The sequence below is a fragment of the Perissodus microlepis genome, chromosome 15 (genome assembly GCF_051167445.1).
Source record: "Perissodus microlepis isolate ML-2025 ecotype Zambia chromosome 15, ASM5116744v1, whole genome shotgun sequence".
Lineage (NCBI taxonomy): Eukaryota > Metazoa > Chordata > Actinopteri > Cichliformes > Cichlidae > Perissodus > Perissodus microlepis.
Window position 1 is genome coordinate 23,186,703 of NC_140475.1, and position 288,358 is coordinate 23,475,060.

At 40.7% G+C, this 288,358-nt stretch overlaps 5 protein-coding genes and 1 long non-coding RNA gene across 12 annotated transcripts; 2 read left to right on the forward strand and 4 right to left on the reverse strand.

Moving 5' to 3' along the window:
• Nucleotides 1–11,106: 11,106 nt before the first annotated feature.
• Nucleotides 11,107–14,462, reverse strand: insm1a (insulinoma-associated 1a). The gene has a single exon (XM_084952758.1). It carries the CDS (start codon nucleotides 13,557–13,559, stop codon nucleotides 12,219–12,221), a length of 1,341 nt encoding a protein of 446 aa, XP_084808884.1. The 5' UTR covers nucleotides 13,560–14,462; the 3' UTR covers nucleotides 11,107–12,218.
• A 136-nt stretch (nucleotides 14,463–14,598) lies between these two features.
• On the reverse strand, nucleotides 14,599–66,194 carry cfap61 (cilia and flagella associated protein 61). The gene is made up of 24 exons (XM_084952756.1): nucleotides 65,693–66,194; nucleotides 64,541–64,691; nucleotides 64,302–64,378; nucleotides 64,055–64,122; nucleotides 63,847–63,967; nucleotides 60,266–60,398; nucleotides 58,999–59,172; nucleotides 58,643–58,725; nucleotides 52,668–52,707; nucleotides 51,358–51,494; nucleotides 50,407–50,533; nucleotides 49,172–49,249; nucleotides 48,272–48,478; nucleotides 46,495–46,623; nucleotides 41,335–41,462; nucleotides 35,492–35,584; nucleotides 34,076–34,244; nucleotides 32,734–32,905; nucleotides 25,128–25,420; nucleotides 23,842–24,169; nucleotides 20,393–20,475; nucleotides 19,624–19,835; nucleotides 17,489–17,576; nucleotides 14,599–16,725 (listed from the first exon to the last, which is right to left on the reverse strand). Exons 1-24 carry the CDS (start codon nucleotides 65,833–65,835, stop codon nucleotides 16,600–16,602), a joined length of 3,360 nt encoding a protein of 1,119 aa, XP_084808882.1. The 5' UTR covers nucleotides 65,836–66,194; the 3' UTR covers nucleotides 14,599–16,599.
• Nucleotides 66,195–66,292: 98 nt separating this feature from the next.
• On the forward strand, nucleotides 66,293–75,725 carry crnkl1 (crooked neck pre-mRNA splicing factor 1). The gene is made up of 14 exons (XM_084952757.1): nucleotides 66,293–66,473; nucleotides 69,263–69,415; nucleotides 69,698–69,789; nucleotides 69,994–70,152; nucleotides 70,507–70,673; nucleotides 71,224–71,402; nucleotides 71,504–71,674; nucleotides 71,937–72,128; nucleotides 72,287–72,346; nucleotides 72,456–72,536; nucleotides 72,956–73,195; nucleotides 73,778–73,879; nucleotides 74,017–74,265; nucleotides 75,216–75,725. The coding sequence occupies exons 1-14, from the start codon at nucleotides 66,426–66,428 to the stop codon at nucleotides 75,573–75,575; spliced, it is 2,253 nt and encodes a 750-aa protein (XP_084808883.1). The 5' UTR covers nucleotides 66,293–66,425; the 3' UTR covers nucleotides 75,576–75,725.
• Nucleotides 75,661–79,063, reverse strand: naa20 (N-alpha-acetyltransferase 20, NatB catalytic subunit). The gene is made up of 6 exons (XM_084952759.1): nucleotides 78,955–79,063; nucleotides 78,362–78,386; nucleotides 78,099–78,189; nucleotides 77,187–77,322; nucleotides 76,946–77,091; nucleotides 75,661–75,962 (listed from the first exon to the last, which is right to left on the reverse strand). The coding sequence occupies exons 1-6, from the start codon at nucleotides 79,005–79,007 to the stop codon at nucleotides 75,877–75,879; spliced, it is 537 nt and encodes a 178-aa protein (XP_084808885.1). The 5' UTR covers nucleotides 79,008–79,063; the 3' UTR covers nucleotides 75,661–75,876.
• Nucleotides 79,064–85,647: 6,584 nt separating this feature from the next.
• Nucleotides 85,648–239,113, forward strand: col12a1b (collagen, type XII, alpha 1b). Of its 4 annotated transcripts, none has more exons than XM_084953563.1 (77): nucleotides 85,648–85,861; nucleotides 86,536–86,651; nucleotides 90,532–90,648; nucleotides 92,767–92,910; nucleotides 95,333–95,392; nucleotides 96,665–96,928; nucleotides 97,992–98,156; nucleotides 99,359–99,532; nucleotides 99,732–100,022; nucleotides 101,146–101,748; nucleotides 105,340–105,618; nucleotides 105,923–106,198; nucleotides 121,211–121,480; nucleotides 125,978–126,244; nucleotides 127,152–127,344; nucleotides 129,142–129,266; nucleotides 131,460–131,609; nucleotides 131,896–132,015; nucleotides 133,077–133,241; nucleotides 133,412–133,558; nucleotides 134,962–135,107; nucleotides 137,845–137,974; nucleotides 140,692–140,837; nucleotides 141,788–141,914; nucleotides 143,001–143,137; nucleotides 146,453–146,582; nucleotides 146,957–147,096; nucleotides 149,079–149,211; nucleotides 149,325–149,342; nucleotides 151,704–151,843; nucleotides 159,568–159,697; nucleotides 160,313–160,452; nucleotides 162,307–162,436; nucleotides 163,238–163,377; nucleotides 163,481–163,610; nucleotides 163,695–163,834; nucleotides 166,239–166,368; nucleotides 167,298–167,437; nucleotides 168,298–168,427; nucleotides 169,464–169,603; nucleotides 169,726–169,855; nucleotides 171,816–171,955; nucleotides 173,516–173,645; nucleotides 174,243–174,382; nucleotides 174,799–174,928; nucleotides 178,639–178,781; nucleotides 184,697–184,826; nucleotides 186,565–186,707; nucleotides 188,573–188,702; nucleotides 190,862–190,981; nucleotides 191,131–191,277; nucleotides 192,075–192,191; nucleotides 194,422–194,574; nucleotides 195,722–195,796; nucleotides 197,654–197,793; nucleotides 201,558–201,681; nucleotides 201,760–201,903; nucleotides 202,173–202,337; nucleotides 202,417–202,455; nucleotides 202,548–202,686; nucleotides 205,048–205,190; nucleotides 208,293–208,402; nucleotides 217,440–217,598; nucleotides 219,490–219,567; nucleotides 221,817–221,903; nucleotides 225,139–225,192; nucleotides 225,507–225,602; nucleotides 226,625–226,678; nucleotides 230,059–230,112; nucleotides 230,215–230,268; nucleotides 230,457–230,528; nucleotides 230,614–230,649; nucleotides 231,879–231,945; nucleotides 232,057–232,242; nucleotides 233,089–233,157; nucleotides 235,771–235,941; nucleotides 238,201–239,113. In XM_084953563.1, the coding sequence occupies exons 2-77, from the start codon at nucleotides 86,573–86,575 to the stop codon at nucleotides 238,323–238,325; spliced, it is 10,680 nt and encodes a 3,559-aa protein (XP_084809689.1). In that variant the 5' UTR covers nucleotides 85,648–85,861; nucleotides 86,536–86,572; the 3' UTR covers nucleotides 238,326–239,113. The 4 variants fall into 4 exon arrangements, with proteins under 4 accessions (XP_084809689.1, XP_084809690.1, XP_084809693.1 ...); XM_084953564.1 differs by having other exon boundaries at nucleotides 238,204–239,113; XM_084953567.1 differs by having other exon boundaries at nucleotides 236,756–238,313.
• On the reverse strand, nucleotides 186,534–191,516 carry LOC146372206 (uncharacterized). Of its 4 annotated transcripts, none has more exons than XR_014802758.1 (5): nucleotides 191,365–191,516; nucleotides 191,104–191,290; nucleotides 190,827–190,987; nucleotides 188,444–188,575; nucleotides 186,534–186,648 (listed from the first exon to the last, which is right to left on the reverse strand). It is a non-coding gene; the product is annotated as an uncharacterized LOC146372206 (long non-coding RNA). The 4 variants fall into 4 exon arrangements; XR_014802755.1 differs by having other exon boundaries at nucleotides 186,571–186,684; XR_014802757.1 differs by having other exon boundaries at nucleotides 186,571–186,684; nucleotides 191,071–191,290.
• Nucleotides 239,114–288,358: the final 49,245 nt, after the last annotated feature.

Below are 288,358 nucleotides of genomic sequence, written 5' to 3' on the forward strand. Positions count from 1 at the left end.
CGAGTTAATTAGCTTTCCCACTTTGAGAGCCTTTCAAGTCAACAAGGCGATTAGGGTTTTACTTGAGCTCTGCTAATCAGAGGGGAGATGGGTATCAGAGCCCGCTGTATAGCGGTCTGTAAAGCTGATCAGCACTCATCTGCAGACCCTGACCTTGGAGATGATGTCACGCGTCCCATTGGACTGATTATACTGACACAGCAGGAGATCAAGGAGAAAGTGCTTAATGGCACTGCTGTGATAAAGACAAGAGTGAAGAGTATAACGTTAACACATGTCAGACATGCTGCTTTAGTACTTCAGCGCCCACGTATCTTGACAACAAAAGTCTGCGCAGGCAGCAAACCCTCCACTAGCTTAATCTGCACTTAAACACAATGTTCTGCTGTTTGCATCCGCCTCTTGTTGCTTGCACCACTCCATTTGTTGACTCTCGACGCCACGCTCGCTTGCCTCTGACACCAACACCTGCCGGCCCGGAAAATGCCCCCGAGCTTTGTTTGACTTATCTCGGCCTACGCAGAGACGCACAGAAGGCCTGTTTACACTGTCTGCTCCTGCTTTCCCTTTCTTTCTTCTTCTTTGTTTGAGTGTGCTGAAGATAAGAGGAGGTGTGGTGGCCATGATTGAGGGCAGAGAAGAGGAGGAGGTGGAAACATGCAAGGTGATGTAAGACAAGATTTTAAAACCTGAGGCACCTGGTGTGACGTAATCCAGCACGTCTCCAAATGAAAATGGAGAATTATTGAAGCTTTTAGATGCATGTAAAGTTGAGCTGTAGGCTCTTTTCTCATTTTAATGTGTTGTAATGCAGCTGATTAGTATTTAATATCAGTTTTCGAATAATCTGCCCATGGATTGTCACAAATACATAAATACATTTGCATTGGCCTGATACTAAAACTTATCCAAAGTTTCTGAAAGGACAATCTATCATGATAGATAAATTGACTGTGGTTTGTGGATAGTTTGTTTGTTTCGTTTTCGGTTTTGAAATTTGGATGTTGGTTTTGTGTCTATGCTGATTTTCCATTGGTACAGAAAACAGGCTTTAGCAGGAGTGCCAGATACACTGGGTTAATGCTCCGGTGAGATTAGGCTCTCACTTCCAGCTCGTCTTTTTTAAAATGGAGATAATGTTGTGCAGAGGAGTCTTTTAACCTAAACCACAATCCTCATGAGATTGTTTTTTTACTGCCTAAACCATGAAGATGGAAGTGGGGAAAAAAACACTAAACCTGTAGCTTCTCAACACAGACATTGCACAGATAAAAATCGGGGTCACAGTTGCTCCCAGTTCAGTTTTATTTATATAGCCCCAAATCAACCCCAACAGTTGCCTCAAGGTACTTTATATTTTGAGCTAAAGACCCTATAATAATAAACAGAGAAAACCTAATTATATGACTCCCTGTGAGAAAGAGCTTTGGCGAAAGTGGGAAGAAAAATCTCCCTTTTCACAGGAACTTCCGGCAGACCCAGGCTCAGGGAGGCGCGGCCATCTCGGTTGGAGGTGAGGGGAGGAAGACAGGTCTGTATTTCATTATTTGAAACACCTTCATAACTGGTGACTGGTGCTATATGTATTAATTGTCCCAGTGATTTAAATGCAGAAGCAGTCAGTAGAAACAAATACAATTCTGGAACTTTTCCCAACCAATCCGGTCTTTTAAGTCTGACGTCATTAGCCGTTTCCGGGTCCAAACTCGACTTCTGGTTCCAAAGTCAAATGAACACTACAGCATCACTGAGAGTTACAAACTGTCTAAATTTTTTCATCTTTAATAAAATGATCAGTGTGGCTGCTCTACCAGGTGTAACAATTAAGTTTAACATCGAGGCATCCAAGAAAACAGAATTTATTAAGTTTAACGCAGTTCGAAGTTAGCAGGGAGTTAGCTCACTAGTGTCCATCTAAAGATGATATAGCATGTTCTGACTGAGGGATTTCTGAAAAATGTAAACGTTCAGCTCTGCTATCACTTCTGACATAAATGAAGACAGAAAACTAAACAGCAGTGACGTTTGTAGGGCTACTGAAGTTGGGCTAGCTGGTCTATAATGCTGTGCTATGTGGTGGCTAGCTACACAGCTGTAGTTAGCATAATATAAACACAGTGAAGCTGGAGGATGAGCGCTTACTTTTTTCCACCGATAAAAGTTAACGTGAGGGTTCCCGATGGTCAGGGACAAATGCAATCACATGGCAGGATGCTGTAAATGGACCAAACTTCAGTCAGGAGAACAACTGAGATAATCCATCCATAATACGAGGTTAATCATTAATATACTGCTGCATGGGCTGGGCTGTAGTTCCATCGTAATGTTTTAACAACTGAGCTTTAAAATGTGCTGCCGATGAATAGTGGTAATAAAAGAAGAGAGAGGCCGACAGTGATCACTGACTTTTTTACGGGCTTGTTCAGATTAAATAGAAAGCATTAAAGCATGTTAAAAACACAACAGCCTTAATAAACACAGAGAAGTTTGTAACCGGTAGCAGGGTTCATATGTCATAATTTAACAACCGGTTAAGTATTTAATGTACAGTAAAGAAAAGATACGGACTTGTGCAATATATTTATATCTCTACAAAGCTCTGTATACACTTAGCCTTTGTACAATTATTTTTATAGTAATTTTGTTTTGAAAACAACTTTTTTTTAAATAATAATTGGCAGTAATAGTTCTACTCTGAGCCCCTCTTGACTGACCAAGTTCTCACCCTAATCTCTAAGGGTGAGATTAGGAGGAAGCTCATTATCCCCGCCAAACCTACATTCTCTTTTTATAAATATTCAATCTTAAAGTAAATCTAAAACAAGACATGTGACAAAAAATAACCTTCAAAAGAAAACAGGAAGTAACCAGAAAACAAATAACCAACTCTAGCCTCGTACGACAGAGATTTGGGAAAAACGACAAAACTAAAAAAACAAAACAAAAAACAACCTTCACACGTGATTTCAGACACTGTCAGAATCTGATGCCCTAGGAATGATGTCAAGCTGATCTTTCTAAGTGATCATTTTAGATAACATATAAATGTAACAGCATTGTCTCACTGCAGTGGTCAGGTTTGAGCCCGTGTGGGTGAGGAACAGGTTAATCCAGGAAGGACGGACAATTAGATCCACACTTATGGTCAATTTCATATTACCAAATAACCCAACATTGGACATACTGTTAATTTTTTTTTTCTAGTGTGAGAAAGCAAGAAAGGAACGAAAAGAAACTTTGTATTTGCTTTTCACACAGGCAACAGCAAAATAGGGGAAAAAAGCTTTAACATTGCCGGTGATCCCACATGTGTACATGCTGCAGGCAAACACAAACACACAGGGTGTAACATTACTCCCCGTCCTCCCCTAACAGCATTACAGAGCTGCGGACGTCTGATTAAACCAGCAAAATCAAATCACGTCGTGTCACTTTCATGTCTGATAGAAAGTCGTCTGACGTGGGGAAGCGAGTGAGGGAGCAGGGCTGACGATGAAAAACACACAAACACTTTGAGTCTTTTTCTTATTTTACTGATTCAACATATAAAGAAAATGATGGGAGGAGGATTTCTGTGTCTGTCCTCTTTTACAAATGAGCATTGAATTCTCCAAACATCTTTTATTGATTAAAAACGTCTCATTTGTCTTCATGAAGACTTAAACTGGTCTACTTCAATCTAAACACCTTTGGGATGAGTCAGCGCGCCAATCGCTATCAACACCTGCTGTGAGAGAAAACCCCTGCAACAGGTTCAGCATCTGGATGAAGACACGAGGAAGCTGCTATGGCTACAGACAGATGCTTCTGGTTTTTAGTAAAAATCAGACTCGGTGTGCAAAACAAGAACAAAAACGCGATTTTAGTTCCTGAGATTGAGATGATGAAGAGCCGACACTCATCGGTGGGTGATAGGACAGACAGCACCTCAGGATTTAATATCTTTCTACTTTGAATCCAGGTTATCAGAGAATTCTTAAACAGGACCAGTCCCATGATCTTCTGGCTTCTTGGGGGAGATTTAAGCCGCTGCTTTTACACACATGAAAGTTTCTGCTGTGGTTTAACTATACTTCAAATGTCTGTTGTACTCGTTTGAAAGTGGGTGTTTCTTAACTAATTAATTCTTAACTGAGCAATCTGCATGCAAAAGCAGATGCTTTCACTTCATATTTTATCAGGCAGATTTGTTTCCCGACACTAACAGACTCTGATTGGGATAAAGAAAAAATGCTGAATATAAAGGAACAGTTTTCAAGTTTTCGAGTATAGCATTGAGACAGTTAAACTTGTGAGATATTGATCTGGTCAGTTAAATAGAGGGGGTTGTATCAGTTTCAGCTGCTTTGGTGTTCATAAAATTAACCACAGGTACACTAGGGGGGCAAAAATGAGACAACTCCCAAAACAGGAATGGGTTTAGTTGGAGGCCACCGACATTTTATCCCTCCTCATCATTTCTGACTGTTTTTTTTCCCTAGTTTTGCATTTGGCTAGCGTCAGGATCACTACTGGTACCACCAGGTGATATTTGGACCCTACAGAAGTTACACGAGTAGTCCAAATCAAGAAGGTTTGCTGTGTCTCCCAGCAGTCTCAAGAGCATTAAGGAGATTCCCGGACAGGTGATTGAGGGGGACAGGGCCGTAGAAGGCACTTAGAAACAGACTTCGTGAGGGTGGCCTAAGGGTACAACGTCCTCTAGTGGACCCTGTGCTGTCTGCCCTCTCTCTGCACCGTGGAGCCCAACTGGCGTTTGCCGTAGAAGGCCATAGTTGACAGGTTCATCACTGGTGCCCTGTGATTTTCACAGATGAGAGCAGGTTCACTCTGAGCACATGTGACAGATATGAAAGGGTTTGGAGAAGCTGTAGAAAATGTTCTGTTGCTTGTAACATTGTTCAGCATGACTGGTTTGGTGGTGGGTCAGTGATGGTCTGGGGAGGCAAATCCATGAAGAGACACACAGACCTCTACAGGCCAGGCAACGGCACCCGACCGCCATTGGGTCTCAGGACGAAATGGTTGGATACATTGTCAGACCATTGCAGTGGGTCCAGGTTCCTCCTTGCGCACAAGAGTATGCAAGCAGTTCCTGGAGGATGAAGGAATGAATATGACTCACTGGTCTGACTCGACCTCACACTTGCCTGACATAAATCCAACAAAACACCTCTGGGACACTATATTTTGGTCCATCCAACGCCGCCAGGTTGCACCTCAGACTGTCCAGGAGCTCAGTGATGCTCTGGTCCAGGTCTGGGAAGAGATCCCCCAGGACATCATCCATAGTGTTATTAGGAATTTGCCCAAACGTTGTCAGGCATGCATGCAAGCACGTGGAGGCCAAACAAAGTACTGAGTAACATTTTGAGTTGCTGCAATTAATTTTTGGTAAAATATACACACCTTCATTTTTTTCACTTTGATCTTCAGGGTGTGTTTGAATTCAGCTCTCTGTAGACTGAAATTTTTCATTTCCATCAAACAATATGGTGCCCCTTCATTCCTAACGCATTCTTCAATACACATCGGTACAGATAACTGTCACAATGGTTTTTTTTTCCTTACTGAGATCTGACGTGTTTTTTATTGATCCTGTACTTTTTTGGAGCAGCGTACGTGTATACATACACAGCTGCAGTTCGTGTTCGTATTCACTTACAGTTTGAGTCGTGCGGCTCTGACAGCTGCTGCTTTCAGTTCCGACTCTGGTCTCTTTATTTCTCTGGAAACGCTGCTGTGGCGCTCCATTATGGTTTGTGTGTGTGTTATCTGTAGCTCTTATCTGCAGTCTGTTCCCCAGCTGGCTTACACCTGTCAGAGCCACACAAGAAGAGACTGACTGATGTAAGTGTGTGTGTGTGTGTGTGTGTGTGTGTGTGTGTGTGTGTGTGTGTGTGTGTGTGTGACCGAAGGGTTAAGGTGAGGAAAAAGGTTTCCATCCAGATGTTGTGAAAATTCTCAGCACTTTTCCAGAAATGCAGATGAAAGACGAGGTGTTTCATTTTGGTGTTTAACAGAGTCGGGCTTCATTAATCTGTCCTGTCTGTCCGTGAGGCCGTTACACAGAAGAACTGGACACTGAACTACAGCAGACACAAATCCTCTGCACGTCTGGGACTGTGGGACTGCGAGTAGCTTTGCAGTCGTCATGCCTCACTTCACCTTTCGTTTCCATCTATTTGTGTTCATATTGCAACTCTTTTTATCTGCTTCTGTCTTTTTCTGGTCTGTTTGCTTCTTGTTCTGGATGTTGTGTGTCCATTTTTCTGTTTAAACTGCTGGGTTTATCTCAAATTACACTTAAAGCTCCTGACGTTACTACATGAAGTGCGTGGATGGCACAGATTTATATTGAATCTCTTTGTGATTTCATTTGAGGTTATTTGCTTTCTCTTTGGGTCTCTGCTGCCGTTTATATTCTAGCAATTTTTGTGTGGTTTGAATGTCTTTGTGGCTCTTTTTTGGTTATTTTGTCACTATTGTTTTTTGTTGTTTAGTGTCTTTTTTATAGCTTGTTCATATTTAGTCTCCGTGTGGTCGTTTTTGGCTGTTTTCAGTCCTTCTGGGCTAGAGCTGCAAACACTTCTTTTTATATAGTTTCAGCGGCCTATAGGTATTTTTTTTTTTAAATTTTAATTATTTTTGTGGGTAAAATAAGCATTTGCTGGCCTAAACAAATAATAACAGAATTATAATGTGGTTTATAAGAGTGCGGTGAGGGTTCTTATGGCTTAAAATACATACAAATAATAAAACAAACCTTCATGGATTTTATCTATGCTTTTAATCTTTATGTAATGTTTTTAGTCCTTTGTGCCCGTTTTTGATCTCATGTCATGCTTCAGCTGCTATTTCCAGGATCAAAAGGTGCTCTGGCACAATTTTAATGCCAACATTGAGAAGAAGTCCTTTAAATTGAACATCTCCAAAGACATCCCCACGTGATGAGACAAATGAATACTGAGAGGTGCTGAAGCAGTGTTCATTTGTAAGTGAAAGTAAAGTAAAAAGCCTTCAAATAATTCAAAAGCCTTCATATCAAGAATTAGAGTGCACTATTATTATTAATTTATTCAACACACCACACTCCAAAAAGTATTTATGCCCCGACTATTACATGCCAATTTTTCTTTTTGTTACAAAAGCACCATGTAAAATTCTGTGCAATCTGGATATTTACTTTTCAGTTTACACCAAACACATTTTCCTTTTAGATAAAAAAAACAAAACACTTTGATTCGATATATTTCAGTTCAAAATAATCATTTCATGTTTATGAAGGCCCAGAATAATTTTCTTTAGACACTTCTGGCTTCAGCAAAACCAAAATTGTAATGGCTAAAAAGCTCAAATCCAAGTGGTGGGTATATCCATCTTTTATCTACAGTCTATTGACAAACCTCAAACTGTCACATAATAAAATAATAATCGATAAAAACACATAGATCAAGGTTAGCTGCTGTACGATAATTGTAAGCGACACAGAGACCCGGCATGCGTGCAGGTTTGGTCTCCGTACGGCGGCGTAAAGGCTGTTTGGTGACACGTGACCAAGAAAACAGGACGGTGAGCAGCTGTACGTCCGCCTTTCACACCGCGTGAAAGAGAAGAAAGAGTTGGAGCGGGAGGAGGAGGAGTGGAACTGCAGGAATGTCTTTCACATGCAGAAATGTTTTGTGTGTGTTGCCCTGCAGCTGACCTCTGACCTTTCACCTCTGACACTGTCCTGTAATCAGACCTTTCTGTCCACATGAATGCCATATAAACTGAGCATAATGAAAAGTAAATCTTTGCTCTGTTGTAGTTCTTAAATCAATTTTCTTCTTTCCACTCATGGCCGGATTTACCTCCTGAGGGGCAAAGATTTCTTCTAGGGCCCCTCGTGACCCCCTTTTTATTATTTCCCCAGACGTTCACAAAGAAACCGGTACAGAAAGATTAACTGACGTGTCAATTGACAGAAAATCAATGTGCACCACTGTGATAAGTGAATTATTGTTTAACCCTGATCATTCATCCCCTATTTCTTACTAACAAAGACCAGAAGCTTGGGAGCAGTTTGTTCGTTGGGCTCTTACAGTGAAGACAGTGAACAGCAATCAAGAGGCTTTGTGCTTTCAGGTGATTCATAATTGAGACTGATGCTTGTAAAAATACATCATCTGGTCTGTATTCAGCTTGGAAGCGTTAATGAATCATTTTTAAGGAGAAATGCCTCAAAATCACAGCTCTCTTCAGCCCAGATGAAGCCTTTGTTTTCTGTCTTTACACATTTCCTTTCTGTGATCGTTTGAAGGAATGAATGCACAGAAAACCTGGGGAACCTTGTCCTGCAAAAAAGTATTGTTCAAATGCGAGACATGTCTTACCAACCTGTACTGGTCTTTTGTGATAAAGAGAGAGAAGCCTAAAAGAGAAGCTGGTCAATTCACCAAACGAACAACGTTACAGCGGTCGGTGATGACCGCGAGCTGCAGGCAGTGACTGAAGGAGTGAGATCGTGTGTACAAGCAGCAGAAACTAGCTTCCTGTCCAGGCTCTCTGTTAGAGGTAGGGTGAGGAGCACAGAGCTGCTAGTCCTCAACATTGAGAGGAGCCAGATAAGGGGGATGAGGCGTCTTAGATCTCGAGGCCTCCTGAGATCCTCCAGGTGAGGGGTTTTGGGCATGTCTGGCTGCGAGGAGATCCACTGCTAGTTGAATATTGTTCAAATTTAAGATGCATCTTTGGGTGTGTCTAATTTTACCTCTCTCTTGTTCATCTGGATTCTTAAATATTATAAATAGAGAAGCAGGTAGACGTGGGCTTTTGCACAAAGCAGCAACAGAGTGGAAGAGTTAAGTTCCTGAGGAAACCAGGAAATACCTGAGTCACAACGACGGGCGGGCTGCCACTGCTCTGTTTCTCTCCACGTGCTCGACACCCTGCTGCAGAGGATTAAACATAACTGCCCAGTAGAACGAATGAGAGCCATAATGCTTGTAGAGACAAAAATCTTGCACTTTACCCTTAAATTCTGCAAATGTATATACTGATAATTGAGCCACAGAAGAAACATACGCTTTCAATTACTATGTGCCACATGTTGCTTTTTAATTTTTGAAGTCCAATAAAGAAGATTTTTCCAGGTGCTGGAGTGAGCGTTAACTGGTTATAAGAAAATGTACATTATATCTGAGTAAACACATTCCTGAAGTCAGAGTTTAATATTATTATTAAAGAATGCAGAAGTATTAAATGTTTCCATCCAGGAAACGGTTTGCAGGCATTTTTTTCCCCTGTAAAACAGTTTTTCAGTGAGGTTTCTCTAATTTAATTGCCTGATTGCTGATTATTTCAGCTTTTGAGTGTTGATTAGTGTGCTTTTGGTATCTGTGGAAATAATGTCATGTACAGTTGGGGTTCACAGGGGCACACACACCCCTTTGGGGGGTTAATCCAGCTTCTGGTTTCAGGGTCGTAGTGACGTTTGATGAATGACCCTGAAGACTGAATTGAACCTGCAGGGGTGGAAGATTTTAATGAAGTGTAAAAATCCAAAAAATGTAGTTACGTTTTCACAAATTAAGCTGATGTCTGTGTTTTTGGGTGGATACAGTGCAGATGTTGACTTTTTGAGCAGGAGCTCATCTGACTGGCTTATATACTTTTCGGTAGTTTAATCTATAAAATTATATACAAATAATTAAGATTTTTTTTATATAAGAAACTAAAACTAATCTAGTGGAGTAAAACATTTCCTTTAAACGGTAATAAAACAAACTGTAAGAAATGTAACGTTCAAATTACAGGAGATTAAACTGTTATTTTACAGTCGTTCTACTCTAATCTACTGCTTTCTTACTGTTGTATAGTATTATATTGTCAGTGCACTGTAATAATACTGCAAAAATACTGTAAAATGTAAGTGCAATTCATCAGCCAAGTACCAGGAGTGTTCACAGGATTTTTTTTTAAGTCAGAGCTAAGTACCAACCCAGAACACATGAGCACACCAGGTGAGAATGTGAGTGAGTTATTCAGACCTCTGACTTCCATATGGATATGGTGTTATTGGAACTAAACATAGCTGTAAATATGTTTGATTTTATTGCACAGTAGAAGTAAAGAGAATTAAAAATGTCAAAATGTGCTGTTTTGTGCTGTAAAATGAGCAAAAAGCTTTCAGTACGTAATGTTATGTGCAGCGATTCTTTAACCCTTCATTGTTTCAAACAGAATGACAAAAAAGACATCTGGTTGCGTGAGAAAACAGTTTTCAGCTCCTTAATCTGTGACCTTAGAGAAAAACTTCTCAGTGAGTTTATGGTCTCATCTGGTAGTTTTAAGTTTTACTGAATCCAATATGGCATTCACTTTGCAGATTATGGTCCCAGTTAGAGTCAGACGGAAATGTAAAGGCATGTTCTTGCAGGCGTGACTTTTCCTTTGGTTTCACTTTCAGTTAAAGCAGAAGTCCATAGTTTCGGGGGCTCAGATGGGATTTTACCAACCAAGCTGTGTGCTGTCCCTGTGTGAGTCGTCCCTCGTTGAACTAAACACAGCACAAGTGAAATCATAATACCTGTAAAATAGCCACTTAACATCCATGAAGTTATCAATAACCTGCCTGGGATTAAATTAAGGTCAACATCAAGTCTTTTCAGTCATCTTGGACAGAAGACCTTTAAGACCAAAATGCACAAAACAGTTATTTGAAAGCTCTGATCTTCCAGTTTCTTAAAAACTACAACCAAAACCTAAAGAGGTCACAGGTGACGTGATAGCAGTGATGTTGTTATTGTACAACTGTTTTTGAAAGATTTTTTCTGATTTACGTGTTTAGAAAAATCATCTTAAATCATCTCAAAACCACTGATCCTGGTCTCTAAAATGTAAAGATTTGAATTTACTTTAATGGAAACTTATCATTTTTCCTTGTTTTTGCTTGTTTAAACCCTTTGAATTCAATTATTTGGCATGTAACTGAAGAGGAGACACTTGAACCATCATTTAAGGAGATAAGCTGGACGGATTTTGGTTTCATTTTCTTCAAGAAGCCACAACTTGAGGTGTAAATCAAGCTGTTACCTGCAGAAAACACACAAGAAGGCAAAGAAAGCTGTTTCTCAGTTTGGTCTTTATTTTTTATTTTTTTTTATTTATTTGGACATTTAGCAAATTACTGCAGAAACATCCAAAGCAGTATAAGAGCTAAGGGTTACAACAAAACCAAAATAAATAATCATCATCATAATAATAAATTAAAACATGATTGCATTCGGTTTGTCTTCAGGAGCGGCTCATTGATTGCTATAATGCCACATGAACACGCCGCCCTCACATAAGTCAAAGGAAATAAAAAGGATTTGGCTACATGATGAAAAAACACAGCGACAGATCACAGGTTCGACCACACAAAGCAGTAACTTACACAAATAATTTAATAAATACATAAATAAATAGAAAAAAGATTAGATATACTGTATACTGGTAATACAGAAGGCTTTGTAGAAAATAATTATCATCATATGCTCAGCCAGTGATAAATAAAAACAATCAGGTCAGTTTAAGGCAGTTTTACAGCAGGAGTCTCTAATCCAAAGGCATTACCGGCTACACTAGTTTTACTCTCTTTTGTTTTCAGTCAACAGCTACTGATCCACAGATCCACGAGCTATGTTAAAGCTAATCAGAGTGATGAGATAAGGTCTGTTCAGGCCTGCGAAGTCTGCTTTATATCCTACAGGTCATCTCCTCTCTTAGGTCTAGGAGCTAATAGCACTTGTGCAGAGATGCTAGAAAAATAAATTAACAGTCTAACGTTTTTTTTTTTTAAAGAGCTTTGAGGATCATTTTAAGTGATGTTGGGGTGGGCGTGGGTGCGGGTTACAGGCCAGGAGGAGTCAAACACACACACACACACACACACCCAGAGGTTGCTGAAGTGTCCTCGAGCAAGGCACTGAAACCTTGCAAGCTGTGTGTGAGTGGATATGTGAGGGCATGCTTGGCTCTCTGTTTTCCACAGAAAATGTGAATTATTTGAAGATAATTTTTACTCGAAAAGACACAAATAAGCAAATTTTTCACGTGTCTTACTCAGTTTAAGGAAGTGTGCTTTAGGGTACAGATGTTTTTTTTTTCAGTGGAACTCTGAAATCCTCCTAAAAACAAAAAGAAACACGCGGGTGGACTCTGATTCCCGGTGTGTGCCAGTCCACAGTCCGGGATCAGCAGGCGGGGCGGAGCGGCATCTGCAGCAGGATCACCTGCCGGTTCTCGGACGGGTGGCATTTGTTGATGTGCCTCGTGAGTCCCGGTGAGCTGTAGAACACTGCGGGGCAGTATTTGCACGAGTACACCTGTGAGGAATGCAGCAGGCGGATGTGCCGCTCCTGGCTGCCTCTGCTGGTGAAGTTCTCCCCACACACGGGGCACAGGTGGCAGCAGGAGGCGCTCAGGTTGAGCGGCGCCGCGCTCTGCTCGCAGCCCGCCGCGTCCTCCTCCTCCGCCGCTTTTGGGGACCCGTGCTGCGACGCCAGGTGTTTCCGCAGGTAGGCTTGGCGCTTAAACCTCTTCCCGCACTGACTGCAGTCGTACAGTCCGTCCTCTGAACCGGACTCGGACGGCTCGGGGCTGGGTGTGTCCCTGTCACTAGAATCCTTTGCTTCATCCGAGGCCGTCTTCGACGCGGACACCTTGTCGCTCGGCGTATTTTGCGGCTTCGGTTTGTGCCAGCGCCGATGAGAGGCGAGGTTGGCCGGGCAGCTGAACACCTTGTCACACTCGGGACACCGATACTCAACCCGGACTATCCTGGAGCATTTGTGCTGCGCCAAAGCGAACGGGTCTGCGTACGCCTCCCGGCATAGCTGGCACACAAACTCCCCCAGCGGGACGTGGTCTCCTCCGGCCGGTGGCGCTCGGGGAGGTTTCTGGTCCACCGGCGCCTCTTTAATCTTCAGCCCGAGAACCGGAGACGTAGTGACATCATCCTCAAAGTGCAGTTTGCGGATGGCTTTGGTTTTCTTGGACGGCGGCTTGCCTTTGCGCTCGGCGTCGTTGGCGCAGCGCTTGGAGCCGCCGGTTGCAGCGGCGGGGAGCGTCCCAGCGGATGAAGAGCTGCTCTCGGGGCGGCTGCTGTTGCTGGAGCCGATCTTCAGGTCCACCGGGGCGAAGAGGTGATCCAGGGCAGTGATGGCTGCCGGTGTGGGGAAAGACTCCGCGGAAACCGGCGAGCCGAGGCTGAAGCGGGCCTCGGAGTAGGAGCGGTCGTGCTCGTGGCTGACGGGGCGGGTGGGGCTGTACAGAGCCTGATACACCGCCTCCGGGTTCCCGAACTGCACGGGCTTAGCATCCGGCTCCGGAGCCGTAGCCGCCGCCCCGCAGGTGGGCGTAGGCGTCCGTGCGCGCACCGGGATGGAGACGAGATGCGCTGAAGAGGAGGAGGAGGGCGGCAGCAGCGGCGGAGCATCAGCCGCCGTTTGGTCCGTTTCTTCGTCCTCGGAGCGAACCCGGTAGGACACCGGGTTGGTTTTCTTGTTCCTTTTTACCAGGAATCCTCTGGGCATGTTTGCGGGGAGCTGAAGGCACTTTGGACGCTGCGGGAAGAAGAAAACCACTTTCAGCCGCTCGCGCACAAAATCAAACCATCTGATGCGTCTTTTTTCTCTCTGTTTGTTTGTTTCCTCCTGCTATTGATCCCGTGTTCTCCTCCCGAGGTCCTTTCACCACAACATAGCTGCACTCTTTTTAAGGCGACATGATGACATTGTTCCCGTCCCCCCCTCGTTGCCTCATCCCCGACCAATCAGAAGGAGCCGAGGTCCCCTGTGGATTTGGGGAGTGGGTGTGGGAGGATGGAGAGGCTGATGGAAGCTAGGAGGAGGAGGGCGGATTTGCAGATTGCAAAGCAGATGTACCTCAGGGTTTTATTGTATTTCCCCCCACCACACACACACGCACACACACACACTCTCTCTCTCTCTCTCTATCTCTCCCTCCTCCTCGTCTCGACCCGGGCACACGCCAGGAGTCTCCTGCTTTTACGGTCTGATGAGTTTGTATAGAAATCTACACGTGCCTCGGCTTTATGTGTCTCTTTCTGGGGGTGGTGGGGTCTCTGGTTTGGCCACAAAGGGGGCATATCCGTCCACATAACGGCCCAAAATAACAATACAGAAAAATGGAAGGTAGAAGAAGAAACTTCAAAGGGCTAAAATGCGCATAATAGGGAAATAAAAGTACGAATGCTCAACATCATTTTAAGCAAATGTCAGTGAAAGCAGCTCCAGACTTTAACTGCTTCCATTCCAAACCTTCAGAATGTTTAAGACACTCAAAGACTTCCGGGGAAACAAACTTCCCCGAGATCAGATCTGCAGTCCGGCTTTTACGCACACGAAAGCGAGCTGAAATTCGACCTCAGCGGACAAATAACTAAACATCCACAATAATAGGGACAGATTTGAAACCACCGTGACCCTGCAGCATGTGCGCTGGCGTGACAGTTAACTCCGGACATATGAATCCGTCATTTTACGCATACATAATTAATGGCGAGCGGAGGGTGTCCTGCTTTGCATCACAATGGTCGCGCTTGTGCAAGCTGTAGACCCGTCCTGATTGAAAAGGAAATTGCACAGTTGAAAAAAATGGAAGATGAAGAAGAAGTGGGGGTCTACCCCCCCCCCCCCCCCGGCACAAAAAAAGCAATCTGGATCCTAGATACTGTCGGCGCGTGCTGCGCGTAATCAGCGCGCTTTTTCTGTCTCCAAATGGGGCAAAGCGAGATTATCTGGCCGTTAAACCACATCAAACCTCGCAGGTCCAGTCTGACCCGGTCAGTCGGATGTGAGTCTGTCCTGCACCGTGAGGGATGATGCTCCCATCATCCCTTGTCTGTCGGTGCAGGGCTCGAGGACACGTTTGACAGGTGCAAGATTCTGGCGTAAAATGAAGATGTGAGAGAGATGTCCGGAAAGTTTTTTCACTAACCCATTTCAAATTTTGACTGTTGGCGTGTCCAAACTGAGAGCATTCAATAAACACGCGGACACGGGTCGTTTCTTGTGTTCTGGTCTTTTTTTATGATAAAATCTACATCTTATCCGCCAGTCTGTCTCTTACGAATATTTAAACCCACATTTTCCTAAAACAACATTCAAAATAACCAGTTTCAATGTGTGTCCCTTTAAAATCCACGTGTTTCGAGAACTTTCTTAAATCAGATGTTATCGTTTTTAATTTTTAAATGTTCCTCGGGTAGAAGCAGGCACATGCCTCCAAATGTTTTAAAAAAGCCTCGATTTTCTGATAAAAAAAAAAAGCTCACATCTTTTAAAAGTGAGATTTTTTATCCAGTGTGAGCTGTGTTAAAAAAAATTATAGTTAAACTTTATTTATAGGTTATTTCACCCATAATGCTCATTTCATGATAACAGGGAGTGCAGGTGGATAATTGTTTAGCAGTAACAGGTCAGCGCACAAAATGAACTAACATCTATACAAACACTGCAAAACTCTCATTGAGCGCCGTGTACAGTGTGTGTTTATTACCACGGACAGCGCATTGTGATATCCACGCAGTGAAGCTGACACTTAAAGTCACTCAGCGTTTCATGTCCTACAATCTGACTTCATATTTCCACACAAGCAGCGTGCTGTTTTCTCAGCTTGCGGGTTCAGGCATATGTTCTGTGTGTGCGTTAGTGAGTGTGTGTGTGAGTGTTGGAGTGTGTGTGTGTGTGTGTGTGTGTTATTTTCCCGACAGGCTTCAGCTCAGCCTCATTAGCATACAGCTGTAGAGTGACGCCCTCCTCCTTTTCCCTCCTCCTCCTTCCAAAAAGCCACACATCCACTTTCATGTGCAGCATCTATAGGGCCCTGTGATTGGTCACACTCCTGCAGAGTCACACTTACAGTTGGCACATTGTATAGAAGAAAAAACAAAACAAAACAGGAATGTAAAAGTATGCCAGACTCTCGTTCTCATCTGGTGCAAAACAACGCTAACACTCTGATTAATGAGAGATCTTAAGGATTAAAAAGGAAATTATCAGATGTCCACACAAGAAAAATGAACGCAAGCATTAATTTAATGGTAAAAGCATTAAAAGTTAGCCAGAACTCTTACACAAAGAAAGTTTTACTGGATTAGACCACTCTCTCTCTCTATCTCTGAAAACAATTAAAATAACATTTATTTGATGGAAAAATTTTGGATTATATTGATTAATCAAAGCAATCTAAGAAAACACATATTTTTTAACCATTTGATGGAAAACAAATCAGTAGTGTTAATCAGTGTTTTGGTGTGAGTAATCCAGTTTGGAGACGCTGACTGTCTGTTTGCTTTCTCTGAACAGGACTAAAAAATGTCATGTGACTCCTGACTGTGTTTTTGTGCTGAGCTGCTGATTTTAAAAATTTCTCCAGGACTCTAAAGATCTGATATAATAATATATTTACACATAGCAGACACAGTGTCTCCACAGCGTTCCTGAGCCAGCTCAAATGATTGGAGGTATCCAGTGACACATACACAATATAAACCAGTTACCACACCTCAAACAGAGTCTGATTTGTTTTAGTATTTTAACAGGCGTGAGGTCAGAGCTGGCCTGGGCAGGCGAACATGGGCAGCAGGTTTCGGTTGTAACTCAGATACTTCACAGCACTGCTCCTCAGAGCCGCTCGACTGTTCTCGTCTTTCAATTGGTCCGGAGGGCAGAGGTCCTGCAGAGACACACAGGTGGAGAGTAAAATCTCATCACTGCACTGTGAGAGCTTCTTTTTTTCCACAGACCAGCAGGTTCTGATCGGTGCCCGACTCAAAGTGTGCCGGAGAACTCTAAGCTCGCGCTGAAAGTGTGATCGCTGTGGAGAACTGATGTGAGGAGACATGTAACTGACTCCATCCAACCGAGTACGTAATGCTTCATTCACTAAATTTTTATTTCTACAGCACATTTAAAATCAAAGTATTTTACACTAAAATAAAATAAACAGGTTCCTAAAAAAGACACTACAATCTGTCTGAGGACATCTGGGATGTCTTTCCGGGGTTTCAGTGTAACAACAGCAAAAGCACAAGCTCGCTCTGACTGCTGGATGATCAGGAGTGACTGAAGAGCAGATCTTAATGATTTTATTCAGACAAAAGAAAGAAAGACTCACCCGAGCTCTGACCAAAACACTGGATGAACGTTTCAATAGAGAAAACATCCCTGATGTTACCACACAGAACTTTAAGAAGTTTAAAACACGCTTCACTCTGGAAATTTGCAGGAAAACATGAACGACTGTTTCACATGGACAGCAATAACAATCTGATTTCAGCCAGCAGGGCAGCAGGACGTGGAAGTTTCTGCCTCAGTCTCAAAATTCCTCACCTTCACAAAGGCCACGTGCAAAGCTTTAACCGCGCATCGTAACCAATACAGTTTAACCCTCAGAGGGGCGTAAGTGTGATGTAGGAGATGAGAAGTGGAGCACCAACCTTGAGTTTGAGGGTCTGCTGAAGCTCCTGCTCTAAATCGGAGAATCTGTCGTGGAAAACGGCCAAACAGCTGCTCTGAGTGAAGAAACTGGAGAGAAAACCTTTACATCAGTGCTTTGGTTCAGTACCAACAACCAGAGGTTTTAAGGGAAAAGGGTGCACCCGAGTTATAACATTGACAATAACAACTGTTTCAAATCTAGATTATGTCAGAAGCTTAAATCAGAATCTGATTCCATTGCCCTGCATCTACCTCTACATTACTACTATAATGTAGAGGTTAATTTCCACCACTGGAAACTTTCTTTGTGTGAACCGACTGTTTACATAAAAGCTCAGTGAAGCTTTGAAATAAAAACACACACACACGCACACTTCCAGAAGCTTCCCTAAGTGTGTCGGCTGAATAAGCCTCAGCCGCCACACGGTCAATCAATTATCTTAACGGCTCCTGATGCTCCGTCAGCCTCCACAATGACTTTACGAGTCAGCTGACTGAGCAGCGTGATGGGGAATCGGCCTCTGTGGTTGCGAGGCTCCAGCTTTGTCTCGTCCTGGACCGACCACAAAGACAGATTGGGGAGCTGCATAAACAGATTAGGAGGTGGTGGTGGTGGGGGGACAATAGCCCTCCATGTCTGGGGGTCATTTGTGTTGAAACCTCAGAAGCAGGTCACCCACTGCTTGACAAATACCTACTCACTGGAAAGTCATGCCAACAAACACACACACACAAAGTGAGGGGACAAAGGCAGCGGAGGCCCGAATCTTCCTCGTGTGTTGAAGTGATCGGTCAGCGGTTACATGACGTCAAAGCGGCTTGTTTCTGTGCAGAACTCAGTTATGAAAACATCTGTTTTTACACAGCTGCCCACCTGCCGTCTGCCTCGTTTCAGTGCCAAAAATCACACATCAAAAAGTGAAAAACAGCAGCTTGAGTTCTTCTGCAGTCACTTACATGCATACCTGAAATTATACTCCTGCAGAGGGCTGGACAAAATAACAGAAATGCTGTATAAAACACAATAACCATGTAGGAAACACCAATCTGCCGAAGCTGCTTTATTATTCTGTCTACGACATACTGAAACCAGACATCGGGCTCTTCACCAAACTGCTCATTTCTGCCAGTCTAATCAGAGCGTGGGATGTTTTGCCATTTGTTCGCCTGCTGCTGCATCAGTCCTGACAAAGACTCGAGCAAAAACATTGGACAAAAGATCGGATTTTTATTTTTGTCCTTGTAAGGATTTGTTTTTACAGTGCGAGCAACTGATTATGCTCCCTTGAATATGTTTGGGGACTATACTTAAAAAGTATAAGCGTGAGAGTTAAAGAACAACCGTGGTTTGCTAAAAGACATCGGCAGCAGAATGTAAACAACCTTCGAGGATAGTGGTGTTCGTTTGGAGGAGGAAATATTTCTTCTTCACTTAAAGATAACAACAAATACTCGAAGAGCTCTCGCTTTTGGTTTGACCTCCACCTGCAGTCATGTAGATAATCCCAGCAGCCTTGCTGTGACCACAGTATTACTAAGGCTGCAAAAAGAACTTCAAACTAACAAAGTTTCACGTGTTAGCAGGAAAAGAAATGACGTTTTGAAAGGTTAAACAGGCTTCAAACCTGAGGGCTGAAAATGAAAATACAGAAAACTGCAGTTCCTCTAATGACCACCAGAGGCTGGCTCCAAACACGAGTCAGTCTAAGGTTTCCAGTAGAAATTATATGCGTTTACTGCCTGATGTAAAACACCTCTGAATGGTGTTGGTTCTGTTGGGGCCTTTTTAGCCATTTTAATAGAATCTTAAAATGACATAATATGACTTTCTGTATTGCACAGACCACCCAGGGAGGTTGTGATTTAGTTTTGGAAAATCTGGCATTTTATTTGTATGTTTCTTTGCAGTAACCAGCAGGTGTGTGTGTGTGTGTGTGTGTATACATAGGTGTAGATTTTTGGGGGAGGTGCACAAATCCTGGTGAAAAATGATTTGGGGGTTTGTTTTTATATAAATTCAATTAAAACTGACCTGCTATGCTTTTACTTATTCAATATATATTTCAGGCTAGCGTGTATACAAATAATATGGGCAGATGTTCAGTAAAACAGTATTTGTCAGTGTTTGTCCCACCTGTACAGATCAGGGATCAGGCCCTGCTGGTAGCAGCTCAGCAGCTGGCCCAGCAGCTGCTGATGTTTCATGTAGAGACTCAGGTAATTGGAGACGGGGAGAGGCTTCAGGGACAAGCAGGTGAGCGTCTCCACAAGCTCATAGCAGTCAAGATGCAAGCAGAAGTAGTCGCCTCTCTCCGGCTGTCCCGTCACAATCGCTCTGTCCTGTAACTTTGGATGGAGGAACACGAGCACTGATCTCTGGTTCCAAGTTATAATGCAAATCTTCAAAAGCAAATCAAAATACTTGAATAGTCAATTAAAAATAATATCAACTAAAAACACTAGAAGCTGATTAATAATCTGAAAAACAAAAGTCGATTAACGGCCACATAAATTTTTAAACAATAAAAAAAGAAAAAAGTGTGTTGTATTCAATAACACAATTCAATTCAATTTTATTTATATAGCGCCAAATTACAAAAATAGTCGCCGCATGGTGCTTTATATTGGATGATAAAGACTACAATAATCCAGAGAAACCCCCAACAATCAGATGACTCCCTATGAGAAAGTACTTGGTGACACTGGGAAGGAAAAACTCCCATTTAACAGGAAGAAACCTGTTGCTTTCTTGTTTCATTTTGCTTTTCGGTTTTAAGTTGAAATAACTTCAGAACATGTTGTGTTAATCAGGAATTAAATTTCTTAATAAATATAATCATTCCCAGGTTACATGTTTGACATGAAACACCCAGAGATTGAACTCCTGGGCAGTGAGCGCTTACCTGTTTAACTTTAGGGCCTGTCAGGTCTGTTGGAGATGGTTTGGTCACATGCAGGTAGTGATATCCTCCAGGAAGCTTACCACCTGAGGAGAGAGCAAAACACATGACACACGTTAAGATATGTCCAGATATTTATTTATTACCCCGTTATTCCATGAGTGTTACCAAGCTGTTATAACAGTATAAAGTACTCACAATACCTCAGCTTTACCTCAGAGAACTTCTGATGCACATTTTATAATACGAGCATTTAATCAGAAAATTGTTTGCAGGATAAATATTATTTATAATCTAACAAACCAACACTTAGAAAACACTGCAGTGAAAAGCCTGTGGTCTTATCAGCGGGAGATATCCCAGTAAGATTAGCTTCAGTGCTGAAAAATTCTGTGGCTTCGAAAATTGGACAGCAGCAAAAACATCATAACAGGCATTTCACTGTTAGCATCCACCCACTGAGGAAAACACAACTGAGACAATGAACTCAGATAACAGGCGCTGATATGGCGTCTGTGCTCTCCCTGAACGCTGAGATCCCTTTGAAAAGTTCACGTGTGTTTCATCTCTCTGAGGAGGGCGAAGCAGAGAGGCTGTCGTGTTTATGTAACCCGCCGAGTGGCCTTGGTCACTCGGTGAATGCGCTGCGGCACAATGCGGCATTGTTACGCCAGCTATAATTCGAGTGTCCGCCACAATAACATCGGCGCTGGGTGGGTGGGTGAAAGATTGGAAAATGTTTCACAAACACATAATGAAAAACATTCTGGCGGTACGAATTCTCTCAGATAAAAGCAGGCGACAACAGGCGTGGACAGGAGGAAGGACAGCGAGGAGAACGTCGAGCTGAAGCGACAAACCCTGAAAGTATATGCAAAGCTGAGATCTGCCCATGAATGTGAAGGAATTTTAAGATGGGTCAGCTCTTCTGGGCACACTGAGAAACCAGTTCAGTTGTAGTTTCCCAAGAAGATTCATTTCCATAATAAATAAACAGGGTCAGACCGGCAGAGCTGGCTCCTGTTGGGAACCAGTAAACGAAACCACAAAAGTGAGAATTTTAACGTCACATCGTCAAGGGACGTGTTACCGATGAAAGTCTTTGAAAAGTATGTATATATATATATATATATATATATATATATATATATATATATATATATATATATATATATATATATTAGGGGTGCAACGATACTCGTATCGATATTTAACCGTTCGATACAGTGCTTTCGGTTCGGTACGCATATGTATCGAACAATACAAAATTTTTAATTTATTTTATCAACTTTTCTTCTGACGATGCTGTCTGTGTTGAGCGCTCAGTGGATCTGCGTTCGACTACTCCGCCTAGACTGCACTGTCGAGCGCAGATCCACTGAACGCAGCGCAAGCTAGCAAGACAGAAGCTAAGCTCGTTGCAACATGGCAAATTGAACCTCCCCCACCCTCATTCAGATCTGGCCTTTGGAACTATTTTGGTTTTCATGTGACGTATAACCCTGATGGTAAGCGCATCATGGAAAAAAGTAAAACAGTATGTCGGATGTGCCACGCAATGCTCAATTACAAGGGTGGGAAGTACTGCGTTAGTGCAGTTTGCTCGTTAACGTGTTGACGCCGTCCAGCCCTACGCACGGGGCGATCCGCGGTAGCTCGTTAACGGAGATTTGCCGTGTTGTGGCGTTAACGTCATTTCAGATTAACGCTGACAGCACTAGTGGGAATAAAATGAATATGACTGCACATTTACGCCAACATCATCCTAGTGCAAAGACAAGTGGAAGCAGACAAAAACAACAAGCACGCATGCTACAAACTTTACCCAAGTCATTTAGACAGCCGTTAGCACATGATTCTCCTTATGGGGACCTGATATGTTTAATATGCTGCTGAGAATATAGCCCAGAAGAAGTGTATAGTATAGCTTTTATTTTGGAAAGAGCCATTTCTCTGTAATAAACTCTCTTTTCCAAAGATGAGTGATTTCTCGATCAGATAGATCTATTATTTTATCCCTTTGTTGTTTCAGCAACATTAAATTTAAAAACTGTACTTTTGAGTTAAAATATATATTTATAATTTTAATAAATGACAAATTAAAAAAGCATGAACATTTTTTTGTATCGAAAAAATATCGAACCGTGACACCAAAGTATCGAACCGAACCGTGAATTTTGTGTATCGTTGCACCCCTAATATATATATATATATATATATATGTATATATATAAAATATATATATGAATTTTGTGTATCGTTGCACCCCTAATATATATATATATATATATATATATATATATATATATATATATATATATATATATATATATATATATATATATATATATATATATATATATACATACACAAAATTCACGGTTCGGTTCGATACTTTGGTGTCACGGTTCGATATTTTTTCGATACAAAAAAATGTTCATGCTTTTTTAATTTGTCATTTATATATATATATATATATATATATATATATTTATATATATATATATATATATATTTATATATATATATATATATTTATATATATATATATATATATATATTTATATATATATATATATATATATATATATATATTTATATATATATATATATATATATTTATATATATTTATATATATATATATTTATATATATATATATATATATATATATATATATATATATATATATGTTGAATAAGTGGAAGAGGATGGATGGCACTAATTGTGTAAGAGCCCAGAGATGTTTCAAGATTGCTGCCAAGTTTGAAAACTCCACTGTGTGGAAGGTCCCTGATCAGAAGTCCACCAAAAAATATGAATTACTGGCTGTAGCTCAGGCAGGTAGAGCAGGTCAGCTACTGATCGGAAGGTTGGTGGTTCGATTCCTGGCTTCCCACTAATCTACATGCCAAATATCCTTGTGCAAGATACTAAACTTTTGGGGGGGCAGGGATAGCTCAGTATGTGGAGTGGTCGCCCCATGATCGGAAGATCGGGGGCTCGAATCCACAGAACGGTTACCCTGAGGTACCCCTGAGCAAGGTACCGTCCCTACACACTGCTCCCCGGTGCGCGTGCTTATTGGCTCCCCACTGCTTCACTGGGTGAATGGGTCAAATTCAGAGAGAGTACTTTTGCCACGGGGGTCAAAAAAGTATACATTATTATTATTACTGCAGATGGAAATAAATCTTTTGCTGTTGTTAACTCTTCTCAACTCAAGACTAATTTGACCCATTCTGATTATTTTCAGCCCCATATTTTTACTTTTACTCACCTTTGCATGTTTCATGGCTGAAAATAATCCTCCAAACTTATTCTGCCTTTAAGGCAATTCCCTTAAGCTAAAGCTAAAGCTAAAGCTACTGCTTTCTGAAGCTTTCAGAAATACTGAACATATTACAATAAAATTATCCATCAATCAAAACTAAACCTCGGTTCTAATCAGACCTTGAATCTTGGCCTGCTTGTACAGCAGTACCAGACGATCTGTTTCAGGTGGAGGCGCCTCGGCAGGCTCCACGGTTGGATCAAACAGGGGCAGCATCATGGCTGCCAGGTCCTGGCCCACTTCCTTGGAGTTAAAGTTGGCATGTGTCCACTCATCTATGTAGTAACGGCGGGAGAATTTGGTGAGAGGCCCGGCAGCCCAAATGGACGAATTGGTGGTTCTGAAGCTGGAGTTTATGACAAGCCTGCCATCAAATACCAGGAAGGACTTGTTGAAGCTGTTGAAGGCGTCGTAGTCGACTCCTTTATTGGAGAGGTTGATGAACACCTGAAAGGACAAAAAGAGCCATCGTGTCTCGAGGTGGAATCTTTATTGGATTCACACTTTACACGATCCAACATCTACCTGATGTTTTTACCCTTCTTCTTTTATGTATATATATATCTGATAAATACGAGCTACAGATGGGGAACAAACCGGTGGCAAGTCTTTGTAAGAACAGAGGAGTCGACCCCTGCTGGCCACTACAAAGAATGCAGGTTAAAAGCCACAGCTTCACTTTGCAAACACAAAACATACACATCCATTTTTTAACATATTCAGTCTGTGCTTGAAATTAAACTTCCCAAATTAAGATGATAAATATAAGATGGCTTTCGAGTGGTGAGGCTTTCAGGAAACTAAATACTGACACAGATGATTATTCATCCTGAAGTCCACAAGCTGCTCAGAGTCAAGAGGCCTGAGTGATGAAGCTGCAATGACAAACCCATGATAAAACAAACCCATAACATGTTCTTTGAAAAAACAAAACTCTGGAGGTGGAATAAAATTGTCATTTATTAAACTTATAGGTACTTTGGGGTTTTGCATTCATTGTTCTCCTAAATACTTGTGTGTCTGTCTTCCACAGCATGTGAAATACACACAGACTAATGACAACAGGGCCTTGCACACAGCAGAATTTTAACAAGAAAATTCAACACAAACCCAGAAGCAGAATCATCTTCTTTCTGAGACAATGGAAGTCATGGAAATGGGAAACACACCAACATCATTTTGTGCTTGACAAACACAGTTTGCTTCCAGGAGGGAAATTAACATCCAACCAAGAGCCACAATCTGGAGAATTCAGCCGCTCAAGCTTTTCCAGCTCTACCAGGCACCTTGGCCAGTAACCCACCATTGTTTGGATATCATTTCTTTTTGTAAGAATTAATAACCCGTCTGGATGAGCACTGAAAGCATCCGGTGGATTTTGAAAGCATCAGAAATTCTGACTTACTCCACACTGCAGATGGAGAGGCTCTGCATCAGTGGTAAACGATGCCGATGTGAGCGGGTCGGGTTGTTTGCCATTGTTAAACTGGGCCAGCACACAGTTACGGTGGATCTGGACCATGGCGTTCTCCATGGCCATCGCCACGGCTTTTTCTACAGATGAGTCCAAGAAGCTGGAGACGCCTGGCAAAGGAGGCAAGAGGACAAGATGGATACGAAATCCACGAATGCCGAGGCTCAGCAGAGTCTCTACGGTGGTGTAGATGTCGATGTTGTTTCCGTAGACGATGGCGTTATCTGAGAAGATGCAAAGAAGGAAAGGTTTCATAGTGAGAGTTCACTCACAAACCCCTATGTCAGGTTTGGCAGAAAAGAGAATTCCTCTTAAAAAACATACATAAACATTCATTGTTTATGTGAGGTGGTTAATGGTTAAAAGTTACTGGTTAAAGTTACTAAGCCGCATGATACACCTGCTTAAATATGAGTACTTGGCCTGTTTTCCTACGTGAACTTTGGACGGCTTCAGGACAGTCAGGTCGGGATGTTTTTATCACATGTAGCACACAGGAGGAAATAACCAACTTCACAAATACTCACATGATGCAGTAAAAGCACCAAAATATTGGTCAGTATTTTTATTGAAAACTGTGTGAATCAACCCAAAGTGCAAAAAGGACCAACAGAGAAGGCAGTGCAAATGACTGCAAGAGAAACACAAAACATGATGATGACCAAATCATGAAAATCACATAAAAGAGAAATATAATGAACTGATAATATAAAAATAACAAAATAAACAAACACAGAATTAGAGAAAAATAAAAGAATAAAACAAAAATCATTGTTGAAATGTTGACAGTGGACTTGGGCATGAAGTGGACTTCACTTAGACGGCAATAACAGTAACAGAAGAAGCCCGATCAGCTTCTATTTCTATGCAAGAGGTTGGACTTGGAGGGAGAATATGATGTTAACATATTGTGGAGCAGATCTACAAACAGGGATAAACAACTGAGAGGTTATAAAAATATGGAAAACTTTTTCTATGTCCTTAAACTGTCTCAGCGATGGTTTAAACGATAAAAAGCTGCTCTTCACGACATGACAGACCTCACTGTTAAAAGGCAAGAAACTATCCATAAAACACACACTAGCTGCTGTATTCACACTCAGCAAAACTTTACCTACAAAGTTTTATATTACTGCAACATTTATTGAGAGCTTATAGTGGAGCACAGTTGTTACCTTCCACTCTGAAATCGGTGAAAAATCAGCCGCTGTCCCTTCATTAATGAGAGACATGAAACGTGATGCATGAAAGGACTCAGATCCAAACAAAAAACTGCAGTAACAGCTTTCTGAAAACAAAAAATGAATTTACATGGATTTTTCTCCATTTAGGAGCTCTTGTATGTTTTTCTAATTGTGAGCACAACAGATGTTATTGTCCAAAGATACAATACAAATAATCTCTCTTTTTCAAACCAATGTTTTCCAGTCTACAGACAATAGCTCAGTCTGCTCAGGTTTTACAAACGGCCTTGGAAACGAAGGGAAAAGCTACACATTGTTCTACAAGAGGCCCTCGGCTTGCTGAACTCTGAACCACAGATACACAAGGACAAATGAGAGCATCTGAATGAGTTTTCCTTGTACTTCAGCTCCTCGTGCTTTGCTGTTTGTAATGGACAGCACCTCGACCGCAGGACCTTCATTCCAAAGGTCCGACAGACAAAGAGAGCACAAACTGAAATTTTATATGTGCGTGAATTCATGGCAACTCACGTAAACAGAGTATTCCTAGTTATACTAAAACTAAGCTAACAGTGAAAAATCCTTTAATTAAAATAACAATACAATTGTTTTGAAAAGAGAGAACATGTGCTTACAAAAGATTTTTTTGGGGGGCATTTATATGATCATCTTCAATTTGCAAATATGTTTTTGCAAATGTAACAAATAAATAACAGATCAAAACAACTGCCTGCTGTCCAGTGAGCCTGTGACTGTGTGGATGGACTCAAACTAAGCTAAGACCTCTCAGAGAGTGGACCTGACCAGTGAATTATGTGATATGGAAATACAACCTTAGAAGGCATCGAGTTAACCGATGCCTTCCAAATCATGTTCAGTTGAATACTCTTACAGTTTTTGTTCCTGTTTCATGCAGGTCACCGGTGAAAATATAATTTAATTACAGAGGTTAAAATTTTTTTAAAAAGGGAGCAAAAGTAACAAGTAACAGCCCTGATGTGTGAAAAAAGGCTGGAAATACAAAAAACCTGAACTACAGCAAACCATAAAAGCACTTTGATCAATAAATATTGCTCATAATCTTGACTTACATCTCGACAAAATCAGATTTTATTACAGAAGCGTGATGTTTTGCGTTCAGCTCTGGCTTTACCAGCCTATTGCTGAAAAATCAAAGCTTATCAGCAGGTTATGGCGTGAAATAAAAAACACAATGTTAATTAACATTTACATGATCTGTGTGACTTGTCAGTTTTGTTGATGGTTTCAGTGAACGGTGGAATGATGTGTCAGTATGAATTATGGGATGTTATTATCTCCTTTCCTGTCATGAAAGATGGTTCAGGAGGTAATAAAGGAAGCACAGAAGCACCTTTGCTTAGTAATAACAGAATTCAAACAGCTCTTATTGTGGCTGCCACACCTCTGGGTCACTTCACTCAGTCAGGAACCTTCCAGGCTATTCAACTGCACCTGGACTGTGAAGAAAAACAGCTAATGCTACTGTGTGTTATCTGAGGTAGCTTTTTTTTTTTCCATCATCTGTCTCTCTGTTATTAAACCAAAGTAAGGTCACATTGACCCAGCGGTCTTAGCTAATTATAGGCCAGTCTACTCTTGAAAGAGTAGTTGTAAAGCGCTACCTGAAACCTGACTGAAACTCTTTAAATAAGCCATTCCTCTGCAGAAGATCAGAGCTCATCACAGTACAGAAACAGCTTTAGTCAACGTTACAATCTTCTTATGGCCTCTGACAGTGGACTCATATCTTTGCTTGTCCTGCTAGACCTTCGCAGCGTTCGATACTATTGACCATAATATCCTATTAGAATGATTATAGCATGCTGTAGGTATTACAGGTACTGCGCTGCAGTGGTTTGTATATCTATCTTATTGATTCCAATTTGTTCATATAAATGGAGAGTCCTCTTCACACACTAAGATTAATTATGGAGTTCCACAGGGTTCAGTGCTAGGACCAATTCTGTTGACATTATATATGCTTCCCTTAGGCAATATCATCAGAAGACATAGCATACATTTTCACTGCTATGCAGATGACACCCAACTTTATCTATACATCAGACCTTCCCAAAGTGTGGGGCCCGCCCCCTGGGGGGGGGGGGGGGGGGGGGGGCGGGGGGGGGGGGGGGGCGGCGCAGAGCCATTGCAGGAGGTGCGCGGTATGAAAAGGAAAAAAAAAATGCTTGGACACTGCTAGCATCATTGACAGGTTTTTGTCAAGGCTCCCACACAAACGCAAAGCAGGAGATGAAGCATCGCTGAATATTTTTCCAAACCAACTTCATTCTAAGCCAAAGACTAGAAAATATGGTGAAGCAAATCTGCCCTTTGGTTTCACCTGCACAAGTGCCAAGGTAGGTCTTTCCCCTGCATCGGGAGCAGCGCTGGGCTCTCCAAATCACGGACAAACAGTATCCCACATTCTTGATTTTTAGTTCACAAACACTTCTTGTAATGACTCACTACTCCTGACATTTTCAAAAAGACCCAGCAGAGGATGTACTTCCTGAGACAACTGGGGAAGTACAGTCTTCCACAGGAGCTGCTGATCCAGTTCTACACTGCGGTCATTGAGTCTGTTCTGTGCTCCTCCATCACAGTCTGGTATGGAGCAGCCACTAAACAGGACAGGAGCAGACTGCAGCGGACTGTACGGGCAGCAGAAAGGATCATCGGCACCCCCCTGCCCTCTATCCAGGATCTGTACCTCTCAAGAACCAGGAATCGGGCAGGGAAAATCATCACAGACCCCTCACACCCTGGACACAGACTTTTTGATCTGCTGCCCTCTGGCAGACGGTACAGAAGCCTGCAGACCAGGACCACCCGACACAGGAACAGTTTCTTTCCCCTCGCCATCTCCCTTCTTAACAGTTGACCTGTCACACTGCTCCCACTGCCAGACTGCAGCTGGTAGTACATTTTGTAGTATTCATTCCACCTCATTCATTTCTGTATTTTATGTATATAAGTTTAGATTCGTTATTTATAGTTGGTTACACAGCTTTGTGTATGTATGTGTAATGTGTATATATAGACACGTGTGTGTGTGTGTGTGTGTGTGTGTGTGTGTGTGTGTGTGTGTGTGTGTGTGCGTGTGTGTGTGTGTGTGTGTTTTACATTGCTATGCTTGAGAGCCACCATCAACCGGAACCAAATTCCCTGTATGTGTCTGCACATATACTTGGCCAATAAACACGATTCTGATTCTGATTCTGATTTTGGAGATGTTAGCTCTTTATACAGTAAAGTTACAGTGGGATACAAATAATATCAGGGTGATCCTGCCACGATTTGTTCCTCTGGTTCAAATCACGGACAAACAGTATCCTACAATTGTTTATGTTTTTAAACCCATTTTGCACAGAGAGGCATCTTTTGAAAAATGTATTGATAGCAATGTTGAATATTATTACACAGGGAAAAACAACTACAGGTAAAATAATCACACCGTGAGCCTCTGCCTTTCTAAATGGAGGGACAGTAACTGCATGTGTAAGCGTGTAAAACCTGCAGATAGTCAGATTAACAGTATTGTGTCTCTATCTGCCGTTCTGCAATTCATCTCATGTAAACAATAACGGCGCACAGCGTGACGTGAAAAAAGGCACATACCTTTAACATTGCGTGACGAACTCTGTATTCCTCGTCCACACATAAACGCAAAAAATCTCAGTTTTCGGTGATTCGAAACGCCGTTTAGGTGTGGACGAAACAGCTGCGTTTTCAAAAATACCCGTGCAGGTGTGGACGTAGAGTAAAAGAGTTAGTAGTTTATTTTATTATACCTGTAATTTATTGCAGATTAGTTGTATTTGCTTAATTGTTTACTAAAATGTTTGAGGTGTGAAATAAACCGCAATGGAGCAAAATATGGGTGTGTGTGGTTGGAGGATGTGTTTGTGCGTGCGTGTGCGTGCGCGCGGGGGCAACATTTTTCTTGTAAAACAAAGGGGGTCTAGCAAAAAAAGTTTGGGAACCACTGCTATACATGAAGCCAGAAAACACACACCAATTAGTTAAACTGTAGGAATGTCTTAAAGACAAAGACGTGGATGACCTCTAATTTTCTGATTTTAAATTCAGATAAAACTGAGGTTATTGTACTTGGCCCTATAAAATCTTAGTGTCTTACCAGACACTTAATCTAGATGGCATTACCTTGGCCTCCAGTAACACTGTGAGGAATCTTGGAGTCATTTTGACCAGGATATGTCCTTCAATGCACATATTAAACACATATGTAGGACTGCTTTCTTCCATTTGTATAATATCTCTAAAATTAGAAATAGCGTGTCTCAGAGTCACGCTGAAAGACTAGTTCATACATTAATTACTTCTAGCTCGGACTACTGTAATTCATTATTATCAGGATGTCCTAAAAACTCCCTGAAAAGCCTTCAGTTAATCAAAAATGCTGCAGCAAGAGTACTGACAGGGACTAGAAAGCATATTTCTCTTCTCTATATTGGTTTCTCTTCATTGGCTTCCTGTTAAATACAGAATCAAATTGCTGGGGTTATCTCTGTATTACTGTTGAATCTTTATCTAACAATATAAAGTGCCTCGAGGTGACTGTTTTTGTGATTATATTTATATATTTATATATATTCATATTATTATATTGCGATATAATTAAAACTGAATTGAAGTTGCTACATTTAATCTGCTTTTAGTATAATCTGAGGCAAGTTCAGAAATGCCTTTCTTGTCTAGTTTTATCAGCACAGGAGGAGTTGAAGGCTTTCACAGGCTGCTGTTCATGGCCTCTGTCCATGGTACTGAATGAGAGCTGCGGTAAGATGAGTTAGATTTATATAAGCCATGATCACATGCTGCTAATATCATTGCTATTGACGGTAAAGAGCTTACACAAACACAGTAGTTTGTTTTGGAAAACTACCACATACTCTGACCATCTCACACAAATACACAAACAAAATGCAGCTAGGAGTGGTTGGGAGTGTTTTATCAGCTGAGCTCCTTTGGTTGCTATGATACACGATATCCACAAAAGTAAAGTGTTGCATGAACTCCACTCCACCTGACTGCTGCTTAACTGTTACACCCACAGGGAAACAAAATGCCACTTTAATCATGATCTTCCGTATAATTACTCTGGTAGTTTGGGGATTTAATTTTGCTACAGGCAGTACTAACGTCTCCTCCATTGTTGCTTAGCATTCAATGGTTGGACAGTGTAGTTTTTGTCTTGCCCCTCCTAAACTGTGATTGGACAGCTGGGTTTTCCCAGAAGGTCAAAAATTTTCAACTCTCGGTGACCATAAACATTTAAAAAAATTAAAACTTTCCCTGCTTCTGAGAAAAAACCAAAACAACACAAAACACACTGTAAACAGACCCTCAGTCATCAAACATCGATTAGTATGCACAAAAAATAGATCCCGTTAAATGCAGTCTTTCCTTCTCATTGGATGTGTTTTTCCTAATTTTGTGAACACACTAATACGTTCAGTTAGCATGTCAGCTTTAGGATTTCTGTCATTGCACATGTTCATATGGCTTCATGAATTCATAAATATCACAATATGCTGTTTTGTTACTTGGAAACAGAGGAAACATTATATTTAATAGCTTACAGCTGCACATGCTCATTTCGTAAATATTAATTGTCATGTTCATGCAGGACACATTAGTTATATAAACAACTGTCCCTGCTGACATCTTTGTGAAGTGCTAATAATCTCTGTGTTGGTGGAAATGAACCGAGCATGTTATATTAAAAATGATACCATTTGCATGAACATTGCTGGAGCAGGGTAATAAAATGTTTAAAGATCAACTGTAATGTTTTTGTTTTTTCTATTTTTGTTGGATTTGTGGCAAATCAGAGAAACTTCCCTACACTCGAAGGCTGAGATTTACATACACTCTTTGTTTTCCTTCTGTTGTTATTATTAAAATATGGAAATAAACATGGTATCTGCAAAGGTCTGTCTCTGCAATTTGCATCTATTAATGGTTTTCCTTTATGACTGGAATCAGCTAATTAGTATGTATAAAAGCCTCACTCTAGATCACTGCACAATTCCTTCAGAGAGCAGATTAATTTTGCTTAATGACACTGTGCATTTTCCCTGCTCTGAAAAGCCCGGCTCTCAGAAAGTGATATGATAATGGAAAATGGATGGAAGAGGCCGACCTGATTCACGGAGATGAAAGATTTCTCTGCAGCTAATTAGCTGCTAATTATACCGGGGCACTTCAGCACTGACTGGCTGAGTAATGACATACTACTACAGATTAATTTTAGGTGTTCTCTCTCTCTCTCTCTGTGTGTGTGTGTGTAGGCGAGGCTTTCCATTTACCCTCCAGCTCCAAAAAGTTGGCACAGAGCCAGCGGCGAGCAGCCATGCAGTCGTGGAGGTCATTGAGGGTGAAGAGGTTGGAGGGCACGGGCCCAGTGTATCTGCTGTGAGTGGAGTGCAGCTGGCTGTTTGTGACAGGCTGGCTCACATCTACACCAGTGGGACACGGTACCTACACACACACACACACACACAGACACACACACACACACACACACACACACACACACACACACACACACACACACACACACACAAAACAAATTAAATTCATTTCTTTAACTTCTTACATTTCAGTCATGCAATAGCAAACAGTTAAAAGGAGACATCATGAAAGGAATGCTGTGCGTCACCATTATGTACAAAGTGTCCTTCAGCATGGACAACAATCATATAACAGGACAGTGTGACAGACCTGCTGTCGTGGTCTGAGGGTGTGGGGATGTTCGTGAGCTTTGGTTCTTTTATATTTATTGATTTGGATCACTGTTTTGATTTTATTCTCATGCTGACAATGTTTTTTATTTTTTGTGAGCTTCAAATAAAATTATTGAGTTCTGGTCCCTGTTTTTCATTCCATTGTTGTATTAATCTCCCCAGTCTGTTCTCTCCCCTCTCTCATGTATGCGCCTTCTCGGTTAAACTTTCCCTGTTTATTCTGTCTTTTGTATGTTTCCTGTTTTACTTTGACAGTTGGCTTTTTCTTGTGTGTTGTCTATGGTTTTAATTCCTGTCTTTTTCCTGCCCATTTCTTAGCCTCAGGTCAGAAACAAACATTTTGTTGTTATTTTACCTGTCTAAGTGCTGCAGCTGTGTCAGCTTTAAAGAGCTATAAATAGCTTTTTTCTCCTCTTAAAGTTAGAACTAAATTATAATGCAAAGGAACATCAGTGACACAAGGACGTCATATTATGTTGTTGTTCTTTGTAACTCAGGTATGGCTTGAGTGTAGTCTGTGAATCCTGTTGATGCTTAAGCAAAAAAAAAAAAAAAACTACTGAAAACACTCATTGAGCACTTTATTAGGGACACCTCTGCTATCTAATGCAGTGAAATACAACTGTTTTATGATTAAAAACACTTCTCTAAAGCTCATGCTTCAATTTTTGTTGAATTTATAAAAAAAGTTGATCATTCTGATTCATGGTTATTATTGTGTGTGTAGTGGGGGTGGTGCAGGTGGATGTGACTGCATTGTAATGAGATGTTTTCTGCTATTTTCTCTAACCAAACAGCACATATAAGTCGGAAATATTTTTCACCCTGTTCACACTGCAGCAACAGCTCTGCTGTCAGAGGAAAGACTTTTTACAACTCACATTAAAAGAACCAATCATCTCACCCGATACTGCAGGCCAGTACAGAGGATGAGGTGGTCGTAGGGCACCTTCTCCCCACTGGACAAGAGGACGTATTTGGACTTCCTTCTGATGCCCACCAACTTCCCCGTCACCACACTGATGAAGGAACGCACTGGGATCTGGGCCAAGTCTCTGCTGCTGTAGGCATGACTGCATGAAGATCAGAAGAAGAAACTTAAACTAATAGAATTATATTAATGCTAATTTTCTAATACAAGCCTCCACAATGATGATGATGCACTTTCAGTTAGAAATCTGTATTTCTAATATGCACTGACAATGTCGGTGTCTGTCATCGTTTGTTGGCCGGTCTCTGGCACAGAATTCGGCTCAATTTAAAAAGAAATGTGTACAAATGTTCTTAATGTTTGTGGAAATCACAGTTGAAAATCACCACTGAAAGTATTCTGACTGGCTGCATCACCACTTGGTATGGCAGCTGTAATGCTCTGGACCGCAAAGCTCTGCAGAGGGTGGTGAGATCAGCACAGCGCATCATCAGGACTGAACTGCCAGGCATGCCGGATCTCTACAGACAGTGCTGCATTAGGAAGACACAGCGGATCCTCTCTGATCCCAGCCACCCCAGCCACAGACCTTTCACACTCCTGCCGTCCGGCAGGCGGTTCAGGAGCATCCAGACCCACACTACCAGACACAGGGACAGTTTTTACCCACAAGCCATCAGACTTTTGAACTGCTGACATTCCATACACGACACCACTACACACTCATTACAATTACAGGACTCTGCACACTGTCACTTCAACAAATGCTACTTAAATGCTCACTGCACAACTTTGTACAACCTGCAGATACTCTTGCACAAACTTGTAAATACCAACTTGTCTTAAATGTAAATACCAACTAAATTCTCTAATATTTAATACTTTTTTCCTCTCCTTTTTATTGTTGTTATTATTATTTTATTACTACCACTGCTATTTTCTGTTATTTTCTTCTCAATATAACTGCACACTCTCTATATGCTCATGTAAAGCTGAGGAGAACGAGCCAAAGACTTTCATTATGGATAAATGTGGCTACAGTGTTTATCTGTACATGACAATAAAACTTGAAACTTGGAAACGTGTACAAGAATCTGCAAATGTGTCTGATTCATTAATGTGAAAGAGGTTGCCTCACATAGTGGCAAATAGCATTGCTTTTAAAGTTTCTTTCATAATATTCTGAAATAATAATAATGTCATGTTGCGTTTACATTTTTCCTTCTAAAACACTGTTTTTAACTGAGTTTAATTACACTTAAAATAATCACACTCTGGTGCTTTTCCAGCTGTCTGATGGTATGTCGATATATATCCAACATGTTTGGGAATGCGAGATGGCACGACAAGGTTTTCCATTTTCATGTGCATGTTGTTCTGTTCACTCACCTTGTGGACAGAAATCCAGCGTCCTCGTGGTTGTAGTCGCCGGGGAAACCGTGTGTTGAAATGAGGGTCAGGCTGTTGAACCTCAGGTGAGGGCTGTGAGAGAACAAACAGCAGCGAAAAGCATGAGTGCTGTTCCACATAATGCTGCGAACACACAGTGAGAGGAGGACGCTGGGAAGGACTTCACAGCTTTTGGAAACGCAATCACTGAAACATAAAACTCATGTTACTACTTTAAGTGTGTGAAACTGGAAATTCTAGATAACATAACACATTTTTATACTGTTTATTTCAATCATTGGGACTTTATTTACCCCCATCTGATGGTATTTAATCACTAGCTTTTTAATGCCTCACTTAGATATTAGAACATTAAAGAGGTATAAAAGCAAAACCGTGATTTCTGCTGTTTTAAAGGAAAATAGAGGACAGTGGAGACACTGGGAAAACGTGACTTTCCTCCAGGCTGCTCTGGTTCACAATTGATTCATCGGCCAGCCACGATTTATTATTCTTTACCTCCCACCACATTCCCTATTCCTAAACCAAACTGAAGGGGCTTCTTTGTGCATGGCTATGGAAGGTGTGTGACCCTTGTTCCCACGCACGTAAACAGTGGAGGATGCATGCGGAGAAGCATTCTCTCCAGAATATTCTTTCCTGGCTCGTCGGCCACAGTGAGCACTGCTTGTGATGTAGAGGTAGTTAGGCCAGACTGAACAGCAGGCACCATGCTGCCCAGTTATTACAGTCTTACATTTTGCACTGTTTTGTCACATTTAAGTATTTTATAGAAAATACTGAATGCTTTTCTCAATTTTCTCCTGTTATATTTTATGTGAAATGCATGCAAAAACATCTCTCTCTCTCTCCCTGTCACACACACACACACACACACACACACACACACATGTATATATATATATATATATATGTATACATATATATATATACACCTTTTGCCACAACATAGAGTGAAAATGAATAAGGCATGAACTTGCTGATCAGTGTGCAGCAGTGTATTGTGTTGAGCAGATCATTGTGTTGTTGGCTGGCAGGGAGAGCTATTTATATGTCGGTGTGTGTCTGGGCCGTTTTGATGCACACACAAAAAAAAGAAATGGAAAAAAAATAACATTTTTGAATTGCATTTTGGGTTTTTATGTTTAGACTTTTGAAAAAATCAGCCAAAGATTCAAAAATGTGTGTAAACAACTGTTGAAGACTGTAATTTCCATTTTGTCCACAGATGTATAAAAACATTTAGAAAAGCAGACTAAAGCTAGCCACAAAAAGAAGAAAATATGGAATAAAAGTCATAACTCAGTTGATATAGTGATGATTTTGTGTTACGGGAATATAAGGCCAGGTAAAGAATCATAGATAAGCTAAGACAACAAAGCCTTTATTGGTCCCACAGTTGGGAAATTCAAGGATACAATGACACAGTTGACATTTTAGATGCCGAGTAGCAGCAAAATGGAAGTGCAGTGGTTGGATAACAATAGCAGCAAGCACTGAGTATTGCATACTGAGCTATGAGCATGTCTATTAACATGTTTACTTTTGACAAGAGTGAAGCTTTTTTATTTTTTCTCTACTCTTTTGACATTATTTATCCAGAAAGTTAGTTTACAGCGCTCAAAGCTACCTTTATCGTAATGTTTAAATGTCTTGAACACCTGAGGAATAACAACCTTTCCATATTTCACTTACTCAGGCTAATCAGTCTTCTTCTCAGGTCTGTGTGGGTGTGTCACCACTGACTGACAGATGTTCCTGACATTCGCTTGTGGATACACAAACAGCTAAAGACACCTTGTAGCACACCTCTAGTATACTTTTGTCAAATTTAAGTATCCTCTGTGCTATCTAAGTGTAACAAAACTGCTTAACACCAATTTAACAATAACTAAACTTAAGTAACACTGAAACTGGGATGTTGTATAATGGGTCGTGTTTTTTAACCGGTTATTTAAATATGTATGTAGACACAGAAACTGCAACGCCAATATTAGACTGAAAAATGTTGCCTGTGTCTGAACTGTTGCGCAAACAGCAGACTGATATCCACCTTTAACCTGAGAACACAAACATAGCAGAATGGTTTTATGAACTGAAACGGCGGTGCATTGAAACGTTGTCATGATAGCCCATCCTGCACCTTTAGGAGCTCATTTACTGCGGACACTGCGTTTTTAATACACTTGAGCTTGATTTAAAGCCGACTCCTGACACCATGATCCAAACGAGAAAACAAGTTCTACAAAATAGAAACTATAACAGATCTGAATGTACTGAACTGAAAACAGCTATTTATACCATTGTCACACTGTCTGGTTTGGTTTTGTTTGTTTTTTTGGGGGGGGGTTATCCTCAGTTCGCTGACAAGTTTCCGTTTGTAAAGATTGACAAACGTAAATTACACGGGGCTAAAAAAAAGCAGCTCAGGAGTTTAGCTTTAATTCAAAATTCAGTACACTGTTGAGATGACATATTATGGTGCTTTTACATAAATCATAAACCTTTTAAAATCCCTCTGTTTACCAATGTAGGCATGTTTACAAAGCGTAAACCTTCTCAGGTGCACATTCTCCAGCCTGCTGATGCGTTTGTGGTTCCTGAGCATGAAAAACCGGAGCCGTCTGAGCTCTTGTGAGTTTACTGTTGACAGTATAAACCATCTCTTGTGATGCAAATGGCCTCCTTTGTTGTGGCCGACAGGACATTACACAGCTGATAACAGCAGTTCCAGCTCCTACGCTCAGTGAATAGCAAAGTGTGTGTGTGTACCTCGCAGCGTCCAGCCTTATCACCCTGACACTGATCACCTCCTGTTCTGTTCTTATCTGTGCTTCCTGCTAAATTAACGCCCAGCGGCGCACATTGACAACACCAGACACCAAAATGCTGCTAAACCGATTGTACATGGGAAGGCTGTTGTTTCATATTAGTGAGCAGTTATAGCAGTAGATACATGCAGTGAGGCATGTGGTAAACACACGATGGCTGTGCTTGGTTCCTCATATTGAAGAGGTACTTTAAGGTTATATCTGGTATACAGGATTGTTACAGGACTACAACTACAGCCAAATAACCAAAAACAGACTTTCCTGGGTGCTTATTTTACCTGTAAAATATTACAGGTACTATTAAATATCCTGCACCACAGCTCCACGGAGATAATAAACAGAAGCTGATTCCAAAGACACCACCTGGTCAGCTGAATGAAAATCTGCTTAGCACTTTGACGTGAGCCAAAAGTTGCTGGTTTTTATATAATGCTTTCATTAAATGACTCATTATACTGCACATTTTGTAAAGCTGGTCTCAGATCACACCTGTAGGCTGACTGCAGTATTAGTCATAAACCTTGCTGCTCCATCTTAGTGGGTGGTACTCAAATGCCAACCTATGGGGGTGGAAAAATGAGCGAAATAAGCAAAATTCCAGTTTTTATGAATCAGCATCCACACAAGACCAGCAAGTCGCTCTGTCACTGGCAGTTAGCTGCTAGCAGGCGTTCAACCTCCAGCACATTACTTACACTAACGAGCAGGTAATAGTATGATAAAGTAGAAGAGGTCATCTACAAATCAGAAGGTTGGTGGTTTGATCCCTGGCTGCTCCTGTTTGCATGCCAAAGATACTGAACTATGAGTTAGTCCTGACATGTTGATTAAAATGTGAATGTTAGGCTAGGAAGCATTTAGGCATATAAAAAATGCTTGTGTTATTGAGGCTTGGGTATAAAGTTACTGCTATAACTGTAATTTGGAATGTGATAACTAGCAAGCTGAGAGACCTTCCATCTACTGAAGAAAAAAACAAACAAACAAAAAGGTAAAAATATAAATGATTTGATGAATCACCTAAAGTAACTTTTCTTTCCTTTAAAAGTTCTACATTACTGACCTGTAGATATTAGCATAATAAACACATTTCCCAGCAAACAATATTTATAGCTAGATCAGATAAAAATGCCTCCGTGCTTTGTGTCAGCATTGGTTTAAGCGTTGCTTTCTGACATAAACATGCGAATAATAACAACAACACAATAACACAGCAACAATCTGACAGCGACCACAGTCAAACTTTCTTGTCAATCCGTGCCAGAAGATGGATTTTTTTGTTGCAGCGCTGAAGCATTATGGCCCATTACTGGCGTCTGGATGCGACAAAATCAGCAGCTCTGGATTTGCTCTGTTATCTGCCGGTGACAGACAGCTGTGGTGACCCTGCAGTCTGACCGCGGTGAGCAGAGGGCTGAGCCGCCGCAGAGCTCTTTATCTGCCTGACCCTGTCCCAGCCAGTAATGGAGGGGGGGGGACTCAATGAGCACAAGGAAATCTGTGTTGGTGTGGAGGGGGGTGGACATTTGGGCAGGGCTGATAAGGGGGGCCCCTCGCAGGCCGAAACTGACCCATCTTTCACCCTCTAAATGTGTTGCCGCCTCACCATTAGTCCAGTAGACACTAACTGCCTCATTAGTCAACTCATTAGTGACAGCAAACACAGATCGCTGCAGCAGATCCTGACGGGGGAAACAGTGGAGTGGCTAATTAAAGGGGGACGGCTCTGGCCCCGCTGAATGCCAGGCCTCAGACAGCTGCGTGCGCCTGCCCCGGCACCGCCGCAGTGCCAGCCTCACCGGCACTATGAGCGCTGAGAGATCTCGCTCTCTCAAAACAACAACCCTGGTTGCCTGGCAGCTATCAGCTGGCTCTGAATCAGCAGTCCTCTGCTTCTTATTATTATTTGCTGGAGCAGTTAATCTCAGAAAGCGAGGACAGAGGCAAACAGAAGACGCCTGAGCTGGAGTCAAGTGACATTTCCAGAGGTTTGGATTCCTGGCATGAAAGGCGATAAAGAAATGAAACAGAAGCTCGAGTGAGAGGCTCTGGGCTACTCGGGCGCCTAAACACGTTTCATTATAACATCTGCCAGATCTCTATTACAGCACCTGCATCATCACCGTGTTCTTCTTCTTTGCCACATGCAGTGTGACCTGTTTGTGCTTATAGCAGACATCATTGTCTGCAGACAGTTATTGATTCAGAAACATGTGGTGCATGTTTAAGTGTTTGTACTACAGGTTGCGCCACTTGATGATTCTGAGTGCCATTTACACAGACTTTCATTATTAGACATATATGGACACATCCACTGCGACCTATTTTGAATATGTAATCTTAAACACAAATTAATTTTAGCAGTTTAATCAATGCCATAAGAGCAACTTTAAAAGTTCAATCAATTTGTATTAAACATGAGTAAACATGATAAATTTATCAGGAACTACTTTTAGAGGTGGATTAATCCATATTTGATCCTGTGAGTATTTGGGGCAACCGGCTGGTGTGTATGGTCAGATTGAATATGACTATAATGATTCATGAAGGAATATGTCACATGTTGGTGGCAACAGTGGCACTCTGTGGCACAAAGGAACAATATTGTATACATCGGGCTTTGGTTACACTTGTACGTGGTACATTTACATCCGCCTGTTCACCACAAACTACCCGACAGACAGAAACTCTTGGGAGCACTTTGAGTGTATAGGTGAGATTCTCAACAGCTAATGAAGCTGTGTGCCGTGTGCAGCAGAGCTGTGTGCTCTGTGCTTGATGGGGACTTGCAGATGATAAGGTACATACACAATGCACAGATTGTGAGAGGTTTCTGTGAGAGGCTTAATAAGGGCTTGAGCAAATTTTTGCCCCGGGACACCAAACAGCTAATCGGATCAGAGCGAAAAAGGAAAAACGCTGTCACTCCTGCCACAAATTTAGAAAGTACAGCCGCAATCAATCCTGGAGTTAGTTCAGAGGCAGACTCACCAGGAACAAAGCACCTCGAGGAAAGCTAAACCTGTGTCCGAAGCTCCCACCAGCACGATCCGGGTATTAATGGTGACCTTTGGCTCCATGGTCAACTTTCTGCTGACGAGGCTGAGAGCAAACGGTGCCTAAGAGAAACAAAGAGAGGAGACGGTCTGTCACGTTTACCCTATCTGGAGGCGACGCATCACTCCCAGAACGACTGACACCATTTTCAGGAAATTACATAAATGCAGCAAATGTACTTATCATTACATAACGACCTGTCCAATTTCTCCCATTCACAGCTCAGCAGATTTCATCAGGGCGCCTCATCAGCCTGCAAACTTTCAGCTTTTCTCTTTATACTCTGTGACATTCAAGCGCGACTCGTGCTGAATCTTAGGCCCTAAATGTCTGCGCTGTGTGAAACTTAATGGACACGCCATCAATCATGCTTTTCACCAGTTTTCAAAAAAGTTCACAAGCGTTTGAGCAGAAACGGCTCAAAGCAAAGGGATTTTCTTGCATAAAAGGAAAAAGGAAATTACATTAAATGCTGCAAATTTCCAACAGCATATGAACTTTTTATACATCTTTTTTCATGGGAAGAAGAATTTCAATGAGCTGACACGCAATCTGCCAAAATATGCAGAGTCCTGCCTCCCTGCATAAGCGTATAATAACAAGTAGCATGAATAACATTTCGTGCAAAGCACATTTAATTTTAGCCAAAATGGAAAGCCCGCAGGGATGGGAAGGGATCAAATGTGTGACCTGAGAGTTAAGGAACCCTTTTCTCCAACAATCACAAAAGCGTCCCACGGGAATTGGTCGAACACGCCGTTCCAATTTCCCAATTCTCCAAGGCCAATCGTCTCTCTCGCCTCCTCTCACTGTGATCTGAGGCAGCTAATGTCGCCTTCATTTTCTATAATTAAACAGATTGGCCCCACAATGCACCTTATTGAATGAAAACAACACTGAGCAAAAAAAAAAAAAGTAAAAGAAAAAAAGTGTGTGTGTGTGTGTGTGGGGGGGGGGGGGGGGGGGGGGGGATGGGTGGAATTAACCTTTGTGTGATATTTAAATAAATTTCCATGAGGGCATGTGAGCCCAACATCTGTCACATACACAGAGGTGTTTTGGCACAGGTTTGACTGTGGGAGGAAAACGAAAGAAGCCTTGCTTATTTTATATGATAAATAAGCCACACACTGAAAAAATTTGAAGCATGAAAAAGTCACAAAAATTTAACTTTGCAGTTTGGTTTTGAATTGTGTTTGGTAATTTAGTATATACCAAGCTTTTGTTTTGAAGCAACATATTACAAAAAAGGTTGAGAGGTGTGTAATGCTTAAAAACACTTAATGGAACAACTAATTAAGTTAATTAGTAACATGATTGTGAATGAAAACTATCCCGCAGAAGCTAAACCATGTGTATGCAGCCTTCCGGGTAATTTTAATTTTAGCAATACAATGCCAAACCACATTCTGCAATTATTCCAGCTGCACGAGCCTCTGAGTACAGACTATTTATAAAAATGTCTGTGATTACTAAACAATTAATGCCACATTTTGGTCCTCGAATTAAAGCTGAGAGCGTGTACTTTCATGTTATTTGAATATTTTTGTACAGAGAGTTAAAACCTGAAAAATGTGCTCCAAAATAGATGGGTGTAACTGTATTTTTCATTTTTTTCATTTGGTCTTTGTACAGCATGTCGGAAACAGGGTTTCATCTCAGGAACTTATGTAAGCAGTAAAAGTCAATTTGTATTTATTTTAAATTTGAATGCACAGGCTCATTATTTTTTATTTTTTGCTTGACTGGAGATAAAGTAGCCTTCGAGTCAATATGTTATGTATATTGTGTGATTGCTGCAGGTAATACTAGGTTAAATCATGCAGCAACCACTGATGCTGAAAAACAAAATGAATTTCATGCAATAATTTGCAGTTCCACTAACGACCACATGAGGCAAGCTCCAAAGTGAGTCGATCCCCAGATGTCTGGGTTAAAATGATTTACCAGTATTAAAAAAGCATGTTTAAAAACTGGTGCAAAAAGAGTGTTTTGGATACTTTTATGCATAAAAACTTCCCAGTAGGAATTTTGTCAGAACTGGATTCTGGAATTATGGGTATGGAGGTATGGCTGTTATGACTGATTATATTATATTATTGCAAACTGAGCCTGTGCTTGTTTTGCTGAATGAAACTCCAGTATTTTACAGGTTTGCTATTTTGCACTAATTATCAGACAGGTGTGCGTTTGTGTGTTACATCCATGTAGTTTATGAATGCAGACTGATAACAAGTTTGTCAGAATTAGATGAACTCCACCCTCTGGTCCAAATACGGTCACTCAAAAAAACCAACATGGGTCCAACAATTTCCACACATACTACTCCTGAGAAGTCATCTAAAGCTAATTTAAGCAAGTTTTATTACCTGAAAGATGATTAAGAAAAAGTATGAACAGACTGCATTACTGTTCTCTACATTATATTACATTTATAAATATAAACTGGGACATCCTGTTTGAATATGTAAATGAATATGAAATGAGCAGCACACTGGCTCTGAAAAGTCTGTGACAGCTTTTTGGTGATGACACTGACTTGCCGGTACCATGTGCGCTTTAATTTTGAAGATAAGATCATGTCATGTTCATTTAGGCTAGCCTTTACCATGAAGAAAAAAATCTCATATTATTGCTTGCATGTATATCTGTCTGTTCTATTAACTTTTAAAATAGATAAGACAAACAGTGATTTTTAAGCTGATGTCTCACGCAGCTGCTGTAGGTCAACATTTATTGAAACCGAGCTTTACTTTATATGTAAAAACCCTTCATCTGTTATCATATACTGGAAAAATTAAATGCCTAGATGCATCCATCTGAATACTGCAGGAATTAACCAGATGAGGTAATCAGATGAACAAAGCTCTCATCTCATCTGCATGTGAGGTGGAGCAGGTGCAGCCGCTCTTATCGCGCTGGAGGTGCCTCACCTTTGCCGCACACAATGACCACGGCACTGCGTAACATGATCCCGTATTGACAGAGAGGGAACAGGTGCTTTAAATTTGATTAATCATCCCGGGGCCGACATCGGGAGGAGGCTGGGACAAAGATCTCGGAGGCGAAGCTGTTATCAGTATGGCAGCGTGGAAATCATGACTGGCATGGGGCTGGCGGGAGGGGAGGGGGGTGATGGAGTGAAATGAACATGTTAGTGTACATGGTGACGCCTCAGGTGGAAAGAGCGCTGCTGAACATGGGGTAAATATTTGAAGTGCAGGATGTTAAAATCAATCAGCCAGGCTTTAAGCCCCAAACATGGTTGACAGCTGAAACCATGCCATTATTCACACAGGCTACTTTCACCTGCTTTTCTCCACCTTTTACTGACTTACTCAGGAAAGTTTGAGCATCGGTCACTTCATTTTCTTTATTCTGTTGCACTTTTTCCCTTTACTTAATCAACTTATAGTGGAAATCAGGCAGCAGGTGACAGCTCAGCATACACTGCACGTGGAAGATAATGCAAGTGTTTTCTCTCACTTTCAAATAATTAATCTCAGCTTTTTATTATCATCAGTGCTGAGCTGACACACATACAGGTGAGTATTACTCTTCAAAAAGCATCAAAGCTGATCTGAAGGAAAGCGATGGCCCGACACCTGCCTGAAACACTCTGTGCTGGTTTTCCTTTCATTTGTATGTTTAGTTACAAGAACAGACCTGCGACAGATGGTCTGACTCCCCTCAGGGCATGGTCTCAACATCATGGAGTCAGTCTGGGATTACATGAACAGACAGAAGACTGAGACTATAAGACTGAAGCCACAGAAGATGCTGGAACAATAAACATACCAAAAACCTTAGTGCTATTCTCGGACCCAAATCATCGATGTCCTCGGCAGAATGTGTCACTCATTCAACAAACCTTAAACCCTTTTCACTGAGTCAGACACAATCTGTCCTTCCCTAAAATACTCTAAACACATTCTCAAACACTAAAACACAAAAAAGCGAACCACAAAGATAAAATTGGAGGAAAACTACAACACAGAAGTCCGATCTTAAGCAGTTTTCTGATGTAATTTAATCAATATATGCCGGTTCAGAGGATGTCTGAGGTTGATTCCAGCAATGGATGGAAACACTGAGAGGCAGTGAAGTAATCGGAAGGGCAATCTGTGACACGGCATATTTGTTTACATGGACTCACAATGACAAGAAACAAAAGAAATGACCTCATTCCACGTTTCTATAACAACAACATAAGGTTTACTTGATTCATGCTTCTTATAACCATGTTGGGGTAATGTGGAACTGACCACTTATAAAGTCTTATGAGCTATTCAATACAAGCAAATGTAAGTGTACAAAGATTTAGTATACATTCCTTCCACTTGTCCAGTTCAGGGTGACAGTGGGGCTGAACACTGTTTGTTTCATATCTGAATGAGTGAATTAGGACAAAGAAGTAGGAAGAACGACTGCAGCCACAATCTCAGGTCTTTACTGTATCCTGATATTTCATTTCATCTCATCAGTAAAACTGTAAAACTGGAGCACAACTGGAAATACACACTACATTTTTTATGAATGGTGCAACAAATCTTCACTGGTTCTAGGTGTTATCTGAATGATCATCTGTTATTTTGAGTGGAGGTTTAACAGTTTGGATGTGTTTGTGAGGTTTTACCTGAGAAGTCTTGGCTCTTTTGTGTACACAGCTTTGAGCCTGAGACAGTTAAATCCTCAAAGGATTTCCCTAAAAGTTAAAAAACTAAATCTCATTTTCTGAGCCCATCACTGTGTGCTGATTAGTCCATCATGCTTTTTTGCACATGAATGTGGGAGGACTTTTGTAGTTAATCCTCAGTAGAGTAGTTTAAAAACATTTGTTTCAAAGTGAATGTGATAAACTGTTGTAGGTGTGGGGAAAAAAGCTGCTCAGAAGCATCTCTAAAACATGAACGTTCATTCCATCAAACTGTGCACTTCATCCTCCAGCAGTGAGTTTCTCCTGCATACCTACAGTTTGTCTGAACTCTTTTGAAACAGCACCGCCTGGTGGCCACATGCGCACCCTGCTGTGCTCCCTGCCATCTAAACTCCCTGGCAGGAGGCTTCCTGTCAGCCTGCTGCTGCTGTGCCCACCTGGTCTTCTGTGAGCCGCCTAGACGGGGCGTTGATGCCAAGCTCCTCCAGCGGGTAGATGATCTGGCGTCGTGGGCAGACAGGGACGGCGCAGTTGAGGACATAATGCAGATGGTGGACGTAGGAATTCTGAGTGCAGAGAAAGAGGGCACGGAGTCAGTGAGCACAGAAAGGGAAAATCCCATCGGAGGTTAAACAGCAATCAGTTTGGGGCTTTGGGGGGGGGGGTGCAACTGGAAAGCTACGTGGTGATAACGAGCTCGGGTGAAGAGTTAGGTGATACAAGCATTACACCACTGACACACGCTGCCCAAGCACAGCTAATTCTCTGCTTATCTTCTGCCATTATTCCATTTTCACATCACGATCACCCAATCTGCTGCTTGTTTGTGGAAGTTAATTAGCAGAGGAAGTGGAGGTCTCTACACGTTGAGGAAATTTCTTATTATGGCGTGGAGAGGTTGAGCTGGCAGCGCTGTCGACACCTGCTGCCCCGACCTCGGGGACCGGCAGCCTGCTGTAAAAAATGACCTGCTGACAGGCGCAACACGACCACAAACCCGTCTCTCTGATCAAGTTAGACGGCCATGGAGCACAATTCCATATCCAACCTGTTCTCTCCATAAATAAAAGTTTGCTGAATTAGAGGAAACCATTAAATGAATAAAACTCAGTATAAAAACATTTGGTTTTATTTATGTTTTTACGGGGTTGTGAAAAAATTGTTTCTCCTGGCTTTCAACAGCTTATTTTCTCTTCCTGCTGCAGGGATGATCTAATCTAACTCTGCCTTTATTCAGGCTTTCTGTGACTTAAGTCAAAGTAATCAGTGATAATCCAACACAGAACTAATACAAACTGAATTACTTAACGAATTACTTAACGAATTTATTAGACCACCTGTCATAAAAACAAGAAGGCAAATGTTTTGAAAATCCATTAATATCACAGAGCATTCAGCCAATGATTATGTCCTACTGTACATTTGCACTATTTTATCAGATAGTGTTTTCCAAAGTGATTCATGATCAGAACATAAAACACATTTACATGTATAGATTCATTCCAAAGGGCTCTCATGCCTCAGAACGCATAACAATCCGACATACCGACGATTTGTTACATAGCGTCGGTATGTTGCGTGATGGGATGAGGACATGTTGCGTGGGTCATATACAGCCTACTTCGATCTTAAGTGGGTTGAACCTGTGAAACTACATGGTAAATGTGCAAAATTGAGAAAAGGTTCTAGTAGTTCAAAGTGTAAAGTTTTCATTAATTTACACAAAATGTTGTATCTTTCTTTTGTTTTTTGTTACTGTGGACTTACTGTAAAAAAACAGACATTTCCTTAGCATTTACTGAAAAAACAGGAAGTTTCCTCTGCAGAGTATGAATGAAACTGGGGAGGTGGTCTTTAAATGCTGGCTTATGAAAACACAGTTAAAACTTAAAAATCTATATGCACTCCTTTTCCAAAGCCAACCTGTGGGCCGGACTCCCAGGCCAAATCTGGCCCCTGGGCCTTATGTTTGACACCCCTCATCTAGACTGATTGTGTACCTTTACTGACTACCTGTGCATGCACTATCTTGCTACCTAGACTGGGGTTTTATAGTCACATGATCTGTGTAAAATGGATTTGCCTTTTTTTTTTAAACACTTTTTACAGCGTGCGCTCGTTAGTTTGTTACACTAATGAGCAGCCTTGCACCCCAGCTGGAAGTGGCCCAGTGGTTAAGGGCTAAGCAAGGACCTGGAAGCCCCGTGCACTCACCTCCTGGCTGTGGTAGGGGGGGTAGATTCGGAGGTACAGGCAGGATTTGCGAGCCTGCCGGAGAACCTCCTTAAAGAAGTTCTTGGAGAAGTGTTGGATGGTGGTTTTGAGGACGAAGTGGAGTATCTGAGCGTGCTCATCGTAGCCATGGTGGCTAAAGTAGATGAAGCTCTCGATGTTGTAGTGAGCACGGATGTACTCGATGTCCTGACAAAGACACAGATTCATGTGAGTTTGACGACAGAGGAACAAATTTCAGGAGTAATATTTTAGGTTTTTCTCCTTTTACGTTGTACATTTTGCTTATTGCAGTTCTTTTGCCTTTGTTGCCTATTACTGTGTTATTAGACCATGATAAAGTATTGGTATGCCATGTCATATAATAGCTACATTATTAAGAATTAATTAAAGCTATTAATATAACTTTCATTACTTTTATTTGTACATTGTCTTTTTATTTATTGTTTATTTTATCTTATTTCAAATTTGTATTTTATTTAATAGACTATTTTCTTAATTATTTATATTGTTTAATTGTTTTTACTGTTGTTGTTGAAGGTTTGCTTTTTGTTTTGCAAGTATCCCATGTCCACAATGTGTCCTAATTGGCCATTTAGCATTAAAAATAATAAATAAAAACAAATAAAAGCGGCAGATCGATGGAGCATAAAAATGAACATGAAGCACAATTCCTAATGGAAAAAAAAATTCCAGACTTTAATCATATAAAGCGCAACTCTTTAGTCAGAGAAGAAGTGAAAAGCCAGGCTAGTGTTCAAAACAGCTCGCTGGCAACTCCATTTACCTTTTATTAGAAATCTTCTTGCTCCTTTAAGGCAGAATGCGGGTTTAAATGGTCAAACGCTTCACACTTTTACTAATAAACCAGACTTCTAGTACCTGCTCGTCCTTGATGATGACTATCCCAACTAACTCTGCTTCTGCCTGGGCGACGAAGGCCTGCAGTGGAACGGCATCCTGAGGAACAAGTGAACCAAACAAAAACACATCAAATTTCCGTGATTCCACTGAACTACACACGAGCAGAGTGCACTCTACTTGTAGCTGAGATCAGTGCCATGAATACACATGAAGTGGCTGCATTCTCATTTGAGAAGTAATTATCAGTGTTGGAGCTGCGGCAGTGACAGCTGGGGTGTCAGTCAGAGAGGAAAATCCGTTCAGCTGAATTCTCACCAATCTGTTCCCTGGCACACGAGCCGATATTCCTCGTTATTCCAAGACAATCATCACACCGCTCCAGTTACACTCGACGGTCCAAATTAATCATCATCTCATTTTTTAAAGTTAAGGGGAGCAAAAAGAGTCTTACCCGCCTTAAATTTACTATATTAACCCTTTGTTGACATCTCTGGGTTTGGAGTCCTGTTTTGACTTTGTTTATCTCATGATGTGTTTCAGATTTTATGATATTGTTTTTTAACTCTTGGTTTTTGTGTTGGTGCGCAGGGCAGAGTTTTCTGCCTGCCTGCTTCCACCTGTATTACCTCCTGTTTCCTCCTCTTACCTGTTTCCTGCTATCTGCCCTGTCTAACATCCATGTTTCCTAAATTTTGGAACTGCGGTCAAGTTAGTCAAGTTAGTTTAAGAAAGGTTTGGAATGAATGAAATGACCCTGAAGTATCTGCATGGCAGCTGTAATAAGAGCTGTCTGACTTCTTTAAAGAGTAAGCAAAGGTGCTTTTATGCTTCCTTTAGCAGAGGACACACTGGAGCATCTTTAACGAAAGGAAAGCAGATACTACTGCTTCAGGATCATCATTAATTAGTTTTACTTCAGAGAGTTACACAAAGGCTGAAGAAAATCAGGAGTTACAAACATAATAAGCTAATCTCAGAGTCACAAAAAAATTTCTTTGATTTCACAGATGAGATGAAGTAGATGTTCCTCTTTGTTTAAAATACAAATTTGATATTAAAGTGATTTTCATATCCAGTTTTGTCAAAGTCTTATTTAAACAGAACTTGTTACGAGTTGTTTCAACTTGTAGTTGAAACTCATTTCCTGCAGATATATCTGAATGTGTGAGTCTTTGTCTGATCTAAAGCACAGCTGAGGTCTGTCTTTGTGAATCTGACTGCAGGTGTGTTAATAACAGTGTTTGTTGGCTGACCCGGTCACAGCCAGTCTTGTAGTAGCGGTCCAGGTCCTGCAGCAAAGACTCGTTCAGACTCAGATCCTTCACCAGAGCAGAGACAGCAGAGCGGTCCAGAGCCACGGCTGGCCTCACGCTCAAAGACCTGTGGGGAAAAAACACTTAAAGAGTCTGTGGAAATGTTTTGTATAGTGCTCTGAGCCTTCATAAATGATTTCATGGTATAATCACTATAAATGACTGAGCAGTTCATGCTCTGTATCGATGCTGTTTTAAAGAATGTGTTGATCTCTTGGGCTCAGCACTGCAGGAGTACATGGATGATTTTTCAAATTTCACTAAACATACTCAGCCACTTTATTAGGTACAGAAGTTCAACTTTACACTAACCAAAGTATCTAACGAGCCAATCACACGGCAGCAACATGATGGATGTAGGGCTGCAGAAATGATCACGACAACCTTCTGAAGTTCAAAAAAAGATTCATAATGGAGGAAGACATGTGGTTAAGTCACTGAATGTGACATGGCTGTTGTGTCAGACAGCCTGGTCTGAGTATTTCAGAAACTGCTGATTTAGTAGGGGTCTTCCCACACAACCATTTCTAGGGTTTGCAGAAAATGTCAGAAAAAGAGAAAATATACAGTGAACTTCAGTTTTCTGAGTTAAACTGTCTTGTGGCTGTCAGATGTCAGACTGGCCAGACTGCTTCGAACTGATTGGAAGGCAACAGTAATTTAATACAATGAGTTAAAATCAATACAAATAAACACTCAATACAACCAAGGTATGCAGCACAGCGTCTCTGAATGCAAAACATGTTGAACCTTGAAGCAGAAGACCACACCAGTGGATATTAGAGGAAATGTAAATGTTAAAAGTGACAGAGTCATTAGGTTCAAATACACTATCGGTGTTGTTCATTTGTGATTTTGGGAAACAAACAAAACTTGAGCTGTGAGATTTACCTGATTCCATCGCGGTGAAAGATATAGAGCTCATGTTGCGACAAGCTGGTGGGAATTGACGGCACCCTGATAAAGTTCTGCAACAGGGGGAACTCAGTGGACAGATTTGGAACTGTGATAACGCAGAAGTTCTGGTCCTGACACAAACAAAGATAACACACATCAACAACTGAACAATAATCCATATATGGACAAAAACACTGGGCCACCTACAAATTACACCAACAGAAGCTGCACGGCCATGCTCGGCATAAAGCTCCTGGGGTGCAGTTTTGTGCTGATGTTAATGCCAGAGAAGGTTTGGGATGCAGTGCATTGGTGACTTTTATGCAATATACAGCTCAGCGCTGTAACTTTAGATGGTCCTCCACTTTGTCACTGAGTCGCTGTGGTTTCTAAACCGTTCGACTTTGCAATAATGCCACTTACAGCTGATCGTGTAAAATCTAGGAGAGAAGAAATTCCATGAACTGATTTGTTTCAATGGACACATCCTGTTACAGTGCCTGTCCAACTGTGGAGCACCTATCAGAGCCATGCAGTGATTTCTGTTTGTTTTAGGAACGTAATACAATTTTTATTTATATACAGTTTTTAATGATCAAAAACCCCAAATCAAATTGATTCTTCTTCTCTCTCCAGGCCATCAAAACAGCACAACTTCAAGGCAGGTTGTACTGAGCAGCCTTGCGATTTTGGTCTTCTGTTCGGAACAGACCATCTAAGAAATTTGTACTTCGCTTTGTTGAGTGAAATTCTACTATTTTACTAGCTTGTTTCTAATTAGTACTTATTAGCAGTGCCTGTGGGTTGGACCCATATGGTTTATGGAAGCTGACAACTAGTGTTAGCGCATAACTGAGGGTTAGCTGGTTACTGACTGTGGCCAAAATGCTAATGCTAAGTTAGTTGCTACATTTGGGATAGCCACCTCTTAAGTAAGTAAGTGTGGGTGGCTTGGAGTTATTGACTAGGAGACTTCCAGACAAAGTTTCTCTGATTACCAACTGTAGTTGTTCCCTGCCCTTTTTTCTTGTTTTTCCACATCATCAATTACAAATCAACTGAAAAATTGCTAAAATAAAATAAAAAAAACTTTAAAAAATAAATAACTAAACATCTTAATTGCCTGAAACTTTTGGAAAGTTAATTCTCACTTGTTAAAAAAAAGCTTTAATGTACTTTAAAAAAAAAAAAAAAAACATTTTCAGGCATGTGAACCACTCTCAGGTCTAGCGAAAAACCAGGGGTCACTGACATAACGTAGAGAACATCTGACAGAGCTTTAAACTTGCAAAGATGATACTCACGGGGAAAACCTGGAACAGAAAAGGAATAAAGTCCGCTGATCTGGAAGAGAAGAGGAAGAGGAAGTTAAGTGAAACTACGAGTCTGTGCCAAACTGGTGATCACTGTGGTGGAACAACTGTCCGACCAATCTGCCCGCTGCTTCCAGCTCGACTTCTCGCCTTCAGCTCTCTGTCACTTTAAGCGTTGCTCTCATTAATAACGTGCTCACTCTCGGCAGGAAGCGACTCGACTCCATATTCAGTAACAGCTGGGAGGTAAGGCGGCGGTGAGGGGGGCTCAGCGGGAGCCAACTAACAGTCACTCTCCCTGCTTTAACGCGGCATATGACTGATGTAGCTCTGGACGGCTGCCACCAGCGCTGCCGAGTCACAGCCTCCAAAAAGTGAGAAACATATTTTAATTAAAACATGGAATATTTCTGAATATTTTCCCCATTTTTAAACGGTGATATCTAACAGTCGACATCTGTGAATTTTGCAGAAGTTGCCTCATACCTTTTAATAACTTTAGCTGCCGTGTTTACTTTACTTTTCCATGGCCTGCACATCACTTACATAGCCAATATTCTTTACTAAACATTTTATTATATCTGGATTATGACTTAAAGTGTTTTTATACTACAATTTCAGGTATTTACTTAAAATGTACATACATTTAGATGCTTATGATGAAAGCAAACACAAAAGGAATCGCAGTGACACAAAATGTCTAAAATCCAAAAATGAACACAAGAAAATCAGAAAACAGTGTTGGGAAAAATAAAGCAGGCAACACAACGAGCAGGGAGGATAACATATGTAAATTAAATAAGTCAGTATAATAATTTATTTATAAAGTACGGTTTTCACATACCAAAGTGCTGTACAGGGTATGTATATCTATATGCACATGCACACATGCATACATATAATTACAATACATATAAAAGACTAATTAGGTCCACATCATGTGGACGTCTATGACAGGTGCAGGAAATTGACATAGTTAATAAATGTAATATGTTTTTATTTACCAATATCAACATTGTTGTTATCAATATGATACATATGAATATGGATTATGTATAAACAAACACAATTTGTTATGTGTTAGCCTATCGATGTAGTCAGTGCATGTGGGTTTTTAAAAATATTATTTTTTATTTTACATTTGCCTGTTTTTTAATTGATCAACTTTGTAACCAGGTTAAAATGGTAATTTATTCAAATGAAATAATGAAATTAATGAAATCCATGTTCAAAGGTGAAATTTACAGAAGAGGATTAGGGCCACTGGGGGAAAAAAAGAAGTTGGCACGTAATTCTGAGATTAAAGTTAATCTCAGAATTCTGATTTTTCTGAGAAAAATAATTCTGAGGAAAAAGTCAAAATTCTGACTTCAATCTCAGAATTCTGAGTGGGCACCTGTTTTTTCTTTCTGAGAAAAAAGTCAGAATTCTGACTTTTTTCTCAGAAAAAAAACCAAAGTCAGAATTCTGACTTTTTCTCTCAGAATTCTGCCTTTGATCTCAGAATTCTGACTTTTTTTTCAGAATCCTGACTTCAATCTCAGAATTCTGAGTGGGCACCTGTTTTTTTCCTTTTTTTCCAGAATTCCGAGAAAAAAGTCAGAATTCTGAGAAAAATTCAGAATTCTGAGATTAAACTCAGAATTCTGACTTTTTTTTCTCAGAATTCTAAGATTTATGTCAGAGTTCTGACTTTAATCTCAGAATTCTGAGTGGGCATATGTTTTTTTTTTTTCTTCTTTTCCAGAACTCTGAGAAAAAAGTCAGAATTTTGAGATAAAGTCAGAATTGTGAGGAAAATTCCGAATTCTGAGATTAATCTCAGAATTCTGACTTTTTCCTCAGCATTATTTTTTCTCAGAATTCTGACTTAAATCTCAGAATTCAGAATTTATCAGATTCTGAGTGGGGACATGTTTTTTTTTTCTTTTCCAGGATTCTGAGATTAAAGTCAGAATTCTGAGAAAAAAAATTTCTGAGGAAAAAGTCAGAATTCTGAGATTTAAAAGAGCAGTCAGAATCAGAATCAGAATCAGAAACTTTATTGTCATTGTCACGAGAACAACGAAATAAGAATGGTCCCCGATCATTGCATCATCCCTAGCAATATCAAAATATAAATAAAACAATAAAATTCAATAAATAAAATAGATAGAATACTTAAAATACTAATAAGATGTAACAGTAAAACATTCACATACATTCCCACACACATGCTTCAGACTGTGCATAGATTAACACAAGAGTCGCGTGATGGACATTTTTTTTGTACTATTCAGATGTGTTATTGCAGTTGGATAACAACTGTGTTTGAGTCTATTAGTCCTTGCTCTGATTGCCCTGTACCGTCTGCCTGAGGGCAACAGTTCGAACAGGGAGTGGCCAGGATGTGAGGTGTCTTTTATGATGTTTTGGGCCTTTTTAAAACAGTGGGCGTTGTGTAGAACTTCCAGTGTGGGGAGAGGGCAGCCAGTGATCTTTTGGGCGGTGTTAATGATCCCTTGGAGTGCTTTCCTCTGAGCCCCTGTGCAGCTAGTGTACCAAATACATATGCAGTAAGTTAGAACACTCTCAATGGTGGCTCTGTAGAAGGACACCAGCAGTCTCTGTGTGATGTTATTCCTCCTGAGAATTCTCAGGAAGTACAGTCTCTGTTGGGCCTTTTTCAGCAGCTCGGAGGTGTTCACACTCCAGGAAAGGTTCTCCTCTATATTAACTCCCAGGAAGCGGAAGCTTGCCACCCTTTCTACACAGTCCCCATTTATGAATAGTGGTTGGATCTCTGCATTTTATTGTGAAGAGCTAAGGATTTTAAGAGGAAGTGAATTTGGCTGTGATTGGTAGCAGGACTGAGAGACGTTGCAAGGGGAAGTATGAGAAGTTTGTGCCAGTGCGTACTGGTCTATATGCTCGACTGTATTTGTCTATGCACACATTTTGCAAACTGTGACAAGCTGAGGACATTTCTGCTCCAAACCTACCAGGGATTCCTACTCTGCATTCCTTTACACTTAACTGTTTCTGTACAGTGAACATGCCCTCCACCTTCTGAAAACATGGGACTACAGAGCCTATAGAAGCATTATAAAAACAAAGTCGTCCACAACAACTGCATATGGCCCGTACACAGAGGTCCTACGGATGTCAACCCCTTCAGTGGACCAAAATTTTATGTCCAAGAATCAAATCCAACTTTATTTATAGAGCACTTTAAAAACAACATGGTTGACCAAAGTGCGTTAGAGTAAAAAACTGTGATGAAAGTTAAGTTAAACCATACATTAAACAGACAAAGAAAATTAAATAGCAATAAAATAAATAAATACATGAAAAAAAGATAAAAATGAATCAGCAAATATTAAAACATGATTAAAATAGACAATAAAGTATAAAATAAATAAAATTAACAAAGTAAAAAAGATCAAAAGCAACCAAAAACTGACTAAAACTGACTACAAGCTGACTCTGGTCCTACCCCCAAAAAACGCCTTGGAAAAAAGGTTTGTTTTTAAAAGTCATTTGAAAATTTCAAGTGTTGGGGCCAGTCTAATATATGGAGGGGCAACTTATTCCATAATTTGGGGGCCACAACAGCGAAAGTTCTGTCCCCCTGGTTTTTCAGTCTTGACATGGGGAAACAAGGAGTGACTGGTCAGTTCATCTGAGAGACTTTTGTGGAGTGTATAGGTGTAGCAGCTCTGCCAGGTAGGCAGGCCTGGCCATTTAAAACTTTAAAAGCAATCAATAAAATTAAAAAAAAACTTCTAATAGACAGGCAACCCGTGTAAAGAGGGAAGAACGGGGGGGTAATGTACTCATGTTTGCGTGTACATTTTAAGGTTATAAACAGGTAAACCATGTGACAAAACTGGATCCAGAGTGTGTCCATGTTTATGTGTGGGACCAGTCGCAGACATTAAAAGCATCAAGTAAAAAAGTCCTTTGCCAGTGGTTTAGTAGAATGTCTTATAAAAGAATTAACTCTGACGGCACTTTTTTGTGACAACAGTACAAATGGAAATGGTCAACTTTGAGTAGGGCTGGGTGATGGAAGAAAACCTATATATCACAATAATTTTTTTTTTGTTATATTGCAACACTCGATATATATGGTGATATGGCTTGTCTCTTCGTTTTGCAAGTTACTGCATTTTGTTCGACATCCTCCCAATATCGCCATATTTTTCCGTATCTGGTAGTATATAAACTAGAGATGGACCGATCCGATATTACGTATCGGTATCGGTCCGATACTGACCTAAATTACTGGATCGGATATCGGAGAAAAATAAAAAATGTAATCCAATCCATTAAATATCACGAAAGCACCTCACAAAACTTGCAACCGTAACTCGCCTCAGAACGTTAGCAAGTCTGAGCAGTATGCATCACGTGATAGAGCGGCTGTGGCATGCGGGACCTGTCGGTGGTCTGGATAGCATTTGGAGCTTCGCTAGCAACCCGGCATTTCATCGCCGACAAAGTTATCCCCGAGAGAAGTAAAGCAAGTGTGTAAGTCCATCTCTGAATGTTTGTAAAGCATTCCTGCGTTAAGCTTAACAAACGATATATGGAGCGACTGCCTCTTCTTGCTGCTACTTCAATCATGAAACTGCTTAATGATCAGCTGATCGGCTTTTCTGTCGAGAGTCCGTCTCTCTTGTTTGTTTTTGGCCCACTTTGCACCAGAAAGAGGAAACCAGTGGATAAACAACAGCAGCACGTTTAAGCTTGATAAGCTGTTGTTAGAATTTATTTAATATTACTTTCTACACCAGGATCTTTTTCTACATAGCTGACGCTGGTAACTGTGCAGGGGCGGATCTAGCAAAGTTTAGCCAGGGGGGCCGATAGGGCATGAACAGGAAAAGGGGACACAAAGACATACTTTTCTTTCTTATTCTCATTTAAAATGTCTAGCTTTTAATAAATAATTATCTGACACCCAAAGTTTTAATTTGATGTAAAATGAATAGAAGTCCATTACTGTATATAGTAACTATTAAGTCTAATATATATACCCTAGTAAGCTATAGTACTTTTTCCTTTGGGAAGGTACCATCTGTGCAGTCTGCAATTTTGTTGAAGAAAGATGTTGAATCTATTTAATATTTCTTGAAAAATAATTGATTTCTGTGCATTTTTTTTCACACTGCATCAAATTAAGGTTGATTACGTCAATTAAGCATCATGAGGTGGAGCGTGAGGGGTGGTTCCCTATTTTTTATTTATTTATTTTTGTTGTTGCTGGGAGTTGGAACCCTATTAGTTAGGTTGCTTAATATTTACGCTAAGTACTCTTTAAAATACCAGAATAGGGAGGATGGAGTAGGTTTAAGTTTATTAGATTGATCAGTATTGCTGAACTATGAAATATTTTTTTTTTGCATACAGTTATAACAGAATAGCTTTAGTGTAGTTGTTGTTTTAAACTTGAGTATGAACTTGAAAATGCAGCAAGATATTTAAAAAAACAGTTTTGTTGATTAAAAATCACTATATCGGATTCATATCGGTATCGGCAGATATCCAAATTTATGATATCGGTATCGGACATAAAAAAGTGGTATCGTGCCATCTCTAATATAAACCATACAAACACGCATGCTCAGTGCAGTGTGCTGGATAGAAAATGTTGCATTTGAATCGTGTGGGAGGAAAAAAGATAATCTGTGATGGTGATAAAGAAGTGGATCGCTTAATCACAAGGTTTTTAAGTGTTTTTAAAGATTAGTTCTGAAGGCTTTGTGCCTTCATTGAAAAGAGCCAGCACAGGGAAATGGGGCACTTTCCTGGAGAGGAAGAAGGGGAATGAGGTGTGGATTCAAACGCAACTCAGCCACACTGATGTGGAGCTCAGAGTAATGATGTAATACATCAGGTTTTAGATACACGCAGGACACTTATCTGAAGTATTTGCTGTCGGTTTTAAGGTTATAAATGTCAGCTTTATTCTGAAAGCTTACCTCAGTTCATAATTCTTGTCAATAACAAAGATCTGAATACAGAAGGTGTTGGATTTTTCTGAAGCTGGCTGAGCCTCCTCCTGCTGAGATGTGTGACAACAAACACAAACAGACTTCAGACTGTACAGTACGACTGTGTTCATCTGTTCTTAAATTATCTGAGCAATAAAAATAAAAAAGGAAGGATTAGATAGACAAACAGAGAAGGGTGCTTCTTTCATTTCATCTTAATTTCCACATCTTTATATTGTTTTGAGCAGTGATCACATTTTGCTGTCCAACATCTTAGGAGTGTTTTGGAGCAATAAAAAAAGTTGAATCATTTCTCAGATATGAGATAGGTTTGGTTTATTTACCTGCTCTGCAGACCGCCTATGTTCATCTTCATCAGACTGAGCAGGAACTTTATGATGTTTTGTTTTCTGCTCTCTGATCAAACCATCAAACTCACTCAGCTCAAATCTGCCAAGGAGCCACTTCAGGTTGACATCAGCACTGGCACAGATGAAGCCAACGGCGACTCCATTAATCTACAGAAGAAACACATGCTGTATGATCATACTAATGTAGCACTGCTTTCTTTTTCTCTCAGTGGTTTATCACTTCCTGTTTTATTCTGGTTTCCTGGCTTCCTCTGTTTTTCCTCCTTTTTTTGTGCCAACACAAAAGTCTGCGTCTGAGGCTTGATTTACCTTTATCAAATGACCACAAGAATGCTCAGTCTTACATTTAATAAGATAACACAGACTCATAGCTTAAGCTTTCTGTCTTGACCCCAAAGACCAGTTGTGAGCCAGGAGAAACCCTGATGTGTGTAGATAATCTCTAGAAGGTGCTGCCCAGAAACAGAAATTTCATCAGGTTTTTATATTTTTTTACTTGTGTTCCTGAATGCATTCACCAGGCGCTCAATAAATGAGACGTGCTTCATATTTAGGTTTAGAAATAATTCTGAGGTTCCTGACTTTACAAATAGCATCTGAAAAAACACCTAAAACTTCACTGAATAGCTACTTTCACATTTCCTGTTCTCAACTTCAACAGGACTAAAAATAAATGGCATTTTTTCTGTGCACATCTGCATCAGCTACCGAGTTTGTCTTGCTGGTTTTGGTTGCTGATCATAAGTAGACAAGCTTTTATCACTAACAGACCATCTAAACAGGATGTAAGCTGAAAATAACTGAACGACACATTCTGCAGCTTCACAAACAGTTTCTGGCGTGCGGTGGACTGAAGAGAAAAAAACCCTCTGGGACAATGTTGGATTGCGCTAAACATAATCAGACAAAAAGCCCAAAATGCTTCAGATGTCTGGACACAATATGTTCAGTGAGAGCATGCTTTGGCTGGGTATCAGCTCGTATCTGCCATATGCTGCCACAAACACATGTCGGCCCAACGGGCGGGGAGGGGAGAGGAGGATCTGTCGTCTCCCAAGTCCCGAGGGAACGAACCCTAGCAGGGTTTCTGACAGTCACTCGTCATCACAAAGCTGCTATTACAATATTTTTAGACACACATGAAACACATGAGACGCTTAGAACCACACACACAGGGGGGGTGAATTAAGGATTAACCCAAAATTAAGAGTAGAAAAAAAATCTTTAACTTGGAACAAACCTCGCAAACAGCGGTGTGATGCTCCTCGGCCTCGGCCTCAATGAGCGCTGCGAGGAAGAACGGCTGGTGACTGATAGACAGCAGGTTTGTCTGCTCATCAAACAGAGGTATAATGTCATTGTGATCCTCAACCCTGAAAAACGGAAAAATGGGGACACCTACACTTAAAAAGATCACCAGTCAATGTACTATTTCTATTATTCTATTTCTGCTGTGCAGTGTGAACGGGCTCCCTGATGCCTGACAGTTATCGTCACCCCTGCAGCTGTACAAACACTCTTTATCCACTTTTAGATCATAGATTAAGATTTTACATTTAGATTTAGCTTTGGGTTCACGTTATTCATTTGCACCTGTAGGCAGATCTGGTTACTCATACATTCACATATCTACATTTTTTAAAACGACACAGAAAACAGATAAAGATAACAGAACACAGGAAAAAAACAACCGTACCATATCATGTAAGACTGTAAAAGGTCAAATTCATCAGGTGGACACAAATAAGAAGGTAATATCTTGTGGAAGTTTGATAAAGCAGTTCATTTCTAACATTTCAGTGCAGCTATGTAGTGTAGTGGTTTACGCATTCACGTGACAGGCAAAAGACCTACAGCCCCAGATCCCCTTGGGATGTCTGAGGAAGGGTATCTGGTGCAAAAAGTCTGCCAAAGAAACATATGGAGCTTACCTCTGTACTTCCTACTACTGAGAGAAAGTTCTTCTGCCACCTGGTGGCCAAAAAGAAAATAAATTCAGCTTTAACTTTACCAGGTGTGCTGTGGAATGATCACTTTTGCTCAGGGAGGTATATATATATATATATATATATATATATATATATATAGATATATATAGATATATATAGATATATAGATATATATATATATATATATATATAGATAGATATATATATATAGATATAGATATATATATAGATATATATAGATATATATATATATATAGATATAGATATAGATAGATATAGATATAGATAGATATATATATATAGATATACACGGTGGCTTGCAAAAGTATTTGGCCCTCTTGAACTTTCCCACATTTTGTCACATTACAGCCACAAACATGAATCAATTTTATTGGAATTCCACGTGAAAGACCAATACAAAGTGGTGTACACGTGAGAAGTGGAACGAAAATCATACGTGATTCCAAACATTTTTTACAAATAAATAACTGAAAAGTGGGGTGTGCGTAATTATTCAGCCCCCTTTGATCTGAGTGCAGTCAGTTGCACATAGACATTGCCTGATGAGTGCTAATGACTAAATAGAGTGCACCTGTGTGTAATCTAATGTCAGTACAAATACAGCTGCTCTGTGACGGCCTCAGAGGTTGTCTAAGAGAATATTGGGAGCAACAACACCATGACGTCCAAAGAACACACCAGACAGGTCAGGGATAAAGTTATTGAGAAATTTAAAGCAGGCTTAGGCTACAAAAAGATTTCCCAAGCTTTGAACATCCCACAGAGCACTGTCCAAGCAATCATTCAGAAATGGAAGGAGTATGGCACAACTGTAAACCTACCAAGACAAGGCCGTCCACCTAAACTCACAGGCCGAACAAGGAGAGCGCTGATCAGAAATGCGGCCAAGAGGCCCATGGTGACTCTGGAAGAGCTGCAGAGATCTACAGCTCAGGTGGGAGAATCTGTCCATAGGACAACTATTAGTTGTGCACTGCACAAAGTTGGCCTTTATGGAAGAGTGGCAAGAAGAAAACCATTGTTAACAGAAAACCATAAGAAATCCCGTTTGCAGTTTGCCACAAGCCATGTGGGGGACACAGCAAACATGTGGAAGAAGGTGCTCTGGTCAGATGAGACCAAAATGGAACTTTTTGGCCAAAATGCAAAACGCTATGTGTGGCAGAAAACTAACACTGCACATCACTCTGAACACACCATCCCCACTGTCAAATATGGCGGTGGCAGCATCATGCTCTGGAGGTGCTTCTCTTCAGCAGGGACAGGGAAGCTGGTCAGAGTTGATGGGAAGCTGGATGGAGCCAAATACAGGGCAATCTTGGAAGAAAACCTCTTGGAGTCTGCAAAAGACTTGAGACTTGAGACCTTCCAGCAGGACAACGACCCCAAACATAAAGCCAGGGCAACAATGGAATGGTTTAAAACAAAACATATCCATGTGTTAGAATGGCCCAGTCAAAGTCCAATCGAGAATCTGTGGCAAGATCTGAAAACTGCTGTTCACAAACGCTGTCCATCTAATCTGACTGAGCTGGAGCTGTTTTGCAAAAACGAATGGGCAAGGATTTCAGTCTGTAGATGTGCAAAGCTGGTAGAGACATACCCTAAAAGACTGGCAGCTGTAATTGCAGCAAAAGGTGGTTCTACAAAGTATTAACCAAAGGGGGCTGAATAATTACGCACACCCCACTTTGCAGTTATTTATTTGTTAAAAACAAAGTGGAACGAAAATCATGTCTGATTGTACACCACTTTGTGTTAGTCTTTCACGTGGAATTCCAATAAAATTGATTCATGTTTGTGGCTGTAATGTGACAAAATGTGGAAAAGTTCAAGGGGCACAAATACTTTTGCAAGCCTCTCTCTCTATAGACAGACAGACAGACAGACAGACAGATAGATAGATAGATAGATATTGCATCTGTGAGTCCACTGGTGTCTGCCTGTGTCTGAGTGATGTAAATTTCATTGTCAGACAGTGAGTGTGAGCCTCTGGGCAGACATCCAGGTACCTTTACAATATACAAACTACGCAAGCGCCCTCCAGGTAGACTTCAAAGAAGTGTAACCAGAAGGAATACTCTGCTGTGTTTGCCCATGTCCATGCCCACAAATTTGTACAAGCCCTGCTTAACACAGCTATGAAAAATTAAACATGCTTCAGGGCTTCCTTTATTACGTCCTTCAGTAGAGGATAGTTTATGAAAAAAGGAAATAATACCATCCCTCAATTCAAACTGATGCACCATCAGAACAGTCACAATTCTCATATGCACATTTTTCAAAACTAGTGTAATTACTCACAGTAATTACCCTCATTGTAATTACTGTTGAATTTTCCATCACAGCTTGCTAATAATATGCCAAAGCGCTGTAAAGTTATATCAACTTTATCTACTTATAAAGTTGTTTCCTTGTCAGATGCACTTTATGACAGGTTTAGAAAAATCCTTAACAAAGGCAATAATTTATGGATCAGGAAAGCTATTTAATTTCCCCTTGTCACTGGAAAAGGTAATGAGCTGGCTCCACTGTTCTCCTGAAGTTCCTTCTGTCTGGGTTTTGCATTTTCTCTTTTTTCTCTGGCAGTTCTACTTTTACCACTCCTAAAAACATCCTTGGTTAAACCTGCATCTTCTGTGCCAGAACTCTTTATAAAGCATTATTTAACAGCCTATTGTAAGTTCAGTCATGAAATAAACTGCTGTGCTCATAGAATCTTAGTTCCTATGAGTTCTTCATCACATCTTACATCAAAATTCAAGTGAATAAATGTTTATTTATAGTACATATAGTACTCTTTTATTCACTCTACTGTTTAGTAGCCTGGGAAGGAATCAGTGGAAATCACCTGGCTGCGCGGACAATAGGCCGGGGACAGTGAGCTTTTCTGTGGCAGATCAGTGCCAAGCACTGAGGCCCGGGGTCGGTCACACGCTCAAACGGCTCAAATATTTCATCCAGCTCTGGCTCTGCAAGCACAAAAAACACCTGCATGAGCCTCTTGGAAATTAATGCTTAAGTGAATTATAGACTTTAACTTGCTAAATCTAAATCACCTAAACTACCAACGTGTGGGCTGAGCAGACAGACGTATTCAAGCTCAGCAACGGCGTTAAAGATGGCCCTGCAAAACAAAGCACATCAAGAAAAATGATCATTTTACACATACTGCATTCACCTTTCAGGATGTGCATACTGTGCTTGCTTCTAATCAAAGTGCATTGTAGTATCTCCCTTGCACTGATCTTTGAATCTCATCGAATGATACAAGAATTTTTTTAAAAAGGGCTTTTTTTATCATACCTCATTATCTCTTTCACACTTGCTGTGGTGAAATTCGGCCGTGCCACGAAAAGGTGGAGGAAAAGTGTGTTGAAAGGCTGCAGAAAGACGACAGTTTAATCCACTGCAGGTGTGAGCTCACTTCATTTCATTTCATCTAAGCAGAGTATGGGCACTTGGCCACATTATTTCCAGCAGATGTTAATTGTCTCTACTTAATGAAAACCTTATGTTAAAATCAGTGAATAAAAGGTACAGACTGTGCATTGTCCAACACTGAAGTGTTCCTGCACGAAAGCTTCCCACTGCGTCTGATCCACCAGATCTCCAATAGGGTGATCAAAGAAGGAAGCGTGGCCTAGGATGTTGCCCTTTTCATTGGTCAGAGTCACAGCCAGGTTAGCTTTCTCTCTGAACAAACATGACAAGAAAGTTCAGTGATGGTCTCTGTAAGGGTTTGAAATGAACTGAGAGCTCAGATGTCTACATTAATCACCACATAACTGTGATGAGAGAGTGGCATCCACCACATGTTTTCAGAGGCAACTTAGTCCTCTTAGATCCTCCAAAGGAAAACTGAAAGAAATAGTTTGAAGCAGTTGCTATGACCGTCAGGTGGAAGTGGGAGAGCTGAGAGAAGAGCACCAGTTGAAGTGGTTAAAGCGTGTGAATCCCTCCTAGGTGAGGTGTTTTGGGGATGTATAAGCCCCCATAGCAAACACACAGCAAGCAAGCCCACACACCACCATTCTCTGATAATGTTACCTGACATTATGAAAAACTTAAAATTTCAACTGCGTAATAAAAATATAAAAAAAATCTAACCCAGAGCTTTACAAAGTCCCCCCCCCAAACAAAAAAACAACAACAAAAAAACAAAAAACAAATGATTGCCACTTGTGGTGCAATCAGCAATCATTGCCTGAAGCTCTCACAATCACTTTTGATCACCAGGCGATTGCACAGGTCGCCTGATAGGAGGCAACCTTTCTGCAAACAGTTGTAGTCTGACTTTGACCGACTGCGATCATTTGCAGAGAGATTTTCGAGACCTAACTCCCATCCCCTCCAACACTATAATTCTCCTACAGTTCTCAGCATGAAAACTGACGTGAGCAAATAAACAAGAATATATATTACACTTAATATCTATTCTTGTTTATTTGCTCACATTTGCTTAGACATGACAAGAATAAACCACCAGTCTGTGCAGAACAACAGTAATATTATAGCACAGCTATATATTAAAGAGACGATAGAAATCTTTTTAGAGACTGCATAATTCCAAAAAAAATATCTAACAGTGTTTAAAACAATTTATTCAGCTTGTAGGTGTGTTTGTGTGCAGAGAGCATCTAGTTTACGGTCTAAACTCTGCCGCTGAGATGTTTAAGAAGAAAAACTTTTCTTACAGCAGATGAATAACATTGACTCTTCCAAACACCGCCTGCGCAGATGGACTAATGAGGCCGTCTATCTCTTCAGCGTCCGCGGACTCGCTTCTCCTCACGGTCACGGTTTCCTCCCGGGCGCTGTCTGAGGTTACAGTCTGCATCGTCACCCGTATTATATGGATAAATAGTAATAACAAAACTAAAGCAGACAAAAGACGGCCCTTTTGTAATAAACTATAATATCAGGCCGGTGGATAGAAGAAGGTGAAATAGTAAGTAAATATAAACTTAACTGAATTCAGCTCACTGTTTTCACCTATAAAGAAACCAAACCCAGTTGCCATAGTAACGTAACGCCAGAACTCCCGCGGTTTAACCGGAAGTCATAAAGCAACCTTTTAAAGAACTAAAATCAGTCTAGAAACGAGTTTTTAGTCTTCATCAAAACTTCCTTAAACTGGACAAATGAACTCAACTGAAGTCCGTTATAGTGAATATATTCTCTATATCGGACAACGTATATATAAACTATTCAAAATGGCATTGGCGAACAAACGGTAGATGGCAGCAACACGTCTGCGTTTTGAACAAAAAGAAAAAGAAGAAGACGCGGGGCATTGTGGTTACTGTCATGGTGGCTGGCGCACGGTGAGACGGAAACGTTTCGCTGTCTGTTTGCGCCGTTCGGTAGTTGTCGGGACAGTTTAAGTGAGGTTTTTAACGTTGTTTGTTGGTTAAACCTGCCATCAGAATGGCGTCTACGGCGGCAGGGAAACAGCGGATACCGAAGGTGGCGAAGGTAAGCGAACAGAGCAGTATCAGAGCTCCAGGCTAATGCTAACATAGAACTCGGGCTAACGGAGCAGAACTAAAATCTAATCTCATCTTTTCACTGCCAAATTTACTCACAAAAACGTGGTACAATGTAGTAGTTTTAGGGGTATTTTACCTGCTTAACAGGTAGCTCTGTGGTCTGAGTTTCACACAAGTTACATTAGCTGTAAACTTTCACCACGCTCTGCTTTGTTTTGGCTTCCATGTGTTTTACGTGTGTTTAATTTATTTTTGTTTATATTAGGATTTAAAATCTGGCACATTTGCGTTCCTTTGTGTCTTTAAAGTTAGAAATGTGTTTAAACGTGTATGCAGTTTCTCAAAAATGACTATTATACAGGGAGTGCAGAATTATTAGGCAAATGAGTATTTTGTCCACACCAAGCTGTATAGGCTCGAAAGCCTACTACCAATTAAGCATATTAGGTGATGTGCATCTCTGTAATGAGAAGGGGTGTGGTCTAATGACATCAACACCCTATATCAGGTGTGCATAATTATTAGGCAACGTCCTTTCCTTTGGCAAAATGGGTCAAAAGAAGGACTTGACAGGCTCAGAAAAGTCAAAAATAGTGAGATATCTTGCAGAGGGATGCAGCAATCTCAAAATTGCAAAGCTTCTGAAGCGTGATCATCGAACAATCAAGCGTTTCATTCAAAATAGTCAACAGGGTCGCAAGAAGCGTGTGGAAAAACCAAGGCGCAAAATAACTGCCCGTGAACTGAGAAAAGTCAAGCGTGCAGTTGCCAAGATGCCACTTGCCACCAGTTTGGCCATATTTCAGAGCTGCAACATCACTGGAGTGCCCAAAAGCACAAGGTGTGCAATACTTAGAGACATGGCCAAGGTAAGAAAGGCTGAAAGACGACCACCACTGAACAAGACACACAAGCTGAAATGTCAAGACTGGGCCAAGAAATATCTCAAGACTGATTTTTCTAAGGTTTTATGGACTGATGAAATGAGAGTGAGTCTTGATGGGCCAGATGGATGGGCCCATGGCTGGATTGGTAAAGGGCAGAGAGCTCCAGTCCGACTCAGACGCCAGCAAGGTGGAGGTGGAGTACTGGTTTGGGCTGGTATCATCAAAGATGAGCTTGTGGGGCCTTTTCGGGTTGAGGATGGAGTCAAGCTCAACTCCCAGTCCTACTGCCAGTTTCTGGAAGACACCTTCTTCAAGCAGTGGTACAGGAAGAAGTCTGCATCCTTCAAGAAAAACATGATTTTCATGCAGGACAATGCTCCATCACACGCGTCCAAGTACTCCACAGCGTGGCTGGCAAGAAAGGGTATAAAAGAAGAAAAACTAATGACATGGCCTCCTTGTTCACCTGATCTGAACCCCATTGAGAACCTGTGGTCCATCATCAAATGTGAGATTTACAAGGAGGGAAAACAGTACACCTCTCTGAACAGTGTCTGGGAGGCTGTGGTTGCTGCTGCACGCAATGTTGATGGTGAACAGATCAAAACACTGACAGAATCCATGGATGGCAGGCTTTTGAGTGTCCTTGCAAAGAAAGGTGGCTATATTGGTCGCTGATTTGTTTTTGTTTTGTTTTTGAATGTCAGAAATGTATATTTGTGAATGTGGAGATGTTATATTTGTTTCATAGGTAAAAATAAATCATTGAAATGGGTATATTTGTTTTTTGTTAAGTTGCCTAATAATTATGCACAGTAATAGTCACCTGCACACAGATATCCCCCTAAAATAGCTAAAACTAAAAACAAACTGAAAACTACTTCCAAAAACATTCAGCTTTGATATTAATGAGTTTTGTGGGTTCATTGAGAACATGGTTGTTGTTCAATAATAAAATTATTCCTCAAAAATACAACTTGCCTAATAATTCTGCACTCCCTGTAGTAATAGTATGTGAAGGAGGAGTGGACTGTGATTGTGTTTGCAGGCGACAGTGTGATCTGTATTGAGAGTAGGGAGCTTCTGGAGGTATATGGAAGCAAGCCAGAATACATGTGTGTAAATGAGAGGGAGACGGGTGTACCAGTGAAGCTGAAAGCAGTAGAGGAATTGATGGTGGATGAGTTTAAGTATCCGAAGTCAACCATCCAAAGCAACGGACAGTGCGCAAGAGTGGTAAAGAAGAGAGTGCAAGCAGGGTGGAGAGGAATGTCAGGGGTGATTTCTGACATGATAGAGGCAATTGAGAAAGGAAAAGCTTACAAGATGATAGTGAGACCTGCAGTGATGCACGGTTTGGAGACTGAAGCTCACAGGAAGCAGAGCTGAAGGTCAGAGACGGCTCTCACCAGTTACTTTGAAGACAAAGTTAGAGGCAGAGATGGTTCCAACATGTGCAGAGGAGGGCTAGTGGATATACTGGTCAAAGGATGTTGAAGGTGGAGCTGGCAGGCAGGAGGAAAAGAGGAAGATGGATGGGTGCCGTGAAGAAGGACATACAGAGGGTTGGTATGACAGAGGATGATGCTGGCATAGGGTGAAATGGGGATAAATGAGCCATTGGTGACTCCTAAAGGGAGGAGTCAAAAGAAGAATAAGATGATGATGGAACAGTCGCCTCAAGGTGCTTTATATTGTAAGGTAACATAAGCGATTAAAAACTCCAACAACCAGGAGAACTTGGTATCTATGGGGAGGAAGAAGTCTATTTTAACAGGAACTAGCAGAAGCAGGTTCAGGGAGAAGCTGTCTGCTATGACCAGTTGAGGGGAAGAGAAGAAAGACCAACTTTATGCTCACGCTAATTGTATTTTGTGCTGTGTTTTAGGTGAAGAATAAAGCTCCGGCAGAGGTTCAGATCACTGCAGAGCAGCTGCTAAGGGAAGCCAAAGAGAGAGAGCTCGAACTCCTGCCACCACCACCGAAACAGAAGATCACCGATCAGGAGGAGCTCAATGACTACAAACTGAGGAAGAGGAAGGTAAGCGCTTCCATCATATTTTCTCTGCTGGTAGTGTTCACATTGCTCTTACTCATACCACCCTTTCTGCAAGAATTTTTAACAGCTTTATTTATGTTTTAAAAAGCCAGCATAAAATATTTGAGGTGTGTTGCTCTCTGGCTTTACTTCTGCTCTAATACTCATGTTTAGTTAAACAAATGTGTTTGTAGTTTTAATCTAACCGGAAAGTTTGAGACGTTTTCAGCACACAAAAATATGTTTTTATAGTTTTTGGACATGACGAATATCTTTTTCTTTCAGAGCTTTGAGGACAACATCAGGAAGAACCGGACCGTCATCAGTAACTGGATCAAATACGCACAATGGGAGGAAAGTCTGAAGGAGATCCAGAGGTACTGAGGCAAAATCTGCTGAAAGTCAGAATATTAAATGGCTACAACTTCGCAGGGGTCCAATCACAAACATCTTAGTCTTGGTCGTACTGAAATAAGTAGAATTGGTCATCACATCTTTTAGTAAACTTTTTAGAAATATTTCTCATGCCCATGTGTCTGCATGGTCCACTTTTACCTCACCAACGGTTACCCTCGTTTCAGAGCTCGTTCCATTTACGAGCGGGCGCTAGATGTCGATCATCGCAATGTCACTCTGTGGCTAAAGTACGCCGAGATGGAGATGAAAAGCCGCCAGGTGAACCATGCCCGCAACATCTGGGACAGAGCCATCACCATCCTCCCACGAGTCAACCAGTTCTGGTAGGACTTAAAAATCATTTAATTGCTTTATTTATTTCTTGATTGTTTTGTTTTCTAAAATATCAGCAGGCTTTGACAGGTGGCACAGTCACAATTTTCAGTCCTTTTTTGTAGTTAAAGATTAAATAAATGCATTTGTTGGCTGATACTTTATTGACGCTTATCTAACAATAGAGTAGCTGAGATGTAATCGGACGTAAATGATGTGCTTTAAACTTTGAAAAGTGCATCGTGTGTGAGTGTGAGTCTGCTTGTGAGTGTACACCTCTGATGGAGAGTCTTTGCTGTGCATCTGTTGTCTGTTTTTGTTAAATCTTCTGTGTGTAATATTTTGAATGCTGTTCCTTTGCACAGGTACAAGTACACCTACATGGAGGAGATGCTGGGAAACATCGCCGGCTGCAGGCAGGTCTTTGAGCGATGGATGGAATGGGAGCCTGAAGAGCAGGCCTGGCACTCTTACATCAACTTTGAGCTGCGCTACAAGGAGGTGGAGAAAGCCCGCACCATTTATGAGCGATATATCCTTTTGTTGCTTTACTAACATGCAGGATACTGGGAATTGTTTCCCCACAGTTAAATTCAAACAATATAATAAAACTTTAAAATACAGAAACAAAAAGCGCGATCAGGGTGATGGTCTGAGTCATCCCACAGAGCTTGAGTTCATTATTATCAGGGCTGTTTTCTTCTCAAAGCTACAAATTATGTTCTCTGAAGGACAACAAAGGTTGCTGTCAGACTTCCTCTTTATATGTTTATGTAAAGTATAACATCACTTTTTATCAACTCACCTTCAAGGTGGAAGAATAAACCCTAAAATACTGATTAACCTTGAGGAATGCCTTTTCCTTGCCTCACCTGGTTCCCCGTCTCTGTGTGTGGTCGGGGCTTCACAAGCCACACAGAATCATCTCTTCTGTTGGAGCATTTCTCCCCAGTTTTCTTCATCCTCCACCTCCATCTAGCTGTCTTTACTGTTGCTGAACACTTTATTCATGCTATTATTTTATTCGGATTGTTTTATCTCACGACCTTTGTGATGGTGCGTTTGCCTTAACTTCGCTGCACTTGTCATCGTTCACCCTGAGGTGAAAAACTGGATCAAGTACGCTCGCTTCGAAGAGAAGCACGGCTACATCGCCCACGGCAGGAAGGTGTACGAGCGGGCGGTGGAGTTCTTTGGGGAGGAACATGTAGACGAAAACCTCTTTGTGGCCTTCGCCAGGTTTGAGGAGACTCAGAAGGAGGCGAGTGCAGCTCAGACTTCTCAAACTTCTTTCTGGCATTCATTTTGTTAGAGATCATATTGTGTAATGTATTTATTTACTTTTGTTCTCTACCTTTACAGTTCGAGCGAGTCCGGGTGATCTATAAGTACGCTTTGGACAGAATCCCTAAACATCAGGCACAGGAGCTTTTCAAAAACTACACCATGTTTGAGAAGAAGTTTGGAGACCGCAGAGGAATCGAGGATGTCATCGTCAGCAAGCGAAGGTTCCAGTACGAAGAGGAAGTTAAGGTATCAGTTTTAAGGAATTACGTCTGGAAATCTGTAGAAAGTGGAACAAAGGAGGAAGATCGGTTCATTTTCCTTGTCTACAGATTTAACGCCCTGATTGGTTTGTTTTCTCCGTACTGGTGTAAGAAACAAAATAGGCTTCGTATTTGGGGTTTTTGCTTAATTGTTAACTTGCAGGTTTTATGTCACCTACTCTGCTGTTTGGGAAAGTTACGGGGAAAATGAAATGCTAAAAAAATAAATCATACACTCATAATCCCAGGCGAATCCACACAACTACGACGCCTGGTTCGATTACCTCCGTCTGGTGGAGAGCGACGCCGACGCAGATACGGTGAGAGATGTCTATGAAAGAGCCATCGCCAACATCCCACCCATCCAGGAGAAGAGACACTGGAGGCGATACATCTACCTGTGGATCAACTACGGTCTGTATGAGGAGCTCGAGGTCAAGGTGGGTCCATCATTCGGCATCTTGTTAACCTCCAACAAAGTAAAGGACACAGATCTGAATCATGTTTTCAAGCAACAGACATAACCAGGCTGTAAAGAAATGTAAAACGAGAAGTCTGACAGTGATGTGTGTGATTAAACAAAACTCTGTGATGGCAGGATCCCGAGAGAACGAGGCAGGTTTATCAGGCCTGTCTGGAACTCATCCCCCACAAGAAGGTAATTTACACTTTAAAGGCCGCACCTCTTCAGTGAAACCACTCATGCATTACAGTAAAGGTGTTCTTGCTATTCTCACCTGATTGTGTCTGTCGTTGTTTTGTTTCAGTTCACATTTGCTAAGATTTGGCTGCTCTTTGCTCAGTTTGAGATCCGACAGAAGAACCTGCAGGCAGCCAGAAAGATCATGGTAAGATTCCTCAGATGCACGTGCAAAAGCACCACACGTTGTGCAGTCAGATGTAAACTGAACGCACAGAGTGCTGTATTATGTTACATTTTGGGTGACTTTAATAAGTAATAAGTAGTTTTTAAAAAACGAGCTTCCGTTCATGCTTTCTTGTATCAGTCTTTTCGCAGAGGATGGAGGTAGAGCAAAAAGTGTCTTTTAAAGTAATAAAAGCAAAACTTAAAATCAGGCCAAAGAAAACGGAACGAGTCTGTAAAAAGAAAACTTTTCAAGAACAAAGGCATCTCCTCTTCCTCACCTTCAGTGCCCCTCTTGCTCTATGCCGAGTTCAGTCAGATGAGTGTAACTCACTGGCTCCACAGGAAGAATGGCATCAGCGTCTGTGTCCGCTTTCTTCTCATCAGTATTTCTCTCCTCAGGGCACGGCGATCGGGAAATGCCCGAAGAACAAACTGCTGAAGGGCTACATCGAGCTGGAGCTGCAGCTGCGAGAGTTCGACCGCTGTAGAAAGCTGTACGAGAAATACCTCGAGTTCACCCCCGAAAACTGCACCACCTGGATCAAGTTTGCTGAGCTGGAGACAATCCTGGGAGACATCGAGCGGGCTCGGGCCATCTTCGAACTCGCCATCGGGCAGCCACGGCTGGACATGCCAGAGGTAACTGGAAACCTCTCAGACAAACGCTGCCCCTGGTGGTGAAGGTTAAATAGCATTTTAATGAGGGGAGGAAAAGAAATGCCTTCTTACCTATTTTTGGAATACTTTTAAATCAGGGGTCATGTGAAGGAAGAGGAGAAGAAGCCTGGTGAGTGAGATACAGTGGGTGCGTCACAGTGACGCACTCAAGTGTGGTGTTCAGGTTTTGAACTTATTCGACTGTTTTTAAAGCTTCTTTATTGTGATTTTTGTGAACATCACACTTCATCATCAGTTTTTACTGTCACAGTAATTCATCTCCTACAGTGTACTCCATTCATAGGACAGGAACTCAGACTAAACAGTTGATAAGCAGCTTCATGTAATCCTGGATGAGTGTTCATGAAGCAAAGTGAGATCAAAGTCAAGCTAGGTTTCTGTTTAAAAATCTTAACATTTTGTAAAATGATCCTTTATTTTAATTTCTTTTAAAAACCTTCCTGTAGCTTCATTTTCACTGAAATATGTTCGACTTCTTATCTCACGCTCCACATTGCTGCCCTGCTGATGAATTCAGTGCACTCACGTCTGTTATGCCCGCAGGTTCTGTGGAAGTCCTATATCGACTTTGAGATTGAGCAGGAAGAGTTTGAAAACACCAGAAACCTTTACAAAAGGCTACTGCAGCGCACTCAGCACGTCAAGGTGAGAGCTGCACTCCACAAACCTGATCCCAGATCTAACGAACGGTCTAACAAACTGTCTATAGTAAAAATATTTCATGTCTTTCGTGTGACCTGCCAGCCATCAAGCTCTGTGCTTACCGTCTTCTTCTCCTGCAGGTTTGGATCAGCTACGCCAAGTTCGAGCTGTCGGTGGACGGCCCCGACCGACTGCAGAAGTGCCGGCAGATCTATGAGGAGGCCAACAGGAGCATGAGGAACTGCGAGGAGAAGGAGGAGAGGCTGATGCTGCTCGAGTCCTGGAGAGACTTCGAGAAGGAGTTCGGCACAGACAGCACTAGAGAGCGGGTGAGGAAGCTGCTGCCGGAGAAGGTGAAGAAGAGGAGGAAGCTGACGGCTGAGGATGGGGTAAGAGATGGACAATGTCACAGCTGGATGGTGACAGCCACCAGAAATGTTTTCTCAAATACTGAATTTTTTTATACTCAAAAATAACTAATGGATTAATTAAAAACCTAATTTACAATAATTGGATCGTTCTTATTTGTCCTGAAATAATTAGTTATTCATCAGCTGATAATCAGTTTAGTCACACGGAGGAAATATGCTGAACATTTTCTGCTTATTAATCAAAACATTGACACTGAAACAGTGAGTTCTTTTCTCCAGCCACAAATTAACCGTAGGTTTAGAAAATGCTCATTTTAAATTTCATAAAAATAGTTTTTAGTTCAGTTTTTTTTTTCTATTGTAAGTTCAGCCATTTTTATTTAAATTTAACATCAGTTAATCTAAACTGAGACTGTGGGACTGATAAGTCCACAGTTATATTGATCAATAGTGAGATATGAATTAACTTGATGACATGAAAACGTCAAGAAAAGATTTGCATTAATTGAAATGTTTGTTTTTTTGTTTTTTTTTTAATGGAGAACTTATCCTTTTAATTGAGTGGATATTCTTCAACGTTTACTTTGACTTTTTAAAAAATTGAATTAAACGTTAACAAAGTCAAACATAAATGAGTAAACACGTGAAGGTCCTGAAATCACATCCACCTAATTTTACCTAATTAAATTGGTTTTAATAGCACATCTTGAATAGACAATAGCCTTTGAAGAAATGCCAAAATATTTTTTTTAATCTTAGAATTTCTGATACTCAAAATCTGCACTTTATCATTCTTGATGTTATTTTAAGTCATTTATAATTATGTGATGTCTCTCTGGCTCCAGTTTTTGGTTTTCTTTGTAAACTGTCATCGTTAGAACTTTTCCACTGAGTTGGGATGATACCGACTCGCAGACAGTTTGGTTCAGTGATTAAAGTAATCTCGTCTCTCTCTTCCATCCCATCAGTCGGACGCTGGCTGGGAAGAGTACTACGATTACATCTTTCCAGAGGACGCCGCCAATCAGCCCAACCTCAAGCTGCTCGCCATGGCCAAGATGTGGAAGAAGCAGCAGGTCATCACGGAAGACGACGAGACGCTTCCAGAAAATGGTCCACCGGCAGCTGAAGAGACAACGAAACAGTCTGTGGAGGCGGCAGCTTCTCCTGAGAATCGGCTGATGACTGCGGCTGAGACTGAACAGGAGAAAACGTATGATGACCGAGACGACGACGACGACAGCAGCAGCAGCGAGAGTGAGGAGGAGGAGGAGAAGAAAGGTGGAGAGAGGAAGGAGAGCAGGAGCAGCGAGGAAGATAAAGAGTAAATTCCCCGCTCAGGGACTCGAGGGGAGCGGACAGTCTGGATTTTTCTAGTATTTTTTTATTATTTTTTTTTTTAAACACAAAAGCTGGAGGCTCACGATGAGTCTTTATTGTATGTTTTCTTTGTGCGATTACACAAACATCAGCTCAAAGTCACGTGTTGCGTGTTCTTTTTCTAAATGTTCATTTAATATTTACAGTAGATGAAACTCTTTGTAGGACCAGTGGCTCTCTGAGGAATGACAGTTTATCAATGTACGTCAATGTACGAGTATCACAGAGTCAGAGAGCCACAGTCTGCCGTTATTCGATGTCCTCGGGTCTGACGGGGTGCGGCAGTGGGATGATCGACTTCTTCTCAGTGTCTCTGGACAGAGCTTTCCTCATGTCTGAAGGAGAAAGGCAGCAGGTTTTGTCCTTTAGTAACACACTTCGTAAATTAATAAAAACCACGTAAATTTATTTTAAGTTTAGAGCAGAAGGCACAGAGCTGTCGGTGAGCTGAACAGGGCTGTATTAGAGTCTCTCACTGTTGTTTCAAAACTAACATCAGCAGTTAAAATAAAAGTTTACGTATTCTGTCAGTGCACCGACGTTTATGATCCACATCTGTCACACCGGTCAGACTGACAGCAATCGCAAAACGATAAAACATCTGATGATGGAACACTGTACAGCATACCGGGGCTAATGGTAATGGCCTGTATTTGTATAGCACTTTACTAGTCCCTAAGGACCCCAAAGCACTTAACACATCCAGTCATCCAACCATTCACACACAGATTCACACACTGGTGATGGCAAGCTACATTGTAGCCACAGCCACCCTGGGGCGCACTGACAGAGGAGATGAACCTGAACGAGTGTCAAATTTCTCAAGAGAGGTTGAACTTGAGACAGACCCCCATGTGGAACATCTGTCACATGAGAGATATTCAAGTCCTTACAAATTTGAAAACACAAATTTGGGTGGCTGTGGCTCGGGAGGTAGAGCACGTCATCGACTATCTCCAAGGTTAGTAGATGACCTGTAGTTGGTTGGTGGTTTGAGGCACTTTTGGGGGTCAAATGCACTCTAATACAGTTCAGATACATGTTGCTTCATGCAGATCATAAAAATCAGTTGTTTGCATCCTGCTGCAGAGGTCAGAATAATTCATGATGATGCTAAAAGCTGCCGTACATCTGTGCACCAATTCAAGTCTCCTGGATCGTTTTAATATTGCTCATTGCTATGGTAACGTCTCTGTGCAAATCACATCAGCTGTGAGTTTAACAGCTGGGGAAGGCAATAAAGGAAGCAACTTTCTGATTGGCTGCAGATGCAGTTAGAAACCTTTCTGAGATAAAAATGACTCTGCTGCGATCTTACCATAAGCATCTTCATCTGGCTCTCCATTGCTGGCAGAGTAATACTCTATGACTGTCCTGTACACGCTGTAGCCCAGACGTTTGTACATGTTCACTGCCACCTGGTTGGACACTCGTACGAACAGATCCACGAAGAATCCGCCTTTCCTACAACAGGTCAAAGTCACAGACGTCAAAAATCAAGAGATTTGAAAATGTGAGGGATAGGCTCGCACAGTTTTCATCCCAGTCCTGATACGAACCTCTCTGAGATCTCCTCCAGCATTTCCATGAGTTTGGCGGCCAGGCCAAGCCGTCTGAACTCCGGGGCCACGGACAGAGCGGTGACGTGGCCATGCCACTCCTCGCGAGCCACAGATCCCTCCGCCTTCCCCATAACTGCAAGAAAGTTCCACATGACCTCAGACTCAGGCGAGAGTCACAGGATTTATTTTAAACTGTCCAGGATCTGTTCTAAATCTGCACCCTCTGTTCAAACAGGCCTGCGTATAGCTGCAGGTTTGCTCGAGCGCGCCACCTTCAGTGTCTAAATCATGTCAGAATGAAACGGCACCACATGCTGTACAAATAAATGAATCAATGCATAATTAGCTTTAGTCATCCATAACACACTTCCTTTGGAGGAGTTATCTGTAGCCTGTCTCCAAACCTTTGAACAGGTAAGGAGGCAGTCTTTGGACGTTTAAAACTCAATAAATGTGTGAGAAAGTTTCACAGCATCACAGAGCAGTCAGGTTAGGGCTCATCTTTCCATGGATCAGCCCTCTGTTATTCTAGGCTTTTTGAAGGCCTCCCTGTAAAATGACCTGCTGCTCTGACCTTTCTTTTTTTGTGTGGTACATGGAAAAGCTGCACATGAATCAGGTTGGATATGAAACAAAACAGGATCAGAATCATGCCCTGCCCTTGTGGTGTCATCGCTGCACAGAAGTTTTGTTCTGATTTTAGTTTGAGGGGGAATGGACACATTTTGGACAAGGCAGAACATATGTAGACCGACACTCCCATCCTTCTCCGCAAACTACACCCAGATGAGGTAAATACAAATATATGTATTTTCCTGTATGACTTATTATTATGTCATTTTAGAGGCTAGCATGGTTTCTCGAGAGTTAAAAGATGACCTTAACCCCTGTGGAGGCAGGAGGACTTACTGTAGCCCATCAGTTCTCCTCCAGGAGCCTCAGCAACAATAAAGTACTCCGGCCAGTGAGCGAGGTACTGCAGGTAAAACGGGATCCCATACTGGAGGTCAAAGGTTAAAGAAAACTATCCAGAGTAAGAGGAAACACACTTAAAATACGCTTTATATAATGTCAGGTACTCGTTATTATTACTACATCGGTGTAATTAAATGTGGATGCCATCCACGGGTGGGCCCTGAAGCTTAAATAAGCAGAGCACAGGTAAAGGATACAGTCTCTGTGAGAGGATCCAGGTTTCTGATGGACAAAACACACAAAAACATCAATGAGCCGTTAACATTCACATCCAATTATCCATTTCCTACCAAGCCCTTTCGTTATTCTAACATGGAGAGAAACGAACAAAACTCAAAAGAAATAACGGCAAATTTATAATTTTTAGCATCACATATGGGCATTTAAGTTACGTAAATAGCCTAAATGTTTCCGTTGTGTCTATAGGAAAATTCGGCATGTCTTTGCTCGACTTACACCCACAGACTTTAATTCCACACACACATATATATACACAGCTTCTTCTTAATCCTGCGTTGTCTCGGTGTGCCGAGTATGTAGCAGCTTTGCCAACAAAACTATAATTTTCAGTTATTAAACGTAGAAGGTTGTTTAACAACATGCTGAAAGTGTTGAGGTCTGTATGACCCGAGTCGCTAAATGATGTGATTTTTGCATGAAGTTTGGTCAGAAATGGCGCAGCCGCACACCGAACACACAAGCTGCATCCATTCCCATCAGTCACCGTCAGTCACACCAGAAACAGCGTTAAATTACAGTTTATGTGCTAAAAGAACGAAACCCTACTCACATATTGTTGAATTTAAACAAATCATCGCATGTAAACGGCCGCAGAGTTGTCATCTTGGCTCACTGTAGCGTGACCTTTCACCTCATAGAGACAACGAGATATCGGCTACCTTTAGGAGGCGATAAAAAAGGAGCAGCGTCCCCAAAGGGATAAGGCAGGTACTACACTATTGACAAAAACTAGATTTTTAAGGGTTTGTAATTTTACCGTCGCAGAATCAGCTGATTAATTTCAGTATATTTAAGGTTTGCCTTCATGCTATAAAAACTGTATTTGAAAAGTATTTTTACCCATGGCAGCTTATACGATGAGCCTGGTGTCAGAATGTATGTAAAAAAAAGACCTTTCATATGCTTTAACTTGTTTTGTTCAGCCAGCTATCCCACATGGTGATATGACCCTCGAACGTTTGTCCAAAATGCACTTTGAAGTTTTCTGCAGTGAATTCTCAAAGAGCAGGTCAAACATCCAGAGTATCAGTTCCTCTGCATCACAGATGTTAAACGGGTGCAGTTCAGCTGTTAAACTATGATACTGATACTCATATAAAAACAAACTGCAAGATTAAGTCTTTGCATTGTGACTCTTGGGTTGCGTGTAATATTTATTTGCAGTTTTTAACGGAGCATAAAGTTATTTTTCAGTTGTTTTTCATTGTCCTTATGCATTTCAGCCCACTCCTATGTACTTTGAGGGCATTTAACTCAGAAAATATTCATAATATGAATGTAAAATTTTGCATTAAATAAACTTCAGTAAAGTTATTATTCTTTTTCTTAATTATTCTGGGGGTGGTCATGTGGGAGCCTTTCTCATATTTGACTGATTTGAACTTCGAACAAAAGCGACAAAAAATGTCTTTCTTCTGCCAGGGGAGGGCGCCATATCCAAATAAATCAACAGAGACTTGAGGACAGACTGACAGTGAAGCCTCTGTAATCTGTGTGCAATTAATGAGACATTTAATCTTCTTAATAATGAGATATTGTTTGGAGTGTTCGTGTATATGTGCAAAAATAAGAGGAAGGAGAATCCAGCAGGGAGCACTATGAGAAACCTTCTGAGAATACGTTTCTCTTGGCACAGACCTCACGTTCATCTGCAGTTTCTGTTGGGTGGGTTCTTCTCTGTTGTCTGTTTTAATTCACCCGAGCATGTCAGCCCCGGGCCAGTTCTGCTATCAGCCCACACCCACCACAGATCATTTAACACTTTAAAGTACCCAGATGAGCTGCAGCTCCCATCTGAATGAAAACCAAAAGAAAGGAATCTGCTGTGAAAGATAACATGCTGCTTCTGTGATTAAACAGTGCTGAAAACCACAGAGAGAGAGACAAAGAGAGTAACTGCTACCTGTCTGCATAAAATAACACTAATGCTGGAGAAATATTTAAGTAATAAGCAGCAGGGGTGGTTGGAAATGTGTCTGTGCTGCTGTGCTCCTGAGCTGATGAGAGCTTCTCAGCCTCCAGGAGGTGCTAAATAGTCCATTCTTCATTTCGTTGAACATGATTTAACAGCTGATTTTGTTGTAAAAATGGTGGTATGATAGACACTAAGGTTATAACACAATACAATTTATTTCTAAACAACATTGCTGCACTCCATTCCTGTACCTTTTGTTTAAATAGTTTAAAAGTAACCAAATGTAATAAAATCTACCTTGAGCTGCTCCCGTGTCAAAAGAGGCCACCACAGTGGAACCGAACAAAAGCTAGACACAGATTGTGTAAAAATAACCACTTAACCTTTGTGTCTAAAAGATACCAAATGAAGGTAAACTAGGGCTGGGCTGTACTTTTGTGTAATACCAATCTGCGCCACAAGATGGCGCAGGAGGTTGACACCCACTGGTCAAACATTGCCCCCTCCTGGTGAAGGTTTTACTTCAGTTCTTATAAAAAGGTCCTTTAAATAACGTAGCGGCATTTTTGTTTAGTTACATATGCTAAATACAACACATGCCTGTCAATGTGACATTTAAATGTAACAGATTTTCTTATATTGCCTTTTTGTCATATTGTTTATTGGTTTGAGACAAAAGTTTTTTGTAACATGTTAATCCTAGTTTTTCATCAGCTAGGGTTGTTACAAGCTCACATGTATACATTTGAGGGCTCTACAACTACCTTTAGATTAGTTGCGAGTTAAGATTTATTTCATCTTAAAGTTACTGTGAGTCTTTTTCTGTTGTTTTTTTTTTTTGTTATTTAACAGGAAAAAAGCTTGTATGCTCATAAATATCCATTTATTAGTGTGTATTTACATCTTTTAAAAACTGATGTGTAGTTGTAAACTTAGAATTAATCTATTAAAAATACATAGGAGCAGGTTTGTGGAAGCCGCCACGTTGCCGTGGCTTCCACGTGGAGGAGATGAATGCCATCATTCCGTCTAATTACGTTTTGGGTAGTTGCCTAGAGATGGACCACATATGTAGTAAACCTTACAAGTTACTTTAAATATCAAGACCATAAATAGCTCCTTCAAACTATATAGCCCCTGAACTGAAGCCAAGGCTCTAAAACAAACATAAAATAAATAAATAAATAATAATAATAACAACGTTATTTATATAGCACTCTTCAAAACACAGAGTTACAAAGTGCTTCACAGTTCAACTAAGAGCCACACACTGAAGATAAATGTACATGTTAAAACATACAAACACATAAATACACACATAATCAGCCACACCGACAAACATTTATTCCAACATACACACATACATGCACACATGGTTTCAAACTATGGCAACGAATGAAGGGAACGGATTAATGAAACTCTATAAAAAAGAGTTTTCAGCATTCGCTTAAAACGAATAACAGAGTCGGCCGATCTGATTGACTGAGGAAGGCTGTTCCACAGTTTGAGCACTACAACCTCAAAAGCACAGATCACCTCTGTTTTTAAAATCACAGCGAGGGAAAGAAGGCCCTGGTTAGACGATTGAGAGGTCGGCTGCATGGATAAGATGTTAGAAGCTCAGGTAAATAAGCAGCTATATAAGTTAATAACAGAATTTTATAGTAGATCCTGAATTACACTGAAAGCCAGTGAAGGGATGCAAGGATAGGTGTAATATGAGACTGCCAGCTAGTTTTTGATAGCAGCCTTGCTGCTGCCTATTGAAGATGAGCTTTGGAGGACTGAGAGACACATGTGAAAAGTAAATTGCAATAATCAAAGTGTGTACTAAAAGTTTAAGATGACTTACTGACCTTAAAAGTTTGATTTTCACAATATTTCTCAAATGAAGGAAACAAGACTGGGTAATCTTTGAGATGTGATTTTCAAAATTCAAGTGCTGATCAAAAGTGATACCAAGGTTTTTTAGCAGATGATTGTATATTATTGGTGAGGGGGCCGTTGTACTGACTACCTGCCTTAGCTGCCTGGGCTGAGCACTGGAACCTCAGGTCTACAGGAACTGAGAATTAGAACAGATCCAATTAATAATGGCAAAAAACAAAAGCAAAACAGAAGACAGGAGAGGTTGTTGAGCTCGACAGAAAAATATAACTGTGTGTCATCTGCATAGTAGTGGTAGGAGATTCCAATAAAACCAGCGGTCCCCAACCCCCGGGCCTCGGACCGGTACCGGTCCGTGAGTCGTTTGGTACCGGGCCGCGAGAGTTGAGGCTCAGGTGTGAAATGTATGGTTTTCAAGGTTTTTATCGGTTTTCAGCGTTATTTTGTTATTGTTTTTATCGTTAACTCGGTTTTCCTGGGTCTTTTCACGTGTGTTATGAATAAATCTTCTTTTTTTTTCAGTACTGGTACTAGTTTTATTTTGTTGTATTTATCCGCGACACCTTAAAGGCCGGTCCGTGAAAATATTGTCGGGCATAAACCGGTCCGTGGCGCAAAAAAGGTTGGGGACCGCTGAATAAAACCATCAATTTGTTGGCTCAGCGGTAACATATATAAAAGAAACAGAACTGGTCCATGGATTGAGCCCTGGGGCACTCCACATACGAGCATTACAGATTACAATATACATCGATTAATATGAATTCTGAAATATTTGTTTGATAAGTATGAAGAAAACCATTTGAGAGCAGTGCCACTGATGTCAACTCAGTTTTGTAGTCTGCTAATAAGAGTAGCATGATCAACAGTATCAAAGGCTTCAGATAAGCCGAGCAGGACTAAAATGGGATGTTCACCCTCATCCGAGCGCATAAGGTTGTCGTTAGTAATTTTCAATAATGTCTGTAACCGCATTGGAATTTATCAAAGATGTTGTTTCCTTCAACAATCTGAAGGAGCTGACAAGCATAAACTTTCTCAAGGATTTTGGAAATAAACGAGAGTTTGGAAATTTGCTTTTAATTATTTTAAACAGTGGGATCTAAGGAGGGTTTTTTTTAGTAGAGGAAAGATGCCGGCTGTTTTAAAGTAATCTGGAACTGACTGATGAAAGGGACTGATTGACAATAGAGAGAAGCTGGAGGAGATGACAGGGAGAAACTCTTCAATGAATTTAGGAGGCATAATGTCCGTTTGGCAGGGTAATGTTACAATATGTGAGACTATATCCAAAAGAGCCATTGAAGAAATGGTTTGAACTCAGACAACAGAAATGGGTGAGCGACTTGGGTGGTTAAAGGGGTACAGACTTGAGCTGTGATCTGATACTGTTGATCTTGCCAGTGAATTTTTTCGCAGTCATTAGAAGATATTGGAGTGATAGCAGAGTGAGGAGGATGAAGAAGTTTGTTGTTGGTATCAAATAAAAACTTTAGATTATGTCTGTTATCGTTAATCAAACTAGAAAAATATACTACTACTACTACTACTACAACTACAACTACTACTACTAATAATAATATTAATAACACATTTTATTTATAGGCGCCTTTAAGACCCTCAAGGTCACCTTACAATAATACAATAACAGTAGCAACAGCAAAATAACATTTAAACATAAGGTAAAATATGCTGTTCTCATGTATTTTGTGAGTTGGATGAGTGTAAATAATAACTCCTTCATATGGAAATAGTGAACATGGAGATTAGTCTTTTTCCATCAACATTCAGCTCATGATCATTTATTGCCAACATAGTCAAAAGTACTTATCGTCAGGAGAATAGACATTCAACCCTGCCGTCTGCAGACAGCTATGGGCCGGCTAAGCAACAACAACAACAGCTGGTTGTAAGTTAACATTTTGCCAGCTAATATTTTTTATTAAATCACACTTTTCCTCTCATATATACACTGCATTCTCACATTATATGAGAGTTAATTCAGAAAAGTTCAGGACATCCCCACTCTCCTCCAATGACACCTTATTGCTATCACTGGACAGAACTGAGCTTTTCTTAATCATCGACTCTTATTCAAAATGTAAAAGCACACTCCAGAGTAAATTGATGTGGAAACCCAGCATAATGACAGCTGAGGTAAACAGTGTGCTGACAGCCTACACTCACTACAGATGAACAGTGGCCAGAATTGTTTGACCTATAGCAACCACTGTAGTTAGGATTCTGTTGTTGTTGAAATGGGAGGAGTTAAAAAACAGAACTCAGTTGATTGCAATCTTTTGTCCACTGGTGAGGTTTTACACACTGTACCTTTAAAATTGTGAAAACTGGGATATTTTTGGAGGAGATGTAACAAAAAATAATTTGATTTGATTGATACCCTTAAAAGTTGGAAAATATCAAAGTTCACAAAATCATTACTCAGGTTGCTGCGTCGAATTTGAGAAAGTTTTGACAGTTGGGTTTAAAAAATAATAATTAAAGAGGCACCATAACAAAGGATTACAACAGCCAAGCAATTTCAGACTTACTTTAACAAATTTTGGGAGCAGAAACTTTGGAAATAAGGGTGGATTTTTTTTTATGTGCTTTGACAAATTGTCAGTTACTGTATTTTGTGGTATCTACTGTACCAAATTATAGGTTCAGTTGGAAGTATTGGTGGTACCATCCCTCAGTGCCCTAATATTTTAGGACTCATAGGGTGCTGTGTAAGACTAAAGTCAATGATGGTCTAAGTGGAGTGTATGAACATGGGGGAAGTTAATAATTTTTGGGTCATTTTGCCTCTGCACACCAGAGTTGCCAGTATCATACAGTGGAGTCTTGATAATGTAACAATTTATTTTGGATACCTTAAAAACAGATGAATGCTGGAAGCCCGAGATCAACTTTGGAGCTATTATAGTAAAATCTACATCCTGTCCTTTTAAAAAATATAATAAATATCTGGACTTCCTTTAAGACACTGCATGTATATTCTTTATATTATGAGTAACCTTTCAGATCACAGAGTGGAACTGAGTTGAAGCAGCTGCTCCAGCTTAGTGAGCTCCTGCCAGGACCCCAGAAACTTCAGTTCCGGCCCTGGACTCCAGATTAAAAAGGAAAAGACTGACGCGGGGTTTCGTTTACTAGACTGTGTAATATTTTCCCGTTGATTCACAAAATTTAAAGTGGGTAAAAACCTCTGACAGTTTTCCCCCACTAATCCCCCGCGACCCCGCTCTGCTGCTGTCTCCTTGCGGCCGAGATGCACAGAAGCCCTTCATCACCGGAAAGGAATGCAGAAAACTATGTAAAAGTTTCCGAGTGTGTGAGTCCTTCCGTGCTGCATTTTCAGAGGTTACACATCACTTTTGGCCCGACTGGATGTCGTAAGAGCTCGCGGCGGGGTAGGCAGAGCTGGGAGCAGCCCCCCTGTTAAGTAGCAGATTGTGTGGAGACTCTTCCCACTTGGAAGGAGGCTCGCCGACGCGTCTGGGAAGCAGAAATCCGCGGAGCGCTCTGACTTCAACTCCGTACCACCTCACTCTCCCTTGTGTCGGGCTGGGGGTCTAACAGCGAAGCCTTTATCCTTTTAATTTTTTTTTCTTTTTAAGCAAAACTAAAATTCAGCCAGTCATCTCTATAGGTCAGTCGTGCATGGTTTTTACATTTTTGGTACCATCTGTAGGGGATTATTTTTCTCACGACTTATTACAGGCTTTTTTCAGGTTTAAAAGTTGAGCTATCTGAATTCAATAATATTCCATTCATTTCTATATTTATTTGGACTATTTTGTGAATGCGTGGATTATTTCTCGACATTGCCGTGCGTAATTGCGCACGGCGCTACGGCTTAACTCGCCATTAAGATAAAGTGGAAAGACTTTGTTCCCGTTAGAGTGGGTCGTTTTCATCAGGCGGAGATATTAAATACTTGATTGGAGTCTGCAGAGTTAATGCAACAATAACTCGAGCTCCTTTAGAAAGTGGAAAAACGGAATTTGACGGGGAAAGATGAGCTAATGATTTGCTTTTGTGGGAAGTTTTAAAAGTTTCAATATGTAGATTTTGGCGAGTTTTAGACATTTATACATATGAAGTCTGTCGTGTAAGTCTTTTGCCGCTGCTTGTGGAACTTTTTCAAGCGTCAGGGTGACTTTCAGACTCATTCCTCTCTCCAAAGCGGCGTATTCTGATAACTTTTCAGCCTGATGTAGATTTGAATGAAGATTAATGAGCTCCGAGGTTCTCGTTCAGATAGGATTAACAGTCTTATGAAGCCCTGAGGGAGTTTAACTGCCTCCTTGGTTCCTCTCGCAGTTTCATTCATGCACTGCTGAGACCAGCGGAGCTGAAGATGAAGAGCAGGCTCTCTCTGGCAGCGGTTGCTGCCGTCCTGGCACTGCTGCTGTCCTCCTCTCAGGCCCAGGAGCAAGGTAAAGCCGCTCCTCCTCCTCCACTTCTTTTAATTCAACACATCTGAATTCTTCCACCTCCTCTCACCTCTGTCTCTCCTCTGCCTGCTGTGTGTAGCTGCACTTTTAGTCTAAATGAATAAAAAAAATCACTGAAGCAAATGTGTACCTGTGGATTGATTTGTTTGAACTTCTGATTTTAACTTCTGTTTGATGATTTTTTTTGTGATCCAGTGATTCACTTTTCCATCAAGAATTTCTGCTTGAAGAGAAAAACGACCTCAGCTTGAAATACATTGAGTTTGAGTTTCTAGACGGGAGGGTTTTTGTATTATTACTTTTGTTTTCGAAGCATGTTAAACCGTGAAATTCAACTTAATGAGAGCATGAATGCAGTTCAGATTCAATTAAGTGGTTAGATGTGGCTTCATGTTGGTGATTAACAAAAACAAATCAGATATACGGTGAGAATATCATCACCTTTTTCCTGTAATTGAAAACCAAAGCAGTCTTGTTCTTAAATGTTGAAAGAAAAAAGAATGTGATTAAAATTAAATGCAGTCTAAGTTTTTAACGCCAGGAGGCGCCGTTGCTCGAAATCCCCGACTGCCTGTTACTACAGATTACATTCCTCCAGTTTTAAAAAAGTAGAAGAGGAAAAAAGGAAAAAGCCCAGGCGGCACGTGGCCAAGTTTCCTCCCTACGTCTTTTCTCCTGATGGAACGGAAAGACAAAATATGAGTTTCGCGTTATTTTCCAGAGGTTTCAGAGGTTAGGACAGGAGACAACTGGCTGCACTGAAATCTGGATCATCCCAGAATAAAAGCAGAAGAAAGCACAGTTAAAAAAGAAAGAAGGAAAGTGTCTTCTTCTCTCCTTTCCAAGAGACTTTCTGACCTCCTGAGACCCCCTCTCTGTCTTTAATGTCCCAATGGGGGCCCCTGGCTGCCTTTCCAGGGGTCACGGCACAGTAATGGGTCACATATATTCCACAATAGTTTGATGCTAGGGCCGGACTTAAAGTCTGAAACACCTTGAACACAAAGAAGCCTCCAAATGGGAAGGGCTCGGCTCCAAACAGTCACATTTCAGGGCAAGAACTGCAGAATAAAATCAGTTTAGAACCGAGCCCTGGATGTGTTTAAAATGTGGATGAATGTGCGTGTGGATGGTAACAGTGTGTGTCTGGATTAAAAGCTGAAGTTTGTCGGGTAGTTTTTGGCTGTGATACCCCCCGTTCGGAAACAGAAGCAGTGGCCCCCTCCCCCACGCGGCCCTTGAATTGATTCACCAGGTTGGTGGTTCCTCCATTTTTAACGTCCTGTAACCTTCCCCGGTCAAGCCTTGACCCCCCAGTCTTGGCTTCACGACAATATTTTACAGTGATATTCTTCACCCCTCCCCCACACTAACATAAAAACAACTGGTTGGTGGTCTAGAAATCCCGGCTAATCTATAAACTGTAGCTAGATCATCTGTATTTAGATTTATTTAATCCGTGCAGCTGGAAAGGTTGATGAGATGATTACAAACTCCGGAGCTCAGGTTACCTGCTGCGAACATGTGCTGATAAACTTCCTGCAGCATGAAAAGATTAAGAACTAGACACAGTTTTTCCCACCTGTTTGTTACATGCAGAGGTTTATCGTGCATTTTTCTTTACAGTCAACCAATCCCACAAAAAGACCCAAACTAACAGCGGATGTTTCCTTCTGGTAATAAGTCACCTTCTTTAATATTTCTATTTGCCATAGAGCTCCACTGTAGACCTCAGAACACTGATGGACTCAGTTTTTGATTCTGGCAAACATGGGCACCATATTTGTGTTAATCATCCTCTAAATATAGTCCCAAATGTGTGCTCTCCTGTATGTTCGCCAAAATCTTCAGCTTTGAACAGCTGTTTTTGGAAATTACTCAATCACTTTGAAAAATATAAACCACTTGGGAGCTTTGTGTGGGATTTATTGACAAGAAAGAAATTACTGAAAACCGTTATTCTCATTTGTCAGGAACAAAGTTACACTTCCTGTTATAGAAACAGATTTGTCTCTGCTTTTGTGCCTGAGCCAGACAGACAGTTGTGTTTATATTCAGCTATTTAAAGCCGTATCGTGACTGAATGCCTTTTTTGTAGCACCAAGTTAGAGTCAACATCTTTGTGTATTATCTTGATAGCAAGCTAGAGCATCATAAATAAGCACCCCAACCTGAAGAATATCATTTTAAAATATTTCTTTAAAAACAGTCTGTGGTCCCTCGTGTACATGGAAACTTTTTGTTCATTGTCCTAAGTTGTTGTCAACAACTTTTCATGTACACGTGCATGATCTGCTTGTTTTGTTGCTTGTGGAAAGAAGTTGATAACATACGTTTAGAGACATGCTCTGTGAATAAATATAATTATTATCCTCCATGTCAGTTTGGTTTGCTGGTTAACATGACAAAGACCAGTGGTTCTTAAACTATGATCCGAATCCTAGAAGTATTCTTGGAGTCTTAACTGTATGGTAAATTTCCAACAAAGGTAGATTATGGATGCTTTTTTTTAGACTTAAATAGTTTAAGAACCTCTGGTGTAGATTCTTTGGAAACATAAGAAAAAGATGTACACATGTCTGCACTCACATTGTGTATTCTTTTATGAGGTTTGCAATGGAGACAATGAGAGTGATGACTCCGGTCTTTATCCATTGTATAATCAGCACTTTCTTGGTCAATTCAACATCCTGTGTTGGATTGAGGTCATGGACAGACTGCTGGATGTCCATCAGTCAATGTTGGAGTTAGCTGACAGGAGGAGATCGTGACTGGTGATTTTCAAAATTAAAAAAAAAAACGACATCACCAGCCACAAACATTTCAGGATTCAAAATATTTAAAAGGCGTTGTTATCTGCATCCATGAGAGGTACGGAAGCAAACACAGGCCAAAACAATTGAATATTTTTTAAATATAATTATATTTTATTATTATTACTATTATTATCATTATTATTGTGGCTGTTCCCTCTAGGGATCGCCATGTAATTATGGAGTTGGGAAATACTGTATCTTGAGTTGTTAATGTTCAAATTTAAACACCAGGTAATAGCAGTGAAATCTTAATCAGAAAACAGTCATCATTCAAATTTTAATTCCTTAAAGGTTTTGTTCCTTAGGACCCCCATTTAAACTGAATCAATGCAATATTTAAAAAAAATGAAGTTCATTTAATAAGATTGAATTAGCAATGTCAGGATATAAAAACAAAAAAGTCTCACAATAAAGCTATGTGGCTGAACAGTGGTGTCAGTAATACCATTTATGATTGATTATGCTTCATGTCTTAAGTGTTTGATGTTGAATTTTCCATTTTAGATGCTGTTGTCTTAATTTTATAACTCTGGTTTTACCAATCAACAAAGATTTTAAAATGTTACATAAAAGATGGGAGGGTAAATCCCACACGAGTCGAATAAAGACTCCTAAAAGACCTCAAACGCATTTTTTAAATACATGCCATCGCTTGTTGCTCTTAAAATTCATTTGACCTGTTTTTTGCTTCCATATTCATGATCACGCCCAAAATTCACCAGGTCTCATATACGAACCCTCTGTGTGTCCCTCCTAAGTTTTAGATACCGTTGTGTTGTGTTGTGTTTGTTGTGTTTGTTGTCTTGGTCTGTTGCCTGAGTTGTTGATTGTAGCCACACGAGCCAAACGGAGGTCATTTTTTTGTCTTCAAAATGGCTTTCCTCTCATTTGTAGTTTGGTGCGTCTTGTGTTGTTTGCACCAACAGTGAACTTGTCTAACTTCACCTTGGAAGTGTTGACTGTTGGTCCTTTTTTATAATGATCACTACAATACACTTCGCTCTTAAAGATAAAGTGCTAACTGCATTGATGTTTTTTCTTCACAGTGGACTCTCCATCAGACTTAAGATTTAGGATTTTAAGTGAGAACTCAGTGGAAATGATGTGGAGGAGACCACGGTCGAGGATACAGGGTTACAGAATAGAAGTGACCTCAGACACAGGTTGGTGCTCATTAAACCTGCAGGTTCTGTCGTGCCATGCCTGTAACATTACAAGTGTCATAAAGATTTCACTCAACCTGACAGGACTCAGCACTTACCGCAATTATCTAAAGGTTTCTGCAGACACAAGTTTAGCTCCAGGAGCTTCTAATGATAAAAAAGGAAAAACATTATGAATGGAGAAATATTATCATCGGTTGCCAGCGCTGAACTTTGCCAGCACTGACATTGCAAACTGCAATCTGTGTTACTTTAGCTCAGGCATGCACATGGAAGACCTTTGATGTAATAGCTGAGATATTTATGCATAGATTTAAAAAGAAGAGCTATTATTTCAAATGATCCAAGACTTTACCCAGAATAACTCACCACTTTCAGAAAGACCATGTGCTGTTTCAACATCTTCACGAAGCACAGCCTTAGAGTATATATACTTGTACTATAGTGTACTAACTTACTGATAGAACTAACATTAGTTTGCATGCTGATAGTCACCAACTCATATTTCAGAATCATCATTCAGAACCCAGTAAAATGTCCTCAACTAAGACTTCTGTATTCTATATAATTTCAAAAATTGTTAGTGAAAACTTACGTGAGAACAAGTTTCTTCTTATGCATGGAAAAAATAGCACTAACATCAAACACTGAGTAATAGAACTAACTTTAGCTAATATATAATTAAATGTTGCCAGGTGTGACTTATTGTTACTAACTAAAATTAACATCAACTTATATACAATCAAACACAGACATACTTTTAATAGCTGACAGAGCTAACATCAGCTTACACAAAGTCAAATGTAGATAGTAAAAATATGTCATTTACACCTAACTAACATTCAAACACTCACAGGGGTATGCAATGTGCTGTTACTAACTAAAAGAATTAACGTCCACTCACATACAATCAAACGCAGACACTAATTAACAGAACTATTAAATCATTGACAGGTAAGGGACGTACTGTTGCTAGTTAACACAACTAGCATCAGTTTAAATACAAAAATGTAAGTAAAAGTAAGTGAAACACTTTTTTTATTTAACAGAGCTAATGTTTAGTTATTTATTGGCAATTGCTATTCAAAAGCCATCTTAAGAAAGTGTACTAAGTGAGTAGCATATTACTTTCAATAACAGATCTTTTCTGACAAGAAACAGGTACTGAGATTATTAGCTTTTCAACATGAAGGCTTTACAAGGACTAAATTGATGAGGCTATGATGTGAATGTGACATATCATTGCTATTGCTGAATGAGCTAACTAACAGAACTAATATTAGCTTTAATATGTATATTCATCAACAAAATGTTATATCAACTACATACTATTAGCTAGCTAACCAAACTCCAAAACTGTAGCTTGCACTTCTATATTGACTAAGAAATAAGGATAACAGTTACATACCTTGACTAACTGCCCATATAGCTAACTTTAACATTAGCCTTTCTATTCATGTCAATTAGCAAATAGATTAGCCAGTTAGCTTCTTTTTTTTCTTTTTGCTGAGATAGCAAAACCAGACTCATTTTTATTAAAAAAAAAAAAAAGTCAACCTACAAAAAGGTCAACCTAGAAAAGTTTCAAATTATGTTCAAAACAAATACTAAATAAATAAGCTAGGATGGGTAACTGATAAACACCAAGGTTGATATGTTTTGTCAAGAAATAGGCCTAATATATAACAGTAAATATTTTTCCGTTTCTGTTTTTTGTTAAATAAAAAAGTAACTGAAAATTAGTTTGTAAGTTTTACAGTTTCAGTTATTAGAGGTACAGAAATATTAGAGAACGTTTTGACATTAAATATAATCTGTTAATATTGTTCATTTCTATTAACTGAGGCTAAGATATTTTTTTAACAAATAATTAGCATTCATCTTATGGAACATTCAGGGGAATTAAAGGGTTAAAATAATGTTTGTTTTGGTTTATAGTAACAAAGAAAGTTTTTTTAATGAAATCGAATTATACTATTGTGTGTTTACATGGCTATTCCAGTCCCCGGGTCAGCAGTCGAAATCAGGTTTTTCTGAAGCCCTGTATTGACTCTTGGAGAAATCAAGTCATGTAATAGTTTCCTAATGACTTCCCTCTGACTTTGTGCATTCTTGTAGAAGAACCAACAAAAGAATTTACTCTGCCTGCATCTGCCACTAAGACCTCCATTTCAGACCTGACTCCAGATGTGGATTATGTCGTAACGATAACTGCATATTCTGGATCAGAGCAGAGTCTGCCCATCTCCGGCCAGATCACACGTGAGTCACCGTGTCTCTGCATTTGTGTGCTTGTGGAAATCAATGCCAGATGTCCCGTAAAAAGCTTGTGAGGTTAATCTGCAGCTGGTCAGTTTTTGGCAGGAAGTCAGGATGGCATGTTGGCCCACAAACTAACACCGAGTGTGGAAGATAACAGAGAGACACCTGCCAGGTGTTGCTCTTTCACCAGTATATGTTAATAACATTGCTCGGTTTCTACATTAGTTTCAGTATTTTGGTGTTTCAGTACAGCAGACTGTTCGTCATTCAAGGAAACAACCTCAAATGTATTTCTTTATTTAAATTGCTTTAATTTGACTTAAAAATAGGTTTGTATTTAATTCTTTATCCTGGAAACAGTAAATCACAAAGGAAGCTCACCACAAGGTCCATTTAGCATGACATTTGGAGTCAGTTAAGACAATTTTTAGCTTTGCCAAAGTTTAAAAACTGTAGACTAAAAGTCTGACTTGACAGATTTAAGCAAATCTGCAGCACAGGGAGCCAGCCAGGACAGATTCCAGTTGTATACAGTTTCCATTCTGCTGGTGAACACCATGTGATATGGTCAGAAGTTCTAGAAAAAATCCACCAAACAATCATGCTTGTGAGCCTTTTTTCTCAACTGCTGCTTTTACTGGTTATTAGTCTGAGAGTTACTTAGGAGAGACAGAAAATTGTCTTTGGCTTACTCATTGATACCATAAATTCGAAAGCAAAAACAAGACAATTGAAAACAGGCACGAGGAACAACACGAACAACATGACTTCAAAGGTGGGTTTTTTTAATGCAGAATGGAGGGGTTTTACTATTTACAGAATTTTTTTGAACAGTTTACCACTACCTATTTACAGAAAAAAGACACAAGAGCAGCTCAAATTGTATTGTGCAAAAATAATGGCTACATTAAGTTGTGCAATGAGAATTTATAAGTAGGCATCGCTTCTTTTGACCCTTTTGCAATTCAAAAACAATTTGTTCCTCTGCACTTGGAAAACAGCAACCTGTAGCGTGTCTACCACAGATTTCCATCAACATTTTTCCTCTATATTACTTTACCATAATCAACAGTTCCAGCACCAAAAGATAAAATTTCATTATTCACTTTGGTCACTTGGCTGAAGACATTTTTGAATTATTACAGCCTGTTATTATTGAGGTAAAGGTCTTGGTGAGATTAAAAACCTATTTTCAAGAGTTACCTGGCCTAAAAGATAACTGATATAAGCATAAACACACAAATACAACTGTCAAACGCTACAGTCAGTGGACGCAACGTCTACCAGTATTATTTTCTCAGTTCTATAACACTGACTTAAATTCCCACATAGTAATCAACTCAGATTTTTTCAGGAGATAGGGACAGCATAATTAAAGGTAGTTTTTGGAATCACCCTTACTAACATGTTACTAAAATGTTTACCACTAGGGGGCAGATACCAAAGGATAACAGCAGCACACATTTCAACACATTGCCCCTGTTGGTGAAATTTCTATGTACATTTTGCAGAATGTCATTTTTGAAAAAGTACCTTCAAATAATGTTTGTATTAACATACTGTACCATCTTATTGCACTAAGAGGTATTAGATAGTTTTTTTAAGCCTGGCCCTAGTTCAGATTCATTTAATGTCTTTATTTTTACCATTTTGGATCATTAAAAAAAAAAGGAAGAAAGAATTTACAAAAAGTACCTTTTTGCCTAATTCTGTTTCGGACCAAACAATTGTAAAATACAATGAGGAATAAAGTCATACTGATTATGGTTTTTACTCAAACATGAACAGCAGTTAGAGGAAACCACTCCAAGGAGAGGTTTGTAGTTAAAAATCAACCAATAGAAAAGACTGAAGACATTTAAAGATAACAACTTGTAAATAAAATGTAAAGCACTTTGGTGTTCAGAAGAAGGAAGGAAAGGTTTCGGATTGTCAAACTAGGAATAGGCCTAAACCATGTTTATGATGTTTACAAGCAAAAGTATGAAATGGGACACTGACCCAGATTTCAGGCTTTGACTGAGGTCTTCACTGACATCATGGCAGCAGTTTTTGGTGGGGACAACTGATGATCTGAGAAGCCCTCTGAGCTTGAGCTATGCTGGAAATCCTACACAAATTATGACATCAACCTGACAGTTTCTCCATTTGGGAGCTCATTTGGAAGTTTGTTGCATCGAGAAAAAGGAAAAATTGCTCAAGAAACCCTCTGATGAGAGGATAAATCCTACGTAGGGAAATTTAAAACACAAGAGTTGGGCTGATTTCAGAGGTCTGCCTTCAGATGAAGAAAAACAGTGACAGAAAATGATTCATAACGTGTCATCACTGTAAAGATATTGGGTTTCCTGAGGATAATTTCAGCACAATAGATGAAATGAACTGACTTTTGTAATTACGCGATTGTTTCATTGTCTTTCAGTTGAATCTAGTGGAAGCACAAGAGGAACTTCCAGGAAACCAATCTCTTCAGATTCAGTCAGTGAGTACTTTTGTTCACTTATTACACACCTTAGTTTGACCAGGGGTTTCACTTCCTACTCAGATAATGATGAGTCATAAATCCACTGCCGTACCTCCTCGACTTTTTGTTCATGGGTTTTCTTCTGGGCGGTGTTCATCAGTGTGAGCTTAGCAGTGAAGGAAGGCTCTACAAACACCCCATTGTATAGCAATAATCAAAATTAGGCCCCCATAAATCTCTGAAGGATTTGGTCATCGATTTGGTTCCCTGCCGAGCAGTTATGCCAATACAGAGGAAGCTGCACATGCTCAGTGCGGCGGGGGTCATAGGTGTGGTGGGAGGTTGCTGCTGTTGGAGCTGTGGGAGTGAGCTGAACCCAGCCCTGAAGTGCTGAGAGAAGTGGAAACCATTACAGATGCTGATTTACAAGAGCGCTGCTGCTGCCACTGCTGCCCTGGCCCCCGTTATGCACACAATGACGAGGTTGTGCAGATTTTTCCTTCTCTTCATGAGGGGAAAGTCACGAGGAAACTCCCAGAAATCAGGGCAGAGGAGAGACAATGAAGTCTGGTTCAACAAACAGTGTCTAAATTAACAAAAAATAATGACTTTAAAACATGCTGAGCTGAGAAAAGTGAATGCGAGTAAATCCAACATCTTAACACCCCCAAGTAAAACTTTAGTGGTTAAGGTCTGTTTAAAAGTTTAGGATTAGGCAACTAAAAGTATGCCACTTTATACTGTAAGCTGAAGGTTCTAACGTTAGAGAGAAGAACCCAAAAATCAGAAGAAACATCCACATTCAGGTCTACACAGTGGCAGGACTTGAACACCAGCACTGCTGAGCTGTTTGGCATGATGATCTTTGATGTAGCCAACAACTTCTGAAGCTTCATTGACTCACTTGTTAGCAAATGCTTTTTCTGGCACATGTACAGGATTCAGCTTCATGAGTGGGATATTTACTGACATCTTAGTTTAACCCTCAGGCCTTAATTTCAAGCATTAACCAAACAAATCCACTCAAATTGACTTTCAGACGAGAGAGCCAAAAGTGGAACAATGCAAATCATTATTTAATCTAAAATAAGACTGAGTGGTTTTTTTTTAGTCTCAACAAAGAATATTAACGTTATCGAGAAAGTACTGCCACTGAATAAACCTAAAGTCCAAGGCTATTACTCACATATGGCGGCAGAAAAATTACATTTTTCTGATAAATCACCATCTTTAAAATCTGTTTAATGTTCAGCGTTTTCTTCCTTTTCATTCTTGAACTTTTTTTTGCAGGATGCTCTGCCAGCATCATCGGCGATGTGGTGTTCTTGGTGGACGGCTCCTGGAGCGTGGGCAGGCCAAACTTCAAATACATACGCTCCTTCATCTCTGCGGCTGCCGGAGCCTTTCATATCGGCGAGGAAAAAACCCGAGTAGGCGTGGTCCAGTACAGTGATGACGCCAGGACTGAGTTCAACCTGAACGAACACCAGAACAGACCGGCGCTTCTGCGGGCCATCGGCTCAATGCCGTACAAAGGAGGCAACACGAACACAGGTGACCTGTTGATGCTGTTCAGTTCTTTGGGTTTTCTGTGGAGTTAAATTGACCTGGGACATTTTCAATCAGTAACACCCTTTTTAAGGGGGATGTTTATCTTTGGTAGCAAGCATAATCGTTTTTTAATACATGGCTGTTAAAGAGTGATTTGTTTTTGTGAGGTGTGTGCTCATTTCACGTGTGTCTCGCTTGGCTCACTTGACAAATATGCAGGCAAATCTCTGGGATGTAAGGGAATTAAAAACACATCCATTAAAGTACAGGGAAATAAAATTATAATTACATTACACACAGTTTAACTTGCTGAGAAAGCAATAAAGCAGCCTCGTCAGGGCCACTTGAGTCAAAACGGGATTATTATTGCAAGTGAAGTCATTTAAATTTGGCGAGATCACTCTGATCTGGGACCTCCCCGCCCTTCCATGGGTGTACATGGAAAGCGAGCAGCAGCAGGACCCTCTGACAAAACAGAGCAGGCATTGATAATAAGAGAAATGACAATGATTAAGTCAGATACAGCATGAAATGGAAGAGCTGGATTAGAGGTGGGCTGCAAAGTAGCTCACAGTAACTGTATGCAGAGTGAAGTAGTGCCTGAATAGTGCACGCAAGATGAAATCAGAAATGCCAGGAGTGCCACTGAATTTGAACCATTCCTGCTAAGACCATGCTCATTTTATATCCTCAAATTTTGAAACAGACCACATATGAAATGTTCAGAAGGCAGATCAAGAAAATTACAAGTAATATAAAATTTCGTCAAGAAAAGAGAAAGAAAAAACAGAGTTTATATCAAACTTGAAGGAGCGCATGATCAATGAAGGTACCTCAGAGAATTAAATGTCAAAAGGTTTGCTGGTGGATTTCTCATCATGATTATGTGCTGTGTTTCATCCTTCTGTGATATCTCTGATTTTGCTGCTCGATTTATTGCTGAGTTTGAGTTTTGGTCTACAAAAAGATTTCCTGAATCAAATAGTTGTTTTTCTCCTCATCATTCTACAATTTAAATCTAAGAACACCCAATGAAGTAAAACTTTTCTCTCTCTCATTGGTCCAGGTGATGCTCTGGACTACGTTTTGAGAAATGCTTTCAGTGAGGCGTCCGGCGCCAGAAACGGTCTCCCCAAAGTACTGGTGATCATCACAGATGGCAAATCTGAGGATCCAGTGGCGAGCTATGCCAAGCAGCTCCGGAGCACGGGGGTGGAGATCTTTGTCCTCGGTATGCAGCCAGAGCAATTTTATTGCACTCCACATTACATTTTCCATTCGTATTTAATGCTTTTAGCAGGGGTTTGTAACAAAAGCAACCTGTGGTGACGTAGTAATGGAACAAGGTTAAATTCCTACATCGTTAACCTACAAGCAAGTGATAGCAGGTTTTATGTGTGTTTATGCTCCAGTTTCGCTCAGACTTTCCACAAACTCAGACGAAGAAACACCACTGGGATGTTGCTATGGAGTTAAAGAGGCCTGGTGGTTCAGGACTTATAGCTCATCTTTTGCAGTCAGTGGAAACAGATCAATGATAGAAAACTGCTTAGCGAGACACTAATGGTTTTTAGTTTTTGTCAGAGGACCACTGTAAACTTCCTGCTACGTTCCCTAGAGACAACTTATCGGGCTAGCCACCATGTTTTTGGAGGTTATCCCAGCTTTAAAGGGATTCTTAAAGGTGGAGTTTGGTGGAGTTGTCTTAAGGCAAAGCTTACAGTGACATGGCTTCTTTTGGCAAATATAAGTTCTTAACTTTTGTGGGTCTACGGTCACGTGTTTTATAGAAACACTGAATGGCGCAGGAAGTAATGGTAATTGCTCAGTGACTCTTATCAAAAAGTTGTTGGGTTTAAACCCCAGCCCCACCAAATAGGCACTTAATAAAGAACTTTAACCCATATCATAGTTGACCCTGTCTAAAAGCAATAAAAATATTTTTTTAGTAAGTACCTCTCTCAATAAGAAAGTTCACAGGATACCAGCTGTCTTAGTCAAACTTAAATCTATGCATGGGTACAACTCTTCCAACAGTGTCAAAGTTTTACAGAGGAGTATAGCATCATAAACCCTTTTCATATTTACTGCCCATGTTGTCAGACTTTCCAACCAATGTGGAACAGAAAAGAGAGCATTTAATATGCAAACGTGGAAAGTAAATGCTCACTTAACTTTGTTACAGATTGCTCATTTCATCCAGTATTTACAGACCTGGAGCAAATGCACCCGTTACCTCGTCAACCAATGCCAGTGAGTTTACAAGGATGGCTAAGAATTCAGTGGTGTCGCCTCAGCTTAGCTCAAAATGAGGAATCATCTCTAAATTTGGCCGGCATTGAAAACCACAACAATTTCCACATGTTCATGAAGAACCATCCACTCTGCTTTTACCACAGCTTTGAGTTTGTGGTTTGTCTTTTTCCCCCGTAGGTATCCAACAGGCAGATGAAGAGGAGATGAGGCTAATGGCCTCTACCCCTTACAGCAGTCACATCTACAGTGTGGCCACCTTCGACATGATAAAGAACGTGCAAAAACAGCTCATTACTCGGATGTGCGCTGGTGTAGAAGATCAGCTCAATGTAGTCGTCAGTGGAGACGAATGTGAGACATCTTTAAAACTACTACTTTCATGCCTAGTCTGAGTTGCCATTTGTACCTTTGTTTTTACCCTTTAATATGGTTGAAACTGTAGTTTGATGTAGATTGCAGTATACACTCTTATTTTTTGTCTCTTATTTTTTTATTTAATTTTTCCAAATATATGACATTATAATTGTGATTCCATCTCTGATTTTTGCAGTTGTTGAGCCAGCCTCCAATCTCCAGGTCCAGGAGGTAATCTCAAAGTCCATGCGGTTGATGTGGGACCCCTCTATCGGAGATGTTTCCGGATACAAGATTCAGCTGATCCCCATGATGGCTGGCAGCATGCGTCAGGAACTGTATGTGGGCGCAGGCCAGACCTCGGTGGTGGTCCGAGGTCTCTCGGCAGATACAGAGTACCAAATCGTTCTGTTTGCCTTGAAGGGATTGACACCCAGCGAGCCCATCACGGCCATGCAGAAGACTCTGCCAGTTAGAGTTTCGCTGGGTGAGTACCAAACAATGAAAGTAAAAGTTTATAGAGAGACTTCTCTTTGACTACCGGCATAGATTAATGAATAAAATGTCTGTAAGTGTATCAGTGGTTTAATTGGCAGGCTCTGTCAAACTGTACTGACTCAACGCTCTGCTGTAAATAATGCAAAGAAACCTGGAAACATTGTATCAACTCACATGCCAGACTAAACAAATTGCAGGTGACAATCAAAAAGTTCTGGGAACAGGTCCATAAAAAAGCTTACCAAATTTAAACCAGTGATGTCTAAGTCATCACCTCTAGCTCTAGTCCTGAAGACTAATTTTATATCTTAAAAACAAAAAAAAAGTGATTCTTGGAATAAATGTTCATAGATTTCAATGCTTGTTAGTTAGAATACTTCCTTATTTTCTCCAATGATTGCCAAGACTTTGGAAAGCAATTAAAAAAACTATATTCTGAGAGCAGAGGGATAGCGTTAGAGCTAGCATTATGCCTGATTAGACCTCAGGGGGCCTCAGTGTGGCTGATCTCACTTTAATGGTCATCTGTTCTGGTATGTCCAATCACTCAAATGGCTCCCTGGATCTTCAGTTCTTTAAAAATTTGGAGTTTTCAGTCATGCTAGCAGCAAGTTGGGTAAGGAGCAAGACCAAGAGCATGGTCTTTCATGAGTTATGCACAGTAAATTTGTCCCCAGGGTGAGTGCATTAGCATAGAGTTGTACTGCAGTGTCCTGATTCTTGTGAGGTAGAATATTAAGACAAAGTGATCTGAGCTGTGGTATGTACCACCTGGGCTGAAGGATCACTGTTTTGACACAACTGAGGAGAATGAGTGTACATCGCATTTGGAGGTTGACACGCTGATTAAACAATACACCGTTGACTTGCAGCCACACTGGAAACTGTGCACTGCTGCCAAATTCTAATCAATAATAGTTTTCACTTGTCTATGAGCGCCCTTGTAACATGTTGTTCAAATGTTGTATTATCTTTAGAGGACTAGCACATGCTATTAAGACTTTCTCAACACCACCATTCTTTAGCTCATTATCAACTTTCTACAAGAATAAACTCCTTTATTGTAAAGAATTTAACAGTCAACTTTGTACTTTTTTTTTCTTTCTATCCAGAGTGTTCTCTTGGTGTGGATGTGCAGGCTGATGTTGTCCTTCTGGTTGATGGATCCTATAGCATTGGTCTGGCAAATTTTGCCAAAGTAAAAGCCTTCCTAGAGGTGTTGGTCAATACTTTTGACATTGGGCCTGACAAAGTTCAGATCAGCTTGGTCCAGTACAGCAGGGATCCTCACCCTGAGTTCTACCTGAACACTCACCACGATCTAAATGCCGTGGTCAAGGCTGTGCGAAATTTCCCATACCGTGGCGGCTCCACCAACACCGGCAGGGCCATGACTTATGTCAAGGAGAAGATATTCCAGGCTGCCAGAGGAGCGCGTGCCAATGTTCCACGTGTCACCATCCTCATCACTGATGGAAAGTCATCCGATGCCTTCCAAGAGCCGGCCACCAGGCTGAGAAATGCTGATGTGGAGATTTTTGCTGTGGGTGTTAAGGATGCTGTGCGAAGTGAGCTTGAGGCCATTGCTAATCCACCTGCAGAGACCCATGTGTACACTGTAGAAGACTTTGATGCCTTCCAGAGGATTTCCAAAGAACTCATTCAGTCCATCTGCCTCCGGATTGAACAGGAACTCCGCAACATCCTCCAGAGACGTAAGTAATGTGGTTATAATCCTCTATGCAGATGACATTGTGCTATGCTGGCCTTTGTTTGACCAATGTGCTTGTGTTTTGTGTTTAGGGTTATAGAGTTCCATAAGATTTAATTTTTTCTTTTGATGGATACATATATTATGTTTCTGCTTTTTGATTTTTTTAATTCAGTCTTTATTTGGACTGTGTTATTTATGTAAAAAAGAAAGCAATGCTCATTTTAATCTAATTCAGGTTGCTTTATGTAGTTGTGTACATCCTAGCTTTAACTGTAATACTGGATGTTAATCAGTTTTACACACTGAATCCCTATCAAACATGAACATGGTTGAAACAACAAACAACAACAAAACACCAGAGAAGTCTTTGTAATTTAATTAATTTGGCAACTGATTACTTTTTAAGTAATGCGAACTTTTGTCCTCTTTTATCTGCATTATAAACTTGCAGATTAGAATAAATTCAGAAGGTTAACTGGAATGGGAAACAGTCAGAAATTGGAATGTTTGACATTCTTACTCTTCTTTCGATTGAGGATATCTGCTTTATTTCATTTTTTATAATCTATAATAATTGATAGTATAAAACAGTGACTGGACACAAATTTTTTTCAATAGAAAGTCTGAAAAGGACATCTAGGCAATGTCCAAGACGTACATCGTGAAGTCAGGGAACTTACTTTTGTTTGCATAAGTTTTCTTTTTTCAATTACAGCCAGAAATCAAGAGCATATTAAGGCTATTCAGCATCATAATTATAGGATTTCTTTTCATGCCAAGCTGTAGTATACCCTATGAACTGTATACCAATACTCCAGCATCAACATTATAATTCTGTGAAAACTAAGTTTGAAGGTTTGAACCATTCACTGTTGATCTCGGTCTTGAAATCACCAGTCTCCAACAAATGTACTGCTTTATGATTGATTTCAGTGCATTTTTACCTCTTTGGCTATTAATTCTGAGGCTTCTCAGTTACACTGGAGGATTCAGTTCTCAGGATTCATGAGCTGAACACCTTCATTCAGATCAGATCAGCCCCTGTCACATTTGAGTACAGTGCAAAAGCTAAAATGCTCAGTGCAAAATATACAAAAATATATTTTTTTAAAACCCCGAAAACTTTTTTCACACAAGTTTTATACTGTTTTAGATGAATTCTGAATTCTGATTTCCTTTGCAGACAATGATATTTTTTATGTTGATGGATAGAAACAGATCTTTATCCGTTTATGCCATTTTACATTTGCTAAATTACATTCAGAGGACTTTATGAATAAACTTTGCTTAATTGTTGGCACGAGATAGTTCAACAGAACCAACCATGGAGTATGAAACAGCCCACAGTTCATTAGTTATATATATATATATATCTTTTATATATATATCTTTTCTTAAAAATTTAAGCTCAAGTTCTGAATCTACCAGTTAACTAATGTTATTGTTACACATGCAGTCAAGAAATCAACATTTTAACAATTAACCACAGCAGCAGTCGGTTGCAACTTTACCCCCCTGTGAGGTCGATGAGAGTACATAACTGTACCATCAGCCATTCACATGGACATGATTACTTTCATGTCCCTTTTCTGAGCATGTCTTTATTAGCTAAAACCATTTTTTTTGCCTCAATGTGTAAAACACATGCCCACCTTTTGATCTTTCAAGGACAGGGAGAGTTTCTGCATGTGCAAATAGGGTCAAATAGTCCTTTGCAGAGATGTATTTGCATATGTTTAAACTGAGCCAGAGCAGCAGATGACTCAGTGTGTTACCACACAAAGTCTATGCAAGCTGTCAGGTGTGTTGTCTGTCACATAAACAAACCTTTGAAGTGCAGTTCTTTGCACTGAAGTCATCACCCACCCCAACACGTCTGGTAGTCGGGTTTAAACACCAAAGATGTTAAATCACAAATGCTGTTTCATCCTCTTAGAAAAGGGCAATAATAATCGCTCAGTGTTTGCCAAAACGAGCTTCCACGTCTGGCAGTATTAAATGTGACTCACACCAGCTTTGATTGCCAATTATATAATCCTTATATAATAATGACTTTATGTCAACAAAGAGAATGTGCAGGAGCCCAACTTAAAGAGCTCTGGTAGCGGGTCTCGGCCCTCCTGATCCTGAATGATGGCACTGCCTTGTAGGTCGGCCCTTTCTCTTCTACTTTTGTCTATTTCAGATGATGGTTTATGCATATGGATAACAGCCTTAGACAGGAAGAAAAAAAGAGAGCTTCCAGAGAATACGAATTGTAGAACTGCTTTAGTTTTTCCACTAGAAAGACTGAGCTGATTGATGATGCAAATCTGAGCCTGTTGGCCAGCTGCTTGAAGTAATGTGTTCATTGTGTCTGAAAAATCAATACCAGGGAGATAAGTTGCAAACTTCAATGAATAAATTAGTCAGGGTTGCTTGTGGTGGGTCTAATCTCAAATGACCTAGTGGGAAAACAAAATCTCAGGCAGCTCACCGAGTGTGGACTTTGAAATCTGCAACAACAGGACTCCTAAGGGACCCTTTTCACGACAGGGGACACTCATAGGTAATCACATCTGGGGCTGATTTAACAGATGCAGCATGTGACTATGAATCACCTTTAACTAACAGCCAGATTTGGAGAAAGATGCTGTTTTTCCCACTATATCAAAGATGTCAGACACATATTTTGTCAGCCCAGTTTAATGTCAGAGCCAGACAAGGAATGTATTTCTTCTGATGATCCATTTTGAAAACAGATGTCAAACCACCTGTAAATATCTCAGTTGTTCCACATTTAGTCAATCAGTTTAGTTTTTGGAATTAAACACCAAATTGCATTTTAACTTCTGATAAAGCACAAATCATGATAAAAAAAAAGTTATCAAGATTTAAAAATGCTATAAAGAATTTCCACAGAGATGGATACCATACAAACAGTTTTGTATGATGATTTGAATACTTTATATTTTCATTCTAATAACCTAAGATAACACCTTTACCCTGACTTTGATGTAACATTTTACTCTTTCTAGTAAAATGAATTGTTCTTCTGTAACATGATCATCATTTCAGAACTGCTCAGCAATCCTGCAAACTTACCAAAATGTAATCTAATGCAATGCTGGCATTACTTAATATGGTTATTTTGGAAAGACTTTATATAAAATATTGGCTTACCTTCCAGGTCTGAAAACCTTAAACTTGCATTCTTCTCAATTACCAGCAGAGAGCAGCTCCTCTGGTTAAAGAAAGAAGTCAGATTATATAGAAGTCTAAGAAAATCCACCTCCCAGTGCGAGTATAGCCTCAGAATTGGGGTGATGTTACCAGCCTTAACCTCAAATGTTAAGGTTGAGGTTAAGGATGGTAATGCGTGATTACAGTTTATTGATGATTTTACCATTCTCGTCTGAGTTTACACATAAAATAATTTTCTTTCAGAGAATAATCATCTTTTTTCTCAGAGCAATGTGCTGTATTGTTTTATTTTAATTATTTAACCATCTTCTTCTTCTCCTTAATTCGTAATGAAGACCCTCTTTATGCCAAAAAAGGAACTAGCTGCTGAACCCTGTTAAGTTAAAAAAAAATCTTCTTTCTCCTCCAGAACTGATCTCGCCAAAGGACCTGACCTTCTCAGAGATCGGCTCCAGAAGCTTTAGGACCTCATGGAAGACGGACAGCACCAATGTTGAGTCCTACCTGGTTCAGTTCAGGCCGGCAGATGACCCCGACGGGCATTTTGTGTCCATGTCTGTGCCCGGAGACTCCCTCACTGCCTTCCTGCCCTACCTCAACCCTTACACTCGCTACGAAGTCAACATCTACGCCCACTACGAGAAAGGGGAAAGCTTGCCTGTGACTGGCTATCAGACCACGCTAGAAGGTATTTATACTGACATAAACAATTTATTTATGCTTTTCTTTTTCCACACTGCTAAGATATTTTGTTAATCAACATAAAGGTGTAGTACAGATATAAACCTGTTTTTAATACCAAGACCAAACTTGTGATAGAACAAATTAAGTGATTAAGTGTAATATTGAACTGGAAGGTGTATTGATTGATTCACAACGTTGGTTGCTGCAGGTTACCGCAGAACAATAGGCTCAGGTTTTGGACAGTGGCAGCATGAATGAGTAAAGATATGCAGTTAAAGCTGAGGGTGTCTGATTCACTTGTGTCACAGAACAAGGCCCAGTTAGCAACCTCAGAGTATCTGAAGAGACAACAGACAGCTTCAGAGTGTCATGGCTAGCAGCTCCCGGACCAGTCATTCGCTACCGACTCAACTATGAACCGGTCGACGATGAGAGCCGGAGGATGGAGACGACCACCACTGGCAGGGAGATAACCACCGTGCTCCACGAGCTTCGGCCTCAAACCACCTACCGCGTCACCGTCACTCCCGAATATCCGTCCGGCCCCGGAACGCCGCTACAGACTGTGGGCACTACCAAAGAAGGCAAGTGTGGTTATCGACATATGCAACAAAAACATAAAAAAGCATAAACTATCGTTAATAAAAAGTTAATGGACAATAACCTTTTTAATATCAGTTGTACACTTTTAGACTCTACTGCATCAAAGGAAGAGTAGTTTGTACCGGGTTTAAAAGCTGGGCACCAAAATAAAAAGATCATTAGCCCCATTTAATATTGGGTGTATGTACCCACAGACTGCAGAGGTAAATTAGCTAGCAGCTAAATCTGGTATATGGCATCTTTTTCACTATGGGATGAACGTCATTGTATGTGCTTCCTAGTTAAAAACCAAATGAAAACAAATATGAACACAAGAAGAACCAGCAAATACTAAAAAGTCTGTGGTAGCATTAAACTTCCTGTCTGCCTGAGCCAAAGCATCTTGGGAACTGTAGTGCCAAGGCTAAAGCTGAACAGGAAACGGTTCAGTTAGCTGAGCCTGATGCTGTGCCATAGATCTCCATGTAACAGTGTGAAAACTGAAAAAACAAACAAACAAAAAATAAAAAAAGGCTTCACAGGGTTAACTATTAATGGGCAACAGATGTTCTTATAAATAAGAGCTACATGAGTGAAGCTTCAGTTGAAGGAAATCTTTGTTGTTTTCGGGACAAACTGAGCCCAGAAGTCCAAGTAGTTGGCTCAGTGGCTCATTGAGTCACCGGTTCTGATCCCTGGCAGGTGCCTGCAGACATGGCGTGATCATTTACTTGGTGCTAGGGGACTTTAAAAACTATGAAAATCTAATTGCACCTTTAAATCACAGAGGATTTGGGGATGATTAAAACTTAATGGGTCCAAGCTGTCGTTCCGGCTTAAAGAATGGGAATAAATCAGACTTTATTCTGATAGAATGTGAAGAAGTGTCTCTTTAAAGTCATTGCGGTGCCCGTGAGTGTGGGAGTGCGCACATTTTTTGACCCCTGCGAGCTCTGCGAAGTTAGCGCAGCCTGCCTCCTGTTGAACTCCTCGTCAGATCTGTGCAGCCTTACAGGGAAAGGAATGAAAAACAGACATAAACTCAGAGATAGAAATGGACCATGGTGTACTCAGAGGCGATAAACAACAAAGACAGGAAGCAAACCGAAGATGTTTTTCTGAAGTTTTGTAGATTCGAGCACAGGCGGATTTACTGCTTTTAGAGAGGAATGACGAGTCTTCCAAAGATGCTTAAGATTATAATCTTTTATCCAAAACTGAAGACAGAGGCTGGAAATAAACAAATCATACTCCTTGGTGCCATGGAAACAGCTTTTCTTAGCGTTTACCTTTCACCTCCTGTTCCTTTCAGCTCCTTCACATAGTGCAGCTGCGTGTCGTCTGAGTCGACTCTATTTTTGTTAGTTTTTTTGGAATTTGACAGTTTATAAAATGGTACAGGATTAATCCCAGCTTGCACCTCTTTGGCATGAAACGCCCAGCTGGCCCTCAGATGGATTTATTCTCCCCCTCATTTGGCTTATAATATTGTTCCCATTAGAACATGACTTTACCTCAAAACTATAAATCGATGCAGAGCCTTGAGGTTTTGCATACATTCTTCCTTTTTTGTTAGCAGTTTGTCCCACCTCCCATAGCACACAGTTACATAGGAGTCAGTTAACTCTTTGTCCCAGTTTTCCTGACTGATATCAGGGAGAAAGTTTTTGCTTAAAAATACATCTTCAGTAAGAAAAATGCACACGCAGGAAGCTCTACCCATGACTCACGGTTTATTTTAACAGTTATTTTTCAAAGGGGAAATTTTGAAACATACTTCACTTCTAGAGTCTCTTTGACTAATTGACATGCTGGTAGCTGCCCAGTAAAAACAATTTTTTTCTGCGCTGCTCCAGTGGAGCAACTGGAGTTCAGTGTCTTAGTCAAGTAGTCCTCCTGCTCAGAGAGTTTCCCATCCAGTTTTTTTCTCCTCCAGTCACATGATGCATGATTAATGGGCCACAACACATGCACCTTTTTGTCTGTTTGTTTGGCTCTTTCATCTGTTTCCATGAGAAAAGCTGTTTTTCTTTGTTTTTCAGACAAAAAAGCCCCCTCAAACACAGAGTGTAAACACTTTATTTTTGAATTAAACCACACAGGTAGCAACGAGAAGTCAGGCGGTAAAGAAGTCTATGGGAAAATGTTCTCTGTTGATTTATGACCTCAGTAAATACTTTCCTTGTGAGTATATAGTCTCAATTACTAGTTTCAAGTCTCATTTAATAAAACACGATGTTCGTTTAGTAAAACATGGTCTCCATTAGAGTCAAAAAGGACTATAAAGCTGTGTGTGCTTTAGGGTTGGTCTGTCTGTAATTGACAGGTCTCTACCCCCAGATTTACCCCTCGTTTATTACACATAGTTTAAAAACACCAACACAGTGGCAGCAAAAATCCTCAGAGAGATTTCACCAGCCAATGGGGGACATCATGGTGCATGGAGGTAGAGTAACCATTAGAGATGAAAAATTGAGCATGTTCTATGTAATTAAAGCGATTGCCAGTGTGAGTGATGGATACCATGCGATAGGGTAAACACATTGATGGGTTAGCGGTGTAACTGGAGCCTGAATCGTTGGGGTATATAATGGCAGCATAAACTATCAGATGTCAGACACAAAGAGCAGTCTGTGGTGTATCATCAGCATTGTGTTGCTTCTGCTGGTGGTTAGACTTGTGCAGGCAGCCATCAAGGTAAAGAAAAAAAAAAACATCAACTAAAACAGGCTAAAAAGCTCAGTAGACTTGATGCTAATTCTCTGACTTATCACTTTACACAAACTTGGATCGTACATATATAAAGCATTGATTATTTTAAGTTCCTTTGGCTAAAAAGCAAAACTTAATCTCTGTATGAAAAGTGACTTTCGGTGGTAAAACATCAGACTCACCTGACAAAATATCTAATTTTCAGCTTAATTAGCATTTATTAATGCACATTTGTATTCCAGCTTATCTTCATTCTGGTCTGTATAGCTAACGTAGAGTCTTTAAAATAAACTGCATGGCTGTTTAAAGGTGCACACGATTTCTGTATCAGCTTTTGCACACAGCCACAATGTGCCGATCCCCCGAGATTAACCGATAATGTTTTTTTTATTACCGCCCAACAGCCACTGTTAATGTTTGAGGTTTTCCGTAATTGCTGTGACTAAATGCTGGAAGAGAACCAGATCATAACAAGGACTCTTAAAACAAACATTTAATGGAAGTCTGTGTTTAACATGAGGCTCTTTTGCTCCAAAATATTGTAAATGATCTGATTTTCAATACCCGGCGAGGCTTGGAGGTCAGAATTATTGTTACTGGAGAGAAATAATAAACACTCAGAGCATGAGAGAGGGGAGAGGAGGAAGCCTTCCAGTTTTCATAGAGGGTTATTGTTAGTGTTAAAAATTGCTTCTTTTACCTCTTGGGTATTATTTTCGTGACTTTACCCATAATTTCTGATATCACTTAGGTTAATTGTTAAGAATATGGTAAGTCAAAACAACCTTAAATCTTAATGTAGGTAATGTTTTTGGCATTATTTGACAAAAAAGTCATAATAAGCTTTCAGCATTGCATCACATTGGAGCGAAAGCGGGAGGTAAACCTCTGTACCTCCTCTGGAGTCAGAAGTACAACCCAGAAGTGCTAAATAACGTGCTTCATATTCTTCATGTGTGCTCTGACCTTTGAGAGGGTCCTGCTTTCCATGTTTGAACTATAATATTCAGCTTTGAATCTTACATGAAACCATACTATCAGAACAGCCTGCTTGTTTGAAGCACATGGATATGCCTGACTTAATTGGAGATTATGTATCGGAATTTAAGGAGCAGGATCACGCCTCAAAACATGGTCCTTCCGGTTCTCATCTATATAGGTTCCCTCAGTTCTGCAAGCTGCCAGGCCCGTGACCCATCGCCGTTCTCTTCGAGGCCTTCCCCAAACCGCAGCTCAGTTCATGTCCAAGCATTCACCTTTACCTACTAAAACACTCTCAAACCTAAAATGAGGACGTGGGCCCTAGTGAATCTGGTTTTAAGGGCATATGAGGTGTTCAAACCAAATGCAAAGTATAGATTTTACAAGCTACAGTGGCAGACAAGTCTATTTAAAGATGTGAACAGAGGAAATTTGAAAATATTTTGTCAAAAATCTGGTCTTAGGCTGTATTGCAAAAGCCTATAAGACTGTGGAGTGATTAAATAGCATTTTATTATCACCATCATCATCATATAAAAAGGTTCTGCAAAAATGTGAATAGACTCAACACTGTGCTGGGCGACACGTATTTATTTATTTATTTTTATAAACTGCATCACTCTGTGTTGTGAAAACAGAATCACCAGCTGAAATTATTCCGCTAGCTTCTCCTGACACTCCTGACACGTTTTCTTTTTTCCATTTTATGGAATATTTTTGTACTTTAACATTAGTTATGAAACCTGCCTGCACGCAGGTCTGCTTACACATTCTCAGTTTTTGCATGTTTGTGCATGTTTGGCGGCACATATACATTGGGGTTGCATGCAGATGGTCCTCTCAGAGACCTGCAAGCATGGTCAGAATTTACGGACGAGTTTTACATCAGGTATACTCCTGTAGAGGCTTAACGCCATAGAAGTGAGCTACATCCTGGTGAACCACAGGTTTAAATGCACAGCGTTTAACTGCAATGACCTCACTTTGATTACAGCTTGAAACATTTTTCCTAGAGGCAAAAATTCCCTCAATTCATACTCTGTGTGAGCCATTTAGTCAAGTTAGTTTATTAATATAGCAAATTTACACACATCAGCAAGCACCTGACATATCTTTCAAACCAATATAATAAATTTAAAACAGATAAAAAACTTTGCAGGCACCGTGCACTGAAATTCAAATCCAATCTTTTTTATTGAGTCATAAAAAATGTTAGCATAAAACACTTCTTAAATTTTCTAAGCCTCTGATTGGCTGTCCCTGGCAAACAGAAGATTTTTTAAAGCATATGGGAGGAGCTTCTGTGCTTCTTTATGACATCATACAGAGTCAAGAGTAGAAAAAATCAGAGTAATTTGAGTCGTTTTAAACCTGATTTTTGGCTCATGGGTATCACTTGTTCATACACTGACATTATATTTCCAAACCTTGGGCATTTTTAACGTGAACGCCTACCTGTGGAGCAGAACATAAGACTGAACATTAGGAAAAGCTGAACATGTCCACTTTAAGCCATGTTTGGACTCTTGGAGTGGAGTAGCTGCTCTCCAAAGCACTTACAGTAACACAGCAGTGGACAGAGCAGCAGACAGCCAGAGTGAGAGGTGGAGATGAGGAGCAGCAAGACCGGACAGGAATGTAAGCCAGCTGAGAGCAAGGCTGGAAGGTTAGGAGGAGCAGGGAAGACTGACTCATGCCTGTCTCTCTGTCTGTCTTCACCATTTCTCTCCCATTCTGTCTAGCTCCACTCGTCTGTCTCTCTCCTTCACAACCTTGCGTGTTATTCTCGCGCTGTTGCTCTCTCTCTTTCTTTCTCTGCACCTTGTGAGGGCTTGCCTGGAATTTAATAGTGTTGTCCAAAGGCTCCAGATGCCTCCCCAGTTGCTGTGCCATGCCTTTTTTCCGATGCTTCAGGTTGTTGGGTGCATAATGGCACAGTGTGATGTAGAGTCCAAAAATTCCCTATGATATCTTTTCCTAAACATATTTCCTAGACCATGATGGAAAAAGTCATGAGGTCAAGTTAAGATGTAAATTGTAAAGGAGAGTTCAGCGCTCACAGAGTCCAACTGAGATTTTTAATAATGTGATACAGCGCTGCTTGATTCAGAAATAATGATTACATTTATTTTGAACTCACAGCTATTTAACAAGATAAGCTGAACTTTAAATCATCCTGACAAAGCTCGTATTATTTCACTCAGTTAGGAACACAGCCAAGGTCTTGGTCTGCTGGACTATGAGGTAAAAACATTTCTTCTTTCTAAGTGATGCATGACTTTGGTTATTTTCTTTGTATAGAAAATATATCAGCACAAATCCTCTATTTATTTGTTCTTATTTCAGTACTTTAAACCCCGGATACAGGGCCGTGCAGAGACGTTTAAAGGGGCGGGTGCTCAAAGTTAAAAAGGGGCACATTCAACCAGGCCGAATAACAACAACACACATTCATCAAGAATCTAATATGTGATCGCATCATACTATATCACTGTTGTGAGGTGGCGACAAGGCAAAGCAAACGTAGCCTATGTTTTACCTGATGGGTACAATGTTGCTGTTGAGGGGTTGCTGTGGATAGTGCTGGAGGGCAGGGCTGTGTTGATCTGAGACTGTAGACAGTAAAAAGTCCATAGGAGAGATGGTAGCTGATTAAACAAGTATCATGAGATAATAACAAAATGCAAAGATTGGTGACAGCACTTGGAACCATAAGGCAACAAAAAACTGTGAGAAATAAATTAGGCTCTGCCTGTGAATCACTCTTTGCTTCTCTTCTTCCTTCCATCCCATCATTTCATCTATCACGCTCCACTTGCTGTCTATCTGAGAACAAGGCACAACTTGCTATTGCAATAAACTATAATCTAATTATCCACACCTAACAACTCTTGCACTTAATCTATAATAAAATGATGACAGAAAAATGTTATAGCACTGCCTTTAGTAGCCTCACACAGCTCCTACTGTTTCCTCCTCATGTCCTTACCAGCCATGTCTGGACAATGTTATATCATGAGTAATAATTTTAAAAAATCCATATACATAAAACACACACATGCACGCACACACAGTGACATTTTAGACCTTCTTCAGAATACTGTATATACTATGGGCATCATGGTGCTGATCCAGAATCCTTACATTATTATTTATTACTAGAGCTACAATAATAAAGCAATGAGGAGGGGAAAGTAATAAATATGAAATAATGTATTTATGATGATTCCATTTGTTTCACTATCCACTCTGTGCAGGGGCAAAGCTTATTACATTTTTAAACTGTAGAGATACAATAATTTTACTGCTGTAAAATCAAAATTTTGCCTTATTTAAAATATAAATCTAATATAATCTGCTTCTTAATGTATGTTCTTTAAAATACAGCGTGTGTTTTTTAAAATATTATAATAATGCATAATTATGTGGACATGCATATTAGATCGTTTTTTAGTGAAATATAATCCCTCCAGAAAGGCAGGAAAAGCTCTGTAACTTACTTTAAAACTAAATATGTTCCCTAAAACGGTGACAGAGCTACAGACCCATGGCAGCCTTACCCAGGTAGCCAGCAGCTATGACCAGCACTACTTGTGCAGTTAATAAAAGGACAGGTAATGTTTGTCACGCTGTTGCACACACAGCACGCTCATTTGTTTCAGTTCGTCAGTTGCCACAAGACAACTTACCAACGTGTACGTAATAAGCTAATACTCCTGTGTGCTATACACTACAGTGTACGCTGTGCACCTACTTACTGGTTTTGTCGCATCAGTCTGTATGGAAGAAATATAGTAAGTCTGTGTCTCTGAGTTAATTTTTGTTTCTCCTACAGCTCCAGACTGCAAAAAATGCGCGTGCTCTTTGTGAGCTCGTTCCCGGCTCGTAACCAGCGCGTTCTGCCGTCAAGAGCGATCATTGGTTAAATGAGATCATGTGACTGATGCAAGCCAGATCCTTTTATTTAGCAAAACTGTGGTTAATAGTTAAATATTATTGTTGAGGGGCACTGACAGGACTCTGCACGCTCACACACATAAAAAAATAAAAAAATAAAAATTTAAAAGTTGCCTCAACAAAAGGGCACTTTGGGCACTCATCAGGAAAGGGGCGGGTGCTCAAGCCCCTCTAGCCCCCCCCCCCCTCTGCACGTGCCTGCCCGGATATCTTCCAATACAACCATAGACTCCATTTAAAAGCTATGTACTTATCCACTTGAGCTATAAATTAGAAAAAAATCATCAAAATGTGTGCATCACTCAACCATTTTTAGCCCGTTCGCCATCAGTAAAACAGGTCAGGTGCTAATTGTGCATAAAAAGGAAGATTGTGTCTCTTTGAGGATGTAGTGCTGTGCGCACTAACTGTTTAGACATTAGTGTAAGTTCACTGTGTGGCCAGCATCTCTGCCTCTTTGTTACCACGTTTCCTTATTTTAGGCCTCAGTCACACAGGCCTAGTTACCCCCTGTGCCACCTGCAGCTGGAGGTTATATTCCCTTCCTGGTTTAGCGAGTGGTTATTGGAATATCCTCCCTGTGATTGCGTTGTTCAGTTCCAGTCATCTGTAATTCAGGTGGGAGATGTTGACTTATCTGCAAACATATATATGTCCCCTGCAGGAGGTGTTTACCAGGTGGTCACCGACATATCTCTAGGCTTGGGTGACTGGTGCTTCAACGGTCGATTTCACCACAACCAGGGCATAAACACTGTTACCTAGTGAGCTAATAAAAACAAGTGATATTTGCTCATATCTGCTGCCAGTGCTCAGCACTCCTTTAGCTGTTTATGGTGCTCAAAGCTCACAGCTGACTTCTCTCATGTTATTGGGCCTGAAGCTGAGGTTGTGTTTTTCATGTGTGAAAGCTTAAAGACACAGAGTGAACTTTAGCTTGTTCAGAAAACTGTCAGTAACTGTAGCGGTAATGCTCCAGACTCTCCCGGTTGTAGCCCACATCAGCAGCTGGCAGGAGGGCGATCATTACCTTTGCGTCCTGTGCACGTGTAGGCTTAATGTTCTCAGATCAGCAGTGAGCCTTTACCCACATTAAAACCACGTTAAAACTATAACTGTACAGTTAGAGCCCATGTTAGATTTCATCAGGACCTTGTTTTCTGCACTGGAGATTTACGTTTATGGATGCTAAAATGGAAAACTCGTCTCCAAGCCAGATTCAGCACAACGTTTTCTGTGATCCATCAAACCAAACTACTGCCTACTGTGTGAATGCTGAACAGAGGCTTTGTTTTCATTGTTTCGAACTTGTTCAAACACTCACACAGCAGATCTCGGGATAAAGTCTAAAGACGTTTGCGTAAGTGTGGCCCATCTCGCTCAGCTGTGTGACATAAGCCTGTCCACAGCTGATATTTAAAAGGAGCTGCAGCTGCTTTCTGCTTCACTCCTGCATTTGGAAGAACTCCAGCACGCTGACATTGACCAGGACTTCCTGATTGTGGAACTGGGGGAGCGTGATGCTGCTGTGGGATGGAAAACGTTTTTTAATATGAAGCGAACATGTCGCTTTTTTGTCAGATTGATGACTGTGCATATCCAGAGTTATATAATTCAATTTGAATGGTTTCCACAGAGCACTGAAAAAAAAGCTCCAAACTAGTAAAAACAAATGTCAGTAAAAGCTGCAAGAATGGGGATGATGAGGTGTATTTAAAGAGATTTTCCAGACAGTTTTTGTTTTCTGCTTTTATGTTAATGACTTTTAAGGATGATCTTTTATATTTTCACAACTTGGACTTCCATAAACCTCTAAATTTCAGCCTCATAAGATCTAAAAATACATATATAGAGGTTTAATTCTCGTAATAAGTTCTTTTCTTTGGCAGTTGCATCAGCTTGGGACACTAAATGTGTCGTAACCTGTGAAAATGACCTCAGCTTTCAGCAGGGGACTTGTTTCTTTGCAGCTTTTGCGCCTCAGGTGAGATTAAGTTCTGGTCTAGTCTACCAGCGTGTTCTTTGTTCAGTGAGTTTGGCTGACAATTGCTATAAAAGAGGGAACAAACATCTTTAGCTAAAGAAATTGAGGTGATAAAGTTTAAAAAGGGGGGAAAAAAAACCTGCTGTGGTCACACTGGCTGTGAACAAAGTTTCCAGACGTTAAAATTAATCAGTTGATCAGTTAAACTTTATTTGGATAGCACATTTCATGCAGATTAGTGCAGTTCAAAGTCCTTCATAGATGAATGACCAGCTGATAGTAATTAGAAAAAAATATGCAGCAAGTATCAACTTGATAGAAATCAAAAAGACAAAGGCAAAGAAATAAATACAAAATTTTAAACTGCCTGTAAGTAAAATGAAAGTGTCTGGCAACAGATAGAAAAGAGATCTGGTAATATTAAACTAAAAATATACAAATAAAATAAATATTAAATAAAATAGTGCTAGATAATCTATATTAGAAGAACCTACAAAAACAGATGCATTCATTTTTAAGCATTTAAGTATTTTAACTGTAATTGAATGTTAATGATGATTTGGGTTCTGACTTATTTTCCTGTTTTATCAGATTCTATTAGACTTGTTGTACAGGAGACTGACACAGCCAAAAATAAAGACATAAATGTCACGTGTGACAGTGTGGCAGACAGGATGAAGGAAATGCAGCACTCATGAGAAACTAAGGCGTGAACTCAGGAAGGCAGCTTTAATGCTGTGCCAACAAACCCATATAATACAAACAGGAAAGGAAAAGAAAACCTAAAAACTAGAAGCTAAGAAAAAAACTCAGAAGTAACCTGGGTACCAAGGAGCTCAGCAAAACATGCACAGCACACAGGGTAAACAGCAACAGCCATAGGAAAACACAGGGCTTAAATACACCAGGGGGTAACAAGGGGATGAGAAACAGGAGGGAGCCACAGCTGGGACTAATCTGACATAACAAGACGGGGAGGAAGCAAAACTGAAAACACAGGACACAGGAGACTGTCAAAGTATAACAGGAAATACAAGACAGGCACAGAGACGCAGACTTGACAAGGAGACACGGCTGACAGGGAAGACAGAGCGAACATGGAGCACAGAGACAAAAGTAACTAAACATGAGATGTGGAGCATGGGAAGGCAAGGTAACACAAACCTAAGGACTAGAACTAAGAATATAACATAAGCAGAAAACAATAATGAGAATCAAAACCATAAAAACCAACAAATCCAAATATATAACTAATCAAAAACACACTAGTTCCCAGACAAACTACCGTGACAATAAATAAACATACAGATAAATTAATTTTGAAAAGGGGGAAATCAATAAATAGCAAATTAAATTAGATCCAGGATTTAACAGAGAGCCAATAAAGAAAACTAATATTGGAGAAATATAACCCCCCCTGTCAGTTACTCTCTTTGTGGTGTTTTGAATCAGCTTTATGTATACGCCATGTGACAGCACGGGCCCTTTAATGTGAACCCAGTCACGCGGAGTGGAAACTCAATTTCAGGGCAGTTCCTCTCTTATTCAGTGAGCTAGACAGACTTTTTCTCGTGATATGAAGCAGCACCAGCAACACCACCAGAGTGAAGTTTTTATCTCCACCTAGGCTGCCCTGATGAAACTGCAGTGACTCTGCACACTTTGCAGTGGAACATGTCAAATAGCCAAGTTTATACAAGGCAGCGATCCCAGAGACTTTCCACTGTGACTGCAGGGAGTCCCAGACACAGCACAAAGAGGCCAGACCTGAGAGGACCTCAGACCCGCCTCAGTCACATGGCCTTCAGGTGCTATTTCTGTTCACGCTATGAGTGACGAAGGTGCTAGCCAAACTAGCCCCAAACTCTGAACTTCCCTGGAAAAAGCTGAAAGCAGCTTGACTTTGATTTGTAGATAGTTTATAGATAGACAGTGGTAGAAATCAGCAATACTGTCTTTAATTTCTGTGGTTTTATTCCGATTTACTTTGATGGACTGTGGAAAAAGATGTCTGAGAATGTCCAGATATTCCACACTCCATGTGACGGCTGTTATTTTCCAATTTTTCGAGCCAGAGCTCCTCCGGGAAGATAAAACAAATGGCAGCATTGGTAGCTTCCTGCTGATGGCAGAGGTGCAGTGCAGTGAAAATGGGGTGACTGAAGCTGAGCACCAGTGACAGTTAAAAATAAACTAAGAAGTACACGCTTGACAGTTTTTCCTGAATTCCATCAGCACATTTCACATTCTTGAAGATTCTCCAAAAGTGAACCTTCAAAACACAGAGGATTGAAAATTAAGCTTTGTAGTGACAGAAGAACCTTTTTCTTCTCAGAAATAAAAATTGATTGTAATAAGATGCAGACTGTCAAAATAAAAGCCTTAATTTGGGTAATCTGTACATTGTACATCTTTCCCATGCTGCTGTGAGCACAGAACAATCTGCTGGTTCAATCTTGTTAAATTGTTTGTCCTGACATGCCTGAGAACTTGTTAGCGACTTAATTCACTAATAGAGCTTGTCTTTCTGTTTGGCCACATGTTTTGCACATTTAAAAAGACGATAAAAATTATATTTCCGCCATCATTTTGGCTCTCAATAACATCCAGGCTCCCTTTTAATTTGAGTTATTTCTCATGTTTTCTAATTATTTTGAGTTTGCACATGCACGTTTTGAGCATTAGATTTAAAAATATGTATTCTGAATTGTTTTCTTCTTTTGAATAGAGACCAGAAACAATTTTTCCTACTATAAATATCTGTTGAGCAGGGAGTTTTCCTTTTTTTCCCTCCCTTCTCTCCAAAGATCTGTATCGACTGGCAAAAAAGCTTGAATGTGATTTATTTCACGCTCATTGCGCTGATTATATAGCTGGATTTAATATTTGGTGATAATTATCCTGTTGTGGAAACTTCATCGCCACAGACGAAGAGCTATAATTTAATATCGGCCCTCCCTCTTTCACTTTCCTATCCAGACACAGCAGATTGCTGGAAATATTTGTGAATGATGGAAGAAGAGGAGATTGTATGTCAGCAAGAGGCAACACGAGTCAGGCAACCCAACAGTGAGAGGCAACACAAAGTAGATTTTTGGGGTTTGTGTATATCCGTGTGTATATTGTGTGTGACTGAAGCTGTCAGGAAGTTGAGTTAAGGTCCTAAAACATCTGAAAACTTTAACATGAACCAGCGTAAGTCCATGTCACTTCTACCAGCACTGAGTTTATGCCACAGCATATTTGATCCCCAAAGTTCAGTTTGTTTAACTGGTGGGATCAGTCTATGCCTTGCCCTGGGTTGGTTGAAGAGGTGCTCGTCAGTCAAACTCAGACATGGTACGCAAATATTCTGATCACTGACCTCGCCCACGCATGGAATCCAGTGTTTCTTCAGTGACTGCTGCCTCTTTGGAAATCCTATAAAACAATGAACCTCACTGCACTGTGCAAGAGCGTTTTTAATGAGCAAATTAGTATAAAACAGAGAGGGTGTGAGAGAGTCGAGCTGAGACAAAAGCATGCATGGGCCCAGGTATGCATAGGTCAGCAGGGGGAGTGGGGAAGAAGGACAGTTTTATTTGTATAGTGCAACATCACAGCAAAAGTTGCCTCAAGATCCTTTATAATGTAAAGTAAAGACCCTACAATAACACAGAGATATCCCCAACAATCAGAAGCACATAAGCACTTGGCGTCAGTGGGAAGGAAAAACTCCCCTTTAACAGGAAGAACAAGGCTCAGGGAGGGGAAGCCATCTGCCACGATGTAAGGACAACGATGCTTAGTGTGACGATGCAAACTGAGTTAAAGGTTAACATAACTCTATAAACCTCCATTTATGTTTATTTATCTGCCTTTTTCATAGTTTTAGGACAGAACTGGTGTCTTATAACCTCTTTAAATGATCTCTGTAAAAACTCACTGCAGACATATTCACTCACACGTGTTTTATTTTGGTCATCTCAGTCACAGTCCTCTGGCAATAAGCCACACCCATTTGCTGTTCAAACCTTCTGTTTGTGAGGGGCAGCCAGTAAAGAAAAATGGGGCTTAGTGGGGGAGGGGCTAAAACATTTTGACAGATAATTAAGGTTAACTTTGAAACGTGACTGACGCAAAGCCCCTCCAGGAGAGTCCAAGAACAAAAATCTGGAAAAATCCTGAAACTGTTGTGTTATCTCTGACAAATTTGCACATTCAAGTTAGTCCATTCAGATACAGATGACTATCCACAACAAATCTCCAGGTATCCAGTAATTAAAACTATGCTTGTAATGTTCCACAGTTCCACAATTAGCAAAGCAGAATTTGGACAGCTTTAATTACTGGAAAATTTCCCTTTATTGGTTGATTAATTTTATTGCTAAAAATAATATTGAACTCACCTTCAGGACATAAACAGTGGTCAGTGATCAACAGAGGAAAAGGAACTGTGAATGTGCCAGCGTTAATCAGAAGGGTTGATTTTCATCTGGATCTGATGTTTAAAGGCTTCCAAAAATATAATATAATTGATTTATATCCAATACGTAATAATTAATAGAAATCTAATCCAGTCGGAGAGGGCTAGAAATATTAATAACATATGTTACACATGGGAACAAGGCAAAATATGGAGTGAAAAAGGACTTTTCTGTTTGATAAATTGTTCTCAAGGTTCATAAAACCCACAAGAGAGACATTCACGAACCATTAACTCTAGAGTAGCCAGCAAAAAGCTGAAAAAAGTGAGATATCAAAGCGTCCAGCAGAAGATCTTCCAATAAAAGGAGGACTATAGTGATGATTTGATGAAGCAAAGACATCCAGTGAACTACATTAAAGAGATTTCCTGTTGGTGCTTGGACACTTTGAGTTCATGCGGTTCCCGACATGTTTTATGTCTTTCTTCTTTCCCCTATCCAATGCTCTGCACTCACTAATGATGCCGAAAAATCTCAAAATATCCCCAAAATATGAACTAAAAGCACCGGACAGCTCTTCACATATGTTTATGCCGTCCTCTCAGGCCTTTATGGCTGTGGTGATCGGTCCACTCGATTGCCTTTTAATAGTTTCCATTTTGAAAAATAATTAGATCTGGCAGCACGTCCAGTATGGTCCCTTTGTTTAAAAGGGAGGATGGTTTTAAATAAAAGAAGTCACAAATACTGGAAAGAACATTAAAACATGTCTGCCAATGTGACTGTACAGTATAAAAAATGCTCACAGTCAAGTCTGAAAACATCTGCTGTGATTTGAGAGGAAATTTAACAGCTATGGTGTCAAAAACTAAAACTGTGGAATCAACATTACATCGCCATTTATATTTTATACACAGTATAAGTTATTGTGTCATGTTCCTTTGATTAATTCTCTGCTTAACTGTTATTTCCAGAGGGGGGTCTTCCTAAAAACCTGGTCACCAGCGATGTAACTGACACCAGCTTCGTGGCGTCTTGGACAGCGGCGCCTGGGAATGTGAATACGTATCGTGTTCAGTGGAAGTCAATGTTTTCCCAGGAGATCCAAGAAAAAACGGTGCCAGGAGATGAAACCAGCACCGTGCTGGAAGGTCTGACTCCAGAGACACTTTACCAAGTCTCTGTGGTCGCTGCCTACCGCCACAAAGAGAGCGAGCCACTCACGGGATCAGAAATCACAGATGGTAAGACTTAATAAACTCTTCAGTCTTTCATCTTTAGCAGTAAGAGAAAATGCATGCATGCACCAAAGGATGAAAGCTGAAAAAATAAAGAAATTCATATATAATCAATGACAGTTACAGGAAGTATTTATGAAAGAACAGACAAAATAAATGTTAACCATGAGCAAACATATGTTTCTATTTGATCTGACTCTCAAAACAAAAACCAGATCACAAATTGGACCAACCGTTAGCAAAGAGAAAGCAAACCTTCCCGTGTGGTCTCACTTGTCATGGTGGAATAAGTCTTGATAGCGTTCTGGACGTAAGTGATGTGGCCTTGCCTGAACATCATGGTGTTACCCAACTTTTAATAGGAAGGTGGGACCTACAGTCAGCAGTGCCCATTCTACTGACGCCAAGATGGTCTGACATCCTGACATTAGGTAGCGACCAGAGTGTGATTTGAAAGGGTCCCACTCAGAGAAGACCAGGAAAAGCTTTAGGAGAGCGCATATCATACCGTCCCAACCATCTCTGTGAAACAGCACTTTATATAAGAGTCAATATATTCTCTTATTTCCATTTGACACTGGTGTATGTGATTCTGGAAGGAAAACAGCCGGATGATTAGCTTAACTCCACTGACACCTCCGGTGCCGATGAACATGTCGTTAGTTACAGCTTCTCAGAAAAACTAACAAAAGCAAATCTTGGTGATAATTAAACCTTTAATTTTAGTTGCGAGGGGGGCGTCGGCCCACTTGGGGCTAGAGGTGGGACTTGAGCATATTATGTACATAAAAGGTGGATGCAGCAAAGTGAGACCACCTGTTGGATTCTAGTTTCTTTGAATTTTGACTCCTGAACTTATAACTATACTATAAAAGCCTTGACAGTTTCCAAATTCACAGCTTACACATCTGCTCTAAAGAAGGAAATAACTCATACAGAACAAAGGTAACTTTGCGGTAGCCTCAAGTGGACATTAGAGGAACTGCAGTTATTGGCACATGAGCTTTATGTCTTGATGATTGCAGCTTCACTTCCCGCAGTCACACAAGTAAATATTTGGCCCTTCTGTTACAAGCCACAAACATACAAAAGGCATTTTTTGGGGGTCAGCTTTTTTCCCTGGAGCTGTCTGATTGTCAGCGGCACATACTCACAAAATCTGGCAGCAGAGTGATGAAAAGAAAAGATCATTAGTGCAGCTTGTAATGTGTCTTCTTTCTGGGTTAGAGCATCTTTGGGCCCAAGTTCCCCAGTCCAATATTCTGTTAACACACATTAACCCTCCAAGTGTTTTCATGTTGAGTCCACCCTAACACCTCACCCTAACCCATGTCACACTAAACAAATACGGATCTGGGAAACACTGGGAAAACGCTTCAGACCATTGTTTTCCCTGTAAAACTCATTTTGTGCAACAAAAGCAGCCAGACTTGTCAAATGTTTGAATAGACTTCAAGATTAAATGACTTGATTTAATAAGTTATGAAATTACCATAAAGGTCATGGTAAACAAGATCAGCAGCTTTTGGCACATCACAGTGTGTCTGCCTCTTGGGCAGTGACCATCAGCTGGACTTCATTACTTTTCCTAGTACATTGTGGGATACTTTAAGTGAACTGTTTAGAGTAAAGCTAAACTCTAAACATATATAGGGTGAAGACTACAATGGCACACTCACTATTTAGGGTAGTCTGTATAATAAGGTGAGTAATGAGTTACTTCAGATGTAGTTCATGTTTTATTTGGTGCCAAAAAAGTCATCTTTGCGCAACATGAGGGCTGCTTGGGGATATCAGTCGTGTTTAACAATTTATACATTTTTAAAAAGGACTCCAGAAACTTTTCTTCTCTCTGGCAGAAGCAGATCTGATTTTGAGATCAGTTCTTATCACCTGAAATTTACCCTTACCTGTGTATTCTCCTGTCTTTGAATGAATAAATAATCTTTATTTGGGGGTTAAAGTGCCTTGCTTGAGATCACAGTGATTAGTTACTCTGAGATCATCTGGTTAGCATCAGTCCAGATGTTTAAAAGGCAGCGTTCAGGCCACGAACCCGTGTTTTTAACCGTCAGAGGGGAAGTCAAGGACGTCCTCACTATTCTCAGACATTTGGCTGAAACTCGCTGTTCTGATTGCAAGTGAATGTGAGCCAAAACAGATTCAATGCTTCCTTTTGTCAGGAAAAAAAATCTATTTCTTATATAATCATACAGTTGGCACTCTCCAACGGGTTTCTGGTTCCTGGTTGGTGAAAGCCGTCCAAATTGAAATTAAAATTTTCAGTGTAGATTATTTTTAGGCCGAGATTTAAAGCGAAGCTGCAGCGCGGTGACAGCTTTGCTTGTGCTGCGTTCCCAGCAATAACACGACTACAGCGTGGGTGTCCTGTGAACTGCACACTCACTTATTGTGTCCGAGTTGAGGCACTCTCTAAAAATGTCAACGCGTCCCTCATTTCATTTGCACACATGGGAAATTAAACACACACACACACGGGCCACCTGAAACAAAGAAGGCACAGATAAACTATCGCATCTTACTTCATGCTCTCCCTCTGCATCTTTCCAGCAGAAAATTTGAATCTCCTGCTTTAGATTTGTTTAAATCCATCAACACACGGAGAAGTTGGATTCAGTATTTTTTTCCACCTATAAAAATCCTCCAGAGTGAAATCAAGTAGTTTGAAAAACTTTCCCCGGGATCATTAAATATACATATTATTTCCTCACAGAGTTTTTGTAATCACTCACAGTATTGTCAGAATGATTTAATTTTAATTCACAGGGCTTCTCTGTTGTTTCGGAGCAAAAAGGAAAATGTGGTTACCATTTCCTCCCAACCGATCACTTCTGGGTGAAAGCCTAATTTACAGCCAATTACATCTGGCAGGTAGCTGATGGTATTACTCAACATTTAGGCCCGCAGTTATGAATGCTAACGACGACTGAGGGAATACAGAGGGATACCTCATGTGGCCGAAAGAAGAGATGATTGCTGGAATGGTTCAGATAAAGAAATATTGAGTGAGCTTTATGGCAGCAATGCTGAGTGTTTTTGAAGGACATGAAATGTGGCAAAAAGTACATTACATGAAAAGAGCTTTAGGCTGAAAGTGAACCTATGCTTCTCACGTCCGGTTTTTGCACTCCGCTGGAGTGGCTGTGCATTATTATCTATATAAAGCTGGGTCTGGGTTCTGAAACAAGCCTGGTGGGAAGTCCAGCTGAGATCACAATTTTAGCTATACAGACTCAAACAATGATCCTTCACCCAATAATTGTGAGTAAAATGAAGCTAAAATGTATAAAATCATAGGTTAATTTAATAATTAATCATTATGGAAAATATGCTTGTTATAAAGTGAATGTACACCAATCAAGTAAATTTCATTTTATCAGATTCTATTAAATTCAATTTTAACAGGACAAAATCTCTAGCAGGTAAAAATCCTGAATCCAGGTTTTAGTAAATAGAACAGAGGTCGGACTCCGAAGAGCAGCTGGTGCAGACTGAGGACAGGCAGTAAGACAAAGAGCAGAAACTATCCAGCGTTCTAAAAATAAAGAAAGCACACAGACTTACAAGCAGTTTGGCAACAGCAGAGGTCAAAGATCACACACAAGAGGCGAGGAATGAACACTGGGAAAGATAATAGTAGGAACATAAAGTAAGGAGAAAGCAGAAATAACTAAGGTGCATGACAAATCAAATGAAATAATTAATTAAAAACATCATATGGGATTGCCTTTTCAGTGTGTGTGCTGTGATTGGCAGCCTTTAAAACAGAGCCTGGCTCCGTGCAGAGACTTCCTGGATAAAAAGGCCTGAGTATAAAATTTGGAGATTGAGGTGGACAAACTCACATTGATGTCACCCACTAATTTGTAGGATCTATTTTGAACCCTTGATTTTAACATAATGGCATTACCAGCTGAGTTTTTATGAAGCCAGAAGGGACCATGTTTAGAGGAGATGGTGGAGTGAAGCTGTGTCCATAGACTTAAACTAATTATTGCTAAGTAGCATGAATAAAACACTAGAAACACAAGAATTTCACTTAAACAAAACTAAAACATAGACTTAGTAGAAGGGCTGTTAGTTCAGTTAATGCCACAATAAGCCACATTATTTGTGATTATGCATTAAATTTGTTCCAAAAGGCAGTGATACCATAACCATGAGCCATTTACCATTTTGCTCAACTTTAAACGTCAATAAAATATAAACGGGGCAAGTAAAGAAAAAATAATCTTCTTCCATACGTGTGTCATAAAGAGAGAAATGAGCTCCAAGTGCCCCAAGTGGGCATCGGGGGAACTGCAGATTTGAGCATTTTTCAGCCCTGCAGGTTTCTACTTTAAAGCAAACCCTGGATAAGTCAAATATACTTTGTTTAGGTTTCCCCAGGACACATTTAAAGGGGAACTGGTACAACTAGTTTCTCTTTAACGATACTAAATTATGTTGTTGCAGTATTAAAAGTGCATTCTATGTTTTCAGCCTCTGCAGATGGGAAAAGACTGAGAGTGTCAGACGAGACAGAGAAAACCATGAGAGTCACGTGGACGCCGGCGCCGGGCAAGTTGCTCAACTACCGGCTGAAGTATGTTCCCCACAATGGAGGCAAAGAAGTGGTCCAGAAAATCCCTGCGAAGGCCACTTCTACCATCATGAAGAATCTGAAGCCTGCGACCACATACAATATCACCGTTCTGCCCATCTACAAGCGCAGGGAAGGAAAAGCAAGGCAAGGAGTAGGAACGACACGTACGTTGGTCCATAATTCAACCCTCTGAGAGACAGCACACTGCAGAAACATGTCCATCTTAGCCAAGACGTTTATACCTGTGCTCAGTCTAAAAATATGATCGCTGCTGGAACTGAATGATTAAAAAATCTGCTGCTGAGTGGCCTCTTATATTACACTTAAAAATGTAGTAGCCCTGCTTATCCATAGTTAGTAAAGTTGAAGTCTACTGAGATCAGATGAGCTTAGCTTAGGTGCTGGATGCAATGGGCACATAGTCACTCATTTAAAGTCCTTTTTTATAAGAAAAAATACTCATGTAAGAAAGTTTTCATGTTATATTGCTCTAATTTTAAAGGAGCTTTTACATAATGAGAAAAAGTAAATCTGAGGCCCACTCTAAGGATGTGTGAGGATGTGTAGCCTCCAGGGTTTAATCCTCAGTGCTGAAGTTAACTAGAGAATTGTCTGTATTTTCCAGGCAGCAGATAAACCTGGTATATTTAAAGATTTATTCACATTTTTTCAGAGAAACCTCACACCAAGTCACGGTGCCTTGGAAAAAAATATGTTTCTTTGGTCCAAGTTGCAGATTTTTTTCCCGTTTTCCCACCAAATATTTCATGGACTGACTTGTTAAGAGGAGTATTTTTCACACCATAGGTGCTGCAGCGCCTCCTCACAAGAACACTAAAATCACAGATAAACACGTGCTCAATCACACGCTAGCATTACTAACACACAGCATGACACTGGGCTTCCTAACGGTCGACACTGGGTTCAAGGAATTGTATTATGGACTAATGAGAAACTGGCTTGAATGTGGCGTGGCTGATCCTTAAAAACCTTCACCAAGAGTTGGAGTTGTGTCGAGTTTAGTTCTAAGTGAGTTTGTCCTGAATTTCCTGCTGATTTCTTCTATTTCAGTGTCACCATACAAGAGTCCCAGGAACCTTCTGACCTCAGAGCCCACCAGGACCAGTTTCAGAGTGTCCTGGGATCCAGCACCTGGGGAAGTCAGGGGCTACAAAGTCACCTTTCACCCCACAGGGAATGATATTGACCTTGAGGAGCTCCTTGTTGGCCCCTACGATAACACAGTTGTTCTAGAGGAGCTCAGGTAAGCTTTCAGAGTTATTTTATGGCATACGCAGAGGATTTCATTTAAAAGGAAACAACAAATATAGAAGACAGTCAACAGGAAAAGGCTTAAATGGACACTATGATAACAGAACTCATAAATTCTATAACTTGTCAACAATAGGATTTGGTCCAGAAAAGTAGTTTGACCCAGCAGTATCAGGGAAAGTTGCAGTTAAATATCTGCGAACTGAGGAAAGCCGTTACTGAATGTCTGGGAGAGGATTGTTGTCCCATTGTTGTCTGATAGAGGATTCTAGCTGCTCAAATGCAGGTTTTTGGACTGAATGCCAATAACATGCCAGATGCTCTCTTTCCTCTTAAGTCTGGAGAATACAGTGTCCATGTTTTCCAAAAGATTTCCAATTCTGATTCGTCTGACCACAGAAAAGTTTTCCTCTTTGTTTCTTTCTATTTTAAATGAGCTTCGGCCCAGAGAAGACAGCAGCATTTCTGTTAACTTATGAATATTTCTTTGTATGGTAGAGATGAAAGGATGAAAAGAGGAAGACAAGTTTTATGGAGAACATGCAGAGGGTTGGAGATGGAGGCAGATCATCTGCTGTGGTGAAAAAAATATTTAATGTGGATAAGAGATACATGTTAGATATTGATTCTAACAACTTGCTATGAAAATACAGATTGGGGTTATGGGTTCCTATTGGAAGGCTGTAGGGACCTGGATACAGTACAGGACCTTTTTTTTTACAGTATTCTTCTATATTACTACCTTACAATATAAAGCGCCTTGAGGCGACTGTTGTTGTGATTTGGCGCTATATGAATAAAATGGTAAAATGGTAAATGGCCTGTATTTGTATAGCGCTTTACTAGTCCCTAAGGACCCCAAAGCGCTTTACATATCCAGTCATCCACCCATTCACACACACATTCACACACTGGTGATGGCAAGCTACATTGTAGCCACAGCCACCCTGGGGCGCGCTGACAGAGGTGAGGCTGCCGGACACTGGCGCCACCGGGCCCTCTGAATAAAATTAAATGGAATTGAATTATTACAGCATGATTGCACAAAGACTAATAGAAATGTAAACGTTTACACAAAAATCATTAATTTTGATGTGGGGAAGTTGTTTTTCTGTGCTTAGACTTTATGTATATGTGTTAAACACATAAACAGTGCTAATGTTTAGGTAGCAGCTTAGCTAGCTGAATACATGGTACAAGGTTGATGCATAGTAGCAAAAGCTGTAAAGCTTTTTCAAAAATAACTTTTGTAGACTACGTTGTGTGCAGTGATTTCAGATTATATTCTGATCACAGCAGGCAGGTAAAACCTCCCAAATCTGGCTATTAGCATTGTCTGAGTAACACTGAACACAAACACATTGTTTTTAGAGAAAACTCCTTCAAAGGGAATCTCTTAATTTGAAATTCGAGGGGTAAAGTTACATCTTAGTTTGGAATTCAACCCTTAATAAATCAAATAAAGCTTTGTTATGCTTTCAAACTAACATTTATTCTTGAATCAGTGCTGCGAATCTGACTGCAGTCAAACATTTAGGTTTCAGCACACCCTCCACCAGCTATGATGTCATCTGATTGTTTATGCTGTACAAAATTGCTTAGAACTGAGGGAAGCAGGAAAGCTTCACCACTGAGATGAAACAACTTGGTAAAGTTCCACGTCTTTGGTTAAAAAAAAGTTAATATTAGTAAATGGTTCACTACTTATAGGCTTATAAGCTGATGATTTATTTTTTTTTTTTTTTGCTGATGATTTTACTGGTTTGTCTCTTTTCCCCTTTATCCTCAGATCAGGAACAAAGTACTCTGTCGCTGTGTTTGGGATGTTTGATGGAGGAGAGAGTTTGCCTCTTGCAGGAGAGGAAAAGACGACTCTCAAGGATGAACCCGAATCTCCTCATCTCACTTTTTCTGGTAAAAGCCGACAACAAACTCTCTGCGCTCGTTAGCAGGCCTGCAGAGCAGACGTTCTCCGATCTCTGACGTTGAAGTGTCGCTCAGATTAGTGCCAAAACTTTGATTTATATGTTATCACAGGGAATTGAAATCGCCGTTGCTGTGGGACTGAAACTCGGCACAGATGATTACGATTCGTTGAAATTATTTAGAGATGCTTGGCTTACATTTTCTCACCTCCCTACTGTTAGTGGGAGTGTAATGTAGTGCAGAGTTACATGCGATCAGGTGTTGACATGAATATATATATGAACTGCACAAATGACCCCCTCACATGCTGCAAGCACTGAGCTTTAATGGCATTGCCATAAGCATAAATCTTCATTAGCTCCCACAGATAACTACTGAGCTCAGGACCTGCTGACCAAATGTGTCTTTAGTCATGCAAATGTAGATATTTCCCATTTATAAGGTGTCTCAAAGATCTCTGTTTGCAGTTAGACTTTTTTATGATCCAGAGGGTTCGATGCTGGAGGGATGTATGCAGCTAGGAAAATGTTATGCTTCCCATCAGACCCCGAGGAGGTGCTGATCCGCAACAGAAATTCCTGCTGTAATGCGGAGCAGACACAGTGACCGACTGCCCACCGAGCAGGGAACGCGCCAGGCCACTCCGAGATCCTTGCTTACTGAACTGCAGCTCTAACACAGCAGGCTTTAATTCTGTGTTTTTGACAGGTCCATATGGTCTGGCAGAGCTTCTTTAATGTGTCCTTAATATGCTGCAGAAACATTATTTTTTACTGTCCATTAAATTTAATCCTTTTTAAATTTTTCTCTTTACACAAAACTGGAAAAATCTGACATTGAAGCGAGAAAACGTGATTCCAAGCATCTTTTCAGGATTTGGCTAATGGAAACGTTAACCTTCAATGCTAATTGCATCCACAAAGGAGAGTGGGAGAAAAAGTGAGGGTGAAGTGTGTGTCATCGCAAACATAAAAGGGCAGGTTTTCTGTCAATTCTGGACGAGTTGCCTGTTTAATAGCAGGATTACAGTCGAAATTACAACTTGGAGCAACAACTGGAAATTTTGTCATCACAAAAATGTATCAGATTGAACCAAGAACAATTTCGAGTCATCATGTAAATCTGAAGAAAACATTTCAAAGTAATTTGGAAGGATCTCATCTCATGCATGCTGCGCAGCCTTAGTGGAGATATACAGGTTCAGACTCATGTTACTGTTGCTTACTTGTAAACAAATAGCATCTTTTATGCAAATAATCTCAACTCCAGAAATAGTTATTTGTATTTTCTGAAACTTTCAAGCATCTTGTTTATAGTGACACCACACAGTTCCTTCAACTGAAGCTTAGACACAAAAGCAACAACAATTTGGAGCTGCTACAGGTTTCGGCAGGACACAGCCACACTGGGCTGAATTTTCATTTGCTCCTCCTCAGAGACACTGATTCCAACAGTCGTCTGCAGCTTATTAGAAACCTATGAAAGCTGCCTCTGTTTATGACATCTGTTTTTATTAATAAACGGCACCGGGACATGAGCACGTTGTTTACTGGCGGTGGTATAACTCAGACAGACCGCGGCCAAGCATCCAACTCGAGCGTCAAGCATCTGTTTCTGCTGCCTGCTAAAAGAGCTAAAAAATGAAGTTGCTCGTCTCCTCTCATCTTTTTAATCACACACACAGGCACCCTGTTTTTAACTGCTGGGCGTGTCGTCCTAAAAACATGGACGAGCGGCCATTTTTCACCCCCTACAGGTGCCTGGAGCAGGAATGCGCAGTAACTTCAGGGAGCAGGAGGCCTCGTAGATCACAGTATGGGAGAGGCTAATCGCTGCTGAGACTACAGCAGCACAAAACACCCCGAGTGTCTTGCTGTGCTGGAAGAAAGACACAGAGAGAAAAAAAGACCATGAAGAGAGCTCTTAATTCTGCACTGACAGCTGTTACACAACGTGTGAATTATTTGTGTTACATAATGTAAATCTGTTGTCTAAGCATCTTGTGATTGTGAGAGTTTTCGTGATGTACTGCTTACTCCTCTCTCCTCCTGATGTATTTCCTCTCACTCTTTCACACTTTTCCCTCGCACAGTAAGACTAAACAGACACTTGTGGTGGGTATCTGTTGTGTACCAGGTGTCTGACTAACCTCCTCTCCTCCCAACACCACCGTCTCTACAGACGCTCAGTGTAAGACCACAGCGAAGGCGGACATCGTGCTGCTGGTCGACGGCTCCTGGAGCATTGGACGCATTAACTTCAAAACCATCCGCAGCTTCATTGGTCGCATGGTCAGCGTGTTTGACATCGGCCCAGAAAGAGTCCAGATTGGTAAAGCTTTCACTATTGTTACTATAACGACATGAGTCACATGGAGGGATGTTTTCCTTCAGACAGCTGTCTCTTGGTATTCGCTTAACCTTAACCTCCCTTAATGGTATCTTTAAGCCTCAATGGAAGATATTGTGCTCATTTCTAGATCCATATTTTAATTTTGGGAATTTACAAGAGTAGCTTTGTGTGAGTAACAGTTCAATCTAACCCCATCCTATATCTGAAATAAGCTGTTTTACACCAAATCAGAGTTGCTGTATCCTTAGTGTTGTATTTTCTGCAGGTCTGGCTCAGTACAGCGGTGACCCAAAGACTGAATGGCACCTGAACGCCCACCCCACCAAAGAATCCCTGATGAATGCTGTTGCCAACCTGCCATATAAAGGAGGAAACACCATGACAGGTGATTTTTTTTTAGTACTTTGGCCCAGCTCTCACTGACCTGGGTGCCAGTGTGGGAGACAAATTTGATTCATTTTTATATACTGTGGCAAATCACAACGTATACAAAGTATAAAGTATAATTTCAAAGCACTTTACATACTGGGGCCAAAGCCTTGGCAGGTGTGAGGAAGACGATGGACAAACTACCGGAGAGAGTAGACACAAAGTTAATGAGATGCAGCATGGAGCGTGAGAGCGAGGCGAGACACACTAAGCATAGACGGTAATAATTCAACAAGACTTTTATTTTATTACTCAGTTGTATCAGTTGAAGGAGAAGGTGCTCCGAGAAGATATAAGCAGAAGTAGTACAAGTTAATAGTGACAAAACACTGGGAGCAGAAGCTGAGCTTAGCATTGAACAGCTGGAAGGAAAAGCTGATCTACTATAAGATGATGGTCTTCCATGGGAATCCAAACCTACCACTCATCGACAGACACATAGATTAATAAGGGGTTTAACTTTAAAGCAATCACAGTGAATAGGTAGAAAGCCTGCTCATCAGTTTGTTACCTGTTGAAGTTCAGCATCTGCCTGCTGAGTTGGGGTCAGAATTCACTCATCTTCCACTCTGAGTTCTTGGCTAGCTTAGTGTTAGCATGCTGTCTGTGCAGATGCTTGCAAAGAGTCGAAGTTGTGTTAGCAGCATAATTTAGTAGCTGTTTGTCCTAGATGCAGTCTCCATTTTACCATCACACTCTTGTCCTTTTGTCCAATGAAAATAAAAGTAATGTCCATATCAACACTCTTAGACTGTGGCACTGTTTTCCACCTTTGGCACGTGAACTGAAATCAGCTAACTGTGGCGTGTGTGCAAGAGGAACGGATAAGTGGGTCGATAGATAGAACCAGTTCTCGATTCCTGTCCCTGATAATGGACATATTCAGTATCACATGATCCAGCTGTAAGCTTTCTGATGGGTCAGGTTAGTTTCACAGGGGTTAAACAACAGAGAAGCAGCATGCAGTGCTTTGTGATCTGCACACATAACTGAAACTTCTTCCTCACTGTCGTGCAGGAATGGCTCTGAACTTCATCCTTCAGAACAACTTCAAACCCAACATGGGGTTGCGTCCAGACTCCCGCAAAATAGGCGTCCTGATCACTGACGGAAAATCCCAGGATGAAGTCATCTTAACTTCACAGAACCTGAGAGACAGTGGCATCGAGCTCTATGCTATTGGTGAGTGAGCTTCACTGGTTTAAAGAAAAGGAAATTAAAACACGTTTGAACTTTTAGATGATTGCTACCTGCATGCAGCGAAGCAAAAAAAAGTACCTGACTTTACTAGAATGGGCTGAAAATGATCAACCAGCAGCCTTCATCAAACTCATGGTTTATTTTTCTCACAGGTGTAAAAAACGCTGATGAGAATGAGCTGAGGTCCATCGCCTCTGACCCAGATGACATTCACATGTACAACGTCAACGACTTCAAGTTCCTGCTGGACATTGTTGACGAACTCTCTGAAAACCTGTGCAACAGCGTTAAGGGCCCAGGTAAGGAAGATGCCACATGCTCAGAACACTGGCACAGATACCTGCTAATGAGCGCTAACTAAAAGATAAAATATGTGAGTAATCAGGTCATCTTAATTATTTAATGTTATTGAGGTGCATCCATGGACCTAAACATAAACTAAGTATTGCTATGAGCAACAAACTCACCAAAACTGAAGTACAGACTTCTGGGATAGTCTGTTAGTGTACTTAACCACACAGCAGATAATTCCATTAAAATGCTCCAAGAAGTGCCAACAGCACAAAGCTGTTCTAGAGGTCCACTTCAGTGATTTGAATTAGCGTAGGTGAAGCCGAGCAGGGCTAGCAGCTACGACTGCTTATGTCTGCACCATCCTGTTAGCCATAATGGCCACATCCTTAACTTTAAGCCTTAACAAAATCCAAAGGGGTGACTTATCCAAACATTTGTTATCGACTTATCCCGAAGTTTCGTTGTACACGTACAATGACAATATAAGGCTTTTCTATTCTGTTCACCACCTGTAAGTTGGACATTTTATCATGGCAGTCTATAGGGACTGACTCTCAGTCTGAGTCTGCCTCAAGTGGACACTAGTGGAAATGCGGCTTGGTATGACAAGGCAAACACATACAGTATGCATTGGCAGAATTTAAAACAAATGAAGCAGAAAGTCCAAAGCAGTGTGATTTAAATTTATTTAATATCACAATTTCATCATAAACTTCTTATTCCTGCTCATGAAAATGCCGCAGAACATGGCAATATGGTACGCTTTAGCTAAAGATTTAAAGCTCTGTACATTTTCACAAGTAAATAGCAGTTCACAGGTCTTTGTACAAACTATTCTTTAAAATTACTGTGGTGGTGGAAACATCACAGTTTAAAAAAACAAACAGTTTTTAACATGGACAATCAGACATTGTTTTTTATTTTCCCGCAGGCTTTCAGCAGGTTTTACAGGAACCTGAGCCTATGAAATCTGCTGACAAAAACTTTTAGTCTAAATCAAAGACATTCTCTTCATTGGTACAGCTTGAGAGATGAAACTAATGGCTGCTGACAAGTAGAGAGTAGAGATTACTTTGAGTGTTTTATTATCCACAGATCAACATTATCCAGACTTGGCTGAAAGATAAAAGAAAAAATGATAAATTTGTAGATATATTTGACTCAGCTCTGCCTGACAGTCTCAATTATTTCAGACCTTCAAAGGACGTTGCGACACATCCAAGCATCTGATGGAAACTTTCGTAGTGGACGTACTTTATCTGTGTAAATCAATTTTAAGAGGAAACAATTTACAGCTGAGCCGGAGAAAACCAGTTTTTAAACGAAGCAGCCGGCCAGGAGCTTTACTGTCAGAGGAGCGAGGGCAGATTTGTGGATCCCAATATCTTTGCCGTTTGTTTCTTTTCAGATGATGAGTCAGTGGCGGCGCCCACCAACCTGGTGACCTCGGAGGTGACGCAGAGCTCTTTCCGCGCTACCTGGACTCCACCCGACGGTCCCGTGGACCAATTCCGCGTCACTTACGTGATGGCGGCCGGGGGACCCACCGAGGAGGTGAGATGAAGCTCGCCCTCCCTAAAACCAGGCAACAAGGTTTAACTCGTCAGATACCAGTCACAATAAAATTTAATTGACATAAAAAAAAAACTAAAGTAAGGAGATAGAGATGAGGAAACAGGAAATTAAAGTCAAAAGATACGCTCCAAGAAAATGATCTAAAGCAATCTCTAACATAACACACTGTTTAAAGGTATGATGAGGATAAATGAGGAGAGAGGCAGTACCCTATTTTTTCCTCTTCGCATCCTCCACCTGGTTTCGGTATAAAGTCGGGTATGTCATTGTTGTCTGGTATCCATTCTATTGTTCCATCTCTAAATGGTCAAAAGACCTTCAGATAATTGGAGTATTTTACAGGATTTCATTAGAAGAATCCGCTCAGTCTGCTTCCTGTGATGGTAAACTTTATGTTTGCCAGCTGTTGGATCATTCTCTGAATATCAAACAGCAACTTGTTTTCTTATTAATTCCCTTTGGCTCCTATTAGCTAATTAGATAATTCTTTTGTTTGTTTATAGGAAACCAAAACCACAGCTTCCTGTAAATTTCAGATAATGACAGTTGCACAAAAACAGACTAATTAACGCTAAATTCCCTCCCGCCCTCTCTCACACAAAAACAGACTCTCGGGTGAGTTTCCAAACACCCAGGTCTGGCTTTTATTCAAAACTGCACTTTAGGTGGCCCCAGGATCTGAAATGTGGATCCTGGCTGGTTTACTGAACCTACGCTGAGTTTAGACGTGATCTGTTGTCAGTTGTGTCTTTAAAAACACATTACTGGACCCTTTACTGGCTCTGGTCAGGCAGAGCCTGCGATGATTTCACTCCATCTATTTGGTTTAATGTTATAGATTCACACTGAGCCAGGATGCCTCCCCTGCAGCCACTCTTCATTAACATGTTTACATTGGACTGCTTGAACAGTGTTGGGTATTAGTGCAGACCTTATCTGCTGGGATTTACACCCACTTCAGCCTGTTACAAGGAGGGTCAGCACAGAGGCCATAGCGTGCTGCCAAGAGGTGGAACTCGTATATCACTGTGTATATTCAAAAGGAAAATTAGAAATGTGTTAAATTAATAGACAAAGAAGGGGCTGTGCGGTGAGTGAAGTGTGTTCTTGGCTTAATTTTAAGTCTTAAAAATGTACGATCAACCCGTGCAGCTGCTGTTTTAGGCAAAGACACTAAAAATCGATGCAGCTCAGTGGGATTTGTCTCTGAAAACCTGATGCTAGGATTGATATCATTATAACAAAACTATGTAATTGTTATTTTTTTAAAGGTTTGGTTGCAGAGTCTCAAATTTAGAGTGTCATCATTTGCCAGAAAGAAGAAAAAAAGTACACAATAAACAATATTGTGAACATAAAGTCCTTGGATTATGATAAGCGAATGACTGATACTGTGACAGCTCAGAAGGACGCAGGACACAAGAAAAACAAACACGTACATTCATGAAAACCCAGCACAAATATTAAATGTCTAAACTTTTACTCTTGGGTCCTGTTCAATCTGATCTCTGTGTCAGGAAAAATAATACACGATTAAGAAGATTACCCCTGTGTTTGGAGTTGCTCGTATGGTTCCTGATGCTGTACGGTTAAAGCTATAAAGCTACAGATGTTTTAAAAACTCAAAGGAAAGACTCCTATAAACAGCTGGAAGCAAGAAAAAGGTTTTCAGCTGCTGACCAGGCTGGATTGATCTGATGATCTCATTTGAGACTGAAACCATAATTAAATGTTTTATTTAAAATGATTACATATATATATATATATATATATATATATATATATATATATATATATATATATATATATATATATATATTAGTCATTATCAGCTAGTTTTAACCCACAATAGCATGGTATGTGACGTGAGTGTTCATATCAGCTGAAACTCCCTTTATTTAATGTGCTACATGTATCCCAATGTGAACTCAGGTGGGCTGGACCAGAAAAACTATTGCAAAATAAACCTTTTTTTATTTTAATGTATTGAAGTATGTTCATCAGTTACAAAGCAGATGAACATACTGAGAGATCTTATAGGTATTATAGGCACATTACAGATCACAGTGGCTTTACCAGAGCAAGGGTTCACTGCTCTGCAAGCAAGTATAATCCTGGCTCCATATTGCAAACAAATATATCTTTATGGTCGCTTCCAGTAAATTAAATCTAAAGTTTGTGCTAAAAAATAAATAAATAAAGACAATATATCAGCTTGTTTCCCATCCTATTTTGATAATCTTGAGTGTCTGATTCAATAAAGATTAAGGTAAGGTCACACCAGTGGAGTCAAATAAAACTGTGGTCGAGATCCATTGGAAACAGATTGAGCTTAATCAATCACAGACACAAATAACTTGATAAGAGGGAGATATTTTCCAGATTACCAAACTGAAGAGTCCACCAGCCTGAGAAGCTGCAGACTCTTTGTGTTTGTTTGTTATTTCTCGGCTGGGTTTGATTTTCCAGCAGAATAGTGCAGGAATGTGAAGCTATTTCAAAGCCAAGTTGAACATCCCGCACGAGGACTTTCCCACCGGCACAATAGATTCAGGCTCAACAGACTACAATTATCCAACAGTGAAAAGACAGATAAAAGTTTTAATGACATCACGAAGAGAGGCTTCTTTGGTTTGTGATCCCAGGCACTCTTTTTTGACTTTCTGAGGTGAAATTTACCAGCTACGGAATGATAACCAGTCCTTTATCATTTCAGGTGCTGGTCGACGGATCCGTGAACACCTTAGTGCTGCAGAAACTGTCGCATCTGACCGAGTACATTGTCAATGTTTACTCTGTGGTTGGCGAGGTGAACAGCGAGCCTCTGAAGGGCACTGAGACCACATGTGAGTATTTCCTCTTCACCTCTGTACCTTCTTGTTCTGTGCCGGACGTAGTGTGCACTGCTGTTATGTTTCACGGGTGTTGGAGTGGTTGGACAGTTGAAGAGGGGCAGAGACAGCGAAAAGCCTGTTCGCATCCACAAAAGTCCAATATTAGACGCCAGATAGAAGTCTCAACTGGCCCCTGGACCTTATGTTTGATTCCCCTGCTCTAAGTCATTAATGATGATCTCATGATGGTCATCATTGGTGATGATCCCTGCCCTAAATCTAACTATGCTACACTATAAGGGCAAAAGTACTGAGCAACAAAGCTTATTCTTTGAATTCAGGTGCTTTCAGTCCCATTGCCACAGGTGTATAAAATCAAGCACTGTCTGCCTTTACAAACCTTTCTGAGAGACATTGCCTCTGGCATTAACATCAGCACTAAAACTGTGTGCTGGGAGCTTCATAGCCTATCTTAAACCTCAGAGGCTTAAGCAGGATTGTTTCTCCACTCTCCAAAATTCAAAAACGGCTCTTGCCAATTGAGAGAAGAGCTGAGTTTTTATTCTTGTTGATTTTTTTAAAACCTCTTAGTTCAAAGACATGATTAAAGAGGAGGTTTGAAGGCTGATAGTATCATCGCATTGTGGTGCTTCACATTTGTGGGAAAGCGTTCTATTTCTTCCATATGGTTTGTGAGATAAACAGCTTGATTTCTCCGCTCATTATCCTGTTTTACACACATCCATGGAAGTCATCTGCCCGCCTTCATATCTGGTCCAGCATCTGTGTTTATACTACATATATTTAGCATCTGATCTGAGGTGGAAATATGTTTAACACAGTCCCATGATGCAATCCTGAGAGCGGATGTTAGTCTGAAGTAGGAAAAATGGGGCAACTGTTAAAATTAATCAGGTCTGCGGTCGTTGCATGTATCTTAGATAAACTGATAGAGTTTAACAACGTGTTTAGTGCACAGCTCTAAGTGATTTTATTTGCTCATTTGTCCTTTAAAGTTCCCTTTATTTGTGCTAAAATGTGTGATTGATTTTTACAACAGGCGGCTTCTCACTGTCATAAAACAATAACTGGCTCTTGTGTTGCTGTCGGTTTTATGGCGGCCAGCAGCTGTCAGATCACTGTGGCTTTGTTTACTGTAATTTTTAAACTAACACTCGATTAGGTCATAATGTCCTTCTTAAAACAGTGTCTATAAAGGTCTGGGGTCTGTGGGTTTGGGTGGGGGTGACATATATCATGATCTCACATAGTGCTAAAACAGTAAGGAGGTGGGACTTTTTGCAAAGCCACACTCTTAAAAAGCCAAAATTCACACATTTGTGGGTGTTTAAAAGGTTACATCCAGTTTCAAAGCAAAAGTGTGAAATACTCATCCTCCTTTCTTCTCGCTTTCCAATACAAAAAAAATGGTTTTAATGCAATTACCATAGACTGTAAATAAAAGACGGATATAGCCAGCTTCTCCCATTGGTTTGAAGCCTGTTAGCATTTTTGTTTCTTGGTCCTAAAAGTAACCTTATTTTGATGAGAGGCTTGGGTGCTAAGTCTTCAGCTAAAGGTAGTTAGTTTGGTTAGAAAGCTGCGTCCATAAACTGTGCGGGTGCACAGATCCCTGCTGGTCAGTGTTAAGTAGCCTGATAAAATATTCACTCGTCGAGACTAAAGCCCAAACTTCTTGAACAGTGTGTACCACAAATCGAGCCATATTATCAGATAATTCCAAGAATAATGCTCCAAAAGGCACAAACACATCAGAAGTCCAGTTCAGCAGAGGTGAGGCCAAACCATAGACCTGAATAATGAATATAGCTTCTCGGTCTGAAATGTGAAGCCAGTGCAGATCTTCCATGGGAAAATCCACCTTTATACTGTCTACGAGCCTAGCAGACATTAATTAGCTAGAGCTGCCTGTAATGTATCAGGATACCTGTAATTTAAAGTGGCCGTGCTCCTAATCAAGTTTCCAGATGGATGAGTTCACCCGCCATACAGTTGTTATGCAGGGAAAATATCCATAGAGACTAAAGCCGAGGCTGTAAACATGTTCAGTTCTGCAGTAAAGTTGGACTTTTTAACATGGCTTTCAGAGCCTCAAGTGGCCATTAGACGAACTGCAGTTTCTTGGACTTTATTAATTCTAACTATGCACTATTTAAGATCAGGATTTAGGAGCACACTGTTTTTTTTTATTATTATTTTTTTTAAAAAACTTCTCTTCCGTATTTATTCATCTTTTATCAAATAAAAGCACATTCAAAATTTTTAACTATTTTGACATCTGTGTGTCCAAGAAGCCAGATTTCTTCAGCAAATACCTTTCTGTGTTAACCTGGTTTTATCTTCTATATCTCTGTGTTTCCATGAAGCGTGTTGGTTAGCTTTTTTTATGTGACATCCAACAAAAAGTAACGAATAAGTCCTGAAAAATATCTTGAAAAAACAGAAGCCATCAAAAGCCCGAAGCTTTAAGATCACTTTGGGACATTTTGGGTCTGTTGGGGTCATTATCCTGTTATTGTACCAAAACCACCTCTGCATATTATAACTAAAAGGTCAAGGAGCGTTAATCCAGAAAATCTGAAAAACGGAATTCATTTCTGTGCCTGAACCAACAAACACAGAGATTTGTCCACTCTGTTACTGTTTAGCAAAGCCAAAGAAGACCGTGGCTGTGCCGTGTGTTAAACGGACTGTTTCTGTCCCCTCAGTGCCGCTGTACACAGTGAAGAACATGAACGTGTATGATGAGACCTCAGTCTCCATGAGGGTCAGCTGGGACGGAGTAGTCGGCGCCACCGGCTACATGCTGCTGTACAATTCCATCAATGCCTCCGAGCCTCAGCTGGAGAGTGAGGTACACGAACACCGAGGTTACAGTACTTTATCCCTGACAATGGTTTGGGTCTGCAAACTGTATTTATGATCCCAGTCCCAACAATGTGAGAAAGTAAACTTAATAATGTTCCCACAATGTCACAAATTCACCACAACACAGGGACGCTCGCACGTAGATTGGCACAAATCTGACACATCTCTTTATTTGCGTGTTGAGGTTTTCCACATTTATTTGATATTAGCCGGCTTCTGCTTGCATCACCTTACTACTTCCAGATGTGGATACAATGAGGAAGTAGACCTCTGCAGCCCGGCTCAGGCCAGGCCTACGAAGAGCAGAGCCCTCAGACACGCTGGGTAATGGCAAGGATTAGCTCATGGCCTGAAGTCATCGAGATGATATAAACAGAACACATGGGACTGAATGCCTCTTTGGTGTTAACCTACATTTGCGATTATACAGCTGAGGAAAATTTAAAGGATGATTAAATGTACGAGTGAGGTGGTCTTTACTGGAAATCAGGCCGAAACTGTGAAGTAGAGGGGAGCATTAACTTACTTTGCAGCACATGTTATTTGACATACAATTTCGTGAAGACCCTTTTATATCAAATTTCTCAAAATTTTCTTGCTTTTTTGTGTTTAATGTGTGATTTAAAAGAAGAAGATACATATTGAAAGGTTTAATGAATAATCAGTGAGGTTATCGGCTTACGTTCAAAGACCCCAATGGTGACCCCGAAGTGTAAGAGACAAAACCCCTGTTATATCCATGTATTCTACTTGTTACCTGGGCCATTGTTAAAGTTACTATCATTAGGACTATTAGCTACTTATTGATTGTTTTTATTTATGCTAAAAAATATTTTGACGACTCTTTTGTCTGTGCACACCAAGTTCAACCGTTCTTCCAGTTTCAATGTATGCTAGTTCCGACGGTCACTTTCCTTCACCTCTGTCCCTGTGCAGCTACGTGTTGGAGATGTAACCAGTACCCAGTTGGAGCAGCTGATACCAAACACAGCGTACAACATCAGAATTTACGCTGTGTACGGAGAAGCCACCAGCGAGCCTCTGGAGGGCACGGGAGTCACCTGTACGTAACGTTAAACTGATTTTTAACTGTTTAAAATGTGATCTCTGAGGATATTTAATAGGGGCAGAGCTCCTGTAATGACGGTGGATTAAAACTCCATCAGCAAGCCAAACACTGGACAGGTGAAGGTAGATGGAGTGTAGCTATCAGCCTGGGTGTCAAGTAGTCACGATGGAAGGAAAAATGCTATTAGAAACTCATTAAAAACTGTCCAGCAGCAGTATTTTAGCTGAAGGAAGAATCAGGTCTTTAGAAGCTGCTTCAGTTCTTTTCAGTGATCCAAAAGCATAAAACAGTCAGCCTCAGTCGGACCGTGAGCCGTCTGTCTGTGAGTCAGTGCTAACCGCTGAACCAATGTGCTGCTGATTAGTTCATCATCCTCCAATTTACCTTCATATCCATCATCATCTTGATTTTCTGGAGCCGCAAATGTCCATATTTAGCTTTCTAGATTTCTTAGCAAACTATATCTATAAACTTTACAGGAGCAACAAAGAAATAGAAGTAGATATCTACTAGTTAGTGCAAAGCACCACACAAATAAAACAAGAAAGGTTAGTAAACTACAGTGGTTTAGTAGCCAACTCATATCGTACACTGGTCATGTTCTTATAAACCTCAAAGAGCTCAACTATGTTAAAGCTGTCCGCAGACCCGCTCTGCTTCAGAAAGAATTCAAATATTTAAAATCCCTCCCCCCACTTTTCTAAAGTGTTTACTTGAAATCAGAACTTCCATCCCGGATCATTTTTTTCTCAGAAATGGTTTTTAGGAAAGGTAAGAGGTTTCGGAGTTTTATTTCATGTCAGGTGTTGTTTTATAAGAGCTGGATCTTGTCTCCGAAATTTTGGATTGAGAACTTATCGATAGAAAACAGATGCACTACAAACCAAAGCAGGACCGCTTTCTTTAAAAAAAGAAAAAAGAAAAAATAAGCTGCTGTCTGTTTTTCAGCTCTTCAGTTTTGGCCTCACAGCGTCAGCCGGCAGTGTCTTTGAATGTCTTCACAACAATGCTGAGAGTGAGGAGATGTTGTTGAGCTTCACTCAGGGTGGTTAACGTTTCCTTTGCCCTGTCTTTCCGCAGTGCCCAGGCCGGCTGCCGGACAACTGAGAATCAGCGACGTTACTCACAGCACCATGAGGCTCAACTGGGATGCTGCTCCTGGACCCGTCCGCAAATACATCATCACCTACAAACCTGAGGAAGGAGAAGTGAAAGAGGTACAGCTGTGGCTTTATGATGGTGTGCTAGCTCCACTGCAGGGTTACATGACAAATACATGAAAAACCTCAGAGGGAGTGCTAATGCAGCAGTTGTTTAATTATGGGCGGAGTTATGATCAATATATTTGATGGTCGTGGTTTATTACACTTTCTAGGTTTGAAAGCGCAAAATAATTGATTAGTCACAGTCATTTCTAGGCACATACATTAGATATTCTCAGGTTTCAGCTCTGTAATGTCAGGATTTGCTGCTTTTCACTGCTTCAATTTATTATAAACTGAACAGGCTTAGATTTTGGACAAAACTATTAATTCAGTTTATTGATTTGAATATTAATTTGTAGATTAATCAGTGATAAAATGAGAACCAGCATGCCTCCCATTCATGTCAGTCCCATAGAAAGCACCAGTATGTGGCCTCCTAAGTCGTCACCTTATTCAGTGCTGATTGTTTGTTCATTGAAGGAAATAATGATAATTCGTTTGAAAGAAGAAGCAAAAATCAGCTTAAGGAGGTTGAGGGGAAGTAGGCTTTAACCCCATGTCCCTGTTTTAGTTGTGTTAAGGCATGAAAACTACCTGGTTAAACTCAGGAAAATTTAATTTAATTTAAAATAAAATGTAACCAAATGTAACCAGAATGTTGATTTCAACAATAGAGTTTATGCACTTTTTTGCACTGCACAGTTCTCCTACACAATCTCCAAGTCACTGATCAGAATGGACGATAAAGGGACTGTGAGAGGGCACCTAGTGGCTATAACTGATGTCTGTCTGTTTCCAGAGTGCATTAAATTGGACGTCTTTATTTTAATTCAGTATGATTCCATTTTATTCATATAGTCATACTTCACAATAAAAGTGCTCTCAAAGGCCTTCTATATTATAAGGTGAAGACCTTACAACATTAAGAAAATAAGCACTTGCAAACAGTGGGGAGGAAAAACTCCCTTTTTAACAGGAAGAAGATTCCCAGTAGAATCAGCATCAGCACACAAACTTAAAGAGGAGAGGAGGAGAAATGCTCAGTGCATCATGGGAAGTCCCCCGGCAGCCTGAGCCTATAGCACATAGGTGTCAAACTCTGGCCCGTGGGCCAAATTTGGCCCGCAGCCTAATTACATTTGGCCCGTGAAGCCATACCAAATTACTATTAGAGCTGGCCTACTGGTATTATACAGCTAATATATATATTGTTTAGTATTAAGCTTTGCTTGTTCCATATTCAGTTTTTCAGCAAAACGTGTTTGAGTCCATAAGAAAAGATTCATTCTTATATCTGGAGGAATAAATATATTTCAATAAATATTAATGTTAGCCCGTGACTTTGTTCCAGTTTTGAATTTTGGCCCACTGTGTATTTGAGTTTGACACCCCTGCTATAGCAACATGAAGAAGGTACGGTTCAAGGTCACCTGAGCCAGCCCTAACTAGAAGTTTAAAGCCTAATTGTAATAGTATAGAGGCCGTCTGTCTCCCGAAATGAAGCGGGGAGATGGTTCCACAGCAGAGCGGCCTGAAAGCTGAGGCCTCTGCCTCCTGTTCAGCTTTTAGAAACTCTGCAACTACAAATAAGCCTGCAGTCTGAAAGTGAAGTGGTCTGCAGGGATAAAATAATACTAAGAGGTCTTTAACACACGACGGAGTCTGATCGATCAGGACTTTATGTGTGAGGAGAAGCGTGACGTCCAACTTTTCTAAATCAGGCTCAGTAAGTGCAGCTGTGATCTTTTTCCATTGGCACGTATCAGCTGTCACTCCCTCATCGAATAAAAAGTTGCGTCTGTTTGAAAGTGCTTGTATTGTTTGTAAGGTCATTGAGGGTTGGCGTTGAACAATAGAGCCTCACAGAGAGCCTCGTATGGGTGAAGTTTTACTCAGCAGAGATATCTTCGTTCTGGGAAAGTGATGAGTTACAGCCGACCTTGCAGCTCCTCTTTGTTGGCCTGGTGCTTATGAGAAACGCAGTCTGCTGGCAGAAGCACGCTGGCTGCTGCAGCCAGCCCAGCCTGACTCCATCATCCCAGCTCCACTCTGTCCTCATAACTTCTCACTTGGATGTCAGCAGAGGACAAACAGTCTGGGATGACTCGGCAGCTGACAGTGCCGTCCGTGGATACCTGACATTTCCAGAAGATTCTGATAGATGACGTGAAACAGCTCGACTCCTCTTAAGGATTAGTGCTGAAGGCTTCTTGTCTCTATAGAGGAAGCCCACACATCTGGATGTATGCCCGAGTTAACTTAACTCTCTGCTGAAATGAAAAATCCGACTGTGGAGACTGTCTCTGCGCTTTAATATGTCAAAGCTTTTCGCTGATTTATTTAATGACCTACCATTCTCTGACCCTACAAGTGCACGTCTTTTACGTTCTTTGCTTTCATCTCAGTTGGTAAATATTTGAATCTGACTCATAAACTCAAAGCCTACTTTCAAAAACCTCTCAACTACATCACACAATAAATCCGACGGCGCTGCTGTTAACTCAAGGCCACATATAATCAAATAAAAGTCTTATTTAGTAATTTTTTTTATCTATCTGGGGAGGATTATGACATTTAAAGTTCACCAAACAGTGACCCAAGCCATGAGGACCATTTAGTAGATGTGAAATATAACAAATCTCCCTCCCTAGAGAGATCAAAAATGTTTTTGTCTCAGGCAGTAGATGTGTATATAATATTGGACATTTTACCACTAGAGTCTATGGAGACTGACACTGTTTTGGAGCCAGTCTCAAGTGGCCTTCAGAGGAACTGCAGTGTCTGTTTCTAATTTTAACTTTGCTTAGTTATTCAGTCATTTTCTTGCATCACATACAGACAGAGAAATTAAAATGAAATTAAAATTGTTATATATTAACCATGTTCAACTTTCACCTGTTCCATAGAGCTCTTCTCTTAAACTGATAGTTTAAAACTGCTTACAGCTCTGTTAAAGGCGTCGGTCTGTGGCAGGAATGAATGTTCCAGCTAATCGGCAAAGAGAACTGTATTAGTTTTTTAGTTTTGCATTAGAAATTAAACTGTGGTCACATGTGGTATTTTATTCAGTGGCTTTGGTTTTTTTTTTATAACCCATCAGGCATCAGGACAGTTTGGCATGCAGGGTGCAGGAACTGGTGATCAAAGCATTGACTTTCCAGTTTGTAGACAGCTCTCTCTATCTTTTGAGCTACAAATGCCCCCACGTTTTATTTACTGCAAAGTCTGTGGGTATTTCAGGACTGTGGGTCTAAATGTAGCTGTCCAACCTCTGAGTGATTTTTTTTAAAAAAAGGGTCACTAATAATTAAATTTTGCCTTTGACAGATCGAAGTTAATGGCGACATTACCACCCTGGTGCTGTCCAGCCTCATTTCCCAGACAGAATATGATCTAGCTGTCACCCCGATCTATGACGACGGTCCCGCGACCCCGATGCTCGGCAGCGCCATCACAGGTATGAATCTACATTTTATACTTTTTGGTCATCCTGCACTCATTAAAGAATGAGTGCAGAATTCTGGTTATAGCAAAAGCAGGAACAATCCTAACAGAGCATCCTCCACCTCTACAAAAAACCAGACTCGGTTAAGTTTTGGTTGAACAAATGAAGTGAAACAAAATCAGGGTTTGATTTAGGAAAGTGGCAATCACATGAAGGTTGGTCTACACTAAAAAGTCTTTAGATGATGTGCAGGTTTATATTTATAATGTAATATTAAGTGTTTTTTATATCTTTAACTTTATGTGATAATATAAAAAAGGGACTCTTCACATGCTGTTGCATCATCACTAAGACATCCTCTGTCTCATTTCGGTCCACGTTTACAGATGTTGTTCCTGCGCCCAAGAACCTGCGGTTCTCTGAGGTGACCCACTCCTCGTTCAGAGTCACGTGGGAACACGGAGGCCCCGACGTGTCCCTTTACCGTGTTGGCTGGGTTAAAAGGGGGGAGACAGACTTCCAACAGGTAAGTGGGCGATGATGCGACCAGCCTGGCCATGTCTATAAAATGTCTGTGTTCAAATGAGTCAGGACAAAGACTGCAGCAGAAGAAGTTCTTTCCATCTCTGAATACAGAGTTTCTATTGGCAGCGACATCAGATTTTCAAGCTTTTTCCAGAACAAACTGCATGTGTGCATGTGCTTGTTAAAAGATGACATGTAAACCATCCAATAACACTGTTTATTCAGATCTAAGTGTCTAGTTCATTGGCTGAGGCTTCATCATTTCAACACACTGAAGTGCTTTATTACTTCTTTTGTTTTCATAGGCGTGAGTCCAGAATGCTATTCAGTTGTCATTCTGCGCTTTTGCAGCTTTTTGTCGGCATTGTTCATGTGTAGCACACCTTTAAGCTACACTTTCAAAACCTCAGCATGTAAACTATGATGGCCATGATGACCCCGACACGCACAGTTTAACTGTGGACTTAACTAAGATAGCAGACTAGGATAATTACTTTTCATAGTGAGTAACATAATAATAACTAACCTGGTTGAGATCATCTCAGATCTTCTTGGCTGAAGTTTTGCACATTTTCATGGTGTAGCTCCAGCCATGTGTTTGTCTCTGCAGATACTTTACCTCACAGACCGATTCAGGCTGTGGCTGTGGGTGCGTTTTTAATAATGTCTCATCTCTTTTTCAAGAGAGATCAGTGAACCTATGCATTAGGTGAACACATTTTTTAAGATATCTCATGATAATTCAGCTCATTTAAATACATTTTTAATTTCTATAACGTGAATTCACAACAACAGTCACCTCAAGGTTTTCTACATTGTACCTTCTACAAGATAAAGGCCCTAAAATGTTAGTGAGAGAATAGCAGCAGCCAGAAGATGCCCAGTGAGCAGTAACTGGTGATGGTGGGGGACTGCCTTTTAACAGGATGAAACTTCCAACAAAGCGAGGCTCAGGGAGGAACAGCCAGCTGCCACAGTTAATTTAGGGTGAAAGGAAAAAGAAGATGGAAAATAGACAAAAACAAACAAACTGTGTGCTGTGAGAAGGTGAAGGATCTTGAAACGTTACGTCAGCTGGCTGAAGCCAAAGACACCTGGCATGTTAACTTCTATGATATCAGAATTAGTTTTTTTTTCATGTTACATTTGTATTTGTTATCAGCAGCTGGGTAAATAAACCCGCTTTAGTACTTTGTCTCAAAATATGCAAATGAGCTTTGCTTGGACAGCGTGGTCTGTCTGCAGCAGCGGTAAACATCTGCTTTCAGTTGTCTCATCCATGTCCAACCAATCAACGAGCTTTGTGAGTGTTTTTGCCTGTAGCTTAGCAGAGTTTTCTTTCTCTGATTAAAACCGAAGCGTGAGCTTGAAGCAGCATTCGAGCACACCTGCAGTCGCTGAGTTCGCTGCTCTGATTTTCTCAACTAGAATAAAACCACCAACGCGTGGATCTCTGCCCAGCAAGCGTTGGTTACATTACGATTATGAAACTGAAGATGTCATTGTGTGAATTCAAAATTACCCTGTCATTCCGAAGGGAAAAAATTCATTATGGTTTCACAGACTCCTCAAAACTGCCAAGATTAAGTGAAAACATCCAGTTCGACCACAGCAATAATAATGCTCCCTTTGTTTTCCACTGCTTAAGCTTCGGCCCTCCAAAGTTGTTTTTGGGCCCAACATGCACATCAGCACAAAAATCCGTGAATGAGATGAAGTCAGTGCCGGGTTCCAACTTTAAGCTATGAATTATGAAACTTTGTAAAATGGCAACATAAAACAGAAAGCTGTGGCAGACAAAGGCAGACTTTTTCTCCATGTGACAGATTTAACCTTTGACCTAAAGAGCTGTCGTTTTCACTGTGCGCTCAGTCTTGTAGGTTTTTGCTTTGAAAGGCTAACATCATAGCGCCAAGAACATCTTCTGGTTAGCAATAAACACACACAGATACATATGTATGTGCTGTTTTTACCCGTCACTAGGTTATCCTGAATAGCGACGAAACCTCCCACGTTCTGGAGAATTTGGACCCTGAAACCGACTACTCTGTCACCGTCACGGCCATCTACCCAGATGAGTCAGAGAGCGAAGATCTGATGGGAAATGAACGCACACGTAAGTAAACCCCCGCTTCTTATCAGCATCCAACAAATCATCCCAATGTTTTACTTTCACAGATGTGTATGACTTTAAAATAACACTGTTGTCCTCTCAACGTCTCTTTCTAGTGTTAAAGCCGCCAGTGGGTATGTCGTATGAGAAGGACAGCTTCCATTTCATTGTATTGTTCATGATTTGTGTGTGGAATGGTAACGTGGTCATACAGGACGATGTTAATGGGAACACACTTTCTTTTTTTTCTTTCAGTCATCCTTCACTGCATGTCTATGCATTTTAGTGCTTTACTGTGCGTTCACACCACAACTCTCCAACTTCAAACCTGAGCAAAGAGTTCAGCAAAAAAGACACGATGGTCACAGCTGCGTGGTTGACATAAATTATCACGAATGTACTGCAGGCTCAGCTCTGACCGATTCAAAACCATATCAACCAAAAAAAAAGTAATTTCTGTTGGCTAAACATTTGCATTTGTGCACTTAGAGTGTAGTTTTACTTTTTACCCTAGCAGAAAAACTCACACAAGACTTGAATATCAGGTAAAATCATGCCAACTTGCAGAGATCTGTTGTTTACTAATCAAATACACAGTTACATGCACTAGTATTTTAAAGAAAAGGCTGTAATGGATTTTGGTGGTCTTGTATTTCACTCTGTGTTTCTATTGCTGTAGTAAGTAATAGACCAATTTGTATTGGATGTGAAGAATGGAAATATATATATGATGGCCTTTTAAAGAATCTTTTAAAGAATACTATCATCAAAAAATATGCTTGCAAGTGTGACATTTTTATAGAGAAAGTCTCACAGAGAAGTCATTCACAGATCCTTGAAGTCTACACTTTGTTTTTTTTGTCTTGTTTTTTGTCCATTATTGTTTATTTAATTCATAGCAGAGTCAGTGTGAGGAGGCTCTGCAAGTTTTTGGTTTAACTTCTAGCAGTAGGTAGCACATTGTTCTGTTACACAGCAGTAACTAAAGCACTGTGGTATTAAATCATCATATATAAAATAGAAATATGTGCAAGGCAAAAAACAAAATCTAAGAGTTATTTATGTCATGGTATGATAGCTACAAAAGATAAGATATGATAAGCAATACATTTCAATAGAATAAATAACACATCTAACTAGTTTTGCTAACTAACTAATTTTGGTAGCTAACTAATATCGCTAGCTAACTAATGTTGCTAGCTATCATGCAGCCAGTATCTGCTTAAAAACTTAAAAATTACTGCTTAAAAATTACAATATAACTTGAAATATTTTAAACCACTGCAGTTTTTTAACACAATTTTCAAGCTAATTAGAAGCTATTTAAGTGATATATCAGACCAAAACATGTCTTTATAATGACTGAACTTCTTTCATTGATGTTTTTGACATCATACACATACTTAGATTTCAACAAATCTGCTTTTTTTTTTAAAAAAAAAAATCCCCAGGTTTGGGGCAACACGGACATGGACTATATTGTGGTGTGAACGCAAATTCAGGGCTTCAAATGCAAGAAGTGTGAAAATTGACCAGTAACACGTCAACCTCCACAGACCTCCATCACTGTGAATGAGTGTCCTCGTTCCTGTTTCATCCTCCCAACATGTTTGTCATTCCTGCCGTCATGTTCATCTCACATTATAACGTCATTTTATTATGTCATCACATATTCGTCATCAGTTTAATGTTGTTCAGAGGTTCTGTAGTGGAGATGGTGGTCAGTGAAGTAAATCTGATTTTTAAATAAAAACTTTATCCACTCTCATTACCAAAAATGTGCTTTGATGCTCTTTACTCAAAAAGAAAAAACTTATATGAATGATCCACAAATTTGTCATATTTATTATTATGTCTAAATTTCAGGGCCCTGGTTTGTTTCAGGGTGTCCAGCTGTTGCTAACTTTACCTTTTATGATCAACAAATGCATTATCATAACCCCAAAGACAGGTTGTTGCAAAACAGCTAATTGTTAACATCCCAAATTATTTTTAAGCACCCATTGCTTTATTTCTTGCAATCTAAAAATGTGTGATTACTTCCCCCAAAGCATTGGTTAAAAGCTGCAGAATTTTCTATAATATCTGCCAAATTAATCATAGTTCCTGCCTAGAATCATCGGTTATAAAAGTTGTTTCCATAATAATTGTGTTTTTGTGTTATTGTGTCCAATTTTAGAATCCTTTTTATGCATTAGAACTTTTCCTTTTGTAAAAATATATAACTTAGCTCCAGATTTATGAGACCGGTGATTTAATAAGACATTCCTGACCTGCAACTCCACTCTGAACTGGTTTAAACCTCATCACTCTGCTGCTCTCATCCTAAAAGTAACCCTTCCAGCTCCATGACCCACTGGATTGTGAGAACATCATCATAACTGCCATCTTCATCCTCCTCCTCATCAACATCATCATAATCATTTTCACCGATCGTTTCACGCACACATATACAGGTGCTGTTTATCTGACTCTACATACCTGTGTGCTTCCAGGGCCTCTGGAGGCGCCCAAAAACCTGAGGGTTTTCAACGCCACCACCACCACACTGACGGCGAAGTGGGAGCCTGCCCCCGGCGCCGTCCAGAATTACAAGATCACTTACAGACCAGTCGCTGGAGGCGAGGCCCTCATAGTAAGTTTGTGGATGAGAATATGATGGCATCATCAGTGTACAGATACATTAGAAAAGGGTGTCTATATGCCATAAATTTAGGAAGTTTTCACAAATTAAATCATAGTTAGGATGAGAAAATGACAAGAGAGCACATTAAAATATCTCTGTTTAAAAAAATCATTGGATGTTTCCAGAGGGCGCTGACTGAAGTGATCAACTGCAAGAACTGAAAATGAAAACTGTTTAGGTCAGAAAGAAGTGAGATTTCTGGACCTCTGCCTCCTCTGCAATTTGTGAATCAGTTTCACAGTTTGACATATTTTTGTGTGTACATGAAGACACCTGTATTTCAAGACATGTTAAACTTAGCAGTCCATCCAAACCTTTTTCCTAACCTGTCCCAGTGCTGCCATCCATCCATTGTATCGGAATTTCAGGAGCGGAACCACGCCTCCATACACGCTCCTTCCGGTTCTCATCTATATAGGTTCCCCCAGGTCTACAAGCTGTTCGTTCTCGTTTACGTGCCCCACCCTCCCTCCCATTTTCAATTATTTAACGTCTTCACTTCTATTTAGTACATGGAGATCTACCAGGCTGGGAGCCGCCACCAGTCCCCTTGGAGGCCCTCCCCAAACTGCAGCTCAATTCCTGCCCAAGCCATTCACCTTTACCTGCTAAAACCTTTGTCAAACATAAAATGAGGACGTAGGCCCAGCTGGTGAATTGTTTCTTAACCTCCTAAGACCCGAACTCTTCCACGGCATGCATTTTTAATTTGTCTTTGATATTTGGGCATATTGGGGCCCGATGAATGTAAAAACAAAGAATTACCAGATTTTTTTTTATCTTATTTTTGTTTTTAATAAAAATGAGAGCCACATATGAGGATATTTGTTTATAATTTTGATAGAACAGTAGCAGTATAATGTCCTCGTAAGTAGATATCAGGCCCTTGTAGAGCAAAATTGAGTATTTTGGTCTAAATAACCCAAAATGTGATGTCTACATATGTGGACTCCAGGTCCTAGGAGGTTAAGTAAAAATGGAGGACTACATTCTACTTGGCCTGTTGGTATCTATCAGCTTCTTCCGAAGTCCCAAAGGCTAACCAATCCTGATAGATAGGACTCCTTCTTCAGCTTGATAGCTCCCTTCACCTCAGATTTCCACCATCTGGTACTGGTGTTGCCACCTTGCACCTGAAGCTCCTTGCAGCAGCTTCAGCAATGGAGGTGCTAAACATGGTCCATTTGGGCTCACTTTTCCCAGTCTCCCTCGGGATGCTTTTAAAGTTCTGCTGGAGGTGGGAGTTGAAGACCTTATGGACCGGGGCCTTTGCCAGGCATTCCCAACACAACCTCACAATACTTTCAGGTATGCCAGGTTTGTCCAGCATCCTGCTCCGTCACCTGATCCAATTCACCAGCAGGTGGTAATCATTTGACAGCATGGCCCTTCATCCAAGTGTTCAGAGAACATATGGCAGCAGATCCGGTGATACCATTACAAAATTGTTCATCGACCTGTAGCCTAGAGTATCCTGGTGCCACATGCACTTATGTACACCCTGATATTCAAACATGGTGTTTGTTATGGACAACCTAATTCGCACAGAAGTCCAATAACAGAACACCACTCCCAAACATCTTGCTGTCATTGACCATTGACATTGACATTGTTAGGTTGTTATCTCTGAATATTTAGGCCTCAATTTTAAAGGGTAAGGGTTTTTTTTTCTCTGTCTCTGAGTCTTAGAAAGTAAAAGTTCATACTGAGTTTATATAACCTCGGTATTGCAGCTTCAGTTGATCATTTAATGTGCAGGAAATGTGCACCAAGCAGCAGAATTCACATGAAATACGGCCTCTATGATATAACCACTTGGCTCTTTGTTGTATCAGGAGACCATAGCTGGAGCTGCTTCACTGACTCTGAACAAAAGGCGAATTCAGAGATTTCTAAAGTGTTTATTCAAGTTTTTACACCCAAAATGGACGAGTTTCAATGATTGTTTAGTAAATTTGACATTTATGAGAAAACGGGTCCCTCTCTGCCGTCTTGTAAACCCACTCCTGTTTTGTTTGTTTGTCGAGGGATCGAAAGAACAACACGACTAAATTCCTTTCCCAGGTGTACTTTCCCCGCGCGCTCTTACAAAGCGAAGGTTTGTTCTGCTGTCGGGGCGCGGAGGTTCCCAGCTGTGCTGCTTTTTGACCAGTGGGAAGGTCTCCGGTTTGCTTCAGCCACTTGCTGACAAATCAGTGAATATCTGAAGATGATGTGGAGCTTTAAATCTGTCAGAAAAGTCAGCGAAACGAGCCCCAAAGCACATATAGAAACAAATCAATTATGAACTGCTGGATTTGATGGGAAGTTTCCTCTACCTCCTGAGATGGGACTTCAAGATCTATAAAACTGAGCAAAAAAGACATAAAACAGTGTAGAAGGAGAAGCTAAAGGCACTGAAGAGACAAAGGCTTTCTCGTTCTCACACATAAAACACATCGTTACCAAGAAGGAATCTCTGAGTTCTTTAGATGTGTTTCTAATAAAAGTCAAATCGTCGTTCTTAGTCATCGTTGAGTCAGAGAATCTTGTTTGTTATTGATAAATGAGCCTAAACTGATGGCACCTGCTTTGTGATTTCCCTCCTGTGTAATGCAACTTGAATAAATGTTTAATTGTGAACCGTAAAGTAAACTGTGCAGGAGATGAGATCATCATCTCCAGTTTAATCTCTGTGAAAATGACTTCAAATCAGGGCGAATCAGGGATTTTTTTTAAACAAGACACAGGTGGACCAAAATCTACCATGAGTGAAAATTGGCTATAATTTTTGTGAATGATTTTCTGGCTCTTGTGCAGCATCCTGTGCCCTCACACAGGCAGTATTACATAAAAAAGAGGCAGTGAGCAAGAATAAAGGATCTGCTAGCAGTGAAAGACCTTTTAGGATCCAACTATCCTCAAAAAACCCAAAGTAAAAGCAGTCTTTGTGCAGAATCATGTACATGATATTACTGGATCTGAAGTTGTTGAATATTGCAGCTAATTTAATCACTTCATATTCTGGCTGGTAGTCTCTATAGAAATACAGCAGATCACTCTTTTACACTTATAATCTAAATCTGAATAATTAGTTTAAATAAGTAAATAAAGCTTTGAAATACAATACATTTGAAAAACAAAAAACACAAAAAATCAGGCGGGGAATTAGAGGCCTCCTTCTGCCAGCCCACCTCCTACAACTCATGTGGGGGACACCGATCTAGTCGAGAGACGCGATCTTTCCAGGACGTCCTGAATCTGTCCACGGGTCTCCTCCCAGTTAGACAAGCTCAAAACAACTTGGAGGCGTCCAGGATGTCTGAACCACCTCTGCTGGACCCTTTCAGCTCTACTCTGAGCTCCTTGACCCACAGCACATGTTCATAGGTGCGGGTGGGAGTGTAGACTACAGGAGACCACTGTCAGTATCTCTGCAAACACGATCCCAATCCTTCTCAGTCTCCTGCTCCAGACTGAGGTGCTTGAAATCCTCCCCTGGAGGCCACGACTTGTTCCCATGCCACCCTTTTTTGGCTGAGGACCGTGCACTCAGACATGGACGTGTTAGTTCTCATCCCAAGAGCTTCTTCTCACCTGACAAAACTGTCTCAGTGCTCAACAAAGCCAACAAAAACACAAGCACCATATAAATGTGCATATATCACATTAGATCTGCCAAAAGCGTTGACCAGTGCCCCTTTTTTCAATTTAGATTTTGTGCCAGTTCAGTTAATTATCTGTTCCTGGCAAGTCTTCTTCTTCTTCGAGTTAATTTAGCTCTCCGTCAACTTAACCCTCTTTGTTTGTTACACACAGAGAGTGGTGAAGTGACTCCGGTAGTTCAAGCTAGTGAGAGAAACCAGAAAGAAAAATACCCCAACTCTGTTGTACCTAATAAACTGGTATGTGAGTAGTATAATTAATGTAAAGCTTTAATCTGTAGACTCATTTAGTGATGTACAAAGAGAAATATATTTCTAAACGGAGTAAAATGTAGAGTCTGAGACTCGAGGTCTCCGACTGCACCGGAGCGATCTGTAATTTGATGTCTGGCTCACTTAAAAAGCTTTTGACAAAAACAGAACCAGCTGGATTTACAGTACGAGCTGGATTCGGTTTTAAATTTCACCTCCATCTCGAGATGCACATCAATGATCTGGAGGAGGTCAGTGACACACCGCCAGACATGTTTCCAGGCTCCTTCCTCACAGAGCAATTTAGCTTTTATTTGGTGACAACATCCAGCAGCACAACGGTGAGTTTGAGGAGTCCCATGTTTGACCGCCGACACTGCATTCCCACACGCTGACTCAATAATCATTAGCAGTGGAAACGAGTTGAAAAGAAGCTGCGAGCAGTATGAGAAGAATCTAGGGGGGGGGGGTCGCTGTCTCTGAGATGTTATGACAGTGTTCCCCCAAACAACGTGTCACGGCCGAGGCATGATGTCAGCGCTGCAAATCCGTCTAACGGAGCTCAGATCCACTTGCTGCATCAGATGTGTGCGCCAGAGGACTGAGAGCATCTGGTGTCGTGCAGCCTTGTTGTTCTTAGCATCAGTCATGTGATACCAGATGAGACGCTTGTTTGTTTTATGGATGAGCTCAGGGTTTCCTCTCAAGTTTGGGAACTGGGTGAAAAAACGGGGCTTCTTCATCAGGCTGCTGTTTTTCATATGTATAGTAGAGAAAATAGGTCAGCTTTATACTGGGGTGAAAACTCTGAAGGTCTGCAGACTGAAGTCTGAACAGTGATAAGCAATGGGATGATCCAACTGCCCTTTACACATGCAAAATACAAAAAAGGGGACAAAGATGCAGATAGAGGGCAGAACACATGAGGAAACAATTAAAGGCAGGGAGTACCAGACGAGCACAACGGAAGGCAGGAAGTCAAATTAGACCAAGACACCAGAGAAATCTCACCTTCAAAATAAAATGGGACACGGAGGCCAACGCTAGACCAGTCAAAAGCAGAATAAAATTATCAATTCAAAACTCCATAATGTCACAAGAGCCACAACTCCACATTACTAGAACTAGAAGGTTAATCCAATAAAGAAATCTGCAGAGAAATCAAGGATATCTTTCCTTCTCAGGCTTAATCCACTTAATCTAATATCAGGCTAAAACATCAGACAAAGGGACTTATCGACTCGTTAAGTCAACCCATCTTTCATCAGTCCATTCATCAGAGTTTACATGAAAGGTGGTGGCACTACAATATGTGACCAATCACAAGCATAGACAGGTCTGCTGGTTGGACTAGATCAAATTTTCATATTGTGCAGTTTAAAGAGAATTTGACAGATTACAGCTGTTATTCCATTAAATTTGTGTTTACATGTGTAATTAATTAAATAATAATTCAATACAAAAAGAATTCAAACATATATTAATTATTACAGAAAGCAGTTTTCAAACTGCAGCCACTGGTGCATTTCATAACCGTTGATCTCTTATCTCAATCATAACCTGGCTCGGAGCAAGTTACATCTGAAGCATGTTGCCATGGCACCACCTTCATAACACTGAAAACACAGGATTAACCTTCTAGTTTCTTTGCCAAGCTGCAAGTCATCCTTTGTTGGAAAAGCCAAAACTTTGCAATATTAAACTAGAAAAAGCACACATAAAAAACTTTTTGTGGCATATTTCACAAAAAAGCTCAGACAAATGATTCCTGTGTCATCTTATTTCTGAGACTTTAGATGAATATTTGGCTCATTTACTGAGTGCTGCGTTAGAAGATGAGCAGCGAAGTTGCCTCATATAATAATTATCTGGTTAAAAAATGTAAAAAAAATGTCCCAAGTACAGTACCCACAGGAGTCACTGATTGTTTTATTAACACACTCCACTGTCTCTAAACAAGATACTCACCTTCTGTATGTTTCCCAGAATAAAATAAAACATCCAAATACCTAAAATACTGACGTAAATGGGATGTGATACCTCCAGTAATTTATCCCTTAGCTACCACAAACTGTTTATCCCCTCTGTGGATGTGTTTACAGCGCTGCATCCACTGTGTGATGGACTGCAGAGTTGTTTGCTCAGGATTTCTCAGTCTACTAGATTTCAAATCTCTCAGAGAAAGAAGTCTAAATGATGTAAATACTCTGCTGACATTATCCTAATAACCAGTGGATGCCTCTCCAAAACATGCCATGCTTGGAGCCGCTGCACACTTAAGGGCTTTGCTTGAATTTTTAGAGGGCTGATGATTCGAGATCCGGATAAATGATTGCGCATTTAGAGGCTGAAACATTTTAGCCGGTGTGGCTAAAATGGTCAGTGGCGGTAACTGCAGATGACATCAAACACTCGCCACAGAAGATCAGCTGGTGTTTGTTTACAGCGCAGGCAAACAAACTCATGTTGATTTAATAAATAAGTCAGTCAATAATCGTCTGTTTTCCATCGTTTCATAAGTGGCTGTGATGTGATTCATGCTGTGGTAGTTTTCCACACGAAGGCAGGACACAGACAAGCTGATAAGGAGGTGGAGGTGTGCAGCTTTTCATTACTCTTCAAATATCTGAACCAGACCAGCTGCAAACAGTAAACAGTAAATTGTCTTTCACGGCACATTGTTCCCCAAATGCTTTTATTTTCATGTGATCCATGTTCCTGCAGAGGAACATCGAATGCAGTAACCCAACACAACTCAAAGAAATATACATATAAATCCATCCACTCTAACTGTGTGGAGCCAACTTGTGGCTTTTAAGGGGCAGAAATACAGGAGCAAACATCGGCATGCACTCGTCTTTCTGTCTCAGAGACACGAAAATAGTAATCAGAACTATTAAGGAGCAAATAACTGATATTTCCTTATTATCTCTGAGAGTTCATTTGTTATGTAGTCAGCAGAAATCACACAGACATCAAGTAAACAGCTGTCAAAGGCCAGAAACCCCCCCAGCAACATTAAAAACATAGCGAGTCATTTAAAAGATCAGTGTCAGCTGGGACAAATGAGTTTTCAGTGTGTTTGCTCTATACTTTGACATAATGTGTCTGTGACCAGGCAGGAACACGTTGAACTCCTTTAAACAACGAGCGCCTACATCATCGTCACGTCTGTCACTTCCTGGAAATGCTCCCATTTTGTTTAAAATCAATGCAGGTGTTTTCAACAACATTTCCCAAATGCTCCCTCTAAATGCTCATCATGTTACCTGGCAACCACTCAGTAGTGGGCTAAAATGGCCTGGTGTTTGCATTTATCGAGTCATTTGAATTTCATGTCAGTAAAATATCATTTCAATCCACAAAAGCTGAATTCAGTTCAATTCAGTTTTGTTTATATAGCGCCAAATCACAACAAATAGTCACCTCAAAGTGCCTTATACTTTAAGGCAGTGACTCTACAATAATAAAACGAATATCCCAATAATCAAACAATCCCCTTTGAGCCAAGCACTTGGTGACAGTGGGAAGAAGCCATCTGCCATGACCAGTTGAGATCCGTTGAATGTCAAAACATTAAACCATATAACAAACATTAAAAACAAAAACAAAAAGACTTTTTATTTGACACCTGGCAGCAAATGTTTCTCTCATTTGTGTTTGCCATCTGTGGCGTTCTTCTTCATGAGTCAGCCACCTGTCACTAAGCTCCGATAAACTACTGTGTTTCTCCGATGTGAACACAAGTCTCACTGCCGACGTGTTTCCTGTGAACAGACGCAGGTTGGAGGGAAGAAGACGAGCGTCATCCTGCAGAAGCTGGAGCCTGACACGCCGTACTCCATCAGCGTCGCAGCGGTGTATGCCACCGGCATCAGCAAAGATATCTCCGAAGAAGGAAGAACCAGTAAGACTCACATCCAGAGACAAAGAGTTTCACATTAAATATCTGCTATAGTGAAATCTGCGTCCTGCATGAATACAAGTTGCTTTCAGTTGTACAGAATTTTTTAGTAAACAAAAAAGAAAAAATAGCATTTTCTTGGCTCAGAATTGGTCTTTTGGGGTTACGTAGTCAAGCCGATGAGTCTGTCTTACCTTACTTAGCAGGGAAATGTACAGACCCCTGCTATCTCTGGCCTTTGGCTAAACAAAAGCGCATGTGCCACAGTAAAAGAAACCATATCTAGAAGAAAATCTTAATCAAACATATTTTTAAAAACACCATCATATGAAATTTTGCGATAGAAAGATCAAAAAATCATTATGAGGTGTCACTTTTTTTTAATCCCCTGAAAAATTAAGAAAAGCATGATTTAATTTATTGAAAGTGACATCTTTAAGCAGCTTGTTTTGTGCAGAATGCAACAACTACCCTGTTTCAACTGTTCTTGACGTAGAGTGACTCCTCATTGGCTTTGAAAGGAGCTAGCTGAGGCTTTTGATCGCAATCCTCCAGGAAAAGATGGAGGACAGAAAAGAGAAAGCTCGCCCTGTTTCACCTGTGTTTGTGTTCCTGCAGAGCCTCTGGGCGGAGTCAGGAACCTGCAGGTGCTGAACCCAACCATGACCACCCTGAATGTGCGCTGGGAGCCCGCCGAGGGCCGAGTGAAGGAGTATAGAGTCATCTATGCTCCTGCTGCTGGAGGAGATGAGAGCATGGTAGGACCATCCTCAGCTTCCTGTCAGCCGTGACTTTGAATTACTCACCAATTTGCCTGATCATGTCTGAAACTTTTAGGCCTTTAAACACCCATTTTAAACTTTTATAAAGAAATCTAATACATATTGTATAAAAAAAATTGACTCTTGCCCCCGTTACATGCAGCAACTAGAGATAAATTACTGTGTTTCACAGCTGGCGAGGAGGATTTACCCTAAGCTTGATGTTATTTCTGACTATACAGGGAGTGCAGAATTATTAGGCAAGTTGTATTTTTGAGGAATAATTTTATTATTGAACAACAACCATGTTCTCAATGAACCCAAAAAACTCCTTAATATCAAAGCTGAATGTTTTTGGAAGTAGTTTTTAGTTTGTTTTTAGTTTTAGCTATTTTAGGGGGATATCTGTGTGTGCAGGTGACTATTACTGTGCATAATTATTAGGCAACTTAACAAAAAACAAATATATACCCATTTCAATCATTTATTTTTACCAGTGAAACCAATATAACATCTCCACATTCACAAATATACATTTCTGACATTCAAAAACAAAACAAAAACAAATCAGCGACCAATATAGCCACCTTTCTTTGCAAGGACACTCAAAAGCCTGCCATCCATGGATTCTGTCAGTGTTTTGATCTGTTCACCATCAACATTGCGTGCAGCAGCAACCACAGCCTCCCAGACACTGTTCAGAGAGGTGTACTGTTTTCCCTCCTTGTAAATCTCACATTTGATGATGGACCACAGGTTCTCAATGGGGTTCAGATCAGATGAACAAGGTGGCCATGTCATTAGTTTTTCTTCTTTTATACCCTTTCTTGCCAGCCACGCTGTGGAGTACTTGGACGCGTGTGATGGAGCATTGTCCTGCATGAAAATCATGTTTTTCTTGAAGGATGCAGACTTCTTCCTGTACCACTGCTTGAAGAAGGTGTCTTCCAGAAACTGGCAGTAGGACTGGGAGTTGAGCTTGACTCCATCCTCAACCCGAAAAGGCCCCACAAGCTCATCTTTGATGATACCAGCCCAAACCAGTACTCCACCTCCACCTTGCTGGCGTCTGAGTCGGACTGGAGCTCTCTGCCCTTTACCAATCCAACCACGGGCCCATCCATCTGGCCCATCAAGACTCACTCTCATTTCATCAGTCCATAAAACCTTAGAAAAATCAGTCTTGAGATATTTCTTGGCCCAGTCTTGACGTTTCAGCTTGTGTGTCTTGTTCAGTGGTGGTCGTCTTTCAGCCTTTCTTACCTTGGCCATGTCTCTGAGTATTGCACACCTTGTGCTTTTGGGCACTCCAGTGATGTTGCAGCTCTGAAATATGGCCAAACTGGTGGCAAGTGGCATCTTGGCAGCTGCACGCTTGACTTTTCTCAGTTCATGGGCAGTTATTTTGCGCCTTGGTTTTTCCACACGCTTCTTGCGACCCTGTTGACTATTTTGAATGAAACGCTTGATTGTCCGATGATCACGCTTCAGAAGCTTTGCAATTTTGAGACTGCTGCATCCCTCTGCAAGATATCTCACTATTTTTGACTTTTCTGTGCCTGTCAAGTCCTTCTTTTGACCCATTTTGCCAAAGGAAAGGACGTTGCCTAATAATTATGCACACCTGATATAGGGTGTTGATGTCATTAGACCACACCCCTTCTCATTACAGCGATGCACATCACCTAATATGCTTAATTGGTAGTAGGCTTTCGAGCCTATACAGCTTGGAGTAAGACAACATGCATGAAGAGGATGATGTGGACAAAATACTCATTTGCCTAATAATTCTGCACTCCCTGTATGTTTGCATCAGAGCAGCTAATTTGTGTATTTTCTTACTAAACTTAGGAAACTGTGTCAGCGGGCACAACCACCACCACCCTGCGAGGCCTGCAGCCCGACACTCTCTACACTGTGACCCTGGTGCCGGTTTATGCTGCAGGAGATGGAAAGAGGATGTCTGAAAATGGAAAGACAAGTAAGTTTGAACTCCCCGCACCCCCCAAAAACACCTCTGGGGATATTTCTAGGTATCCGTACAACTACAAAGAATTTACGACCCTGTCGGGACCCTTTTACACAGAGTCCATCTTCACTGATACACCACATCAATTTCAAACCATTTCGGGGACGGGTGCAGTTTTATCGGGAGGCTCTGTAACCTGATTTGTGTTTTTGTCTGTTTTTTGGCAGCATAATTCTCACAGATGATATTTATATTGCTGATATCCTATCAGTTCTTTTTTATGGCCCTGTGCTCCATTCATATGTAACAAACATAACATAAAGTTATATTTGGACCAATCAGATTACACGTGCTTCCAAATCTCCTTTTTTATGGGGTCATATTTCTAGGGGAAACCCTGTGGCTCAAACAGAATTCCTTCCTGAGCCCTGAAAATGATTACAAACACAACAAGAACTGAAATATCAGATGACCTGAAATAACAGATTTACCAGTTTTTTGCAGAGAACCCACGAGTGTCCTCTCTGCCCTGTGCTTAGTCTGCTGGGAGGTTGTTTTGAGACATGGAGACACTAAACAGCAGATGTCAGTTGTGCTCATTAAAGAAAGGATATCGTAAAAACGAAGAAACAACACCAAAACCACCAGCACAAATAAATAACACCTTCACTTTATAGATCGAGGAATAGCCTTGTTCCCCTCGTCTTTTCTTATTGTGAAAAACAAAATGAAATCATGATGGAAACACGACAGATTGGAATCATTAATTCAGGCTCTTCACGTGGTCTAAATCTAAAATCACTTATTGTTTAGGACCTCTGGGAGGAGTAAAGAACCTGAGGGTGTCTGACCCCACGATGACCTCTCTGAATGTGAACTGGGATGCTGCTGACGGAGCTGTTCGTCTCTACAAGGTCTTCTATGTACCCAAAGCCGGTGGGGAAGAGCAGATGGTGAGGCTCCATGCGCGCCGTACCGCTTCCTTTCTCCAGGAAACAACCAATTATGAGCCTGAAGCATTTAAGCAACATTTTATTTCCTAATTTTGCCAAACAGGAACAAGTTCCTGCGAGCACCACAAACATCATCCTCAGGAACCTGATGCCCGATACTCCATACACGGTGTCAGTGTTACCCGTTTACCCTGCCAGGGAAGGCAAACGCCAGTCTGAGGATGGAAAGACATGTAGGTCACTGTAGAAGATTTTTAAAATGAACCCTATGTAAAAACTCATTGTCATTTAATCGCTCATCACATTTGCGCCCTCAGTGCCATTGAGCGGAGTACGTGGCATTAGTGTGACCAACCCGACCATCACCACCCTCACTGTGACCTGGGATCCTGCTGATGGCAACGTTCAGGGATATAATATCATCTACGTTCCTGTGGATGGAGGCCTGGAGATTAAAGTAAGTGCTCTCTTCATAGAATTTATCAGATAAATGCTGATAACTGATTTGTTCTAAAGACTGCAGAAGGCTGTAAATGGATGTAGCCACGCAATGTGATTCACTGTTTGTGGATTATCATTTTTCTGACATGGTGTGCCCTGATCGCTCTGGGGGTTGTGTCAAACACACTTGGCGGTGGAGATGAGATGATCCAGTCTCTTCCACTCAATTTGAAAAGAAATGCATGAAAGGAAACAACCCAACTGAATTGGCCAATCACAGTCAAGACAAGTTCAGAAATCAGAAAAACTTTATTAATCCTAGAGGGAGATACACAGGAGGAAAAAACAGTCATCAGCTTTGTTATTAATCTGCATCCACAGTAACAGACAAGTGAAATACTTTAAATGAATTCAACAAAACTGAAGCACAGACATCTGGATGGTCTGCAAGTCATAAAATTTGTACATCCAGTGTGCATAGTTTGTGCACTGTAATGTAAACTACTGCAAGTCTGCACAGTCAAAAAGAAACAAGCAGGCACATGGACCCTCATACTTATAACAAAATGTACTCACTGGGATCTTAGCAGATATGTGAACTCAGAAAAAAAAAGGTTTGTTTGAGTCAAACTCTGGTTGGTTTTGCTCCTTGGTGCAGTTCCCTTGTGCAGATGTGCACACAATAATCGCACCAGGGTTTGAACCACAACTGCTCTGAGACCCTGTCACCTTCTGAACCCTCCAGTAGTTGGCCCAGATCAACCACCGCTTACAAATCATGCAATTTGTAGCGACACGTGTTGGATCACTTGGAGATTTTGGTGTGTGAAAAGAAACCAAATTATGGCTAAAAGCTACACATTTGCAAACTATTCAGCTGATTTGTATCAGAGTAAACAAACTTTTGGTGTGAAAAATGCAGTGGCCTGTCAGTCAGAGGAACGACAGCTCTAACTTTAAGTCTTAAACAGTATTCAAATTATAGTTAAGTCATTTTTTTAAAAAAGCTCCCTTGTGCAGTTTTTATGAAAAGGGAGACTATCCACAGAGACTATAATCATTTTTGCAACAGGCTGTAAACATGTTTATTTCCGCTGTAAAGCTGGAAGTTTAAACATGGGACTCTATGGGAAATGACTCGGTTTTGGAGCCAGCCTCAAGTGGCCGTTAGAGGAACTGCAGTTTTTAGCACTTCCTCCTGGGCTTCATCTCTTTGCCTGAGGTTTAATGTCAGTCGGTGCAGATTCTGAAATGAGCAGTTTTTAGATTGACATTAGCTTATTAAACATCTGAGTCCTAATCAGCGTGTTCACTCTTTTCTTTTCCTTTTGCTGACAGCATCATCGCTCTTTGACAAGCTCTCTGTCATCACGCGATACTGACAGACCTTTTTTCTGTTTTTACACTGAACAAAATGCTGGAGGGAGTTTGGTAAAACTCTTTTAAAGCTTGTAATAAAAAAGTCTGATAAATTTTCCAGGAAACGGCACAAAAAAAAAAAAATCCAAGATGCTCAGCAGAAGTTTAAAAAAGACAAAACGATCAAAGCTCTCAGCAGAGATTTGGTGATGTCATGCTTTTTGACAGGATAATCCCATCATGCAGTTGCCACACAAAACCGTCTAAATCCTTTCTGGCAACGTGAAGCTCGCATTGTTGTATGACATGTTTGTGGGTTTTATATTTCTACAGTGCCATCAGCACTAAATAACAGCTGCGAACGCAGCCGACAGATGATTTGGCCACTCGGGTTTTTTCTCCTCAGAAGCGGCTCATTTATCGTTGTCGATTGCACAACCTTCACCCCTCAATTAGCACGTCGACGTTAGTTTTGCAAAGGAATTTCAAACTGCTCGACCAAAAGAATCTAACTGCTGCTCGCGTGGTTTCGTCTCACAAACCAAAATGCTGCGCACACAAAATGTCAAATAAATTGTAAATACCGGGAAGAAATATTTACCAGAGGAACAGGTGTTAAAGGTGTTATTTGTTTCTGCTGGTCTACGGTGGCCTTGAAAACAACAACAACAAGGAAACTAAAGCGACATTTCAGAAAATGCAATAAATAAAAAACTTGAGGAACATAGAAATATTTAGATGTTTAGATGTTTTTCAAACCACTCCTGAAAGCGGAATAAAAACTGGACCACTGTAGAAAAGGCCTTGTGATGATCCAGAGGTTGTTTCAGAAGATTCTTCTGCTTTAAAAACAAAAAAGGGATTTTCTTTTTAAAACACAAGAAATATTTCAGCTTTTAAAAATTCCCATGTTAGGCATTAAGGTAAGCCAATTTACTGTTTTCATGAGACTCAGACGCTTTCTCAGGAAGACTTTTATTTGTGTTTTGACCTTGTTGAGGTCAAACATATGGACTCTCTGGGATTTAGTTTCAGGATAAATCTGATGCATCTTTTCGTAGGAGACCGTGTCTGAGAGTACCACCACATTTGTCATGAATAAACTGCTGCCGGACACCCGCTACACCGTCACCGTGGTCCCCGTCTACGCCGAGGGAGACGGACCAAGCCTGTCTGAGACTGGCAAGACAAGTGAGTATCAAGGCTTGAGGTCACGTGACACCCATAGTATGTTTAGAAATGTGCTCAGAAGGACATTAAAAAACACCCGAGCCTTAAAGAAACAATTAAACAGAGTCTGACTGAACTGAAAGTTGACTGAGGAGGAAAACTGGCTCGGTTTTGGCTTACTGCTCTTTGCCACATTACATCAATAAGAAACATTTTTAGCAGATTACAACATTTTCAGAGGAACACATAGCCGACCTGAGCTATGTATTATCTTATAACATGTTAAATAGAGACCTGTTTCCAGTTGGGCATTCATCCTGGCCAAAGCAAATTCAAAGACACAGAATATCCCATTTTTTTCCATTTTGCCTCCCTCACCTGGCGGGATGCCTCGTTTGTATTGGCCATGTGGGTGTTTGTCACAGTGAATAGCAATGGAAGCTTAAAAAAGCAGTGAAAAATGACGAAGCAAGGTACAAACCACTGGAAATAATGGGTTCAGAGAGCAGAGAGCCGGGCCAATGCTGATCCCGGCCTTCAAGCCAGTCCAGACTAGACATCACGTTAACGGAATATTTTCTGTCACTGACGGGAAAATCTGAAGGCAGTCTGCCATCTTCACAGGTTAGAACAGTGATGGTAGATCTACCATAGCGATCAGTGATTCACATGCAACATTTTTAAGGACAGTACTTGCGACATATCATTCGTAACATTAAACGTACTTTGTAGACTTTTCCATCGAGTGTCGTTACTCCAGGGTCAGAGGTGCAGACTGAGGGCATACTGCAGGATTTTCTGTTTCAAACGTTTGTACAGCTTCACAAAGTTCCCTATTTAAAGATTTGAAACTTATCACCAGAAACCACTTAACCTCTGACTACACTAAAGATATGTCACTCAGATCCAGGCACTGACTGACTTCCTGTTCTGGCTGTACTTCTGTTCAGAGCCACTGGGCTTTGTGAGGAACCTGCAGGTGACCGATCCCACCACCAGCACCTTGAACGTCCGCTGGCTGCCACCGGAGGGGAATGTGCGCGAGTACATCGTAATCTGGGTGCCCACAGCTGGAGGAGAGCAGGATGTGGTAAGGATGTGGAAGTTTCTTCTTACTTTAATTACTTTAAAAATCCTTGTGGGCAAAAAGCCAGTGCAAAGTGCTCCTGTGTGTGTAAAATTGGACCTCTGATGAATCAAAGTTAGAAGTCTCGTCTTTAAGGGGAGATCAGGTTGCCATGTGAGCAGATCTTATTTTTGCTTTTGGCTCTCACTGTGGCGTCGAGTCAGCGGCGTGAGGTCGTTTCCAAGGCAGTTACACACCAGAGCGTTCTTGTCTTGGGAAAAGTTGTAAGATCACGATATCAAAAGATGAAAACCACCAGATGATGTTGTTGCCTTTTTAAAAAAAATGATGTTTTCTTGCAAATAATGGAAAACATTTGACAGAGAAATGAGATCTACTGAGTCAGGAGAAAGTTTGACTGTTTTCTGTGAAGTTGTGGTGATATCTTGTTTAGTTTCATTACCCCAAAGCTTATGTCAGAAGATGTCGTAAAATAAGATGATTTGATTTTTTTTATTTCATTATCTCAGCGTGTTGGCACATTTTAGGAAAATTAGATTAAATGGACAAAGAAGAAGTAGAATTTTGAAAGTGCAGCAGAGGCCTGAAGGAGTGCATGCAAAGGAAGACTTGCTCTCATTTTTTCTATCTGAAGCTCCATCCTGTCCCAGGACAGCCTTTAAAGTGGTAGCCCTGTGCAGAAATCCATCTTTATCTCAGAGTCTTAACTGTTCCTGATACTGAGTGAAGCTGCATCCAAGAAAACATTAAACGGTGACATTGCTCATTCTGAGAATCTGTCTGCGGCTGCCAAAGCGCTCATTTGTTCTCCAGATCAAGGAGTTCATCCAGTTCAAAGTCGTTTCTTCCTCCCCCCAACTCAGGACTCGGTTCCTGGAACCGCCACCAGCACGGTGCTCAAGAACCTGGATCCAAACACAGAGTACACTGTCACCGTGGTGCCCGTCTATCCTGAGATGGAGGGAAAGCCCATGTCCGAAAATGGGAAGACAAGTGAGTCCTGCTGACTGATTTACAGCTAAAACTTGTGGTTTGAAGTAATTTTACTCGTTTTTTTGTCTTATTTATAAGGAAAAATAATGAGCTGCTACATCTACATGGACCCAAGACCTAATGAAGATGTCTGATTACAGTTGGAAACTCTGAAATGTTAAAATATGAAGTGACGAGAGAAAAACAGAGACATAAATATAAAACTGAAGATTTCTGTCAGATGGTTTTTGTGGGAAAGCCAGCAGTTTACTTGAAATCATCCTAAATAATGAAAGTACTTCAGATGATTAACAAAGTTTCTTTAACATCCAAGGCTAAATGGAAACACTAAAATAATGGCAGCTTAGTCAGGCTGTTAAACCCAAGTGGGCATTTTCTTTTTGTGCCAGCGTTGAAGACTAAACCCGATATATCACACACATATATCACATACAAATCACAGACTTATATCAGATTTATCACCGACATAGCCTGTGTTAAATTCCACCATTAAAAAGCAGCAGTCATTGGATTTACATTAACCTGATTTTCCCTTCATGGCAGCATTCACCTGAATTTAATGGAAGGGGAATGTTCAGAAACGACTAATGCTAAATCTTGAGCGCATGCACCGACTTCAGGCTTGGACGCTGTGGCCTGAAAGGCTGCTGTTAGGTTTCTGGGTCTTTGTAATGCTCTCAACGACAGCAGTGAACCTGGACATCAGAGTCAGGCAGTGATTTATGAATAGCACCAGTGTCTAGAGATGCAAAAGGAGGCCACACTGAAGGTACAATCCAGCAAATTTAAATCAGGCATAGCTGGAGTCCTAATGACCCTTTATAGAAATCACAGTTCTCAGAGTTAAACAGCGTTTTTCTTGCTCAGAATCTTTCATGAATCAAGCATGAACTTGATTTGATGTTGGGAATAATCTAAAGACAATTCAAGTTTAAATCTAAGAATATTTGAGTCCCTAGGGCTGGATGCAGGTAGGAAATATTCAGGGATATTTTAGATACCATGTAAGCGCTAAGTGCCTTTTCCTCCTTCTCAGATCCTTTGGGTGGAGTAAAGAACTTGAAGGTGATCGACCCAACCATCAACACTTTGACAGTGCGCTGGGATCCAGCAGTGGGCAACGTCCGGACCTACAAGGTCTTCTACACGCCCCAACCAGGAGGAGAAGAACGCATGGTACAAAACAAACAAACTGTTTTATGGACCAATTTCAGGGTCTTATCTTGGTTCAAATACCCAGTAAAAGTAACAATAATCAGGTAATCTGCTAATGAAGGCTTTGGCACTTTGTTGAACAGGAGGAGGTGTCTGGTGGCACCACCACCACCATCCTGAGGAACCTGGACCCTGACACCGCGTACAAGGTGGCGGTCGTTCCAGTCTACCCAGACGTGGAGGGCATAAGGCAGGAGGAGAAGGGAAAGACAAGTGAGTGGATCACTCAGGGTTTTCACAAAGGGGAGCAGCATTTTTTAGATTCCTGGAGGCATGTGTGCGTTGCTCCAAAGAGTCAGATGACCAAATCTTGTTTCAGACAGACAGACAGACAGGACCAAAAAGGAACAGTGGTATTTTCTTAAACCACAGACTGTGTAAAAGATGGCATTACCTGAAGGTTTTAGTCCTGGCATTTTAAATCCTCAGTGTTAGCAGTGTTTGCAGGCAGTGAGCACGTCACAGTCAGACCTGGAGGAAATGATGACCTCGAGGCTTCTGAACAGGACTTCACAACCAATGGGTGATGTCACTACATCCAATTTTTATAGACGTTTCAGGATTTCTGTCGTTTTAGACAGATGTGGGGAAATTCAATTGCAGAGGAAATCACATGACATTTCTTTGCACCAACATGGAACCACTACATCAACATAAAACACACTTACAGACGTTTATTGCACCGTAGGAAGGTTTTGGCCTGTCCACCTGGGCAACTGTTGATGGCATGAGCATCAAAAGGCAGTTTTTTTTTATTAGCCATTTCCACTTAGGCCCCGCCCTTTCTGAGTATTTCCCCAGCGATCCCACATGTTTTCATATTCACCATCCAGCGGCGGTTATGCAGTTATTAGTTTGGACTGCTTTGATAATCTGTCCCTGATGGTGCATTCGAGAGCCCTCTCCAAAGAACGCGTGTTTTATTGCATCTATAAAATTGATTCTTTTCGTGCTATTGTTTGCAAGACTTATTTATTTACGGGATCTTTGTCTGTATTTGAACTTTATTTTTATTACAGCGCAGCACATGACGGAAACACTCACAGACACCGAGGAGGTCATTTTTACAGAGACAGAAAAAAACAGAAAATGAATGAAAAGTAAAACAATATGCTACTGCTGCCCATCTCTCCATAAGTAACATCTCCACTACATCGCCTGTGTCGTGTCTTTGGACTGACACACTGGGTTTCCCATCATCATATATGAGTTTTTCCTCTGTTTTTGTGGGTTTACCACACTTTTCACTACACAGTAAGACCAAATGAATCACAGCCAGTGAAGACAGATGACAGTTTTGTCAAATATGCGATCATCACCTTCTGCATTTCTCAGAAGTTTATTTTGTCTTCTGTTAAAAATCTTTTCTTGTTATATCACTAGAGGTCGATGTTTTGACCACACATAAATGGTGTTGGGCTCACCGTGAGATTGAGGCTGTTTTTGCTCTTTTTGCTCTTTAAAAACAATAGAAAACTTGATTGATGCTTTCTAGCAGAAAGTCTTTACAGATAAGCTTGAGGTACTTCCTTCGATTTCTATCTGTCCTGCATTACCAGAACCATCGGACTCTTACAGCCAGAGTCATGAAGAGTAAGCTGACTCATAGCACACACCACCAACTAAAAGTGCTTTTATTTAAGTGTTCTTTCCAATAATGTCCTTTTTTTAAACCATCATTTTTACCAGCTGTGTGGAAAACCTGCCAGCAATGTAAGGTTTGCAGTCAAATCATGAGAAAAACCACCTTAAAGGTCTGATGTTTTCAGCCAGACAGCAAGAAAATAGTCCCTGTTTATATGAACGCTTGTGGCTTGCAAATGAATGCCAGAAAGTTTAGGCAACTTCCCTGAGTCTGACACATCTGGACACTCCTGATGTGGCAAACGCATCCATCTGGAGCACCCTGCAGGATAAAACAAACGCTAAGGGTTATTTGCAGCAGTTATTTAAACTTTTTTTTTTTTTTATTGGAGGAATTCTTTAATGTCTAAAAAACAGTTTAATAGGGTTTCTTTATGGAATACCAGAAAGTTTAGACAGGCACAGGAAGGAAAGAAGACTCCTCTGTGACTGACAGCCTCCCCGGCTTTGGAACATCTGGTCCGTCCTGATGAGGTGAACTCCACCCGCCCGCATCGTGTCAGGCTGTGATGTGTCCCGTCTGTTTCAGAGCCTCTGGGCGGAGTGAAGAATCTCCAGGTGACTGACCCCACCGTCAACTCACTGAGGGTCCGCTGGGACCCGGCCGAGGGCGACGTCAGGCAGTACCAGATCATCTACGTCCCCGCCGCTGGAGGACAGGAGAGCGTGGTAAGCTTTTACTGACCTCATAATCCTATCAAAGAAGGCAGGTCAGGTTTTCATAAATGTTAGCAGCTGCGGGTTTTTAAATTATTTCTGTTATAAATGACAAACCTGTTATGATGAAAGATGAATTGAATCAAATTTGACTAAATTCAGCTGAGTTCAGACTTTTCTTGGGAGCACACGAGTGCATCGCATTGAAGCCTTATAGCATCTTCCTTTCATGACACAAAAAACACAATCAGAATTCTCACTGGGAGCACAAATTAAAACGCCACAGGATATTTTATGTGCCGCTAATCACTTAATTCTTCTATAGTTTTATAGCGTCTTTGTTTGCGAGTTGATGCCTAGAACATTAGCAGAGAATGAGAGACTACGACGAGCTGACGTGAGCAAACAGAGTTCAAGTTAGTTTATCCAAACCCGTAAAACCATCGAAGTGCGTGTTTCTGTTTGGGTTTTTTTTTTTTTTTTTTTACAGTATTAGAATAAATGATGCTAGTTTCATTCTCACGCTACGTGTGAGCTGATTTCAAGAGTTCTGGGAAAATTTAAACAAATGAGTAAGTGGAGACAGAGAAGAGCTGATCATCAGGGAGCCTGTTCACTTCCTGTTAATCCAGCTGTGCTGACCTCTACATCTCGGAGTGAGGTGGCCAAAGAGGATAAAAATAAGTAAGAAACCTGACTATTAAAAATGTTCAAAGGCACCCATGTGAAGAAGAAGTGTCTAAAACCAGAAATGGAGATAATGACTGGCCCCAAACATCTGTTAGTGAGATGACCAGGAAGCTGAGTTACAGCTGAAACAGCCAAACACAGACAAGAGGAGAGGGCTTAATCCTTGCCTCGATTCAAAATCTGAGATGATGAAGTTATACTTCAGAACAACACAGATCGCTCCTTTGTTTTTGTGAGGGACTCCCTGCACCATTCAGAAGCAGTCAACCATGAGGAGACACTGAATGTCCTTTAGTTTCTGGTTTCACCGTCACAGAAATTCCAAACAGCAGCTGTCGTGAAATAGCTCACGGAAGTCTCAATGTGGAACTAAATCTATGAAATAAATAAATAAATAAATAACAACATGAAGATTGTTTAAAGAAAAACGTTTACCCCATGCAAAGAGATTTTGGCTGGAGCAGCTCCGTATGGCCCCATTCATTCTGGATTTCATGAGCAGCCCTCATGAGAGTGGGGGTTCTTTTGTATTTAGAAATGTATGGCAGTAAATGATGGACATTGGTTGGAGAATTGTGGTCCAAAGCACCTAAAAATATAAGTGCCTTGCTTGGAGCCACGGACTGCAAACTTTCCAAAGATGCCAACGTCTGTGGCTGGTTTGCGGGAAAAATCTCTTTTAAAAGCTGCTTCAGTCCCAGAAGTATTGGGTGAGAATCCCTGACTGACTTTAAATGAACAAGTTAAAGCACATTATATACAATATAATCCTGGACAGTGTTTAGTAAGATAATTTTCTCACCTCCAGCCAGTGAGATAAATAAATCCCATTAAAGTCACCCGTCCGTGGCTGATATTTGCTTATTAATTTTCCCTTCACAGACTCAGGTGTCTGGGATTACGACCAACGCAGTGCTGAGAGAGCTGCGTCCAGATACTGAGTACAAAGTGACACTGGTTCCCATTTACCCCGACACGGAGGGTAAACGAGCATCGGAGAACGGAAAGACCAGTGAGTGCATCAAATTCTCTTTCTGGGATTCACGAGGCTGCGACTCAAAAATCCACAGACTTGATACAGGCGTTACTTTTTTCCACAAAACTTCACCAACTATATTTTGCAGTAGAAATTATGAATCTATCCATAAAAAGAGCCTCATGGTCATGACAGGATGCAAACCTTAAAGGTGCACTGTAATGTAAGCTGGCTGCACACCTTTTTGGGAGGTGGATAAAGATGAAAGAAAGAAAGTAGTTCCTTTATAAAACCTTTCACAGATAGGTTTTAGATTTTTTTTTTTTTTTAAATAACTGGATAATGATTTCTGAAAAAAAGACAATTTCAAGTGTAATTTTTAGATTTTTTTGGGTGTTTTGAACACCAGAAGTTTAGTTTAGAGAAGGCAAACATCCCAAACCAAAACTACTCTGTAAGAGTAGATATACTGGCCAGAGGAGAACACTCAGCTTTAATATATCAAGCACCAACATGACAGTTGCAGGAGGTTTAGCTAAAGAGGTATATGAAACTCAGCAGATGTTGCTTCTCTGTGACATTTGACACTCGAGGAAACTGGTCTGAAATGTAACCATCATGTTGTGCTCACAGAGGCTCTGGGCGGAGTGAAGAACCTCCAGGTCACTGATCCCACCACCAGCTCCCTGAAGGTGCGCTGGGAACCGGCGGAGGGCAACGTCCGGCAGTACCGCATCTTCTACGTGCCCGCTTCCGGAGGCGCCGAGGACATGGTTAGAGATCACACTGACTTCCTGTCCTGTCATGTGTCACAAAGGAAAACTGGGCATTAGCTCAGACAGGCAAAGCAGATTCACATCAGCTCATCTGTTGTCAGATACCTTTTTCTGCATATCAGGAATTATTTAATCTGCTTTAACTTGCCCAAAGTTGCTGCACATATCTGCAAGCTGCCTTGCAGCCCACCTACACTTCAGCATTTGCTTTTAATGCTGTTTCTGATTCAACCAGTGTCATGTTTCTCATCACTCTGCATGTTCTGTACAAGGGGTCCAGCTAGTTTTTCACCAAAGTCTAATTTTCCTGTTTCTGTGGATGATTACTGCAGAATCAGTGCCAGAATGATCCTCCTCAGATCCGCCACTTCTGCTTTCTTTTGACTGACAGCTGTGTTTCTGTGTACGAACAGGAGCAGGTGTCCGGCGGCACCACCAACACCATCCTAAGGAACCTGCTATCAGACACTCCCTACACTGTGACCGTGGTCCCAGTTTACCCCGAAGGAGAAGGTCTCCGCCAGTCAGACAAGGGAAAGACACGTAAGTCGTCAGAACGAGAGCATTTGCAGGTGCATTGCCGCCCTGCCTGTGATCAGGTTTTTGAATTATCTGCAGTAAACATTACACACTACTAAGAAACAGAACAGATGTCATTCAAAGTGGCAGTGCTGCAGCTCCAGATGTTGCCGTTTGACAGACATGTCAGTCAGAGCAGGCTTTAGAACTTTTCGGGGCGGCCTGGAAGAGACGTAACTAAATACTAAAAATTATGAGGCTGTAAATGAACACAGTAGGGGCATTTTATAACTGCTGTCGGCATCTCAATGGTCTGGATAAAGAAACACTCTTCCTTGAAGAGGAAAAAAAGTTGCTTAAAAAATGTCACCATCAGCGAATGTTGGTTTTTAAATTGATCGCAGAAAACTGATCTGAGCCGCAGGTCAGAAGCGAATGAGTCGAGCTTTGAAGGTGTACCTTTGACCTGTTGGGAATCTGCACAAGCGATGAAGTCTGAGCTTCGCTTGAACAAGATTAAATCCATCACCAGCAGCAAACAAAGGCCAGAGGTCGTGGTTTTAATGGAGAGTTGTCAGTAAACCCTAAGTAGAAACAGAACATTCATGCCTTTGCTGAGATAAATAAAGGATAATATCATCATCTTATTATGTCTCCACTCTAATGCAACCAAGACACAGGTTTAGTGTGTTTGCTGGCCTGCAGTGAACATGAACCCCCTCAACTCACACAAATTACAGCTTCTTTTTAAAGTTTGACACCAGATACATTAACTTTATAGAGAAACCCTATCTTCCAGGTAAACCTTCGTGGAAAAGGTACTGCAATCTGCAGAATTTGCCAGAACCTTTAAATCAGACAGCCCCCCCCCCACCCCCCCACCCCCCCCCCACACACACACCTCCTACCTCTTGAGGATTGGATGGAACATAAGAGAAGCTGAAGAAAGTGTTTGATAGCAATGAAGAAAACAACTTTAAAACTACTGTTTGAAGAATCTGTCCTCCCAGACTCGGTCCTCCAAGCATTTGCAGAACTGCTGGTTTGTCTGCATCTCTGTGGTTTGATGTCCTGTTGGGTTCCTTGGGTTTGTTTCTGCCCACACGGCATGCCACGCTCTGTCAGCAGAAATGCATCCTGGGGTTTTGACATGTGATGCCACTGGAGTGAGGCATGGAAACAATTCCACAGACGGGTCCAGCAGCCAAACTGGAACTGAATATTTTCTGTCCTGTCAGGATAGTTTTGGAGGGGGGGGGGGTTTCACAACCCTCATTTTCGGTGTACATGGTGTTTCATTCGCCGTTTCATTGCTTAGAAATGGTGTCGTGTTGAAATCTTGGAATATTTTTCCCTTACCATCCCTCCGCGGTTGGGTTATTATGGTTAGCTGTCACACACACATACTGGTTGTGGCAGGCAGAAGTTGGTGACTCAGGTTCAGGTAAGCGACGCTCCTTTTGTTTCACGGGTTGAATTCCCAGAAACCGATCCACAAATACCCGGTTGGACTTTTTTTGTTTGTTAAAGCTGAAATATGAGACAGCAAGGACTAAAAATGTGAGTTTGGAAGGGTTGTTTAAGTCCTCCGATCATTTACATATCAAGCACTTTATACAGATGTGCTGGCTGCTGCAATAAGCGAACCAGTAGCATCTGCGTGCTGGAACATGACACCACCTCTCTATCGCAGCAGCAGCAGCAGCAGTGACACATCGGACCTCAGAGTGAGTCACTATCAGAGAATATGAGCCCAAGGGTGACATTAATGAAGTTTTATTACCAGTGTTGGTCCAGTTTTACTGTTTTGCTCCCTGGAGAAATTTGTCACGTTTGGTCTGGACAGAAACAGCAAATTAAATGTTACAGATTACATAATCTCTCTGAAGGACAGAGTAATTTTGTCCCTGGATGACAGACTTTACAGAAAACAATGACTGTGAAGGTTTCACTCTGGAGGTTTTTACCTTATCGAGGAGGAGGCATCTAGTTTTCCTTTTACTGGCTAGAGCTCAAGATACCGGGGGATACACACATCTGGTTTGGTTTAAAAGAGGCTTTTGCATAAATCCAAATCTGTGCTACTTCTCTCTCTACACATAGACATTGCAAACTGACTGTCCTGCAGATTTGTGCTGCACTCAGCATATCATTTCAATCCCGTAGTTTCACAATGATATTAATTCTTGGATTACAGATTCTTTCTTCATAAAAGACATTTTTTTGTTGTATTGAACCAGTTTTACCAACAAAGTAAATCACATTCTAAAAATAAACACAAATTAAAACACGATTAACAGAATTTAGAAATGATTCAAATAACTTAAACGATCCAATTGTTATTATCTTATTTGATTATGTAAAGGCTATGCTTCAGAGCATTTCACCACATAAGTTATAGTCTTACAGCCCTTTGTGACATGTTTATTTTAGTTTAGTTATAACACCACAGTCACACAATAACACAAACAGACTAACCGCTAAAGTTAGCCGTAAACCAGCAGGTCTGAAAGCCCAATGAAGAGTTTCAGTTTCTAGTCGGAAAACACTTTAAACGTAACTTTGACTTCAACTGATCATTTTTCACTTTGCTAATGCTAAAGTTGGTTGGAGACCACAGCCCGACCAAAATTATTGTGATTGTGTACAATGAACTATGAGCTCGTTGCCTTTGAAGCGGTTGCTTCAAAGGCAGGCACCAGGTCTTCAACCACTTTGTTCAACCACTTCAACCTTATTGGTTCAGTTCAGTTTTATTTATATAGTACTAAATCACAACAACAGTCACCTAAGAGTGCTTTACATTGTAAGGTAAACACCCTGCAATAATAGAGAGAAAGCCCAACAATCAGATGACTGCCTATGAGGCAACAGTGGGAAGAAAAAACCTCTGGCAGAAACAGACTCATGGAGGAGCGGACATCTGCATCGGGCATCAGTGTGCTATCAGTTTGCAGTTAAACGGAATCAAGTTGGCCATTACATGCAGCCTGTTTTTGATAAATATGGAGGAAATTACAAATCTGTTGCTGTTTACATACACAGAAATTCACAAAAACAAAAATCCAGATTAACTACTTACATTTAAATAAAGGCATAAAGTACATTTATGCACAGCGTAGTGTGATTTTCCCCTTCACACCTACCTACAACAGAAAAAGGCAGTATTGAGGGGGCTGGGACTAGAGCTTTCTGCTTATTAGTTTCAGTTTGCAAAATAAGAGTAAAAAGTTCCAACTGGGTTTTAAAGCCACTTGAGACAATGGAAAAGGAAAGATGCTAACGTACCTGGGACATAAAAAAAAAACTACAAGAAACATAAAGATGAAACTCAGAGACCAAAGCCCAAACTATAACATCTGTCTATTGAAAAGAAGTGAATATAGATGAGTGTGTTTCATTTGCACTTCTAACAGAATACAATAATTTGAAGTTCACTGCATTTCTGAGCTGCTTGAAGAATGTTTTGAAAAAGTTCATTGCTTTTTAACTCTAAACTTAAACCAAGGATCCAATCCTCCCTGTTCTGTTCCGCTCTTCACTTACTGACACTCACATTTCAAGGAATGTAATCTCTTCTAAATCCATTAGTTGTCCCGTCAGTTTTGAGGCAATAAAGTAAGATGTACTTGGAACAAGGCCTTAGTTTTGATGTTGTGTTGCTAAGTGAGGAAAACTAACACCTCTCCCTCGTTCCTAACTTCACGTTCTCTTCACCTCTCTCCCGTTTGCAGTTCCACGCATGCCACCCAGGAATATCAAGGTGTACAATCCCACCCCCAACACCCTGAATGTGCGCTGGGAGCCAGCCACGGGCCAGGTTCAGCAGTACCGGGTGGCTTACGCCCCCCTGACCGGTGCAAGCCCATCTGAGTCGGTGAGTAGCTTTCTGCAGTTAAAACACAAACTGTCATTAGCAGCAGAATTCTCCTTGAGGGGAGGAAAATCTCTCTGTCTGGTCATGAGGAGTGAAGAATGTGAAGACACAAAAATAACAACCTCTTGTGTGATTTAACAGTCATAAAAGAGTTAGGTTGGATAATATTTTTTTCCCAGTTTAAGTCATCACATTCCAAAAGCTGCAGGTCAGCTCTTGTTAGATATGATGTGCCTCCAGGAAATTCCTGAGATAAGTGGAATTACACTGAGAAAATAAATGAATGATCTTATCCTGGGTTTTTTTGTTTGTTTTTAGATAAAGGAGAGATTATGGCTGATAATCATTATCTTCAATATCAACTAATCGGTCAGCTATTTTTATTTTTAATCAATAGTTTATAAAATTGCAAGAAGTATCAGGATTACCCAGAATTCAAGACATCTCTACAGATCATGTTTTTTTTCCAAAAAGTAGTCCAAAACCAAAATTTAAGGAAATGTAATACATAAAAGCAAATTAACCTTTATAAATCCAGCGTATATTTATACTTTAGCAGAGGTATGCACACGACACAGTCACAAAAAGACTTGGCTTTACCAACGTGGGTTTGCACTTTCTCTTGCTCTTTCTCTTGATGTATAAGTAAATATAAAGTAATAATCCAATCATTTTGTGTTTTGCATTTTCCATCATTGGAAAATCAGCTATATTCTCAAGATTTTTGTCTTTAATTCAGATTTCTGAACATGCCGTTTTATTTGATAGCTTGTTGACACCAAACCCAAAGTCTCTGACTTCACTTTGGCTTTCTTCTTCTGGAAAATGCCATTCTTGACATTTGACTTGCTGATCTTACTTGGGCTGGCATATCTTTGTGTTAGATGTCAACTAAGGACTTGGAAATTCTTGATCCGACTTTTGTATTATTGTATTTTTGCTGTTCTTACTCGACTTTCTTTGTTTGCACACCTGCAGTGTTTAGTCAAACTCGATTAGTTTTCCCCCTTGGTGTGGTTCATTTGTGCAGATATGAACACGGTAATCACACTTGGGTGTGGTCCAAAACAACCAAGACCACAACCTCCAAAGGATCGCAGCGCAGGTCCAAATGAACTCCAGAGCTGTAAGTTTATGGTTTCAACATGACCTGAATCCAAACAAACTACCAGGTGTACGTTCCACGTTTGAGCTAAAAATCTTCCAGTAGATACATATGCTTTTTCTTCTGAATGTGGCGAGGTAAATATAGATGCGCGGAGGTCTGTACAGCTAGCAATTAGTCAAGAAGTAAAATGTAAATTCTCCACTAGTCCACAACACAGCACCTTCTTCCTGTATTTGCTTTTGTTGCTCCTGCCTCAGACACATCTGGCCAATAAGCAGACCGAACTTCTCATGTGGGTTGTAGTGATGCATTCAGCCTCACTTGGATTTTTCTCCGTGTGAAAAAGAAACCAAACCATATGGAAAAACTACAAGTTTATAAACTCATCAATTGATTCAAACCAGAGTAAATGAGCCATAGGTGTGAGAACGCACTTAGGCTACGTTCACACTGCAGGTCTTAATGCTCAATTCTGATTTTTTGATCAAATCCGATTTTTTTGTCTGCTCGTTCACACTACAAATAAAATGCGACAGCAAACGCGCTCTAGTGTGAACGCTCAAAGTGGCCCGCATGCGCAAAAGAAGATATCACACACAACGCGCTCTGTTTAGACCCAGAGCAAACAATATTGTTTGACTGATGGCCCTTAATATAAAGACTTCGGACTTCACGTTTCCCAATTTTTGCTTTAAGTTATTTTGTTATTTACATAATAATGTAGATAACCTAATAATGATCCTTATTGCTGTTTTAGAGAGGAGCGGTGCTTCAAAGGATAGTTGCAGATTTTTGTCAGAATCTGCAGATTATGCAGTACAAATAAAATGTTAACGTTTCTCCAACGTTGTCTTCCCAGCAGTTTCACCGGATGGCCAGGAAGCGTTCGATGTCTTCTCCGGCGCTGATAATTGGCGTCTGTCTTGTGTCAGTGACGTAAAAGACGGATTTAATGCGACTTGACCATTCACACAGCAGTCGCTTTCTGAAACATCGGATATGTATCGGATTCAGTACCACATACGAAAGTGACCCAGATCGGATTTGAAAATATCGGATTTGTGCCGTTCACACTGTCATACCATGATCGGATATGGGTCGCATAGGGTCAAAAAAATCGGATTTGATGCGCTTTCGCCTGCAGTGTGAACGTAGCCTAAGTTCCCACCTTAAGATCTAGGACGTCTTGGCTCAGCTCTGGTTTGAGACTTGTTGACTTTACTCTGGACCTCCTTTTCTATCCTTTTTCCTGACCTAGCTCTGGATTTGTTTTGTTGTTGGATCTTAGTGGCCCTGATTTGGTCTTTTACTTGTGACTTGTGGGTCTCTACTCGGGCCTTGTTGTTTTTGACTCGGGGATTTTTCTTCAGAAAGTCTTTTGACCTAAGAGTCTTGACTTGGCTATAAATGCTGGTTCTTGACCTTGTTGTTATTTTTAGCTTGGTACTCAATGTTATTTATTTAGGACATGAATGGAAATCCCTAAACAAGACTTAACTTCTGCTTGTACAAACAAATGTCTTTCACATCACATCACCATACATCTGGCTTTTCTCTAAACTGGACACTATTCCTGTATATTGGATGTGAACTTAATAACCAAACTTATTGTATTTGTTTGTAGTAATTTTGGTAGTTAAGTCATTTTTATCTGTGTTTTCTACATCTGATTTAAAAAAAAAAAAAAGTGAAATCAAAGCGGGAGTGTTGCTTTCATTGGGCCGGTCTGGAAACAACAAGTGGTCTCTTTCGCTCGTTCCTATTTGTTTCACCAAGTGGTGATGTTGCGCAGATGTCTGCACAGCAGTAATTACGGTAATGCTCTTAAATATGGAAATCATGACTTGTCGGCTTTTCATACGTCTCCATCAGCACTGATTTAATGCACCAGTGCAAATGTCTGGGTCTCGGGGAGAGAAAAAAAGAAGGTTTATTTCCCCACAAAAAGTTTGAACTCTGTGACTGAAGTTTGGAAACGCTGCATGCCGGACGCATCTGTGACTGACGTCACCAACGGCTCCTACGGTCGGTGTTCCTGGGGGCCTTAAGGCTGTAATCTAACAAGGCTGTTTTGATGATTAGAATCAGCTTTGAAGATGCTGTGAAGTTAGTGTTGTGTAGTTTATTATTCCCTGTGGTCTCGGTTTCCTTCTATTTTCACTGTTGTTGTACTTTCATTTAATTAACTTTGATTTTGTTTTGGTCTGAGAGGAAGTTGGTTTGGCCACAGAAAGAAGACACAAAGATGAGTTCAGAAGTACAAAGATTCACAACTCTTGGTGACTAGTTCAGTCTAAATTATCAAATTTTACATCACAGATTTGTTATTTCACGCGCTGAAGCTCCTCTGAGTATGTTATCAGTATTATTATTAGAACTGAGAAGCAGAGAAGCTCTTTAACAGTACATTTTATTCTGGTTAAACATCAGTGGTTTGCATTAAACAAGTGCTCTATAGAAGGAAAAAAATAAGATCAAATGTATGTGGATGCTTTAATGTTGTTTCCAGATGTGATTTTTTTTTGTCCTCCAAGCACAAATCTAAAGCTGTGGTCAAAACTTCAGTGCTATGGCTGCAGTTTGTTCACATTGAAGAATATCAGTAAGGTCCAGCACTGATGTTAGGTGATAACAGAAGGTCTCACTTCATTTTGAAGGTGCTGGATGACAGCAGCCACCTACACCTGACTGGGAATTAACTGGAAACACATGTTTGTTTAAAATATCGGTATGTGCTGTAGCACTATTAATCTAAGAAACACGTCTATTTACCTTTAGGGATTCCAGTATGTGAACCCATTGGCTAGTTTGCTGACTTGGTCTTTGGCGAACTGGTTGTTTAGAGCTCCCTGTTTAGCCAGCAAGTATCCAAGCCAAGATTTCAGTTTCTGTCTACTGGTCATCATTTAAAAATGCTAATAAATCATCCATCCATTTGGTAAGCACTCATCCATCCATTTGGTAAGCACTCATCCAACCTGCTGTTGTAGCTAGAGTCTGTCCTGGCTGTCTTTGAGTACATTCTGGACAGGTCACCAGTCCATTACAGGACTAGCTAATAAAACCTGACAAAGTGGAATCAGATGATGTTCATGCTTCTGAATTGCATTCCTGCAAATCCCATCCCTCCAGACAGAATGTTTAGCTTCATGCTACCAAAGCTTGCACATGCGGGTTAATCAGTACATCAAAATTGGAAACCAAAAAGCTTTTGGTACCAAAAATCGTGTTCCTTGACTACAGATTCTGCATATTCATATGAATAAATCTGTTTGTAGAAATTAATGGGATCACGACTGCCTATGGAAAGTGCACTAGATGCCTTCCTTAGACATCCTCTAGGACAGGGGTAGGGAACTCCAGGCCTCGAGAGCCAGTGTCCTGCAGGTTTTAGATGTGTCCTTGATCCAACACAGCTGATTTAAATGGCTAAATTAGCTCCTCAACATGTCTTGAAGTTCTCCAGAGGCCTGGTGATGAACTATTCATTTGATTCAGGTGTGGTGACCCAGGGTGAGATCTGAAACCTGCAGGACCACGGCTCTCGAGGACTAACGTTCCCTACCCCTGCTCTAGGATGTTATTGGTCATCACTTTGTAGCTGATGATTGGGAGATAACCCTGTACTGTAATTATCTCCCTCATCATATTTTATAAATGGTATAATTCACTCCCACTGGCAATATCTACAGTTGCTTACATGAAAGTTGAGATACGTTTTTATTTGGGACTTTTTTTTTTGCCTGCCATCCTGTTCCCCCTGTCATCTCTATAAGGAGCTCAGTTTCAGTGACATGTTATGATCTCTGGATCAATAATAATCTCTGCCTGTATAAAAGTAAAATAATTTAAAGCTGGATTAACAACCTTAGCATTGTGAAAGAACATTTAAAAGTTTTTGTTATTAGGTTTTAGCAGTTATATACATACATCAGAATTCAAGCATCAGTAATGACATCCTGGGAAACTTCTTTTCATGGGCTTCGTCTTCAATTACTTACAAATCTATAAATGCCATATCACTGGCTTGTTCAGTTTGCCTCTACTTCTTAAAACAATGAATGCGTCCCATTCAAAAGCCCATCAGTTACCCAACTAACAACTGCATACTTCGGCCTCATCATTCAGGTTTACTTCAGCAAATGAAGTGCATCCCAGCCCTCGAGAGCAGTACTGCTTTCAGGAAATGACTATAATGTTTTAAAAGGGCCGTGTCCAATCCATTGTCCTCACTTTAGAGTTTACTGGTGGGCTTTAACCCCAGGCTAACAGTTGTGCATGTGTAGGTGTGTGTGTGTGCTTCCAGTTGTGGGATCTTAGCCACTACATCATCGCTGTGAAACCTATTTCATGGTCCAACATGCCAAAACCTTTCGGCCCAAAACATTTGCTGCAACCAAACCAGTCCCAAGATGAGGGGGAACTCGAGTCAAAGCAGAAGATATATTTCCCATGATGTAATGGCAGAGACTTTTATGGCCCACAAACCAGCTAAAGAGCTGAGCATAGATGATGTGATAATCCCAGTGACAAGTGACAGTCTGCAGTCACTCGTGTTGTTAGAACACGTCTCCCGCTGACCGATGGTTTGTTAAGCATTTCACCTTCCAAGTCTTTGTTAGTGTTTGAGGAACCTTTTGTCAGAAGAAACCTTGCCGAACACTGGATGCAAGATGAGCACTGAGGTCATTATGTTTATTACTCCTGCCAGATCTGTATGTAATGCGTGAAGAGGCTCATTTAGGCAGACCCTCGTTGATGATTATATCAATATATATTTTGACTCCTGCGTTTCTTCTCCAAAAAGGTCCTGGTTTCAGGAAGTATTAACAACGCCTTCCTGGACAACTTGATACCAGATACTCCCTACTCCGTCACTGTCACCGCTCTGTACGCCGACGGCGAGGGATCAGCGGTGAAGGACAATGGCAAAACATGTAAGCACAATGACAATGTCACATTCTGATGGTGTGTAGAATCACATGACTTACTCGCAATAGTTTACATCTGTTGCATGCAGTGATGCAAAACACAATAAGTACAAGCATATTTAAATTTTGGGTTGCTGACTGCACTCCTCTTAGCAAATATTGGATCATATCATTGGTGATGATCGTAAAACTCCGACTATAATGAACAAATGAGCCTTGTATGGAAAATTAATTATTTAATATCTTTTATACAAAACCCAAAAAGACAGAATGTGATAATTTTTTTTAAATCTCGTAAGCCCATATTTTAACCATAATAGAAAATAGAAAACATATCAGATGCTTAAATTGAGATATTTTACAATTTCATAAAAACCTTTAGCTCATTTAGAACTTTTATGGCAGCAACACATCTGAAAAAAAGTTGGGATGGAAAAACAAAAGGCTGGAAAAGTAGGTGGTACTAAGAAGAAACAGCTGCGTGAACATTTTATAGCTTATTGGATTACCTGGAAACAAGTCAGTGATATGACTGGCACCTTAGAGATGCAGAGTAAAGATGGACAAAGTTTAATATGCAAAACTTTAAATTTAGTTTTTCTAATTTTAGTAGTCATGCAACTGGGATATTCTATGCATTCAGGTTTATTAGTCTCCTTCGTCTTTTAGATATTAAAAGCAAACCATGGCATTTAATATAATTTGGTAGGAAACAGACAACTTTACAGAAGCTATGTTAGCATTAGCCAGCTAACATAGGTACACCCTCACTACCTCCATAGAATAATAGAGGATAAGAAGTCAAATGCTGATATTTAAGTGCACTTGAATAATTGATCATCAGCAAGTGTGAGCACCTCTATAAAAGCTGAAGATTTGGCAGGTCTGGAGCATTCAGGTGTGTTAACTCAATGCCACAGTCCTATCAGGGGTGGATGTCCCAGCAAATTCACCCCAGTCTGTCGGGCCATCTGTCCCACAGCTAATGCTCGACCCAAACTGCACAATGATCACAAGCATGGAAACAAATGAAGAAGAAGGGGAAGGAAAAAAAAAAAAGGAAAAAAAAAAAAAAAAAAAAAAAAAAAAAGAAAAAAAAAAAAAGGGAAATGGCCCAGGCAGAGTCCAGACCTCAACCTGATCAAAGTGCTGTGGTGGGACCTTAAAGAAAGCTGTGCATAAACAAATGCTCACAAAAGTCAATGAAGTGAATCAATGCTGTAAAGAAAAGAGGGCCAGAGTCCTCAACAATGTTAATGGGTCCAGTTCGTGTGGAAGGGCCTGTACTGATAAATTATATTTTACATTATTGCTGTAAAAAAAACTACTGAATCATGAGGCATACTCAGTTTTTCACAGGTCTGTTATTGTGTTGATTCTCCAGTTTAGTTAAAATGTTTTTTCTTCCCTTGGTCATTTGATTTATTCCTTTCTTTATTCTGAAAAAACAGAAAAAAGTAGGCTTTCAGGGAGGGGGCCCTTAAAGAGAAATCTAGTATAACTAAATGCCTTCGTGGGCACCATTATATGTAAATGAGGATTCAACTCTGGGTGAAGTAAAGTAAAACTTCAGAACTAGAAATGGTCATAGAGGTTAAGTGAGTATATGTATATAGTGTAGCTATAGTAGGATTTAAAGCATTATAGAAATCAAATAATCTTTTATTCATGAATTAGAAAAATATATTTCTATTTATACATTAAAACAAATTCTCCTATACTGCTTCTGTTTGATATGGTGCAGTACCCCGTGCTGGTCCCAGGAACATGCGTGTGTTTGACGCCACCACAAGCACCCTGACCATCGGCTGGGATCACGCTGAAGGGCCTGTAAGACAGTACAAGATCTCCTACGCACCCATGACTGGAGACCCCATCACAGAGTCCGTAAGTGAAACTTCAAGCTCATTGATGTCCACAATATCAAATGATCTCAGATAACATCAACATGTTACTGGTAACAGTGCTAAAGTAGAGCAGTCGTCCCAGAGAAGGAGCCAGTCAGTACAAATTTAAAATCAGGCATTAGTGATGGCCACATTTCCAAAATGGTTTAGTGGCCTGTTTGGGGGTAAATATACTTTCCTTCACACTCTGATTACCTACCTGTATTGTCTGAAGGAAAGCTGGTCTTACCCTTGCAGAAACTAAACTACGCACACTGATGATAATATTTTTAAAAACTACCTCAGAGGCTGAGACATTTTGGTGAAGTCATTTCGGAGGAAATGCATCAGACCCACTAACCTCAAGTGTATTTCTTACTCTCTGTTTAACCCATAAAGAGGGATTAATCTCAGGTGGTGATGTGTTTTGTTTTGGATAAACTGGCCGCAAACCCTCGCCATTCACAGCTCGCTTTGACGTCCCCCTCAGACTATGCGGTGAAGTCACATCTCAGGATTCCCTCACCTCATTCAGGATATAAATCACAGATTAGGGATACTAATTACAGGCTCAGTTAAATAAACAGTATAATTTGGGGCATAATAGCGTTATTAATAGTTCTGAATAATAAGTTGGAACGATGGTGGAGAGCGGAGATGGCCCAGCTGTGCTTCCTTTCTGCTCATTAGTCTAACACTTGCTCAGAGTGAGTCAGCTAACTGCAGCAGAGGGACGCCGATGAAAGGAGTTCTCCAGACTGGGATTGACCAAAGAGCTCACGACTATTATTTATACTGATGCAAAGTGATCAATTTAGCATCTGTAAATAATGTGGAAGGTTCGTGTTGGTACACAGTGTCTATAATCCCACCGAGAAGCAATTTTCTGCCTCACAAGGCTGAAGAAGTTATTTCCTGTTTATTAGAGAAGTAGTCTTCTAAAATATTCAAGCCTAAAATGTAAAATTGTGCACCACCAACAGTGTTTGTATTTTTCAGGCTCTTCTCTTTATCTTACTGCACAAACCAAATTTATTAGCACTAAAATTTGGAATAAAATTTTACCCAAATTTAACTTTGATTAATTGATTTTGATGACCGTTTCTCATTTAAACTAATATTTGGGTCCTTGATTCAAATTCCAGATGAATCCAAATGGTTTTCTATTATTTTACTTTTATTTAAACAGGGAGCAAAACTCACCACTGAACATGGACTGTATATAAAAGATATAAGGGCATAGCTGTAGGAAGTTGTTTCAGCCTGCATTCTTTATATTGGCCAGCAGGGGGTGATTCCTTTGGTTGCAAAAAGAAGTCCATCCTGGTAAAAGGACTCTTCTTGTCACTTGAAAACTTTCTGATGGGGTTATGGCCTTAATCAGTGCACTTCAGTAAACTGGTTAAGATAGCAAAAAAATAAATAAAAATCTATAAAAAATAGGAAGTAAAATAATCGAGAATTTGACTTCATTGCAAGGAGGATGTGTGGTTTGAGTCATCTTCACTTCAGTTTATAGTCTCTCTGTTTATAGCATGACACCCTTTATTTCTTAGATCTTTGATTTAGAAAAGAGGAAAACTCCCCAAAAACTGAATAAGAGAGAAAAAGGAAGCAGAAATCTCCAAAATCATACATGCACAGACGTGTGTGGAAGGAACTCTGGGGAAAGCAGGTGTGGTAGCTTTTCCTGTGACTGGGAGCACTGGGTCAGCTCCGCTCACCAATTACACATACCATGTGCAGCAGATGTTCAGACAGCAAAGCAACTCAGGACGCTCTGGATGTAAATCTTTCCTGACTGATTTATGCTTTTTCTTCTTCGGCTACTGAAAATCTCTGACTCTGTGCCGTTTGGATCTTCAGACTCTGGTTTTAGGAAACAGAAACAATGCCATGCTTCAGAATCTGCTCCCAGACACCCCATACAACATCACTGTGGAGGCCATCTACGCTGAGGGGCCTGGAGGATCCCTCAACGGGAACGGACGTACAAGTAATAAAAACCTCTTTGACCTCTAGTTTTCTAGCAAAGGCAGATTTTCAGAAATGATGGTTGTCTTGTGATATTACACAATCCCTTGCAGCTGTCACAGGGTTTCTGCACATTTGGCGTCATAGCTGGGCCGATTGTAGTAAACAACAGGCTTTCTCAAACTCCTAGAAGGCAAATTTTACCCCTCAGCAGCCATCTTTCAAGTTATTTAAAAGCTTCCAACGAAATTAAAAAAGGAGAGATCCATGACTTTAACTGCAATAGCCAGCAGTATGTAAAAACTCCACGTATAGAATCAACAGTCAAGTTTGATTTAAACAGAAAGCTCGATATTTAGTTTTTGTTTTACCCAAAATAAAGTTTAAATCTTTTTCCTGCAGGTTATTCTGTATGTCTGCTACACATGCTGAAGCCTTACAACATGGCTGTATCATTAACAGAGCAGATGTAGCTACCTGTATCACTTCTACAGTAACAAGTAGATATACCTGCTGCTTGTCTACTGTGTCGAAACGAAGTGATTAGCTCAGATGTTTTCTGTGGCGGCCCCTGATTGGCTCTTTGCGGGCAGAGAGTGGACAGCTTCCATCTTTGGTCTTACAGAGTTCTCCTTAGATATACATTTTTTAACTTTCTGTCATTACTTGTATTCAAACGTGAAATAAATCTTGTTTGATTAAGTCTATCAACCATCTATCAGAAAGTAGCAAAAAATAAACTCCCCCTTTTATATTTCCTACTTTTGATTTTGATATTGACCGTCTGTGGAAGGTAAACCTCACAATCCGCTCCACCAGCATCGTGCTACAAACAATTCTAGTACATTTGGGATGTAATCCAGCACCTCAGCAACTTTTGTAGTGGTTCAGCTTCGAGGCATTGAACCCAGGAGCTTAAACGCAGCGACCACAGCAGCACTTAGGAGTGAGTTAGAGTAGTAACAGAGAAAATAAATACATTAAGTGCGCGTCAGTTATCAGGGTCTGCATGTGTTAGTGTGAAGAGTTTGGACTTAAAGGGGAGAGCACTCGATCGGCGAGCAGTAGGCTTAGTTATACAAACAGCAGACACTCAGAGTGTGTGTGTGTATGTACCTGTTTCGATATCTTTGTGGGGTCCAAAAATTGGAACATTACTGTGGGGACCAACAGTCACTTGTGAGGACAAAAGTGACAAAAGTAATTTTTGAGACTCAAAATGTGGTTTATTGTCAGGGTTACATTTATTTTATGGTTAGGTTTAGGCTGAGGGTTAGGGTTAGGCATTCATTTTTGATGGTTGGGGTTAGGCTAAGCGGCTAGGGAAGGCATTATGTCAATTGGATGTCCTCACTAAGATATCAAAACGAGAAAGTGTGTGTGAGCCACTTTCAGGCATCCGTCCAATTCTGGACACACACCAACTGGTTTCTTCACCAAGACTAAGTCCCAAATCTAAACACCTCTATTACATAGGATGAATTTTATAACCTGACTTAAGGCAGCTCATTCCTGACAGCCAGAAAGGAAGAGGCTGATTTTTATTATTACTGAGAAAATGTCCCCCTTTTTTTAACAATGCTCTGTGGTTTTAAACAACCTACAGGTATCAAGTTAATGAAAGGCTAGGGGGTTGTTCTAGCGTTTAACAGCAGCGAGAAGACGGCATGTCAGCTTCCAAACTCTGAGCTCACTGAAAATTTTGCCACAGTAGGTGTAAAATGCTCCCCGGTGTGTGGACGGCTGATATTTACGGTTCAGTTAAAGGAAAGAAAAACAGCCAAAATAAAGTTCTGTGTCATTCAAATGCAAACTACAAATTCACTAGTGCTTCTGTTTCTGTTTTGTTGCACATGAAGCTGCAGTGGATTTAGTTAAAAAAGCCAGAAATTCTCCTGCTGCTCTCCCCTCTCCACCCAAACAATAAACCTCCTTTTTGACTTTATGGGGCCATAATTTACTAAATAAGCTTTAAGTTTTATTAAATATGACTTGAAACTTGCGATTCAAGGCTCATCAGGAAAGTTGGAGAGTTTAAGCTGGCTGAGTCACTTTTGCAGCCAGTCTAAGTGGCCAATAGAGGAACAGGCGTTTTTTGGTACTTGCACATTAGCATCATGTTTTAGCCCTGCATGTTGATGCTTACCATGTCTAAAATTCGATGCCTCCTCTGTGTCAAAGTCGGCATGTTGAGTCCCAGAAACCTTCGGATCTCGGACGAGTGGTACACGCGCTTCAGGGTGGCCTGGGACCCAGTGACTGCACCCATCCAGGGATACCGGCTGATCTACACCCCTGCAGGTGAGCCTTAACAAAACCATTGCGGTTAATCAAACATGTTTCTCTGCACACACATTGTGAATAATGTCTTGGTTCCTAAAAGCTGTCACCTGATTTTTACTTCTCTTCAGTTTCTCACTCACTTCTCATTCTCCGCTCTGTGTTTCCAGGCATGAACCAGCCCATCGACTTCTTCGTTGGAGACGTGAGCTCTTACACTCTGACCAACCTGCAGCCTGGAACCACCTACGACGTCAAAGTGCTGGCACAGTACACCAGCGGTGTGAGCGCGCCGCTCATTGGCCAAGGGACAACACGTACGTACAGGAACTGTAATTAGACGCACAAACTGCTGATTTATTTCAAATGTCGCTCATAATTGTTTCTTAAAAAACTCACTGGACCTTGGCGTCCTCTCGTTAACCCCTCCTGATTTTTCACGTCCAGTCACTTCTGACACTTTAACTTAAGACCAGAGAGAATCCCAGGATTTATCTGATGTCTTTTCAGTTGCTCAGATTTGTTTCTGGCTGACTGAGATTTGGACTTAAAGGCATGTTCACACCTGTTTACTATTTAGTCTGGTTATATTGGCCTCAGGTGTTGTTTTTTTTTTTTTCAAGTTGGCATGATTTGTTTGGGCCGGAGACAGTAATTACTCTCAGGTGTGGAACAAAACAGCTACACCAGGAGCCCTGAAAAGAAATGGGCTCATGAAGTGAAATATCATCATCATCATCATCATCATCGTTTATTTATATAGCACTTTAAAAACACACAAGGCTGACCAAAGTGCTGAACAACAGAAACATAATAGATACCATAAGAATAATAAATACGATAAAATAATAAACAAGCGGAAATACCAGTCAAGTTTCTCGCTACCTAAAGTTACTCACCTGGTTCCATCAGGCAGTGCAGCTAACAGATTATCAGATGTACTCTTTTTTTGTTTGTTTGTTTTTGTTTTGTTTTGTTTAGCTAAACAGTTCCTGTCTCATAGAGAATCTCTATTTTTCATCAGTTGTTAAAAGAGCTTAAAAAACATGAATCGTCCGACATTTGAACAGCCTAAACCTCCACTGTGCTTAAACTCAGATTTTTTTTTTTTCAGTCTACCTGAACGTAACCAACATTGAGACCTACGCCATCGGCCACGACAAGTTCTGCATCAAGTGGACACCACACAGAGCGGCCACGTCTTACCGCATTAAACTCAACCCAGCGGACCGTAAGTCACCTCACATCACTTTTTAAATATCATAATCAGCTTTTGTGTGTAATAATAGTAATGTAATAATAATAGCACTTAGACCATTTCTATGTAAGTCTCTAAATGATCCAAAACCACATGGTTGTGTAACATGTCCTCGGATAGATCACGGAAGAGAACCTGCAGTGATTTTCATCAGAAGTTTCTGATATTTCATTTCTCTGCAGATGCATTAATCTTGTGGTGTGGCTCTATCTGCCAGTGATCCTGATTCAGAGTGACATATTTAAATTGATGCATGTGGTAAAGTGTGCAATAAGACTCCCATCAGATGTCTGAAAACATATCTGCAGATGACATCATCCCTGCAGATGCTGCAGAGACTGTTTTGACTCAAATGTTTTCTTGTAATTTCCTCCCTGAGGCTGTTTAAGTTCAGGCTGCCTATTTTCGGTTATTGATCAAAAAAGATCAAAAAAGTTTTGGCCGAGGCTGAAGGCGCCCGACCACCAAGCTTTAACTCCATCTCTGTTTGCAAAGAGTACATCCTTTTCAATGACTTTGGAGTGTCCGAGGTCCATCTGGTTCATACTCGCACGTGGAGATAGAGCATCCATGTTTAAATATCTTTATGGTAGTCATTAGACGTTTGGGCTGCCAGAACAAACACGGGTCCATTAGCATGAGGCAGATGGTGGTTAACCGCTACCATAGGAGCCGTCCCAGTGAGACGCAGCAGACGCTCAAGTCAACAAATCAGTCGACTGTTTGTTCTCAAGTGGAAATGCAAAGAGCGGTCGGAGCCAGCGGTGAGATGAGTGGGTGGAAAAACGGTGAGCACGGGTCTTCTGCCTCCATGTTTTAACATCTGTGGTGAGAAGAGGAACATGTGGTTCAGACTCTAGGCTATCTGATATCCTGCTGAAAAGTCTGAGGGCTTTTATTTTGCCAACGCACTCTCAGCTCGGACCTGAGTGCATCTTGATGAAAGAGGGCCACCGTTCTGGAGTCGATCTCTCTGAGAGGTGTGCGTGTTTTCACAAAATAATTTACATGATCGATCACAACTTGTTGATGTTACTGGACATATTCTGAAGATATCTGCAGCAGCGGAGCTGCGGGGAGCGTTGAATCCGACTTACTTGAAGTGCATTCGGGACAGCCAAACGCCCGTGCGATAAACACGTTTTGTTTGTTTGCTCTCGCAGAAGCGCTCAGAGTAAATAGGAAATCTTATTATCAATTTATCAGCAGCCGAGACAAGCGGAGAGATAAACATTTCACTGGAAGGGTCAGGGTGCTCTGTGTGTAAAGTAATCTTTATTTTCTTCGTTTAGCAACGAAAAGTCCACTAAACTACAGACAACAGTCATGAAGTGTGGTTGGTCAGTGACTGTGAGGTCATAAATCCTGCAAGGGCTTTCAGGTAGTTTAAGACGTGCTCAAAGAAACTTTTCCTCTTTTGGAAACTTTCTGCAGTCCTCTGAGGCTCACTGCTTGTGTGCATAAGCAGAGAACATGCTCACCCACTGTCTTAAGGTCTTAGCTGGAGCCCATCCCAGCTGTCAGTTAGCAAGAGGTGCAATATTAGAAGTGGTAGACTACCCAACATGTATACTAAAATGTACAGGGATATTAATTTGTAAGTGTTGGTGAAGTGATTGGACCAGACTGTCTTTAACATGGAATTGATTTCAAATACAAACACAGATGGTTTGAAATGGAACTAGAACCATGAAAATGCTGCAGAATAAACCTCCTTTGTCCCTCATGAGGCTGAAACGGACACAGAGAGTGCCAGCGTCACAAGCCAGCAGGCTTTGGTGTTAATTTACAAGCCAGAAACATAAGCACCTGGGGAAGTAATCTTTGACTCATTAGTAATAATTATTAATACTGTCATACTCAGGAGATGTATGAAGTGAGTAAAAATCTTAGTTTTCTTCACAGGAAAATTTCAACATGATTCAGGGTCCAAACTGTGTAAAAGTCACTGGTGTGCATGACAATTCAGCCATCTCGAAAAATCTCGTGACTGAAGAACATGAGTCAGTGTTTCCCTCTGACAGGAACCAATCACACTGAGCCCACAGCACCTGGAAATAAACTCTAAATGAGCCGATCGGGAGGTCGAACCTTATTAAACCTCGATGAAACTTTTGAGCATGTTCAGAAAAGTCCATCATTTAATTTAAGACCACTCCACTGTACTGTGATGTGTTTACATGTGTTTTTGATTCCTCTGTAGCATCCAGTAAAGGACAGCATGAAATCACCATTCCCGCCGGCCTGCCTCAGTACTGCTTTGACGGACTCTCTCCCGATGCTCTGTACACCGCCACTGTCTTCGTTCAGACGCCAAATCTGGAAGGCCCAGGAGTCAGCACCAAAGCGAGGACCTGTAAGTACTAAGAAAGTTCTGCAGTGAGGAGGAAAACTCTAGAAAATCGAGAGAATTCTGCCCTTAATAAATGCACAAAAACTAGAGTGTGTTTGAAATGTGACCGGTCTGGTTCACTGCTGTGAAAACGTGAAGTGCAGTATTTTAATTAGAGAATCAAACCAGTGGCAGGAGCACAACCATCAAAAGAGAGGTCGGGTATTTATATCTTGTGGGGACATCTACTTGACATCATGCTTTCCCTAGCCCCTTACCCTGGCCATGAAAAATGAATGCCTAAACCTTACTACAACCGAATTGTAACCCTATCACTAAATCCACATTTTGAGTCTCAAAAATGCCTTGAAACTTGTGGGGACCCACAAAGATATGAATACACACTCACAAACACACACATACACACAATACATGAAACAAACATAAAGAAGAGAACAACAGTGTACTGGAGATAACGAGTCAAATTTAAAATCAAAATATATAAACTTCAAGATAGCGTGGTCTCGGGCCGGAAAGCAGGTGTAGTTTAATCAGGCAGAACATCTGAAGCCTTGAGGTCAAAATTGCCTTTCTTTCATTGAATGAGACCGCATCCTGAATTTGGGTCAATTTGAGCAGCGCGACAAACAAGAATAACTTCCTGCACTTTAATAATTAAATTAAAGCATCAGGGTTTTTGATCTGGAAATATAATTTCATCAGTTCTTTAAATAGTGATAAAATACTTTGTGGTCCAAATGTCCTGCGAGTGACATTGTCTTCAGCTGTCTCAAGTTTTTTATATTGATGTTTTAACTCAAAATGAGTTTAAACTCGCATTAATCTGTCCTTCATGTATCCTTAGTACAAACCAACAGCATCTGCATCACTGACGGAAAAACACATAAAAACACGTCCCGAGTGGATCGGCCCACCTTTCCACAGAGAACACGATCGTAGTAACAGCTGCGTGGCTCCGACACGCCCGCTCACAGTGCAGTCGTGGTGTCTGAGACATGAAGCATGATTCCAACTGCAAATTGCATCATCTCGCAGTGCGGCTCCAAAACAATGACTTCATCACGCGCCGTGATTACGCCGATTCTGTATTTATTACAAATATGTTGATAACAGTTTTTTTTGTTTTTTTGTTTTGTTTTGTCTCTCACAGTGCAGGAGCCAACTCCAGACCCAACAACCCCGCCTACTCCAACAGCTCCACCCACCATCCCCCCTGGATGGGCAGGTAAGCCTCTAATGACATCCATAATCCAACTGAAGGCGAGTTGAATCTGAAATGCATTCTTGTGTTTTGGTTGATGAGAGTGATTTTTTATTTTTTTTGTCTGGTACCCAAAGACAATCTTTAATGCATTCAGGTCAAAAACATGTAGAAAGCTTAGAGTAGCCATAAGAATATATATATATATATATATATATATATATATATATATATATATATATATATATATATATATATATATATATATATATATATATATATATATATATATTTATTTATTTTACACCCTTCATGTTCAAGCAGTGTAGAAATTCAGCTCAGCCACATGAAGCCTCCAACATGATCTCAACCAGCTTAGGTGGAGAAGGGACAGACAGACACGTTGTTTTCAGTATTTGTGCAATAAATGGGCGCCTGTATTTGAATGTAACATCCATTGATTCTAACTCACATAAAGCAGCTATTGCTGTGTAAGTTTATCCTAAACTTTTACATACAGCCTGCAGCCCACAATATGTGGCCAATAACTTGTTTGAAGGTTCAATTTTCACATTGTGGCTACCGCCGTGATTTCTTTCTCATTGGTAAACATTTGTGACCCAACAGTTCTTTAATCTTTAATTTAATGCTGATTCTTGATTGTGAAAATTTTTATAAAAACTCACCCTGCATACAGACATCATAGAGGTCGAAATTTTTCAGGTTGTGTACGTGGTTTTTTTTCTGCTTTACTCTAAGGACTTTTGTAGTCTACCTCAAGTGGCCATTAGTGGAACTTCAGTTTCAGCACACCCTTTTAGCTGCTTGGTGTTCCAGGTAGATGGGATGTCTCTCCAGCCCGTTTTTGGGTCTCCTCTCAACTGGGCATGCTCAGAAGAAGCAGCTTTTTTTCAGTGACTGTCTTAGCAAACACCAGCAGCTGTTAACTGTTGCTTTACATGTCAAACGTTTCTAGTAAATCCTGTTTTCCCCCAGTCTCACTGCTTTTGCTGACTCTGCTGTTTCATTAGGCCTGCGCGCTGCTTTGCAATCTCAGATGTTTGGAGACTAAAGGTGTATTTTTGAATCTGTCTCCAGAGTCTTTGCCTTTTTTTCCTAATAAAACAATATAAAAAATACAAATAATAATGAATTTTGACAGCAAAAGTTACAAAATGAGAGTTCAGCTTGGGTTGATAAGGCTTCCATCTGTCGGCTTCTCACTGGGCCAATTCTGTGTGAATCATCTCCCAATATTTCCCCAAGAAACTCTCCCAGGACTGAACGGATCAAGTCCTTTCATTCAAGCTCGGCCGTGTTTGGAAAATCCTCGACGGTGACTTTGCGAACGCAGAGTCCTCCTGGATCCAGCTCGGACTAGCGGTGGATTAATGGCCACCACATGTGGGCCCGCGGGGGAGCGCGCCCGTTAAGAACCAACAGCTCAGGTGTTGAAAAAGAAAGCGAGTGCAGTCCAGAGAATTTGTTTGTGTCATTTGGTGCTGTGTGAAAGTTGTTTATAGAGCTCAGAGTAGGCGGAGAAGATAAAGAGGGGTGCATCACATGAGGCCAAGATTATTTAAAGCTTTTCGCCCAATTCGTTTTCATGTGAGAGGAACGCATTAGGGAGAGCTTGGTCCTTATGCAGACCAAATGTTCCCGGTTTTATTTTGCCAGTTTGTTTTTTTTTTTATCAGTGGAACCCATAATTATCGCGAACGGTTCTATCACGGCATTTGTCTCAGGCGTTTTGTTTTGTTGCACACCGTCAGCTGACTTTTTTAATGCGCTCCAGCTTGCTAATTATGCCATGTTATGATGCAACAACTGGCCTGTGGACTCACTGACTCTTTTTTTTTTTTTTTTTTTTTTTTGCCTCAGTCTGCAAAGGCGCCAAAGCAGATGTGGTGTTCCTCATCGACGGCTCGTGGAGTATCGGCGAGGAGAGCTTCACCAAGGTGGTGCACTTTGTCTCCGACATGATTGCCGCTTTTGATGTCATCGGACCCTCAGGGATGCAGGTTTGTGCTGAAAACACTGACAGTTATTCCCTCTGACAAGGAGGAGTAGTGCACCCGGTGCAGTTCTGTGTTATTTATACAACAGTTACCTCACAGTGATTTATATAGTGAGACCCTGCAATAAAAAGTGCAAAATCTTTGTGAAGTCAAATGGGCCATGCAAGGCCAGTGCAGGCTATAACATGCTCTACCTACTGCACCTCCACCCCACAGTTGAGGGGTGAAAAGGCAGAAAAGGAGAAAATAGAGAGACGAGGAGTAAAAAAGAAACGCTCAGTGTGTCACAGGAAGTCCCCCCCCCGCAGTCTGAACTTATAGCAGCATGGCTAAGGCAGGATTCAGAGTCACATGCAAAAAGGAAAGTTTGAAGCCTAATTATAAAAGTAGAGATAGTGTCTGTCTCCTGAATCCAAACTGGGAGCTGGTTCAACAGAAGAGGGGCCTGAAAGCTAAAGGCTCTGCCTCCTATTCTACTTTTAAATACTCTTGGAACCAGAGAACACAGAGAACATGTACCAAGCCAATGAAATGCAGTTAGCATCTAACTAGCAGTGCATGAAGGTGTCTTAGCTACATATGGATGTAAATTAGCACGTCTCATGGAGATGGTGATGCTAAAAAGTCTTTAAGTTAAGATCATTTAGAGGAGACACTCAAAAACTTTTCATAAAATACAAAATAAATCTGCTTATTTTTCTGATCTGATTCCAAGAAAAGAATTCATTAAATAAAATTTCACCTTTTCTGTTTGTCTGAATTAATGAAATCCCCCAAAATCCTGCCAGAAGTTCTCATCTGCACTGAGTAGCAGCTGAACAAGCAAGTATGTGACAGTGCTTAAAACCCAGACCCAACTAAAAATGGCTTAAACTGAGCTAGGGAGCCAATGCCGTGAATGAAGCTGAGCTCTGCAGTGAATGAGAGGCTCTTTGTGGATTTTAAGATGTCTCATTAATTCAGAAACCTTTTTTTTTCTCTCGAGTGAATGCATTACACTTCCGTACCCCAGCATCATCCAGTGGTGGTTTTGTTTTTATTTTCACAATGGAAACCTCATGATAAAAGAACTTCACCTCAACAGGAGGCCAGGGGTCTTATAAAACATCCGCCCTAATACGAGAATTCAATCAAGTGTAATCACTAACAGCCGACAACAAGACAAAACAAGAAGGAGGGAGATGCAAATGAAATAAAGGCTATAAAAGCTTTCTTGGCGATGCAGAATTTTTTCCGACCGAGTTTTGCAGGCATTTAAAGAATCGGTGATTATATATAAGCCTGTTCCAGAGAGAGGGAGCTCTGGATTTAAAGGTACATTCATGCTGACAAGTGTGACAGCATCGTATAAAAATATGATTAAAAGCCCGATGTGGTCCAAAACCTCTGTAGCTGTCTTAATTATTTCACATTGACACAAACCTCGTCTTCTTTAAAATCATCCCGGGATGCTATAATGGCTCATATCCCCAATCAGGATAAAATGAACAATCCTTGAGTCTAAGATAGTATTCGTTGGGATTCTTTTGCTTCTATTTGTATTATATTTTAGCCACAGAGCCAAGCATCTGTTTCACTAAAAAAGTAAATCCATTAGGTTTATATTATTAGCTTGTTTGACATCCCTTAAGGCAGTTTCTTCTGACAGTCCTCAAAGACTACTTGGTCCATCTGGATGAGAAAACATTTTGTTTGCAGCACAATAAAGCGGATTTTCATTCTCTTACCAAAAATACTAGTTTCTTAATCCATAAAAGATGGTTATGAGAGAAGACTGATTTGTAAGCTGCTCCACTGATTTAAATGCCGGTAGATGTATAGAATTGGTCAGTGTATGACTGTGTGCGAGGGGAGACAGCAGTGCATGTGCATATTTTCTTTAGAGAAGCAAGCGGATATTAGAAACATGTATGTTCTGTGTTGTATAATGATGCTGTAGGCAAATGTCTGTCTGCGATGCATTTGTGGGAGGGGGTAAAAAGCATGTGTAAGTTCTTATCTGAACAACAAAGTCAAACTCCAGCCAATGTCTGGTGGCCAAATAATTTTGTTGGAGGGCCAGTTTTTTCCCCTCGCTGGCCCATTTACTTTTTAATTTCTTGAGTCATTTCTTTGTCTGTCAACAAGATTATGCAAAAATGAGATTTCATAAAAGTTTGTGGGGAAGTGAAACAAGAGCAGCCCATTAAATTCTGGATACAGACAGCTTTCTGTAGGAATTTCAAAATGAACCCCTTAACTGGATGTGTTCTCTGAGTCCCCTTCAAGTTATTCAGTGTTTTTATACATAAAGTACCATCTTGTTTGAAAGTCCTTATTCCCCCGTTGCTGTGCTGCGTAATGCTGTTTACACTGACACTCGTGCGCTGAAGTGTCTGCATTGCTCTCCCATCACGAGTGAAAGTCGGCTGATCGGGTCGATCTTGTAGCTCATAAGTGTTGAACAGTTACTTTTAGTGAGACAGGAAAGACTTCAAAATCAAGTCGACACAAATGACACATCGACATTGGACCAATACTTCTCATTGCTTTAGCACTGTGAGCAAGCTAGTTGCACAGTTTCAGCCCATGAAGTTTATAATTCATGTCACTCCCAGTCAGACCAAACTCAGTCTTTGCACTTTGACCACTTTTTGGGGGAAAGTGCACACTGGGCTATGCTGTAGATCAGGGGTGGGGGAATCTCCAGGCCTCAAGGGCCGGTGTCCTGCAGGTTTTAGATGTGTCCTTAATCCAACACAGCTGATTCAAATGGCTATGTTACCTCCTCAACATGCCTTGAAGTTCTCCAGGGACTTGGTAATGAACTAGTCATTTAATTTAGGTGTGTTGACCCAGGGTGATATCTTAAACCTGCAGGACTCGGCCCGTGAGGCCTGGAGTTCCCCACCCATGCTGTAGATTGTGCAGTGATGTATAGTTGCCATAGATGCCATAGATTCCACCCACCCATCCATCTCTGCTTATCTGGAGCCAGAGCCTACCCCAGCTGTCAAAGGGTGAGAGGCCGAGCGTACACCCTGGACAGATTAGGAGACCGTCACAGGGTTAACACAGAGACACACAACTATTCACAATCACGTTCACACCTGCTATCAATTTAGAATCACATGTTAACCTAACATTCATGTTCGTGGACTGTGGAGTACCCGAAGAGAACCCACACAGGCATGGGAAAGACATCTGCTGGATTTGAACCCAAGACCTTCTTATTGTGAGCGATGGCACTGCTGTGCTGACCAAGGCTATACATTTAGACTTTTAATCAAACCTAAACAAGAAAACAAACTCCTGCAAATCAATTTGATTATTTTCCTACATGACATTTTTGCAAATATGTATAAGACTACTACTGTATTGAGAAATGTCGAGTAACAAGAAAATATCACAGATCATATTGTTAAAAGGAGCAATAGTAGCTCAGAGGGTTACACAGTTGCTTCACAGGAAGAAGGTCCTGAGTTCAAACCCTGGTAGGGTGTCTTGTTCTGGAGCTTTGGTTTCTCCCACCAGTAAAAAACATTCTCACAGAAGAGGCTTAATCTCGAATTTGTCTCCAAAATGTGCCTGTTAAACTTTATTGAACCAGCAAGTCAAAGAGACGAAGCTGAGATATTTGGATGTTTGCAGAGAGGGGATAATGGATGTAGTGGACACAGGAAGTTTAATGTGGAACACCACCGAGGAAGTTAATGGATGCAGTGAAGGAGGGTTGATGTGACAGAGAGGATGATAAGTCCCTAATTTTCTCATTATTTTCCACCCAGGTGTCATTTGTGCAGTACAGCGACAACGCTAAGACCGAGTTCAAGCTGAAAGCTTACAAGGACAAAGGCCTCGCCATGGCCGCGCCTTCTTACATTCGTTACCGAGGAGGAAACACCAAAACAGGTTTGATCTCATGCTACAGGCCACAGGTACAGATCCAAACAAGCATCTGCTGATCTGACACAGTTTTCCTCTGAGCAGGAGAGGCGCTGAAACACACTTATGAGAAGGCCTTCTCTCTTGAAAACGGGATGAGGAGAAATGTCCCCAAGGTGGTGGTAGCCATCACTGACGGACGCTCTCAGGATGAGGTGAAGAAGAACGCCGCCAGGCTCCAACACGCAGGTAGATGTCACACAAACGTGTATCTCCATGCAAGTGTGTCCCATATGAGCTCTGTTACAAACAGCTGTAAACAGACTGTTTACAGACCAAACAGAAGCAGCTGGTTCTCATCAGAATTAATGAAACTGCGCTGGATAGAATTTTCAATAATATTTTGTATCCATTTTTGGGTATTATTACCTGTTTAGACTCTTACTGGAAGAATAAATGAAGCCGATAAGCCAAGAGTCTGTTTGTGTTCTGACTGCCTTGGTTTGTGCCGTCTTCAGGTTACAGCGTCTTTGCCATTGGTGTCGCTGACATGGATTTCATCGAGCTGCAGCAGATTGGCAGCAAACCCAGCGAGAGACACGTTTTCGTTGTGGACGACTTTGACGCTTTCAACACCATCAAAGAAAACCTGATCACCTTCATCTGCGAAACTGCAACTTCCTGTTAGTTTAGAACAAAAAAGACAAACGTTGCTTTAACATGTGTTTCAGTTAATTAATTTCTGTGTGTTTTTGTCCACAGCGTGCCCCTTAATTTTTGTGAATGGATTTACTTCACCTGGTAAATACAAACTTTAGAGAAATTCATGACTTATTCACTGTTCGTCTGGATGATCTTGCAGTTAAAGGCAAGCTCCTGATTGGTTGTTTCAGGCTTCAGGATGCTGGAGGCATTCAACCTGACGGAGAAGACCTACAGTTACATCAAAGGCGTCTCCATGGAACCCGGCTCCTTCAACAGCTACACAGCATACAGACTTCATAAGAACGCCTTCCTGACTCAGCCTACTACGTGAGTCTCACGGGTCTCAGGCTTATATGCGCCCATATGTTTCACATTACTCCTCATTTACCTTTGCTCTTTACAGTCTAAAACCTCTTAAGGTTTTGTCACTCATTTTATTTGAGCACCTTCTCTTTTAACTTTGAGCTCTATTTCATAGACTTTGAAAGCACCGTGGTATAGCCTTTGAAGTCTATACCACGATGCTGGAGAGGACAGTTAGCCTGTTAGTTAAACCTCAGATTCAGGAGGATCAATGGTTTTCGTCCTGGTTGTGAAACGTTGGACCAGCTTTCTATCTTCTCAAAATTGTGTGAGAGTGTGTGGGAGTTTGCCCAACTAGTCTGCATGTGTTTTGTGGACTTGGAGAAGGCATTCGACCGCATCTGTCAGGGCATCTTGTGGTGGGCACTTCGGGAGTATGGGGTGACCGACCTATGGCTATGAGCCATTTGTCCGTGTACAACTGTAGTGAGAGCTTAGTTCGCTTTGCTGGTAATAAGTCAGACCCGTTCCCAGTGAGAGTTGGTCTCTGCCAGCCCTGCTCTTTGTCACAAAAAAAAGACAGATGGCAGAAGGTTTTCGCTTTCATCGGAATCTGGACTCTGGTCTTCACAGATGATGTTGTACTTTTGGCCTCATTAGGTGATGAAATAGGGTGGTTTGCAGCCAAGTGTGAAGCAGCTGGGATGAAAATCCGCACCTCTGAAGATGGAGTTCCCACTCTAGGTCAGGGATGAGTAGTTGTTTAAATATCTTGGGGTCTTGTTGACGAGTGACAGCAGAGTGGGTTGGGAGGTTGACAGACGGACTGAAGCAGCGTCTGTGTTGATGTGTTAATCAATGTATTGTGGTGGAGAGGGAGAGCTGAGTGCAAAGCAAAGCTGTCCATTTACCTGTTGATACTGGTGCCTCCTAGGTTAGGGATTTCAAACCTATCCCACCAGAAAAAGGCCCTGGGGCAGACCCAGGATACGCTGGAGAGATTATACTGTACTGCTTGGATGGCTTGGGACTGCCTCAGTGACACCCTGGATCACTCGGATTGTGAAAACACATGTGGAGCCTGAAGTAGAAAGCCCAGCTTAACAAGGAAGCTGATAACAACCATCAGAATACTTGTTATATCTGACTGAAGTTTGAGGTTTTGTGAAACTAGTGTATTGAACTTCCTACGGCTCTGTCTGTGCAGTGCTGGGATCAGCAGAGTGTTCATACCAGTGCTGACTGGTCAGAATGTGTTTGAGTTTTTAATGTGCATTTTAAACTGAATCTTTTCTTTCAAAAATGCGAGTTTCCGAGGTTTTCTGTGACATGGCCTGATTGAGTTACCAGTTTCTGCTGGAGCTTCCCAGAGTTTCTCCAGATTTGCTGTCTTTCGAATGCTTCCATGTTGTTCTCGTCTCCAACGGGACGAAAGTAACCAGCTGCATTCAAACTGTTTGAGCCCAGCTGTGGGGTCAGACTGAGCTGCAGGTCATGACGGAGAGCAGACTGCCCATAAAACGGCTTTTCAGTTCTTTCTGAAGCTGTTTCACACTGTGAGCTTCCATCAGGCCACTGAGTGCAGACGCAACCGCAAACTAGACTGTTAAAACTGGCCACCACCCAGCACTGGCGTCCCATACCCAGAATATCAAATGCAACAGCAGCGAGATGGAAAACAGCTTGGGTTTTGACTGTTTACCAAAACTGGCTTAACAAAATGTGTAGTGACATCACAGGGACAAATGAGAAACATCCTGCAGTGATGTGAAAAGGAGAGGAAGAAGAGCCAGTGGATGGAAAATGATTAAAATCACTGCTAACAGACAACATGTTATTTTTACAGTTGTGTCTATAATTACTTGGAAATAGCACATTGTTTATGTTAGTGGATGTTTAATCTAAGAACAAAGATGTGATTGAAATACAGATTGTTTTTATTCAGTAGGTTTTAGATAGTTCCTCACTCTAAAATAGGCTCCAAAATAACTGGCAAAATAAGTAACCTGATCGCAACCTAATAGAGCAGCTTTGGGTTACTGAAGACAAAATTGAATGCAGAGAGACCCACAAACAAGCAGCAACTGAAGGCAGATGCAGTAAAGGCCTGGGCGTGAATCTTGAGGGAGGAAACGCAGCATTTTCTGATGTTCATGGGTTTTATACCTCAGGCAGTCACTGACTGCAAAGTATTAAAAACAATCCTTGTGTTTAAAATCATGTAATCTAGCGTGTTACTTTCCAGCCTCTGTGAAGCTGTTCCTTATATCCTTGAGCCCAAGGCTAGACTTCTGTTTAAGGTTTAAGCTGTGTTTAACCTGTCCTCGCTCTGTCCGGACATTCTCAAATCTAACGCGCTGTTTTGTTTTTATCTTCCTTTTTCAGAGACATCCACCCTCTTGGTCTTCCCCACGCCTACACCATCATCATGATGTTCCGCCTCCTGCCCGACACGCCCAAAGAGGCCTTCGACATCTGGCAGGTGTCGAGCAAAGATCACAAACCAGAGACCGGTGTCACCCTTGACCGTAAGTATCGTACTCTATTCTTATCCTGTGCTGCCTGTGTGAAAACAGAGAAAAGCAGCAAGGAAATGTGTGATGTGGAGCAGCTGTGCCTCACTGCGTCATATCTGATCGCTGACAGAGAAGAGTTTGTAATGTAATGAGCTGGCCGTGCCCTCTGGCTGCTTCGGTCTGAGCTGATCGCAGACTCCCTTCGCCGCACAACTGTTGTGTCATCGAGCAGCTCAGCTGGCTCTCGTAAAGCCCGTGTTTCTGTCTGTCAGCAGGATTTCAACAAAAATCCACCAGTGACAAACGTGTATTCTTGAGTTATTACAATGAATTATAACTGTGCATGATTAAAGGTTTGACATCATGAGAGAAACCTTCTAGCACAAAGTTGCACAACAAAGCACCAACAAAGCGAAAGTTGGTCTTTCTGTTTCCAGTGTTTGTGCTGAGAGAACTTTCTCTTGACAGCTCCACAGAAACTCAAACATATGAAAGTTGTGTCAGTCGTTGTGTTTGGCAGGTTCAGGTAAAGTATTTTGTCACTAATGAAGCTGTGCTAACTCTGTAAGAAACAGACTATATTCACTTTAACTGCCCTGTACTAAAACAGCAAGTTCAACATATCTAGGATATATTTCCTTATCTGGCTTCGTTAAACCTAATCCATCATAATAATAAAACTCATAATAGCACACAGAGCTGTACTCGTCAAAACAACTGGCTTACACTAGAGCGTAAATCAAGTCTTTGAAATAACTGACACACACACCAAAGTTAAAAATAAGCTACAGCATTTCAGACTGCATCAGTGTTTTTTTGTATCATTAATATATCGCCTGTAGGAGATTGTGACAGTTATGATGACTGTCACAATCAATGATTACAATATAAGGACAGGGAAAAAACAATTAAATAGCTACATATCATTAACAAATTCATTGTTCCTCAAAAAATACCTACGATTTTTTTTTTCTCTGTACATTCGTTACGCACAGCGTAATGATGGTCTCATATCTATCTAATAGACTCCAATTTGTGCATGTAAATGGAGAGTCCTCTTCACACACTGAGGTTAATTATGGAGTTCCACAGGGTTCAGTGCTAGGACCAATTCTGTTTACATTATACATGCTTCCCTTAGGCAGCACCATTAGAAGACATAGCATACATTTTCACTGCTATGCAGATGACACCCAGCTCTATCTGTCCATGAAGCCAGATAACACACACCAATTAGTTAAACTGCAGGAATGTCTTAAAGACATAAAGACCTGGATGGCCGCTAACTTTCTGCTTCTTAATTCAGATAAAACTGAGGTTATTGTACTCGGCCCTGAAAATCTTAGAAATATGGTATCTAACCAGATTCTTACTCTGGATGGCATTACCTTGGCCTCCAGTAACGCTGTGAGGAACCTTGGAGTCATTTTTGACCAGGACATGTCCTTCAACGCACATATTAAACAAATATGTAAGACTGCTTTCTTCCATTTGCGCAACATCTCTAAAATTAGAAATATCCTGTCTCAGAGTGACGCTGAAAAACTAGTTCATGCATTTATTACTTCCAGGCTGGACTACTGTAATTCATTATTATTAGGATGTCCAAAAAACTCACTGAAAAGCCTTCAGCTAATCCAAAATGCTGCAGCAAGAGTACTGACAGGGACTAGAAGGAGAGAGCATATTTCTCCTGTTTTGGCTTCCCTTCATTGGCTTCCTGTTAAATCCAGAATTGAATTCAAAATCCTGCTCCTCACATACAAGGTCTTAAATAATCAGGCCCCATCTTATCTTAATGACCTTGTAGTACCATATCACCCTATTAGAGCACTTCGCTCTCGCTCTGCAGGCCTACTTGTTGTTCCTAGAGTATTTAAAAGTAGAATGGGAGGCAGAGCCTTCAGTTTTCAGGCCCCTCTTCTGTGGAACCAGCTTCCAGTTTGGATTCGGGAGACAGAAACTATCTCTACTTTTAAGATTAGGCTTAAAACTTTCCTTTTTGCTAAAGCATATAGTTAGGGCTGGACCAGGTGACCCTGAATCCTCCCTTAGTTATGCTGCAATAGACGTAGGCTGCCGGGGGATTCCCATGATGCATTGAGTTTTTCCTTTCCAGTCACCTTTCTCACTCACTATGTATTAATAGACCTCTCTGCATTGAATCATATCTGTTATTAACCTCTGTCTCTCTTCCACAGCATGTCTTTTATCCTGTCTTCCTTCTCTCACCCCAACTGGTCGCAGCAGATGGCCGCCCCTCCCTGAGCCTGGTTCTGCCGGAGGTTTCTTCCTGTTAAAAGGGAGTTTTTCCTTCCCACTGTCGCCAAAGTGCTTGCTCATAGGGGGTCATATGATTGTTGGGTTTTTCTCTGTATCTATGAAGCGCCTTGAGGCGACTTTTGTTGTGATTTGGCGCTATATAAATAAAATTGAATTGAATTGAATATTCTACATTCATTCTAACTTTTATAATGTTGCTTCTAAAATTCATGGCAGGCTAAAATTCTTAGGACTGCAGGAATTCCCTGGTGCTCCCAATGGGCTGAAAGCAGCACAGTTGCTTTAAGGACATCTAGATGATAAGGAATTACAGCAGTCCAGCCTACAAGTGCATACAAGGAATAGTTTTGCAGCATCAGTCTGAGAGAGGATGTTTCTAATTTTGGCAATATTACACAGATGAAAAAATGTCGGCCAAGATCAAATCCAAGAGATCTGATCAAGATGAGAGTTGAATTACACATCCTGGTCAAAAAGAAGTGGAACTGGAAGCTATCAGTAATGTATCTGATTAGACGTGCTTCAGAGATTTGAGTGGTGGCAACTGAGATAAAATATCTGGTTAGACAGACAGTTTTGTCTGAGTTTAAAAGTGGAAAATTACAGGTCATCCAGGCCTTTGTGTCTTTAAGACATGCCTGTAGTGATGTGTCATCTGTTTTCATAGATACATAAAATGGGGTGTCATTTGTATAGAAATGAACGTGAGTGTGAATGACTGTTTTTCGATGAGTCCAGTTGAAAAGCTCAAGAGCAGGTTTCTTTTGAGACTGAACCTGAGTATTCCTACAACTTAATTCTAATGTAATTTATTCTTCTGTCCCTGCTCAGCATCCAGCCAGACCGTTTCATTCTACAACAAAGACGAAAGCGGCGAGCTACAGAGAGTCACATTTGACACGAGGGAAGTGAAGAAGATCTTCCATGGAAGCTTCCACAAGGTAAGCAGAAGTCATTAATCTTTCAGTGGAGACTGTCCACATGTGAATTCTAACATATTGCATATTTAAATTGAGGAGAATGAAGCCAAATTTGTCTTTAATGTTTGAGTTATGTAACTTTTTTCGGTCCGTGGCTTGAGTGAGGCTTGACACATGAATCGAAGCGCTCCTCTTTGATCTCGCTGGACGTCTCGAGGTCATACAGAACCCGCACATGCCTGAGATTCCAAATATGCTGTATATTACAGCCAGAGCACCTCACACGCAAACTGCAGACGTGTTCCTGAGGAGTTATGTTGGCTCACATGAACAGATTGTCCTCTGCAGGTTGTAAAACGCAGAGCAGCAACTGCTTGTGATTACACGCACTTCAAACATGGTCGCCATCTGCATCTCCTGGATGTTATAAAATGATCAATAGACAGCCTGACATGAGCTGAGCAGGTCTGATTAGGTGGAGGTATGATGTAGCTTTGTATGTGGGATGGTTTGTTATTCAATCTTTAAAACTCCTTTGAAAACAAATGAGATCATTCATGAGGATCTTCTCCTGTGGCTCTTAAGTAACTGTTATTTTCACCTTTGAGATTATGTTTTTTTGCAATTTGAGTTACACACACTGCTTTTGCCTCAAGCTAAACATTAAAAAGACAACTCCTCAAACGCTAACAAAATGTGCTGGCTCAGAAAAATGTCCATCAATTAGTCAATGAAATGGGAGAAGTCATCTTTCTCCCACTGAAAATGCTACATACGTGTAAACAGAAAGAACTTTCTCAGACTTCCTTTCCTGGACAATCGAGCATCCAACCACTCAGCAGGCTGTTGGATTTGGGCTTCTGAACTTACTCATTACTGAAATAACAGGACTGCGGGTGAATCCTAGCTCAACCAATAACTTGTAAAGAACGTTGCAAACAACAACCAAGGAATAATCTCAGTGCTGGTGGAGGAGAGAGCGTGTTTGATTGTGTGTAGATGAACTTTGACAGCCAATCAGAGAAGAGAGAGTAGATTAAATATATAGGTTGTAGATGAAAAGAAAAAAAATGCAGTAACCGGATGATTGATGTGCCAGCACATGTACGATACATACATGATAATAAATGTAATATAGTTGGGTTTCTAACTAGCAAACGAACCACCTGAAGAAATGGTGAAAAAATGTTTTACTTTTTCTACTCAGCAATGAATCCTCTGATCTCAGGGACATAGGGACATAGTCACTTTGTGTTTTGTAACACTGCTCAGAAAATGTTGGTTTTTGGTTGATCATTGTCAGTTTTGTACTGGTGTATAACTGTTTTATAACCTTAAGAGAGGTGATAAGAAATGCCACCAGCTGTATTTGTTAATATCGTGAGGTTCAGCCTTCTGTGGTGACTACAATGCCTTTTATGTACAGCATTTTTAGATATATCTGTATCTGCAAATTTTCACCGCAGAATAATCATGACGTAATCGACTGATCTGGCACATCTGGTCTGAGAATCCCGCAAGGCAAAAGGCAGTCCGGCTGGATTGTCTGGCTCTCTTTTCCTTCTGGCTCATCCTAATCAGTGGATGTCTACACTTGCACACGAGGAGGCAGTTTAAAATCACAAACAGAACAAAGAACAAAGCACATGCTCCCAACAAACTTTACACAGACACGCACCGCATCTGAAAATTTAAAGCAAACACCACCACCTTCACGTTATGAAACACAGGGCAAACGCAGGGCATGGAGAAGATGCCAAAAGAAACACCCCAAAAACCTTTACCTGAATGCAGCACAAGCCTCTTTATTTTTCCTCTCATCATCATGGCCTTACTCCCAAGCCACAACATGCGTGTCAGTGACTGAATTATAATAAGATGAAATATGCTTTGCAACTGTTGAGAGCATAAACTAAACAATACAAAGAAAGGACTGTGCAGACAGTGATGAGGATGAGGCAGAGTCTGAGAGAGCTGGACAGCTTTTGTCTTCCTGGATTCTCAGCCGATTACTGCAGCTCGGCTTACCCAGGTACTTTCAGGCCCATCAACGAAGACAGATTTGTCATCAGCATCACACTTCAGCAGTTCGAACCTGATGTAAGAGATTTTCTTAGTGTGTCGTTGGGCTTTAAAGACAGTTTCCACTCAGAGCTACTGTGTTTCATGCTTTAGATTAGGTCTGAGCCGTGGTGCTGATAGCAACACATTTACAGGAAGCACTGCTGGGAGAAGCGGTGTGGACAGTCCTTTCAACAATATCTTAAAGTTTCATGAGTTTCATCCATAAGCTCCTCTTAGAGGGGGAGATCTTTAAAAGCGCACTGCAGTCGCCGCTGGGACGCTCGACTGGAAAATACTGGGTCACTGCTATTTCTATTAAACAATTACATCAGTGCAGCTGAAGAGTGCCAGCAGGGAGGCGGGACCAGGAGGAGTTTAAGGAGGCAGCGCTCGGTTTTACCTCTTCTGGTAGCCGACCTCAGCTCTGCGGTTTTACCTCCCAGGGTGGGATAAGAGTGTCAGCAGGAAGGCTTTAAGGCCTCTCGCTCTGAACTTTACTAATAGTGGAGTGTGTGGTTGATTTTAGTCTGTAGATGATCTTCACTACATCTGATAATACTGAGAAATGCCTTTTTCTCCTCCTTTTTCATTTTGTCATAGAGAAAAAAGAAAAAAGTTGCAGTTTTGGAGCAGACTTCTATAGATTTCATGCCAAATCTGCACCCTCACACACAGGAACCAGCCGAATGATTTAAAGGAAGTGAATGCAAAGGTCAGAAAGTTGTAACAGGAAACTTTTAAAAAAAAATAAATAGTGACCTGGCTATTTTGGAGTTCAGGAGGTCACCATTTCACCACACAGATTTCTGCTTTAAACAAAAAAAAAGTAGATTCTTCATTTCAGAGTGTCCAAATGGTGGCTTGGAGAGCTGTGGGAGTGTATCAGACCCATTTTATTTCTGTAATATGCAAACAATGTATATTTATAAATGAATAACTCTTTGCATGCAAGGGAAAAAAAGAAGGGAAACCCAGGCTGTTTTTGCACTTGTCAGATGGCAGGGATTTTCAGAGGGAGATGTATCAAAGGATTTAACTGATGCGAGATAATAAGAAGCAGAAAACACTGTAAACGCTACCCATCCTTTTTGTCTTCAGCCGGACCAGAGCGCCAGCACCTGTCAGATAGAGGCGGATCTCACGATGTTAACCTTGGCATCGTGTTGTGTGAAAGTGAACTGATGATGTGAAAAAGCTGTGATATGCTAACGGATGGGGTGGCACGGACTCCAGAAAAGTGCCTTCATCAGGCAATATGAAAAATGAATGCAAAACACAAAAAAGGGCTGATCTGCAGATGTGAAGCTGTGTCCTGAAATTTGGGGCAAAACCCAGAGCATCATAATTAGTTGCATCTGCAGATGGGTTTGCTTGTGTGCTGGATTTACAGCCTGACAGACAAGTTATTCCAGAATCTTCACATTTAAAGGCTTTTTGTAGCCAAAGCACACAGAAGAGAAAGCCAAACATTTTAAGACAAAACTTTATTTGTATCTGCAAAAAGGGTGTCTGCTCTTTTCTTATCTTGATAACGCTGATGAAGAATCTTTGGATTAGCATCACATCTGCATAGTGCACTAGAAATCTGGGTCCTTTGCATTATCAGATACTTTTACTCAGTTTGACTGTGTTTCAGAGTTGCAGGAGGTCAAGTTTCTTTTAGAAGGAAGGTTTGTTTCTAAGTGCCTCTTTAGCGTACTTAGGACCATGACAGCATTAGCCAACTTCTCCTGACACTCAGGCTGAGGGCTGTTGACGTCCTGTGATGATGCTCACATTCTGGGAGCTGTGCAAAAGGCTTGGGGTTCATTGAAAAAGAACATGTGGTAAAAACTGAATAAATAGGATATAGATTCGGGTTTTTTTGGTTTTTTTTTATATCTGAATTGGAGAATAAGTGGTTGGCAAAGCTAGTATAGTAATTAAGTTTCTATTTGTCAAGTTCTGTATTGCAATATCAATGTGCGGTTGACACAAATGCCATTCCTTTATGGTATTTGGTGAGTCTTCAACTTGCCACAAAGTTGAGATGTTTTTACCTCCCCTGTCATTGGTGCAAGTCTCAGAATTTTGATGAAATATAAAGGTTTCCCATCACCACAGTGCCGGTGCTGAGCTCTTCTTGTGGAGCTCAGACATGGCGAAAACACAGCTTGACTTCAGGATGCTTCTCATGCCTGCAGCACACTGGAGCCAGTTTGGAAAGACTGGAGTCTGGCACCGTCTCAGATCTAAAGATGAGTCAGAGTTTGGTTTTTGGGGAGGCCAGTGATCATGCAGGGCCACTGCTTGCAACGCTACGGTCAGATTCCTTTTGAGATTTTTTTTCCCATCATGCTCGGTGGAAATTTACATGAAGAAAAACAATTGACAAACGAAGCAGAAACAGAAGGAGCTCATGGCTTTGATCTGGCAAAGAAAACAAAAGGGAAAAAGGGAAGGCGCCTCGACCGGACACAGTGCTGCCTGAGAGCATGGAGAGAGCACTCCTATTGGTTACTGATGATCATGTGATCGAACTGCACTATTTACCCAAACCAAGATAAAAAAAGTCTTTAATTAGAATTAGAGTTAATTATAATGAATCAGTTGATCATGATAATGGTGATAATGAGTGTGCCACAACTTTATCATGATTGTATGGTGACCTTTAACCTCTGTTGAAAAGTTGTTTGGTGCTGGGATACAAGTGGACTGTATCCTGGACTTTTAAGTCAGCTTTTCTTTAACAGAAGGCATAAAAATAATGTCTTTTAAAATGCAGATTCACCGAGTCAGAGTCCCACATGTGCTTAGTGTGATAAAACCCTTAAAACATGCAGAACTGGATCTTGAGGGGAAATTCTTCTTCTTTGAAGCGGTCAGAGGTCAATTTTAGCTCGGGGCTACGCTGCTCTACTGTGTGGTGGACACATGGACAACACAATGGCTTTTAGATCTCTCCAGCAGCAGCAATTAAAACCAGCTGAACTGAAGAAACTTTAAGATTTAAAAGCTTGTCAGAGAAAGGAGTTGATTTAAAATTGTGCTTTAGTCTGGTTCAGCAACAGCTGCACTCAGATTTACTGAGCTGTTGTCAGTAAAAGACGTCGGCCACATCACCACGCTTAGACTCCACTAATCCTTTTCCCCTCTCAGCGCTTCACCAACCAGCTTGCTCAGCACTGGAAGCATCCCTGAAATCTTTCCTCAGATGTGTTTAACAGCAGAGATCCATGAAAGCATCAGCTCTGTTGCAGATACCTTAAGGGTTTAAAGCACCGCTGCCCCCCGACAGGCCCAAACAACGTTTGCATAAGCAAATAAACAAGCCATCATCGAACAATCTGTGCCAAGTAACTGCAGAGAAATCGATTAACGGGCCAGCCAGTAGCTGTAGCTCTGACAGGAAGACGCGAAAAGACAGGAAATAAAGATGCTCTGACTAATAGAAACATCTCAGAGATTATACAGCTGGAGCCAGATGGATAAAACTGAATTCAGGGAAGGAAAGCGCATAAATATTCTTTATGCTATGCCTGACATGTTTTTTCTTTTTTATGAATCTCAACTATCTTGAAACTCTGCACATGTGCACAAACCTCATTTCTACTTTCCAAAGAAGTGAATGTTGCCTCAGCAGAGGAGGGAAATGTCAGTTTACTGTTCTCGAGGCTGAAGTCGTGACCAGAAGAAAGAGATAAAGTAACGTAGGATCATCCATGAGTAGGATGATGGCAGAAAAAGAAGACTGGAGAAGAAAAACGATCAAACTGTGTACTCACTGAACTTTATTGAGGTTCGTGAAGTGAATGGCGCCTTATTTTTCATCTTCACTTCAACATATCAGCTTTAACTCGCCCAATATTAGTCAGCTTATTAACTCAGCTTTCAGCTCTCTGAACCTGAGTTGTTCTTCAAACTGCAGTTCCTCTAATGGCCACTTGAGGCAAGCGCCAACACTAAGTCAGTCCCTACAGACATTAATGTTAAAATGTTCGATGCAAACAGCAGAAATGAGCATGTTTACAGACTGATGGAAGAAGAAGTTTTGTCTCGGAGAGCGGAGAGCTTTGTCCCACTAAAGTTGAGTACTAGCATTACTGAGCACATCCACAGAGGATGTTGTTAGTAAAGTGATTTGTATAGGGACACTCCTGAACTCACCCCTTTACTACCAGGGATCACATTCCCAGCTGTTCAAAGCCTTATAAGGACAGGCTTCAGTGTCCCTGTGTGCCTTGTGCTGTCGAAATAAATTCAACTCCAGCGACGGCACATAAATGTGGAACTTGTCCTGCTGACCTGAGGTCAGATGAACAGAGCGAGGGCGCGTACGGCCTCGGCACACACTTTCATCTCTGCTTGTGTAAACATCGTCACGTAACAGCCTGGAGCTCAAACATTACATCCAGACTTTGGTATGAATGGTTTAAGGGGCTTTCCAACAATGGCAGAGGCGCTTCTAAACTGGCAGCTGTAATTGGTCCATTTTTCATCGTAAGTAAAGGAGGGAAGAAGAGCGTTTAGTCAGATACTCTGGTTTCATGACTTGTTGTTGCTACGATTTACTGCTGTTACCAAACTTTGAGTATTTTGTAAAGAATAAGGAAGGTTGCTGGATTGTCTGTTACTCTCTGCACCTCCTGAAGACAAATCTCTTCAAAGAAACCCATAAAACTAATGATATAGATGCTTTCCAAACAAAGATTGCACACATTTAATGTTTAGAAAGATGAACAAAAACATTCACATACACTCGCATGTTTCTACAGAGTGGCGTGTACAGGGTTAATTATTTATGGAATTAAAGCTTTATGGAACCGTGTTTCAGTTTCAATCATGAAGTCCCGTCTTCAGCAGCGCCTTTATTTTGGCAGGTCTCCTTCCTGTAATAGCTGATATTAACCACAACAGCATCAATACATCAGGACAATACATCAGCTCGTGTTTTACAGCCATGTATCAGACTTTCCTCTGAATCTCTGAGGATTTTTCCAGCCTGAAGAGAATGAAATACTGTATGCTCTCACTTTTGGCACAAAGCTGTTCATGTTTCAATACTGGCAGCTTCAGTGTGGTCATATCAGTGCTCTTACTGGCTTTTAAAATCCTTTAAATTTAACAGAAGAGCGAGTCCAGTTAAAGCATTGACATGCTGAAGCTTTAATGGTACCTGCTGACTTCATGAAAAGCAGATAAATGTCTCAAACGCTGCGTTTCCCTCCATGAAGTGTTTCTTGGACACCTCCGTGCTTCTGCGTTCTGTTAAACATGACTGACCACAAGCAGCGAGCCGCCCTCGCCGCCGCCACTCTGTGGCTTTGTAGAGGTCACGTTTTCCCTCCATGCATCCCGACTCGCTTCGAGGAAAAGCCGCTGCAAAGGCGGCGCTGATGCTCCACCACAAAATGACGACACGATGCGGCGAGGGTGACGTGACTGAGGAGAAATGCAAATTGTGGTGTTGTGTGTACAGCGGAGCTGCCGCAGTTATTTTACTGTTTGGAGTTGTACGAAGTCCATCGGTGAGATAGAAGGAAAGAATTCAGGGTAGATTTGGCCTCTCGATGAGCATTTCCAGCTGAATCTGGAATATTTCAATTAGATGGAGGAATCTTTCAGCAGATAAAACGATTTGTTCACAAGTCTCTGGACCTGCATCTGCACCGACGCGTACCTTTAAAAATTCTCTGGTTTACAGTGAACAACTTTAACTCTGCAAACCTGTGACTTCACAGTGCACTGGTATAAATAATGATGCCAGTGGTGGGTATTTATCAGAAAAGCAAAAAGTTACTGAATGAAACGCTTCCAGTGTTTGGACAGATGAAAGCTGAGAGAGCCGTTTTCCTTGTGGTTATTAATTATCCCACAATAGTTCAACTTAATTCAAAATAATCTGTTTAATAGCTTCAAAAAGTAAGAAAATGTAGCATGAATGTCAGAAATATTTAGGTGTTGCTTTGAAGTGAAACAATAAATGTTTTACAATTTAAAAAAAAAAGAAGCTGTTAGAACATCGGGGCCTAAAGGCACATTCGCACCTTGGGTCTAATGGTTTTTGGTTTGATTTCACATTATTCCCCTGGTGTTGGCCAGAACCGCACAAAACTCAGACTGACATTCATCTTTCAGACACATTCTACGCAGCTGCACTTAACCAAATGCTGAGGAGCTCATTAGCAGCTGAGTTTTATGTAGATGCTTGTAATTAAGTGGATTAGGTGTAATTATTGAAGGCTTTTGCTTTAACGTCGCCTCTGACTACCAGAGTGCAGCGTCAGCGAAGAGCCCTCCAGTTTGCTCAGTTTAGCAGGATGACTCGTCTGCCCTCGAGTCAGGACATGGTAAAAAAGGTTTAATAACAGAGTTTAATAGTTTAATAATAATCTTGTAAATAGGTTGGAACTATTTAAAATGAGAGAGGACGGTGGTGGTGGTTAAGATGGTGGTTTACCCAAAAGTTCCATAGACTTCCTGTGCAAAGTAAACCTGTAGTATAAACACATGGGACGTTTTAAATGTAAGTGGTAAATATTTGGTTTATTATTTGGGAGTTTCAACACATTCTCATTCTTGGCATGTCACGAGGAAAATGGAAGCAGCATTGATAAAAGTTAAAGGGTTTCCTTTTATTTGGCATCTTTAAACATGATCCCGTAAGGACATGGAAAATGGAAAACGGATGTTTCCTTGTGAAATACTCATATTTGCAGGGCAGTAACAAGAAAGAGTTTAAAAGGTCAAAATCCAAAGCACTGCAGGGATGTCTTTAGAACATGATGGAGAATCCCCTCTTTCTGAATGGACAGAGGGGAAGTGCTGTTTTCCCTCCATGTGAGCGCTCGTATACTTCTGCATGATCGAGCCTGTTCACCCGCAGCCTCCGCCATGGGCTCGGCAAAACCTAATAATGTGCAGGCTGCGAGGATGAAAACCAGACATGGCACATGGTCGTAGAACAAAGAATGCGCCAATAAAATCTCTCCTTCCTTTCTCTTTCTGTCTGAAGCTGCACATCCTGGTTTCACCCACCAACGTCCAGCTCAACATCGACTGCCAGGTAGTGACCGAGAAGCCGATCAAGGCCGCTGGAAACATGTCCAGCGACGGCTACCAGGTCCTGGGCAAGATGTCCAAATCCATCGGCTCCAAAGGAGAATCGGCAACTGTAAGTGAACTCTGCGTTCACACAAACAGGAGACTGACGTTATCTACCGACACAAATGATTTTTATCTCTATTTTACTTTGACTGCAAATAGTACAAAAATTTCAAAGCAAATTAAATTGACACAGATTTCATCTGTTTCTTTATATAATCCAGGTAACCAGTAAGAGTTTGTTGATCTTGTCTTTGGAATCTTTAGCATCTTCTGGTCCTACTTTTAAAGTAGGGTTGGGTGATTCAGTAAGACTTTTCTAACACGCCATCAGACAAAAAAAAACAGCCTTTGTTTGCAGCCTGCTTTCCCTTACCGCTCACATACTTCACATGCAAAATCACCTTGTTAGGTTTCTCCAGTTGATGCATGCCTTCCACTCTAAATCAGTTACCAGCTGTTAGATATTAAACAATCAGGGTGCACAGCTTATAATCTGGGTGACAGAAGAGTTTAGCAATACGTGGCTAACTGAACTAGCTGTCGAGAAGACTCGTTACATCGGAGAGTTACAAAAAACAGGAAGTGAGGCTTCCACGTAAGTGTCAGTTCTCTACAGCACTACATTCACCATCATGCTGATGTCTGTGTCTGTGTTTGAACTCTCTGTTTAAAGATGCTTTGTTCAGCAGCCTCACAAGTTCGCATTTTACAGTGTTGAATTCTCACTAAACTGGCAAAAAAACAAAATAACAAATAAAAAATTTCTGCCAAAACTAAAACTTAAAACTGGGGATTATTTACTAGTTCCGCCTCCCAACACCATCCACCCATTCGCTTCCGCTTATCCTTTTCAGGGTCGTGAGGGGTGCTGGAGCCTATCCCAGCTGTTTTAGGGCGAGAGGCAGGTTACTCCCTGGACAGGTTGCCAGTCTGTTGCAGGGCTAACACATAGACAAAGACAACCATTCGCACTCACATTCCCTCCCACATTCACACCTTTGGGCAATTTAGAGTTTCCAATTAACCTATCCCCACTAAGTGCAAGTCTTTGGACTGTGGGAGGAAGCCGGAGGACCCAGGGAGGATCCACGCAAACACGGGGAGAACATGCAAACTCCACACAGAAAGATCCCAGGCTGATTGCGGAATTGAACTCAGGACCTTATTGCTGTGAGGCAACCACCCTACCAACACGTTCTATGAAATTCAGCCTGGTATATTTGTGTTATCTTGGTGAATGACAGACAAAAATCAAGAACCAAGGTGAAAGCTGAGGTGGAGAAAAATGAAGTAGCACAATTATAAAATGTTAGCTGCTGCTGACTTTATCAGCGCAAAACAAACAGTGCAGCTTTTTACCTCAGCTCTAAAAGGCTGGTGGGGTATTGTCATCACCCCTACGTTTGTGAATGTGATAACTGGAGCAGGTAGTCACGTATATTTTCAAATTGACACAATCAGTGCAGCTACAAAAAATCGTTTGAATCTCAGTTTTCTGAGAATCTTGTGGATTTGATAACGATGTAGGATTTTGAAATTGATACCTGAGGTGTGTCTGCTAGGAGGCTGAGGGGTAGCACTGCTGTCAGCAGTATTCTTATTCATTGCTGTACATTTAGTTTGAATACTGAACAAACTTTAATGAGCAGAGAGTGAACTGAACACACACACAGTATTTCAAACATTTTGTAATTAATTTTAAGTTTTTTGGGGGGGGGGGGGAATACAGAGAGGTTGTAGTTAATTCAAAGAGACAGTGAAATGAGTTTTACACGGCGCCACATGCATCAGCAGGGTTGTAATGCGAGCCTTTCTTCCCGGGGCTGATGGGACTCGGCAGTGCCTCATCCTCTGTTGTTTTTCTGCATGTCCTCTGGGAGCTGTGGAGGGTGTATCACAGACATATGTACCACTACGCCATATCCATGTTTTTGTTTTTTTTCTCCCCTCCTCCACAGTTCCAGCTCCAGATGTTCGACATTGTCTGCAACTTGGCCTGGACCAGCCGAGACAGATGTTGTGACCTCCCATCGAGGGTAAGGGAACCCCGACCTCCACAAAGCCTTTGAGCCTAACATATTTAGCATGTGCCCACTCTGGCACGTCGTCGCTCCTTTAGCCTCAAACCGGCAGCTGAGTGACGACGATAAACTGGCGCTAGCTTTGACTCCAGATAATCAGCTGTGCTGGGGAGTATCTCCTCTGAACGTCTACTGGGATTAAAGAATATAGAAACAGCTGATGAAGTTTTGGCTGATAGGGTGCAAAGATTTTCTTCTCAGATATAATTTTTTTATTCAACCTTGAAAACCCCACACCAAAAAACCCATCTAAATTATTGGAAAAATAAAGTGTTTGCTGTTTTCACAGCCTGATTGGACACATGCACACTTTGGGTTTTCTTTAAGTCTGAAAGTGAAGAAGAGGTTGTAGTGAGGTTGTCTTGGTACACGAAGATCAGTTTAATTTCTACGTCCAGCAATAAACGACCCATATATCTCAGAAACTCACACTGGCTTGTAAGTGTACACTTTTCTGTGTTTGGCTTTTTTTCCATCTATGGAGCATCTTGGGGATGTTGATCATCTCATAAAGGGGTGCCTTCAGGCCAGCTGGTTCTCTGAAAGAAACCAGACCAAGGAACAATGCAAAAAAATATTGATTTGACATGTAATTAAATTTTTATTTAATTAAAAATTGTGAAAAAAAGAAAAAAAAGAAAAAAGATATATATAGGAGTGAGATTCAGAAATGAAACCATCTTTTGTGGACTTATCCCATTTAACACGGACTCAAAATTTAAAAACATTTTATTTAAAGTCCTGTGGTCGATCAAATCGTTCATAGACGCTGCATCCTCTCCACTAAAGAGACAAAAACTTGTTGAGCAAAGTTCAAAGTATGGTACAGTACAGGTAACTTGCACATCTATGAAGGCACCATTAATGCTACATGGCAGAAGACTTTGGAGAAAATCTTGATGAATTTCAGCAGGACGGTGCCAAACCACATTCTGCACGTACTCCAAATGCATGCTTTAGTGAGCACCAACTAACAAATCAGTCCTCTCAAACGGTTTTACACTGTATGCTGAAGACCCGCGAATCTTAGCAAGAGAACAGTCCAACAAACAGACGATCCACTGTGAGCAGCACTTGACGACTGTGGGGAGGAAGAATTTCTTTTTTAACAGGAAGGGACCGCCCCTCCCTTAGCCTCATTCTGATGGCAGACAGTTAGATGGTGATCAGAAAGAGAAGGAGGAACAACAGTAGTGTTTGGAGATCTTGATTTTTAGGCCGTAGAGAACTCGAGAACATATGAATCTCATTCATCCAGGGCAGGTCCAAACTTTGTTTGCGAAAATGCTTTCTGGTGTTTGTCAAGCTCTTTGTGGGGAGAAAATCTGTGGGCAGCAGCTACAGTAAGAACAGCTCAGGCTGTGGTTAAGCGGCTGGCCTCCCTCAGTGTGAAGGTTTCTCACTTCGGTCCCAGCAGAGATCTCCAGAGATGCAGTAACAAATGGAGCTTTGTGTGAGCGCAGTATGTCTGCAGCTGGATGTCCAAAACATTTTGAAAAGTGCTTCAACTCCAGCGGATTATTATCTAAATTGCTGCCGAGCAGGGACAGCTGCTTGATTGGTTAAATGATCCAAACTGAGGCGATCTGTGAGGACTCGGTGGAAATATCCATCCAGACAAGAGGAGTTTCACATCCATGTGAAAGTCCTGCGTGAGCTGAAATATCCACACATCTGGTCCAAGATGAGTGTTTAGCAAATGCTTTAAATCCAAGCAACTCTGTGAACATCATAGTTAGCATTCCCAGTCGGCGTGAATAGGAAAGGATGTCATCATTATTCAGAAATACTCACAACACAGGATTTTTCTTATCAGTTGTACTATGGGCCATGCTAACTCTATATCTTCCCTTACACTGATGGGATTTTAGAGCTTCGTGAACAGAAAGTTCATATAAGAAGCTTATATGAACTACATGAAGGCTGTAGTTTACTTTCACTGTCTTTGTCGGTGAAGCCGATACCAATAAATGATACCACAGGGCGCCACACAGCACAGTTTTGGCTCTGCTCACCACCTCATGGAAGACTTTTTACCTGCAGACATCCTGTGCAGAGTCTTTGTGCAATGAGAGTCGTGTGACTGTTCAGCAGCGATTTCAAAAGGAATTTTATTTGACCTCGCATGATTCGCAATCCGTGCCTTACCTTTGCATTTTTACCATCGTTTTGACAGTTAAATTGTTTTCTTCTTTCACAAACAGAGAGATGAGATGAAGTGTCCGTCTCTTCCTAATGCCTGCACCTGCACCTCGGAGGCCAACGGGCCGCCAGGACATCAGGGACCAGTGGTGAGAACAAACTGTTATCCATTTTTGTAGGGCTATTTTATATTCTAAAGACAACTGTGAATGTTAACCAGTGTACACAAATGAAATGCATAAAATCGAGAGCGTAGGACAGGTGGATGGTGTCCTACACTGATCTTGATGGCCAGAGTTAAATCCTGAGCTTTCTTGCCTAACAAAAACAGAAATCAGAGATAGAAACAGCAGCTCTGAGCCATGTGAGGTCTCTACGGTGCAATCAGATATAAATGAAGAACCAGACAGCCGGTAACTTGTCAGCTCCCTGATTGTGAAACTCAGGGCCTGGAGGAATTGGAAGGTCATTCAAAAGCAGGTACTGTTTCTGGGGCTCCAGTTTGATTGGACCACTGCCCCAGTCCTGTGGTCCAATCGGCTTTGGTGGATGGCAGGATGAGGAAAGAGCTGTCAGGAGGGCAAGGCAGCATCAAGTGGCTTGGTAGATATAGTAGAGATAATGCTTTTATTGTGAAATCTTTAGGCCTTTATGAGGATAATGTGAGCAAAGAGACACATTTAGAGACACCTGCTGAAGTTAGGAAAAACACTCACAAATGGCTACAAAATCCTTAAAGGTGGTTTGCTACACCCAGTTAGCCTCTAACGCAGTCATGATGATGGTAAAAGCAGTGCTCAGTTTCTATTTTAAATTAACTTTTAAATTACATTTCAAGCACTTTTTTTTTAAATTCATCATTTACTGCTTCAAACAATTTTCACTCAGGGCAGCTTTTTACAGACTCAGGACCACCTTATCTCAGCAGAACTCACTGATATTCATACAGAATGGTATGAGGCCTTTACACTTTCAGACTCATGGAAGTCGCAGACAGCGCAGGGAAGTGGGGAGTACTGCAATAAAAAGGAATGTATAGAGAAACGTCAGCTGTTATCCTCACGTACAAGCAGTCAGAGGGAGGAGGCGGCTGCTGTAGGTTCATCCATCAGCTGTCAGACAGGCACCACAGTTTACTTTCTCCACTCTCTTAAAAGATTTTATGAGGCATTGCAAAGAGGTTTCCTGTGGTTAATGTGCTTCAGGACGCGGTATTCTCCCTCGTACAACATACAGCGCATAAGTGGCCATAAATAACCAGGAAAGCCAGAGCTTTGACTTATGCGTTACATGGTAGCACAACCACTGTGGAAACGTGTTTCATTACAGAATACAAGCCCTGCATTACTTTTCTCAGGGAAGATACTTTTTAGTTTAAATAGATTTCACTTTAAAAAAGATGAACATACTCATCGTTAAATCGCCCGATAAATGGACTGAGGGCTTGAAACAGAATGCTTTTCTGCAGGGTCTGAAAATGCTGTTAAAACTATACAAGGCTGGAAATTCATCATTTACATCAACGTTGAATACGAAATCTGAAACTAGTTTGTTTATATAAAGCTAATTAGTAACAGAAAAAAACATGAAAATAAACGTAAAGCTGCCAAGATGTGTGTGGGGGTTTTTTTCTTTGGTTGTTTTTAAATGAACCTCAGGAGGAAATGTTCTTCGTGCATTTATCTGCAGAGTCACGAAATATTTACATATCTGCAAAAGATTAGCTGTCGTTGTGTTTCTGTGGCATGATGGTGGCAGCTAAAGCATGAAATCATTTCATGGCTCTGCTCGGGCAGCTCAAAGCGCTCATTAACCAAAACCACATTTCTCTCTGAAAGGGAAACTTCACACAGCTCGCTCTGCAGACACTGAGCTCCATCTGTCAGACCAACGTCCTCCAGTGACGTCTCATCACTCGCCGTCTGTCACTCTAACAAACGTACAAGTCTGAGAAAGAAAAATAAAAGGTGGAGAGTTAGAAGTTAGGAGCTGACACCACCGAATTCTAGCTACACAATCTCTGTTCTGACTAAAATGTTCCCAATTCTTTCTTAATTGATTGAATGTAAACTTTGGACATTTAAACATGATTCAGATGAAAATAAAAACATACAGTAGGTTCCATGGTTTCCTATCACCAAACAAAAACCCACAACACTGTGGAACGGGAACAGGAAACTTTTACACAGCCCCACCTGAACCCTCAATGAGCTGTCAATGCATGTTGGGTAATGTAGGAGGAAAAAAGATCATTGAATTAAACAAGAGATGTGGAAAAGAATAATTCTTAACCATATATTTTTTATTCGTGGATGGTATTAGAATAGCTTTGCATGACTCACAGTTCAATAATAATCCTTCTTTATCTCATCCTGGGCCTCCTCTCCCTTCAAGTCGACTTTCTTCTGACTGGCTGCCCCTCGCAAATGAAAGGTCTGAAAATGACAGAAAATAAAGAAAAGCAGAATTGGTTCTCAAGAGGCAACGCTCATTGTTTGGATTAAAATGCCCCCTTTCAACAGCATTAATGATTGCTTACTGTGCATTCAGGCCAAGGTTATCGTTATTATATTTAGCTAAAATAAAAACTAGACTTCTGAGAAAAAAACATGAAAGTAATTAAAAGAGTTTGAGAACTTGGAAAATTAAGATAAAATACAAATATAAAGGAAATTGGACATGTTTTTGAGGGTCTGGGTGTCTGCAAGACTGAGTTGACTGCTTTCAAAAAAAGTTTTTTAAAATTGTATCCTGCACAGATTTTTCTAAATCTTACCTCTGACTTAAGCCCTCCTCCACAATGATAATTAAAAAAGACTAAAATCAACACTGAAATTAATGAAAAAAACAAACATAAACTAAACAGACATCAGAAAATTCTCCCCGGGAACTAACTGAAATGAAATTTAATTAAAAATAATCTCAAAATATACTAAAATTAGAAATCAAACGCTCAGAGCATGCAAAATGCATACATAGACCGTGCAAAGACTCTGCAAGTTAATATTTCAGCTTTAATGAAAAAAATAATCCGGCTTCACGCAGTGTTGTAAAACCTGATCAGGTGAGACGGACTGGGCTCTCCTGCCGCCTGCAGCTTTTATAAGTGAGCTTTGTGCTTTCTGAATCACTGTTAACTGCTGAATAACTCCAACTATCTCTTGTCCTTCGGGAGGAAGCAGTTTTCCCACACAGGCTGTTAGGGGCTAGTGTCTGTGGGTTGTGACTGCATTCATGTAAGGCCTTACTCTGCTTCACATTTGTCCTCAGGGTTTTCTTCCAGACAGGCTCCCTTGTGGCATGTTCAGACTAATTTCCCCCTTGTGCATCTCTTGTGTCCTTCTTATCTTTGTTGTGTTAACTAGAAAATCTTTTTCTTTTCAGGGTGCCCCCGGCAGCAAAGGTCCCCGAGGTGAAAGAGGAGAGCCCGGTTCTGCTGTAAGTTCCTGGGGAAAAAAAAATTCTGTATCGCATTTTCCTTCAACACTTGCTGCTTCACATTTTCTTGCAAGCTGAAGAAAATAAAAGATGGTACAAGTGCAAGAGCTTTGAGAAGCACATCTGATTCCACTTACTGATTGAGTGTTTGTGCTCTCCTTGTCCTTGATATGAAGGCTCGGTTCTATTAGCATTCCTTGTCTCCTGCCGGCCTTTTCCAAATATTTCAACAGTAGTACACTTCAACTGGGACAAGAGATATCAACAATAAATTCCTCCCATGTTTAAATATTTCTCTTGTCTGTATTTTGTAGGGACCGTTGGGCCCGCGGGGAGAAATTGGACCACCTGGGCCCATGGGTCTGCCCGGCCCTCAAGGACCGAGCGGGCTGTCGATTCCAGGAGAAGCTGTAAGTCTGTAAACACACCTGACATCAACACACACACAGAGCAGAGTGGGGGGGATTACTTAGTGATTTATTATAAAGAGAATTTACAAGCTGGGGAGTATCTGTGGCAAGGACTCACATTCTTTCATGTCTGAGGGAAAGAAGTGATACCAAGAAGCCCCCGAAAGTCAGTATCACTGAATGTTAATAAATCGCAGCTTGGATTTCCGTCTCAGAGATTAGATGTACCCAGATTAAACTGAGATCACTTTCCAGAAAGGTCCCACGAAATAGAGATTTGTGGAAAGTACTGGACAGTTTCTGTTGCTTAGTACTCAATTAATCTGACGATATTGTTAAAGGTTACAGTGGATTAAACAGGTTTTATGGATTAAAACATCCACTCGATTGAGGCTGTAGGTTTGATTTCAGATGCTGGGAGATACAGCTAATGCTTTTTTTTTTTTTTTTTTTTTTTTACATTACCTTCAAACTTCAAAACTCTTGTGCAACTATAAATCATAATGTAGTTTAAATATTTATATTTCACTTCTGAGTTTCCAGATGTGCCAAAAAATGCAGTTCCTCTAATGTCCTCTGGGGAGTCAGTCCCTATTGATGCCCATGTTAACTTTAAAATACTAGTAAGTTTATAGCCAATGAAAATGGTTTTGGTCTTTAAGCATGGTTTGCTCCTTGTAACATCTGTACAGGGTGGAATTTGTGGAAAGCACATTTGGCATATGTGCTTGAGTTTATTCTAAGTATGGTCAATTCTAGTTCCAGAAACAATCATTATGTTGGCCCAAAAATGCAGCACCACGATATTAACTAGTCCAACAATTGTTATATTGGCTATATGTACGTTTTATAGACTGAACTTGACATGGATCACTAAATAAAATGTGAGTTTTGATTTATTTAGCAAGTCTTAATCTGGTTAATATTGCTATCATCTACATCAGTCACAGCTCCATCTCTAATTGTTCTGTCCCTCCGAGTCACCGTCTTCATTCATTAATGATGTTGCTTTCTGTTTTCAGGGCCGTCCTGGACCAAAGGGAGACCCCGGTGATTCAGGCTTACCTGGGCAGAAAGTAAGTGCAGCTCAGTTTGTGTTTGAAAGCAGGAAACTGGGGATAATTCACATTTTGACTACTGGTCTGGCACGCGGCCACGTTGGCTGCACGCTGATGCTTTTCCAGCTGGGGAGAATTCAGAGAGAGAAGAGGCAGACCGTGCCTCCACTGCAGGTTTCTGAATATTACTTTTAAATTAAGTTTCTGCGCACATTCGAGCCAAGAACAAGTCGCCTTGATTAACAGTGCTGGATAAGTGTCGACCCGCGGTCAGCCACTACATCCTCCTCTCACTGAAAACTGTTTTATCTGGGAACGCATGAGCTGCCTGAAGACAGACGTGACACCTTAACTTCGTTGGCATGAAAGCGAAAGCAGTCTGTGTGAAATATTAAGTTACAGATATCAGATGGTGCTTTCATTTCTTCCTGGAAGGAAGCATCTCTCGTGTAGGCTGAATTGAAAAGAAGAAGCCAGGCCAAACAGGCAGAAGGTAAAGAAACGTGATACTGACCAGAGGTCAAAGGTGTGCTTGTGTTAAGATGAAGCCATAAGCAGGTAGGCCCCTGAAATGCCTAAAACCTATAATCTGTTTTCTCCAGGCCATCTTTGGCCTCAGTTTGGTTGACCTGCTCAGGTGTTCCTGGCTTAAATGTGGAATGGTGTTTGTTTATAGCTTCAAGCTCAACCTTTAAAGGACTTCAGAAGAATTTAAACAGAGTGCCGCTTCCAACCTTAAAGGTTCCATGTCAAACTGCACAAAAACATTTTTGAAGCAGAGCTGCAGAAAAGGCGTGATCAACCAATTGAGTGCAGGTTCTGCTAACAGCTAAAACGTGCAAAAAGTTGTACGATAATCAATGGTTGACAAATTATTTCCAATAGATATCAGGAAAAATAAAGGTTCAGACAAAGTGGAGCAATCATTTAAAGAATAATTGTGGTTTATTTCATGGTAACTTTATGCTTTCTTCCTCTGTTTAGAAATTCGGGGAAAGCAAAAGTTTGTTTATAGTCTGATTGAAAGAAAACAAGGAAATCAGCAGCTTGGAACGGATGTTTGGCTCTCCATCCATCCATGCTTGCCTTCTGACTTAATCACAAACATATTCTTCCCCCACTGAACAGTTAGATAAAAAGTTACCCTAAATGATAGGCATATAGTGAATAGTTTGTAGCATGGTCACCTCCTTGGGTCAGCCGCTCTGAAATTCCCTGTAATCCGTTATGTTTTCTTATCTACTGGAACCCCAAAAATTTAAAGACGCACACACAGAAAAAACAAAACAAAAACGTTTTTTCTACTTGTCTTGAAATTGGAGTAAGATAATCTCATCAAATTGTCAATGTGGAAATTATTACCATCAGATTTATTTATTTTTGGTCTATTAAGATTTGGCTGCACAAACCTGGTGGAAAATTGTTAGTTGCTTTGTTCAAAACAGTGTTGTAAATCAAATAAAGTGGACCTATTATGTTTTTTTCCCCCCTTATAGTCATTATTTTCATCCTTGGACCTACCAGAGTAGCTTTACATGATTCACAGTTCAGAATAATCCATATTTAGCTTATATTGGGCCTAAATGCAGCTACTCGGATCATCCTCTGTCTGAAACCAATCATCAGCGCCTCTCCATTACGGCCATCTGATTGGCTACCCCTCATAAACAAAAGGTTGGTTGGTGCTTCTGTGAGATTACCATATTCTTTGACATCATACAGATCCAAGACTAAAAATGAAACCAGTATTAAACTGATGTTTGAGCTTTGTGATCACAGGGACTACGTGTATCTGCACAGGTCTTTTCTTGTGTTTAATAAGAACTGAATCCAAACCTGGGTAGAGTGGTGAAGAATCGATCCAATCCAAGTTTTAAAAAAATGACCGCTTTGCCAAAACACCGAAATCTACCGTTTTATCAAAGCCGTTACTATTCTGAGATAAGATGTTCCTTAGTGTTGGTGCTTTGATGTAATGTTGAGCACCAGGAGCAGTTGGTCTTGTGTGAACGTGCAACCAACTTGTGTAGAAAGGAAGGGGATGAATTTACAGGGTTATGAAACAGCTGGACACTGCTTTATTTTTACTCACAAAAAGGTTATGATTAAGTGTTGCGAATGAGCCTAACTGTAAATTTTGATAGATGAGGCTGAATGGTACCAGGGACATTTAAATGCAGTGCCAATGGATCTTGACCAATGGGTCTTGAGCAAGTGTTGGGATGTGATAAGTGTTGGGAATGAAATCATGTTAAAAATTCACAGTTGCTGCTCTTGGTTGGAAATCAGAGCTTCATGTCCAAGGTTGAACTTGGAAGGCCTTGAAATAACAGATTAAAGTGTCTTTTTTTTTTTTTTTTAGATAATTTCTGGTAAACATTTGTTAGGTTTGTCACTGAAAACTCATCTGAGAGTTTTAATAAACTCTGGGTCACCTTCAAAAACTTGGAAACAGTAGGCAACGTTTTGCCACCATGTTCACATTTAACATCCATATTTCCTTAAAAAAGTGTGCAACACGTATGGTATGTTTTCTGTGTGTGTGTCAGAGTTGTTAGTCAGCAGTGAATGAAACGGGCAGATTATATAACTGCCACTGGTGTAGTGCTTGGGTAATGTGTCAGTGAGTTCAACACGCTGTTTCAAAGAGTGTTTTTTTTCCCAATTATTTATCGGTACTGACCGCCACCTGGGTGATGACGACTTTATTTAAAAGCCCTTGCTTACTTATTTTATTTCAACTAATTCAGTGTTTGTAAGTAGAATTTCCAAAAAGACAATGAATTAGATGGAAAAACAAGAGTAATTAGTGCTACCTACTTCAAATCCTTTATTCAATAATTTATTTCTTCCAGTCAGCTCTACTAGTTAAAGGACTGGAACAATTTACTGCCCTGCTCAAAGTGTTGTTGCACTGGAACAGCATGCACAATTGGAAATTAAACCTTCAACCCTTCACCCGCAGTCTTCATGCAGAGCTTCAGACTCATGAGTAAGACTGATTAATCAGCTCTTTATGCCAGTAAAACAAACTCCACGTGGACCGCATTGGAGCGACGAGGCTGCAGGTGACCATGTTGGAGCAGATGCTATAGCAACATGCATTTAATGAGTTGCAGACCATGCGGTCCTGGTTTATAATGGCCAATAAAACGGTTCTGGAATATATTATGTTCCTTGTAAATCTTATGCCAAGGCATCAAAGACCAGAGACAATAAAAATAGTGAGCAGGGTTTCTGAGCAAATGAGCACAGGGGGGGAAGGAAAAGATGTTTACTGTCCGGCACGACGCTGAAACAAACCAGTTCGAGTTGGTCAATCAGAGGAAAGGTGGACTTTCTGTTACAGATGATGAGCATAAAATACTTTTTTCTGAGGGGTCTTCTCATGTTTGCAGGGTTCTCGTGGTCCTCCTGGTCCTGTTGGCCCAATGGGACCCGCCGGAGTGAGGGTGAGTATAGCCAGGCTGCTTTTAATGGCATCCATGCGGTCTGAATTCTTTAAACATGAACTGTATGGCTTTAGGGTTTCAGTCCTGATCTTATATTTCCAGGGCCCTCAAGGAAAGGAAGGCCCAGCTGGACCTAGAGGAGCCCCAGGGCCCATGGTAAGACTTCTAATGGTTTGACACATGCACACCTCAGAGCTGCAAACCACGCGAACAATTGAGGCATTTAATTGCCTTTCCAAAGAGCTTTGTACTACAGAGTCTTTGCAGGCATATTTCCCAAGAGTCATCTTTGTCCTCTTTCCCACTCATTGATATTTTTCTTACCCTTCTCTTTTTCCTTGCAGGGACCTCCAGGATCTCCTGGAGTACCAGGTACCACAGGAAAACCAGGAAATCCTGGAGACTCTGGTCCTCCTGTAAGTTTGCTGGCAGGGTTGTGTGTTCATTGAGCAGCACGTTGGGCCTGAAGAGTTCTTAACAGTTTTGTTTCTCTGGTTCTAGGGTCCCAATGGTCCAAAGGGAGACAAGGGAGAGAGAGTGAGTAAACCTACATCAAATGTTTTTGTCCACAAGTGATGATATTAAAAATATCCTACAACATGTCAACAACAAGCTGATGAAAACAAGAGGCTAGATTCCCTGTGCAGTTTCACGTTTCAGGAAATTTCTAATAATACATTTACATATAAGTGACTTGAGAAATGACAAATGGGTCAAACAGTAGGAAATGCTGGGAACTTATCATTTAGCATTACGAGTTGTTTGGAGTATTTTCCTGATGTACAACGTGTGACCAAAAAGTCCATGAAAGAAACTGTACCATTTTAAATGTGTCTGCTTCTGGATTGCCTTCATGTGCATGTTCATCTGGCATCCAGTGCGGCTGCCATTCTAAATTTTAGTCTGAAGCCCGATTTCAACATAGACAATTTTAACTTCAGGTTCAGAGAGAGACGAGGAATCTAGTCTTTTTGGACATTCATTGGATTGCATCAGTGCTGAGGTGTTGAAATGCTCTGAGGCATCTAAGGGAGAACATTCAACAGAAACCAAAAATATACACACAGAAATTGGATGCCATCCTCGAAGTAGTCATCTTGTCCAGAGCTGCTGTGCTTCCAACACTGGGAACACTTCCTGGAAGTCCTGTTCTGTCAGGACGTCAAGCACCATCTGTAGTGCATGTTGGATCCGCTTCAGTTTGCCGACCTTCAACTTGAATTTCAATTTTTTTGAAGAGCGAAGTAGCAGGGAACGAATGGAGATATTCATATTAGTGCACCCCATATTCTCCATAATGGAGCACCCATTTGCATCGCACCACTGTTGAGTTTGTTTGTGCAATAGGTTCTCCTAGGATGTTAAAGTAGAACTTGGCATGGACAATCCAAAGCTTCATGTGGGACGAATTCACTGAACCACCTGGAGAAAAACGAGTAGCCAGCTTCTGTTAGAGCTCCCAACTCTGCAAACCTTTTGACCAGGACTTTGGACTTTCGACAGCTCTTCCCCTGCTAGACTGCTATTTGGTCTCTATAGCTTCAACCTTTGAGATAAAGGTGGGGGTCATTACAGCTGTTGCAAATGCTCCTTAGTGCAAAAGCAGCAGGTGGTCACAAAAATCCTGATTGAGCCACATTTCATTGAAAAGTTTCAGAGAAACATTTTTCTGACTCATATAAAGTCTGTGCACAATGACAATAAAGAACTATTCTATTCCTTTCTTTACTGTTTTCCAATTTTAAATTCTGCCTGTCTGCACCCAGGGCGACTTTGCTCCTCAGAACATGATGCGATCCATTGCCAGACAGGTTTGCGGACAGTTAGTCCAAGGTATGTAGAACACATTTTCCCCCTCCTGACATGGATTTGGAAATCTCTGCCTCTTGGCTTTCACGATGTGGTTTGTAATGTTCTTGCTTTCTCTTCACCCTGCTGTTGCAGAACAAATGACTCGGGTCAACTCGTTATTGAATCAAATCCCCAGCAACATGTACCGCAACAATAACCCAGGCCCTCCGGGCCCTCCTGGACCTCCTGGCAATCAGGGACCCCGTGGAGAGCCGGGCGCCACAGGAAGGAACGGATTCCCCGGGAGTTCCGGATTGCCCGGCCAGCAGGGAGAGAGAGGTACGAGCCACCCCTGAGAAGTTGCTGCACGGCAGGAGAGGCTGACATCATGAACAAATGGAGTTAGAAAAATAAACATGAAGTCAAATGATTTCTGAAATGGGAGCACAGAAGGCAGCAAAGTGATTATTTACTCTGCAGAACGTTTACTTAAGACGCACCAAACCATCACAGAATGCTAGAAAGGCCTGGCATCATCGTTAATCTGATTTTCAGTCCAGATCGAATCAAATAAAACTGCTGATGCCAAAATGTAAAAATACTGCAGTGAAAAAAGTACTTCTAATGACCCAGAGACACTTTTTTACATCTCTTCTTTTTTTTTTAATTCTCATTTGACGAGATTTTTTGATCCACAAACAGCAAATTGTAATCTAAGGAGAATGGCCACTGCACACTGCATGTTTCATTTATCCAGATAAACTACTGGCACTGGCACTCAACAAAACTTAGAGAACTCTGATCTAAATGATCATGAACATGGCTGCTAGTGCATTCATCCCTGTGTTCAGTCTTATTAAAGAAAACAGAATAACTACTGAAGATGTTGCCGGGCAGAATCAGAAATTAAATGTATTTGCATTGCACCCTCACCTTCTGCTCATTAAGGACCCCTTTCTGAAGTCTGACTTTCCTGTCTCACTTTATTTAACAAAAATTCAGGAAACATATTTCAGAAGAGGCAAAAAAAATGTTCCAAAGCCAAGTTCTACCACAGGGAGGAGCTTTTAAGTAGGAGCTCTTATGTAAGGGGAGACAGAAAAAATGTCTTATTTTATTCTGCAACTACAGGATTGAGACCTCCGAGCTCCCAGCCTAATGATACTTGACTTTCCTCCCCTTCAGGTCCCCCAGGAGAGAAAGGCGATCGAGGAACTTCAGTAGTTGGAGCGAAAGGACCGAGGGGACCTCCAGGTACACATTCTTTAGCAAGACACCAAAAATACTTAAAATGTTGGTGAGATCGCTGACAGCTAAAGTTAACAGGCAAAGCTGATTCCTAAGTCCATAATTTATCATCGTTGATGAAACCATCATCTGAACTGCCCCTACAGATTTGTAAGGCTTAAAAAAGATAAATAATTTATGTTTCAGCAAAACAGAACTCTTGTCTCGTCACATTCGCCACTAAAAACTCAAACACACTCTATGTTTGAGCCAAGATGATGGAAATGGAGTCTTTGCATATAACGATCTACCTTGATGATGTAAACCTTTTTACCTGCCTTTGTCACTCATCTTATTGAGTGTCTCACCTTATTCACACCCCACCCCCACCCACTCAAAGATGTCGGCTGATTCAAATGCTGAAAGCTTTGTTTGCTGCCATTCCTGTTAGTCTCTGGCACCAGTGTTATGACATGTTGACATATATTTGACAGCAAGATACCCCCCGTCCCGTCTCCTATGAGTATATTTCACTGAGAGGTTTGAATTTGTCTCAGTTAACCATGTCTCCTTGCTCCTTAAAACTGCGCTTAGTTGCCCTTAAAGTAGTGATTTAGCCAGGTGGTGGTGCAGCATTGTTAAAGAAAAACACAAACTTTGGTCCTGAAAAAAGCAGTTTCACCAGCAACTGCTTATGTAATCGCACTCCATCCTCCGCGACTGCAGCCCTGCCGCTTTGTGACGGTCCCAGCTGTCAGACAGAAGCAGTTAGAGTCGAGGAGGGAGAGGAGAGCAGTGAGTCAGCCTGGAGGACATGCCGAGGACAGTGAGGAGACAGTCGGGCAGGAAACTTTCCAATCTTTTTCTGTCCAAGTCTAGACAAAATTCAGAAGGGAGGATCAGCACATCCTACTTCTTTTTCCCCATCATAGTTTACATCATTTCATTCCGTGCCCGGGACAGTCAGCAGCAGCTCGACACCTTTTCAATTCATTTTGTTTCCAGCTGCGTTGAGTCACAGTAGTCTAACAACAATATCATAAAATGTTCTCATCTCTGTTTACATCAAATACAAGAGTGTAACTGTAGTTTTTATTAGTTCTAGTGGTATAAAAGCACATGGAAGGCTTTTAAAAATTCTGATTCTCAGAAACACGCTGGCTCAAAGCAAAACGCACTTCATGAAAGCGTTCACATCTGAGAAGATGAAAACGCAGCCGGCCTTTGATCTGCACCATTTGAACAGTTTCATCTTTTTATTTTTATAAACGTTGCTTTTACTGGAGAATCAGTCCCGCCCTTCCTTTGAGGCAAAATTTATAAAAATAAAAGACATGTTGCTACCACCTTTGTCCGTGCTGCATTATGCTGATGTGATTTATCCATGTAGTTTGAATGTAGGGTTTGTAACCATTTGCAGATATCCCATTATCCCCCTGTGTGATCTCCAATATCTGCACCACTGGGGTGGGGGCTGCAGATGAAGTTGAAGTGAATCCCCTTAATGCAGTTTTTTTTAGTAATAAACAGACCCAGAGGGGGGAAAAAGATGATAGACCTGCTCCTGTTTTTGTATCGTTTTGAGATGATGGACATTTATTTCTAAAAGGGAAGCAGTTCAAGCACGAATTTGTGACTACACGCACATTTGTGTCTAAAGCCACTATAGCAAGGAAGAGTGCAAATAATGTCATTCCATGTATTAATGGAATAAGCTAAAAAATCACCTTGATTGAAAAGCCAATCACTCCAACCATTATCTATCCCCAACCTGGCTATGACCCCAGTTATCTTATATGTAAGGCTGTTCTTGGTCTGTACCACGTTAATTATTGGCGTCCAGCAACAGTTCTTATTTAGAGACCGTTATCCTTGGTTATGATTCTGGCTTGTGGCCTAATCAGGACTGTCGCAGAGCTGTAACTGTAACCTATTATCCATGCAGGATGGGAGTGTGTGAAGCTGAGTTAGATAACTCTATTCCACCTCATGTCAAAAGTCATATGGCGATTGGCTATTATGGAATTATATTTATATCATAACAAGGCAAAGCAAATTTCATTTCACATGCACAAAGAAGCCTTCGTGCATGCGAGAGAGGCTGCTCTGTGCAGAGGCTTCAGAACTTGCCTAAATAACTGTTAAGAATTAATTCAGAAAACTTTATTTTTCAGATCATAAACAAATGCAGCTTAAAATAGCGTTTCTGTCACTGCCACAGTGTAACTGAGTTTAATGCAGCAACCTGAAGTGTCCAATCACATTAGGACCCTGTACTTATTTGGGCTCCTCCTCCAGACCGTCAAATGAGCAGGATTTATCAGAGTGCTACCAGTGACAGCGTGAAACTGTAGCAGCGTGTGTAAAGCTGACACACTCGTGTGCACGGCTGTGCGTTGCTGAATTTACGCACGAGAAATTTAATTCCGCAAGTGAAACTGAATTATTTGCTGGTATTATGTTTTTGCTCTCGCACATATGATGATATAAATATGATTCCATGAACTATCTTCAGCCTGCTGTGATTGCAGTCTGGTAACACTGACAGTTGAACACACATGGGTGTGTTGTCCATTTCCTCCCTCTTTGAAATACTACTGATCATGATAACTTTTTTTTTATTTAAATTAAACACATCAGGTCCATCAGGAGAGAGCAGGACTGGACCCCCAGGCCCTTCAGGCTCTGCTGGATCTCGCGGACCACCTGGACGTCCAGGATATGCCGGAGTCCGTGGGCCTCCTGGACCTCCTGGATACTGCGATTCCTCTCAGTGTGTCGGTATTCCTTACAATGGGCAGGGATACATAGGTATGTAAAGCATCCTGTCTGTGATCAGAGACATTAGTTCTGTTTGGCAATCTGGGATTAAATGCAACAGTAAAAGAACACGCCAACATTTTGGGAGATGCACTTTCCTGTTCATGAGTCCGGGATGTGATGACTTTAGAATAACACTGAAAACAGAAACTCAAGGGTTAGGCTGATGGATTCTGACAGGGCATGGTATAAAATGATACCTGCAAAGCCAATGCATGCTTTGCGATAACTCAGAAATCTCTGTAGATTAAAACAGAAGATAGAAAGTAATTTATAAAAGCAATAGAAAAAAATAGGTTGAAATAAGTTTCCTCCAAAAGAGGGAGTCTGAACTGCCCCTTTTGTGTCAAAAGGAGCCAGTTAAAGATGCTAAAGATGCCTCCTGGGCACATTCAACTGGGCAGAAACCCTGGAGTAGACCAGAGCCCGTTGGAGAGATTCTATCTCTCACCTGGCCTGGGAATTCCTTGGGAGTCCTCAAGATGAGCTGGGAAGTATTGCTGGGGAAAAGGACATCTAGTAGTCTGGAAACAGAAGACTGAGCTTGATGTGAAGCAATTACTTCAAACCACCTCAACAGCTTAAATCTGCTTCCAGTCTTTATTCTAAGCTGGGCCAATACTCCCTGACTCTGGTTTATAAAAAGGGAGAAAATGCACTTCCCAAAATGTCTGAGCACTCTGTTGTGGGGGGATTAGTGCATGTGTGAAACTTGTAGTCAACTAATAAGCACATAGAGGTTATTGATTTGCTGTCTTCTGCTCTGACCTGACTGACACCTTCCATCCTCTTTGGCCCGTTTCAGGTTCACCATAGTAGACTTTTTATACCGCCTGTGCTGCTTTCACTGACCATCTGAAAACACAAAACAAAAAGTCCTGTAACTGAATCACTCATATGCTCTAAAGCTGTTTAAAGGGATAACCACCAAAGGAAACAATTAACAAACTGTGCTGAAAACATCACAACAACAAAGAGGGAACGAGTACTAACGACTCACAGACAGTAGAGCAAAACACCAGCAGCAGCGGTGATGGCACCGACCTCTTTAGTGGCCTGTTTGCATCTTGAAGCCAAAGACCAAACAAAGAAGCCTTGTTCAGTGGAGGAGCATGCAGCAAACAACACCACCGACAAGCCAAAACAAATACTAACAAAGGTGGACTTGTACCAGAGAAACCAGTGCAGCCACCTCAGCATCACCACCCACAGCAGCAGCAGCAACTCTGTTAACAGCATTTCTCTCCATGTGACATGTAAATAAACTAATTTGTGCCTTGTAAATGATATTTGAATCAAGTCCACTAAATTTAGTCTTAACATCTGTAGTTTTAAAGCTTGTGCCTTGCAAAACAAACCTGCTGCTTGCTCAAACGCCAACAGAACACTTGTGTTATTTCTATTGTTTTTTGGTTGTTGTTTTTTTATTTTATTTTAAGTCTTCCCACCCATGTGCTTGTAGCCATTTTAAACTGCTTGGGGTCATGCTGGTCTGTCCTACACGTGTGACCCTGCAGGCTTAGATTCACCACTTCATGTCTTCATGTCCCCCCCCCCCAAAAAAAACAACAACAACAAAGAAACCCCACCCAAACTACATCTGAATTAAAATACTAACAAAGCTTTCACAATTTCTTTCTAGTTGGGTGGTTGATGATCTCATGTTTTGTTGCATTTTGTGAATGTATGTGATGGAATTGATTGCTGGTAATGCTTTTGGTTATCAGACTAACACCTGAAAATCTAACAACACAAAAGGAGAATATGAATGCACTGAAATGTATAGCAGGGGCGTGCCCAAAGGGTGCCTTGGGTGACCTGGTCCATGTTTAAGTGATAAAAACAGTCTCATAAAGGCTTTTTTGTAGTGCAGATACTATTTTTGAAGTAACGTTCATTTCGCCTGCAATTTATTGGTTTACCAAGATAAATAATGGCAAACCTTCACTATTGAGAGCTCCCCTCTAAAGAATGAATAAATTACGATGATAAGACAAACAACTCAAACCAGTTTGTTGCTGTGTAGCTGTATTGGTGACAACCATTTCCCCCTCTGTGTCACACAAGCCACCTATGACCCCCCGCCAATACTGGCCACACCCCTGCTGTTTACTAACTAGCTGTGTCAGTGGTTTAGGTGGAATCAAAAAGAAACACAACTTTTAACCAGTTCTTCTTGTGCATGTTGAGAAAAATCAAGAGAAAATGTGCCAACTTACTTTGCCAATTGGCCCAAATGCTATCTCCAAGCAGGCCAATACCCATCTGAACCTGACACCCAAGTAGTCCAGTTCCCCGAGGAGGACGGCGAGTTGCAAAACCAGCGTCAAAAGAGATCACTACCAAGAAAGACAACCAGCAGGCTAACATCATAAAGACAAGTAGCGTTTTCTTTATCCGTTTAATTTTCTTCACCTTAACCTGTGTTCGTTCATGAAATTATAAATAAAAATGGGGTTTGACACCTCAAATTTATTGGGTAATACATTTCAGTGCCTTAAAATCTATGTGAATATTCTTTTTTGTGTCAGGTGAAGGGTTTAGACTGATGATGTTCGGGGGTGACTGGCACAATTTTAAAATAGACAAAAAACAAACTACAAAAACCTGTGAGCTTTCCTTTTCCATTTGTCTTTTTGCTTGTAACATATTTGCATTGAGTTTGTATTGACTAGCAGTGTTCAACAGTGCACTCATGGTAACAAGGCTAGCAATAGTACAGCAGGAAGGAAAATGTTCAGTGTCGGGACATCACATATGAAATGTTTATTGTTTTGCTTTCACACTTCATCCAGTATGTTCAGTATAACCTTTCTCATTCAGTTCATCTTTTCGGAGGTTCAGTTAAACACCGCTTTCATTTTGTATCTTTATATTTATCAGTTTTCCTTTATTCTGTCACAGCTAATTTTTACCAAAGGTGGAATTGCATGTCTGTGGTGTATATTTAGTACATGTTCACTACATTTCATCTTGTTTTAATCAGAATATTTGTCATCGTCATTCTCATCGTATCAAATGCGGTCAAAACCTGCGTGTAAGACTATGGAAATGGTCTTGCTGCTTCATGTTTTAACTGCAGATTGTGAATTCCACAGCCTTATTTTCTTATTTATTTCTGAAAACAGAAGAGGCATTTTTCAATAAAACTACTGAAAATCCACTTTGGTGTGTTCATTTCATGTTAAAGGACAGAAGCCAAAATAAAGCAAGTGTACTTCAGATCACACCAAAGCAGACTTGGGCTGAGTTATTAACAAGCAGGACTGGGTTTCCTATTGTACACTGATTTGAAGGATACCTTGGCCACCAACTACTATCCTAAGTTGTTTATGCTCTAACCCACTAAGAAGAGTTAGTCCTTGGACTGATTCAAGGAGCATTTTGAACAACCAAAAGTGTACAATGTGGTAGAAGGGTTAGGATTACTTGGGCTAAGTAGATAAGGGCTTTGATTCACTTAAGTGACCTTGGTGCACTTTTGATACACAGTGGTGGCGTAAAGCAGCAGTGCCTATGCCAACTGGGACACGATAATTAGTGGTACCTGCGCCAACTTAAGGAAAAGCCTCTAAGCAGAAGTAGACATAAGGTAAGAGGAACAAAAAAGGAGTTTCTGCACTGATACTTGGGCTAATACAATTACTTGGATCAATTTGCACATTTTGGAAAGCAAGTGGGTTTAATAGGTTCACTTGAGCATTTGGACTAATTAAGGGGTAGGAAAGAGTGTGAAGTTGTGAGGCCAAGGAACAAGAGCTAAACTAAAGGGTTAAGCTTTACATCACAGCAAAGTGGATTGCTTTTACTAAGTTACTTGGTAACGAGTTTGGGAGATTTGGCAGATTAACTTGAAGGGCACATGGGCTATCAGGAACAGCACTAGATGAGCAATTGAAGATTGGCGATTTGTTAGAGCAGCTAGAACCACTTGGACCGACTATACATGGACTTTGACATTAGGTGCCTTTTGATACTACAAGTACTGCTCCAAAAGTGTAAATAAGTGAAATATTCTCTAGCCAGGCCAGACTGGAAAATGCCACCAAGAACTGCAGAGGCACTGGTTTCAATGTCTCAAAGTGGAATGAGGTTGACCATCAGGCTATTGAACTACACTCTCTCGATCAAATATTAAAAGGGCATCTCAGTCATGTGGAACAGCGCCAGTTGGACAATTGAAGGCAAATCTAGCAGACTTTAAAAAAATTATCCATATTGGGATTGACTCAAGGATCATGTGATTAACCTTAAGGGTACCAGTAGTGAGTAGACAAGGACTTGGATCAACTCTAGGACCTGGATCAAGTGCCCTTTTGATATACATTGGGGGTACGTTCTAGAGCAGTGTTTATACTAACTACAACAAAAACTTCAGGATACTGTAAAGGTCTTAAAAGGCTTTGTACCTAGAGCAAATGCTTCAAGTTTCTTAGTAGTTGGCCTAGATTTCTTTCTGATGAGTTTGTCTCCACTCATTGTCTTAGTACATTATGGCCATTCATAAGACACTATACCTGGTGAAATGAGCACTTCCCAGAAAACTGTGTGCGCCTGGCTTGATTTATGACCTTCTGGGCTAATTAGAAGGGAATCTGGGGTGTTTAGACTATAGCCTGCTTAATGGTTCCAAATTTACCAATTCCCTTATTGGTTAGTCAAAATTCTCCTCTACTTGAAGTGTCCATGAACCCCAGAGGAACATGTGCAGCTTAACTGTTGCTGTTTGTCCAAACCTGAAGCTCCAACAGGGACTCAGACCTGGTTTCAGCAGAAAGCTTTTTAAAAACAGAATCAGCAGCCTGGGATGGAGCCGATAATCCAGCTGTTTCATCTCCCTCGGGGCAAAGACCTCCATCTTTGAGTGGAAACTTGGAAAAGCAGACAAGAATATAGCAATCAGGAAATTGGGGAAAGTGTCATAAAGCGCTGTTCTCTTCAGCTTCTTTGAACACTCACTTTTTACAACCCCGAAGCCAGGAGCGTTTGAGAATCAGTTAACTTCACTTCCTTGATTTATTCACTGCTATTTTCTCTTCAGATATTTTCCCCCTGAATCATTGCCACAAACATGAAGCTTAATAGCCAAGCACACGATTGAGAGGTACTAATTATCTATAAGCTGTAAACATCAGTTCTGGGCCATGGAAACACATCATCATCGGTGTTTGACTGTTCAGATGAGTTCATCTCTACTCGAGTGTGACTCACCTGGAGCTACCAGTTATAATAGTCTTCCCAAGAAGACAGTTTAAATTATTGAAGGGGAGAGAATGAATGATGGCTGCTGGACTTAACATCACGTCTGCACTCAGGGTTGTAGAACCAATGCTGGATTACAAAAAACAAATTCCTTCTCCTGTCTGCCAGATTAGCCACTGAAAAATGCATTTTTTTTTTTTTTACCAAATTATCCTTTTATAGAAAAAGTGTTAGTGATTACTTTTATAATTACTTGTTTTTTTCAACAGATATATCAGAATGGATGTTTAAAGAGCTTGTATGTGCTGAGGGGGGCTTAATCTCATCAGTGCTCATCGCCAAACTCAAATATCTGACTGATACTGGATGGTAGTTACGACTGTAAACTCAAAAAGGTTTTAACCCATAGGGAATGACCGCCCGAGAATAAATAAAGTTTGAACTTTTGATGAGCCTAAATAAGTTATGCTTGCAGTTATTGTCAATTATTCACAACATTTGCTTCACATTTTTAAAAGGAATAAATAAATCATAGCCATCAGTTGGTCACGAAAGCACCATTTTTGCAGTAAATATGCACATAAAATTTATTGAATATGCGTTTTGCAAGTGGACAGTCTTTAAACATTACAGCTTTATCCAGCCTAACACGCTTTAACGGCTTCATATATGCAAATGACTGATTAGAATGGCCCAAACTGTGAACTCTCCTGCAGTCTGTGTGATGTCTGAATGAACCAATGTGCAAACAGTTCAGCTAACTTCCCTGTGTTATGATTTCCTTGCAAATGGATGTCACGTATCCTGGAAGCTCCCTCTACTACAACAGAGTATTTCCATAAGATTAAATGTGTCTGACATACTTGAATAATGTTGAGAGAATCAGGTTGGAACAATTCATAATAAAAAAAAAAACCTGACAATTTTTTTTAAAGCAGGGCTGTAAATAAAGTATGGAGGTTTTCTGGCAAATGAGAGTCATGGCTAAGGTTTACAGACTAAACTGCAGCTTACATACTTTCCTTACTTGTTGAGTCAGAAAACCGAGAACGGTAACCACAGAACAAAAGTATCTGGAAATAAAGGAAACCAAGTGCTGCAGAAAATGCACTTTCCTGCAGTCTAATTAGAGCCAGATGAAGTGGGCGGAACACCTTTATTCCCTCCCACGGTTAAGCTTATCGGCAGCTTTGAAATTCCTCCTCGGACCTCGCAGAAGGCTCAGATACAACCTTTGATGGTGGAAGAATTTAAAACATGTTCTGGGACTTTAAAAAAAGACGAATAAACTGAACTGCATGCACATTCCCCTCAACCTGTTGAGTGAAAAACTGACAAAAAAAAAGCACTTTGTGACCCAAATAAAGAGGGCTATGGGACTTTCTACTGCATTAAACCGCAATAAATATAACAGAGCTGAAGATGACTGACAGCTGTTGTTATCGCAGCACATATTAATCTGCAAAATTAAGGCAACTTTGCATAAACCTCGTTTCAACTTTTAAGGAGGCCCGTTTGAGTTTGTAGTGGAAATGCTGACGTGGTTATTCTGCTAAGTGATGTCAGAGCTTTTTTTTTTTTTTTTTTTAGGCTTGGATACTTTAACAGAAAGCAGGTTCTGCACAATGGCATGTCAAAATCAAGAACCACTAAAGTTGGGAGCTTGAAGGCCGTGCTGGCAGAATATAACAGTTCTTAGTGGGACTGATTCACAGGGAAACGACAAGGATGTGTAGTACTTGGTGACACCTTGGGCTGACTAGACAATGACTTTGGCAAGTCTATTGTATTGTACTACTACTTGCATTCATGCAAAAAAACAAAAAAACCCAATCTCATATTTATGAGGACATCCAGATTACTCGTTTTATTGTTTTAAACCCATTTATGCCACTTTTTCCCTTTCCCATTTCGTTTATAACTCCTCTTTGTATTTGATGTCTCAATCGTCTTCCACCAGAGAAGTCTGAACTTTCTGGAACATGCGAGGTGAAAACGTAGGACGCTCAATCCAGATCTGTTTGACGCCTTGCTGTGTTCAGAGCGCAGCGTTAATGCGGAAAGAACAGAGTAGACCACTGTTTATGTTGCTGTTAAGTGCAATAAAAACTCATCCTCCAGTCGCCTTTTCAAGCTCTTAGCAGGACCATAAACCCGGAGAGGTTGACTGGCCAGAGATGACCTCATGGAAATACTGGCAGCTACAACAGTTTCCTCAGTTTGAGGTGTCCAGCCAACCGCTGCCATTCAGAAACCAAACCGGTATCTCTCCAGTCAACAGCTTTATTTATGTCAGAGGTTTGTCTGCTGAGAAACACGAGACGCTCTGTAGTTTAATTTGTAGTATTTCTAGCAGGCAGAGCCATAAATAATGAAAGCAGACACACATTAAGGATCGAGAGTTTGTATTTCATCCAATGACTGTTGAATTAACCGCTGACATCATTTATTTGTGAGACAGATTTATTATGTTGATTTGTCAGGATTTACTGGATTAGTCCAAAAGAGACTTTTAATAAATATTCAATGAGAAGTTTTCCGTACAAATACACTGATATGTTTCCACATGTCGTAATCAAATGTGCTTAAAAAAATTGATATGTCACTGTAATCCAGCTTCACTTAGTTCTGTAATTTCTGGTACAAATGATAATAAAGTCAGCTCGATTATCCATTTTTCCATTCTGCTGTGTCAAAAGTCCAACACTGGGCAGGACCCCACAACTGCAAATACTGATTTGATAGGTTCACCTGTAAAATATATTTTTTTCCCCATTTCAGTTCTGTAGTGTGTTGATGCAGTCTTCTTGATGTTTAACAGACTAATGTTATTAGAAAACCATCATGTTGAAAAGAGTGTTGAGCTTTGGAGGAGTTAAAATAGCATTTCATTACTCAGAGGACATCAGAGAGCCAGCAGGGCTGATAACAACAGTGCTGAGAAGGACTGAAGGAACGGACACCAACTAAATACATGCCAGGGAAGGAAGGGTAATCAGGAGCAGGTGAACTAATGAAGGTGGGAAAAGCACAAAGCAGGAAAGTAAAAACCAGAAAGCCACGAGAAACTGTTGAGATTTTTATTTTTTTAAAATCTTAGTTTCAGAAAAGTTAAGCTCCACTGACTATGAAACAATTACTAAAAAAAAATCAGTAGGAAAGGCAATTTTTCAGTGAAATATAATACTGAAAATAAGAAATCTGCATTAAATCATTAATCTAGTTATCACAGAGTATAAAACAGACATATTTATGGCTGTGTGCTTTCTGTGCTGGTGTTTATTTCCTAGGCGATAGTCTGCAAAAAAAAAATCAGTCCCACAACCTAATCACAGAAACGTGAAAATCACTGTAGATATTCTTAATACATGTTTTGTATTCCAAAAGCTGAAGTTTCAGCACCGTCAGAGAGACCTGGCAGCAAATTAGAATCATTCATGCATGTCTGCATCATCAAATGAATAGAAGGACATTCCTGTGACACAGTGTGTACTGCTGTAACTGTACCTGTTAGTAAGGTACAGTTTATCGGGGGGGTATATGTTTTATAGTGCACTTAAAATATGCTATAAATAAAAGAATTGGTGAAATGAGGCGTTTCCAGTCGTCTTTAAATTGAAACCCTAAACATAACCTGTTGTCTGTTATCTAAAGGAATACACTGCTCACAGCACGTTTAAGAACAAAGACCGTGCTCAGCCTCTGGGAAAACTCGTTAGTGCTGACACTAGCAAGGCACAAGAACACAGTCTTCCACACTGCTGCTTTGTTCTACAGTACTTCCACTATCAATTACACAGTGCTAGGTTTTCAAGACAAAAAATAGACACCACATTGTGGCACTCTTCACCAATCACGCTTCAAAGGATTTTGTCTGCTCAAATTCTAAAGACAGACTACTTAATTGGCAAAATAACAAAGACCAAGACCCCAAAATTACATTTATTTCCAGGTTTGTTTCTTTTTTCTTTGGGTAGTAAAAGTTAGAAAAAGGATGACTCTATTAAAAGTGGGTCAGCAAGAGAAAATGAGGGGTGACAATGGCCAAAGGCTGAGTAAAAAGATACGGATTAAATGCACACCGGGGAGGGAGGTTTAACAAGGAACAGGTAGAAATCAGGCTCTAACGAGGGCAAGAAAATGAGGGGAGTAAACACCCAGAGAATCCAACAGGAAATAAACTGGATGAGGGAACAAGCTTCAACTCTGAGGGGAAAACCGCAGAACTGAAACTAACACAAATCCAAGACTTCATTTACATTTACCATATAATATAAAATGCTTTGAGAAAACCGTTGTTGTGATTGGGCCATATATATCTTGTTGTTTTTTAAATTTTTGGACTAGACTGAGCTGGGATGTTTTTTTCCCCCAGGAATTTCTTTTTAATATAAACATGTTTTTGATAGCAGGGGACATCACAGGAGACGTTCCAGGCAAAACAACGTCTCTGCTAGAAACACTGAACTGTTTGCAAAATTTTACAGTTGTTTGTGATTTGTAATATTTTGACAGATTGAAAAAAAAAAACAACTTATATTTATAACAAATGGCACACATCTGCATCTTGAAAACGTCATTTTTCCAAGGAAAAAAATCCTCAGCAACTAATTAGCAACTTACCCGTAAATCACAGGGTTAGTTCAAGGCAATGATGTAAAGTAATGATGTGTAAGTGGAACGTAGCATTACCAGAGAGACAGGAGTCACTGCTAATTTTCCAAGGAAAACTCAGGGTAAATTAATGTTTTATTCAGATTTTATCTGACAAACTCTCCACAGTCTGCAAGAAATCTTTCAGTCTCCATCAGGTCACCAGTGACCTGTTCAGTGTTGGGGTGTGGTTCACATCTACCTCTTTATATGGTAATGAGATTGAAAAAGGAAGCATAAGACAAAATCATTATGCTGTACAAGTATTCCAGCCTGGAAAAATAACAGTTTAAATAAACACTTTAAAGCCCCAAATTACAATGATAATAATGCTCATGATGAATATTAAAACTTTTGAGCACAACTATAAATGATTTCTTGCAGACTGTGGAGAGATACTCTGAAAGTCTCCTGGATGGTCAAGAACAGTTTGATACGAAAGAGTCTCCATGTTTAAACAGATCTCTGCTGTTTCATAGCTCAGTTTGAAAAGATAAACTTGAAAAACTTGAAGGTAAGAAAAACAAACACAGAGCCCAGCCTAAAGTGGACTTTAGATATGGCTGCTAATGTCAGCAGGTGTTCAAAAGTGTCTAATAAAATTCACAAAGCCTTTTGTTTAACAGTAGACTGATGGTTCTGTTCTTCACGGAGTGAGAGGAGGCGTTACTCCATTTCTCTGAGGTCTCTGATGTGGCAGCAGCTCGGACGCATGCAGACTCTTGCTTTACTGCCAGATGTCGTCACCGCCGCTGGAATATTGTGAAAACTCATCAAAGAGAACAAAAGCATTTCACAAGCCGAGCTATCGCCATCATCACTCTTTCCCTGGAAATGTCTCAATTTGCACGACTTATCGACTTCACAGATCAGGGAAACCTCACTATGGTGCATGTAGTTTTCTTCTAACAGCAGAACATGACACCTGACAGCTGTTTAACATTTATTATTATACAAAGACCGAGATAACAGATCAGTTCCAAGTCCATACTTGTTCCTTATGGATTCCTGGTGCTCTTGCTTCCTCCTCAGCTTTCTCTGACTTTTCTGCTGTTTCAGTGGGTTTCTGTGTTTGCAGTGCTTCACTTTTTAAAATTCCGCCTGGTCATCTCTGATTATCAGTAAAGTATGCAAAGGGAATTTAAACAGTACCTCTGCCTCAGTTTAGCTGAGAGAACCTCCTCAGCATCAGAAACAAAACAAATTCTGGCATTTTGGTGCAGATCACTTCTTTTAATAAGACCTTTTCTGCTTTTCTTTATTTTCGGTCAAATCTCTTGTTCCATCTTCAGATTGACGATGGCTGTAGTTTCAAATCATCAGGTTGATGTAAGTACAAGTATTCAGTGAACTTGAGGAAACCTTAATGTGGGCCTATTGAGTTAATATTAGTGCTGTCAGCATTAATCTTGTTAAAATGACGTTAATATCATAGCCGCATTAAGGCGGCAAATCTCCATTAGCGAGTTAGCGCGGATTGCCTCTTGCCTGGGGCTGCACAGCGCTAACGCTGTGATGAGCCAAATATGCTAATGCGTTGATGCCGTGCAGCCCCATGCAACGGGGTGATCCGCACTAACTCGCTAAGCGAGATTTGCCGCCTTAATGCGGTTATGACGTTAATGTCATTACAGCTGACAGCACTAGTTAATTTTTTTTATTTTTGGATTCTAGAGTAGCACTCATTTATCTTAATCTGACCTTGCTGCAGCCCTTCAGTTCATCCTCTGCCTGTACCTCGCATCCCTCTCCCTTTAAGGCAGCTTTGTTCTGATTGGCTGCCACTGGCAAACAGAAGATTTGAGCAGCTTGTGGGTTTAGGGGTTGTACGAACCCTGATCTGATTATGGCTATGTTTTATGTAAAATTATTTCCTAAATTCTATTTTTGACTAATTCATAAAGCTATTAAACAAGCAGTGAATCAACATTATTTCCCACAGCCTTGTAGGTGCCGGCGGGTTTCAGCACACATCTGAACTAGAACTGTCTGTTCTTTGTTTGAAGCTATGCTAACCTAGTCACCAGGTGCTTATCAAGTCAGCGTGTTACATCGAGACACAGATCATTAAATTTTTAGATTCACACAATTAATGATTCTGATATAACGATATTGAAAATGCAAAAGGAAGTCAAGCACTCCCTAAATCACTGCCCGACTACGTGCCTACATCAGCCAATCACAGCTTTTTCCTCTGTAGCACGGCCTGCAGTTTCCCAGATTAGTGCTACACCACCAGACTGCAACAAAATTCAAATGTTTTCCACACCAGAAGGCGAGGCCCTTGTTCCCCAAAGTGGATCTTAATCTGTTGTATGGAAACATTAATGCAGCAGTCACTAAGTTGTTTATTTTCCTTGTCCTTCATCCATGAATTATACTTCAGTTTGTGAGGTGATTTCAGGAGGTAAACTAAAAGTCAAGGAATAATTATGACAACTGATCAAAATAATTGTGATAAACATTTAGGCAATAATCCTACAGCCCTGCCAAAGGTCTTTAAAATCTCTTAAATTGTCCCCCCCCTTCTACTAGGAAATGTGTACCTTAAACTCATTGGGACAGGATTTTAGTCCCATCACAGAGAATTAAAACTGCAGTTTAGAAAGTTGAATCATGGTTAACCATATTCTTATAAAGCTACAAGTCATTTATCCTGAAAAATCACTGAACAAAACTGGAAGCACATCAGCTGAACTGAAGATTAAAGTATGTAAATTTGCCTGGTTCCTGGCTGCATTTAGATGAGCACTTACATGTACAAAGAAATATAAAGCACCTCAAGGCAGTTGTTGTTTTGAGCTGGTGCTATATAGTTAAAATCGAATTACAAAGTTCTTTATACATTTACAATGTCAGTCAGGCCAGCTTTGTACATAAAAAAAACTACTTAGATTCAAATGTATTATTACACCATGTGTCATAAAAAATAAAAAAGATATTTTAGAAATCTATTAAAAACTTGTGGACAACTAAAAATGACAAAATTCACATATTAAAAGAACCAAATTTGAGCCGCCATTTTGGATTTCTGAGAAGCCATAAAATTAATCAACATAGCGTTCAACGACTAAAACCAATTTTTCTGTTTGTGATTGCAAAACATATATTGATTACATGCCAAATTGCAGTTATGCATTTGCAAAGCAGCACATTTGAAAATTCATGGACAAAACTATTTATGTGTTTACATTAAAAACATCACTTTGATTAAAAAGTTTGTGCATAGCTATGGAAGCCCGTTTCCGCCACTAAAGAAAGAAAAAAAAAGGATCCATAGGATTTTCTCACAATTTCGTCTTATTAACTCGAAATTTCGACTTATTAACTCAAAATTTTGAGAAAAGCAACTCGAAATTTCGAGTTAGTGCTGCCAATCAGTAATCTACGTGAATGACGTCATTTCCTTGTTACCCGGAAGCTGAAGCCCTCAGGTACAAATGCTACAGCTAAGCTACCGGTATTACATCCAGTCATGAATGCGCAGATTGCTGAGTATTTTCAGTGTGGCTTCAAAAATGATGAAATACTTGTGTTATTAGCTGAATCACATGGCGTTACTATCAGCAAACGTACTTGCGAAAGCGCCAATTTGTTGCGATCCGATTTTGAGTGCGCGTTACTCTGCGCCATATGCTTCCGGGTAACAAGAAAGTGACCTCATTCACGTAGATTACTGATTGGCAGAGCTAACTCGAAATTTTGAGTTATGTTTCTCCAAATTTATGGATACTTGTTGTTTTTTTGTTTGTTTGTTGTTTTTAGTGGCGAAAACGGGCTTCCATACATACCGGAGGATTAACAGTTACAGAAACATAAATTTAGATAAACTGTTGTATAAACTGTAGTTTGGTGGTGGTCTAATAAAATGCGTTTGTAGCGTACGTCTAGTAATTCTGTAATAAACCTGCAGAAATCCTCAGGATGAACACAGAAAAACAAGATCTTGTTAGCTGGTCTGGCTGTTAGTTTAACCATAAATGGCTTGGAAATAAGGAATTACTTTTGGTGGTTACAGCCCATGTCTGGAAAAGCTTCCAAAGCAAGTGTGAGTCGAAGGTGTTTTACCTTAAAACAAACAAGGTTGAAGAGCGTTTAATTTACTCAAGGTCCTAAAAGGTTGTAAACACGCTGATCAGACATGAACTTTAGGCTTTATACGTTTGTAAAAATTAACTACTTGCACCTAGATGCAGTTTGCGTCATTTGAAAAGTGTTACGTGGAAAACACAACAACACAATCCAGAAAGGCAGCCCGTGCGATTTATCTCTTACCTTCCCGAGACACAAAGTCTTCACTGCTAAAAATAAAGTTAATGTCAAGCAGGTTAAGAGCCATTTTGGTGTAATTTTTCCAATCAGGCCACGTTATTCTTTCAGCAATCTGATCAGCTGGAGCGCCTCTGGAGGGATTATGCAGTTTTCCACACTTAATGCGCTCCTGTGTCATTCACTGAGGAGTTATGGCTGCTAAAATCTGTTAATTTATCAGTGAAATAAAACTGCCTGAAACGGAGCCCAAAGAAAACGTCTGCTGGCGTTGTGCGTTTCGTCGAATGATAGTCATTAATGAACTTTCACCAAATGAGTCAAATCAGCAGCTGCAGCTCCAAAGAAAAGTCAAATGATCTCCAGAGGAAATTAACAAACGTCGGCTCAGTATTTACATTTGTATTTATGGGAAAACACCCACGTCTTCCACATCTGATAACAACATATTCAGGGTCTCTGAAACAACTCTGGTGGTTGTCATAGCAAAGAGATCCTACCTTTTCATGAATTCAATCTAATAAAAAAAATGAATTAAAAAGGAAAAACCATCTCCTGATCTTATTTGTTCAGCAGATATTACTTTTGTTAATCAGTTGAATATTTCGTTCAGTAAAGCCACACAGTCCACCCAGCAACAACAATGTCGACGTTTCGTGAAAAAGTAAAAACCTTTTCAGAACCCCTGCGACGATTGGCATATTCAAACCCGGTGACCATCTGCTGTGAGGCACCAATGTGCTGCCTCTTAGGGTCATGTGAATAAACACAAGGATGAACACAAGGTGTGATGTACAGTAGACGTGGACTCTACTGGACTCTAATTTTTTAACAAGTTTAAAAACATTTTAGCCTGGAGGCCAACTTGGACATCTTTTGGACCTTTAAGCATCACTTCATTAAATTAACATGAATTCAATCCTTTGTAAACGTCAGAGTGACACCTTTGACACTTTTTTTCATGATAATCTGAACATCTTTAGGTTTTGGGCTGTAGGTCAAACAAACATCTTGCACTGTAAAATATTACGATCAGCATGATAGAAAAAGTCAAGGAAATGATCAGATCAAGAATATTTTGAATATATTGTTGGAGACGATATGAACTAGTTCATTGTCTTCTGTTGTGGCATTAATATTGTCTCATGCATTAAAAGGACACTCTGGATGGATTTTAAGTGTGCGTGTAGGCCGATATCTTAAAAGCTTCACTGTCATCCAAAACCTATTAAAAAGACATCAGTGAGTCATAGTGCTGACACATGCAGCGTTTACTTTGAGTCAGTCACCATCGTGCAGCTACAAATAAAACCAAAAGGTTGATTAATTTACTACTTAAAATAAACCCTAACCAAAACACCGCTCCATCCTGTTTGGATGAAAAGTGGACCGTATTCCTGGAAATGTGAAACTTGCACATTTGAGAGATTTCAATCAACACCGGTTAATTTTGTTCTTTTAGTGAATCCAGACTCACACATTTTACCAATATGGTGTTGGAAACTGCTCTTAAAGCATTTTGTAAGACTGAAAACATAATTTAATAATTTATATTTTTTTAAAAGTCATTTTAAAACCATTTAGTTTGGAATTGCAGTCCAATGGTCTAAAGCAGCGGTCCCCAACCTTTTTTGCGCCACGGACCGGTTTATGCCCGACAATATTTTCACGGACCGGCCTTTAAGGTGTCGCGGATAAATACAACAAAATAAAACTAGTACCGGTACCGAAAAAAAAAGAAGATCTATTCATAACACACGTGAAAAGACCCAGGAAAACCGAGTTAACGATAAAACGATAACAAAATAACGCTCAAAACCGCTAAAAACCCTGAAAACCATACATTTCACACCCGAGCCTCAACTCTCGCGGCCCGGTACCAAACAACTCACGGACCGGTACCGGTCCGTGAGTTGTTTGGTACCCCCGTGGCCCAGGGGTTGGAGACCGCTGGTCTAAAGGAAGTTGGTGGTAAAATTCACTGTTCTATGGGATGAGGTTTCTGCTTCTGAAAGAACAGGAAACACAGCAGTTAAATGTCACGTCTCTTAAGTTTGAACAGCATTAAAGACATGAAGAATTATCTGTAAACTCTGATCTGAGATGAACAAAAATGTGGAAATCATGTGCACAAGAACATCCATCCATTTTCTGTTTGTGCAAGCACAACCCCAAAAAAACAACAACAAAAAAACAACAGCTACACTGAATTTGAAATCATCAGATAAGCTGAAAAACAACAACAAAAAGTTTTTTGTGATTATTTTTTATGTTTTGTTTTATTTTTATGTTTACACTGCACCCAAACCCAATGCCCCCAATGATGGTGGGCCAATAGGGTATGTAAAAAAGCCAGTTGAGGTGGTTTGATCGTCCAAATCAAATTAAGCAGTTTCATTGTGGCATGGAAGTTTGACTCTAGAATATGAAAACATCTAAATTTAGCTGCAGCATTAGCCAAAACGTAAAGAATACACACAACATGAATGGGTCCAGATAGCGAAAGACCAAAGTACACAGAAAATGAGTCTGTGATAAGTCTGGAAGGCCATCTGAGGCCAAGAGAGCCCTTACTGCAGAGACTCTCTGGCCTTCAGCCTAAAGGGGGAAAATAGGAGTGGGAGGGAGGGGAAAAAAGCAGAAATGTGAACAAAGATGGAAGAGAAATGGATGCCAGCACCAGCTGTGTGTCAGCTTACTGTGACTAAGGTTTGTGGATTTTTGAGCTGAGGTGTCTGATGTATTATGAAGAGGCTGAAGATGACCAGCAGCCTAGTTGTTGAAAAGGAAATGCACTACATGGCTGCTGAAGTAGCAGTGCCTATTCTAAAAGAGTGGCCTGAATATAATTTAGGGCCAAGACGGTACCTGACAAACATTCAACTGAAGTACTGAGTAGACCAGGATTCTGACATGGGGATAAAGGGAGAAGATGGTAACTTTCCTGAGGTTAAGAAATACAGAAACCTTTGATTGCTGGAATACAGTTCAGACCAAGATGTAACAAACTACAATGCAAGAAAGGCTTCAGACTATATATATTTTTACTATGCCATCTATTTGGCATTATAGAAACTGGAATTGCACAGGACTGTAGAAATTTGGATCGGATGAAGTGACATGCCAACCAAGAGTCAGGAAGAGGCGTTCTCCATGTAAAATTATAGGAATCTAAGAGAAGACGTTAAACCTTTTCTCTTAGTGTCATGTGGAAGTAAATTGGATACGAGGAGGTCAGTTAAGACAGGATTAGAGTTGAAAAGGGATGAATGGCTGATGGAGATGGATTTGCATCTAAGCACAGGATGTTGAAAAGCTGAGAAAGATCAGTTGTGACTGTAGAAATTTGGAGAAACAAAATCTGGGAAAGCATCAAAGGGTATTATTGCAGGAGAAGAGTCGTTTTACTCATCTAGCCAACAGCAGTTTCACTGTCATTTGAATTGCCAACTCTTCAGAAACGGACACCAAATATAGCATTGCTATGTCTTTGTGAAATATATCACTGGGTAGAAGATTGAGATGAAGCAAACCAGTTTCCCATGTGCAAATCGCATTTCTATGGCGACTAGATCATCACCAATTGACAGATTTCTAAACAGATGATGAGCACAGCTGCTATGTTAGCATTAGAAGTAACCTCACATTTGTAGAATGAGAAAAGGAGACAAATTAATTTCTTTTTCTATGCACAAACATTCTCCAAGGTAAAGACGCTTGCAACCTGAGGATTGTAAGGGTGACCCAATGAAGGAGGAAATGCAGATGCTAGAGTCAACTTTGGCAAGGATGTAGACTATGAGCCTATGAGCAGGAGAGGTAGAAGATGTATGGATGCGGTGCACGCTCCATAGCTTGCAGGTGAGCATTGATGGCATGTAGAGACGGCCTGGTGGGACACTGTTGATGGTAGATTGAAGTTGCCTGGAGCTTGCGATTTTCCTGAGAAAGGGAATCCATTATGACTTCTACGTTCGTTCAAATGGGTCACACTTGTACCTCATTATTTGAAACTTTGGTTATGTTTAATCTTACATCTGGACTTGGGTCATCCATTGGACTTCCTCCACATTGACACTAGCTCTGCCTCTCTTGGCCTTGCTGCCTTCTTACATACCTTCCCCCTTTGCCTATTCCGTCATCTTCCACCACCAGGAGCAGTGCTTCCATCGGCACCCTGTTGGCCACAGGAGCAGTCAGTCGTCGTAAACCTGGGGAATGCCAAACTGTTTGGACATCTTTTTCCAACAGTTGCTTTCCAGGTGCTTCAGCCACTTTGCCATAACATTAACCCACGTCAGGGGCAGACAGGACACCAACCTGCCTCGGCACACCTTTTTCAACTGACTGATATGATGGTACAGTCCAGGTTTGTCTCTCTTCACCAAAATACAAAGATGTAAATGTTTCAAAAAGAATCAGCACCATGTCTAATTTTTAGTTAAAAATGGCTAAAAAGATAGCATTGTTAAATGCATTCATGATCATTTTCTCTCAAAACAGTTCCACCATTTCAAATGACGAGTCTTGAACTTTTCTGTTCTGGACCTTGAACTAAAGCCAAAACTCTGTAATACACTTAGGTCTTAGTCGTTTCATTGAAAATCCACTGCAGTGGTTAGGGCAGGGGTGGGCAATTCCAGGCCTCGAGGGCCGGTGTCCTGCAGGTTTTAGATCTCACCTTGGGTCAACACACCTGAATCACATGATTAGTTCGTTACCAGGCCTCTGGAGAACTTCAGGACATGTTGAGGAGCTAATTTAGCCATTTAAATCAGCTGTGTTGGTTCAAGGACACATAAAACCTGCAGGGACACCGGCCCTCGAGGCCTGGAGTTGCCCACCCCTGGGTTAGGGCCTGGCGGCTTATGCATAAACCTATTGTGCCTTTTCCTACAGACATTATAAGATATTCATCCGTCATGACATTAAGCACATAAACCATCATGGACGTAAACAGTTTCTCCCTCTGCCCCAGTGTTTCGTCCCTCTGCAGAACCATCACCAGGCTTCAGGGTATTCAAGGTCAGAGCCTGGCTTCTCTTCCTGCTCTCGTGTTTATGAGTTTTAGTTTACTGCTCATATAGGATTAACACTCCAGCTCCAATAAATGCTCATATTAAACAAACAGGCAGTGGTTTAATGGCTGTATATTTTTGTCCATTATCATTTATGGCCTCCTGTCATAATCTGAGGAGAGGCTGACAGACGCCTCGCATTCCAGGCAGATCACAGCACACAGACCGTAAACAGACCTGACACACTGCAGGTAAACACTTGGGAGTTTTATTCGCCAATAAAATCTGGTTAAAGTGATGACATTAAGGTTTTTTGGAGTTTCAGTCAAAGTTTTACGTCTTCTTTCCATAAAGTGCGACTGGCAGATCGACTGCTCCTGCTGTAATGAAGTCACCTTTGGAAGTGTAATTTCACACAAATGTGTTTAAATCCTTACAAAGTAGAAAACAGCTTGGAGCTTCTAACAAACAGGACAAACTCCAGATCACCTACTAATCATAAAAGTCAGTATAAATCCATTTTTACTACCAACAAAGGCATTAAAGTTACAAATTATAAACATTTAACTCTGGACATCTGGGAATCACAACATTGTATTGTATTGTATTGCATTTTAGCAAAATGTCCAGTGTAATTGTTTGATTTTAATACTTTCATACCAACTTTTATTGTTCCTCCACCACTGGACCTCTTGCCCAGCAACCACAAATAAACATGAACTTTGAGCTCCACAAAAGTCTTTGTATTATGCATTGTCCCAAACACTTATATGAATAACTAACTCCACACCCAGCTGTTCCCTTTCCTTTGCTCCACCTTCCTTTCCCTTTTTCCTGGATGGTCACCCTCTTAAAAAGGGATGAGGGCAATTTGCCAGGCCAGGGAGCCATGCAAAAAAAAAATCTGCTAGCAACTAAAGCAATCACAAGTAGGGATCGGTACCGGTATCCGGACATAAACGGTAGTAACCAGACCAAAAAGCAGCGCACATTTCGGTGCTTTTTTTCCCCTGAGATGTCATACACTTTGGATTCTAGCCAATCATTTTACCTTTCCAAGGATAGTAGCCGGGCCCATGTATGTACGCTCTTTTAGAGCAGAGCTACAGATTAAAAATGCCCAAGGCAAAGCGGTCAAAAGTCTGACTGTACTTCACAGCAAAAGATGCAAACTCAGCAGCCTGCAACAAGTGCTTTAAGCACCAGGCCCCTTTTTGGCCCGGGGACAAAAAGGAGGAGATCACGTTTAATCGGTTATAACACAGGGTGAGAAATATAAGTCCAGACATGTGTGGTATCCACAGAAACCTCTGAATCTCAGTTAAAATGTCAGGTAAACCATTTCTACAACCATCAAACTCAACGAAAACAAGCCATGATTAAACGAGCAGTTACGTAAATGCGCACAAGTCCGCTAAACAAACAAAGCTGAACCAGAAATTCTCCAGAGTTCATGTAACTGGCTAAAGATAGGCTGGTTATCTTCCAGAACTATCACCAATTCCAAACACCAAGTTTCACCACGCTCTGACCAAAATTCACTGAATGAGCCGCAAAAGAAGACCACAAAAACACAGCGGCGCAAATGCGCTAAGACCGAAATTGGCTCACCGTCCAGATTTCCTCTGTTATTTTTGCCGGTAGCCGGAAGCCACGTGATTATCAGCAGTTACCACGCCTACCTAGCCGCATCAGAGCCGTTTTCCGTCAACAACCTCCATTTTAGACCCACCTACAGACACGTGACTGGACAGACGTCACATGCAGTAAATTTGGGCCCACGTGGGTTTTGGCCTTGGAACGTCTGATTAGTTGAAGTATTGTGAACGTGGCACGTACTGTGATTCTATTGGCTCAAACGATTAAAAAGAGGTGTCAATCATGCAAACTGACCAAAAGAAACCAAAGTTACAGCCCCTCGGAGTTTAAAGGGCCAGAGGCCAATTAAACGCTCCATGCGCACGGCAGAAAAGGCCCATTACCATGTAAATGTGTGGTTAATTCTTCAAAAATGTATTTAAAAAAAAGCATTTTTAGGCATGTTAATAAAATTAATTAATTTCTGCTCTTAAATACCTAAAAAATTAAACTGTCATGGTGTCCAGTTGTGTGCCAAAATTGGACATTTTTGTACAACGTCTGGATATTCATGTATTGACAGTGCTGTAATTTTTCACTGTTTCACTTTACAAACATAAATCTTTGCACAGATTATGTTTATATGTTGGTTACTGAATATCTGTAATGAAATGTGAACTGAGGCATATTTTTAAAAGGGTTATATGCTAAAAAAAAATCTTTAAAAAATAGGCGAGGATAAAAATCTACTTACTTTTTCTGTGTTCCAATCTCAGTAACTTTGACACAGTAATAATATCTGCTTCAATATTTACACCTCTGATGAAATTTCACAAGTGTTAGCTTTATTTTGATACCAAGATTGTAAGCACAGAGTTTGTAATTGCAGAGAAATAATCAATTAAATTTGAGCATTGCATTTTCGAGCAGGAAGCTCAGAAACCCCTTTGGGGCTTAAGAGGTTAAGGTGATACTGTGCAAAGGAGGTAACACCTCAAATCTGATGAAACACCTGGTGACGCATAGCGTTTTTTTAAAAGCCGAGAAATGCACCGTACTTGATAGCTTGCTGCAAGACCTCACACCGAGCACCTCTACTGTGGGTGTGGTAAATCTCCATTGGCAAGTTAGCGCAGATCGCCCCATGCGTGGGGCTGGACATTTTGCAGAAAAAAAGAGACTGCTAAAAATAAAAACACAAGAGGTTTTTGGACAAAGTTTGTGTTCTCCATTCTTTAAGCACCGGTTCGAGCACTGTTTAAGCACTGGCACTGTTTCAAAAGTACCGATTTGGCACCGGTATCGGATAAAACCTAAACAATACCCATCCCTAATCACAAGTGCAGCATTATAACCAATTTTGCCTTGCAAGTCCAGCAACCTCCACCAACTAGCCAACTGTCTAACAAATGCACATTTGTCCCTAGCCACAGGTGGCTGCTGCTTCACATAACCCTATAGCAGTCTGTCCTCCTAAGACAGCGATGCCTTCCTCACTTGTTAATACTGCTGGACGATCACCTTGTACTTATTTAAGAGGTAGCTCTTACTGGCCAAGTCACCATTGTGAGTTCAATATAGTTCAGCTGCTTCCTCAGAGACACAAAACACTGAAGAGGAACCAATCTGTAAAAAGGAGAAAGTGAAAAAGCAAGTATATATGCAGACAGACAGTAAATTTATAATGTACTGTAAAATAAAAGAATATGACATACGATTTTAAAAGTTACATTTCCTCAGCCTTTTTTTCCCTTAATGCTTAGCTTTTTTGTTGTGTACACTGATCCACCACAGCTTTTAAGGACCCTGTTACAATGCACCATTTAGCTGGGGAAACCTTGACTCCTGGCATTCGTCTGGAGGTTACGTTGTCAAATGCCACCCACGTAAACGCTTTTGCAGAGCAAGCACACCAACCACTGCAACGATCTCCTACAGTGGAACAATCCACTTCCACCACACCACAAAGGCTTTTAGCCTCCCAAGATTTGATCAAGCAGATGCGGGATGCACTGGAACAAGCCCAACTCACATTACCCAGAAGATCTGCTGCAAACCTCCTTTTGTCAGACACCACAGGACGTCACCAGAGAGTTTGTCTTTATTCTTGTGAGTCGTTTGTTTTCATTTACGACTTTGTATGTTACATTTAAACCTGTAAACTGGCATGAACAACAGTGACGAAGGAGTGTAAACCCAACAGTCAGTATCTTGTTATCCTGCTGTAGATTCTGCAAATGTGGTGACAGTGTGCCAGGACACATGTTCACCATGACTAAAGGAGAAAGTCACTTCCCTACTGATGAATGCAGAGGATTGGAAAACACCATTCCAAGTCCAAATTTTTAGTGAATCACCCCTGAAATAAACACACTGATGCCCGGTTCACAGCTTTTTCCTCCCACCCCTCTTTCATTGGCAGCTGGTGCCTGGATGACTTGGATTCTCAGTTCAGACTTGTGCTGCTCATGCACGAGTCTGACCTGAGAAGGTTATAAAGCTTAAAGAATTTCAGTCCTGGAAAGTTGTTCGTATTATCTCTAAAAAATATTTTACCAGAGGAAAAATATCTGAAAATTTTAACATGCATAAAGTAAACAGAATCTCCAACATTGTCAGTTTGTTTTTTTCTCTTCAATAAGGGGGCAAACCTAAAAAGTTTTTAATTTACCTTTGTTTAGAGAGTGTGGACAATTGGCTGTGAGTGTAAATCCCGTATGGTGGTGATCCAAAATCTTAGTTCCTTCTGCTGTGTAGTAATTTTGCAGGAGGGGCGAAATTTTCATCCCCCTGAGCCCGTGGCGTCCACTTCAAAGTCAAAAACATGACAGGGTAAACAATTTAATGAGTGAGTAGCAGCTTTTTTTCAAACTAGCTTTGAAAAGCTGTATTAAATAGTAAAGTAGCTGTGGCGTGTCTTTTAGGTTGGAACAGACAATGTGACAAAGTCCTCTATAGAAGACCTCAAATTTCATGTGGAGAAACTTCTCTTTTGGAATGTGAATCAACTGAACTTAAATAACAAACTTGCTGGGAGACAGGAAGGGCAATGTAGCCACCAGTGTTGGTCAAGTTACTTGAAAAAAGTAATCAGTAACTAATTACTGATTACTTCCCCCCAATTACTGATTACTGATTACTTCCCCCCCAAAAGTAATACCATTACTTTACTGATTACTTATTTTCAAAAGTAATAAGTTACTTAGTTACTTTTTTAAAAAATGATTTACAACCTGAATAGGTAATAAAGCAATAGATCTTTCAGCCCAATTCTATTTTTTTCTGCATAATCCATCACATAAAATGTAATCAAATGAAAAAGTCTCTTTTTGAAACTAGTTTTGTTAGTTTTAATCTTTTAACTTTACGCATGAAGCAAACATTAAATTATATGCAACATTCTCTGACTGGAAGAAATTTGTTTAACATTTAAACCTATTTTCTGCATATTCCAGCATATAAAATAAAATAGTTTTTTATGTTTACACTCACTCTTTCAAATAAATGCACATAAAACACAGCAGAAAATAAATAAAATCAAAGACTCAGCAGTCCTGTTGCTCTATTTTCACCTGTATAGCAAGAGTGCGGCAGGCGGAGGTTTGCCCTGGTGCAGGTGTGTCATTGCGGTCAGTGGAAGGATCTGGGAGTTTCACATTCCCATGGCAGCGTACTGTCGGTGTTGTCTCGGTTGTTGTGTCCTTGGGCAAGACACTTCACCCGTTGCCTACTGGTGGTGGTCTGAGGGCCCGGTGGCGCCAGTGTCCGGCAGCCTCGCCTCTGTCAGCGCGCCCCAGGGCAGCTGTGGCTACAATGTAGCTTGCCATCACTAGTGTGTGAATGGGTGGATGGCTGGATGTTTAAAGCGCTTTGGGGTCCATAGTCCATAGTAAAGTGCTATACAAATACAGGCCATTTACCATTTTAATACATTAAAAAGTCTTTATGGCAGATTTCCTGCTTTGCTGACACTCCTGTGTGTACTGCAACCAGTTAGTCCGTTCAGTTATTTGATGGATAGAAAATTATTCTCGAACTCTTTATAATCTACTCATGATTTTGGCCATATTTTCACCCAGAAAAAAACAAGGCTTCTGGTTGAAGCTTCTTTAAACTGTTCTCTGTATGATTGATGAACCCAAAGATTTTCAGTTTACAAAAAAAGATGTGGCCTTTTGCAAATGGGTGGTGGACATTTCTCTTAACATTATTTAAAAACAAAAACAAAAAACAATTGGCAAATCACTTAATGAAAATAATGTTAGTTAAAGAACTAATCACAAGCCAAAACCATAAAAGTGGAAGATTAGAAGGGTGCCGCTTCGCTACCTGTCTTGTAAATTTCATGGTTTGGCTTAAAAGCAGAGTGGTATTAATCACGCAACTTTTAAGGGTTACACAGACAAAACAAAAAAACAAAAAACACTGTGTTGTGTGAAGTTGGTCAAGCTTCCAGGACATCTTTGTGTCTGTAATGTGATGCTGAGTGTGAGGAGGCAGCAGCGTTACATCACTTCCAGATGTTTTTGGTATCAGAGCTACTGACCCTACAGCCACAGACGGGCCATTTTTCAACTCCAACCACTGAGTGGTTTGCAGATTTCGATAAACAAATCACACAATTGATTTCTAACAGAATGGTTTTGACCTTCAACAAAGTTTAGCCAGTAAAAATTGCTCTGCTACTTAGTTAATATATACAGTCTGTTGTTGACTACGGCAGCGGTCCCCAACCTTTTTTGCGCCACGGACCGGTTTATGCCCAACAATATTTTTACGGACCGGCCTTTAAGGTGTCGCGGATAAATACAACAAAATAAAACTAGTACCGGTACCGAAAAAAGAAGATTTATTCATAACACACGTGAAAAGACCAAGGAAAACCGAGTTAACGATAAAAACGATAACAAAATAACGCTCAAAACCGCTAAAAACCCTGAAAACCATACATTTCACACCTGAGCCTCAACTCTCGCGGCCCGGTACCAAACGACTCACGGACCGGTACCGGTCCGAGGCCCGGGGATTGGGGACCGCTGGACTACAGGACTACAGGACTAATGTGACTTCACCCTTTGATGCTTCAAAATGCAGCCCAATCCAAAGTTACTGTACTGACCATCATGGTGGTTTTTCACCCAGAAGTGATCACATGTAAATGAAAAGGCAGGAGTGATAGGTCATCAGGTAATGCTAGCTAACATTGTTATCAAGCTGCATCCCTAAACTAAGTCTGCAAAAGCACAATGCACTTATCTGCTAATTAGTGCTTAGTGGTGATTAACTGTCTGTCTGTGAAGGTTCTCAGTCATCCAAGTCATCGTAGTTAAAGGAGCTTGCAAAGAAAAGCGTCTGGACTACTTTAAGTTGCTTGAAGACGTTTCACCTCTCATCCGAGAAGCTTCTTCAGTTCTAAGGTCAAATGGTGGGGAGTCCCAGATTTAAACCTAGTGGGAGTATCCCCCCAAAGAGGGACAAAAGGACCCCCTGATGATCCTCTAATTGCCTGAGCCAAGGTGTGAAATTGGGTGTGGGTCCCAATCAGCCAGGGTTTCGGGTGAGCTCATTGTGAAACCTGGCCCCTAACTGTCAATATCAATTTAAACACTTGCATGTTTTATTTATTACACTTTATTAGAAGTTATTAAAAACTTTTTCAAACTCCTCACACTAGCTGTGTTTCCACAAAGTGTAGCTTGTAATTGATCTAAGGATGGACACAAATGGGCAAGAAGCTTCATAACAGTTTGCTTGCTTTCACTCTGGTTTATTTTAATTAATGTCTGTGTTTTAGATTTGACTAGGCAAGCAGTGCAGAGCCTATGCCAGTGTTTTATATGCAGTTTGTGGTTTTGAGTCAGAGTTAAATATAAGTTATCCAATGAAAATTTGTTCGGGTGAAAATCAACCAATCCACCAGCCTGAGGCTGAGACCACAGCAGTTGTTGTATGCAATCAGTTTAGATTTCTGTTATTTCCCCTAAGATGCCTGCCCTCTTCGTCCCATGCTGTACATTTGAATGAATAGCAACCTGTCTGAGGTTTTGTTTTCACTCACCTGTGGTCACCTCTGTCCGCTTGAATGTCATGACCTTTCACAAGACTAATTTATGTGATTAATGAGCTTCTTTGAGCTAATGGCAATGATTCACTGCTGACCAAGCCACAGACTGAGACCACAGGGCTGGTAGATATTATCTCAAACAATCCGGACGTGCTGGATTGTGTCAGTGCTTGAACACTCAAGGGTTTATTGTGTTAAACTCTCAACTCTTGAGCACGCTCTCAGTGATTGTGTAGATTTAGTTGCCATGTGTAGTATGAGGGAAAAAACTAAACAAAACAAAAAAACACAGACTCTCTCTCATCCCCACTTCCTCTCATGAACCTGCTGCCAAAGGGAAACCCCCCAGGCTGACCTCCCAGGAGAAGCCGGCTGTTGCGTCTCTGGATGGAGCTGACAGAAGCTCAAAACCTCCTCATGCTGCAGCTGCATCAAGGAGCTGCAGTGGTCACATCTGATAAGGGCAGTACACACTGGCATTAACTTCCTGTAACTAATTCTGGCAAATCCCAGTCAGTGTGCTGCAGATAACATTTCCTAGTTCTTGTGTTTTGGTATGCTAGAGCTTGGAAAACAGTGATGCAATCAGGTGATCAATCACGCACCCTGGCTGCAATTTCTGTAATTGATTCATTGTTTAATTCATTCATCAAGAGGAAAAAAAATGCCTGACATCTCTGTGTTCTCAAGTGTGAGGCCTTGCTGCCGTTTCGTTTTACATGCTTGTAATCTGATTTTCTTTCCAAAAAGCAAAGATAATGATGTGAAGATGTTATTTTATGTTCTGGCTTTCAGATTTTATAAACTAAAACATTAAATCAAAATCAAAAGATGGAGTAGTTCTGAAGCTGCCCCCTAAGTAAAGCATAGACCATTTTGAAAGCCAAGCCTTCATTTCCTGATAGCCAGTCACCATTGGCTTTCTGGTCTTCAAAACATGGCTAGACCCATGGATATAGAGACGTACATGTCAACATGGTCGTAGTTTGGGGAGAGATAGCATCCACATGAATCCACCCAATGCATAGGTGGAGAAAACCCACACTGCAAAAACATGTCAGTGTTATTCACCTCTCAGTAATTTGATGTATACCAGTTTGAAATTCTTCAAAATGCTGAGAACAAGATGCCCCGTCTTCTTTATAACTACATCTGGGATTTAAATCCTTCCGTAATGCAGACTTCTTGTTATCCGTGCTTATGCAAACAGTTTTTATGTCTCTGCCTTGGGCTGGAAACTCTATAAGTCTAAATCTCCACCAACAATACAAGAGAAACTGATGTAAACATGTACAACTAAAACCACACTGTTACAAAAAAGGTGGGTCATATCAGGTTCAGCGCCAGCTATCAGGAATATCATCAGCACTAAGGCCAATTGAAGGCAACCAACTCCTCAAGAGAATAAATCACTGACTGGATGTCCAAACTGCAGGTGCATCAGTCAAGAAAAGATTAATGTCAAGAGACCAGCCCGGAAAATTAGGACAACTTTTGCCAAACCACATTTTTCACTTCTGGCACATAAAAACGTCACATTTAAAGAGACAATATTATTGTCAGCGAAAAAAAAAATCATGGCAGCAACATTGGCTCTGAAAATGTTAAACTTTTATTTAGTTTCATCATCTCTGTACACTTTCAGAGTTTACGCTCAGGTATTTATCATTCTGTTCACGGAGGACACAAGCTTGCACTTGATTAAAGCAAAGATGACTCCTACCCAGAGTCAGATTCGTCTGAAAAGCTTCATTGCTGGTGAGTTTTAATACAAGTGGGACAAACACAGCTGTTTGGATGCAGTAAATGCCAGATGTTGCTCTTCTTGGCCTTAATTGATCAGTGTCTCCATGATGATAGGTTGCATTCAGGCGCCTCCTTATCTTTGTTATTGCAGTCATAAAATAGACCTGCAGCTGGCACAATGCTCACTAAAAGTGGCTCTTTAATCTGCTTTAATCTGAGTTAAAATCAGATGCAATTAATAGTTTGAAAAAAGAAAAGGTGTTGATATTAAATCCATCCCTTTTGCCGATTACGTCATGAAGATGTGCTTGGATCCTTTTTTATGTAAACCTCGAGGCTCTTCTGAAAGGTCAAACTTCTGTGAGGCCCTCACTATGTTGTTCCAGTTTAACTAAAAAGTGATGAGTGAACTAAATAGATTATAATAATTCAGGAAATTTGCACAATGGAAGGTTATGACCATCTGGCCAAACTACTCTTTTCTCCAGCAGGAGCGAAAAATAAATCTGAGGGTATGTTACATCCTTTCCCTTCTGCAGTAATGTACCCACAGATGTGACTCACAAGAACCTCTTTCTGACTTCATACTGTAATATAATCCTTTCAGTGATCGTACCGTCTGTGCTTGAATGATATGTTGTTCTAATTTTGTCCAAAGTAAATAAATATATGTAATATAAGCTTCACATTTACCAGATCAATCTTAAAGTCTTATTTGATGTGGTAAAAGTAATCAGGCAGTCTGTACTGCAGTACTGATTAGGTGTCTAAAAAGCTCATAGTCAAAAGCAATATTTCTATTCCCAGGGTTGAGTGATTGTACAGAGACATTGGCCATCTGCTCTTGGTGATTTTTGCCATCTCATTTTGCAGATTTAGCAGTCTTCCTCATTAAGAATACATCCATCCATAAATCCGCAACTTATCCAGGTATTGGTCATGAGTCTAGGTCATGAGTCTTTCTGACCACCTACTCTAGAGTATCTTTACTTTCAGTAGTCCAAGGAGCTTGCAAAGAAAAGCGTCTGGACTTCTTTAAGTTACTTGAAGACGTTTCACCTCTCATCCGAGAAGCTTCTTCAGTTCTAAGGTCAAATGGTGGAGAGTCCCAGATATAAACTTAGTGGGAGTATCCCCCCACAGAGGGACAAAAGGACCCCCTGATGATCCTCTAATCGCCTGAGCCAAGGTGTGAAACTGGGTGTGGGTCCCAATCAGCCAGAGTTTCGGGTGTGTTCATTGTGAAACCTGGCCCCACCTTATCATGCGAATTCCTGAGGTCAGATGGCCCAGGATGTGAGTGGGCGTTAAGGCGTCTGGGAAGGGATCTCAAAACTGGATTATAGATGGCAGAGAGTTGGTGTCGTAAACCCCCGCCTCTGTTCAAAGATGGTCGCTCACAGTGGACATAGATGGCTTCTTTCACTCCTCTTTCAAACCATCTGTCCTCTCTGTCCAAAATGTGAACATTGGCATCCTCGAAAGAGTGTCCTTTATCCTTAAGATGCAGATGGACTGCTGAGTCTTGTCCTGTGGAGGTGGCTCTTCTGTGTTGTGCCATGCGCTTGTGAAGTGGCTGTTTGGTCTCTCCAATGTAGAGGTCTGGGCATTCCTCGCTGCACTGTACAGCATACACCACATTGTTAAGTCTGTGTTTTGGCGTTTTGTCTTTCGGGTGAACCAGTTTTTGTCTGAGCGTGTTGCTGGGTCTGAAATGCACCGGGATGTCATGCTTGGAGGAAACTCTCCTAAGTTTTTCTGATACACCGGCTACATAGGGGATGACAATGTTGTTGCGTCTGTCCTTATCCTCCCTCGCTGGTGTCTGGTCTTCTTTTCTGTGCCTCCTCAGCGAGGGAGGATAAGAAGGACAGACGCAACAACATTGTCATCCCCTATGTAGCCGGTGTATCAGAAAAACTGTTGGTTTCAAGTTCATCATTTGTGTCAATCATCAATTTCCATGCAAAGAATTGTTGGTTTTAGCTCGAAGCCAAAGAAAAACCAAAAAGCCCCAACCATGTAAAGCTGACTTTACGCAGACATAAAAGGCATTTTGTTTAACAAATAGTCAGAAGTAATGGAAGAATACATAATTCATCAAAATTACTGATTGCGTTCATTTTACAAGGACCAGTCCCGTGAGATCGCATTCTGAGCCAGGAAAAATCCTCCCAATTAGCTCAGTGTAAACATGATCAATACTCACGTCACAAACTGACCAGAGCGTTCTCTCTATGATACAGTTTTCAACATAAACTGAACATTTTTACCTTCAGGAAAACCGTGATTTATTGCCAGGCTGATGGATTACACTGCATGAGCAGATATTGATATTAACTGACAAAAATTAACATGACTGATGTTGTTTTGACAGATCAAACAGCCAAATCAAGTATGAACATAACCCCACAGCTGCACACTGTGCAGTCATGCAAATACTACTTCTAGCTTATCATATTATTTCAGAGCATAAACAGTTGCCGAGCTTCCCTACCTGACTTTTTTGGTGTTTTTTAGTTCACCATGTTAACACTTTGTTTATCTGATGTGTAAATAAGCAGAGTTGTTCATTCGGCACCATCTAAGAACATCACCGCATGACCCGTGCTGACCCGGACTGGACCACCTGTGCAGCGGCAGCACTCACAAACACATATCCATAACAGCTTGTCAGGGAGAGACAAATTGAGGTGGATGGAGAAGCTCTTAACATTTTGAGATGTGATGCCTGTAAATATGTTCAGCCTCTCTTTGATTCTAATGGTTGAGTTTGTGGACTCCTATGTTTCCCAAAAGGGATGAAGGAACTCTTTTTGCCTTCAAGTGGTTTGACCATAAGAGCGCTTTTCAGCAGCATGTTAATGTGAGATGTTTATGGAAATTTGAAGATTGAGTTGTCACTGGAAACTACATTTTATAATTTGGATTTTCCTCTTTGAAATTGTACTACTAAACGCTACTAAACGTGATCATTATTTGGCTTTGATTTTAGTAGCAGCTCAATTTTGTTGGTGGTTGATGCAGATTAGTCTCACTTCTCCAGAGAGGTGGTTTCTGCACACCAACAGTGACATCCTTTCAACAAACCAGTCTCACTGTGAGGTTTGTATGGTTGATGGTTTATTAAATAGATGCATGATGCATTTGACTTTCACTGGCCCAAATTTTCCTCTCAACACAACACTGGCTCTTACTCAGGATGTGTGCATGCATGCCCCAATGCATCTATTCTGTATCTGGGCTCACAACTTTTGTCCAACTCTGACTCAAGCTGTTTATTTGCTCCAAGGTACAGTGACACCCCCAGTGGGTGGGGCTTACCACAACAGAGAGGGTGAGGTGAAATGACAATTGGAGAAAAGTAAGTTAAATTGAGCTTGAATTGCTTTGCTGTGGTTGACTGAATTTTTTTTGCTTGAGCTGCAGTGTAGACATAAACTAGCGTGTGGCTCCACCACAATGAGGAGCTGCGATGAAAGGAACTTCCCTCAGCTGAACCAGTAAGTACTTCAGATTACAGCCATGAGAGTTAAAGGGAACAATCAGATATTTAGAGCCAGTATTCATACTAACATTTGTGTTCTTTGAAAAACACCTCAGACATTTTAACATCTCTCATATTTTAATTGACAAGGCATGCGGGCGTGGCAAAATGTCTTCTTGCGCTTGAGAGTCCAGTTAGCTAGGGTGAGGCCTTGCAGACAACTATGGGTACCCAAAACCTGGCAACTTGACAACAACCCATAATGTTAAGATTTAATTCAAACAGGTGCTTGAATTATCCCATTCAGGTGATATGAAGGGTCAAATAATCTATAGGAGGTTAAAACAGCTTTATTGGCAGGCTTCAAACATGTTTATTTCTGGTGTAAACTTGGACATTATTCTTTGGGGACTGACTGGAGACGGACTCAAGGGGTGTCTTTTTTAAATGAGAATAAAAGGAGGATTTGTACAAATGAATTTAAGCTTCGGAGCACAAAGTGTTTCCAGCTGTTGGACATGTGATCACTGTGTGTGAGGGTACAATACATACAATCACTTTTAAATGTTTATCCAAGTGGTATTTCACACAGTCCAGTGATGATTTATGATCTTTGTACATATGTCTGGCACCTCAGCAAGAGCAACAAGCTCATTATGCTTAAATCTGAGCTTCTTTGGCTGTTGCATGTCAAATTTGCTTTGCTGAGGACGAGTTAAAAGTGGAAATAATGAGACTGCGTGCCAACAAGTCCACAGCTGGTTCATCTTGAATCAGTGAGTGACGCTGATCACTGAAAAATACACTGTGTGCTTCCAAACTGGACACCATGTCACTGGAAACATTTACTTTTTTAAATGAATGGGCCTCTTGGATAAAAGGATGGCCCTCTCTTCTCTGCTGAGGTCCAGTGAAAATAAGTCCATTTTGATTTACTGTTAAGGGACTCACTGATGTGCAGAAGCAGTGAAAGTATCCCCAATGAAGATTCAGATGTTTTCTGTTGAATATTTCCCGTTATTATTTCAGTCAGTAAGCTACGGCTGTTGGAGACCACTCACATGTCAATTTTTATTAAAGGGAGAAAAAAGTCAGCTTGGTAAGACGCATGGTGAGTACATGCATCCTGGCCAAACAGCCATCACCACCGGAACCCTGGAGTGATGACAGCAATCGCGACACACCGGCATGGTGGAGGGGTAGTCTGTCTCTGCAGAGCTCCATGTCGCTTGAGTTAGTGTGGGGGAAAGATGTTGAACCACTGCAATCTTAGACTGCCGATACCAGCAATGAGGCATCCACCTGCAGACAAGCAAACCTTTTTTTGGACACCTGACTAGGTGTCCAAAAAAAAGGACACCTAGGTCTGCTGTGGTCATTGCTCTTCTGTCCATGTTAAAAAAAAAAAAAAAAAAAGTCAAGTGGCTCCATTTATCATATCTATTTCTTGGAACTGCACTATTGTACATTGGTATTGATTTTATATATTCTGTCAATCTCTCTCCATTAAAACAAACAAATTTGAGAATTTTTTTGTAAGTGATGAATCAAGCGTGGACTGTTACTTCTGAAGCATCTATGTTGAATGCCCTCAAAAAGACAGGAGGCTGACCCTGTGACACCTCAAACCAATGAATGCAACTGCCATGCACGGAGTTGCCCATTTTTAAATTGCTGTGGGGAAAAGACAAAAACCTTCAGCTCAGCTTTGCTGACATGAATGAAGACGAGTTAGATCACTCCCACAAATCAGAGGTTGATTTAGTCTGGAGAAACAAATATGAACCTCTGAGGGATATGGCCCATGCAACCATGTGTGCCCTCGTTGTGGAGGTCATCCTTGTCACAAACCATTAAGAGTTCAGTCTGATCGCTGGTGAATGAACTGTTTTCAACCCAAGAGGGATACCATTTACTCAAGTTTGACCTGCTGTGTATGATCTCCCGTGATGAACGACTGTAGATATCTTGTGTTATACTGCAGACTTCCATAGAAGAAATGTATCAGTAAATGGTGCAGGGACCCTCTGTTCTTAAAGTTTGGTACCAGAAATGGAAAAACAGTTGATTACTTTGTTGCGAGTCCATTAAACATTTGTGTCAAAACTAATTTTCCCCCAGTGTTCTTGAAAAGCCACTTTGACATGCTGTGTCTCACCAGGTAGTCAAAGACTTTTTTTTTTTTGCTGTGGGCTTAGAACTCCTGCAAATAAGATGGCAGTTTTTTTTTTTCTGGAGGCAGGGTACACCCTGGTCAGGTCCTTGGTCTGTTGCAGGGTGAACACAGACAGGCAACCAGTCAAGCTTATATTCAAAAGTAACAGACTGCAGTAGGAACTGTACACAGAGGGATTCATTGCACCGGCATGAACATAATGCAAGGTCAACCTCGCAATAGTATTCTCAGTTGAAGTAGTTAGTGTGTTATCTACCCCAATATGCTTCTATCCCAGTGATGAGCCACTGCTCTGGTAAAAACATTTATTTTGTTTTTATTTTATTTTTATTTTTTAAAGTACTCCCAGAAAATTCTTTGTTTTTTACCCCCTTAAGTTAAAATTACTTTAAACCACAGAGGTGGGTTAAGAAAACAGATAAATATCCATCTCCAATGTTTTTGGAAACAGAAGCTGTCACTCTGGGGGTTGATGTTGACTTTTCAGGCATGCCTGTAGCTACCTTCCCTTCTAATGAGACGACAGCGGGTGAATGAAACCAAATACTACTGGCAGTATAACTTATGGTCAGGTTTGTTTTTTCAATATCCCAAATTTCATAAGAATTCAACTGTAAGTGACAGACCTACCAGAAATATTTAAACATCATCTGTAAACTACAGTAAGTGTTTAAAACACAGAAGGTGGCGTTTGTAACGGAGAAGGACGAGATGCTTTACAAGCAGAAGAGGAGAGAAAGATAAATCAGGATCAGGTTAGGTAGTTATATTCAGTATAAACCATGCTATAATCCAGCTGCTGTCTAGTGTCTACACTGCAGCAGCTCTCCGCTTTGTTTTACAATGTGACTCTTCTCTGTATTACTCCCTTTACAAAGCAAACCTTTGCCGTCATATCGATGTTTAGTGTGCTAAACAGTTTCTTTAATCAATGTAGAGTTAGGAGGCTAAAAATCCAGCTGCACCATTTATTCCATCTTTTCTTTCCAGTCTCTTCACTGCAACAGTCAAATGTTTCACTGGGACTTATGCTTTTGTGGCAAGTTCATACCATATGTAATTGTAACCGCAAATTCCTTCTGAAACACTACACCGTGACCTCATGCGCACCTCCCTTGAGATGCAATTACGTCATGCAAATGCAGCCGGCAACAACCGATTGGCTCGCTTGGTACTACCGTTTCCCCATACGCAGCAGTTTTTCCAACGCCACTGGAAGCTGTATGCTCACCGTCAGCATTACTGAAATATCGGATGTGAAACTATAATGTTTAGCAATATTAGATCAGGGGACAAGAGTGGAGCTTGTGAGAGAACTTGTTGATCTTAAACTCCGAATATCAACCAGCCGGGAAAAAGGTCATGATTAAGAGACCTACAGGTTAAAGTTTAATATTGTCTTTGCTCGCACATGCTCATTAGACAACTTCACTGTAAATGAGTTTCAGAATTTTAACCATCTTTATTCCATAATGAAATACTAAGATGGTACCACACAGTAAACTTTTTTCCTAAGAACACAGATGAATTATGTCTTTGCATGGTTTTGAGAAGAGGCACATTTGTTAATTGGCTTTTTTAAATATACAACTCCAACAGTCACTCTATATCTTGTCCCACCCTCATTTCTTCCTCCATATTTCCTGACTTTCTGTTCATAAAGTGCCTTGAGTGTTTCTCAAGCCTTTATTTGCTGCTCTTTCGGGAATGACAGCTTAATATATCCTAGAACAACACAGCTTAAGGGTCAGTCAGTGAGGAAAAGCACTCATGAGGGCCCAATGGACAAAGACATGCTATGGCAGCCATCTAAGAGGTTGATTAAACCATAACAGGAACAAACAGAGAAAGGCTACAGAGGCAGAGGCTTTATGCTCCAAGGGCCTGATTCCAATCAAACACAGGTGAAACTAAAGAGGCAGAGCAGACAGTCATAAAGAAAACTCCAGCATGAAGAAAGAAAATAAAACCGGAGGTGAGAACGAAACTGACTCCACGGGAGTGGCGACCATCTAAAAAATATTTAATAGGCACACTTGGGCTGAAATAATTTCCACATTTTATTTCACACTGACACTCTCACTGTGACTTCACTTCAAAGTTAATATGGAAAAACAGATTTAACAGTCTACAAGAAAAAGAAGAAAACACGAGGACAACGAGTACGTGATCCGTCGCTGCCAGAGGATCAACTCACTGCAATGAGAATCAAATCAAATAAATGATGAAGATATTGCGTCTCTGAAATGGTACCAAGAAGCTAGAATCATGACAAGCAGCAATGACAGAAGTCATTTTAATGACAGATATGATCATTTAAAAGGAGAGGAGTTATATGTTTAATTTAAAATGTTAAACCGGACGATCGTGGCTCAAGAGTTGGGAGTTCGCCTTGTAATCGGAAGGTTGCCGGTTCGAGCCCCGGCTCGGACAGTGTCGGTCGTTGTGTCCTACCGCCTACTGGTGTTGGCCAGAAGGGCCGATGGCGCGATATGGCAGCCTCACTTCTGTCAGTCTGCCCCAGGGCAGCTGTGGCTACAACTGTAGCTTGCCTCCACCAGTGTGTGAATGTGTGGGTGGATGACTGGGTGTGTAAAGCGCTTTGGGGGGGACTAGTAAAAGCGCTATACAAATACAGGCCATTTACCAAAACAGACACCGGTCCATTTAGGGTTTATTTTCTCTATGTGGAATTTAGTTTTTGTTATTTAATTGATACTGATGAGCATTTTCTGGCTTATGTTTTGGAAAACTGCAAATAATCATCAAAAGGTGATGATGCTGATGATGATTATAAATCTTATTAGTAGTAGTAGTATTGATTTTTAAATGTCCTATTACAGACAGGTTGATATTTGTTCGTGAAGCGTGAAAGCATACAAATCTGTGATTTGAACGTGGAACATTGTGTGCATGTCACCCATGTTTTCCTTTTATAACCTTAAAAGTTTGATTTGTTTGCTCCAGATTTTAGACACAGCCGATTTATCTTCTTCCACACTCCGTGTTGGACTTCACTCGTAATGATGTAACAGGTGTAACAGCCAGCAGCCTCATTTTACAAGACATTTCCATTTTTGCCTTCTGCTTCAACTGGGAAAAAATATGATTTTAATCATTTACATTGTTTGAGGTTTGTCTAATATAAAACAATTTGTTGTTTAATATCTGTGGTGTGTTTGACACCGAGAGTCAGAAGGCAGACACAAAAAAGTGTTTAAAATGATCCATCCCTAACAGTTGAGTCATTAATCTTTGCTGCATGGTTTGGATTATTTGGCTCCAAAAAAACAAAAATCAAGATAATGAGCTTAATCTGCACACTGAAGCCTTTGGCCACACAGTGAGTCATCATTACTTAAGTGTTAAAATATCTGGTGTCTGGAGCACCTGCAAAACTGTACTGTGATATGAGCGTGACAACTTATTTAAAGAAAACAAAAAAAATCAATACGGCAGACGCTGGGGCAAGGACATGGGATTATTGAAGGGCCTGTAACTCATCATTTAACAAGGGGGACACAGCATTTACATAAACTTCCAAGTAGAACGTGTGTCTCAGGTAATCAGATTAATATAAAATGGTAACATTGGTGCCTTTCTTTGAAATGGAGGCCCAAAAGTGCTCTTGAAAAATGTCCCCAGACCAAATATACCTGTCCGCATACTTTTGTTCATTTATATTGTGCAATTCATGTAATGTTTTTTCTGATTCTGATTCTTTCTTTTTTTAAACACTGGCACTCACATATAAATCCCGAGTAAGCAGAGTAACAAACATTTTCTGCTAAATGAAGTGTGAAACCGCTCACAGCGTGACAGCAATGTGCTTTTAATCTGCTCTAAAATAAATAAATAAATAAATAAATCCATCAAGTTTCTAAGAAATAAAGAGGATGCAGATGGTAAAAGAACTTCATCCATCAATGACTTGCTCGAGTAGCATCCATATATCATCATAATATTACCCAGAGACAAAAACAGAACATCTTTATTATTCTGAAAATGTCAAGCACTCTCCAGACAATAAAAGAAGACGGGAAGAGTTGGTATCCACTGCTAAATACTTTCAAAACACGTTTTATTTCAGCGTTTCTTTTGCTTTTAGTGAAATTAATGCTTGTAAAATGACACATCTGGAAAGCAGAAGTAACACCAGAGAAAGTTAAAACAACAATAAAACTGAAAACTTTAAAACAAGCTGAATATAAGCAAAGCGAGTAATTCATTTAAAAAGTTTTCCTAATTAAGAAATTAAGAAAAACATTTAGTAGTTTCACTACAAGTGAAATTTTTAATTAAAAGTTACTTTTAGCTGTTTATGCTTTGCAGAAAACTCAATCTAAACGGTCGGTCATCCAAAGTGTGATGGTGAGGTGACTGATGGGAGAGGAAAGAAGGAACAAAACCAACCAGAACGTCTGCACACTTACACAGGAAATAAAAAGCAGCCTTGGTCTGTATGTATTTAATATTCCAAACACAGAAAAGTGTGTTTGTTTTTAAGGTTGCAAAAGAGACAGTGAACTAAAATAAAAACCAAAAAATGATTTAAAACAGACATACACAAAAAGATGTAAAACAACAAAATATGGAAATAGATGATGAGTGGCACCCAAACAGACAAACACAAAAAAGAATTACAAAAAAAAAGCTTTAAACCTGAGAAATTTACTTAGAAAGAATGAAAACACACAAAAACAACCAATGGCGAACATCTATGCAAATAACCACAAATAGACACAAAGCTTCAACATCATTAGTTTTCAGTTTTTGTAACAAAAAAACAAACAAACAAAAAAACAGTGGAAATGCACGACTGTGTCAGAGATAGAAGGACTGGGGGGGTTCATCAGGGATCATATCTCCATGTCAGAAGTCTGGAGGCATAAAGCAGAATGTGACAGGTGAGACCTGAGTCTGGGAACCGCCCCTGGAGGGCGGAGCTGGTCTTTGCCCCTTCATAAGCTCAGGTGTGGGTGATTAGCTATCCTCTGGCGAACCTGAAGCTGTGAGTGCTTGGTCCAAGCTGGGCAAGTTGGTGTTTTTAATTCCTTCCTATGAAAGCTTGATGCGGGTCCCACTAAACGTCTGTTAGAATGGTGGGAAACATTGCGTTCCTGTGAGAGTAGTGGACTTCACCGCCACTGACCCATATTTATTAGGGTGTGACGCAAACTTGTGGACAGAGTACCAAGCTGCTGCTTTGCCAAGTGGATTTCTGGCTGCGGGCAAAGGACCGGACACATCAGTGTGTTTAACTTGTTTTAAACTGGTGTAATTCGACAGACTGTGACTGCTGCGGCTGTCGATTTTGTTTGTTTTTATTTTATTTTTCTGTATCAGTAGGCACCGCAGATATTGATGGTTTTCAGTGTTTTATCTCTTTTATTTGTGTGTGTGTATATATATCGCTGCAGACGGCGAAGGCGCTGCGTGGAAAACAAATCCTTTTTTTGCATGCACCACGGTGGGCCTGAGTGAAGACAACACTGACTGTTTGCTCTCTTTTTCTATAGTGTCTTGCCCATTTGGGGTTATGTGTGAGTTGCCGTCCCTTTTTAACATGTGTGATATGTCGATTTGTTCTTAAACTGTTCCCCGCAGCGCTTATCCTGTCTCACGGGCAATCATACAGTTTTATCGTTTTTAATAAAGTGAAGTTTTTAATTGGTTTTAGGTGCCGCTGTTACTGTTACTTTTATTTTGTATTAAGAATTAAACTCTTTTTAACTGACTGTGCGCCTACGGCTCTGTCCTATTTTAAATAGGTACCTACCACGGGTCACAAGAACATTTTTGTTTCTTTTTTCAAAATGTCTTTTTTACGGAGTAAAACAGTGAACCACCGCTGGCAACAGCGGGAAAGGAAAAACTCCCTTTTAACAGGAAGAAACCTCCGGCAGAACCAGGCTCAGGGGGACAGTCATCTGCCACGACCCGTTGAGGGAGGGAGACGAGACAAAAAGCAGACTATGGCAGAAAGAGCTGGAGATGACTAATTGCTAATGACTGGATACAGTAGGTGTGTAAACGTAATGTGTGCAAAGACACGAGTGAAGAAACTTCAAATTTGTAGAATTCAAGCAGCTCTCATTGTTTCTGCAGGTACTTCAGGGTTGTGTTACTAAAGAAATGTCTTTGACTAAACGCTGTCTAGACCTCACTTTTATTACAAGCTGCACTTAATCTTGTCCTGATCCATGAAAACTCATTTAAACCTGCACAAAGAAGTACCGAACACAACACGGCACTTTAATCCACAGCTTGAACAATAACATCAGCATTTTTAACTGTGTTACAGATATCTATTCTATGTCAACAAATTTGAAACTTTTTCAAGCCAAGTTTTCAAATGCTTTTAATTGCAAAAGGGCAAATTGTGTTTCAGACTGCAGTGCATTTGCTTTCGGGCTTGCTTGGTGTTTTGTTTGTTGTGTTGTAATCAAAGAGTTGAATAAATGAAGCCAAATGATAAATGAAATGCAAGGAAAATTGAAATCTGATAAAAGGCCCCAATGAGACAAAGTGTTTTGTGAGCTCAGATTTTTTTTTTTTTTTTTTTTCTGGTCAATCTTTTTCTGGAAATAACCCGCAGGTGTCAGATGACATGTGGAATAATTTACAGGAAATGGCCGTGTTTACATTGGGACACAACAAAGCTTAGTTACACAGAATTTGAGTCTGTTATAGTTTCCGACTGCTCTGGAGTCCATTCCCATCTGCTGGGAGTTAAACACAGAACTGCTGAGTAAACCCAAGTCGAGTCAGGTGTTTAGCAGTCTCCGTGGAGACCAAAGCTCCCAAACAAAACTGGTGAACACGCTACCTGTGGAGATGCTTGTGGTCCGACCGCTCCGTCAGTGACTCGTGGTTTACTTACAGCGCGTTCAGTTTCTGACCGCACACCCACCACAAATGGCTTCACTGGACTGAACGTTTTCAACATAAAAGGATTGGAGGGAAAGCTCAGGAGCAACTGCAGACACATTTCCAAAAAAAGCCAGAAAAATAACACTTTCTTCTCATAAACTTATGATTCAGCGCTGTACACGCTGAAAAAAGTGAAGCCAACGTGGAAGTGCCCAAAAAAACCCCAACAACAACAGAAAACTGCAGTTCTAGAGGCCACTCATGACTGGACCCAAAAATGAGTCAATCCCCCAGAAACACCCATGTTTAAATGTTCAACTGTACAGTAGAATAAATGTAATAACTTACAACTGACACAAAAAGCTGTTTTTTGTCCTGAGGGTGGTCGTCCCCCCTCACTGATAACTGTGGATTCCATTTCCGATTCCACACACGAATGGCCTGAGGGTAAAAACTCCTCTTGAGCCTCTCTGTTCTTCTTCGGATGGTGCGGAAGCTTCTGCCTGATTTCAGAAGCTGGAACAGTTCATTACTGGGACGTGATGGGTCCTTCAAAATCTGAGTTGCTCTAGTCCAGCATCTCCTGAAGTAAATGTCCTGTAGGGAAGGGAGAGCAGTCCTGCAGCAGCGTTCTGCCATTCGGATCACTCTCTGAATAGCTTTTTTATCCTTGACACAGCTGTTTCCATACCAGGATGTGATGGTCTGTGTGAGGATGCTCTCCACAGCGCCTGTATAGAAAGTCCTGAGGATCACTGGAGAGACCCTGAACTTTCTCAGTTATCGTAGGTGGTACAGGCACTGCCTAACCTTTTTGGTCTGGACCTGAATGTGGGCAGACCATGTCAGGTCTGAGGAGATGTGGACACCGAGATACTTGAAGGACTGCACTCTCTCCGCTGGAGCTCCATTAATGATAATGGGCTTGTAGTCTCTGTGCTGACTCCTTCCGAAGTCCACCACCAGGTCCTTGGTCTTGCCGACGTTCAGCTGGAGGCGGTTGTCCCAGCACCACGATGCCAGATTCTTCACTTCATCCATGTAGGCCGCCTCATCGTTGTTGGAGATGGCGCCCAACACCACTGTTTTGTCAGTAAACTTCACAATGGTGTTGGAGCCGTGGGTGGCCACACAGTCTGAAGTGTAGAGGGAGTAGAGCAGTGGCGAGAGGACACACCCCTGTGGCGCTCCCATGGTGATGGTGTTGGAGATGCACCTACCCACCCTCACCACCTGAGTTCTGCCAGTGAGGAAGTCCAACACCCATGCACACAGACGGCTGTTGAGTCCTACAGTAGATCCCTCAGGTTTGTGAACAGTCTACCGGGCGCTATTGTGTTGAATGCTGAGCTGTAATCAACAAACAGCATTCTCACATAGTTACCCTGTTTCATGTCCACGTGGCTGAGGGTGGTGTGCAGGACATGGGCGATTGCGTCCTCCGTGGATCTGTTGGGTCGGTAGGCGAACTGGAGCGGATCTGTGGTGTCTGGGATGGAAGAGGAGATGGTTTTCTTCAACAGCCTCTCGAACACCTTCATAACCACTGAGCTCAGTGCAACTGGCTGGTAGTCATTCAGGCATGAGGGCTTGTTGTTCTTGGGGACAGGGATGATGGTAGATCTCTTGAAGCATGTGGGGACCACAGACTTAGCCAGGGACTCGTTGAAAATTGAAGTGAACACACCTGCTAGCTGGTTAGCACAGCACCACAGCAGACGGCCGGTGATGCCATCTGGCCCCGCCGCTTTCCTTGTGCTCAATTGTAAGGTATTGTAAAGTAGACCCTACAATAATACATACAGAGAATAATCCAACAATCATGTGTCCGCCATATGAGCTAGCACTTTGGCGACAGTGGGAAGGAAAAACTCCCTTTTAACAGGAAGAAACCTCCGACAGAACCAGGCTCAGGGAGGGGCGGCCATCTGCTGTGACCAGTTGGGGTGAGAGAAGGAAGATGGGATAAAAAGACAGAGATTAATAACAAGAGAGCCAGAGATTAATAACAAGTATGATTCAGTGCAGGGATAATAATAATAATAATAATAATAATAATAATACACAGATGCTTTACAACGGCTTCGACATAAAAACAAACATTATGAAAAACTGAGACCAAGCATTGTATGAAAAATACAACATACAAATTGTCAACATACTAACTATAAATGAAAGAATAAATAAAGCAGTTATAAAAGAAAAAAAGCTGTTAAAAAATAAAAAATTACACACAAATGTTTCTTTTTAGGTTCAGACTACTTTCAGCAGGGTATTAGATCCACATCTGGTGTAGTTGTAGGCTCGTGCTGATCGAGGTTTCATCGTTAGAGTCTGTATCCTTTCATAAGGCTTCTAAAATGCAGGAGTTTAAATTATGGGAAATTTGGAGAGATGAATGTGTGGGAAGTGAAATGATCAGACAGATGTTTAATGGGTTTTCACGAGTGTCGTTCCTGTGATGAAACAATGTTATAGAAGAACACAAAGTCCGCATTTGGACTGTTTAAAACGAAAATGTAATCCCCACCATCTTACCTGCCGGTTACTCAGATGAGAACCCAGAGTGGGTTTCTGTGAAGTTTTCATTTTAGACCTTCCATCATTGCATAGTTATGCATATGATGATAGGAAAAGCTGCCTTTATTCCTCGGGTTTGAACAAACTGTCATCATAAATTCAAGCAAACAAACAAATAAGCTCAAATCAGCCGTCACCCAATGAGTAAACTTCCATCTGGGATTTCCAGTTCGCCAATTTGGATCATGTGTGAAACAGGTGCCGCACATAGACGAGAAATAAGGAGTGGGATCACATTACTGCAGAGGGGAAAGTTTGCATGTGTTTGAAATTAGATCAAAGGTTAAGATAAGAAATCCAACAGGCTGTGAACGTCTGTGTTAATGTAAATTAAATCAAGAAAATTAGAAGAGCAACCTAGAGCTGAAAGAAGATGAAAGCAAATCTTTCACAACCATGTCTGAGTTATTCTTTCACATGTGGGGGCTTCTTATGCTGTTACCAGATGGTGTTCATATCTTCTCAGTGGTTTTGTCAATTTGTGGAACCGTTCCTAAAAATACTCTTTCTACCAGTTTAATGAAAGGTTGGCAGACACTGAGCTGATTACAGAGTTGGCACTAAAACAAAAGTCAAAGAATCTCCCGAATTATAACACATAAATTAAAGTGCTGATTCAATTTTTTTGTACTTTTTTGTTTTAGTAGCAGCAGTTTTAGTTCCTTATGTCTCTGCATTTTTCAGTGCTGTTTAATTAAGTTTTATTTATACAGCACCAAATCACAACAAAAGTCACTCCAAGGTGCCTAAGGTAAGGTAAAGACCCCACAAAAATACAGAGAAATCCCAACAATCAGATCATTCCCAATGAGCAAGCACCTATCAACAGTGGGAAGATAAAACTCCCTTTTAACAGGAAGCATCCTCCAGTGGAACAAGGTTCAGGGAGGCGTGAATCGGTAGGGGATGAGGGAAGGATGAGGACATGTTGGACTTATCTCCAATTAAAACTTTCTTTTCCCTCTAAAATATTCAGACAACATTCAGCCAGTTCTTGGCTTTAAGCGTCAAAGTTGATTCAAAAACTCTGAAAATGTGAATTAAGTTTATCTCATATATGAGAAAACCTGATTTAGTTGGCATTAAGAACTTAAGCTGACTTCGAATACAACTTCATTGTTTCCACCGTAGTGATTCATTTTTTAGGAACGGACCCCAGACCTATTAGGAAAATAGCTGATTTAATTTAACAGGAATGAAAGACAACAGCTTTCCACTGAATATCGTGAGGTTTGTGTAGACTCCCAAGCACCAGATGTATCGCTCTCACCCAAGGTTTATTGAGGTGGTACAGTAACATTCAGCCTCTTACTCCCAGACCAAGTTTTGTTTAAATAAGTCAGAGGAATAATGCAAAAACATTTAATAATTATGGATTTTTAGCCCCTTGTAACTAAATAATTGTACTCCTCATTACTTTAGGTTTAAGAAATTTGAGAGGACCTATTATTTTATGTCACTTAACACCAAACAAAAATTGAATCCTAAACAGAGCAAAAACACATAAAAGGTAATCGTATTGGTGTATCCATCGCCAGTACTTATCACATACAAAGGTGCATTGTTTATAGTACTATGATGAAAGTAAGACAGGAGAGGAAGAGGAGATGAGGACTGCTCATTGATGTCCTCAGTCCAAGGGCGTAGATTTGGCATGGACGGAAGGGACACGTCCCCACCAATATTCAGCGATTATTGAATTGTCCCCACCAATAATTTGATCTCTTCGAGTAAAGAAAAACAAACCCGATAGAAAGAAAAAACACGATCTGTCAACGTCTCATTCACCCAGCGGTGCAGAAAGAGTTAAATTACGTCCTCTACTGGAGTCCTACCTCATGTGACAAATATGGCCAATGTGATTGGCTGTGCCTTTCAGGGAGCTCTGTTTAGTTTTAGCAGCGGCAAGCCTGCGCTGCGAGGAGGAGAGCAGCAAAACGGAAGAACCTGGATATAAGTATTTTTCAAAGAAACCTGTAAGTCACTTAAAGTCAAGTTCACTCATAAAATGTGTCCGTCACAATAACGTTACAGGCTATGCTAGGCTTTGGCCCACATCAGTCTAAAACTGTATGTAACCACGAATAACGTGCTTTAGAAACTAACTGCACAACAGGCAGCACTCCCAGAGTAGCATTTCTAATTTTGATTGAAACTGTCAGAGAAAACAGCAGCCTCGAGCAGCCAGGATATTAGTTTACAGAGGCTGTTAAAATTATAAGTCTAACATTAAAATGTTGGTGACACAATAATTTCATCCTAATGGTACTGACATATTCATAGGTTAATTTTTGAGACAAAATGTCATGAGGTAGTCGTGATTTTGCAAATATCCACCTTGTAGTGCAGTTTGCACAAATTGTTTTAAAAATGCACTCATCGTACAAACATTGTTGATGAGTCAAGATCTGCACAAATTGACAGAAACACTGAAGCAGCTGCACATTTTATTCTTATTGTCATGTATGTCCTATTTGTCAGGTGACAGAAGAACCAACACAAAGCTCAGAGAGCAATGGTGATACAAGATGGATGATGACTTGTTGGTTCATGACTGTATTTGAAGCACATGTGTGACTGCATGTATTTGGAATGTCTCACTGTTATTCATCAGGTGACAGAGGCAGCTCTGCCATGTTGTAGCTCAGACAGAGGTGAAGAGGCGAGGTCACTGATGTTTTGGTGCTATAGATTAACTGGTATTTATTATCATGACAGTTGTTAGGCTGCTGATGTAAATTGTTTCATTAGTGTATATTTGACAAAGAATCTGAATTGACATGTCTCACTTTTTATATGGCACGAATCAATGTGTTATTTTATCAGGTAGCAATATGTCCTAGTGCAGTCAGAGGGGAAGAGCCAGGGCCAAAGGTGAGGCACATCAAGCACATAATAATACTTTTAATCTGAGGATAAAACGCATGTACTGAGGCTGAAAGAAGCTTCAGTGCTCTCAGAAGACTAAAAAGATGGCCAAGGTCAACAATGACTCAAATGAGATTAAACAATGCTGCTGTATGCCATGTCCACCAGGAGAGACTGGACAGTATAGATGGAAAACCAATATGCCAGCAGTTTATCTCAGTTAACGAGAGGAGCAGGCATGTGTTTGCCTCCTTCACATAGTGGACATTGAGTTGTTGTGTGGGTCACCAGTAGTCCATGTCTGTTGCTGTAACAGTAGTTCATGTTTAGAATAAAACACCCCAGCTCACTGACTTGATCGGGGCAATACTGTGCCCAAAATGTTGCATAATTTTGCTGAGAGATCTTTTACTTTGTGGTAATCTTAGATGAGTAGTTATGGACAAAACCCACCAGGTCATTCAGTGTTCCCTTAGTGCTAATGTATAACAGATGTTGGTGTACTATAACTGAAGTAATGATGTTAAGTCCTTAAAGTCATATTTTTTTATTGTCATGACTGTATTTGAAGCTATTTTTATTTTTGTATGGTACCTGATTTATATGGATTAATGGCTGAAGTAAACTAAAGCCTAAAATACTTAGTCAGTCATTTGTTTAATAGTAATTTAACATTATATAATTCTCACATAAAACTATGAATTGTGATTTTAAATGGTTTAAAAGCATGTAGAATAGCATATGTAGGCAAGTATATTTCTCCTCTTTTTATTAAGAAGCAAAAACAAAAAGGAAAAAAAAAAAGAAACAGGGCAGAGTTCGGTGGTTGAATCATCCGTCCCCACCAATGCCAAAACCAAATCTACGCCCTTGCCTCAGTCATTTTAAATAAATATTGGATTGATACACAACATGTTGCTAAATTATGTTTTATCCTTATTCTTAATATTCATGCAAAAGAAACTGAAGGATACTCACATGTTGTTCTTCTAAATGCATGAAACTGCAGGGCAAAATGCTGGTTTTGAGTTTTGTGATGTTTGAGGGATTTTCTGGTTTTGTACTTTTAATGTGTTTTGGGTTTTTTTCTCTTAAACCTGGTACCAGTCCCATTCAATGCTGTGGTTTCATGCCTTTAGTTCTGAGTTTCTAAATCCTTAGGTCAGCCCCTCTGGCGTTCCCATTCTGTTCCCTCGGTCTTCTGTGTTTTTTCTGCCTGTGTCAAGCTTGTGTGTCTCAGTATGAGTCTCAGTGTCAGTCATTTCCTGTTTTATTTTGGTGACCGCCTGTCTATTTTTCTTTGTATTTTGTTCTCTCTTCTCTTCAGTAATTGGTTTCAGCTTTTCTCCCACCTGTTGCATGTTCCCTCATTACTGTGTGTGTGTGTTGTTTCAGTCTTCCTTTGTCCTTTGTTGTGTTGTCCTTCATGCTGTGTGCGTCGTGTGTTCCTTGTTTCCCTCGACATTTGATAGTTTTGGGTTCTGTGTTTGACCTCCATTAATTTGTACCTTGTTAAAGTTGCTTTTAGTTCTTCCTTCGTCTCTTAGTTCTGCTTTGTGAGTCCTGCTCCTGTCTGCCACACAGCCAGTCTTAAAACAAAGCGGCTGTGTTCTTCATCGTCAGTGTTAGGTTACATAGCAGACATCAATTTAAATTAAAACTGATGATGCTGATTAGAGCCACTCACTGTTTTCCCATTTTATACCAGCTCTACACTGCCCGGGGTTGGGAAATCATGATGGTTTGTGAAACATCTGCTTTTATCTTGTCGAATTCACTTGACTAAATCCACAAAAGCCAGAAGCAGCTCAGCACAGTATAGCCTGTACACAAAATCTACTGAAGGTCACAGTAGAAATTCTTTGCTACTTATTTCTGTATTTTTTTTGTTTGTTTTTTTTGTTTGTTTTTTTATCCACCACTACACCCGATCTTAGGTTTCCCACACATGTCGAACCTGTTTGGCTGTGGAGACAAAGTCATCTACAATGTAGGCAACAGCAAATATAGCTCTTTTTTAATTCCCTTTTTTCTTTCTTTGTGTTCTGGATACCAGATGTTCAAACTGAAGAATTTAAATTTAGGATGAAATACAGTTTGTATTTTCTTGTACTGGTGTTCATTTTACTACTTTATTAATATGGCATGAGGTCCAGTTAGCTGGGCAGCCATTACCTGAAACAAATATCCTCCAAAGAGCTGCTGTTTACTTTTCTATGTTGAGTTCAGAGCCTGAATTTTTTCACTTTTACTTGAAGTTGAATCAGCACTTACTCTGACCAGAATGTTTTAACACTAGTTTCTGTACTTGTAGTGATTGTGTATAGGTTTTCCTTCTCTTATTAGCAATGTGAGACGTCCTTTAGCATGCTGTGCTGAGATTAATTTACAAAACACAGGCAGGAGGAGAGAGGAGGCACAAGTTAGAGAAACAGCAGAATAACTGTTTCTTACTTGGATGAAACAACAGGGACACGATTATGATTGGATACAACCAAGAATGATTAGCTATTCATAATAAAAACTTTGTCTTCAGTATATTTTCTTCTAATTACTATTCATCTTAGGAAGTTGAATCTCCTTTTTGGGGGGTTTAAAAATACTTGCAGTCACTGGTGCTAACCCTCAGCCTCCTAGTAGATTTATTTATGGTATAAATTTGAAAGTTCTCAGTGACCCATGATGCATTGAGTATTTCTTCTTTAGTTACCCTTCTCACTCACTATGTGTTAATAGACCTCTCTACACTGAATCATACTTGTTATTAATCTCTGTCTCTCTTCCACAGCATGTCTTTCATCCTGTCTTCCTTCTCTCACCCCAACCGGTCGCAGCAGATGGCCGCCCCTCCCTGAGCCTGGTTCTGCCGGAGGTTTCTTCCTGTTAAAAGGGATTTTTTCCCACTGTCGCCAAAGTGCTTGCTCACAGGAAGTCATATGATTGTTGGATTTTTCTCTGTATGTATTATTGTAGGGTCTACCTTACAATATAAAGCACCTTGAGGTGACTGTTGTTGTGATTTCATGCTTTATAAATCAAATCAAATTGAAATGAATTGTCAGAAAAGTTGACCTCTGACCTTATCAGAGTCACTGGGATTCAAACTCCATCTATCCATTATCTTCCACTTATCTTGAGCCAGGTCGCTGGGGAAGAGAAGCTCAGACTTCCCTCTCCCTATCCACCTCCTCCAGCTTATCTAGGGTAATGCCTTGGCATTCCCAGGCCAGCTGAGAAATATAATCTCTCTAGCATGTCCTAGGTCTGCCCTGGGGCAGGAGCACATCACCCAGGAGGCATCCTTGTCAATTCAACCAACTTAAATGGCTCCCTTTCGATGTGGAGGAGCAACGCCTCCGCTCTGAGCCACTCCCAGATTGCCAAACTCGAATGAGCCACCCTTCAGAGAGAAAGCTAATTTCTGCCGTTCGCATCCGTGATACTTAAAATCCTCCACTTGGGGCAAGAACTCGTCCCTGACCTGGAGTGGGCACTCAGATTGAGGTGCTGATTCTCATTCCCGCCACTTCAGACTCTACTGCAAACCACTCGAGGGCGAGGTGAAAGCCACTACCTGAAGCCAAAAGAACAACATCATCGGTAAAAAGCAGAGGCAAGATTCTGAGATCACCTAAATGGAAGCCTTCCACCAATTGACTATATACCTAGAAATTCTGTCCATAAATATTATGAACAGAATTAGTGACAAAGGGCAGCCCTAGCGGAGCTCCTGCAACAGTTGTGTAACGACCCCCCCGAATGAAGGATAACACTTTAACTGATGAAGTTTTCAGGTTTAATGGCAATAAACCCTTAATCTCACCGTAAGAGCTGGGGATGTATACACAAAAACAGTGTGTAAGTTAAAAATCCATACTCTTACAACTGTAAATCTTTACAACATAAAGTAACCTTCTACATAAAATCCATTATCTTCCGCTTATCTTGGGCCAGGTCGCCGGGGCAGCAGCCTAAGAAGAGAAGCTCAGACTTCCCTCTCCCTAGCCGGAGGAGGTGTTCCTTATCTTCATCATAAGCATACCTTGTGCCTGTATTAAGGGGGCTGCTAATGACAAAATAAATCTCCATGGGCTCTGATACACCCCCTCAGTTGAAGTCAGCTGCACTCCACCCAGACTATACACAATGCAGGTAGAGCACCACTTTTTCCTCATGAGTCACCTGACAGTTTGCCAGAATCTCTTCCAGGGAGTCAAAGAAGTCTTTTTCCCTGGCCTCTCTGAACTCCTCCCACACCCAAGTTTTTACTTCAGCCACTGCCTGAGCTGCGTTTCGCTTGTTCTGCCAATACCTATCGGTATAATATGAATTTCAAAATCCCACGTCACCTTGTTATCACTTTCACAAACTTGGGTGTCTGTGATGACATACCTCCTCAGCCTTTTACAGCCGAAAGGTAAATCCGTAAATGACTGGGTAAACTCAGCAGTTCATTAAGTCAAAAGAGAGGTTTGTATTTCCAGATTATTCCAGAAGTTTATTTGCATTTTTTACCTGCTGAACGATTGTGCTCCATTATCAACCATAATAGTGGAAACTTTTTGCTTCTGATTCAGTACTTTTATCTAATGCTGTTTTATTAGATTATTGCACAACTTTATTTCGCCCTTTCTCCTGCTGTTTTGATATTTTGTTGGAGCATTTTGCCTTTTGGGTTTTTTTTTTCCTAATGTGCCACATTTTTCCTTGTCTGGTTAATGTTGTCTGGCTGCAGTAACAGGCCAGTTTCCCAGTTCATCTTTATTTCATTAGATATGCAGATTCTGCAAAAAAGACTAAAATCACCTTGTATCCACCACTACCACCTTTACCTCGTTTGCCAATTAAATATATTTAAAGTTAACCGATAACCCCCTTAACCTCCCTGGAAATTACTCCCCTGGGACACACTGTAGCCAAATTTCAGACTATGCTGGGTGCCAATCATGCCAGCAAAGAACAGAAAAACTGAAGCTACAATTCACACACTCCAAAATTGGACAACAGAAGATGGGAAAAAATTGCTTCATCTGAATCTTAATTTCTGCTGCAACATTCGGATGGTATGGTCAAAATTTGGTGTAAAGAGCATGGATCCATTGTGCCTTTTATTAATGGTTTGGTTGGCTGATGTAATGATGTGGAGGATATTTTCTTAGCACTCTTTGGACCCCTTAGTATGAGCTGCCCACTGTGTTCCCATAAGGGCAGGGTTCCAGCAGGATCTCAAAATTATTTACCCCAAAACCTCCACAGTGTCCAGATCTCAATCTAGCAGAGGACCTTTGTGACGTGGTAGAATTGGAGTTTTTTACCGTGGATGTGCAGCCGTGTAAACTGCACAACAACTGTGATGTTTTCCTGTCAATATCAACAGAAACCTTGGTCCATATTGACATGATAGCACCTTGTTGAATCTGTGCCCAGTGACATGGCTGAGTGTATATTTAAAGTTCAGTAAAATCCTGTGTAAAAGGGCATCAAGTTCACTAACTGCATGATGTTTAAGTTGATGAACAATTGTGTTACACAACTGAGATCATAATACAGACCTGTATAATCATGATTAATCACAATTCAACACATGGCAGTTTGTAACATAGTCATTGTCATATGTTTTTGTGTCCCTAAATATAACTTCACCAGATTGATCTCATATTTACTAATAGTGACGATCATGATGATGAGGTTCACAAAATGAATGAGCAACTCCTGGATGGCAAAACCTTCAACTTTTAAAAGGCACAGGTTCTAATTTGGAGCAAACAATCTCACCATTCACATCAGAGACCAAAGCTCATAGACCTCACAAATTTTATCAGACCATTTGTATTGTTTTTAAATATGTTTTTTTTTTACATGGTTAAGTGTAGTGATTTTAGTGATTGGGGTAA

Coding starts and splice junctions, on each gene's coding strand:
- cfap61 (XM_084952756.1), bottom strand. CDS start 65,835: ATGCAGACTGTAACCTCAGACAGCGCCCGGGAGGAAACCGTGACCGTG. Junction 48,479..49,171: donor TCATCATCAAGGACGAGCAG/GTACTAGAAGTC, acceptor TGTCTTTGTCAG/GACATCGAGTACATCCGTGC. Junction 46,624..48,271: donor CCCCCTACCACAGCCAGGAG/GTGAGTGCACGG, acceptor CTCTGCACTCAG/AATTCCTACGTCCACCATCT.
- naa20 (XM_084952759.1), bottom strand. CDS start 79,007: ATGACAACTCTGCGGCCGTTTACATGCGATGATTTGTTTAAATTCAAC. Junction 78,387..78,954: donor TTGTTTAAATTCAACAATAT/GTGAGTAGGGTT, acceptor TTTGTCCATCAG/AAACCTGGATCCTCTCACAG. Junction 77,323..78,098: donor AGGAGAACTGATGGGCTACA/GTAAGTCCTCCT, acceptor ACTTTCTTGCAG/TTATGGGGAAGGCGGAGGGA.
- crnkl1 (XM_084952757.1), top strand. CDS start 66,426: ATGGCGTCTACGGCGGCAGGGAAACAGCGGATACCGAAGGTGGCGAAG. Junction 72,129..72,286: donor ATGAGGAGCTCGAGGTCAAG/GTGGGTCCATCA, acceptor CTGTGATGGCAG/GATCCCGAGAGAACGAGGCA. Junction 74,266..75,215: donor AGCTGACGGCTGAGGATGGG/GTAAGAGATGGA, acceptor CCATCCCATCAG/TCGGACGCTGGCTGGGAAGA.
- insm1a (XM_084952758.1), bottom strand. CDS start 13,559: ATGCCCAGAGGATTCCTGGTAAAAAGGAACAAGAAAACCAACCCGGTG.
- col12a1b (XM_084953563.1), top strand. CDS start 86,573: ATGAAGAGCAGGCTCTCTCTGGCAGCGGTTGCTGCCGTCCTGGCACTG. Junction 132,016..133,076: donor AGGAGGAAACACCATGACAG/GTGATTTTTTTT, acceptor ACTGTCGTGCAG/GAATGGCTCTGAACTTCATC. Junction 135,108..137,844: donor CCGGGGGACCCACCGAGGAG/GTGAGATGAAGC, acceptor TTATCATTTCAG/GTGCTGGTCGACGGATCCGT.